The sequence below is a fragment of the Spea bombifrons genome, chromosome 2 (genome assembly GCF_027358695.1).
Source record: "Spea bombifrons isolate aSpeBom1 chromosome 2, aSpeBom1.2.pri, whole genome shotgun sequence".
Classification (NCBI taxonomy): Eukaryota; Metazoa; Chordata; class Amphibia; order Anura; family Pelobatidae; genus Spea; species Spea bombifrons.
In genome coordinates this window covers 37,307,674-37,596,031 of record NC_071088.1, presented here as the reverse complement: position 1 = coordinate 37,596,031, position 288,358 = coordinate 37,307,674, and the positions used below count along the sequence as shown (strand labels likewise).

The 288,358-nt window shown below is 38.3% G+C and overlaps 1 protein-coding gene across 1 annotated transcript; it reads left to right on the top strand.

Annotated features, from left to right (window-relative positions):
- Positions 1 to 106,133: 106,133 nt before the first annotated feature.
- On the top strand, positions 106,134 to 230,349 carry SYT6 (synaptotagmin 6). The gene is made up of 7 exons (XM_053457545.1): positions 106,134 to 106,537; positions 188,572 to 188,923; positions 193,750 to 194,308; positions 217,882 to 218,002; positions 224,696 to 224,867; positions 226,370 to 226,520; positions 230,173 to 230,349. The coding sequence occupies exons 1-7, from the start codon at positions 106,378 to 106,380 to the stop codon at positions 230,242 to 230,244; spliced, it is 1,587 nt and encodes a 528-aa protein (XP_053313520.1). The 5' UTR covers positions 106,134 to 106,377; the 3' UTR covers positions 230,245 to 230,349.
- The last annotated feature ends 58,009 nt before the right edge of the window (positions 230,350 to 288,358 follow it).

The window sequence follows — 288,358 nt, the reverse complement described above, 5'->3', positions numbered from 1 at the left end:
ATTGTAAGCTTCCGAGCAGGGCTCTCTCCACCTAATGTATCGGTTTGTCTTAGTCTGTCAATTCTCGTCTTGTCGTACCCCTTGAACTTCTGTATTGTATTAAGCTCTGCGTAAATTGTTGGTGCTATATAAATAAAAGATAATAATAATAATAATAATAGGCAAACATGAGCATGACAGGAAAGCAGAGACTGTAAGAGAGATCCCCAACGTTTGGACCAAACTGGTATTTATCTCAGATGACCTTTGATAAATACCAGTATTCAAGACATGTGTCTGATCTTAATCTTGACCTCAAAGTCTGATGTCTCCTGAACTACTAGCTCAGAGAAACAGTGATTAATAGCCTTTAATCATAATTTATTGGTTAACGGAGTTTATTACAAATATTCCCAAAATATAAGATTGTTTTTCCAATTATTATTACGTCTCAGCCGGTTTGAAAAAATTATCTAAATAATATTATGTTTTTTCCTAGTAGTAATTTTGGTGGTTTACGTTTTACAGTGTAATGCTATAATGTGTCTGGTTTCTGAGAGCTCCAACCTGTTAAAAAGTGTGTTGTGGTAATAAATGCATGTAGGAATCCATCACTTCATCATTTATGCCTTCAGAAAAAGATTGAGGATATAATATTGTAGACACAGTATACATTTCCCATTAGTTAATGCACACATTTGCCTAAAGTGCTATGTTACTTGAAGTTAAAATGTTTATGTGATGCTTTTTCCAACTCAGTAAACTTTATATAATCTTACAGCATTTAATAGAAATTTGCAGTCCCAGGCTAGCCATCTGGTACAGTGGGCCGCTGGCCAGCATTGCCACATACTGTAGGATCTGGCCACACATACCCAACCATCGTCCTCACTTACGTCATCAGGCAGCCTTATCATCGCCAGTCTGGCTCTGGCAATTTCTACAACATTCAGAATCAAAGTTATGTTTTACAAAGGATGACAAATTACCTATGTTTTTGCTACAGCACACAAGCTCACCTGCCACATGGCACATGATACCTAGCTAACATAAAATGGCTGATATGAGTGTGTGTCACTCCCTTGTCTTATCACAAATTTTCACTTGGTCTGGAAGTCTAGCAATTTAACATCAGTTAAGTAATGCTGTTTTAATCCCCTATCGTGGAGTGCCTTGCCATGGCAAGTAAGCTTGTTTTTCTTGGCCAAAACACAGCACTAAAGCCTAATGTTTATTTAATGTGTGTATCTGCATGTTTAGATTTAAGCACAGGCCATTTGCTTATCTTTATTTGTTAAGTATTGCTAAATTTCATGTCATGACAGCCTAGGTCCAGGGGCCTTGTATCCCAACCCTTTCACCCACCCACCTTAAAAAAAGACAAAAGCCATTGTTGTGAGTAAGGGCATTGGCTACATCTTTATTAACTCCCCATGCCAGAACAACCAAACAACACTAACATTTAACACTTACCTATAACAACCCGCAAGCTGCTAGGCCTTTAGCCCAGCAGGGGGTTAACTAGAATCCTGCAAGGTGGCACCAATTCAACGCTGTCCAAAAGGGAGAATCGTCCACACAGGCACCTGGCTCATACATAGTTACACATCCATGCTCACACACATATACACAATTTCACATCCATGCTCTCATACAGACACTTACACATCCATGCTCTCATACAGACACTTACACATCCATGCTCACACACACTTATACATATACATTCATGCCCACATACATAAATACAGATATATACAAATATACATACCACCTGCCCCTGCTTTCCTCTCACTTCTCCAGCAGCTTTATCTGGCTGCTCATACACTGTGCAAGCAGCCTCGGTTTCACCATGGGGTCACGTGACGTAACCTAACTCTGATACGTTCCTGTTTCCCTGTGCCGGTTCAAAATTGTTTAGTCTTTCTAGACAATCTTGAACTGGTACAAGGAGACAGGAACAAGGGGTTGTACCGCTCTAGCCACGGAAGCATCCTTTGAACACTCACTGGAGTCCTCCCATCTGCAGGTGTCTTCTTTAACCCGCTTGCTCATTCACAGTGTGAGCATTCATTCTTAAAGAGGCACGAGCTACATCTTAAAGAGCGAATATACTCCCTAACTATTGCCACCGTAGCGGCAGAAGCCCCATGACAGGGCAACATGCGAGATGGCGTCATTACTAGAAGCCACAAGTTCCCGTCCTGCATATTCAATCCCCACTCTGGTCTGACCGTCATCTTTGACAAAACAAATTCTGGTCATATTTAAACAAGCATTGTCTGCCATAAACCTTGTAGGATCCTCAATAAATCCAAATGAACTGCCTACGTCCTCATCTGTACCCGAAAACCTGTCCACTACTACTGTTTTCCTCTTCCTTCTTTTCTTTTTTGCAGGAACAAAGCTGTGAAGTGCCTGTCCTTTAGATTCAGGCAGGAAAGAGGTAGGAATTACTCTTTTTCCCAAGTCTAGTCGTCATATTCACTAACAGTCCAGGGGGGCCCTTTGCTGCCATCCACTAAATTAGAAATGAGTGGAGACATAATGCAAGTATACCTATACTTATACCTTCACATGGTTCAAACCATTTTTTGGTTTTGTAAAACAAATGGAACAAGTAAAGGTTGAAGATTCTGAGTTTAAATCCAGGCCTCAATGACTTGAGCATTTAAAGCATAGGAAAGTTGATTCTTAAGCTAACTTCAGAGATACTTACAAAGATGTCTGTAAATCTGGTACAATGTAATAAAGCCGCTGTGTGTGAAAGGATTATGAGTTTATCTGACGTACCAAATGGAAACATACTGGAACGGTCACTGTTTTTCCTTTCAGAGACCTCCACATAATCACATTTAGTCTGCTTGACAACTGTATTAATGGTCTATGAAGCTATAGTCTCATTGTGTTAGATGAACCTGTCAAGGCTTTATGTCTTTGCTTTGTATAATGCATTGTTCTTACTTATCTCTTGAAGTATTCTGTTTCTAGGATTTGTGGGGTCTGGTACAAAATACTAGGAAAGATAACTTCACATATACATTGTACACCTTTAGGCTTACAATATGTTTTCTCCCACCTCCTTATACCGCTCCACTGTATGATTCAGCATTCTACAAATGTGTTTTCTTCCTCTTTCTGCCCCTACCTCCCTTTTCTTATGTCATTTTTCATCATACAGGTCTTTTATATCTCCTGTCACCACTCTCATGTTTTACATATAAAATTTCATATATTTAGTACTCTTATCCTCTGTTTGTCTCTATCATTTCTTTATCTCCAATTACTTTTTTTCTTTTAACTTCCTATATCTTATTTAACCCACTCCTCGATTCTTCCTCATTACACTTATGTTCCATCCAAGTTACAAACCCCATTCCATTCCATTCATGGTTATGTTTTTACTTTGTGTCCTATTACAACTCCTTTTGCCCTCACATAACTGTACTAATGTGACCCCCCACCATACCAATACAGTATGTTACATTGCATTTCCATCATCCCCTTCCAATTACACTTCCCCTTTTTTCTTTTGTCCTGTTACAGACCCACCCTATTGTCTGTGATATTACTAGGTCACTACCTCCCATCTTCATTGACCTTATAGGTTGCCTTTACCACAATTCCTTTGCCCTACCTGTATTATCAATGTTCAGTTTTACAAACATCAGCTTCATTCTAGTTTGCCCATCAGGGTCCCATCCCAATTTACATTATAGTTCCCTTTTCTCCCATGTGACCTATCAGCCGCCATACCCCCAAGACCTTTTCATATGTGGTCTTCATTATTTCTCCAATTATGCATTACATGAACCTACTTACCTCACATTATTGGTCACTTGGTTTGGCACCAATTCTGCTACAGTAGAACACTCCCAACAGTATCATTAGATACCCCTGCTACTTCCAGGTTTTATTTTACTCCCATCCATGCCAATTATAGCATTACAAGTCTCCTTGTTACCCATTACATATGCTTCCACACCATATTCTATTGGTATATCTTTTTGATTACTGGCTTACTCATAACAGCTATGCCATTACAAAATAATTAGTATGTTTGATTGGTGGTAACTTTCTATGGCTGCCTGGAGCTCTCCGCCTACTGGGTTGTGACCAAGCCCAGACTGGCCATCTGACACACAGAGCAAATGATAGATTGGTTGCTGCCTGACACCGCTCCATCAGGACCCAATCTTGCAGACCAGGCCCTGTAGTGTACAGCCACTGCACGCCACACAAATAGAAAAACGTAACAAACTGCCTGTAATATGTCGCTGGCCTTCATATATTTATGTTTTATGATGATAATTTCAGTACTGAATATTATTTTATTGAAAAAAATGCACCTGTAGCCTAAGGGTGAATAAAAAAAGTATTTTCTGTAGTATGTTTTTTCCCTTATTTTAATGAGCACAAACTTCTTAGAAAAGCCTAGCTGTATTTTTCGATGGGGTGTAATGAGGTAACTTGAAATTTATCAGTAACTGGTAAATACTTCCTTTTCTGGTTATAATTACCGTGTTTTACTCACCAAATAGATAAAAGTTCTGTTATAACAGGTATAATTTCAGTGTAAATTACAAGAGATAACAGATAAAATCACCATGATACACGGACACACTGGAAATGTATGTTCTTAAAGAGAAATATTATTTAAACTTTTGAAACCTCAAAATGTATTAATCAGACATATATAGAAAAATATTTGTAAAAACTGTTAATTTACTACAGAATAAATAGGATGAATTTGTTGACTATTGGTTTAGTAGAAATGGTTAAGCAGAAGAAACAAAATGCATTATCACAGTCTTCACGATATCCTTGTTCCATTATGGAGAGACAGTATATCCAGAGTCATTCATCCCTCGTAAACAAGAGAGTTATAACATGCCAAGCAAAATAGACACAAGCTTTCAGCAGCCGTGAAAAATGCCTTTCTTTGCAGATCTACAGCTCTACAAATTTCCGATGTTCTCCAAATACAGGATTATTTTCAAAATCCTGGAATGAACACTCTATTTAATTTTTTTCTATTTATTCCACATAGCCTTGTAGCAAATAGATGTGATGATTTAAAAAGTTTGTTTGTATAAAAGTTTTTATTTATACTCTACTCTTGTCAGATCTTACAACTCCTCCATAGTGAAAAAAGGTATTTTTTTTGTGCCGTGTGGTCTCTCCCTCTCACACATTTTTTGTTGTTGTAATTACAAGATAGGCCAGGCAAGCTTAAACAAGCTGTGATTACCATTTTTGGCAGCATTCCCATGGAATGTGGTTAAGCTTCAAAGTGGGTATACCCAGGAGTACAATAAATGTAACAAATGTAACAAATAAAATAAATAAATGAGAGTACAAATCTCAGGGGTTCTGTGGACGTAAAGCTTCATCTGCCGAGAGGCTGCTCCACATCTTCCTTACATTAAATAGAACTTTATAATTTCAAATGAAATCAAAAATCTCAGGGGAGCAGAATAATATACAAATTACAATTTATGATTTCAGTGCCTGTGATAAAAGCTGTGTATTATTTTACCTCTACAGACAATCAAGGGTTATATTATAAATACATTTTTTTCTCTGCAGCAGGACACTGTCCTTACTCTCTTCTTCGAACTCATCTGTCAGCATTGTCTCTACTTCTGCAGAGAGACATCAGAGAAGACCAGAAAACAGCTGGAGAAGGTATAAGAGCAGGTGGAGAAGCAGAAACAAATCAGGAGAGAGTGCAGGGGGCACAGGCAGAACAGTTTTTGGGCAACAAATTATATTTCTGAATAAAAAATTACCCCTATTTCTAAAGGGCAGGAAACGTAATTTGTCAGAAAACAAGTGACCAAAAACAAAACGAAAAATTAGAAATTATTTCAGGCCCCATGCACAAGTTTTCTATATAATATATGTGACGGCCCCGAGTTAATCGGTGCTGTCTGTTATAGTTATTGTTTGTGGTACCTGCATTTCCTAGCATATGTTGTAATTATGGTGTGTGCTTTTGTTCCCCTTGTGTGCTACCCTGTCCAGGTGCCACATGTCCTAGTCCCTTCCCCGCTAGTATAAGCTGGAAGTGGTTAACCCTTGTGGTTCCGGGAGGAAGCAACAAAGAATTGACAGGTGTACCCAGCCGGGGTACCCGAGGCCCGTCACAATATACATCTCATCAGTTCCATACTGTGTCCCTGAATGTAAGAACTAAAATGTAGTCACCCTAGCGTTCACTTGTAGAGGCTTTGCTAGGCTCCATGACGTCTGTCCCACCAAACTTGTCTGGGTCATATTTGCACCGAAATAGCTTGTCTGAGCCATCTTTGCCAGCCAAAAACATGAGGAGAAGACACAATAGTGGTGGTGTGAAGGGAGGGGTTCACCTGGGTAGGGGGCCCAGACCATTTGTTTTGTAAGGGGTCACAAAACCACTGATGGCATCCCTGGGAAGTGGCAAGCTGGCAGAATATGCAAATACTCTGTGTGCATGTGTGCCGCCAACATCACAGGCAGTCAGACAGTCCTCCAGTCTTCCAGGTAAATTATTGTTCCACCCTTTGTGGCCCAGCCCTTTTGTAGCTCCGCCCTCATGACCCACAACTATGGCCGGTATTTTTTTGAGGAAAACGTGGCAACCCTATTTAGTTTCAATCATATACATTATACGCACATGTATAATTCAATAGGTCAGGACTAGAGCGCAGCAAGAGCAGATTTAAGAAGAAATGTAAAACAAATCTAACAAACTTTGAAAAGTGAAATCAGTTGTAAAAGTCAATACAAAATATAACCTGACCTGGTCAATCACTATAAAAAAAAGATTAAGAGGTCAAATCTTTAAGCGTTGAATGGCTTAAGTATACTTTTGTCATATGAGCTGTGATCACTGGGTGATTCGCCAGTGGGACCCTAAGGCAGAAAGAAAACAGCCCACAGAGCTCCAGACGTGAGTGTTAGATGGAACGTTACTTCATGAATTTAATAATGTGTGCATTATTTCCGTGTTGTTTTCTCTGTAGGCCCCATGAGACACCTACGCTTTTCTTGATGACCCTGAGCCTGGCTAAAATTTAATACTTTAAAATTAGAAAGTAAGATGGACAAAACTGGTCTACACAACAATATTGGACAACACTGGTCTAAAGACCATATACAACTGAGAATATACTGGTATAACAAAGCAATGTGGTTATAATTATAATTTGTTTCCTAAAGACAACTCCTAATGTTTCTCAGAAGTGTAAGTGACAAAGTCAAAGTAAAGATTCCTATCTATTGCGTAAATAGTTTTCCCATGTGTGCAAATTCCTTAATTTATAATCTGAATTATAGGATAAAGCGACATAAAAGAAACACAAGAAGAAACATTATAATGTTCTTTCCAAGGACAGGGTTATGTGTTCTAAAGATCTTGAGATTCTAGTAATGCCAAAACATTTTACTTGAGGGAGTTAAGTGACTTTTGAACAAAACTAAAAATGATTTAAATTTCACAAAATTGCAGTGATTAAAGAAAGCTTGACATTTGGAAAAGATACCTAAAAAAATCTGGCATCCTTAATTTAAAAAAATCTGATCAATGCCCTTAAAACAAGAACTGAAGTCAAACTTGAGTTTTAGATGGTCCAAAATTGATCACAAATTATCTGTCCAAGTCCAGTGGAAATACATATTAATGTTTTGCTGATAGTAGTTAGGAAAACTAGTTACCATGATGGCTGGTCCAGCTCATTCCTTCAATGTAAAGGGGAGAAAGAAGCACCGCCTTCACCCCTTTTGGTATGCAATGGAGGCAGTGATTTGATCCATACACACCCCACCCCACTTTTGAACAAAACTAAAAATGATTTAAATTTCACAAAATTGCAGTGATTAAAGAAAGCTTGACATTTGGAAAAGATACCTAAAAAAATCTGGCATCCTTAATTTAAAAAAATCTGATCAATGCCCTTAAAACAAGAACTGAAGTCAAACTTGAGTTTTAGATGGTCCAAAATTGATCACAAATTATCTGTCCAAGTCCAGTGGAAATACATATTAATGTTTTGCTGATAGTAGTTAGGAAAACTAGTTACCATGATGGCTGGTCCAGCTCATTCCTTCAATGTAAAGGGGAGAAAGAAGCACCGCCTTCACCCCTTTTGGTATGCAATGGAGGCAGTGATTTGATCCATACACACCCCACAGGAAATATTTAACCTACAGGAGATCACACCTGGCAACCAGAGCAAAGTTAAAAATCACATTTAAAAAACAAAACTACAATTCAAAAAAGTATATAAACTACTCAGAAGAAAGGTTTATATAATCATTGTATTAAAATAGCTTGCACGGGGAACGAATTATCAGACCATATTTAAAACTTGCATATTTAACTTAGATAACATGGGATAAGCACTTGACACTATTACCTCTGTGGAAGGAGAAATGAAGACATTGATAAATACTCATTAAGGCCTCTTGATGCTACAGTGTTGAAAGAATTGCTCCAAAAGCAATAACTTGTACCGGTCCCCTATTCTTTGTAAAGGTTGTATGGGGTCAATTGCCACAAATCAAAGCTGGGATAGTTGGTGTCTATGTTCACAAAAATGTTTAGTAACGGCTTGTCTGTTTTTTGGTCCAGACAGGCAGTTGGTATATGTGAGTGATGTTCCTTAGTGCGTTCTCTTATGGTTAGGTCTATCTTTCCGACGTAGGGAAGTCCGCATGGAAAACTGATCATATCACAAATTTGCTCATAAATGTGATACAATGTTTCATTTGAAATCGCTTCCCTGCATGCAGGTGTCAAAAAAAAAATATGCGTGTCACACAATCTAGGCATCTATAGCACCCGGGGTTGCTATATTTATTCTCAACCACAGAAGGGTTTATTTACAGTATGACTATATGCCAATGACTACAATCTCAGCGACAGCAAAATGATAAATGACAATTTTGATTGTATTTAGGTATATTTTAGTTATTTGCAAATTAATAAAATTAGGCATTTATGTTTACTGTGACTTTAGGTTGAAACGACAAGTTAATATTAAGGCACGCTAGATGCACTCATTGACCCACCTGCATTTGTTTATACAAAATGGGGAACCCCACAAAGCTTCTCTAGAGCGGTGAGATGGTGATAAACGCACCCTTGTCGCAAGAAGCCCACTATGATCACATTCCAGATAGGACGTGGCCATGGAACAAACCCTACGAGGCAAGGAACATTGAATCTTTTTTTCACCAGCCTCCCTGCTTCTAGTCATAGCTTGACACAAAGATAGGTTGTTAAAAGAATATGGGAGAAGCAACAGCTGTGTATGAGACTACTGAGAATGACTGGGTCCTGGGCATCTGTTTTTTGCCCTGTAGTAAAGATTGCCCTGGGAATTCCTTATGTTTTATTAGACTCTAATATTGGTACAGCTCTTTAGGATGGAAGGTGTACACTAGACTAGCTAAACTGCCTCCTTACCCTTTGCATCCAGTCAGTGAACTTAGTTTGGCTTGTAAGTGGCTTTGGGGGCAGGTCTCATCTGGTTAAGCCATAATGGTTATGCCTGTGACGTATTCTGGCCTAGGGCAGTAGATCTAGGGAACAGGAGCCCAGGCATCAGTAGAATGTATGGCAGGTGCAGAGGTTCCAGGGCCTTTTTGCAAAATCATTCATATCATAACACTTAAAAATTCATAAAGGGGAAGAGGGACAGATCTATTTTTTTTTTTTTTAACAAAACATTCAGATGCCCCCACCAAATGTAAAAACTAGCAGTAGAAGTTCCCAGAACTTCTTGATGTAGTTTTCTCTTCTTGATACATGGCTTCATTCAGGGGCAGGGTTAGCCTTGCATAATGGCGGCGCTAACTCCATTAGTGTTTAGTGGCCAGGACATGAGCTAGAAGTGGTTGCTTAATCTATGTTTAGTTGTGTTGTTATATTTAAAGTGTACGAACACCTCACCATTTATTTTATAGCTGTACATTTGAACATCGTACCCCAAATGTACTCACTATATATGCCAACCCACGGAGCTGGCTAGAAGAATTGTTTTTAATAAGTGACTTGTCTGACCTCTCTTGCTTGCTGTGAGGGGATGTTTACTCACACAAAGCATGTACAGGCAATAAGCAAAAAACAGTACTATTAAACGATAGGCACAATTTTATAAAACCTCTTGCTGTAGAGGAAGGCAAGAAGAAATAAAATAGCCTTACTAGAGAAACTTGGGGGGAAAAAATCAAAACAGTTTATATCCTATACAACAAATTTTTACTTTCATAGTAGAAAGATCATGGTTGATCGAATGTGCAAGCCACTATTATGATGAGTTTTCAGTATTGAGCAGCAAAAAAATACATGGCCAATAAGACTTTACCCAACAACGCAAAAAGGATAGGTCAGAATGCACCTAATGAACGTTTCAAAAACTTTAAATTAGTGGAACTTTTGTAGTTATTTGTTAATTGACAAATGTAATTTGTAACATTTGTGTGTATATCTATCTATCTATCTATCTATCTATCTATCTATCTATATTTGTCTATATATCTATATATATATATATATATATATATCTATATATATATATATATAGATATATATATATAGGGAATGAGGGAGTAGTGTTCTAAAGAAAAAAATATACATTTAAACATACATGGGAACGCCACTCCTAGATATTAATCTATCACAAATAATAGCAGGCCTCCCATGGATTGCAATGGAAAATAAGGTCAGTTTGCTGTTTAATATTTAGCATTCCTTCCTTTCCTGTTTCTACTAGAGCAGGGCCGGACTAGGCATGACTAAATGGTCCAGGCAGGTGCATGTTACATTTTTTACACTCGCAACCATGTCGATTTCAGATTTAAATCGGGACTTCTAAGCACCGGAAGGTCATGTCACGCCGGTGCTCCATCATAAAAGCCCCAGCGGAAGTGTTGGGTAGCAGCGGAGGTTGTCTGCCTGAGAGGAGGATCCAGGTCTCCTGCAGCGCTGTGTGGGACCTGGATCTTAGTCATGTAGTCAGACATCTATTTTAGGTCTGATTATAAGACGACCTTGAATACAAGACGAGGGGTATTTTTTAGAGCATTTACAGTATATGGTATTACGGTACTACATATATGCACACAATAATTTGACAGAAACAACAGGTGAGGAGGGACCTACTCAAACGAGCTTACAATCTAGAGTTGATTATAAGAGTGTCATTTAACTGTATAATATTGGCCTGGCTTCCCATTGGGTGAAATATGCCTATGATGGACTCGCTGGAACCCCAGCAAGGTATCTCCACCAGAAACTGATTTGTTAGCCCATGAAAAATAGCTGTATATATCGCCCCAATACCCCAATCACCATACAACACCAATGTTGAAGTAAAACAGAAACTGGTTTATTGAATAACACAGATATACAGAAGAAAATCACATAAGAACATGATTCACTTGAAACATAAAACACAATACCCGGCCTAGACAGCCTGGCACCACAATCCGGTCAGCATAGTCAGCCATACCTATATGCTCATAATGTCACTCTTTCCAAGGTGATTACTCAGGGCCCGTACAGCTAGGACAGCACAATTTGATACACGGATAACTGGGGACACCCTGAGTTTAGGAGTAGCTAGTCAGGCTGAGGAGACTGTGTAGTAGTAACACAACCGTTTATGGGAGGAGGACTTGATGGGAACTGCATTTATTGTTGAACCTGAATGTAGTTTATTGTTCTGACTTCCTGTGGGAACAGGGCCCTCCATTCCTCTTGTATATGTCAATTGCTTGTCATTTTGTACTTGTCGTTATCTGTAAAAAATTTTACCTTGTACAGTGCTGCGGAATCTGTCGGTATAAATAAAGTATAATAATAATAATAATAATAATAATAATAATAATAATAATAACGTGCCATTGCATGTCAATGATCCCTATCTGGTATAAACAGCCCTGCCTGACTGCAATAAAATGAAGTCTATTTTCTTAAGGTAAGCCTTTGCAGTCCTTTTCCGATGATAATGCCCTGACCCTGGCACTCAAAGTGTAAGCAGCAATAAAGCAGTTTTTAAAATTTCGAGGAGCAGTGATAAATATGGTTGTTTTACTGATCCTTGTTTATTAATTTATAGCTGTTGTTTGTTTACCTTCCCTTTGTGTGCCTCCTGGCATTAGGCAGGCAGCACTGCTGGGAGCTCCTGCGTACTTATGGAAATGTGAGTACAAAAATTCAGAGAAGGAAAATAATATTTTTCAAGGAGCAGTGATACATGGTTGTTAGATCCTTAAGTAGAGTAGAGCTTAATATAAAAGCTAAGAAACCTGACTCAGGCATGACAATTAGTGCACATCACATTGAAAACATAGAAATGAATTGCAGCGTTTTACTTGATGATGAGATGATCTTTTATTTATGGCACCAACAGCTTACACAACACTTCTTATAGTACGTTAGACGCATGATTGTCCAAAAATGAAGCTGGACTCCAACAAAACAAACTCTTACGCTCTCTCATGCTCTCTGTTAATGCCTCCCTGTTTCTCTATGTCTCTATCTCCTTTCCCGCAGCTACTTCTTGTTCTTCTGTCTTCTTTCTTTTTCCCGCTATCCACTCAGTTAACCAGGCCTCCTTGAGCACATAAGCAAAAGGATGGAGCCTCTTGACACACCCTCTCCCCCAATTGGAGGAATGCTTCTCTTTCTCCCTGAATCTATGGATGTAGCCCTGAAAATGGATGTAGCCACTGTAGCCCTTTTGCGGAATTGGCCTGGGAGGCTTGGTTAACGGATTGGAGGATTGGGAAGAGGACGTCACCGCAAGTGCCACCATTTTGACGAAAGTTCCGGCCAGGTTATGTCTGCCTGTAGATAGGAGATCTTTTTTTTACAGATTAAATATATTGAAGATATATAGGTGTTTTGATTGGAATATGTATCCGTCATGAATTAGACATTAGATTTGTGTAATTCAAATGTATATATATAACTTTAATTACTAATTTGAAATTGGGGCGAGATTTAAGCCCTTCTTTTGTAATCATGTGTTTAGTTATCATTTTGCACTGACACATTTTTTTTATGGCTTGAAAAAGATCCCCTAGTAGGATCAAAATGTTGAAATAAACGTCACTATTACAAAGTGTTGAGTGAAGTCATTTTTCAGTGTTGCTGCAATGGCTCGATACTGTGTGATAGGTTTCCGGATGGAATAACATTTGCCATAATGAATGGTAACATGCCTTTCACAACAGAGCAGCACCCTACTACTGGAAAGAGCTTAGGGCATTATCAATGATTACTTCCTTTGCTCAGCCAGTGTTGCTGAAATGCATCAATATCGTAAAATGCTTGGGCACCGTATGGTTGTTCTCCACATTCGCTATCTTGAAAGGCGGCATGCCAATACACTACTTGTACTTATTGCCCTAATAACTTGCAAAAATAAGCAAAAAAACTTTTTTCATTAACTTTTGTAGATGAGTAAAAAAATATTTTATTATTTTTTTATAATATATTATATGATATGATCAAAATAATGGTATCTAAAGAAAGCCCTCCATGTCCTGAAAAACAATATACAATTTGTGTACTGTACCGCAAATGGGAAAGAAGAAAATGACATCTAAACACAAACACAACAGAAACACAAACAGATCACGAAGGGGTTAATATTAAAACCTACATAAACAATCCTGTGCTACATACCAGAAATAGTAATGAAACCAAAATAACTCAGCTACCCTGAGAGAATAGCCATGAGTTTAGGAAAATAACCTCTCAATCCATCAGATGTGAAGCAAGAATATTTCCCCCCCCGAAATATAACTATATTTTATGTTTTTCACACTCCACAAACATTTTAAAGTAATCTCTTCAAGGTAATCACTATTCTTTCTGACTTATGATGTACTCTGTCCTCATTTTTCTATCAGTTGATACCATTTGTAGCTTGATTTATGACTGCTGGAACACTAGTGGCACGCCAAATGTAATTTTGAAAATGATTTTGAGTCCCATTTCAGGTTTAATGTCAAAATTGTATCTTCTGGCACTGGGACAACACTATACTCCTATAATACAAAACTCTTTAACGTCTGCATCACTTCTTAGTCTGCTCCAAGCCGCAAAGACATTAGAATACACTATATTCCCATGCTACCACAAACCAGTGGACAACAAACTATTACTACCAAATAATTAAGTTCATTCACTGAGCAGTTATGTGGATTCACTGGCCAAATCATCATGCTCCATAAATAGACATACACTCACAGAGCAGAGCTGCATATGCATTGCATCACTTACTATAGAGTTCCAAGCACTGCGTGTGAAATACGCTTTCGCAACAGCTGCAATCCGGAGCTCACGATGCGCAAAGCCAAGCGTTGGCTGGAGTGGTGTAAAGCATACCACCACTGGACTCTGGAGCAGTGGAAACATGCTCTCTGATGTGATGAATCACGCTTCACTATCTGGAAGTCTTAGGGACCCAATTTGTCCTTGGTGGAAGTCAGGAAAATACTACCTACGCAAATACATAGCGCCTACTATAAAGTTTGGTGGAGGAAGTATGATGGTCTTGGGTTGTTTTTGGAGGTTTGGGATAGCCCTCTTAGTTGCAGTTTCCTAACGTAACCAGCATGACTGTGCTTCTGTGCAAAAAGCCAAGTCCATGAAGACACGGTTTGATGTGGTGGAACTCAAGTAGACTGGATAGGGCCCCGACCTCAACCCCATTGAACGCCTTTGCAATGAACTGGAATGCTGAGGCGCCAGGCCTTCTCGTCTATCATCAGTGTCTGACCTCATAATAGCCCACAGACACACTCCAAAATCTTGTGGAGAATGGAGACTGTTATAGCCTTTTAAAGGGAGACCAACTCCGTATTAATTCCCATGGAATGGGATGTCCGACAAGTTCATATACTGTAGGTGTGATGGTCAGGTGCCCACATACTCTTGGTCATATATTGCATGTATGAAAGACAATCTAGAATACTAGATTGCCTCTCACACATATCATACTCACATATATCCCAACACTTTTATATAAAAACAGAAGCAGGATATGTAATAAGTTAAATTGTTGTTTTTAAATCTTAAAATGTGGTATGAAACTTTCCTTCCTCATGAGAAGACCAATATGGGGTGCTGGCATAATGTTACTGATATATTGTTTATTTATTGAAATGTGTAATATTATCCCTACCACACCAACATGTGCCTGTGATCTGCCATTTCCACCTATGACACACACGATGGGATATGGAGCATATCTAAAAAGTTATTCTGTTGCAAAGTCTGAAAAGTTGTCTAAGTAAGAAGCAGTCCTGATTCACACGTAGGAGATGCAGTTGTTGGTGACATGGGTTTTTAAGTCCTATAGATATCACATCAAAAATCCTCAACACAAAAGCACACATTAGAAGTACAGCATACTTGAAGTTACCATATTTATCGGCGCATACCACGCACCGGGGTATAACACGCACCCCCGCCTGGACCGGAAGTGAGACGTGGCTGCAAATCGTGCAGCTCTAGGAATTATCGGCGTATAACATGCAGGTAGGGTTTCCTCTTCGTATTTTAAAAGTGCGTGTTATACGCCAATAAATACGTATGTTCAGTATTTTTTATTCCTGCAAAAAGTAAAAAAGAAACAAGCAGTGTTTTCACACTCTTTCTTTAGTCTTTCTTAATGCGAAAGGCATGGAAAGGTTGAAACATTGCTTGATGTTGTGGTAAAATCACAGTTAGGGAAGACTTCTGCAGCTGTGCTGGGTTGCTTTGTGCACTGGGGTACAGTCATGCTGGAACATCAAACTGGCCCCACAAGGTTGTAAGCAAAGCATTTTCCAAAACATCTTGGTATGCCCCAGTGCACAAAGCAAGGTCCATAAAGACATGGTTGGATGAGTTTGGTGTGGAGGATCTCAACTGGCGCACACAGAGTCCTGAACTCAACCCCAACGAACACCTCTGGGATGAACTGGAATGTAGATTGCGAGCCAGGCCATATCGTCCAACATCAGTGCCTGACCTCACAAATGCTCTTCTACTTGAATGGGCAAAAATTCTCACAGAAACACTCCAAAATCTTGTGTAAAGAATTCCCAGAAGAGTGGAATCTGTTATAGCTGCAAAGGGAGGACAAACTACAAATTACTGTCTACAAAAAAAGTCCCTAATGGTCAGGTGTCCCAATACCTTTGTCCATATAGCGTATGTATTACCAAAAATAAGGCTGCAAATTCCTTTTTGCTATTTCACAAATCTGAGGTATTTAGTCTATAAAGTTTGTTTTTGTATTTCTTATTTGATCTCCAGGTCCCTCATATGCTCATTAAAATTGTTTCTCTGACTGAGTAAGCACAATTATTGAGACTTGAGAACTCTTTTCTCTTATATTGTCAAATGATTTGCTATTCTAGTTCACTATACTTGTCTGTTTTATGAATGGAAACTGATTGATGTTGGTTCTTGAGACTACAATTTTGAAACTATATATTTGATATAAGAAAGTTACTGTAATTTCTTTGTTTTTCTACCCATTCACAATTTAACAGGCCAAGTTGGCTTGATGCCCAGATCTGCATGCAGTCTATTAGCTGTATGTGTACAATTTTGCTGATATCAATTTAACCACATCTCACTGAAGCACAGATAATAATTGTATAATCATTGTTCTTTTTTGTTCCACTGCTGAAAAATGGGTTTTAAAACCTAAAAAATATGTCTCTGTAACCCTCTCAATTTTATAGCCATGTGTACATTTCAGTGTGCTGGAATTAATCATTTTTGGAGGAAGCAGTGTCAAATGGCTTGTAATAAAATGCCCTTAATTCTGTATTCTTCAAAGTTTTTTTCAGGACACAGTGTAATAATATCATATACAATAAGGCTGGAGTTCAGTACAGTGAGAGCACTATGCAACCAACTTTGAAGACACATGTGCTAATCCTTCATGGAGAACCAGACTGCAGGGAGCTCTAGTCCACATTGATTGGAGCTGGAATGCCAATAATCTTTCTTCCTGTACATGTTATCAAATAAATTGATTTTGAATTGAATAGATTCCACCCCATCTCGGCTGCTCTTCAATGAAAGTGATGCTCTGGCCATTTTATTCACTTTAATGAATATAATAGCTGATTGGTACCATTAAGTTAGCAGTAAGTGGGGACCTCTTAAAACCAGGGACTCTAGGTCAATTACCCATTAAATCCGTTGTTAATCTGCCCCTGCTCACTGCCAGGCAATACTGACTTTAATATGCATTCTTCATTGATGAGGCCATGTGAGACAATGGAGTGCCCCTCATCACATTGATATAGGGAAACATTTAGAAAGTTTAAGAGAGAGAGCGTGAACAAGAGTGTAAGAGAGTGAGTGACAGTGTGAGAGAGTGAATGAGGGTGGGCACCAGGCAATGGATTTCGTTCCAATTTAAAAATGCCCCCAAACTTTCTGCCGAGCCGAATGGGCAGGGAACAAAATTTGTTGCCCATAAAGAAATGTTGCCCATAAAGCAAACAATTTGTCAGAATCATTTTTGGCCCATTTACACTATAGACGTAAATCTATGTCCTAAAAATCTCTGCCTAGAAGCCCTATATTATGTACTGGTACATCCTGAGTTTCTTGCAGTGGCAGTAACATAAGGAATTCTTGATCAAGAGATCGGCATCTCGAGAGATGTCATTGCTGAAGTCAACTGGAAGGTCAGTATAAAACAGGATATCCTCTGCAGGGTCTGTCTCCCCCTACTGGCAGATCCCACACATTGCAATCCCCAATGTAAGTTTGTGGAGACTTGCTTGGTGATCACAGTGTGATCAGTGCAGGGGCATAGCAGGGAAGAGGGTGAGAAATAAGGTTCTTATTAAGTGGGGGAAAAAGTTTTTATTTTCATTTATTTTAATGAAAATCACTACAAATAATAAAAAATAAATAAAAAAACACAATAAAGTGAGTTAAAGGTGTCATTGTGACATTACTGGCATAATAACATGTTCAAGAGGTCCCTAAAGGGATAACTATCAATATTCAGTAATTGTTCAACAGGGGCACCTAAAGCGTAGAAGGAATTCTAAGACAATTACAATATATATATATATATATATATATATATATATATAATTTTCTAGCACTCAATTATTGTTTTTTGCATTTTTATATGATTTCAATTGAATTTTCAAATTGAAAAAAGCTCCAGGACTTAAGGTACCAAAAACCCCTGGGACTGAAGGGGTTGAAGTCAGAACTGTTTTGCACTGGCCATGATGAAAAATCTGATGTATGGTCCTCAAAAAAGAAGCAGGAGAGGTGTCCAATACAAAGCAATAACTTTTTATATTAAAATGCATTGAAACACTGTGGTGTGATAGGAAAACATATGTCATGTTCTCAAAATGCATTAAAATTAAGTCTAAACTTTTAATGTACACATGTATTTAATGTCTTTTTCTCTGCCGATGTTTTATTTAACGCAGAGGCTCTGTTGGTTAATGTTAATTACCCTGTATTTCTTTCCAATGTGGAGAAATTCTTCCAAAGTTACATTACTTCATGTGACTTTTATACTGCGTTGAAATAGATTTTGGTTCACAGTGTTGCTATTTAATTTGCTAAAGAAATAAATGTCTTGGAAGAATACATTTAAAAAATGTATATTCTAGCTAGCTAGCAGCATAGTTCACTGTATTCATTGTATTACACTGGAGACAGCCTATTGAGCATATATATATATATATATATATATATATATATATCAAATAATTTTTGATCCCCTGCTAACTTTGTATGTTTGCCCACTGACAAAGACATGATCAGTCTATAATTTTAATGTTAGGTTTATTTGTTAAGTGAGAGACAGAATAACGCCTTTCAAATAAGTTATAAATTGATTTGCATTTTAAAGGTATAACCGGCCATCAGACATTTTCTTTCCATTGTTTTAAAAACAATCCACTTGCCAAACACACCACAGATCCAAATCCAAAGCGACTCTGTTATTTTTGTAAAGTAACTTTAGATAGGTATATATATCCTGAGCAAATAGCACAAATGGCACAGAAATACAAATCTAAGAAAAGAGCAGGATAATGTTGGTTCAGAGATGTGTTAGGATTTGCTATAAATAACTACTCTGGGAATCAATGGCTCTGATTTTTAGGATAAAGGTTAGAAGATTCAAAAGCTTTTGTTAAGAAGCGACTGTTTCTCTTGACAAGAGCTCTTGATACAGGATTTTGTAACTGCAGGAACGCTACCAAAATAGATCCAAGTGTCTCGACGTTGATGGTCAATACTGTATTTTTTCCCTCTGAATGCTTACCTTATACTTAAGTTGTTTAAGAATAATTTAGCCCTTGATAAGTAATGTGCTTCTCTTACCAAAAGTTGCCCTCTTTAGTCCTTAAAATGAAATCTTCTATGAGATTTAAAATGCACTGTATATACATGGAATATGATTATTTCTTAAAGCAGATGCTGATATATTTTATATAGTTAAAAAATTAAGGACAAGCACATGTGCTATAAATTCTATACACCAGGCCTGGTCTTTCTGTTTGGCACCCGGGCAAATTTGTTGGAATATTGATGTGCACTATATGACCAAAAGTATGTGCACACCTGACCATCACACCTATATGCTTGTTGGATATCCCATTTCAAAACCATAATCATTAATATGAAGTTGTCCCCCTCTTAGCAGCTCCACCCTCCTAGGAAGGCTTTCCACAAGATTTTGAAGTGTGGCTCATGGAATTTGTGCCCATTCAGCCAGAAGAGCATTTGTGAGGTCAAGCACTGATGTTGGACAAGGAGGCCTGGCTCTCAATCAGAATTGCAATTTATCCCAAAGGTGTTCATTGGAGTTAAGGTAAGGGCTCTCTGAATGTCACTTGAGTTCTTTCACACCAGACTTGTCAAACCATGTCTTTATGGAGTTGCTTTGTGCACTGGGGCACAGTCATGGTGGCACATCAAAAGGCTTTCCCTAAACCGATGCCACAAAGTTAGAAGCATACAATTGTCTAAAATATCTTTGTATACTGTAACATTGGAACTAAAGGGCATTGGTTAAACCCTGAAAAACAGCAGCGGACCATTATTCCTTCTCCACCAAGCTTTACAGCAGACACTATGCATTCCAGATTTATCCATTCTAGTTAATGTAGCATGTTTCATCACATTTTCCACTGCTCTAGAGTCCAGTGGTGGTGTGCTTTTAATAATTCCAATTGATACTTGGCATTCCAGTTGATGCTTTGGTTTGTGTGTAGCTGCCCATTTCATGAAGCTTCTGATGCACAGTGTATGTGCTCATGTTGCTTCCACAGGCAGTTTGAAACTCTGTAGTGAATGATGCTACAGAGGACAGACAATTCTTACATACTATGCACTTCAGCACTGGGCAGCCCTGCTGTGAGTATGTGTGGTCTACAGCTGAGCTTAACAATAATAGCACTTACAGCGTACCAGGGCAGATTTAGTAGGGCAGAAATTTAATAAACTGACTTGTGCCAATGATACTGTCCTATGACAGTGCCATGTGTAAAGTCAATGAGGTCTACAGTATGACACATTCTATTGCCAATGTACCGGTATATTTATCCACTGATGATCTTAAAATGCCACGGCTGATTTTCAGTCTCACCCCAGTATTGTCATGCACTACTGGGAATTCCTAATGTCTTCTTATAATAGTTATATGATAGTGGTGTAGTTAATCAATAGTACTACATATCCACATTGTACTTTAAAGTACTTATGTGTAATGCTGTATGGAGTGAAATTAACTGAGAAGCTTTGAGAGCAGCTTATGAGCTTCACTTCAAAATAAATTAAATAAATTAGGAACTCCATTAGTAATGTTAATAGGGACAAAGTAAACCGTAGGCCAACCTTTTCCTGTCTATATATATGCATTATATGAATCTGTAAATGCATGTAATACTATGGGGGGCCTTCACAGATTATTTGCACTGGTGTTACCAAAATACATCTGATTTATTTACATCAACGATAAATATATTGAATCAGCTGTTTCACATATCCTCTGGTGTTGTGGCATGTTCAGACCACCTTGAATTCGGCTCAATTGAGATGAAGCTCATTTCTGCATGCAAATACTATGTTTGATGGTCTGTCAAATTCTTAAATTACGCTTGTGAACCATGACAAACTATTTCCTTACCTTCTAAAAAAAAAAACAAATTTGCCAAATCATCCACCAGATTGTAAAAAATATAGGTTTTATAATTTAATAATCCCAAAAGCTATGACAGGATCAGTATTTCTTTCATACATTAAACCACCTATAAGAATGATTTAACTTGTACCAAATGAGGTCATGAGGTGGCAGCATAACACAAATAGATATTAATGTTTCGAATACTGTACATATTAGGGAATGAATTGAATGTAATGTGTGTACTTGTATTATTCTTATATGGGACAGTCCTAAACACAAATGGGACCTTGTTAGATCTCCTGGGAAGATCTGGAAATATAAATGCTTTAATGCATTTTAGCGAGGTTTATTTCATATGATGACAAAGCAACATACAGCAGTAATTGAGGACTGATGATATTAGCAGGACTCGCCATTCACGTACCCACCTAATGTTTTGTTTTAGTACATAGTACAGAGTTTCCCCGTTAATTGAGAGCTATTGGGCTAGTTGTTTTTTTTGGTCATTCTTGGTAAGGGACCACCACCAAGCCTCACTACTGCTTATAAATGCTCATTCTTGTACCTCTCTCTCTAGCCCTTCAATGAACAAACTGCCTTCTGCTATAGCCAAATATTTCAAAATTTGACTCATCAGTCCAGAGCACCTGCTGCCATTTTTGTGTACCATAGCTCCTGTGTTTTCACGAATAGCTTGGCCTTGTTTCCACATTGGAGGAATGTGGAAGATCACTGGGAAGTAGACTTGGGCACCAGGGGGCTCTTCGTGTTCGTCTTCGTGCTCGTCTTCGGCAAAAAAAAAAACTTCGTATTCAGCGAATATTCGCCTGGTCCTGTCTTCTCTTCGGGCGAATATTCGCGGACATTCTTCGTGCTCGGGTTTTCTTCGTTTTCCCAGGTTAAGGGGTTAAAACGGGGTTAAAGCCGCTCTGGCGCCAGGAGTTTAAATGTCCGTATGAGCAACTCTATTGGTCGTCAGCAGGGGGCTCGTCTGCCATTGGTTAATGGCAGACGAGCCCCCTGCTGGCGACCAATAGGGTCGCTCGTACAGACTGTTATACTCCTGGTGCCGTAATTGTTCGGCAGATCCCGCTGGTCTCCCTGTTCTATCATTTATTAACTGATAGAACAGGGAGACCAGCGGGATCTGCTGGGTAAGTTGCAGCATTGGGATTTTAAAAGTCTGCACGAGCGACTCTGTTGGTCGCTCGTGCAGACTTTTAAAACCCCAATGCTACAACTTACCCGGCACATCCCACTGGTCTCCCTCCCTGTTCAATTAATTAAATGTCCGTACGAGCGACCAATAAAGTCGCCCGTACGGACATTTAACTATCTGAACAGGGAGGGAGACCAGTGGCATCGGCAGGGTAAGTTGCAGCATTGGGGTTTTAAAACCCCAATGCTGCAACTTGCCCTGCCGATGCCACTGGTCTTTAACTAATTGAACAGGGAGGGAGACCGATGCCACTGGTCTCCCTCCCTGTTCAATTAGTTAGTCTGTGCGGGGTTAAATGTCCGTACGAGCGACCAATAAAGTCGCTCGTACGCAGGCCCGGACTGGGACAAAAAATAGGCCCGGGCATTTAAGCCTGAGCAGCCCATATTTATTTATTTATTTATTTATTGTTAAAGCCCACCCTTCATGTACCATCTTTGCATTTAATCATTCACACAAATCATTAACACATTCATTAATGCAGTCTCACAAATCATTCAAGCAATTCATCCACACATTAATTCATTAATTGTCATACGCATTCACACAATTCATCCACACATTTATTCATTCATTCTCATACGCATTCACACTACCCCCTCTCATCATCTTATCTGCCCCTTCTCACTATGTTCCCCCTTTTCACTATGTAACCCCCTTCCCCACTTATCAATATGTACCGCCTCTATCTATCCCCTCTCCCCCTTTCTCACTACCTAACCCCCCTCTGCCCCTTCTCACTGCAACCCCCTCCCTCACCCTACTTAGCTTGTTGCCAGAGCAAGCAGCAACTGCGACCGCGCCTGTGGCAGGGCAGGATTGACTTAGGGGCTGATGGAGCTGCAGCTCCAGGCTAGTACCTCAAAATATGGCCGCATTAAGGCAGAGCCCCTTAAGCCCGCCGCAACTGCAACCGGGTCCGCCACTCTAAGGCAGAGCCGGCCTTAGGTGTTCTGGCGCCCTGTGCGGACTACTCCTCTGGTGCCCCCCCATCCCAAAAAAAGAAAGGAATAAAAACTTGTAACAAAACTCCCCTTTCTCACTATCTATCCCCCTGTATCACTATCTACCACCTCTGCCTCTTCTCACTGTTATCATTATATACTGAGGCAGACATTGACGGTGGTACAGCATAACACCTACCACTATATACTGAGGCAGACAATGACGGTGGTAAAGCATAACACCTATCACTATATACTGAGGCACACATTGACAGTGGTACAGCGTAATCCCTATCACTATACATTGAGCCAGACATTGACAATAGTGCAGCATAACACCAATCACTATATACTACGCCAAACATTGATGTGGTGTAGGCCTACCACTTCATTGTCTGGCTTAGTAGTAGGGATGCACCGAAACGAATTCTGGACTGAAACCGAAAATGCAGCATTTACCTGTCCGAAACCGAATATGACCTCCCCACACCATAAAAAAATCTAACACTTTTATTTAAAGTAACACACCAAAATAGGACAAAACAATTAAAAAACAATATTATATGTATATATATATGATTGTTAACAGCAATCACATTCCTATCATGCCCAGGCATACCCAGATTCCAGGATGTACTCGCAGACTTGGCATGATAGGAGTATGATTGCCCTATCTACCCCTTCTCACTCCCTTCTGCCCCATCTACCCCTTCTCACTCCCTTCTCCCCTATCTACCCCTTCTCACTCCCTTCTCCCTATCTACCCTCTTTCCCCCGTCTCACGCCCTTTTCCCTATCTACCCCCTCCTAACTATCTACCCTCTCCCTCTTTGAAGTTCACTTACCTTTCAGGAGTCCTGCGGTGGGGGTGCAAGGCCTCTGCCTCCCAGCTCTGCCACTGTATGGAAGAGTATAGAGTGATGGGAGTTATGATGTACTTTTAGAGCATAATTAGATCATGAAAAAGACATTGGAAATGGTACAGCATAACACCCATCACTCTCACACACTTACCAATCCACACATATATACCAATCCACACCTATACCAATCCACACATATATACCAATCCACACGTATACCAATCCACACACATATACCAATCCACACACATACCAATCCACACGTATACCAATCCACACGTATACCAATCCACACGTATGCCAATCCACACGTATACCAATCCACACGTATGCCAATCCACACGTATGCCAATCAACACGTATGCCAATCCACACGTATATCAATCCACACGTATACCAATCCACACATATATACCAATCCCCACATATATACCAATCCACACATACACCAATCCACACATATATACCAATCCACACATATATACCAATCCACACATACACCAATCCACACATATATACCAATCCACACATATATACCAATCCACACATATATACTAATCCACACATATACACCAATCCACACACATACACCAATCCACACATATATACCAATCCACACATATATACTAATCCACTCTCACTGAATATTTTCCTACCTTTCCTCTTTTCTCCTTACAGCTCCTTTTCCTCCTCTTCGCTCCTCTTCTTCAGTTCTTCTGTCTTCTCTGTCTTCTTCCGGTTCAGAGGGCAACAGCTGCTGTGCGCCGGGGTTTGTTGTCAGATCCCGGCGCACAGCAGCTGTTGCCGTGCAGATCACAAGGGAGCGGTATCGGAGGTCTTTAACAGACCTCCGGCTCCCTTGAGTGATTTTAAAATCACTCAAGGGAACCGGAGGTCTGTTAAAGTCCTCCGATACCGCTCCCTTGCGAACCTGCTCCTCCAGCGGCGGACATTACTGTCCGTCTCTGGAGGGGTGCCGGGTGCCGCAAGTTGGCACCCCCTGATGAGCGGCACCCGGTGCGGACCGCCCCCCGCCCCCTAGAGTGTGACGCCCCCTAGAGTGTGACGCCCTGTGCGGTCGCACACCACAAAGGCCGGTCCTGCTCTAAGGGGCCAGGAAGCCCCCACCATGGCCGGCCTTAGGGGTCTGCGGCCGCACAGGGTTTAAATTAAAACATCGGGGTTTTTTTTCAACTTTATTTAACATCCTCCATGTTAAATAAAGTTAAAAAAAACTTTATTTAACATGGAGGATGTTAAATAAAGTAAAAAAAACTCAGATGTTTTAATTTATACCCTGTGCGGCCGCAGACCCGTAAGGCCGGCCTTGGTGGGGACTTCCAGGCCCCTTTGAGTGGCGGACCCGGTAGGTAGGGTAGGGGCCTGGAGCTGCAGCTCCATCAGCCCCTAAGTCAATGCGGCCCTGCCGTGGCCAGGCCCACCGGGCAAATGCCCGGTGTGCCCGATGGCCAGTCCGGGCCTGCTCGTACGGACATTTAAATCTGTACAGGGAGGGAGACCAGTGGCATCGGCAGGGTAAGTTGCAGCATTGGGGTTTTAAAACCCCAATGCTGCAACTTGCCCTGTCGATGCCACTGGTCTTTAACTAATTGAACAGGGAGGGAGACCGATGTCACTGGTCTCCCTCCCTGTTCAATTAGTTAGTCTGTGCCGGGTTAAATGTAACTACTAACCAGTAACATTTAACTAATTGAACAGGGAGGGAGACCAGTGGCATCGGCACTGCCGATGCCACTGGTCTCCCTCCCTGTTCAATTAGTTAGGAGTTAACTTTTTTTTAAAGGGTTAAGGGGCCGTGCAAGTGAGCCTATTGGTCGCTTGCACGGCCCTTTAACCTATGGATTTCCGCTCCCGTTAACCCCTTTGATGCTGTGTTAGATAACGCAGCATCGAAGGGGTTAACGGGAGCGGAAATCCATAGGTTCGCTGTCAGGGGCTACAAAGACCGTGCGAGTGAGCCTATTCGTCACCTGCAGGGTCTTTCTCTGGCATCAAGCAATTGGTTGATGCCAGAGGAGGTCCCTGTAGGCGACCAATAGGCTCATTCGCACTGCCCTGTAACCCGTGACGGCGAACCTGCGGATTTCCACTTCCGGGAACTGCCACGATGCCGCGAAGCCGCGAAGACAAGACAAGGTAAGATGAAGGGGGGGAATGGTAGACGAAGACGAAGACAATCACGAAGATCTTCGTGGTGTGTGTCTTCGTCTTCGCCTACGTTTTACCGCCGCCGTCTTCTCTTCGGCGTGTCTTCGGAACGAACACGAAAACGCACTCTTCGTGTTCGTTTCCATGTTCGCCCGAAGACGAATGCACAAGTCTACTGGGAAGATCACTTCTGACCGCACTTCTCCGGACAGTAAATGGGTGAACCAGGGTCTCACTGTTTTCTGCCAATGCTGAGCTGATGGTGCTGAAATCTCCTGATTATCTTTTATCAGCTGCACTCACTTTCTTGGCAGACCAATTGCCCATTTCTTTGTGCTTCCTCAAAAGAGTTCTGGAAACCCCCGTCTCCCTTGAAGTTTGTGCCTGGGAGAGAAGTTGCTGATGCAGTATTGTGTCTTGTTGCTGTTTCAGTCCTTCCATGGTGTATGACTTTTGACATTAAACTTCGGCAACCTCACCCATTTTTATTCCTCCTACACAGCTGTTTCAGTTAATCATTGTGTATCAACCTACATATTAAATTGATGATCATTAACACCTGTTTGGTATAATTGTTTAATCATATTAATATCCACTCTATATAATATTAAAAATATTACAATAGGCCTACACTTTTTGCAAGTGTACCTAGAAGAATAAATGCTGCTTTGCTTCAGTCACACCAAATATTGAATTGATTTACATTTTCCTTCTGTTATTGAATTTGCATTTTGTTAAATGATAAAAATAAACTATTAACATGTCTATTTTTGAAAGCCTCCACAGTACTACATATACTGTATACAGTATATCTACATCAAAATGGTCAAATAAAACTCTTCTGGACACTGATACATTTTAAGGCTCTAAGGATTAATGGTAAAATCAAACGCCCCCCATATATTTTATCACTCCCGGCTAAGGTGTAAAAATAATTAGATCTTGAAAATGTCCAATTTATTACAAAAATAATGGTGCACCTTTAACCTTAATCAATTCTATGTGGATGAAAATATAATTTGAAAAGGCACTATGTAATTCAGCCATAAAAAAAGCATCATAGCACAATTAACATTGTTTAATTTATTATTTTCATGCCAACGCTAGGGAGTCATTAACTTGGAAATGTTATGATATGCATTCAACACAAAGAATGTGTGTTTTATGTATAATTAAGTTGCACATGATCTTTGAGAGTTGTCACTTTTATTGAATCAACATTAAAATTATTTATAGCTTATGCAAAATATCCCATCGCAGAATGAAGGAAGCTCTCATTATATACCACACAAGCAGGGAATAATTGCTGCAGAACTGACCTATCGTCGTTAATAACAAGTATCATAGGAGTGCTCACATGATGAAAAACCTAACCTTGCTAACAAGGAAAACTGCACTAAGATCTACAGTAGCAGGGCCGGCCCTACCATGGAGCAGAGTGGGGCAATTGCCCCAGGCGGCACTTTTGAAGAGGAGGCACTTTGCATTCAGTGCTCAGTTATTGTGCCGCTCAGACCCATTGCTTTGTATTCCTTGCTAACCTTTATCGTGTACCAGACCCCGGCTATCCTTGACGTGTCTTCTCGGTGTACCAGACCCCAGCTATCCTTGACGTGCCCTCTCCGTGTACCAGACCCCGGCTGTGTTTCCTACGTGTTCCTGTCCTCGGCGGTGTGCTACTGCTGTTGCCTGCTTTTTGGGTTTCCACCTGTGTTTTCTGGCGCCGTATCTGCCGCCTCACATAGCATGATCACACCTCTCTGGTTCATTGATTGGATGGATTGATGGATTTAACAGAGCCACGCAGACAAATCTAAAATCCCCCTTATAGCGCAATAAGTACAAGTACGATTTTGTTTCCAAATCTGGTCATTTTGCTCCATGTGCAATTTGGGACATTTCTGAAGCTGGCCAGTGAAATTTACCCCATAAAACAATATTTTTTTTAAAAACTGCACACGCCAAGGTATTTCAAATGCTGGTATTTTAACCCTTTCCATGCACAAATTCTACCACCAAGCCTTTGCCAAAGTTTGTGCTAGGTTTTTTTTTTTTTTTGCATTTTTTTTAACACATATTGTACTTTAGGTATGGATTTACAGCCCTTGGTATATGTAACTGTCAAACTGAGTACAGTGATATCCCCCATGCATTGGCTTGTTTGCGAGGTAAAGCCCCACATTTGGGAAACACGCATTTTTCTTTTTGTGACATCTTTAAAGACAGCTAATTCAATTTACCCCATCAATCCATATGTTTTAAAAACTATTTTAACCCTTTACATGCACTAATTCTACCATCAGCCTTGTTTGTCTGGTTGTTTGGGGTCTAAAAGGCCACATTTGGGAGGTGCACTTATTTTTCTTCTTCATTTCGACATCTGGTCAGTCTGCGTCTATGCCTTATTTGAGACATCTTTAAACCTAGTGCTAGTGTTTTAACACTTTCCATGTCAGGATTTTTGGGAAAATACTGCACTAATTTAAGCACTTGAACATAAAAGTAAACTTTATTTTTATTTTATATTACTACGTTTTAATTAATTTTTTTACCAATTTTAATTTTTTTACCATTTTTTTTAACTAATCACTTTGTGATTAGAAAGCTGGGCTCCATTTGCATGGTTGATTGCAGTACTTGTATTCAAGGCTATCGAGGCACTTCAGCAACACCATTTAAGCTTAGGAGGCGATCGCACTCCAACTGTATTCCACACTATTCTTTCTTTCCATCATCACATTAACCTCAGATGCCACTAAGCAGGATACATAACCACCTGCAGTTAATGAAAATAAAAAGGCAAAACAATGAAAAATGATGGACTTTTGTTCCGTGGGTATGCATATCACACTGCTTTTTAACTTAAAAATGGATTGCAGTCAATATACACTGCAGCCTTAAAGATTAATGTGTTCATTTATGGTGATGAATGATAGCAATGCAAAGTAGTAGAGCCAATAAATGATAAACTCTTTTCTCATATGCAGCAAGCATGATATAAATACAAGGTAACTTTCCCTTATATGACCATTTGTTTCTTCTTTAGGTTCTTCAATGTGGCAGCCCAGAGGTGTGGCATTTCAAGTGGTAGCAGCAATTACTCAGCGGTAAGAGCAATTACTCATGCATGAACAGCTTGTGTTCCATTCCGCGATTATCGAACCTAATATGATCATCTTAATTGTTAACCATAATGTGCATGCCAGTGTAAATTTGCAACCAGCAACTGTTTTCTAAGTTAGGACTGGGCTGCTGATCCCAGGGCAGTTGGAGCAAAAGCTGTATTGAAATGAGAGTACAGATTGTCTAGAGCACATTCAGAAACACAAATCATCACTGTCTAAGCTTGCCATGGCATCCATGTATGTTTTTATAGACCTTTGTAGAGAATGTTACTTTTTTAACACTTTGCCCAAGAAAGGATTAATCAAATTTAATCACTTGTTGTCATTGCGACACAACACACAATGCGACTAACTTTTGTATTTTAGTATAGTTTATACCCAATTCGCATCTGAATCAGCTACGGATGAAAGGAATGGAAATGTCAAGCATGGGGGATACTGTAACTTGCAGAATATGGCAGTGACAATTTGACGTGTTACTACAGAGCTAACTTTTCCAGCGAGCTGGAGATAAATACCATTTGCTACCCAGCTGGGAGGAGCAGTAAATCACATCTAAAGACGATCAGTGAAGAGCACGGGATACAGTCATTGGCACATATCACTATTCATATATCAGCACAGACTACATTCTAAAAGGGCAATATAAAAGATTCATGTTGGCATCTTAAGTATCTGTCTCATTTGAGTTTTTAATGAATGTACTTTTTGTTTTTGTCTCCTATAAGACCCAAGGACAGTGTTATCTCCCCACATTTGGGTCTTAAGTATCTGTCTCATTTGAGTTTTTAAGGAATGTACTTTTTGTTTTTGTCTCCTATAAGACCCAAGGACAGTGTTATCTCCCCACCTTTGGGTTTATTACTGAAATGTTTTTGATTTCCTCTCCTGTTAAAAACAATATTTTCTCCTTAGGTTAGGATAGATACAAACCTGGTTTTATCTCATTTAAGTTGATACTTTACAGCATGGTATTGAAGCCATAGAGTTTCTGGTTGGGTCATTTAGAATGAGTCATTTAATTTTTTACCACAGGCAATATAATGAGTCAGGGTGTCTTTCTAATAGATTGAATTATCACACGTACAAATGGCTATTATTGAGCTGTCTGAAAATATTATATGATGCAAAAACTAGAACTGTTTAAAGAAAACAGCACAAACATTTTGAAGACTTATTTGTAATTGTTTTAGTTATAAAAAAGTTGTGAGAGTTACACTATAAATCATGGAGGAAACCAAATGAGGTTCAGCAGTGCCTCTGGTAGAGCCACAGAGGAAGCGCCCTCTGGAGTTTTGCGCCCTGTGAAGTGAACTCAACTTTGTTCCAGATACTAAAGACCCAACATGCCTCATCAACAGTTGCTTAGCAGACCTCATAGAGTGGACAAATGCTAGTTGGCTAAAAATGAATCCGGACAAATTCGTATTGCCTGGGCTTCCCTCTCCAAGAGTAACCCTAGACAACAAGAATATCTCATGATCACCCAACTGGCCTGAAACCTGGAGGCTCTGAACTCATTAATTCAACAGAGGCTAATCTGCAATCTTTCTTCCGAGAAACATAGCCAGGATGTAACACCTAATCTCACCAGGTGATATGGCACCCTTAGTCCTCTCGCTTAGATTACTGTAATACACTTTACTTGGGCCTTTCAGAAAACTAACATAATTGCCAACAGGAAGTACAAAATCTAGCTTGCTCATATTACATAACCTGTTCTCCACTCCCTGCATTGTTTTCTAATTAAATGGGGAACATATTTTAAAATTGGCCTCAGTACCGGAAAGAGCTCCTCACACCCTTTATACCATCTCACTTCATCAGCCAATGGATCCCTCCTATCCGTTCCCAGAATGAAGACAAACTCAGGTTCCTAGGCATTCAGCCACACTGTCAACACAATCATGCTCAATTGAAAACCCACCAGTCTCAACAGGCATTCAGTCACCTCATGTGATCCGGAACTTTTAATCGTTATCTCTGTTTACATACTAGTAAAGTGCTTTGAGTCTCACAGGGGGAAAAGTGCTAAAAAAAATTGCAAATTATTATTATTAGGAGATATTCAGCTATGATATTCACCAAACTGCATATGATGCTGATGTGTACCTTTAAATATATTTGTTTTAGTAGGTTATTCATTTAGTATATTAATTTAGCAGGGAATATCTTGAACAATGTCAGTTTATTTGATCTCTCTCATTTTGCTGTCAGCCTTTATCATCAACACGTTCATTCAGGTATAAAGTTCTAATGTGTCATTAGAGTTTGTACATTCATTCATCAGTTAGATTTAGTGACAGATGGTATCTCAATAAATGCATTGTAGCCTATGCAGGGGCGTACCTAGAGTATTTGGCACCCGGGGCGGATCCTGTAAGTGGCACCCCCCCCCCAAATGTAAAGACATCTACAAAATTATGTTGGCAAGAATATTTATTGCACCAATTTGTAAACTGTATGTCAACTGTAAACAACAAGAAATCTGAAAAAATAAATTAATAACTTATAAGTAAAATAAATAGGTTTAAATAACATTTACTGAACATATAATAGTGCTTTCTTTAATAACCCCCCCTCCCAAAAAACAACAAACACAACAAGTTTCTAAGAAGACCTAACAAATGAGTGACAAACATTACAAATTAAGTACTGGCTAAGCAGCTAAAGACACTATAAACTAAAAAAAATTCTGATATTATAATCAGGAGTCACCATAACATTGTTCTCTTTTTATTTAAGCATTTGCATATATAGTGGTGTTGCCATGTCGACTCATGATTATATATACCATATGAACCAGACACTGACTGTGGTATAGCATGACACCTATCACTATATACTGAGCCAGGCAGTGACGGTGGTACAGCATAATGCCTATCACTCTATACTGAGACAGACATTGACGGTGGTGCAGCTTAAGTAATTTCATTATATATTGAGGCAAACATTACTATCACTATACACTGAGCCAGATACTACAGTGGAACAGCATAACACCTATCACTATAACTGAGCCAGATATTGATGGTGGTACAGCATAACCGCTATCTTTATATACTGAGCTAGACACTTATAGTAGTACAACATAACTATCATTATACACTGAGGCAGACATTGACAGTTGTGCAGCACAACTGCTATCATTATATACTGAGACACGCGCTGACAGTAGTACAACATAACTGTTTCCATTATATACTGAGGCACGCGCTGACGGTGGTACAACATAACTGTTATTATATACTGAGGCCCACATTGCCGGTGATACAGGATAACACCTATCACTTTATACTGAGCACACATTGACGGTGGGGCAGCGTAATCCATATCACTATACATTGAGCCTGACATTTACAATAATGCAGCATAACCCATATCACTATATACAAACCCATTGATGTGGTGTAGGCCTACCACTTCAGTGTCTGGCTTAGTATATAGTGGTAGGGGTTATGCTGCATTATTGTAAATGTCTAGATCGATGTATAGTGATAGGGATTATGCTGTACTGCCCTCAACTGCAGATCAGGGGAAGACTGTGAGAGTCAGTACAGCCTTCCCTTCTTCTGACTGCACCGTGACATTGGGAGGTCCTCTCCCCGTAATCATCCCCAAAGTCCATTTGTCCCCTACGTCACTAAACCACAACTCTCTTTTAATTACTCCCTGTAGTTCAGGTGTAGATCAAATAAACAACACATGGAAACAGCACGTGTAACTGAATAAGACATAAATATCCTGTATTTACAGGTATACATAAATAATGTATGGAAACATAGCATTGCAGGTATAAATCAACAGAACACACAAACCCAGCATTGCAGGTATAGATCAACTGGAAATCACTCAGCACTGAAGGTATAGATCAAATAAACAACACATGGAAACAGCACCCCAGGTATTGATCAACTGAATAAGACATACAAATCCTGTATTTGCTGGTAAACATAAATAATGTATAGAAACATAACATAGCAGATACAGACCAACACATTAACACACAAACCCAGCTTTGCAGGTATTGATCAATTGGAATTCACATAAAAACTCAGCATTAAAGTTATAGATAAAACACCCTAAATTACAGGCATAGATCACAGATTGCACACCCCAAAGCCAGCGTCCACATTGCCCACATAGAACCTGACCAGCACCCTGCGGTGGGGGTGCAAGGCCTCTGTCTCCCAGCTCTGCCACTGTACGGAACAGTATAGAGTGATGGGAGTTATGATGTACTTTAGAGCATAATTATAATGAAAAAGACATTGGAAATGGTACAGCATAACACCCATCACTCTCACACACTTACCAATCCACACTTACCAATCCACAGATTCCACACATACCAATCCACAGATTCCACACATACCAATCCACACATACCAATCCACAGATTCCACACATACCAATCCACACATACCAATCCACACATACCAATCCACAGATTCCACACATACCAATCCACACATACCAATCCACAGGTTCCACACATACCAATCCACACATACCAATCCACAGGTTCCACACATACCAATCCACACATACCAATCCACAGGTTCCACACATACCAATCCACACATTCCACACATATCAATCCACACATTCCACACATACCAATCCACTCTCACTGTCACTCAGTCTTAATGAATGATTTCCTACCTTCTTTTCTACCTCTTTTCTTCTTACAGCAGTCTTCCTCTTCGCTCCTCTTCTTCTGTCTTCTTCCGGGTCAGAGGGCACTGTGGGCGCGGCTTCAGTGCCGCCGGGGTTTGTTGTCAGATCCCGGCGGCACTGAAGCCGCGCCCACAGTGCCCTCTGCACAGCAGCAGTTGCCGTGCGGATCGCAAGGGAGCAGAATCGGAGGTCTTTAACAGACCTCCGGCTCCCTTGAGTGATTTTAAGCCGGTTCAGGGGAACCGGCTTAAAATCACTCAAGGGAGCCGGAGGTCTGTTAAAGACCTCCGATACCGCTCCCTTGCGAGCCTGCTCCTCCAGCGGCGGACATTACTGTCCGTCTCTGGAGGGGTGCCGGGTGCCGGCAAGTTGGCACCCCCCTGATGAGCGGCACCCGGTGCGGACCGCCCCCCCCGCCCCCCGCTAGGTACGCTACTGAGCCTATGTGTTCCTGCACAAAGATGAATCCAGCAACAATTAACCTTTGTATCAGTGGGTTTTTTATTTCAGAGTTTTATTTCTGGAGCTAAATTACATCAAATTATGGGGATATATAAAGAGATTACTTGGGTCCCAAGTCAAGAAAACTGCTTAATCCTCTCCCTCGCACAAGCATATTTTCACACACTTTAATCCCAAACACATGCCCAATGCTTACAAACATGTGCACACCCATACTCACATACATACAAACACAGTTACACTGTAGTGTTTACCGCATGGAAAGTTGAGAAAGACTAGAAAACTGAACTTGTTTTCACTTGAAAAGAGGTGTCTGAAAGGGGATCTGATCACATTGTACAAATACATACAAGTTCATTAAAAATAGCTCTCTAGTGATCTGTTCACCAAGAGGTCTCTAAAAAATACACAAGGTCATCAGATGAGACTTGAAGAAAAGGAGATTTTGGCATCAGCATTGGAAATGGTTCTTCACAGTAAGAGCAATACAAATATGGAACTCTCTGCCTAAGGATGTTGTATTATCTAACTCTGTGGATATTTTTAAGAAAGGTCTGGATGCTTTCCTGGTTAAACATAACATATAGGGCTACAACGGTTATATTACCAAATTAATCCAGGGAGTAATCTGATTGCCACTATGGAATCAAGAAGGAATTTCTTTCCCTGTTGTGGCATAATTGGTAATTGCCCCATGTAGAGTTTTTTGCCTTCTTTTGGATCAACTTTAGTACTAGGTATGTGTGAAAGGTTGAACTCGATGGACTGAATTTTTTTCATCCTACTATACTATACTATATTCGACTCAAAGTCTGCAATATATCTTTAGTTTCCAGTACTATACTACACCTGAGGTGATATTTGGATCATTTCTGTCTACACTGTTGACTGTCTAACTTGGTATATCACAAAGACTTTTTTCAATTATATGTAAGTGGTGGTTTAAGTCTCACTATCTATGTAAGGCTAGTAAAAAGAAGGCTTTCGAAACTCTCAATAAAAGTGTCAGATTTTGAGTCCTGGTCCCTTACAAAGCCACTCAATAAACCAATACAACCCTATTTGTGACTTAGGCTCCTAAATAGAAGTGGATTAAAAATGTACTGTGCAGGCACCACATTCAAGACCTTTGTCCATGCACCCTTTTTAAACATCCTAATGCTACAGTTAGTATGCGCAGCTTTGTATGTCTCGCTGTAACATATGACGGGCCCGCACAGTGGCAAAGGCTTTATCTGATATTGATAATTCAACCTAGCAGGTTGCCTTGTGGAAGCTCCTGCGTGTTACTATTTGACATTAGAACCTTAACAGAGGCCATAAAAGGTATACCTAGGTCGCACCACTCTCGGATGTTTCCAAGGAGACTCACATTTACAACACTTATTTTGGAAACGCTATATTTTGTCTCCAAGACAGCTATTAATCATATGATGAATAGACAGCTGTGGTAAATTAGTACAGCACATCTTAGCAAATCCATTTGCTTCCATTTTCTTCACTCCACTCTATAGTCAGCTTCAGGATGAGATGGTACAGACCAGCAGGAAAAGGCAATTTCAAAACAGAATGAACAGCTGTCGAATGGTTCATCTACTTTCTGTACAGCAGGATGCTGATTACGAGTAATGTAGTGGAACTGACCTCCTTATAAATACTTATGCGTTTGGAAGATGATGGTTATTACACGCTGCTTCACTGCAAATCACATATTAGCCTTTCATTTTTCAGATGGGCTTGCAACACATGGAATGCAGTACATCAATAATGCTAAACATTTATTTAAAATTCATGTTGGCTATAGGCAGGTTAATCATTCTTTATGCTGTTGTTTGCCCAAAGGTCCCTTCTCACAATGTATATAGACAGGGATGCACTAAGGCAGGTGCCGTGGGTGCATAGCAACCAGGTATCCAGCAAGGTTGCATAATAAGTGATAGAGTAAGTATATATGTATATATAAATATATATATATATATATATATATATATATATGTGGAAGTGAATGGTCATCTGAGTGAATGAGTGTATGTATGTGTGGGTATATGCTATTAGCATGTGTGTGTACATATTACCGTATGGTGTTAGAGTGTGTGTTTGCTTGAATGTGTGTGTTAGTATTTGGTGTTAGTGTGTGTGTGTGTGTTAGAATCGCTCATACTAACAGCATACCCTATCAGCATATGGTGTAAGAATGTTTGTGTGCATGTAAGTGTATGGTGTTACCGTGTCAGTGGATGGTGCTGGAGCATCAGAGTGAGTGGGGTGGGAGGTAGAAGAGGAATATAATATATACCTATGGGCTTGACTTATGCTGCACCACCAGACAGCTTGCTCACCTCTAATATTTATGAACAATGTAGTGGCTACATTCAATGGCTAATACAACATATAATCACTCATTGTGTCTGTTCAGCTACTGATTCTGGTTATTTTTTTTAATTGTCTGATACATTTATTTGATTTAGGACACATATTTCAATTATTGTATACTTTTTTAAGTGTTATATGTTGTGAGGTACATATTGTCCTCACAACGTAGTAGATTGTAAGCTTGCAAGAGTACGGCCATCCACCGGATCAATGAGTTACTGTCTAATGTTTGTTCATGTTATATTCATTTATATTGTAATATTGATGTCATTGTTAATTATGTATTCCACCTGCATTGTAACAACATTGCTAATAAACATTTTAGATGTCATCCTGTCATATAAATTACTATATTAATCTTAACTTATGAAGCTGAACCAAAAATGTGACACGAACCCTACATTACAAAAACATTATATATAGTGAATACCAATGCAGCGATTTACAAGAAAATATTTATTCAGCTACTGAGTATTCAAAAATGTAATGGTCCATAGTTTTAGTGCTCAAATAAACTGTAAATAAATATTAATATAAATTATAAGTACATTATAAGTACAACTTATCATTAAGCAAAATAACTTTGTCATGGCATATGATTTATTAGCATTAAGGCTTACTGCCTAAAATATTCTGTAAATATGCCAGCACATCAAAAGAAACAGCAGATTTTTATGCAGTGATGACAGTATGTCTTATATCATTTGTGTTCACAATGACAGAGTATGGATTATTTTTAGATAAAGGTATCACAAATAAGTTTGTGATACCTTTAGGTGGACATTCATTGTTGGTTCACTAAAATGTATGACAAACTGATAAATACGTTTTGTGTTGGGTATAGTAGATAACACAGAAACAGGAAGAAAAGTAGAACATTCAATGCAAATCAGTTTTCTATTTCATGGGGTACACGTAGACTACATCATTTAATTTACACAATGTAAATATCTCATACTCCAAATCACTTCCCTATTTATATATTTTGGTCTTCTGTCCCACATGTCTTGGGGAGAAAATAAATTGAGGAAACCAGGGTGAATGGCAAAAATTATCAGCACAAGATGTACCACAAAGAACACAAAGACACATAAACATCAATAAACAGGGAGACTCAAAGTATTAAAAGGTGGTTTGTAACTACATGAAAGAAGGCCACAATGCCAGTTTTACTTCATGATAAAAAGTTGTAATGTCACCAACAAGTGCAGTTTCTTTTAACACACACAAAAAAGAGTTTAGAACAACTCAACCAAGAACAGACAGCATCTTAATTGTTTCCCTACTGTGCGTGCCTGCTTGGGAACATCTCAAATTTTAGCTCAGTTTTAGCTCACCGTAGGGCATGATATTAAGCATCTGTCCATTAGTTGTTGAGTTGTTTTAAAAGCTTGTTGTATGTAATTTCACCCTTTGATGATCACTTGGGGTGCACCCCTAATGTTAAGGTGAAGCCAGATGTGGAGCTCCTTGCTCCATTGCGCCAAGAAGGTTACTAACTGTACTCCAATGATGAGCACAATGAAGGCTGTTATATGCATCTACTGTATCTGTGTCAATGGAGGTTTCTTCTGTACTGACGCACGTGAGCTAGCACTTGAGATGCTCCTGAACAAGTTATTAAGGTGCTGTCCGTTCTCAGTTCCCAAGCATTTTTGTGATTTTTGGTAGCGTTCTTTTCCCTGCCACTTCAAGATGTTCTTGCTAGATCATCATGGACATATGTTGTTATGGCTGGTCTTCAAAATAACACATCTACAATATAAAATTTTAGTATAAAGTTCCCACATCCAAGAGGTGTATTCTTCTCTAACTGTCATATTGAAGATGGTTTGCATTTCATGGAGATAAAAAAATCAATTTTAGATGCTCTGAAGCTGTCAGAAGAAAATTAAGAAATGATCAGTAACCTTGTATTACAGAACCTAATATCACAATGAACAACATTAGCTGAATGTAAAAATAATTATTCAAGATTGAAGGAAACAAATGAGCTGGAACAATATTACATATTACATAAGGAGGCATTGCAATGCTAGATTATATATAAATTTGCTCAGTATGAAGAAATCTCATATAGTACTTTTTATACAAATGTCATGCTTACTCAACCACATTTCTTGTATGATGAATCTATGACTGCCACTGTTTCATTCATGTTTCTGGAAATGTGCCCCTTTGACGTTATGGTTCTTAGGTTTTTACATCTACATCAAAAAAACACAATTAAACATGTCATGCACATGTACAGGTTAGCCTACTCAAAAGAAGAAGGGTTTACGCAGCCCTCTGAATGTTTACCTAGTACTTAAACCCAGTAGCGTACCTAGCGGGGGGCGGGGGGGGCGGTCCGCACCGGGTGCCGCTCATCAGGGGGGTGCCAACTTGCCGGCACCCGGCACCCCTCCAGAGACGGACAGTAATGTCCGCCGCTGGAGGAGCAGGCTCGCAAGGGAGCGGTATCGGAGGTCTTTAACAGACCTCCGGCTCCCTTGAGTGATTTTAAGCCGGTTCCCCTGAACCGGCTTAAAATCACTCAAGGGAGCCGGAGGTCTGTTAAAGACCTCCGATTCTGCTCCCTTGCGATCCGCACGGCAACTGCTGCTGTGCAGAGGGCACTGTGGGCGCGGCTTCAGTGCCGCCGGGATCTGACAACAAACCCCGGCGGCACTGAAGCCGCGCCCACAGTGCCCTCTGACCCGGAAGAAGACAGAAGAAGAGGAGCGAAGAGGAAGACTGCTGTAAGAAGAAAAGAGGTAGAAAAGAAGGTAGGAAATCATTCATTAAGACTGAGTGACAGTGAGAGTGGATTGGTATGTGTGGAATGTGTGGATTGATATGTGTGGAATGTGTGGATTGGTATGTGTGGAACCTGTGGATTGGTATGTGTGGATTGGTATGTGTGGAACCTGTGGATTGGTATGTGTGGATTGGTATGTGTGGAACCTGTGGATTGGTATGTGTGGATTGGTATGTGTGGAATCTGTGGATTGGTATGTGTGGATTGGTATGTGTGGATACATCTATAAAAGCTAATGGAAAAAAAAACCCTCAATAGATTCCACTATTTGTCCTGAATTTCAAAATACCAAATGCTCTTATGGTTTGTTTTTTGCTTTTTCTGTACATTACATGGCAATGCCCTGTAGCGTTTTGCTATTTCAAAACCATTTTTCCAAATCTGGTAGTTCTGCCTCCATGTGCTATTTGGAACATCATTGAAGCCGGCCAATGCAATTTGCCCCATCAATGGTATTTCAAATGCTGGCATTTTAACTTTTTCCATGTACACATTTTCCACCAGCCTTCATCAAAATTTGCAGTAGTAGTTTTTGTGTGTTTTTTTCCCCACACACCTTCTACATCAGATAATATGTATCCAGCAGCATCTCTTGAGTATAGTGATACATGCATGAGTTTGTTGGGTTGTTTGGGGGCTAAAAGGTCACATTTGGGACATGTGCATTTTTCAGATTGGAAATTTGATCATCCTGCCCCCTGTGTTAATGTTGGCCTTTTTGGGGTTTTTTTGGAACTGGAAATGTTACCATATTTCCTATTTTTTATTTAAATATTTTTTTAATTAATTTTACTAATAAGATTGTGATTAGAAGCTGGGCTTCATTGACTTGCATGTCAACCTGCAAGGGCAGCCAGAGCTCTCAGGAGGGTCAGGAGAGACCCTCTTGGAAACTTTGGAAACTTGTTTCTTCTTTTAAAGGACACCGCCATCTTGTGAGTGGCAACATCTCTCTCAGTGGCGTACGTGACCGCTCTCAGGAGCAGTCACAGTGCGTCCTGGGGTGGGTGTTCGGTGTCGCTGATTTCAGTGATACCATTGAAGCTTAGAAGTCCGATCTCAGTGTTGCTGAATGCCTCAACATCGGGCATGCCAGGCACGTCAATTGTCATTAACTTTACATGTTTGTTCAACCACTATTGTTCTTTTTAATTTTTACTGTGCCAACATAAATTATATCTAGACTAATATCAGTCTACATGGAAAACTTGAATTTTCTTTTAAAGAAACACTTCAGTCACCTGCATACAAGTGGGGACATCAACCAAACTGGCAGCAAACACGCCAACTGGGATTTTTAAGTATGGTCGTAGCAGTGTACAATAGGAAGAAGTCAGCACCAGACTGTGTAACTAATAATTTGTCCATTCATCAAGAGACCCTGAGATTGTGGCAAAAACCCAGAGACTCTGTGTCAATCCCTGATTGTTCCCACAAAGTATATATTTCTGAAAAGCAGACAACCTGGGATATTTCATTAAGAGCATTTAGTCTCTTGTCATGCAGCCATTTGGCCACCAATCTTTGCCAAAGTTAGCCAATTCTAGGTTATTGTATGTTTTTTGCAAGCTACGGGGGCATAATAAGCTTACCTCACTGCGGGACAGTATACAGCATAGGACAGTTAAATTGTTAAACACCATAATATACTGAAGCAACGCAGTTTACATAAATAGACAAATTTCGTCTTTTTGCTCTTCTAGTGCACCCGCTTTAGGCAGCAATCCATTTTTTCTCACTTTCTATTATTTCTGAGGCAGCTGATCAGTCTCTAACTAATCAGCAGGACACACTTCCAATGAATGGAGCCTCGCTTATAGGGAAAACGCATGTCTTCCATCCATATAGGAACCCTCCCATTTAAACATGATCACACAAGACATCCGGCACGGTGAGGTTTAGTGATGGTTCCTGAGGACTGTGCCAATGAATTTTCAGGAACACGCGCCACACTACAGATGTCTTTACGCTCCGTGCAGGTTTTTTGCCACACATTTTACAGTAATGACAGCATGGAACGTCAGATCCATTGGTTGTAAACCCTTTTTTTTCCCTGAGAAAAGATAATCACGTAGTAATTTTAGAATGAACTTAGCTCTGGGTCACATCACAGCCTCCTTCTTCCTCAAGGAAGAAGAAAATATTCATTTAAACAGTCGGAGCATGCCGAGTAGCTAAAAGATGCTGTTCCACAAAAGAATACTCGCGCTCTCAGAATGTTAAGCAAATAAACCAGAGTAGATCTGACATTTCCTCTGATGGCATACAGTAATTATATGAATAAGACAAAATTGTGCTTGATTAAGGACTTATTTCTATGAACTGCTTTGGTGTTCAATTGTGATTCTAATGTTACAAAAATGTTAAATTCAGCACAGTAAGTGGACCTGTCACTTGATATTTTTCGTCGTTCATTTTGGTTCTGAGTGGAAGCTGACACACTGTATTATTTAATCAACACAATAGCCTGCTTCTGGAAGTTTATGAGTTAAAAAACCTCCCGGTCCAGGAACAGTATGCTGGACTTTATTTCTGAAATCAATAAAAACTAATAAAAATTCAGCACACAAGTAAATGTGTACAATACCCTTTAATGTTATAGATCGTGTGTAAATAATCCTGAGAAGGTAATTTGGTGATGAGTATGCCCTTTGCATTATATAGGGTATTGACTGATAAGCTAAATAGTAGTTTTGCATTTATATTGAGTAGCGATATCTCATGCATATTTAAGACAGTAAAAGGACCACAAGTTGGATTCTGATTATATGAACCAGGAGCATATTAAAGTGTACCTGTGTATTTTGCCAAGCATATGATAGTTTTACACAGTAGCGTACCTAGCGGGGGGCGGGGGGGGCGGTCCGCACCGGGTGCCGCTCATCAGGGGGGTGCCAACTTGCCGGCACCCGGCACCCCTCCAGAGACGGACAGTAATGTCCGCCGCTGGAGGAGCAGGCTCGCAAGGGAGCGGTATCGGAGGTCTTTAACAGACCTCCGGCTCCCTTGAGTGATTTTAAGCCGGTTCCCCTGAACCGGCTTAAAATCACTCAAGGGAGCCGGAGGTCTGTTAAAGACCTCCGATTCTGCTCCCTTGCGATCCGCACGGCAACTGCTGCTGTGCAGAGGGCACTGTGGGCGCGGCTTCAGTGCCGCCGGGATCTGACAACAAACCCCGGCGGCACTGAAGCCGCGCCCACAGTGCCCTCTGACCCGGAAGAAGACAGAAGAAGAGGAGCGAAGAGGAAGACTGCTGTAAGAAGAAAAGAGGTAGAAAAGAAGGTAGGAAATCATTCATTAAGACTGAGTGACAGTGAGAGTGGATTGGTATGTGTGGAATGTGTGGATTGATATGTGTGGAATGTGTGGATTGGTATGTGTGGAACCTGTGGATTGGTATGTGTGGATTGGTATGTGTGGAACCTGTGGATTGGTATGTGTGGATTGGTATGTGTGGAACCTGTGGATTGGTATGTGTGGATTGGTATGTGTGGAATCTGTGGATTGGTATGTGTGGATTGGTATGTGTGGATTGGTATGTGTGGAATCTGTGGATTGGTATGTGTGGATTGGTATGTGTGGAATCTGTGGATTGGTATGTGTGGAATCTGTGGATTGGTAAGTGTGGATTGGTAAGTGTGTGAGAGTGATGGGTGTTATGCTGTACCATTTCCAATGTCTTTTTCATTATAATTATGCTCTAAAGTACATCATAACTCCCATCACTCTATACTGTTCCGTACAGTGGCAGAGCTGGGAGACAGAGGCCTTGCACCCCCACCGCAGGGTGCTGGTCAGGTTCTATGTGGGCAATGTGGACGCTGGCTTTGGGGTGTGCAATCTGTGATCTATGCCTGTAATTTAGGGTGTTTTATCTATAACTTTAATGCTGAGTTTTTATGTGAATTCCAATTGATCAATACCTGCAAAGCTGGGTTTGTGTGTTAATGTGTTGGTCTGTATCTGCTATGTTATGTTTCTATACATTATTTATGTTTACCAGCAAATACAGGATTTGTATGTCTTATTCAGTTGATCAATACCTGGGGTGCTGTTTCCATGTGTTGTTTATTTGATCTATACCTTCAGTGCTGAGTGATTTCCAGTTGATCTATACCTGCAATGCTGGGTTTGTGTGTTCTGTTGATTTATACCTGCAATGCTATGTTTCCATACATTATTTATGTATACCTGTAAATACAGGATATTTATGTCTTATTCAGTTACACGTGCTGTTTCCATGTGTTGTTTATTTGATCTACACCTGAACTACAGGGAGTAATTAAAAGAGAGTTGTGGTTTAGTGACGTAGGGGACAAATGGACTTTGGGGATGATTACGGGGAGAGGACCTCCCAATGTCACGGTGCAGTCAGAAGAAGGGAAGGCTGTACTGACTCTCACAGTCTTCCCCTGATCTGCAGTTGAGGGCAGTACAGCATAATCCCTATCACTATACATCGATCTAGACATTTACAATAATGCAGCATAACCCCTACCACTATATACTAAGCCAGACACTGAAGTGGTAGGCCTACACCACATCAATGGGTTTGTATATAGTGATATGGGTTATGCTGCATTATTGTAAATGTCAGGCTCAATGTATAGTGATATGGATTACGCTGCCCCACCGTCAATGTGTGCTCAGTATAAAGTGATAGGTGTTATCCTGTATCACCGGCAATGTGGGCCTCAGTATATAATAACAGTTATGTTGTACCACCGTCAGCGCGTGCCTCAGTATATAATGGAAACAGTTATGTTGTACTACTGTCAGCGCGTGTCTCAGTATATAATGATAGCAGTTGTGCTGCACAACTGTCAATGTCTGCCTCAGTGTATAATGATAGTTATGTTGTACTACTATAAGTGTCTAGCTCAGTATATAAAGATAGCGGTTATGCTGTACCACCATCAATATCTGGCTCAGTTATAGTGATAGGTGTTATGCTGTTCCACTGTAGTATCTGGCTCAGTGTATAGTGATAGTAATGTTTGCCTCAATATATAATGAAATTACTTAAGCTGCACCACCGTCAATGTCTGTCTCAGTATAGAGTGATAGGCATTATGCTGTACCACCGTCACTGCCTGGCTCAGTATATAGTGATAGGTGTCATGCTATACCACAGTCAGTGTCTGGTTCATATGGTATATATAATCATGAGTCGACATGGCAACACCACTATATATGCAAATGCTTAAATAAAAAGAGAACAATGTTATGGTGACTCCTGATTATAATATCAGAATTTTTTTTAGTTTATAGTGTCTTTAGCTGCTTAGCCAGTACTTAATTTGTAATGTTTGTCACTCATTTGTTAGGTCTTCTTAGAAACTTGTTGTGTTTGTTGTTTTTTGGGAGGGGGGGTTATTAAAGAAAGCACTATTATATGTTCAGTAAATGTTATTTAAACCTATTTATTTTACTTATAAGTTATTAATTTATTTTTTCAGATTTCTTGTTGTTTACAGTTGACATACAGTTTACAAATTGGTGCAATAAATATTCTTGCCAACATAATTTTGTAGATGTCTTTACATTTGGGGGGGGGGTGCCACTTACAGGATCCGCCCCGGTGCCAAATACTCTAGGTACGCCCCTGCTTAAACCTTCTTACTAGTAACTGGGAACCTGCCCAGTATACCTGCAAACTTCCCTGTATATGCCTTGTCCTTCCATTGAGAGGCTTCTCAAGGGCAGGCCTAACCATTCATAAAGGCGGGGCTAGTTATGCATGGGACAGGGCTTGGTTAGCTTGGAACCTTCAGTGGGCAAGGAGTGGATTGCTCCCTTGATTGGAGAAAGAGAAAACTGTCCCTGAGACAAAGGGAACCAGTACTTCACCTGTAGACTATGAGTCAAACACAGAGTTCTCAAGTATGTTGGCCAGACCACAATGCAATGCCCACAAAAAGCATTCATGTAAGATAAATTTGAAGAAGGCCAGATATGCTGTTTTATGGTAAAATAAATCTATGTAGGAACCTAGCCCTGCGGGTCATTGAGGGGACACCGCACTATCCATAATGTCCAAATAATTATTAGGTGTTACATAACATAAATATCTTTGTATGCTAGCTTTATTTTGTCCAGATGAATAGGGGACACTCCAGAAACATCTTAGGGATGAAAATGCATGTCAAACAGGTAGACATGGGATATTTAGTATATGAAGGCATATTAAGCAGTTGGCAACTATAATGACATAAGACTAACTTTTGTAATATTAGGGAAAGTTTGTTGTGAAGGTCTATAGTTTAACTTATTAAGACTGACAACACAAGAATTTATGTTACAAAGACTACCAATCACTTGCTAAAACATTATGATATCTATTGCGTGGAAATTAAACATTTTTAGTCAAACAGCAGTTGCTTATCTCTCTTTGTCAGTCAAGAAACAAATGAGCTTGACCGTTTTTCACATCTTGTTCTTCACACTCTGCAATGAAGTCTCAATCATTGTTAATGTCTTTATTATGGTTTCATCTTTTGGTAAACACAGCAGCTTGCCCTGTTCTGATCAACCTTGATGCTGTGACAGCTCTGATTTATGATTTTTTTCCATGAGATCTGTGCCTTGTTGCTGACTTATCCATCATTTATCTGTACTATATATTCATGAGTGTGATTCAGGCATGACATCCAAATGCAAGATATATGTTATAACTCATCTGATGGTTTCTGGTGAAATTTGATTGTTTATATCAAGAGACTCTGTGAAATTGTGTTTATGAGTGTGAAGCCATGTAACAAATAATGGATTTATGCTACATAACATGAGTATTGTATCTTGTAAAAGCGTACATGTATCTTTTTGTGTCTTACCTTAAAAATATTTCTCCAATTTTGTTTGTCATATATAACAAATGGAAGGTACAATGACGTGTTTTTTTTAAAAAATAATTTGTTGCCCGGAAACGTTTGGGCCAAAAATGAACTGAAAAGTTTGTTCGAATCAGTTTTGGCCCATTTGTCATATTCCGGCGCTCAGCATGATGGGCCGCCACCGCAACCGAGCTAGAGGCCTCGTGGAGGAGATGCCAAGCTGAAAACTTTATGAGTGACCGCTCGGCGCCTCTCTCTCTCTTCTGTGTAAATGAAAAAGAAAAAAAAAACGGCGCTTCAATTCCGGGACAATCTGGGGCACGTGGTCACCCTAGCGGCGGACCATGGCGCAGAGGGGTATGACTGCCAGTGGGCCCCCGCAAGGTTAGTGGGCCCTGGGCAAATGCCCACTTTGCCCGCTGAATAAAGCAGCCCTGCCATTGAAGTTAAGGAGGTGATTGTTGATATTCTGCAGTGTTTAAGACTCTTATATCTGAAAATAGGAGCTTCCATGCAGAACATTCTGGAAAGAAGCAAATAAAAAGCAATAAAGGACAACAAAGCCAAGTTAAGGATCTTACTGAGAAAAAAAGAATATACAATTCCTTTCACCCCCTGTCACTATTAAACAATGTCTGTTTTGGAGCCTGATGCTGGATTTGAATTATAAAATTGCACATACAGTTCTGGATCTAATTGTTTGTACAAGACTAAATTCTGTTGATCAGCATTGTCTGCTCAGATAGGTTTTATTTCTTCTGAGAGCTCAGTTAATTGCTTCTGTTTCGGTTTGAAAATAAGTGCCATCAAATTCAATGAACACTGAGATATAACATGATCCAATCTCGCCATGAATCAGAATCATCTTGTACAGACACAGGATATTCATTTAAAAATATTCTTCTTGAAAACCAGTGCATGGAATCCTTAAAGGTCCCTAAAATGAATCTCAAGCAATGCAGGATATCTATTTGTGTTAACTTGACCCAAATTCACTCCAAATTTTATTGGTCAATCGGTCTGTTGGTCAATGGAAAACTGGCATGGAAGTCTTTTAAGTGTGTAGTAGTGGAGCTTTGACCTAAGTGGGTCAACAGGCACATACAGCCAACCCCCATATAAACCACCACATCACAGGTACTTCTGCAATCATGTTATTAAAGAATTTGAGCATCTCGGTACGGGTGTTTTAGTCTTGAATTTGAAATACCCAGATGGCTTATCTTAGGGTATTGATGAAATGCATTTTATTGGGTCAACATAGAAAGTAATGCCACCAGACGTCTTTTCTCCAGGTGGAAAATAGCTGGGCCATCTTTGTCCTATAAACACCCTGCCTGCGCCATCTGTGTCCCATAAACACCCTGCCTGTGCCATCTTTGCCCCCAAAGCTGAAACACCCTGCTTGTACCATCGTTGTCCCATAAACACCCTGCCCATGCCATCTTGGTCCCCAAAGACATCGTTGTCTTCAAATCACTTATACATCTATTATACATACAAATCACCTATACAGTCACTCCTTCAATCTGTCATTTACACAATTCCTTCACACAATTATTCATTCTCTCACTCATTCACACAAATCATTTACACATATTCATTAATGCATTCTCACCATTCATCCACACATTAATTCATTAATTCTATAATTCATTCACACAATTCATCCACACATTAATTTATTCTCTCTCATTCACACAATTTATCCACACATTCATTTATACTCTCACTCATTCAAGCAATTACTGATTTGATTTAGATTTTTCTTCTGTTTACTCACTTTGCATTTTGTAAAAAGATGAAAAACTAGAAACGTGCATTTTTTTAAGTATTCTTACTTTTCAAAATTTTTTACACCATCCTAAAATTCTCACACTCATTTTCGTTCACCCTTTTGCTTTTTGAATATCTCCCTACCTTCTCTGCCAACCAGTTCTGCTTCTGTATCTTGCAGCTCCGCTTCCGTGTTGCACATCTTTTTCTTCTCTTTCTTCTCTCTTCTTTTTTTTTTTTCTGCATCTCTGCAGACATAACCTCTATGTAAAATTTGTCCCAAATAGTGGTCATCCTCTCCCATGATCCTTCTTTTGAGGGCAAGAGTGTCACTGGAAGCTCCCCCATTTTGGCAGAAGTTCACCGGGAGGTCATGTCTGCCGAGACACTGTTGAACAACAAGATGCAAGGCACGGAAGCAGAAGCAAAAGTGGCTACAGAGAAGGTAGGGAGAAATTTCATAAATACGGCTTGAGCATGCAAACATATAAGCCTCCTACATGTAGACACAGTGGCCTATCCATGAATTTATTTTGCACCCATGTAGTAATTAAAACAAGAAGGGAAAGTGATGACTATAGCAAACAATAATGAAATCCATTCAGTTGAAAGGGCAATGTGTTTGAAGGTTTAGAATTCCTCACATTCTTGAAATACTATGTATTTTATGAGTAAAGATGTTCATGTTGTTATCTATAGTATCTACCAGCACAATTGGAATAATGAAAAAAAGGTACAGCTGCCCTGTTTTAAATTGAAACAAAATCTTTTGGATTGCAATGACAAAATGTTTCAGACCACCCATTGCTTATCATTTTCTGGGCAATATATTGGAAATATCTCTCGGCATTGTAATTATTTTTGTGTCATTTTTAACATTTTACATAATGGTAATAACGTCCATGTCTAATGCAGGTTGAAATTTTGAATAGCCGTCAACGTATCGTAACATAAAAGAATTATGTCTTGCGGCAGATCCAATAAATATTGTTCTGTTTCACTGCTCCTTTGAAAATAAAACTGGTCTAATAATCATTCATATTCCAATGCCTGCAGCAGCTCTAGTTAAGGCCAAACAGGGTTATGGGTTTGAAATGTGCCCAGTAATAATATGAAACTGAGGACATGAGAAATCTTTTTGTGGCATGAAGCTATTTCTTCTCATACAGAAACCATAGTAGGAAGCAGATTTATTCAACTGTCTAATGCAGAACAAATAGAAGCGAATAGAAAGCAATTTTCATCTGCAAGTGATAAATTGCTGTGTCTTACATGGCAAATCTTAAAAGATTTAGTCGAACTTTCATTGACCCATTTGGTCCTTGGGAGATGTACATTGGCAGGGGGTTATAGTTTCTTTTGATGGGCACAATGGTATTTTAATTAAGTTAAACATAAGCGTTAAAATATGTTGTATGTTATATATGAAATGCTACTTTCAGATATGAGAAAACTAACACATTAAATGGCCTGGTGCTAAATGTAAGAGTTTTATAGCAGAGTTGGCTTCCTCTGGAAATATCAGCAAATCAATTATGCATTTCATTTGTATGTATGTTATTTATTTATTTATTGAGTAATAGTGCTCTTCTGTGTAGAGTTTAACAAAGGGGAAGTACAATAAGTGCTGTCAAATAATAAGTCATGTAGTCCACAGTCCATATGAGTAGGGAGCAGAGGCGTATATAGGGTATGGCAGCCATGGCACGTGCCATGGGTGCCATCTCAAGGGGGGTGCCGGTGAGCGGCTTTTAAATGCCGCTCACCGGCATTTTTTTTTTAAAATGTCGCTCATCGGCGCTCCTCATTCTCCTCCACGAGCCCTCTACCCCACGTCCCGGTGCCGGCATTTCATGCAGAGCGCCGCAATATGCCGGCATATTGCGGCGCTCTGCATGAAATGCCGGCACCAGCGAGCGGCTTTTAAACACTGATGCGGAGGAGAGGGGCACCTAGCAACCGGAATATGACATCATATTACGGCGCTCAGCAGTGAAGCAGCGGGCACCAGCGAGCGGTGCAGGAAGACAGAAGTCGCTGGACTTCAAGGTGAGGGGGGGGAGGGGTTAGAAAGTGATAAGGGAGGGGGTTAAAAAGTGATGAGGGAGCGGGGGTTAAAAAGTGATAAGGGAGGGAGAGGGGGGTAGAAAGTGATAGGGGAGGGAGGGGGGATATATAGTGGGGAGGGAGAGGGGTTAGAAAGTGATAAGGGAGGGGGTTAAAAAGTGATGAGGGAGCGAGGGTGTTAAAAAGTGATGAGGGAGGGAGGAGGTTAAAAAGTGATGAGGGAGGGAGGGGGTTAAAAAGTGATAAGGGAGGGAGAGGGGGGTAGAAAGTGATAGGGGAGTGAGAGGGGGTAGATATAAGTAAAGAGTGTGCATTAATGTGTGGATGCATTGAGTGAATGAGAGAGCATGAGTTAATGTGTGGATGAGTTGTCTGAATGAGGGAGAGCATGAGTTAATGTGTGGATGAATTGTCTGAATGAGGGAGAGCATGAGTTAATGTGTTGATGCATTGAGTGAATGAGGGAGTGCATGAGTTAATGTGTGGATGAGTTGTCTGAATTAAAGTGTGAATTAGCGAGTGACTGTAAAAGTGTTTGTGTATCATAGATGTATAATTGTGGAAGGGCAAAGATGGCACTAGCAGGAGGTTTGAGCCTTGGGGACCAAGATGGCACAGGCAGGGTGTATATGGGACAAAGATGGCACTGGCCGGACTGTTTGGGGACAAAGTTGACTTGTGCTGGGCTATTTGGGGACAAAGATTGCAAATCTTATGTGTGTAATCTGGGTTCTATCAGGTTCTATGTGGGCAGTGTGGACGCCAGGGCTGGCTTTGGGGTGTGCAACCTGTGATCTATGCCTGTAATTTAGGGGGTTTTAAATATACCTTTAATGCCGTGTTTTTATGTGAATTCCAATTGATCTTTACCTGCAAAGCTGGGTTTTTGTGTTATTGTGTAGATCCATATCTGCTATGCTATGTTTCCATACATTATTTATGTGTACCTGCAAATACAGGGTTAATATGTCTTATTCAGTTGATCTATACCTGCGATGCTACGTTTCATATATTATTATTGTATACCTGCAAATGCAGGACTTGTATGTCTGATTCTGTTTATTTGATATATACCTTCAGTGCTGAGATCACAAGTGAATTTCAATTGATCTGGGTTTGTGTGTTGATCTATACCCGCTATCGGCAGCAGGGACTAATATTTATATAAATAATTTATATATATATATATATATATATGATATATATCCTGATGAAAGTCTGTAATAAACAAGACTGAAACGTTGACTTGAAAACCGAAGTTGTTTGTGTGGTTATTTGGAAAGTCCCTGGAGTGCCGGTAACTATTTTTGGACTTTATATTATTTACTGCTACAGCTATTTGGCACTGGGCATAAACTTGGCATTTGGAGTGCAATTGTTAATTTTGGACTTCATATATATATATATATATATATATACATATATATATATATGTATATGGGCAGCAGGGGCTAGTAAATGGGTTTTAGATATTTGGACAGGGGCGCAATTTCAGTGCTTGCCATAGGCGCCATTTTCAGTAGATACGCCTCTAGTAGGGAGTAATAGGTATCAATACAAAAAATTTAAAAACGGGAAGCTGCTTCACTGTGGAACTTATAGTCTTAGTAATAGTAAAGAGTAAGATTCAAACAGTAGGTGGAAGTAAGTGTAATTCACAGGAGTTCTGATGAAATCATAATATGTAAGTTAATGTTGTGCTACAATGAAAATATAATATTTTAGCTTGATCTTGCAGTTTATTTCCAGCTGTAGGAAGTTTCAGGGATATGGAGTGGCGGGAGAGAAGGTGTTTAGACAGGAAGGATTAGACATCCATTTTTAACTACATAATATGCACTTATCTCTTTGAAGTAAAGGCCTTTATTGAAATATGATTTCAAAATCACAGCTGAACTGGCAGTTATTTTTCATTCTTTAATATTATACCTTGCTGCCGATATATATAAATATTAGACCCTGCTGCCAATATATATTAAAATTACACCATGCTGATAATATATAAATATTAGACCCTGCTTCCGATATATATTAATGTTAGACCCTGCTGCCGATATATACTAATATTATATCCTGCTACCGATATATATATATATATATATATATATATATTAGACCCTACTGCTAATATATATATAAATATTAGACCCTGCTGCCAATATATATATAAATATTAGACCCTGCTGCCAATATATATATAAATATTAGACCCTGCTGCCAATATATATTAAAATTACACCATGCTGATAATAAATATAAATATTAGACCCTGCTTCCAATATATATTGATATTATACCCTGCTGCCGATATATATATAAATATTAGCCCCTGCAGCCAATATATGTAAATATTAGGCCATGCAGCTAAGATATATATATATATATATATATATATATATATATATATATTAGCCCCTGCTGCCAATATATATAAATATTAGCCCCTGCAGCCAATATATATTAATATGGGTCCCTGCTGCCGATATATATTATACAAATCCTGTATTTGCAGGTAAACATAATGGGCAGACTAGATGGATTAAAAGGTTGTTATCTAAAGTCGGCTTCTGTGTTTTTATAATTGCTATGAAATATTAGTAGTTGTAATTGTGTAAATTTTCTATTTACCATGCTTAATTGGTACTTAATGTTGCAAATTAAATGATAACTAATGTGTACATGAATGTACAGTATATTAGTAGAGTCATTAATAAGATTCTAGCCTGAAATCTCACCGACATCATGGAGCTTGCATAGTGATAAGGTCATTCTAGTTTCCAATGTTTACAGAGCCTAAGGGAAAAGGACAATGTTACAATTTCTACTAATTGGTCAGTTGTCAATATTCAGAAAGCACAATTTTCTGTATGACACTGAAATGAAAGGCTAGCATACTACATGACATATATAAACTTATATACATAAATATAAATAGATATTCCAATTACCCATATCATTATGACACTGACAGGTGAAGTGAGTAACACTGATAATCTTGTTATCACGGCACCTGTCAATGGGTTGGATATATTAGGCAGCAAGTGAGCATTTGGTCCTCAAAGATGTGTTAGAAGCAGGAAAAATGGCCAAGCGTAAGGATCTGAGCAACTTTGACAAGGGCCAAATTGTAATGGCTAGACTGAGTCAGAGCATCTCCAAAACTGCAGATCTAGTGGGGTGTCCCTGGTCTGCAGTGGTCAGTACCTATCAAAAGTTGTCCAAGGAAGGAAATGTGGTGAACCGACGACAGGGTCATGGGCAGCCAAGGCAAAGGCTGGCCTATGTGGTCAAATCCAACAGGCAAGCTACTGTAGCTCAAATTGCTAAAGTTAATGCTGATAGAAAGGTGTCAGAGCACACAGTGCATCACTGTTTGTTGTGTATGGGGCTACTGTTCACTGTTGAAAGAGCCTACAATGGGCACATGAGTATAAGAACTGTACCACTGAGCAATGGAAGAATGTGGCCTGGTCCGATGGATCATGTTTTCTTTTACATCACGTGGATTGCCCAGTCCGTGTGCATCACTTACCTGGAGAACACATGGCACCAAGATGCATTATGGGAAGGCAGTGTGCTGCTATGGGCAATGGTACCACAGCACACCTTCAGAGGTCTAGTGGAGTCCATGCCTCGACAATATTAGGCAGGCTGATCCGTGTGTGTGTGTATATATATATGGACAAAATTATTGGGACACTTGGCCATTTACACCAACAGAGACTTTTATGACATTGCAAAATACATACATAGACGTTAATATGTAGGTGGTCCCCCCTTTGCAGCTATAACAGCTTCCGCTCTTCTAGGAAGGCTTTCCACAAGATTTTGGAGTATTTATGGGGGAACTTTTGTGCATTCATCCAGTAGAGCATTTGTTATCTCCGTTCCAATTCATCCCGAAGATATTCAGTGGGGTTGAGATCAGGGCTCTGTGTGGGCTGGACAAGTTTTTCCACATCAAACTTATCCAGCCATGTCTTAATTGACCTTGCTTTCTGCACTGCGGCACAGTCATGCTGGAATAAAAAAGCCATCTGCAAACTGTTCGCACAAAGTTGGAAGCCTAGCACTGTCCAAAATGTCTTGTATGCTGAAGCATTGATTTCCCTTCTTTTAAGGGGCCTAGCCAAACTCCTCAATAACAACCCCATACCATTAACCCTCCCCCACTAAGCTTTACAGCTGGCAAAACTGTCAAACAGAGAAGCATGATTCGTCAGTCCACAGAACACGTCTCCACTGATTAAGAGTCCAGTGGCGGCGTACTTTGATCGGCTATTGGCATTGTACTTGGTGAAGTGAGCTTGCATGCAGCTGCTCAGCCATAGAAACCCACTCCATGAAGCTCTGACCACACAGTATTTGTGCTGATATTAATGCCAGTGGAAGTTTGGAGCTCTTCAGCTATGGAATCAGCAGACCGTTGGCGACTTTTACGCACCATGCACCTCAGAACTTGGTGACCCCGCTCTATGACTTTGTGTTCTTTCGTTTTTGCTGCTGTTCCCAAAAGTTTCCCCTCTACAAAAATAACACTTATAGATGACATATTGCAAAGGTGTCATCCTTCCACAGTACCACACTTGAATTCATTGGGCCTTGCAGAACAATCCATTTTTTTAACAAATGTTTGTGAGTATAGGTACAAATAGGTATCCAAACAGGTAGCGCAGGCCCTGCCATTAATGTAACTTGTAGTTTAGTATCCCTGTGGGGCTTAAACATCTAGAGAATTTATGCGCTGTGAGAAAGTTTGTTAACATTGCTCCAAGGATAAGGACTTCTCGAGATCCCTCTCTCATTTTCACATAAATTGGAATTTTTCTTAATATGAAGGCCAAAACAAAGGGGACCGCCATTAGTACCTGATCTAAGCTGGCATTTTTAAGTGGGAGCAGATCAAATTTGAATGTTTCATAGTCATTTTCAAGGCTTCATAGTACTTAACAAACTGATCTGCTATTGACAAAAAACACAGTAAACAATTCAACAGCCTAACTAAACATCAACAAGGATGAAGAGTGAACCCCGGATACTAGCTAACCTGATATCTTATGGTATCTGTCCTAGGCATATAGGTCCTCTAAACTAGGGACTAGGGTTTCAATTTTAACCCTTCCCATTGCAATATTTTTGTTTTACTCATATTGTTTTTTTAAAACCACATCATATATTCAATGACTATATGCAGATTAAAAGGATACGTTTCTGGTCTATAATTTTTATCCAATATATATTTACATCTTGAAAATTACCTTCACAATGTTAACACAAATTTACTAAGCCAATATTTTATTGCTGCAGCTCATTCGTCACCTAGTATCCAAACTGTAAATCTTCAAATATACAGCAAACCATAATTTATGACTAAATTATAGTACAACTGCTATAATTATCATGATCATTTTGTGATTGAACAAATAATAAGGATATGTTACCGGAAGTTTAAAATGCCATTCTAATGCAGAAACCACAATGCAATTTTCAGTAGTACTCCTGACATTGTTCAAAGTGAGATTAATGAAAGTGTTACAAGCAAAGTCATTATTAGTGATAAAAAAACAATAATTCATGTATATGCATTGGATTGTTTAAAATATTGTTGCACTGCAGAAATAACAATGCTATTTTTTACTGTTCTGGCAGGATAATCAATATCTCTGTAGGTGAAGGTGTTTATAAATAGATTAGTGAACATTATAATATTAATCAAATGAAAAATAATCACTGGCTCATCATTTAGAGGAAACCATAAAAAATGATGCTATTTTCAAATAGCAATAAGCTACATATACTTATTGCCCTATAACTTGAAAAAAAAATCCAAAACACATAAATACATAGGGTATTTCTATAACTCAGAACAAATATTAGAATATATTTATCAGGTTTTGTTAATCAGCTTTTGTAGATGAGTGGGAAAAAAATTAAAAGAAAGTGTTTTGATTTTTAATTTTTCACATTATTCTTCATAGTAAATTGGATGATATGATAAAAAAAAGGTATCTAAAGAAAGCTCATCTTGTTCTGAAAAAAAACCAAAACATAATTTGTGTGGGTACACTAAATGGGAAAGAAAAAAAATTACAGCTAAACACAAACACTGCAGAAAATAACCATTGTCATGAAGGGTACAAAAATTAAAAATGAGTCTGGTCATGAACGGGTTAAAATTTAGTCGAGCATTGGCCAGAGGTAGTCAGGAACAGGTGACATTTTCACTTCTGTTATAGAAGCATAAGTACCAACTACATTCAGGTAAACTTTCCAAGAAAAAGATGAGTGGCTATGCTATGGTTGAGTTCACAGTCATATTCATCCTAGCAGACAAGTTGTCCTGTGCAGCTGAACGCGACTGTTAACACCTATGTAAGCAGAGCTATTTATTTCAAAGTACCTGACTACTGGGCAGATACCAAAACCTTTTTGTATTTGAATAACAAATGCTTGTGGGACTTCAACGACTTTGCATTAGCACAAACACTCCATTTCCACGTAAATAATTACCATGCAGTGACTTTCGCGATCTAGTACTGGTAAATCATACCAGCAGAAAAGGGAACACGGAGTGAAACTCCAGACATGCGTCTCACAAGTGTTTTTTTACGTGTTGTTGGCGGGCTGTTTCTGCTGATATACAATAATATACACATATAAATACATGGGTAAAACATTTAGCATAATATAGCACACATTTAGCTATTGTGTTCCTACCCATCTTAATACTCAGTGAGATTGAGATTCTAAATAAAAAATATGGAAGCCTTGCTAAAGAATACAAACAGCCCTAGGGTTTCATACAGTTTCAATAGAAGAGTATAATATTCCAGCTTAACATTTAGGGAGATTAATACAGAAAAACTCCAGGTTATAGTAGTATGCAGCAGTGCGTTGACAATCTCTGGCGCTACTCACTTCCATGTTAATTAATCAGAGAAAGGTTATACATTCATAAATTATGAACTGGTTCTTTACACAAAATTCTAATGCAGACATTCCATTATGTTCTCTTCAATACCCGTACCTGCCAAAACACATTTTATTTTAAATTATATATATTTTTTAATGAAAACATTTGCAAAATGACATTATAATTATTTTTTTCAAAGGTTAATAAACAGCTCAAATTTGTCCACTAATATCTTGATTTTGAGAAACCCAGTTGACTAGGTCCTGAGGTCCAAATTATTTGCACTTCAAGACCAATACACTGATATGGTCACAAAATACATACAAGGAGTGTTCAAAAAATTGTAAGACTTATTATTTATGTACATATGTAATTATAATGTGTTTTTACCTTCAAAGTAATCTGCCCTGATGATATCCATTTGCAGTAGCAGGTCCAAATTCTTTATGTGAGATCATCCTACCCTGCGGTAATAGCACAGCAGCTCTCGCAGTCACGTAGCTCACAAAGCATGAGTAACTATGAAGATAGGATCTAAACATGGTAAGTGTGTGTTAGCATGAGCAGGGGCCATTGGGCCACTCAGCTTTCCTTGTCCCCTGACCTGTAAATTGCCAGCCCTGTCCATTTAGTGGAATGTTATTGTCACACTCCTTGGGAGACAATGCTGGAAAGTTGGAATGTTCCATATGCCTATGGAAATGCTTATATTATTGTCAAAAAATAAATAAAAAATAATATATATATATATATATATATATATATATATATATATATATATATATATGTGTAAGTTGATGGCCCTGATACTGGACACTTGCCTTTTCATATTGGAAGAATATGTAATGTTATTAAATCTTTACATTTGGATCCTTGTCATTAAATGCGTTATTCTTTTTCTGTTTCAGTATTTATCGACCTGATGTCCAGAATTAGCTCCTGGATATCAAGGGAGGCCAGCATCTATAGCATTTGAATGAAAGTGACAGACAATAAAATATTAATTACCTTAAACTGTTTACAAAGCAAAATCTGATGTCATTTAGTTACGGTGCTTATCAAATGAGCATGTTAGTACTTCTTAGTAACGTGTATATTGTATAAAAATTCTGAAAAATGCACAAAAGTGCACATGGACATTGCCATATTAAATGCAAAAGATAGGTACATATTTATCTAAATTAAGTTTAATAAAAACTACCTATAATTTCTGCATTTTGTTTATCATTTTACAGATTCTAATAAAGTGTATAATCAATTTCCTCCCCTGAAGTTATCTCTTGTCTCCTTTGTATTCTTTACAAAGAATACGGTGCAAAATATTAAAGTTTTACTTGTGTTCTTGATAAATCTGTGATTATATCTAAATATGTTCCAATTGATAGAACTATGGTGGCATCTGGTACATAGGTTATTTTATTGTTATAATATGATTATGTCCTGTTATCCTGCATTATTGAATTTTGTCAGGCTTTATTGAAATAGACATATATATTGATGCTGGCAAATGATATAAAGTTGCCAGATTTTAAAGAGGTTCAATAAAACCATGTAAAGAAGAAAAGCGGTTGAGACACAAAGTACATATCATCTTAAGTGTTACATGGTAAGTGTCGGCCTCCAGCAGCTGCTGCACAGTATATCCTTAAAGTAGGGATATGCAGAATAATTTACTGAGCTTTTTTCAGTATGGCTACAGATGGCAAGGCTTGAATTCAAACATAAATCCTCTCTATTTAGAAGTGGCTTGCTGCAGGAGCAGGGGGGCCTGAGGCCTGAAACATTTTTTGAGCTCTTCCCAGATGGATGTGGAAAGTCTCTGGTGATACACTGTGGAGCAGGTAGATCTATGCACTACAGACACAAATGTTGTATTACTTAGAAAGGTGAGCATAGCAGAAAAGCAGGGTGTTCCAGGTTATGACATCATAACCTGATGGTTCCTGTGTCCCTGATGATTTGACAGTGCCCATTACAACCCTAATTGTTATGGTATTGGTAATATACAAGTACCTTATTACCCATTGAGACAAGGTCTTAGACATTCCCCCGACTCTCTGCCAAGTCATTTTGTCCCCATTGGTTGTTAAGTTGGCCCTCCTGTTCACTGCTATTGCCTAATGGCTATTCCATGCCCACTCCCTATTGTTTATTGTATGTTCCACTCTCCTGTCTGATTGGTCTGTCATGTTAATCACATCCTTCATGTGAATCCTTTTCATTAAGGTTAAGTTTACTTGATAGCAGTTCGGACCTCCTGACTACTATTAAGCAGTGGAGTTCAAGGCAGCTTTGAAAGAAGGACAGTAGTTCAAACACAGAAGGTCCCAATAGGGTCTGGTGTCCCCTTGGTACCGTCACACCCCTCATCTGGAGACTTTTGCTGTGTCAATCTTTTAGAGGCTGGCAAAAGATGAGCCAATCTATCATTTTAACAAAAGAGCCTGTAAAAGTTAATGGTGTTGCCAATAAGTGATTAGCACTATATATCTGTAGACAATGATCTGGTTTAGCAGAGAAGTGAGCTGCTTTATTTCAATCTAGATTGATAGAGATGTTTTACCTAGAAAATCAAACCCATAATGACCTCATGCAATACAATGAAAAGATAAATGCTAGTTAGTAAAAAAATGTGTTGGGCACAAATGTCAATTAGAATTAAACAAAATAAAATAGGGAATCAGATTAAATTTGGGAAATTATGACGTTCAGGAAAGCATGATTTTTCTTAAAACATAAATATAAATAAACAGACAGCTTTTCACATAGATTTATGGACTTCCCAGTCATTTTAAAAGCTTTACAGTCATATCATATTCTGACACTGCTACCTAGCACGTTGACTCAGGGACTATATATACATTACATGTTTTTTTTTAACTTCTTATTATATTTTCAGATAAAGAAAAAAGGAAAAGACAAATATAAAGTAAAATACGTATACAAGACATATACAAAAAAATACTGGTCATTATTTAGATGACCGTAGGTAATAAAACATTCAAAATCACTCATCAAGACAATTACCGTGCATCTGGAAGAATCTCAAGCATCAACACAGGGGAAGGTCAAAAGTTGGCCCGAAGCCAAGAATCTCATGTTTGTGATGTCAGTTTCTTTAATCTTGGTCCATTATGATTGTCCAGGGTTCCCAAATGTCCTCATATTGTTTTTCTTTATTTCAATTTTTATATATGGGTTGATAGTTCGCCTGTGTTCTAATCTCATTCCATTTTGGGAGATTTGTGGTTCGCATTTATTTACAAAGCACCAGAAAATTCCATGGAGCTATTATCATAGGGTACAGTGAAAATGAACAATATTAAAACTGACAAGAAACAATTTCGCCTTAATATTAACACATTAAGCCATATTGATACAGAAGGGTCCTTCTATATGTACATACTGTATATGTTGTAGCCCTTTTACAATCCACTGGTACAACATTTATATGAAAATACTGTAACCCTTTCAGCTCCAGAGCAATGACAACACACAATGCTATGATAATTGATGATAACAAAAATTATTAGCCAAGAAAAAAGAAAATAAAGAAATAACCGATAACCTCCATAAATACCTCTGTTGCATTTGCGTTGATACTTTTATAATAACATTAATGGCAAGGTGGAGCTGCAAGATTCTTGTTTTCAGGGATGTTTATGATTAAAGCTTCACAAAGTGAACAAAGACTTTAAAATATACACTAGGGTTCAAAAGTTTGGGGTCACATAGAACTAAAAACTTTTGACCGTTTTTTGAGTGTATATCTAAAGTAAATTTGGATGCAGAGGAAAATGGGCCTTCCGAGTCAGAAAAGAGGTAATAAATGCCTTAAACATCATTGCGACAGATGTCAGCACATTGTATCATTTATGTCTGCTGTTTTTATTGTATGTACAGAACGTTCACCTATGAAGTTTGGTGTCATTAATAAGCTCTGCCAACTAATACCTCACTAATGGAACATCAGAAACAATGCTGAGAGGAGGTATTCATTTAATGGAATCGCAGAAGGTGTTCTATTAATTGAAAGGGGTCAGCAGTGTCTTTCATCCTTATACGAAAAACAATTGCTAAATTATCTAAATGCCTTTTTTGTACCATTTAATGGTGCCATGATAATCTATAGACAGTTTACTAAAGAAGTTTGGATAAAATAGATTTCTAATTAGCCTCATTGCCAACATCAGTCAGGTATTTTAATGGAATACAAGACTTTGTCTAACTAAGATATACAGTATAGTTACCGTGTAACAGTACTTAGTTTAGTGAGCCCTAAAATGTAGGCAACATGAAACATTTCATCTTATTGACTATGCATTATAATGGGTGTTGGGTTGATGATGTTATATCATCAGTGCGATGAAATCTTTAGATCTATTGATGCATTATATAGGGTACTGGACCCTATATACATATGTAGGGTTTATTTACATTAAAAACTCACAGAATCAATTAATCAGCTTCTATACCTGAGACCTGCTGGCCAGATCCGAGGAGCTCCCAGGATGAACTGCAGGCAACTATAGATTTTTTTTCCAGGCAAGAAAAGCACCATGTTATGTTTCATGTCATTGCTATAACTTTGGTTAATATTTCTCAAAATGAGGTTAATTAATTGAAATATATATCTCACTCAAACAACACCAGGTAAGGTTATAAAAAATGGCTCCTCTTCTAAATTCCACAATTCCGGCCTTAGCCTAGTCATGCTCAGTCTAGTCCAGTCTGGCCCCCCATGAGCTTCATTAAAGTTAGATCTACCACACAATGTATTATTGATGCAGAAGTAAAACCTACAAGCATTTTTTTCTGTTTCTTTACTACAGTCTACCCACTGTATATATTATTCAGAAAATACGCATCTGTAAAAATGATGCTTTGCAGAACCATACTACAAATGCTTCATTTCTCCTAGCAGAAGACAAGGGACATAACTTTACAGTTCATATTCCTAGCAAGACTGGATCTGGGCAAACGTGTCACTTTTTATTTTCAATTTCACATCTGATTGATTTACAATGCGAACGTGTTAAGGGAATTGGTAGTTTCAAAGGCAGCAGTGAAATGTTGCTGTAATAATACCATTTCCATAAAAGAAGAAAATAACTATCGGATTCACAGCTGCTAAAATGGGTTTAGAATTGATGAGAACCTGAGAATTATTGGAGAAAACTATACTAAAGTTTTATTATAAATTCAAACTCAACAAACAATTATTATTGATTATGGGAAGTCAGCCGATAATCTGGTAACCCTGTATCTTCTACTTTGGCCCACTATTATCGCACTTGACAGAACCAAATTACATTGTTGGCACATTGATAATTTAAATCACCACATAATACAGAATTGCATTTTTTCCTTGATTTTTTAAAAAACCTCATTAATCCTTTTTACGCTTAATCGATTCCTGTTTGCTGCTTTGTGGCAAGCTACTACTCTATTGTGAGAGAGGGAAACAAAAATATTATCCCTAGATTGGATCTAACTGGACCATTGAGAGAAGCTGATTTTTTATTTTTAATTGCTCATCATAACAACATGAAAGACTACTATTTCCAACATCTTGGCTTTTTTTTGTGTGTGTGTTGGAGTGTCAGGGGTTAGTGGCAAATGGGGAGCTTGAAAAAATAGTACACCCAGACGCCCTAGGCTTGCCCGTGTTCTCATAAGGTGTGCTTATTGGGAGATCTTAAGGTACAGGGAAGGGCTGTGCAATGGGTGGCACAGTGGGTTGTTATACTGAGGACTGATACAGACTTTTTGAAGCCTACTTAGCAAGCTATAGTATAAGGTCTCTTGCACTAAAACATAGAACTGGCTACATGCAGTTTATCACGCATCCCTTACATCTATTCCTAATTCTGTGGCTGTTCTTATATGCCACAATATCGAGGCATTCAGCAACACCAAAATCTGCAGCAGGGGCCCTGTGTGGCCCATCCCCGATGCGTCAATGTCGGCCACATACAACATGGCGTCGGACACCTCTTTTAAAAACACTTAGGAGTCGATTAACGATCTTGTTCTGAGTGTAAACAGTGTTGCGAAAAGCCTTCATAGCGAGGCTACCCCAGAACACATTTACACCGATCGGGAGAGCAGGCACAAGTGCCATTGAAAAATATTTTGCTCTCACGAGATGGCGGCACTCATTAGAAAATAAACAAAAATATAAAAAAAAGAAAAACTTTATTTTTATGAGCAATTGCTAAAATTAGTCTGTATCTTCCTAAAAATCATGGCATGGAAAGAGTTAAAATAGTAGCATTTGAAATACCCATGAGGTGTCTAGTATAAAAAAGATATGGTTTGATGGGGTAAATTAAATTGGCCAGGTTCAAAGATGTCTCAAAGAGGACATGGGCGTTGATTGACCAGATGTCAAAATAAAAATGAAAAAAAATGCTCACCTCCTAAATGTGACCTTTTAGCCCCGTAACAAACTCGCAAACCCATCAATGGGTGGTATCACTGTATTCAGGAGATATAACTGAACACATATTGTTGTTTGACAGTTTGACATACCAGGACCTATGAATTTACACCTGAAGTACAATACGTGCTAAAAATGCACAAAAAATGACTACCACACACTTTGACAAAGGCTGAATGGATAGTATCACTGTACTCATAGATCTTGCTAAACACATATGGGGGTCTTGTTTTGAAGTGAAATATACTAGGAGCTGTACAAAACCCAGAAAAATAAATTACTACCACAAAGGGGTCTGAAATACCCATGAGGTGTCTAGTTTTCAAACATATATGGTTTGATGGAAATGCATTGAATTGGCCAGCTTCAATGATGTCCCAAATAGGAAATGGGGACGGGATTACCAGATTTGGAAAAAAATGGTTTTGAAATAGCAAAACATCCTGTAGATGAGTAACATATTTTAAAATAAAACTGAGAAAAGGTGTTTTTTTAATTTTTTTTACCATATTTTATCTTTTATTTTTAAATAGGAAATTAGATTTTATGATCAAAATAATGGTATCTAATTAAAGCTCTTTTTAGTGTGGGTGCACTAAACATAACAGAGGAAAATTACAAGTAAATCAAAACAGCCTCGGTCACGAAGGGTACAAAAAGAAAAAAAAAACAGCACAGTCCTTAAGGGGCTAGAGGAGACTGAAATATAAAAGGCATGTTTACCTAAGTAGCCAAAGCAGTCATTATTTGGCCCAGACTAATTTAAGTGTACTTATTTCTTAAATGCTTGATGACACCGCTTTCCTTAACACCTAGTGAATGAAACCAATGAGCTGCATAATGATTCTGGTGCTTTGAGCTGTGAACAGTATGTGTAGATATTAATGAATCATGTAAACTTTATTGTCAGGAATAAATCCTTTATGTCACATAAAAGAATAATAAAAGGTTATTACTAGGGTGACCATATTCAGCTGTTTTTCATTTCAAAATTTTCTGACCACAGCAAGCAAAGTAACTACTTTCAGTTTAAACGTTCAATAATGATTGTGACCTAGGGCTCCCTACATCACATTTTAACATGTGGCCCAATTGCTTTATTATAGGGACACAAATACTGACAATTTGTAATTCATTAAAGATAGGTTTTGTAAACACAATACAGAATCACAAAATGGGAAATGCATATGCTCTTGGGAATCTGCCTCACTCAGGCTCACCCGGGGACTCCTGTAACAAAGAAGCTCAGAGAGATCATATAATGTTTATCAGTACGAGTATGAGGCAGCCCATGTAGCAGGAATCCTTGTATGTCTACTTCCTAACATGGCAAGAAAGGGTGTATGAAAGTTTAGACAAGAGGCCATAGTCTAAAACTGGAGATTGAGAGGTCTAGATGTAATAACGGGAGGTTTTACCGTACCAGAAGGGCAATAGATAAATGGAGCAGCCTCAAAAGTGGTATGCATTGCAAAGACATAAACCTTCCTATGTTAATTAACGTGACAGATTGCCAGCTAAGTAATTGTGAAATCAGCTGATTGGCATGATGGCAAAAAGGTGGATCTCTGCCACAATGCAGGGTTCCAGCAACATGATGTCACATGTAATAAAAAATATAAACAATGAGACATGACAATTACAGTGTATTCTTCCCTAGTGGTTGAGGGTTGAATCATGTAACCTTTTACTGGTACTCTAGCTTGCTGAATAGCAAGCCAAAGGAAGGGCAGGAAAGCAGTCTATGGGATGGGCTTTTTTTTTATACATTCCACAGCCTTCTCAGGGATGTCTAAATCCAGATAGCCCCTGGAGTAGGCATTGGCTGAGAAGCTTAAGAAACTCAAGAAACCCTACCTTGATCCAAATTCCCCTGCTAACTACTGTCCCATATCACTACTTCCAATAAACTCTTAGAAAAACTAATCTATGACCGTCTAACCCACTTTCTGTCCTCAAACTCCCTGCTCGACCCCCTGCAATCTGGTTTCCACCCACAGCACTCAACTGAAACTGCTCTCACCAAAGTTACAAATGACCTTCTATCTGCTAGAAACAATGGCCACTACTCTAGCTTAACCTTACTTGACCTCTCTGCTGCTTTCAACACAGTCGACCCCCCCCCCACAGACTCTCAGCTCTCTTGGTCACCGAGACACTGCTCTCTCCTGGATTAACTAATATCTTTCCAACAGATCCTTCTCTGTGTCTTTTGCTGGCAACTCCTCCTCTTCAATGCCTCTCTCTGTTGGAGTACCCAGGGTTCCGTCCTGGGTCCTTTACTATTCTCCATCTATACTTCCTCACCTCACTTGGAAAACTTATCGACAGCTTTGGCTTCAAATACCACCTCTATGCAGACGACACAAAAATCTGTCTCTCTACCCCCAATCTCTCGGCATCTATCCTCTCTCAGATCAGCAGCTCCAGGCCCCCTAGAGGCACAGGCTGCGACCCCTGTAGTTACACCAGTGGTCGCTGACCATTTTCTAACAGTCATGCAGCTTCCTATGGTTTTGTTACAGTTCCCAAACTTTAGAAAAAAACATCTGAAAATACATAAGCAAAATGCATTGTTTGCCTCAGTAAGGTGGTGTGATAGTAAATTGTTTACCACCTGGAGTCTATACACACAATCATCTTTAAAGTGAGTTTCATTGATTGCCTCAGGATTGAGATGGCAGCTGTTCTAGGTGGGAAGTCTACGCTGGTAACCAGGGAGTTACATAAAAAATGAAAGATGTAGTTTCCTATGCAGTTTTTTTGTCAATATTGCTATTATTATGAGTATCCCAGGGAGATTTTCCTCATTGCAGAACAGCATGTCATTGTGTGTCACTATAAATTAGCCTTTTTTCTTTTTATAAAGTTAGATTCCCCTTTTTAATTTCAAAAGGATGCAGTCGTTCCCATGGCAAGCAGATGATGATTCATTTATGAAGAAGTAAGGAAGCACAGTATATAGAATAATTGCTCAATTTAGCTTATGCAATTATTAGCAGAATATGATATGGATAAGCTTTGTCAAACTAAATGGGTTTTCTGTCATGCTTTAGGAAAACAGGGCTTCAGAATATGTAAGGATTTTCCATCTTAATTGCTTGTCTTCTAATATAGAATATATTCTATTTTGTCAAATATACTTTGTCATGGTTACATTAGATATTATGAGAGAGATGCACTAAGAGTGGGAAAACAATTATTCCAGTTTTATCCTCACAGTTATTTGCTGTACACGGGATGTATACAGTCAAACACATCTCCTGTCACTGATATACTACTGCCAGTCAGCTCCTGTCAGCTAGCAGTCAATTCTTGGCTTGGCAAGCATCGCAGAAACCAAAAAACTCCCCATTGAGGACTTTATTGTCACCGATTGGCTGCTTGAAGCAGCCAATCGCAGGCGCAAAACGACAGACCACGGAAGAGGTGTTTTGCTGCATCTCTAAGAATTGTTTTACATTTACAAAGTAGTTTAATATGCATTCATTATTTAGGAGGCTGTCTGGGACACTTGAGTGTCCCTTTAAGTAGCTACTTATTGTCCTCTATTGATTATGGGATTATGGGAAAAAACAAAGCAAGTGTTGGGAGTTTCTTATTAAATGTATTCGTAAAACCTACATTTAATCTTATTTTTACTAGATGGTACTAAGTGGCTAACTCTAGAAGAGGTCAGATGGTGACTGAAGAAAATTGATACAGCGGTTCTAAAGGAGAGCATCAAAACTTCATCAAAACAAGAAAAATATTATCTAAGAATGCATTCATATGAAATATTTAATACAGGGCTTGACAAATTTGTTTTGAATCTAGGAGCCAGCTAACAAGTTAGGAGCCAGGAATTTTTTTTAAACTAACAAAGTTTTATTTTCAAAGACAAAAATGAATGATGTCCCAAGGGAAGGTCCACTTTCCTCAAACCCCAATTTTTTTCTTTTAAATACTTACATTTTCGCTTTCCTTTCTTCCCCGCTCTCCTCTGTCGTGACAATCCTCTCCCCGTCACGAGGAACTCTTCTATGAGCCCCGCCCCCTTGAGCGTCAAGTCTTGAAAGGGGCGGGATGAAAAGCCTCACTGAGGCGCTGCCACTCAGCAGCACGGGGTCTGCAGACCAACGTTCACGTAGTGTGGCCCCGAGGTGAGGTGGTAAGACCGCCGTGTGTGCAAGCTGGCCGCTTTCATTTTATTAGGCGGCCGGCTTGCACACACCGTGCTGCACCGTGACCAGGGCCACCTGGCACCTGGGATATGTCGAGCCCTGGTATAAGGCATATCTGGGGGGACAGAGTGGCATATATGGGTGGTATAAGGCATATCTGGGAGGCAGTGTGGCAAGCTTGGGCCCAGATGTGCATAAAAAATATTTTTTCTCAATTTTTTAATCTGCTTTTTGTTTTTCACCCAATTTATTCATTAAATCATTTTAAACAAAAAAAAATCATTTTTTTTATCATAACTCACTCTCATTACTCCTATCACACCTCACTCTAATCATACCTCATTTCATTCACACACCACTCCTACGACCCCCAGCCAGCGCACATCACAACTCACTCTTATCATACCCTGCCACCACACATCCCAACTCATTCCTATCACACCCTGCCACCACACATCACAACTCACTCCTATCACACCCAGCCACCACACATCACAACTCACTCCTATCACACCCTGCCACCACACATATCACAACTCACTCCTCTCACACCCAGCCACCACACATCCCAACTCATTGCTATCACACCCAGCCACTACACATCACAACTCACTCCTATCTCACCCAGCCACCACACATTCCAACTCACTGCTATCACACCCTGCCACCACACATCCCAACTCACTCCTATCACACCCAGCCACTACACATCCCAGCTTACTCCCATCATACCCAGCCACCACACATCCCAACTCACTCCTATCACACCCAGCCACCACACATCCCAACTCACTGCTATCATACCCAGCCACCAAACATCACAACTCACTCCTATCACACCCAGCCACCACACATCACAACTCACCCCTATCATACCCTGCCACCCCACATCCCAACTCGCTCCTATCATACCCAGCCATCATACATCCCAACCCACTCCTATCACACCCTGCCACCACACATCCCAACTCACTCCTATCAAACCCTGCCACCTCACATCCCAACTCACTCCTATCACACCCAGCCACCACACATCCCAACCCACTCCTATCACACCCAGCCACCACAGATCCCAACCCACTCCTATCACACCCTGCCACCACACATCCCAACTTACTCCTATCACACCCAGCCACCATACATCCCAACACACTTCTATCACACCCAGCCACCATACATCCCAACTCACTCCTATCACACCCTGCCACCACACATCACAACTCACTCCTATCACACCCTACCACCACACATTCCAACTCACTCCTATCACACAAAGCCACCACACATCACAAATCACTCCTATCACACCCTGCCACCACACATCACAACTCATTCCATTCACACACAGCCACCACATATGCCAACTCACTGCTATCACACACAGCCACTACACATCACAACTCACTCCTATCACACCCAGCCACCACACATTACAACTCACTCCTATCACACCCAGCCACCACACATCACAACTCACTCCTATCACACCCAGCCACTACACATCACAACTCACTTCTATCACACCTAGGCATCACGTATCAGGCCCATCATACCTAGCTATTACACATGACCCCTCACTCCCATTGCTCCCAGACAGCTTCTTTCTTCCTCCTCCTTCTTCTTACCTTGAGCACAGCTAGAAACTCCTGAAGATGCAAAACGGGGCGGGCCAGACAAGTGGAAGCAGGCCAGGAACAGAAAGGAAGGGGCGTGTCAGGACAGAGACACTCGGGGAGTGGCTGGGAGAATGAGAGAGGTGGTAGATGGCAAGATAGTCCCTCACCCTGTTTCTCTATTGGTGCTGGCTCCTGCAGGGGAAGCTCCACCCTTTTGAGCAAGTCTGTTGCTTGTTCCCTATCACAAAAGCACGGTGTGCGTACCGTGCTGCATTGTGAGCAGGGCTGCACGTTGGACCTGGCGCCTGGGATTTGTCGAGCCCCGATTTCATAAATACATAGAAACATTGGTTTGTATGCAGTGGGTTTTTCCAAGCCACATGATTAGTTTTTTTGTGTTACCATTTTTATTTAAAGTTTTAAAATACGTTAAGTAGATATTGAACTTATATTAATATATTAGAGACCAGAAAGATTTCCCAATTATAGTAACTCCAATACCTTTCTGCCAGCTGAGGTTTCACTTCTAACATAGTTGAAAACTTTCTTTTAATGGGATTTATCTAAAAGCAATACTCTAAAATCCCATTGGCAACATTGTGATTATTACAATCTTTCAATGGAGGTAATGTATTTTAATTAAAAAATAAAGTAGTAGGTGGTGAAAATGCAATATTAACACACTGGGACCAGATCCTTGATTAGCAAAGTTTGTAAAATGGACAGAAACGTTAAGGGACCATGACATCTCTGAGAGATTTCCTATGCAAACAATATATTGTCTTTCCAGTACAAGGCTGGAATAACTTTTAATATTGTAGACTAGAGAATTAATTAGGTTGACTTTGATTACAGCAAACTAATTATTTTTATGTTTTTGGCATGCTCTGTGTATATATATTTTAGAAAAAAGTATATTATGTAATCTGTAGAAAAAATAACTATTATTCTACAATAATTCTTAATTAAATAAAAATACTTTATTTAATCAAATTTGCAAGGATATATCTTACTGCACTTTAGTAAACATTAGAAGCCTTGGGTCTTAACATACTGCATGATCGTTTGGCAAGCAAAGCTAAATGCAGTAAAGAAATTATAATTCTTTACGATAAAGAAAACAGCAAGTGATAACCAGGGTAGGTTACCCGAGTTCTCCCTCTTCTGGGGGAGCGGCTTTTGAGTGCAGAAGGCTAATCACAGACAAAGGTTGGGCTAGTTCTAGATAGCCCTCAATGGGTTGAGAGTTGAAGAGGACTTGGATTGAAAGTGGGAACGAGAACACTACTCCTTTACTTAGTGAAAAAGGAACGGGCAGCATTGATGTTTAGTGTAGATTTTAGTATAGCTTGTTAAGCCAGCATGGACTTCAGCCACTTGAGCCCGACCTGACAAAAGATGGGACAAGGGGAATGTGTACAGCCTCCATCTTTGCGAGTTTGTCTTATTAAGGATTTCCGGAATTCTGGAGTCCACACTGACTGGTACCCAGGACGATGAGCCAAGCCTTGGGTCTGACTCAAGCCTGTCTTTGCTCATTACACGCCAAGGCCAACTTGCTTCCATTAGCTCCTCTATTTCATTATTTGTACCATATTGTATTTAATAGTCAAAATGTTTTCTTTCCAGAATATGCAGATTAATGCAACCCTCGCAAAGGAAGTCTGTTTAATTGTTAGAACACTATTAAGAAGGAATTGTGTTAAGTAACAATATCTGTATGGAAGGGATTACTTAAACACAAAGGGTTATGTGTATAATTATATTAGGCTGCAGACTTTCAAGGCCCTGTATTTCGATCTGTATGAGCTGGAGTTTAAATAATACATAGATTTAACCCTCAAAATCAATCAATACTCAAATATTTGACAGACAGTAATTCCACAAGTTAAATAGTTTCTGTATGCTGCTTTGACTACCCTGTAAATATGTATGATGTAAAATACAGAGTAATGCAATTGAAATCCATTTAAACAAATATTGCATTTTCAGTAAGTTGTACTCACCTATCCCACTTTGCATACTAATTGGGATTTTGTCTTTATACATTACAACAAAAAGTCAATGTGTTTGTTCACTTTTTTAGCGAAGAGGTTGAAAAATTAGGGGTAGCTCCAAATCAAAATGGCTAGGTATCAGTTTTAGGACAACCTAGTTAATATTACAGTTTTCATTTGTGTGTCAAGGAAAAGGACAACATGTTAAGATATCCTTATTTTGCATTTGTTCCCATTATTAAAATAATGTGCCTTTCTGACCTCTCCTCCTTCCAGCTCCCCTTCCTATAGGGGCAGACTGGCAATAGGGGCAAGTGTAAGGAACCACCAGTCTGTTCTTAGTTAAAGATTTTGTGACACTGCCTGAATTTATTTTTATTGACAACAAGGTTCCGACATTACATTCCCTTCCCAATACATTAGTAAATGGGATGGACATGTGATTAAACTGAATACCCAACCAAACCTCTGTAAATACATCTCTGATTTTGAACATATATACATTTGCTATGTCATATAATATAAATTTACTATGTCAGTCCCAAGTTTATCACTCTGGCACCACACATAAATAGATCATTTTCTATGGTGTAGTTAATTTGCAAGGCTAGACTATGGCAATGTCATAAATATGGGAGAGTGTAAACAAATCCACATTTTCCCCTTGATCTATACATTTGCTTGTTGCAGTTCTGTACAATTCATAGATCGTCAGAAATGCTACTTTGTGTTTCCTTTTTTTCATTACTTTTATGACAATTAAGATTTTTTCTTAACATTTTTCAAACACTTTCCATTTGTAAATGCCATATTCATTATAAATCTGTGACTAAGACTTTCTTGTGTTGATTTTCCATAAATAGAGTAACTCCCTACTTGTTTGTGGTATTTCAACATAACCATATGAATAGCACTGTTTGTATTCTCACTTATTCAAGGCTATACTTCTTGCTTGCTGTATATATCACCCTTACAATGCATCTTTCCGTTAGTGTTTTATTTGTTATGGATAATTTTATAATTAGAGATTGTATAATTATGTATGATATAGAATAACATGTTTAATTATAACTTACTCTCTGTAAGGCAATGTATATATTTAATCTGTAAAGAACACACTAATATTTTTCCTCACAATTACTGATGTAACAAAGGGGTTATTAATAAAATAATTTGCATTGACATGTTCAGTAAATATTGCAGAAAATATTGAGAAATACATAAAATTATACTTCTTTTTTCTTTTAACTGTTAAAGTGACAATTATGGAATTAAAAAAATATATATCAAAGCCATCCCACTTTGTCCAGTGCTTAAGAAGAAAATAAAATACTACAAATGCCTATTCATCTCCCCTTTACACGTAGGTAGACATTGAATGATTAATTGATGAGACCACGGAAATGTTATCTGGATTGCCAATATTCAGAACCCTCATGGAAACCTCCATATCCAATTACCAATAATGTGCAATATACTAATACTGCTTTGAGTTACTGGGAGTCCAATTAATACACACCTAATGCAAAACATATCAGTGAATCATATGTAAAATGTGTAGAATGTGATTCTGCTGATTACAAGTTTGAAAAGTATTCATGTTACCGTAGCAACCAAAAGTGATAAGATCACTTTTCAACTCTGCATTATAATCACTTTTCATACATAACCACTATATTGCCATTCCTCAGTTATGTTGGATTTGGGGGTTTATTTATTAAACAGAGAGTTGTCAGAGTCTGCAGGGGTGTTATTGTATAACTCCTAGACTTCACTATACATCATGAAGGCCCAACCACTGTCAGCTTCTGCTGCAGGAAGAGCTTGACTGGCCTGGCCCTGTATAATGTATAGTTAAATTATTGCGATATCTCTAAATTATCCGTACACATTGACTTATGCATTATACAGAGTCAGCTCAGCCCTTCTCGGTGAAGGAACAAGCCAGTGTTGGCCCTTTATAATGGATGGCGAGGTGAGAAAGTTGAAACCACAACTCTCCCACAAACGCTCCTCATAAACCCCAAAAAGGCGTTTTGGTGTAAAACCAGGGGCGTACCTAGAGTATTTGGCACCCGGGGCGGATCCTGTAAGTGGCACCCCCCCCCCAAATGTAAAGACATCTACAAAATTATGTTGGCAAGAATATTTATTGCACCAATTTGTAAACTGTATGTCAACTGTAAACAACAAGAAATCTGAAAAAATAAATTAATAACTTATAAGTAAAATAAATAGGTTTAAATAACATTTACTGAACATATAATAGTGCTTTCTTTAATAACCCCCCCTCCCAAAAAACAACAAACACAACAAGTTTCTAAGAAGACCTAACAAATGAGTGACAAACATTACAAATTAAGTACTGGCTAAGCAGCTAAAGACACTATAAACTAAAAAAAATTCTGATATTATAATCAGGAGTCACCATAACATTGTTCTCTTTTTATTTAAGCATTTGCATATATAGTGGTGTTGCCATGTCGACTCATGATTATATATACCATATGAACCAGACACTGACTGTGGTATAGCATGACACCTATCACTATATACTGAGCCAGGCAGTGACGGTGGTACAGCATAATGCCTATCACTCTATACTGAGACAGACATTGACGGTGGTGCAGCTTAAGTAATTTCATTATATATTGAGGCAAACATTACTATCACTATACACTGAGCCAGATACTACAGTGGAACAGCATAACACCTATCACTATAACTGAGCCAGATATTGATGGTGGTACAGCATAACCGCTATCTTTATATACTGAGCTAGACACTTATAGTAGTACAACATAACTATCATTATACACTGAGGCAGACATTGACAGTTGTGCAGCACAACTGCTATCATTATATACTGAGACACGCGCTGACAGTAGTACAACATAACTGTTTCCATTATATACTGAGGCACGCGCTGACGGTGGTACAACATAACTGTTATTATATACTGAGGCCCACATTGCCGGTGATACAGGATAACACCTATCACTTTATACTGAGCACACATTGACGGTGGGGCAGCGTAATCCATATCACTATACATTGAGCCTGACATTTACAATAATGCAGCATAACCCATATCACTATATACAAACCCATTGATGTGGTGTAGGCCTACCACTTCAGTGTCTGGCTTAGTATATAGTGGTAGGGGTTATGCTGCATTATTGTAAATGTCTAGATCGATGTATAGTGATAGGGATTATGCTGTACTGCCCTCAACTGCAGATCAGGGGAAGACTGTGAGAGTCAGTACAGCCTTCCCTTCTTCTGACTGCACCGTGACATTGGGAGGTCCTCTCCCCGTAATCATCCCCAAAGTCCATTTGTCCCCTACGTCACTAAACCACAACTCTCTTTTAATTACTCCCTGTAGTTCAGGTGTAGATCAAATAAACAACACATGGAAACAGCACGTGTAACTGAATAAGACATAAATATCCTGTATTTACAGGTATACATAAATAATGTATGGAAACATAGCATTGCAGGTATAAATCAACAGAACACACAAACCCAGCATTGCAGGTATAGATCAACTGGAAATCACTCAGCACTGAAGGTATAGATCAAATAAACAACACATGGAAACAGCACCCCAGGTATTGATCAACTGAATAAGACATACAAATCCTGTATTTGCTGGTAAACATAAATAATGTATAGAAACATAACATAGCAGATACAGACCAACACATTAACACACAAACCCAGCTTTGCAGGTATTGATCAATTGGAATTCACATAAAAACTCAGCATTAAAGTTATAGATAAAACACCCTAAATTACAGGCATAGATCACAGATTGCACACCCCAAAGCCAGCGTCCACATTGCCCACATAGAACCTGACCAGCACCCTGCGGTGGGGGTGCAAGGCCTCTGTCTCCCAGCTCTGCCACTGTACGGAACAGTATAGAGTGATGGGAGTTATGATGTACTTTAGAGCATAATTATAATGAAAAAGACATTGGAAATGGTACAGCATAACACCCATCACTCTCACACACTTACCAATCCACACTTACCAATCCACAGATTCCACACATACCAATCCACAGATTCCACACATACCAATCCACACATACCAATCCACAGATTCCACACATACCAATCCACACATACCAATCCACACATACCAATCCACAGATTCCACACATACCAATCCACACATACCAATCCACAGGTTCCACACATACCAATCCACACATACCAATCCACAGGTTCCACACATACCAATCCACACATACCAATCCACAGGTTCCACACATACCAATCCACACATTCCACACATATCAATCCACACATTCCACACATACCAATCCACTCTCACTGTCACTCAGTCTTAATGAATGATTTCCTACCTTCTTTTCTACCTCTTTTCTTCTTACAGCAGTCTTCCTCTTCGCTCCTCTTCTTCTGTCTTCTTCCGGGTCAGAGGGCACTGTGGGCGCGGCTTCAGTGCCGCCGGGGTTTGTTGTCAGATCCCGGCGGCACTGAAGCCGCGCCCACAGTGCCCTCTGCACAGCAGCAGTTGCCGTGCGGATCGCAAGGGAGCAGAATCGGAGGTCTTTAACAGACCTCCGGCTCCCTTGAGTGATTTTAAGCCGGTTCAGGGGAACCGGCTTAAAATCACTCAAGGGAGCCGGAGGTCTGTTAAAGACCTCCGATACCGCTCCCTTGCGAGCCTGCTCCTCCAGCGGCGGACATTACTGTCCGTCTCTGGAGGGGTGCCGGGTGCCGGCAAGTTGGCACCCCCCTGATGAGCGGCACCCGGTGCGGACCGCCCCCCCCGCCCCCCGCTAGGTACGCTACTGTGTAAAACTATCATATGCTTGGCAAAATACACAGGTACACTTTAATATGCTCCTGGTTCATATAATCAGAATCCAACTTGTGGTCCTTTTACTGTCTTAAATATGCATGAGATATCGCTACTCAATATAAATGCAAAACTACTATTTAGCTTATCAGTCAATACCCTATATAATGCAAAGGGCATACTCATCACCAAATTACCTTCTCAGGATTATTTACACACGATCTATAACATTAAAGGGTATTGTACACATTTACTTGTGTGCTGAATTTTTATTAGTTTTTATTGATTTCAGAAATAAAGTCCAGCATACTGTTCCTGGACCGGGAGGTTTTTTAACTCATAAACTTCCAGAAGCAGGCTATTGTGTTGATTAAATAATACAGTGTGTCAGCTTCCACTCAGAACCAAAATGAACGACGAAAAATATCAAGTGACAGGTCCACTTACTGTGCTGAATTTAACATTTTTGTAACATTAGAATCACAATTGAACACCAAAGCAGTTCATAGAAATAAGTCCTTAATCAAGCACAATTTTGTCTTATTCATATAATTACTGTATGCCATCAGAGGAAATGTCAGATCTACTCTGGTTTATTTGCTTAACATTCTGAGAGCGCGAGTATTCTTTTGTGGAACAGCATCTTTTAGCTACTCGGCATGCTCCGACTGTTTAAATGAATATTTTCTTCTTCCTTGAGGAAGAAGGAGGCTGTGATGTGACCCAGAGCTAAGTTCATTCTAAAATTACTACGTGATTATCTTTTCTCAGGGAAAAAAAAGGGTTTACAACCAATGGATCTGACGTTCCATGCTGTCATTACTGTAAAATGTGTGGCAAAAAACCTGCACGGAGCGTAAAGACATCTGTAGTGTGGCGCGTGTTCCTGAAAATTCATTGGCACAGTCCTCAGGAACCATCACTAAACCTCACCGTGCCGGATGTCTTGTGTGATCATGTTTAAATGGGAGGGTTCCTATATGGATGGAAGACATGCGTTTTCCCTATAAGCGAGGCTCCATTCATTGGAAGTGTGTCCTGCTGATTAGTTAGAGACTGATCAGCTGCCTCAGAAATAATAGAAAGTGAGAAAAAATGGATTGCTGCCTAAAGCGGGTGCACTAGAAGAGCAAAAAGACGAAATTTGTCTATTTATGTAAACTGCGTTGCTTCAGTATATTATGGTGTTTAACAATTTAACTGTCCTATGCTGTATACTGTCCCGCAGTGAGGTAAGCTTATTATGCCCCCGTAGCTTGCAAAAAACATACAATAACCTAGAATTGGCTAACTTTGGCAAAGATTGGTGGCCAAATGGCTGCATGACAAGAGACTAAATGCTCTTAATGAAATATCCCAGGTTGTCTGCTTTTCAGAAATATATACTTTGTGGGAACAATCAGGGATTGACACAGAGTCTCTGGGTTTTTGCCACAATCTCAGGGTCTCTTGATGAATGGACAAATTATTAGTTACACAGTCTGGTGCTGACTTCTTCCTATTGTACACTGCTACGACCATACTTAAAAATCCCAGTTGGCGTGTTTGCTGCCAGTTTGGTTGATGTCCCCACTTGTATGCAGGTGACTGAAGTGTTTCTTTAAATGAAAATTCAAGTTTTCCATGTAGACTGATATTAGTCTAGATATAATTTATGTTGGCACAGTAAAAATTAAAAAGAACAATAGTGGTTGAACAAACATGTAAAGTTAATGACAATTGACGTGCCTGGCATGCCCGATGTTGAGGCATTCAGCAACACTGAGATCGGACTTCTAAGCTTCAATGGTATCACTGAAATCAGCGACACCGAACACCCACCCCAGGACGCACTGTGACTGCTCCTGAGAGCGGTCACGTACGCCACTGAGAGAGATGTTGCCACTCACAAGATGGCGGTGTCCTTTAAAAGAAGAAACAAGTTTCCAAAGTTTCCAAGAGGGTCTCTCCTGACCCTCCTGAGAGCTCTGGCTGCCCTTGCAGGTTGACATGCAAGTCAATGAAGCCCAGCTTCTAATCACAATCTTATTAGTAAAATTAATTAAAAAAATATTTAAATAAAAAATAGGAAATATGGTAACATTTCCAGTTCCAAAAAAACCCCAAAAAGGCCAACATTAACACAGGGGGCAGGATGATCAAATTTCCAATCTGAAAAATGCACATGTCCCAAATGTGACCTTTTAGCCCCCAAACAACCCAACAAACTCATGCATGTATCACTATACTCAAGAGATGCTGCTGGATACATATTATCTGATGTAGAAGGTGTGTGGGGAAAAAAACACACAAAAACTACTACTGCAAATTTTGATGAAGGCTGGTGGAAAATGTGTACATGGAAAAAGTTAAAATGCCAGCATTTGAAATACCATTGATGGGGCAAATTGCATTGGCCGGCTTCAATGATGTTCCAAATAGCACATGGAGGCAGAACTACCAGATTTGGAAAAATGGTTTTGAAATAGCAAAACGCTACAGGGCATTGCCATGTAATGTACAGAAAAAGCAAAAAACAAACCATAAGAGCATTTGGTATTTTGAAATTCAGGACAAATAGTGGAATCTATTGAGGGTTTTTTTTTCCATTAGCTTTTATAGATGAGTAGAAGGGGTTAAGGCCAACGGCTGGATAGAATAAGCCAAGTGGTATGTTAAATGTGCTGGATATGCTCAGTAATCTAAATTGAAATTATTAACAGGAGAATAGAGAGGAATTTTGAAGGGACCACTTACACACCAACAATTCTTGGGGTGTCCTGAGGCCCTACTGCACTACAAGAGCTACAGGGATCTGGGTTATGCCCCTGGGTTTATAGTAGCTTATCTCATTTGGAGAAGAGGAAACAACATAGCAGATGAGTGTGCAGTAAACCCAGGAAGTTTACTGCCATGAGGCTTAACATTCATATATCATTTACCAAAAGGAAAAATAAAAAACTAGACACATAGTAGAAGCTGAACATAACCAAGCGCAAGAAACAAAAATATTTTTTCAGCTCTATCTAAGCAATGTTATTTGTAATCCATTGCCAGACAAATATGAACTGACAACTCTGTTGTTAGGTTCATTTAAGGGAAACCATGTTACTGCGTTTACAAAAAGCTCTGTAAATTGGTATATACGCCCCTCAGACAGTAGCTGCTGCCAATGGAAATCTTTTTAAAGTGTTTCTTTTCTGAGCTGTAATCTGATATTTATGAGGATCGCAAAAACATGGTGTTTAGAAAAGGAAGACAGGTAAACTTGTACAGAAACTCTGCAATGAACAACAGAAAAATCTTTCTGATTGAATAAAAAGATTGGAAAAACATAGGTAAGTGTCCAGAGCAATAAAGCTATTTTAAGCTATGAAGTTTGCTTGTTTAACATCAGAAATGCCTTAATGACTCTTAAAGAATGGACAAACATTCTTGTGGAGTTGAAAGAAACTTAAGATGAAATGCTTAAACAGAAAGACCTGTTCAAGAACTGTTTCTATATTCTTCCTGATGGGTGAACTGGTCTGGTGGATGTATAGAGTCATATACATGACATAATAATCAATCATACTTAGTCTTGACTTTTGTCCCATTTTGCAACTATGAAAAAAAGCAGCTGTTTACTAAAGACATTTCAGAGAAATATCCTAATTCATAAGCAGCATACAAAAACTGGAAAAAAAATAGAAACAAGTAAGCAGTAAAATCACACAAAAATAGAATCCACTTAGTTTTAGGGAGCATTCATAATAAAATGATGTAGTCACATTTAATAATGTATTAGTTATCATTTTATCATGAATTATTTTTAACACATAGTAAACTATATGACCAAATGTATGTGGACACTGCTCCTAATTGTTGAATTTAGGGTTTTCAGCTACACCCATTGCTAACATGTGTATAAAACGAAGCACCCAGGCATGTTATTATTATTTATTGTTTTATGTAGCATCATCAAATTCCGTAGCGCTGTACAGGTAGTGTGTAACATAACAATTTGACTGAGGGATTTAGGGTGTATTTACACAATGGGTAAAAGTGCCATCGTTAGGGATGGACCAGCCACACTAGTAAAAGTATTGCAGGAGAGGGACTAGGAAAGGTGAGCTAAAGGAATATGGGAGGGCGTTAATGTGCAATGTTGTAAGCGTCCTTAACCCCTTCAGTCCCAGTGGTTATTGGTACCTCAAGTCCTGGAGCAATTTTGCCATTTTTGCGGTATGTCGTTTCCGCGATCTCACAAATGCTGTTTTGGCTGAATGGGCACAAATTCCCACAGACACACTCCAAAATATTTTTGAAAGCCTCCTTAGAAGAGTGGAGGCTGTTATAGCCACAAGGAGGATGAGGGGGCAATTCAGAATTAATGCCCATGGTTTTGGGATGCAATGTCCAACAAGCTCATATAGGTGTGATGGTCAGGTGTATCAACATATGCTTGATCATATAGTTTACTAGGATTTCATTGAATTATCCAAACTGTCTCATGTACAATAACCAGGTTACAGAATACAGAATAATCTATCTATCTATCTATCTATCTATCTATCTATCTATCTATCTATACTCCTTATTTATTTTAAGACAATTGACCAAAGTTAAAAAAAACAATGGTCATATGGAACAAAAGGTGCCCATCCCTCTGTCCATTTTCCCTCTCCTGATGTTGCCCTTTTGTGGATACACCACATAATATGCAGATCTGCCTTTAAGACCCATTACTCATATACAGCTGCAGTCCCTGTAACCAAAATTTAAATCTAATCTGAGTACATTTTTAATGTAACTTTTAATTAATGCAAGGATTGTACACTGTTCTTGGTGAGATGAAAGCATTTCAATATAAAAGAATGGTAAATGGAGATATTTCCTGTACAATACATGTATTAACAATAACTGTGAAGTCAGGACTTGAACATGAGTTTTAGGGTTTTTGTTCCAATCTGAGTGAAGGGGCAAAATATCAGATTTACATCCAGAGTAGGTTGGTTAACACATTGGATGAGTTGCTACATATAATCTGGGTTATGGTTCACTAAAGGGTTAATAAAGGGCCAAAGTTCCCAGGTGTGTATATAACTTCAAATACATCATTCACATTTAAAAGCAGTGATGTTTTATTGAAGGGTATTTCATAAAAGAAAATGATTGGTGGGGATTTTTATAATGACATTAAGTATGTTAAATACCTTTAATCAAATTTAACTCTTTAAACTCTCATAGGAGATAGGAAATGTGTAACAGGGAAGGTGGGCTCACAAGGCCAGTTATGAATCTCCTACATAGCGGCACTCTGTGTATCGTTTTCAGTAATTGCTAAACAGTTCTGTAGACTTGCACATTTAAAACAAGTCTGCTGATTGATCTGTGTCCAATCGACAGCTTCACTTGAGCGTAGAAAAGAGGATAAAAAACCTAGACAGGGTGTTGTCATAGTAACCAACACTGCTTCATACAAAGCTAAATAGTCAGCATGCTGGCAAATGATCTAATCTGAGATCATATGTCTGGCATGCTGGAAAAAAAACCTGATCCCTGATAACGCACAGAGGAATTGTATGCCCTGCAGTCAATTTATCTGTTCTTTATAATTGTATGCTTAACCACCTCTGCCGGGAGATCATATACACAATCTTATAGATATATATCATAATACATATATATACTGTAAAGTTAACTTTTCCCAACCGTTTTGCTCAAAATTACAATCCCTCCCGGTCCCTGTAAATTTATATAGCCAAAGGTTTGCAGAATGTTATTCCAGTGGGAAAAAACATAAATATTTCAGTAACACATTTGAAAAGAGTGTTAAAAAGCAAACATACATATACAAGACATCTTAATGTATACAGTTCATTGCCCTTCAGCAACTATCATTTCTTATCATGTAACATCTAGTCCAGTCAACATGTTGCCCTTTTGGCTACATCATTATTTAACACCTCTCTTGCTCTTTGTAGCATGATTTTATTCAGCTCAGGGCTGTGCAAAGGATTCTGGGACATTGAGGCCATTATGTCATTTTATTCTGCATCAAGTACGGTAATCTATATTAAGACTTGAGTTTAGGCAGAATGATGGCCATGAATGTGTCAAAGCAAGTTAATATGATGGCGCATTATTTTCCGTCTTTGCTTCTTTCCCTGCTACACTAGACCATATCAGGCTTTCCCCCCATTGTAAATGTACTGAATGATAGACCTTGACAGCCCATGCCTGGGAATTCAACCAGACCAATTACATAAGGTATTTCCTGATATGTGAGTCAATGTCTGGTCATGGTCAGATGTCTGACATACTCTGTACTCACCATTACATCACCCAAGCTTACGGCAAATATATGTGGATCACCAATAGGATACTTAAATCAATAAAAATTACTTAGTGAAAGTAAATGAAAATGTAAAATGAAAATGACAATATTTTAGCATTATGTGGTCTACCCTGATCTGTACAGTATACTTTAATGTCTAATTTTCTAGAGCAACATAAATGAATAACCACATTAAATGGTTTTCCTGAGATTAAGTGGAAAATTTCCTTTCCCTTACAGTGTGACCTACTGCTTGAGCTGTGACCTTTGGATTAATATTGGATTCTCCAACAAATCATTTTCTCCCACAGAAATTGTGGACGATACAAAAGACAGATAAGACACAAAAAATATAAATGCCACTTTGCCCCTTACAAATCATCCCCGTAGAAGCTCTGTAAGTGAAATGTGTTGGCTAAGAGTAGCTGCCCAACACCAGTAAGTCACCTTTTCATGGCTGGTTGTGTAGGTGCCAACATCTCTGAGATGATTCTCCAGAATGATTCTATCATGAAGAAAACATTGCCAAGGTGATTTTTTACCCAAACTAATATTGCTTTAATAAATGTACACAGAAGTGTATAATAAATAGTACTGAAAATGCATTATTTTATTTTGGTTATTGACCCTCTCAAAGACATGGTTATGCAGAAAACATGCACATTTGACTTCATGTTTATTGGTGGAATTAATAATGTCACAAAAATGTGTCCCGATAAACGTAATGCAGTGTATAGATTTAGTTCTGCACCTAGAACTGTGCTTTTTTTTCTAAAATGTATAGAAACATACAGAAACCTATTCAATACCTCCGTGTATGAGCAGGGCCATACAATGCTCTGTGAAAAAAAATACATTTACATTTAACTTAATCATTCAAAAATGAATTCAGACTCTTTTAATGGGATTTATCCGTATATACTTAGGTTTGTACACAATACCGTTCATCATAAATAAATAAATAAATAAATATATATATATATATATATATATATATATATATATATATATATAGCAATAAAAAGGCAAATCATTAATATGTTTATCATCAGCTTGGGCAGCTGTAATGAGAATAACAAGCATCAACAAAGATGCATAATGATTTATGGAGAAATAAATTGAATTTTCATGATGTCAGTGAGACATTAATTGGAAGAAATTCCATCTTAATGAGGGGTGAACAACATCAACTTTTAAATTCCTTCTGCCTCCTTGAAAAATTAAAATACAACAACAAAACATGGGGATTATGTAGGTCAAACTAGGAAAAACCTCAATTTGTATGTGGTTTGGATTTTTATGACCGTAGTGTTACCAGAACAACACATATCTGATATAACAAATTAAATTGTCATGGTGTCTGCCTGAGGAACTATGATTTGTTGTAAACACTAAACCTTAGCGATGTGTTATTTGCGTGATATATAGTGATCAAACACCAAAACGTTACTTCAGATCAACATGAATCACTGTTGATGCACAGTTCAGTAGGGATTTCAGATGTTTGGAAAAACAGGTGGTTAATATGTATTGCACAAATTGTTGTTCTTCTCTTCCCTAAGGGGAGTGAAATGTTCTTTAAAAATGTACTTTGTCAAGGAGGCAGATCAGTCACATTCTAGAAACCCTATGAATCACCGACAAACGCATATACTGCACATGTCCCATTGGAGGTGAACTTAGATTTTTTTGCACCGCATCCTTTGCTGACATAAATGTGGAAAAGGACATGCGAAAGTAGATGCCCACACAAGAACTTTATGAAATAGCTGCGCAAGCAGGGTGTTATTTTAATTAGAAATGTAAACAAGCACTTTTCCAATCTTTAAAAACTTCCCTCGCTGTATTATCCTCTACAACTTCTGCTGGGAGGCAGTTCCACTTATCTATCACCCTCTCAGTAAAGAAAAGTCTTTAAAGCAGGACAAAAAAGGGAAGTTTAGAATAAACTCCTACTATCAAATTCAGTCTTTCTATGAAGTTTAGAATAAACTCCTACTATCAAATTCAGTGTTTCCATGAAGTTTAGAATAAACTCCTACTATCAAATTCCGTGTTTCTATGCATTAAAGAAGGTTATTATTTGTGATTGATTCTGTGATCTTACTGAGAATCTGGATGACTTTATTGCTTTATGCCTTAAGTTAGACGCTTGCAGTCAAGAAAGACATCAAAACTGAGAAAGGGAAAGAAGAAAACGCCCGTTACATTCTCTAGCCAGACCCCTTGGCAATTCAGTTGCTCAGGAACCCCTCTCCTTTCCGCCTGACCACATGGAGATCGGTCCTCTACTCTCCACAGCCCAGAAACAATGACATTCCATGGGTATCTATGTGTACTGTGGATAAAAGGGTCATCTGGTGGATAATTGACCTAGCAAGCTGGGAAACTCCCAGGCTTAGTGGAAAACCGAGGCAGTCTACTGACCGTTGCCACATCTACGCCTCACCCCTCAGCTTGCCTCATGGTACCCCTCACACTGCAATGGAGCAGTCACAGAGTGACTACGCAAGCATTTGCAGACTCTGGGGCAGCGGGTAACTTCATAGACCTAGCCTGGGCTATTCGTCTAGCAGTTCCGTGGCTGCTCTAGACGGTATCCCCCTCGAGCAGGGTCTCATCATATACCAAGCACATGCCTTACAACTATCTGTTGGCCTTCTGAATCTAGAACACCTCTGTTTTGACACCCTGGTTGGCCTTTATTTGGGTATAATCTTAGTCCTACCATGGTTCCAAAGACACAATCCTATGATCGACTGGAAGGGGGGACAGATTACTGCCAGGGGTCCAGAGTGTCTCAAGTGATGTTGCTCTCATCCCCTGAGAATCCAATAGTTCTTGACACTCCTTCCGAAGATCCTCAAACAATTGTACCCTCACATTAATGGGATTACCTGGATGTTTTTCCCAACAAGAGGCAGAGATACTACTGCATCATATCCACGACTCTCCCATAGACTTTATCCCAGAAACTTCTCCGACGGGTCCTACCCTCTCTCTGAGCCTGAAACCCTGGCTCAATATATCGAGGAAGTCTAAAAAAAGGCTTTATTTGGCTTTCTTCCAACCCTCAACAAGCCCGTGGGCATTTTGTTCTTTACCCACTTTAATTTTGTGATTACTTATAAGCTCCAAAAGCTCCAAGGCGATGCCCTGTCCAGATAGTTTGAAAGAGAAAAGAGCCACAGACAAATACCCCGGTCTTCAATCCTGGAGAACTGGTGTGGATCACCACCTATATCAGGACTCCAGGTCCTTAGGTCCCAAGTACATTGGCCATTGTAAGATTTGTTCTCAGATCAATGATGTCCCCTATGATCTTGATCTACCTCCTGCCCTACACAACCACAATGTCTTCTACGTGTCCCTCCTGAAAACAGTGGGGCATACCGATGCACTAAAAATGTTGTGCTCCAGATGCGGTTCCGATGAATACAAATTGGAGACTATCCTTGATTCCGGGTTTCACCAGCGAGAAAGTGGTAAAGAGAAAATGGAGGAATGAGCTGGGACCAAAGTCACAAAGCAAACAATTGGTAACACACTACGCTGTGAAGGACTGAAATACTGCAGCGCCTGCAAGGTCCCCCTGCTCTAGAAAACACATTTACAGGCCCGTCTGAAGTTTGCCAATGAACCACTGAATAATTCAGAGGAGAACTGGGTAAAAGTGTTGTGGTCAGTTGAGACCAAAATTGAGCTATTTGGCATCAACTCAACTCGCTGTGTTTGGCAGAGGAGGAATGCTGCCTATGACCCCAAGAACACCATCCCCACCGTCAAACATGGAGGTGGAAACATTATGCTTTGGGGGTGTTTTTCTGCTAAGGGGACAGGACAACTTCACCTCATCAAGGGGAAATCCTTCCCTCAGCCCTCAGAAAATGGGTCATGGATGGGTATTCCAGCATGACAATGACCCAAAACACACCGCCAAGGCAACAAAGGAGTGGTTCAAGAAGAAGCACATTAAGGTCATGGAGTGGCCTAACCAGTCTCTAGACCTTAATCCCATAGAAAATCTGTGGCGGGAGGTGAAGGTTCAAGTTGCCAAACATCAGCCTCAAAACCTTACAACAGGAGAGGGATAAAATCCCTCCTGAGATGTGTGCAGACCTGGTGGGCAACTACAAGAAAAGTCTGACCTCTGCGATTGCCAACAAGGGTTTTGACACCAAGTACTAAGTCATGTTTTGCAAAGGGGTCAAATACTTATTTCACTGAGTAAAATGCAAATCAATTTATAACTTATTTGAAATGCGTTATTCTGGATTTTTTTGTTGTTATTCTGTCTCCCACTTTTCAAATAAACCTACCATTAAAATTATAGACTGATCATGTCATGTCATGTCACATATATAGTTTTATTTTATAATGTTATATGTTTTAATATTAGAAGCAATGATACTGTTCTGGTTTGCAGATGAATAAATTCATCTGCAAAACAAGCATTCCATAATTCATCCACAATACACATAATTCTCATCTTAAACCAATAATTAAAAGGAAGTTTCAGTGCATTACAGGCAATGAAAAAAGATTTACTGTATATCTCCAAGGTCTAAAATGAGAAGTGGATTAGAAATTTACACATTACCATTTTTTCAATCATAAGTGTCTGCAGTACATTCACAAATTAATTTTGGATCTACTTAATATAAAACATAATTGTGCTTGTCCTTGGTTCATTTAACTGTTAGCAATAGACTCCAGTTCTATATTTAAAAAGTTGGGTTTTTGGTCAAATGTCTCTCTATATTGTTTATATTTACGTTGAAATGAGAGAATAGAGGTCTTGCGTACACTTGTAATTGTGGATATATATATATTTTTATATATATATATATATATAGATATATATATATATACCGGTATATATAATCACAAGTGCAAATGTTATAGGTGGGTATAAAAAATTGATGCTGTTTTGGAGGCAAATGGGTGATCACACAAAATATTGATTGGATTAAGATTCTGTGGTATATTCTCTCATGGATCAGAAAAGAAAAGGTTGATGCACGTTTGAATCTGGATTTACAGAAGGGAGGAGGAGTACAGTACAATACAATATTAGTCCATATCAATATTGGATCTGCTACAGTTTCTGTTTTCTTTGTCTTTTAATTAAATCTGCCAAGTCAAGGAATATATTAACCTCCCCTGCCAGAAAAATCAGTGATGAAACTAACATAATAGATATCGTATTTTTAATGTCCAGAAATAATGATTTCTAGGAGACTTTTTTTTTGCCTTAACCAGCATCATACAATGTAACCTTGACGCCTAGTCTCTAAGCTATATCCATATCAAACGAATGTAATTTGATAGACAATGTATGTACATACATAAAGGCATCAAGGGAATAGGAAATCATTGCGGTTAAACATGATGTTCCCAAACGATGATGCCTAATACTTAAGTATGTTAATTTTATTCTCCATTCCCTAATAACGGTTAGAGTCTGACATATCTGAGAAAGATCTAAACGTACCTTTGAAAATGACATTTATCATAATGATTGCAGAGTTATTTGTATCAAGGATGTTCATAGGTCTTCTAGTATGACGGCAATTAAAATCTACTTGGTTCACCAGGTCTGGGTTTTTACTTTTTGATACATAACCCCTAATCTCTGATCTTTAGCCTTCTTTATACACTACCCTCATTTCAGTCATGTTGGAAATCATAGCAAAACATAAAATGTCACTTTAAATGTGTATTAAAACTAGACGAAAATGAATGACAATCCTGGGGTGGGGGAAACACAGCTCTCCTACTAGTTTCATAAATTGATGAGCTGCTTACCACTCAGACCATTCCACTGTAAAAGTTCCAACCCATACCATTTTAATAGTTCCCAACTATTATCTTTAACCCCTTAATGACAAAGCCTGTACATGTACAGGCTCAAAATGCATTGTTTTTAAGGGGTTAAAAAGCCCAGGGGCATATTGGCAAGCCATATGAACTAAACCAAATGCCCCTCATGTTACTTACAGAGATTCTTTTTCTTGTTGTGTACAGTCACAGTGTGGGATTTGAGTATGGGCAGTTCAAGTTTCTCAATGTGTGTAATGTTAAGAAAAAGGCTGTATTTCACATAAAAGGAATGGAACCACAATGTGAAATTACCAAACAGAAATATGGAAACCTAAAATTCGCCAGTAGATAAGGTCCATTCAAGTCATCTAGTCTGCCTATTTGCTGCTGTAAAACCCTCAATTTATATTCGGTCCTTGGTCTTTTCTTATACCCAGTACTACTGTATCCTTATCCCATGGATGCAAAAATTCTCTCAGTGTATCAAGATCTACTAGGTGGCTAGGTTTGCCATAGAGTCCTTCTTTGATCATTACTATGTGATCAGCTGCAGTGGGGATCAAAGAGGAAAGAAGAAGAAAAAAGTATTTCTTCCTTTTCAAAAACAGAACAAATAAATAAAAGTAAAACTGAAATAATCAAATGAACACCAGTAATGTCACCTGACACAAATAGTATTATCTAATTATAAAAGATACCCCGTAGGCCTATAAAGACCCTAAAGGTATCTTCAATCAAAACAAGTAAAATAAATAGTAGTTAATAGTAAGCAATGGAAAAATGCTTAAAATGTAACAAAATTGCGGTGCGAACAGTGTGTTCTTATTTTCTCTATTTTTTAACATATTACTCATGCTAAATTATGAATTATACACACAAACATTGTTTCAAATGAAAGACACTAAACATAAAAAAAGAAGAATCCCGATTGAACAAACACATAGTAAAATGACAAAACAAAGCTTTGGTGACTAGCGTGAGAAAACCCCTGGTCAACAAGGGGTTAAAATCTTTTTACAGTTTAAAAAATCCGCACAACCGTAAGTTTACTTATATTTATTTAATATTCCTGCATCGGTATGACATCTTTAAAACAGCAAGAGACTGCTTTTGTCGGTCACAAAGTAGCACGCAGTTTGTTCTCCCGTTGCTGATTTGAGGCTTTATCATTGAAGGATCAGCAAGAATGAAGTTTTTCTCAGTAGTTATTTCAAATCAGCAGTGTTTTCCATCCCAGAAAACTCACTTGACCTTATGGAAATTTTGTTTCTATGCAAGAAAAAAATATATATATTTTTAAGTTCGAAAGCAATATTGTATTGTTTTATCAACACAAAACTAAAGCATTCTTGGAGCATGGCTAAATTTGGAGCAATGGACAGAAATAATTTCTATAGTGAATGCTTCCATTTTAGCGCTACAAATTGCAGTAGAATTGTGATGTAGTGATATTGAACACTGCAGCCATGCAATATTATAATATTTAGTTGAAGTTGAATGTATGAGCTTTGCATTACAATATTTTGTGGTTAGATTTAGAAACAGCCCCTAGCGTTTCACTAGTGTATAAAGATGGGTTGGTTGTTTTGTGGTTGATTAGGTATTGGCACATGTACAGGATATATGGGGTTTATCACATATATGATAATATAAATAATGAAGATATCTGGGAACATCTCCATTCTTCTCCTACTTCTTTGTATGGAAGCCAGAATGTTATAGGAAGGGTGGGACTGGCAGTAGGTGGACAGAAAAAAAGGCAGCAGAGCAGAGAGGTCACCGTATGGTGCTGTTAAATGTATATGTATGCTCTTTAGGTTTTTTGGGTTGATGTAGGAGGTACCAATCAGGGTGGAAGAGCTCTTTATAGCACTGTATAGAACAACAGGATACTCTATACATTGCCTGGTCATTTAAATGTAATTCATTTCATTGTCTTTCACACTTTGTCTGGAGCCTTGAAGCACTCTATAGACTGCCTGGACAATCTATACATTGTCTAGTCATTTTCACACAGTGAATAAAACACACTGACAAAACATAAAAATATGATATTTGTTTTTTTACACATTTATCCTCCTCGAAATATCATCTGATTTCATTCCTAAGACATGGTCTGCTTACCTTTTGAACTACTCCAGGACAATACATAAATAAGCAATACTGTTTAGTCTTCCTTGGACTTCCTACATTTTAATAAATGATTCAGTTGTGGCCCTTCTGGAAAAAGTATTGGCGAGGTATAATATTTTATTAATCAGTGAACTTAGCACTTCTAAAAACATCCAAGAAAAGAAATCAATATGGTCTGAGTGGTTCGGAAATTAAGAAATGAACATCAATTGTAAACATTTTATTGTATGAGAAAAACTATTAATATTTATTAAAATCTTTCTGTTGATTAATGTTCATACATACACTTGCTAGAAACATTAACAATACGGGCATTTTGATATTTAGCCATGAAGAGGCACCACACATCACATGAGAAAAAATGTTAGGGGCCACATAAAAAATGAAAGCAGCTTAGGCTAAAATATGTAAAGATAAAAAGGGCAGGTTTTATATATTAACATAGTTAACCATTTATAGTTGGCATGGACACTGCATATGTCTGGAAAACAGATCAGGACTTATATTCCTGCCTCAGTGCCTTGCTGTTCTGCATTTGTACCATTTTTTTACTTTACTGAGAAGGTGATAGATAAGTGGAACAGTCTTCCAGCAGTGGTAGAGGCTAATACAGTAAGGGGTTTAAAAATGCATGAGATAGGTATGTAGCTATCTTGAATCTAAAGACTAGGGACTTAGAAATTACATTCGAACATGGCGGCGGCAAAACGTCGACAAAGACACACAACACAAAGAATCTTCATGTTAGTCTTCGTCTACTAATCTCCCTGGTCCCTTCCCCATCTAGCCTACCTTATCTACGCAGCATCGCAGGGGTTAATGGGAGCGGAAATCCAAGTGAGCCTATTGGTCGCCTGCAGGGGCCTCCTCTGGCATCAACCAGCATGGCCTTTTTAACTCCTGACGGCGAACCTACAGATTTCCGGTTCCGTTAACCCCTGGTTGATGCCAGAGGAGGCCCCGGCAGGCTACCAATAGGCTCACTTGCACAGCCTTTTTAACTCCTGACGGTGCAACTTGGCCTGGGGAGACCATGGTCTCCCTGCTCCAACAGTTAAAGTTCCGTACAAGCGACTTTATTGGTCGTTCTTACAGACTTTTAACTCTTGGAACAGGGAGACCAGTGGTCTCTCCCGGCCAATTTATGGCACCAGGATTTTAAAAGTCTGTACGAGTGACTCTATTGGTTGCCAGCAGGGGGCTCATCTGGCATCAACCAATGAAGTACAGGTGCCAAAGCTGCTGGCGCCAAAGCTGCTGGGTAGTTCCCCGTATTAACCCCTTCTTCAAAAAACGAAGGGGGGAAAAAACACGAAGAATGTACACGAATATTCGCTCGAACCGAACACAGGAACGGGCGAATATTCGCAGAATACGAAGATTCCCCCCCCCAAGAAGACGAACACGAAGAGGTGGCCGGCACCCAAGTCTAATAATAATAAAAGAAATCAATGGTATGGACATAAGAGGTTCAGTTAATTATTTAAGATTTTTGGGTTTTTTTGTGCAAAATACACTAGGATGGTTACAAACATATTCCCCAAACATTGTACGCTTACGTTTATCTTTTAAAAAGTCTATTTTGTGTTCTAAAGCATTGACCTAAATCTACTACATTTTTAATTTTCTAATAAGTCATGTGCTTCTAGCACTCGAACTTGACTGTACAACCTCATGTTCTAACAAGACCGCCTCTCCTTATGGTGAACATTAACATCTCTTAACAAGCTGACTTGGGGTTATCAATCTGGCTTTTTAGGAGACTTCTGCATGGCTAGATCATGAGATCTTCATGTAAAGTAGGAACAGGACATCTATGCAGGCTCTCTAGTGCTTTGTGCGTAAATGCATTGTTCTCTACCTAGGCAATAGAATCCTTTTATTGGAAGGATTTTATAATTGGATTTGGCTCAAAGCAATTGGTTTCTTCTGATACGACCTACAGTGATGAGTCTTGACACTCATGCACTCATTTCCGGTATCATGCTGAGCTATAGGGTGAAGAGGGGCTGGTGTGTTACTATTTAACCCCCTATTGACATTTTAAATCTACAGTTAGCATTCCAGGCAGATATGTATTTCACAAATAGATGAAATATATTTTTTTTTATTATTTTCTTCGCCCATCATCTGTATGCATTTGCTTGCATAGAAGCAACTTGCGGTTATTACCTCTGCCAGATCAGCAAACCTAGGCAACTCTATATGTTAGAGAAGTCCTGCTAAAATGTGTGTAAAGCCAACAGATTTAGAAACTTTTCCCAAAAGAAATATTCACCTATGTTAAAATCAATATTAAACTAGAACTAATTAGAGACTTTTTGATGTTATGTTCAATTGCAGATTTACTAGCTTTCCAACAATGTAGTAAATCATTCTCTATAAAAGAGTTAAGGTAGGGTAACCACCTCCCTGTTTAAGAGACCAATTATTTTGACTGAAACCCCAGCGATCAATTAAATTTTTTTTCCCGGACACAATCTCTGATTTTAATGAAATAGCATTTTTGGCTATTTACGATGTTTTTACTAAATGTTAAGTATTGATTTGCGGGACTTTGGCCTTCTTACATTCTGTGTTCTATTACCTTCACAGCTGCATACCTATTTATTTTAGAAAGTTGAAAGGAACAGTATAATTGGAAACTAACTAGAGGTCAATTACTTGAAATACCACAAAATGTTATTATACATACCTCATACAGATGCTTTTTTTTTGTAACCACCATTATATATCAAGGTCAAAAATTTGTGTAAAGCACCTAAATGTCCTTAAAATTTTAAAAAGTAAATAATGAAATAAAAAAGGTATTTTATATGAGGAATAAGTGGTTAATGGGCGAGGCATGACTATAAGTAGATTTAACATGCCCATGTTTAAACACTGGTAGAAGGTAACCATGCGTAGACAATAAACCAGTCGGGGTACCACTACATTCCAATTGCCCTTCCCCATTCATCCTAAACAATGCAGCTGTAGACACATGCCGATTCTGCCATATGGAAAACCCAGCTCTGGAATTATGGAAAATATTGATAACATTAAAAAATAATTTAAAAATGTCCCTGAATTTAATTGAAATGTATCTGCATAACTATTGTGGAAATGTCAGATATATCATTTTTTTCGATATTAAAGCAAAAAAAACAACTCATTCATATATTATTATTATTATTAACCCCTTAATGACAAAGCCCGTACATGTACGGGCTCAAAATGCATTATTTTCAATGGGTTTAGGGACCACCCATTGTCCTTAAGGGGTTAAAATTAATATATTTCTATTCTCTTTCCCAGACCTTATTTTATAATCACTGTTTTTTTTTCAAACATTATCTCTTTGTCTTATGGGGGAAGCAAAATAAATGTTCTAAAAATTAAAAAAAATGTCATGCAAATTAATAATTTGGAGAGAATATTATAGGTCAGCGGCAGTTTTCTTAAACTTAAACTAGGCTGAACAAATTTTGAAAAACATCTCATCCGCTTTTAGTAACCATGTGAAGAAGGAGTATATTTTCACAATGAAACATTCAAATATTTCTCAAAATATATGTTTGATTTTTTAAGCATCTTGAGGCAGTAAAAGTGACATAAATCTCTTTTGTTTCAAATCTAGCAACGGTCTTGCTAGACTTCCTGAGATAGTCCTTAGTTGTGTCCTTGTATCAAAAATCCTACTATTTTAGTACTTCTTCCAGATTATACTCAGGAAAGTCGAACTTATTGGCCAAAGAAAAGATGAAGTCTTTAGTAGGGGTTGATACCTATTATTGGGCCAACACAAAAAATAGATGGAGAATCACATTAGCTTTCGGAAATTTCTCTTCCAGATGGAATGGCAAATTTGTAGTTGGGTATTTTATATGAATCAAACAATCCATGCTTCATTAAAATCTATGTAAACAAATAAAAAATAGCAATACAACACAAGAATCCAATGGTATATTTAAATATGGCATCATATGGTATATGTATCATCCACCAAGCATCACACTGTAACATGATGATCCCTTCTTGGGTTTACCCATGGCTCTTAAAGGCCAATCGCATAATAATGATTTGCCAAAGTGTTTGTGTTTACCAACTAATTCTGATACATAGACTAAAACCATGTGTCCTCTCAGGGGGGAGCCACTTAGTATATAACAGGCAAGCCGGCTAGACTGTTTAACAACTTGAAACCACCAATACCACCACCCGTAGCAGTTGTCTGCTTCTGTTTAAGATGATCACAAGCCAACTCTTCCTGGTTCACAGCATGAGGATCCTCTGAGAGCTAAATCAGCTCATTTCACCAATACCATCCAAAGATTAGTAACGGTTATCTGCTGTTATATTATCTTGTATTTGTTGAAATCTTCAGCTGAGAAGTGTTTCGATATTGACAGCGTCGGCATTACATTATCATCAAATTAAACCCCATTGGTCTAACTGATTATGTTATTCAGACTTAACTGCTAAGTAACCACATATTCAGCACATCTGAGATGGCATTGTACCTCTAGGGCAGTAGATGGCACATGTACTTGCAGTAGGGTAATGTGCAGGTTTGCAAAACAAAGCAAGAATTCAGTGCCTACCCAGTGAATACCACTCAAAAATACCTGGGCATAAATATTGGGGATTTCATCTCACTATATGGCCATATATTGCCCACCACAAAGTACGGACAGAGTTCAGCTCCTCGGTAAGCAGCATAGCTAAGAAAAATTAGATAGGACCCATTAAACTTGGGGTACTTTGACACAGTGGAGATCTAATGCCTTAGATATGTGTTTTAATGCTATTTGCTGGGTATGAGCTGCATTCTTGCTTTGTTTTGTGTACTTATTGGCCGTTATTATTCTAGCAGCAACCCAGGAATCTGAATGTTTATGCTTTTTATGTTGTGCGGCCCCCTATTTTTGTAATTTTATTTTGTGGTCATTTTTGAAGGCTTTGCCAGAGTTACGTGTAAGAAACCGTCAATACAAATTGAAACCCTAACTGTGTGTTGTTTCCCCTAGGCTCAAGGCCAGTAATAAATTCATATGATGGTTTGAGTGTCCCTTTAGTACCTGTTTGTAGAAAAGGTGAATGTTGGATTTAAAATACTAATCAATATTATACTCAATCCTGTATATTATATCTGTGTAGATTACTATTTTTGGGTTTAACAGTATACATGAGTCTGCTTTATTTATCGCATATATCTTTATATATTACCTCTCCTTCTCTGTGGGCATTGTGCATGCTAAACCAAATCTAATTACACATTGAAACAGCTGGATAATCAATGTTACAATACACAAAAGTACACGTTTTCAAGCAGTGGATATGGCCTGATTAAGCCTCTGTTGTTTTCATGCAGCGCCTGAATAATTAGCTCCAGGTGAAATATGTCAGACATTAGTATATCAGAATATCTTATGCTTCTTGGCTCTCATTTTTATTTGTCATATTTCCTTGATGAATGAAGACAGGCAAGGTTTAGAGGGCACAGGAATACATCTATCCAGGGCTGGGTACACACAGAATGCAGTACAGCATTATTCGCATTATCTTGATTCTGACAATAGCTTGTGTAATTAAACCAGCGCATTTCGCTCATGTCAGTCAAACCACGCTTATGAAAGACGATCATATATGTGTGGGTTCTCTGCATGTAATCCTTGTTTATTAAAATTTGACTCGTTCAAGAATGGAAATCGTGAAAATGAGTCACAACAAGGCTTTTTTGCAATATATTCATTGTGTATTTAACTGGACATGGACCTGGATCTTTAATAGAAGAGAGAAGTAGCAATACACAACTTGTGTACAATGCTTTAAATACATAAAAAATAATCTTTGATGAAGTATTTGCTGAAGGACAGGATTATTCACTAAACAGCTTAATAGTAGCTTGTGTAATAATAACGAATGCACAAATACATTGGGGGAGCTTGCAGTGGTTATCCAAGTGTTATGGAAAGGTCCACAAGTACTTATACCAGTAGCCAGATAAACCAGTCTGAAGCAGAAGTTGTATTTTATCCCTCAGCGGTAGATAAAACCCACACCAATTATAGCTGCATAATAAGGACTGTACTAGCGTATTATTTGAATCTCTAAAGAGCTTTGTGATCTAAAGATGAAAAGTGCCTTTTTACTGCCTAACTATTATTATGTACCCTATTGAGTGATCCTCCCAATTTATGCATTGGAAGAGAAATCTAAAGTGCTATATATATATATATATATATATATATATATATATATATATATATATATATATATTATACACTGATCAGCCATAACATTATGGTTGCCAGGTGGGCCTCCATAGATGCATCCTGGTGCCATGTGTTCTCCAGGTAAGTGACGCACCTGGCCATCCACATGATGTAAAAGGAAACGTAATTTATCAACCCAGGCCACTTACTTTCATTGCTACGTGTCTAGTTTTTATGCTTATGTGCCCATTGTAGTCGCTTTGGGCAGTAGGCAGGGGTCAGCATGGGCACCCTGACTGGGTCTGCAGCTACGCAGCCCCATGCATTAATGAGCCTTGGCCGTGACCCGTGTCACAGGTTCATCGCTTGTCCTTCCTTGGACCACTTTTGGTAGGTACCAACCACTGCAGACCAGGAACACACCACAATTTGGCCCTTGTCAAAGTCGCTCAGATCCTTCCTTATGCTTACCCATTTTTTCTGCTTCTAACACATCAACTTTGAGGACGAAATGTTCACTTGCTGCCTAATATATCCCACCTACTGACAGATGCCATGATGACAAGATTATGAGTAGACTTGGGTGCCAGCCAACTCGTCCTGTTCGTCTTTGTGGGGGGAAAAAATCTTTATATTCCGCAAATATTCATCCTTTCCCGTGTTCGGTTCGGGCGAATATTCGTGTACATTCTTCATGTTCGTTTTTTTCTTCTTCATTTTTTCCCGTTTTTTGTACGGACTACACAGTAGCTCCTGTGCCAGGATTTTAAATGTCCGTACGAGCAACTCTATTGGCCACCTGCAGGGGCCTCCTCTGCCAGGTGACCAATAGAGTCATTTGCACGGCCCCTTAACCCCTGACAGTGAACCTACAGATTTCCGCTTCTGTCAACCCCTGCGATGCTGTGTAGATAAGGTAGGCTAGATGGGGAAGGGACCAGGGAGAGTAGTAGATAAAGACGAAGACAAACATGAAGATTCTTTGTATACGTTTTGCCACCACCATCTTTCTTCGGTTTTCGGATTCAAAGACGAAAACGCATTCGTGTTCGTTTTCATGTTCGCCTAATGCACGAAAACTAATGCACAAGTCTAATTATCAGTGTTATTCGCTTCACCTGTCCATGGTCATAATGTTATGGCTGATCTGTATATATATATATATATATATATATATATATATATATATATATATATATTATTTGTGATCAGTTTTAAAGCAGTGTCTCTAATTATATAACTTGCCTTAGGATTTTAGCAGTTTTATCCACTCTGAAGAATATTTTTGGTTCTTGTCACATTGATACTTGACTACATTGATACGGCCTTTGACCTGGCCGTAAAGTTGTTGGCACGCAAGCAATGCTTGTTACCGTTAAAGCTGTATTTTAATAATAATAATCATTTAAACTTTATTTTTACAAATATTTGAATTGAATATGAAAATAGCATGTCCCAAGGTCATATATAATTAAATACTCCCCACTTATATTACTAACATCATAGGCCATTCATCATTTGGAGCTCTCCCTCTTCTAAAGAAATGGCTTTGCAGGGGATGGGACTAGCTGGCTGTGGAGGCAGGGTTAGTTATAACAGGGTAAGGCTAGCCACATATAGTGGACAGGGAGTAGGAGGGAAGTCGGTATGGCCAAAAGTCCCTCTCCTGCCAGAAACAATTAACCTGGGTCAAACCTGCAAAATTCCTAGGCCATCTGTGGTATATCCAAGAGTAAATTCTGTCCAAATTAATATCCTATATGATTCAGTCTGTTTCGCTTTGTATCCAACGTTGCTCTTGGTGATGTTAAGGAATCATTATAGAAATGTAAACACCCCCCAAATATTTAAAACGCTTGTACTTGGCCTGTAATGGCTACAAGGCACATCAAAAGGCCTATTTTGATGATTCAGAAAGCATGTAACCCTGCAGGCTGGTGTGCTTAAATTGACCAGGCCTTTCTCTGATACTGAGGCATTTAGGAGAGTTAAACCATGACTCACAGCATATAAAAAGTAGGCAAACAAATATTTTGCTACAATTGGGTAGAGAAGCAATATTTTTTTTAATATCTTTTAGACCTGAGGGGGACATTTCCTATGTATTGTGCCAGCATGAGATTTATTCATTATTAAACATGTTAAGTTTAGTTTTAGTTCACTTTCCTTGTACAGGCAATAAGAGTTAGGCAAATATAAATTTAGTGCTTTCTCGAGCAGGAAATGATAGAGTTTCCACTAGTAAACTCATCTATTCAACTACACCTCAGCCAAACCAACACGAATTAGGGGTTGCAAGAAGAAATGTAAAAGAGACAAAAGGACGTAAAAAAAATGTGAGATGAAAAATCATGGCAAGTGGACAAGTTGAAAGCAAGAAAGAGAGAACTTTGTACATCATGTTTTGAGGAACAAGAAAAGGAGCAAAGAAACTGGGACTCCTTTGGGAAAATAGGAATTGATTGCAGCTGCTGTATTTTCCAAGAGATATAGTTAGCCTATACCCATGAGCTGAGCCTGGCCAGCATTAGCCATGACTCCTTATATAACTTCCCCAGGACTCATTATAGAGAAAAGTACACAGCTGTACAGATCGATATAACTTACCAATTACAGCTATAAAACAAACACAGGGCAGTAAAATCATTGAGAGAATACAGCCATAGATCCAGGGGTTGGGAAACGATACGAGAAAAAAAAATCACTTAGCCAGGTAACAACTTTTTCTTTCTGAAGGGGCCTTCAATTTTAAACCATTTTTATCTCCTCTTTATGAGCTTAAGGACAACATTTTTAAAGGGACACTAAAACTGACAAATGGATAGGGGTTATAATAATTCACATATCGAGTAACTCTTCTTGGTACCTGTACTTTTGTTATAAAGATAATTACCAACCCATAAAGTTATAGGCGCCACATGAATTGCCTGTATTCATGTTGGGGCGTGGATGTCCCGAGGGCATATAGGTGACCCTGGTCAGTGTCATTAGGTAGCGGCTAGTAGTCGCTCCCTCCATTTTTGTTTTTGACATAACTAACTTAATGTCAGCAGAAGTGTAAATGGTGGAAACAGATTATGGTTACAAAGTTGGCAAGTCGGGTCTCAGCCCTCCCCTAACCTCTTATATAGTAAGGTCAATCAATTTGGTTGTGCCCACCGAGCTTATGGTCTGGTGGTGGTTAGCCCTGGTGTGTGTGTGTGGCAGCCTATGGAGCTATTGGTGCTGTTGGACGAAGGGGAGGTGAGTACTTCTGGTGGTAACCAAAAGGTGGCCACCAAGGAGGATTGTTTGGTTCCCGTACTGTGTTGGACAAGGTTAAGTTGTTTATGTAATTTGTATGTATGTTTATTCTTATGAAGGTTTGTTTTGGTGGCTGACACATCACGTTTTGTATTTAAGTGATAAAACTGTGACCTTTTTACATCCAATCAGCGTGTCTGTGGTCATTGAGGTAAGTAAGATTGGTGAGTATCGGGTACTTAGAGACCATCCCCGCTACCTTCATACTTGATTTTAACTTATTTAAGGTGTGCCGAAATTTGAGAATACAGTAGCAGATGCTCTATCATGACTGTGTATCTTGAAACAACAGAAGTGTAATTATGTAACAGTGCTTGCAATAATACCATGCTTTCAGATGCTTTAAATGTTTGTTTGCAAAAGTATCACCAACTACACAATACAAGTTAAAGAATAAGCTCAAATGTTTACCATTGTCATAGTAAAAGTATAATAATGTCATAGTAAAAGTACATTAGTAAATCCGGTATAGCTTGATTGCAATTTTGTCTTGGGCATTCCCAGCACGCCTATCCAGTGTTTAGCTGTCTAGCTACTTTTAGCTGTAATGTAAGGACGTTTTACTTTATCAAGGGGGTGGTAGTGGAACAGCTTCTCATCAGAGATGGTAGTGGTTAATACAATGAGAGTTTAAGCATGCAAGGGATAGGCATTAAGCTATCATGAACCTAAGATGAGACCAAGCACCGAGTCTCTACATTAGAAGGGCAGACTAGATGATCCCAATGGTCCTTATCTGCTGTCAAACTCACTGTCACTGTGACTGAGCATACTGAGAATTGTAGTGCATCACCCCCTTAAGTCAAATGTGCCTAACTGAAAAAAAAGCAGTAATATACACCTTTGTCATTTATATATCATGGCATTTGTATTTCCAATATCATAAAGTGTTTTTTTTAAAAAGATTTTCCTAATTTTAAAATTAAGAAGAAAACAACTTCACTCTTGTCGAGAAATTATTTTATATATTTTACGTAACAGTTTATGTATACTAACACCTTTAACCCTTCCATAACAAATAAAACCTCAAACAGCAGCAAAGCATTTATAATTTGGCTAGGGTTATTCAAATAGAAAAGAGGTTATGCACACAATTCAGTGCCACACTTAATTACCTTCTCTCTCCCTATGAGATCTGCATGCTATTGAATCCCTTTCAAAAGGCCATTCCAGGGATAATCCTCCAGAACGCTAAAAATGCCATAAATATTTTTATGTTTAACAGCAAATCGATGCTTTGTTAACACAGTTTGCTCTTGTTGTCTTGGCAACAAATGCCCCGGGAAAAGACAAGGATTTTTAACTCATTAGTTGTAGGTAGGGGATTCTCGTAAATACTTCATTCAAGCCTTCTATGCCAGAGGGTTACATTTGATTCTGCAGTGTCCGCAGCTTGCAGAAATTTCACAGCAAATTAGAAACACCTACCAAGACCATTTTCTCTTTCGGTCTCAGAACCTCAGATCTTATTTGACCCTTGACTTTGCTTTGCCTTATGTAGGCCTCAGGCATTTGTAGATTAGATTTTATGCCTTCTCGATCAAGAGCAAGTCCAGTGAATGCAGGGTCATAGCATCTTGTAGCTTTAGAGCAAGAAAATTGTTTATTGCCTCTCGTGTCAGTGTATGTTAAATGTATTTGAAATGTTCTTGGAACACTGTTGGTTAGTGGAGCTACTAAAAAATGTATAGCCAATACGGTAATTATCTTATGCAGATAATAGCAGAGCTGGTATGAAGGTCCCACGTATGTTCTAGAAGCCTCAAGCCGAGGTAGATGTATGTGAATGAGCCAGAAAGTACCTCAATGTATTTTAAACTTAGTAAATTAACATATTATTTCCAAGCTGCATTCTAGTAAGATTGCTCTTAGGCTCTATTGAAATGTTTGTAAAAAATGCTTCTTCGGCATCATTGCATTATTTTTGTAGGGCAGACCCACATCTTGTTTCATATAAATATGTCTAGATTCACATCTTGTCAGCCTTGGATCTTTAGGTTCCTCACTGTCCTGTGCATTTAATTCACTATTATGCACAAATTTGTTATGCAATTAACAGTGGTTAGGGATGGCATGTTAAATTTGCATCATAGATGACATACCGTATTTGCTCGATTATAAGACAACCCCGATTATAAGATGACCCCCCAAATCTGAATATTAATTTAGGAAAAAAAGAAAAAGCTTGAATATAAGACGACCCTATAGGAAAAAAGTTTTACTAGTAAATGTTAATTCATCTAAACTATTTTTTTTTTAATAAAAGCTATGATTGAGAAAAATATTTTGGTTTTATTTCCTTCTATTTTCCAACCTGCCCCCCAGTTATGCACATCTGCCCCAGAAATGCCTTATACCCCCTATATGCCACTGTGCCCCATGATATGCCTTTTAACCCTCTAAATGACACTGTGCCCCATGATATGCCTTTTAACCCTATATGCCACTGTGCCCCATAATATGCCTTTTGACCCCCTATGTGCCACTCTGCCTCCAGAAATGCCTTAGACCCCTATATGCCACTCTGGCATTTAGAGGGTTAAAAGGCATATTATGGGGAAGAGTGGCATATAGGGAGGTTTAAGGCATTCAGGAGGCAGAGTGGCGTAAAGAGGGTTAAAAAGGCATTTCTGGAGGCAGAGTGGCATTAAGTGGGTTAAAAGGCATTTCACAGAGCACTCTGCCTCCAGAAATGCCTTATGCCCCCCATTTAACACTCAAACTTACCGGTGCTTCAAATTTGCATTTGCTCTGAAAAAGCTCTCGTCTTATAATCGAGCAAATACGGTACATACCGAATGTCAGGTTTGGAAGTACTAAACTTAAAGCACACTATAGACTTTGTTCAGGTATATTTTGGGATAAACCCTGCCCCTGTGCATAGTTTGTACTGCCTTCCCAATTCATCCTTCCCCATCTCTAAAAAGGATCAGGAAGGGGGAAATATCCAGGCACAGATGTGCTTTGCCCTGCCCAGGGCAGCTCCCCAGGTGCTTTCTAACACTTGCCTCCACAGCTGTGTTTTAACATGCTGAGCGGGGTGATGTCACTATGTAGTGTATTTGGGCCAGTTACAGATAAATCAATGATCTCCCCAACTGGCACAATAAGTGGTGCGCTGGCAGGGGAGTAACTAGAATCCACAGGGCCCTGATGCACTTACTCACATTCACTAACACACATGTACACATTCATTCTAACACACACTCCATCTAACCCCACTTACACATCCATGCTCACACACAAAATTATACATTCATGCTCACACACAAATACACATACATGCTCACACACACAATTATACATCCATGCTCAGGGACAAAATTACACATTCATGCTCAAACACAATTTCACATACATGCTCAAACACAATTTCACATCCATGCTCGCATACATACATACATGTATACAAACAAACATACACATATAGCCCACGATTACCTCTATCTGCTCCTGGGACTTTCTGTTTTGTTTCACAGACATCATGTCACGTGACCCTGATACGTACCGACATTTTTTCTTTTCCCTGTTTGCACATATTTGAGGTTGTTGGCTCCTCATCAGTCTGGTTGCAGCTTGCTGTCCAGGGGTTAATAGGGAGGAGATTTAATTGCACCTCCCCTAACACATTAATAAGGTTTTGGTAGCAGTATAAACTGCTTTGTGTGCCCACTATGTAGGAGGTGAGAGTAGGTTCTCACCCTATTGAGAGTGTGCCTTGACGTGGCGGGTGAGCTTAATTATGCTTTGGCCAATTCATATAACCAAAACCTCTCATTTATATTATGTTTATATATTTGTTGCCAACTTTATTAGGGTAAGAAGCGCAGACAGTTTTTGTTTTTTGTATACATTCCTCTCTCCCCCTGATGGTTCAAAATAGTTTAGAAAGGGCCCTTTCGACCTGCAACGGTCTAGGTTTGAAGGTCCCTTTGTAAGCAATTTTGAACCGGTACACAGAGACAGAAACCAGGGTTCGTCTGTAGTTACACCACTGTGCCTTGGGGAGCATGACCACCCAATAGGGTGATCTGTCCTTGGTTATACGGCAGGGGGGGGTTATGCGGCCACTCCCCTGAAACTGCTGCTCTAGGCCTAATCAGTCTAGGCGACAATACGCCATTTTATTTGGGGTACCAGCCCTGGAAAGTATGCGGGTATAGGATAAACCCTTTGGGCACCAGAATGAGGAATTACAACCCTTTTCTCTTGATTTAGGTGCAGGTGTTTTGTAAGATGTTCACACTGGTCCCATACAATTCCAAACACTAGAACTATATATAGTTAATAGTTAATTTATATAACTATATCATATGTCCTTTAACACTCACTGATTCGTCTTTCCACATAGCATTGATTGAGTATTATTAAAAAATATAAAAGCATTAGCATAAACCTCAAACACCTCATCAGTGCACTGACAAAAGTCTCATGGGTGTTGTAAGCACGCACCATTAAGGACTTTATACAAATGAGAACTACGTTTCTTCAATACACTAATCTAAAATATTCCTTTCAATATTAAAAAAATCAAACTTAAGAACTGAAAAAAGTCACAATTTCCTACAAACTTTGCGTTTGTTTATGATGAACATTCGAAAAATGAAAACAAAAATGGTTCACTGTAGATGACTTGAAATATTGTAATGTATTATGCAATATTAAGAAAAGTCTTAGTGTGGAGTTTATAAATTTGTATTCAAATTGAATGCTGAAGATTTTTTTGTGTAAGGAGATATGTTGTTGAAGGAATCTTCTACTGCTCCTGATTTTAACCTCAACTTGTGTTTGTGAACTCTATGTTTCCTCTACTAAATTAGCAGTTTAAATTTTGACTCATGCATACTAAACTAAAGTTATCAGGTAGTAGTCGGGAAGGATCCGCTTCTACCACTATCTTTTCCGTACAATAACATTCTTTATATATAGAGGTAACCATGGAGAGAAACCTGCTTTTCTAATGAAGCCTATATATTTACCTGGTGATATTTGGATGTCAGGCAAAGATGCATTCATGACGACTTCTAACTGAGCTAATCTTCACCAGGGTAACTCCAGGCTGATAGTCTGTGTCTTTTTTAAGGACAACTTGGCAAGAGTTACATTTGGTCCTCAGTATCTTCACCTGCAACTCAGCAAGAGATTCTTGCATGATCATCAGCCTGCATCACACTTTAGACTGCATGGAACCTCAATTATCATGTATAGGACTAGGAACTATGCTACAGAACTCAGAACCAGGCGATCGAGTATCTTTTATAAAATCAATCTTGTCCATTAGCCCTAATAAACGACATCAGTCATTAGTAGACAGCACCACACTTTTACAACATTGCACAAGTCTCTAAAATAGTAGCCTGCAACGTGTGCTGCGATTATAAGAAACCAAGAGAATTAGGCTCTGATTAGAAAACAAATTTGTTTTTGAAACCCAGTTTATTGAATGCTAATATATAATGTACTATTATTACAATTTTTTGCTTTTAGGGCACCTTCTGAACTGTTGTTTTGGTTAACATTATGTATTGTGATTATACTCTCCTCTAGTTCAAAAATGGTTAACATCTCAGCATGGATTCTTATTTGAAAGGGTAAACACTGCAGAGATCAACTGTGCATTAGTACTGGGCCATTCTTGAAAGAAAGCTGGCTACGCCTTCGGTAATTACCTGATATTAATGTTCACTCTTCATCGAAGAGATTAATATTATCTGACTGCCTTATGGAAACCAACAGTTCATAAGATGGCTTGCTGAAGGATTTACAATCATATCAGTATAGAGCTGTAAATGATTCATTGGATAAGGGTTTCAACACACAGGAGGTATTAGAGGGTTAATGTCTTTTCGCTCTGCTGCTTAAAAATATAGCACTACACAATCAAACAATTTAATGTAGTAGGAGGGATCTCTGGATGGTATCCGCCTCAACAGTAAATGAGATATCTGATCTCTAGCAATAAGGCAATCAGACTGACTGTGAACTCCAGTGAGGGCTTTAATATCTGTATTCTCCACGGAAACTGCAGTCACATAGCGGAGGACTTAACCATTTTTTCAACCCTCTCAGATGTTTGTGTTTCTAAAGAATTTGAACTGTTGATTTTTATTATTATTTTTTTTGTTATCTCCTGCTACGATTGTCAAGACAATTGAGAGGGGAAGCCAGCGGAGAGAAGGATGCTGTGTTTGAGATGAATACGGCAAAAGAAGAACATGAAAACTTGTGTCACAAGGCAGTTCGCATTGTCAAAGATCTTTGCAATAAGCAGGTGGAAGGTTTGGAGCTGGGAACTTGCAAAGAGTTTTTATTGCTATTACCCTCGGACCAGAAGCTTCATGTAACGGAACCAGGTAACCAATTTATGCTGCGCGTCCTGCGTGACAGTGCGGTCCCATGTGGGATCCGATTAAATTGCGGATAGCAATAAGGTTAATCTGTGCTGCTGCTGATCACAATAGGTTATGCGGCTGTCTTGCGCTGAAAGGGTAGCTTTTAAATAAATGCTCAATATATTCCTTAAGCACTACGAAGTGAAAAATATTCTAATTGCAGTGTCTGTTGCAGTTGTCGCCATCGGAAATTCTGTCAATCTAAGTAAAATGTGAAATGAAATTTTAGTTTATCTTATGGAAGCAATTGTTTAAAGGTACATATTCCTAAAAATCTCTTCTGCCTTTTTTTATGAATAATAGTAAAGCACACACACACAATCAGTGTTAAGAAAGCAACTAGTCAGCTAGGGGAGCAGGGGGAGGGGATAGCTCATTCAGAAATACTTTAGCCTATTCTTTGAAAGAGTAATTAAAGGGGTTTATTCACAAAACAGAAAGTGTGAGAGAGGTTGTGCGTTTCATCTCGCCACATTAACCATTATGTTTTTGTTATTAAGTCACCATGCGGGAGGACTTTACTGGCCCTTTGTTAATGCATGACTCGTGGGTCTATTCACTTAATTGGGAGCTTGCTGAAAGGTCCAACATCACGGTGCTTGATGAAGGGTCATCTCCTGTAAGAAGGGCTGAGCTGTCCCTGGAAAATGCATAGTTAAAGAGAGCAGATTTTTTTTAATATTGTGTAATTGATTTAACTATATATATATAATGGAGTCAGCTGAGCCCTTCTTGCAGATGATGCTCACTGGGGTTGGACCATCATCATGGATAGTGATATTCAGTAAATACCTGTAAATGCCAGGTATAATGACTACACTTACCTAAGGGGTAACCAACAACAGAATTTGATGGGCATTTCACTAAATGAAATGCACCAGAATTCTTAACAGGCGCCCTATACTTCCGGTGAGAGTTTGCAAGTTAGTTCCAACTTCATTAGGTGTTGTGTTGGCTGACAACTGACATATTTTTCTTATAAGAAGGGCCAGTTTACTTAATGTATTCTAAGAAATCTCACTGATTTAATGATATATTATACAAGGCCAACAAAGCTTTTCTTGCAGAAGAAGCTCACTGCGATTGACCCTTCATGGTGCATAATGAAGTTGGTGTGAAACTGCAACTTGCCCACTTTAGTGAAGAGAACCATCTGCATAGTTCTGAAGATGCTCAAGAGAAAAGTGACATAAGCATAAACTCTGGTTTAGTTTTCTGGTATTCAAAGTTTTAATATGTGGAATGTTACTGTTTGCTTTCGTCTGTCCTCCTTTTCATACGCAGGCACACTGAAGGCAAAAATGAAGCAATTGTGGTACCAGCTGCTAATTGATACAGTATTGATAGGAACCAATGCTTCTCCTGATTGCCTCCAAATCTCGTTCTTTTTTCTGTGATAAACACGATCTTTTGGAATCATGAACATGCAACGTTTACAAATGATTTGCATATTTTGTGATAAAAGTGCTACCAAATAATGCAATTCAAAATGAATAGTGTAGGCGTAATTCTTTATGTGTGCACGCAACTACGTGCAAATAAAATATTAGCTCCCTTGTGTTATGTGATTTTGAAATTAAAATGTACTTAGCTTGCTAAGTGGGCTTGAAATGTGAGTTTGGTGTTTTTATACCCTAGGGGCTCGATTCAATGACTCATCTAAACCTTGGTTGCTGTTATGGGGTGGTTGAAACTGCTTGGTTTGATATTTAGCTCCTTTACTAAACTCCATATAGTGGATGTGGATTCTAGACTGCGACCAATATTTTCATCAATATAAAATAATTTCAGTATTAACATTAATTATACATTTTGGACCATAAAAATACATAAGTCAAGGGTAAAACATGGTTGTATATGAATCTGAGAAGGCAGTTTGCCCTCTATGTGAATAAAATGTTTGCCTCCACGGCTGGACTGATATGTAAGCGCAACCAATCCCTGGATATGCGTGGCCACGCGTAGTGTGCCGCCAGGTATATCCAGCTTCTGGCGGCATGCTGCAGCACCATATCGGTTGTTGGAGCAGCAGACCAGGTGAGTATAGGGGTGTTGATGGTCAGTGGCCCATCAGGCATGTGCCCAGTGTGCCAGATGCCTAGGCCGGTCCTGGTTGTCTCCTAGATAGGTTTGTGATATTGCTTGTGTTAACATGACCCTGTCTCCGCAAAATACATAACTTTCATCAACAGAGCTTTTAGTTCTGCCTATGCGTTGTGTTTACATTTATAATACACCATGTATCAGATTTGATTATATTTGTAATAAAAGTTTTCAATCTACCTGTTACCGTCTCTTGTTTCTGGTTGTTAGTACCAGATATTAAAGGTGTTAAATGTGCAGCCAATCAAGAACTGGTGGCCAGTTGCATGATTGAACACTGCATCTTCCCATCTGAAGGAATAAGAAATATAGATTAATATATCTTATATCTTGTCAACTGCCATACAACGGTTACGTTTATTGGCAGTTTTTTTGTGTAGTTTAATTAATCTTCCTCAATAGAGCCACTTTAAATAACTAAATTACTGTGTTGTACAATTAGCCATTAGTGGAAACAACTTCCCCTTTTTCATACATACAAAGCTTAGTTTGCAAGGAGATGGACAAAACCCTTTTTTTGCAAGGCTGCTGTCCTTATTCCTTACCAACGTAAGTCGGATGTGGACCCGGTTCTCATGTGTATAGCTGTCCTCCCAAATGATTTTATATAGTCAAGATATGATATAGGCTATGATATATATATATATATATATATATATATATATATATATATATATATATAACCAAGTTGTAAATGGAAAATTATACAATTTAAGTTACTTTAAGCCAACATGCAGATTGTGTACTCATCATTAAGTTACTAAAGTTATTGTTTGTGTTAAACTTTTTACATTAGGGGAAATTTCATTCCAACACCACCACAGATCTAAAAGTTCCCATGTCCCTTGAGGGAAATATCCCCATATTCAAAACAGAAAGAGAAAACACATTCAAATGTTTCTGCATTTTTAATCAAGTCATTAATTATGCATGCAACACTGTAAAAGCACCCTTAATCATTGTTTTGGGTTAGTGTCCTTCCTTACACTATTTAGTAACTGGCATTTTATTTTCAACACAGCCTTGTGTTTCATCGTAGATACAGTGCTTATCGATTATCTTAATGTGACCTACAATCAGTAATAATACCTATGCATTTATGAACATTTTGTCACACGTGTTTTTTACTCTTTCACCTTCTCAGTCCAAAATTTACTTAACAATAGCTCTGGTAATCACAGCTACTTTTGATTTAGGTAAAATAGCAGTAAAATGTGACATACGGTATCTAGCTCAGAAATAATAAACTTTCAGAAACTCCCATCACATAAACACAAACTCATAAATACAGCTTTGTAAATTTTATCAACGTATTTGTATTTGAATTCAAGTGAAATCACCCTTCTAGTGCATCATAAAATCAGTCAAGTTTTTGAGAAGTTTTTCATTAACCCCTTAATGACAAAGGCCGTACATGTTCAGGCTCAAAATGCATTGTGTTCAATGGGTTTAGGGACCGCCCATTGTCCTTAAGGGGTTAATGAGAGTTTATTGCGATTGCAGATGGGTTATATTTTGCACTGCAGAGGAATGTGACTGGTTTCAAGGCTGTTGTGGCCACCACTTTCTCTGTCATGGTAGGTCGCAATGTGTCCACAGCTAACTACCCTTGGGCTTACAGCCCCACTAAAACTGTCCTGTTACCAAACTGGTTCGAACAGATCTTTATTCAATATACCTTTAAAAGCATTTCATTCAATAGTCAGCACAGGTGTCTGTAATGTGTCTGACATTTTCATCTTCTTGCACTGTCTACTGCTTTCTGCATAAAAATAAGGAGCTTTTCTGTCACCGGCACCATATTCTCAAATAGACCAACTATAACTATACCTAGGCCCAGTGCGGGAGCATCCGGGCTGCATTACCAAGGACAGATCAACGTACTAGGGCTCCCCAATACGCCACTGGTCAAAAGGCCAGTTGGGGAGATCAGGGGCTTGCTTTGTAAGTAGCTTATTTACACTACAGAGGTCAGTAGCTGCCTGTAATGGTGTTTGTAATATCCTTCACTCGCACCTCCTTCTGAGACAGAGAAGAAGGATATGACAATATGTGCTGGCAAACAACACAGAGGGCACAAGGAAGAGACCCTGCTAGAAGTGGGTGCTGAGGATGCTGCCATGGGTCAGAGTTAGGTTAGTGCCTCACCTAAATACACTGCTGCCTGTCATATTGGTGGAACTGAACCATCAGGCTGACAATGGCCCATACATACTGTTCTTTGAAATTGAACTGTTTAGCTACATTCTTGATAAAGGTAAGCAAACAAAAAGGTTTGGACCTAATAGGCACCCTGAAACTCTTAGCCGCACTAGTAAACCTCACAAATAGACCTCAGCAGTTGTCATGAAGCTTCGGTGTAATTTAAACCTTTAAAATGCCAAGGCAACATATAGAACATGTAGCAAAACTATGATGTTCATACTCAGTCTACATCTATGGTATAGCTTGTCTGACATAATACTGTATATTTTACTCTATATGATGTGCTTAAAACATGTAGTGTTTTATAAACAAAAATAGACCGTGATAGTCTGGCTGTTGACACTAGAGGGAAACCCTAGATCATACACGGGCTGCATTAGCTTTTCTGTAGCTATGTTTGCTTTAGCTTTGTTACAAATAATTGCGGATAAGTATGGAATGATCTTATTGTACTTTGTGGCAGTAGCTCTGTGGTAGGTCATGAAATCAGGAGTCTGGTTTCCACAAAGCTTTTTTTTTGATGGCTGCTATACTTATTTTTGGGAGTGTTGGTTGTATTGATGTGCACTTCACAATAATCACCACAGGAGTTCTTTTCGGAGACCTGATCATTAGGGGTTTGAGAAATACTGTGCAATGCTCTTTCAGCCATGAGTGATATAAGAGTTTGCAAAACTCTAGAATCTCCAGCATCCGTGAAGCACTTATTTTCATAATACATTCAAGCAGATCTTGAGTTTTGGTAGCCAATTCAGGGGCTTAATCTCTATCTCATACTCTAAACTTCTCTGTAATATTATCTTAATAATATGATCAGTCTGATAATCTTAATTGATAAATATGACAAGTATGCTTAAAGGGGCACTGCAGTCACCCTACATATGATAGCTGCATGCACAATACGGTTGAATATATATATATATATATATATATATATATATATAGTGTGTATATATTTATATACTTTATCCCTCACTTTACAGAAGGTAATATGTATACCTGGGAACTTTCTGGCTCTGGCTACCCGGAGCCACCCTTGCATCCCGCAAGGTAGGAGGTCCAGCTGACATGGTGAGCGGTCCAGTGGTTCGTCTCATAGGACACACACCATTGTTGGATGGGGAGTGTACTGGCAATGGGGCTTGATCCCATGATCCAGAATTTCCCTGCAGTGACCTGGAGAAGCAGTGCAAACCCAGAAAGTTCCCAGGTATGGTAATATGTGAGGTATAACAACTCACTGCACCCCCCCCATATATCTACTCTCCTATCCAAATACACCAGTAACTGTCCTCTTCGTTCCTCTAATCACCTGTGCCTCTCTTCTACCATAACTACCTCTTCTCACTCCTGCATTCAGGACTTCACCTGTGCTTTACCCCTCCTCTGGAATTCCCTGTCTCATTCCATCAGACTTTCTCCCTTTCTCCTATGACTCTGAAAAGCTCTCTGAAAACAGATCATCCTGACTGGACCAACTCATTTATATATTGTCAAGGAAGATACTCCTGTACATTAACCCATATAGATCTCATAACAATTGAGGAGCCGCTAATGCCAAAAAGAAAACAGCTTCTGGCAAATCATACCCAGTCCTCCCTATGGTTTAGTTTTGATGCATTTCCGTGGATGATTCTCTTAATCGATGATTTTGTAGAACATTCCCGTTTTTAGACACAAGTATTTATTTATATATTCATTCACTATCTTTATGGATTTATCCCCCATATTTGTTTGTTTATTATAGAATATTTAGTTACATGGGCTGAAAAAAGACATGCGTCCATCGAGTTCAGTCTTTCCCATATCTGTTAATTGCTGTTGATCCAAAAGAAGGCAACCCTGCCCCCCCCCCCCCCCGTTTGTGGCTTTTTCCAATTTTGCAACAAACTAGGGAAAAAATCCTTCTTGACCCCAGAATGGCAGCCAGATCTCTGCTTGGATCAAGGAGCTGTTTCCCCATAATTTAAAAATTATATCCCTGAATATTATGAATCTAAATAGTCCTCTCCTATTGTTTCACTCCCCCCTCCACCAGCGACTAGATTGTAAGCTCGGAATAGCAGGACCCTCTCTTTTTGTACCAGTTTGTAATTGATATTAAAAGCGCTACGGATTATGCTGGCGCTATATAAATGTAATGTAAATGGAATTTGTGACCACTCCATATTACCGTACTTACTCATAATGATACATTTATTTTTTACTTGTATATACAAAGAAGAATACGGTGATTATTATTCTTTTTCATTGATATAGCACCAACAGATCTGCACAGCTTGTAGACTGTAAGCAGGCGTAAACAAGGTCATCTTCTTTTTCTGTACCAGCATGTCTTAACATTTTACATAAAAATGAAATATAAAAAATAGAGTTAATAGCTAGATTACACAAATAGATACTACATAAACAATGCCATAAGCCACGCATTAAGCTGTATAATAATGGGATTTCAATACCACTAGAAACCCACATAACCTCTGACTCACTTGTATTGTGAGTCCTGTAACATCCTTTTAAGCAGCGTTTCTAGCATTGCATGATTTGTTGGTAACACATAAATAAATGCCAGTGACAGCTTACAAACAGTAAAATGATACATGGGAGAGTGATGTACCTGGTGCCATACACATAGTCTAAAATAATAGCAAGCTGTATTTATATATTATTTAACCCCTATCCCAATAAGCAGGGGGAGAATGGAGGGGGTACAAAGGGACATATACTCCCCATGGTTTTTAATTACATTGCACAGGGCAATGCCCCCATATTTCTTTCTTTTTTTAATGGACCGGGAGAGTTTTCATACCAAGTATTTTTGTTACAAGTATGCTTGTTAAACCGTGTCCCCCTTTCCATACTTGACATACAAAAAATTATACATCAATGTGTTCAAGACAAGTAGGGTTTTCTTTTAAAATCATAGAAATGCATAAAACATAATTATCAGTGATAATATGTAAAAACAAAAAAAAACATATACTAAAAACCTGTACCTATCAGCACTGACGACTACTGGAAGGGAATGCCCGATCATACAATCGGGCATTCATATTATCACAGTGTATTGGCACACTGTTACACCCAATCTGAAGGAAGGAAACCAGACAGCCTGCTAGATAGCCTGTTTGACGGCCTGAAATGTCTCTCATGCTGCGAGAAAGTCAGGATGTACAGGTACATCCTAAGGAGCGTCCTGCCATCATTTTTATGGATGTACCTGTATGTCTATAGGGGCTGAAGCGATTAATACACATAAAAAGGATGTTTCTGGCTACGTACAACCAGCTGTCGGCTGCACTTAAGTCAACAAATGGCCGTCGGACTGCCTTGTGATCGCCAGTCCAGCCCTGGTTTCAACTCTCTCATCTCACTATTCATTATGCATAATGCATAGTTCAATAGGTAGACTTACAAGAAATCTCACTCATTAACTTCTTTATTATACAGGGGTAGCTAAGCTCTTTCTGCAGCAGAAGTTCACTGGGGTTTGGACCATGATAATGTATAGTGGAGTCAAGTGGTTAAAACCACAGCTCTCCTACAAACTCTCCTGATGTTTTCCCTTCAGTAGAGTCTTCTATTGGACCAATACAGCTACAATATATCAGGGAGGGACTGGTGGTGACAAGGCGGCTCTGGCATTGCCATACGCTGCTTTTTATGCTCATGTAATATGTGGCCAGGCATATTCAGTCAATGGCCTCATACTGGAGTTAAAGAGGCAGATCGAGTGAGTGTGTGGTGTTTTCAGCCAGAGGACCACCGAGCATTTGCCCAGTGTCACATGGTCATACCGGATCTGCTATAATGCAGTGATGGAATCCTTAATTCCACCTGGGTCCACTAGTTGTGAATTTTCTTGGTACTCTGGGAGGCTGCGACCAAGAACATAAATGCAAAAAGAAAATTGAAAGTGAAACAGACATTGTTAGATTAATTCATCCCTTAAAAAATAAGCATGACTGCCCCTTTAATGTCACAATATTTTGGCGTATTTTTGAACTTGGCAATTATGCTATATGCTAAAACCATTCACTAAACACATTTACATTACGTATAATGAGGAGAGCAATAGTCTATGATAAGACATAATTGCATATACAATTAAATTCATGTTTCTGACTTCCAGAATAATCTAGCTAATTAGGTGATATAGATATATTGCACGGGCACTGGGTTGTCAGTTTTACAATAAAATTAACTGTGTAAAGCAGAAGACACAATGTGTGCCTTTGTCCTATTTGCTACACAGGATAGTGATGTTTTATTGGTAACTATGTAGGTTGCTGTTGAAGTGGACTTCTGGTAGGAATTCACATAGGACCATCGATTTTGGACCATCTGTTTATTCTTCAAAGGATTGGTTTTCCTTTTGCTTTAAAGTGTGATGCATCTTTATCGGATTGCTTCACCAGCATCCACTCTTGGGTTTTGGAATTGTGGCATTACTTGACTTAACATCAGCATTGGGAATACATGCAGGGCAGGGCGGACTATATAGAGAACGCCTATGAGCCCAACACAAAGATAAATGGCAATGTTTTGGCTCGGCGGGTAGCTTTTGCCAAAAGACACTGTGATATTTTGGAAGAGAAGTCCATTGTTTGCATCACGCTCTGACTTATAATATTACAATGTTAATTAAGACGTAAAACCACTAGGCACAGGTATTCCTACCTCCCCTCATTCCAATGCCCTCCCGTTTATTCTGTTTCCCTCAGATCCACAACCATCGTCCATTATTGAATGTCCCATAAACCTTTATCTAATGTAACCCCCATTTAACCTATATCTTTTCTCCTACCCTATTTAGTGTGTTTAACTATTCGTATAGCCTGCCACATGAATTTTTGTCTTCCTACCTTCCCCAGTTTTGTGGTCTGGCTTACAATACACTCTACGGGGAGACTTTAGTGTGTTCCTTGGATGAGTCAGAAGATGATGAAGATGCAGAAGCTGCATTGCACTTTCTTTCTTCTTGTTCTACTTCTTCAAGAAATTAGATGGTAAAGACAGAACAGGCGGTATAACATAGCACACGGGAGAGGCAAAGGCTGAAGTTTTTATGATCTTGCAGCCTGGAAGACTAATAACTTATGGCGGTGACAATATTCTTTACTGCCCTCTGCAGCTGCCAATGTCCTTTGGTCCATACTTCTCAACCTTTTACATGGTCAGAGAGGGACTATTTTAGGGTTGCGGTAAGGGGCATGAACTTGTTATGCATCGTTGTTGAATATTTATATATGTAATTGATATATATAAAGTATTTATGTAGTTTATTTACACGATTAACTACTAAATACATTTCCTGCTGTTTCTACACAAAATAGGGTCGTTTTACTAGAAAGCTCCATTGCCATCCCCCATGGATGGCGTCCCTGGAGGTACGTGGTTGGCAGTGCTGTGCTTGGGAACACCAGCATGTTTTACCAACAATGGCAAGCTGTGTGCCACCCTTCTTCTTCCCCCCCTCTTATGTTGGTTGTGAGTTAAGCCTAACAATCAAGGCACGGCGCGTCAGTGCTGACATCCTGATCATTTGTTAGTTATTGTTATTTAACACCTTAAGGACAATGGGTGGTCCCTAAACCCATTGAAAACAATGCATTTTGAGCCCGTTCATGTACGGGCTTTGTCATTAAGGGGTTAATACAAACTGTTTCAGGTGATTGGCATTGTGTAATAAACACTTTGACCCTTTTAAAACCCAATGTTGCATCTGTCTTTATTTAAAGGAATGGCGATCATGCTATTATACACTGTATTTATTTGGCCTTTATCAAACACGCACCAATATTGTTAATATTATAGCTGTATCTAATACTGGGATACTTTCATAGCCACCAAAAATGCTGAGTTCACACAAACAAGGGGCATCTGGGGTAAAAAGGAACAGAGGGATCTGGGTTTTTTAGAGGGACACTTGGTTGGAATGGTGCTATAGCAATTGCAGTTATTGTTTCCATGTTTATAAAATAAATGATTTACTATTTGTTTTAATCATTTGTATTATTCTGAGATACACTAATAGAAAAGGGACATCTACTGAATAATATCGGTTTTGAATATTTAAAAAAAAAAACATATATTGTTACTATTTTTTCTAAAACATTCTGAAGTTTCATGCTAAAGTGACAGTAACAAAGTATGCCGTGTCAAGCAGTATGCCAGACATTATTAAGCACTGTATAGGGTGATGAAATATAGGATTTTCGTATTAAAGCTTTTATCTGAAGAAAATCATTTCATCATTGGATGTAATTTATGGATCATAAATATTCTTTTTCTTTTGATGAATGTGGTCGTCTTTTGAATCGTTATTGAATGATAATATATGACATGTATAATGTCATCAGTGAATTAGCAGTCTCTTCATTTTGAATAATTTATTCAAGGATAATCAATCATTATTTTTTTGTTGTTTATTTATTTAATTAAAATGTAATTAGTCAAATGTGTTTAATAAATGCTGCACTGCAGTATTACAAAAATTAATTGCAATAGGGCAGGCCGTTAATAAATTAAATGTACACTCACTTTCAGCATTGTACAAACAATACATATTCTGAATTTTAGACTTAAATTGGCAGTCATGGATCAATAATACAAATTCTGATTTGCAAACCAATATTATTGTTTACTCCTTCCTTTCAAGTCCCATTTTGTGATGAAAACCCATTATCAATCTTGTCTTAGATTCAAATTGCATATGCATGTATTAGCCTCTACCACTTTTGCTCTAAGGCTGTTCCACTTATCTACTACACGAACATTGCTTTATTAGTCACAACCTGACTGCCTCCTGGCAAGATCATTAATTAAACCTTGTCAGCCACAGTATGCATATGCATACCTACCCATGCCCGAGGGATATTAACCCTTACTATTGGGGATTATAGTATTTTCAACGTGGACCACCTGTTTGACAGGCTAGAGAGTCATCATCATCGAACGGGGTTGGCGTTTAGACATTATAGGTATTGTTTAACACATAAACTCTAAGTAGGACATGGTTGGTAAATATTTCAGTTTATTATCTGAAAAATTAAACAATAGAAAAATTAAAAACAACAACAAATATTAATGTGGAAGGATTTTCATTTTTCCATTATATATGGGAATATAATTTTTTATCAAATCTATATATATATATATATATATATATATTTTATATATATATATATATATATATATATATATATATATATATATAATTTACAAGCTGCCTCATGTGTAGAAGATGGAAGTTTTATTTAGTGCGGAGTAGAAGCTGGCATGGTTCTGCCACCAGCGCCCCAAAGCATTAAGGTTTGCGGTGAAGGAGCCCAATGCTTTAACAGAAACATCTGCCTGTGAATACAAGCAGTAAACTCTAAGGCCACGTGCTCTGCTTTATTTAAGCTTACTGTAGCAGATTTAACTCCCTCAGTAGGTTTTTGTTTACTGGCTATAGCAAAGCTTTCCCTTCTTTCATTGTGCTGGAGATGGAAGTATGACTTGGTATCCTTATGGAGGGTGAGTGATCAAAAGCAGCGAGAACCGGAAAACTTTTCTTGTGTCGTTTTTCAGAGGACACATAAAATAGCCCACGTCTGCATCAAAGATACTTTGTTTGGTTTTTAATGCATTTATAATAATGATAACACGGAAGGCTATTGTATTTTAGAATGATAGCAGAATTATAATTTTTTTATGTAGGGAGTATTTTGTGCACTGTGGATTTTGGATGGGAAAGCCAGTTAATATTTATAATTCACCCACTAGACAGTACTCAGGGTCTCTATGTTCTTTTATATAATTTACTAACAAAGCACAAACTGCTCGGTGGAGAACATAATTTATAAATCATGAGTGTGTTTGCTTTCATTTGTGTAATCTCCAAATATGCTCAGCTCTCTTCAAATCCTTGTTAATGCATGTTTTTTTGACTGCAATTAGATGTCGTTAGTACTTCGCGTTGTTATTTCTGCAGTTTTATTGACTTTGCTGGAAAAAAAACAACAAAGTAAGGGTGCTTAGGGTTTGTAATTGAGAATCATGTATTATTTTGAAAAACATTACGTTGGTTCCATTTCACTTCATGTTCTTATGTTGCACAGAACAAATTTTAGGATTGGGGCCGCGATGCACTCGATAACACAGATGTGGCTGTTGATAATGTTTTTTACACAGTTACAGAATGTTAAACCTAAAACCTTTTTTAAATATTGTATTATATTTAGTGACTTAAATGCGTACATGTATTTACATATACATATACATATGTACACGTTTCCATTCCTCAAGAGAAATTGTGTTTAAATGAATTTGATGTTTAACGTAGGGGAAAAGATTTCTGTTACACTGTTCCCATTTCACGATGTGCTCAGAAGAGCTAGTGTAAAGGGAAATAGCTTCCTCCAAAAGCATTGTGAAAAGGCTACAAATATATTAATGAAAAAAAGATCCCGCTCTTTCACAGAGAAAAACACATATTTAGAATTGGATTTATTTAATTTATTTTTTACGTTAATGCATTGCCGTGTTCATATATTCTATATGGTTCCCTTTCTCAAGTGCTTAGAGCATATTTCCCAGTGGGCACCTGTAATTGTGGTGATTGTGTGCTGTGGATTATTTCTCGTCTTTAATTAATTTATTTTGCATAGTTAAAATATGTGAAAGTGTAAAAAGCGTATACAAACATGCTCCATCCCCATGCCTCTCGTGGTTCTGCTATAAAATAGAGCTCTAAGCTACTACCAGGTGCCTTATGAGTCTCCGGGTTTCACCTGCATTACCGGGTCTCTTGGTCCGTTTCTTCTTTCTCCATGGAGAGCCCCGCCTACTTCCTGCCCACTCCCCACCTGCTAAAAGGCATGCAAGGCAAGCCCCATCCCTATGTGCAGCAAGCCCTGCCCCTGTGACTAGCACCGCCCCTTGATGAAACCACTCCCCAAAAAGTATGCTAGGTTTGAGTATGGGAATTCTATCAGGTATTACAACTTGCATGTTAATACTCAACTAAAATACTATAAACAAGCATCCTTCAGCTGGGATGATGGCAAAGAGGTGGCATTTATCCTAATATAAACTCTTCTTCACACGAGAGCTGGAAATCTACAGTAAACCACTAGAACCTTTTGGAAGAGGAAGGTTGTTCAGAATACCTGGCTGCTTTCCAGATTTCATTGTCTTTAGTAGTATTTCCTCTCCAAGAGCTTAACAGCGAATAAGCCTTTGTAAATCCAGCAGAAATTACATTGACATCCTGCACCAAAATATTTGGACTTGTAAAACACAATGTTTCATCCGTTAAAAGCAGTAACAGATTTAAAGAAAGAGACTGTTTTATTTTGCTGTCTTCCAAAATGGCTGAGACCTTAACTATACAGAATTTCAATAATATACTTCCATGCGACTTATCGGCTTCTATTGCTTATTACTATTTGCGTTGTCTTAAGCAAAGGCATATGACCTTTTCTGTATTATTGGCTGCTCAATTTTTATAATATTAATTTTTACTAACTTCTTCTAGGACTGGTAAAAAAATAATTAGAGAACAATTTATTACATGTACCATAGATACATCTAGAGTTAGTATTGTAAAAAAAATATCGGGTGGCATCAGAGTTGAAATTTGCTAAGCATAGAATCCATTGAACCATTTTTAAAACTGGTACAGAATATGGATAATTATGCTTTGACCATTCAGTCACACTTGTTCAAATGAGGTTCAAAATACTAAATTATCTGTTTTTAGACATTTTACAGATGTTCAAACTGACTGGCCAGATGATTATAATACCTATTGCAAAATTAATTAGAAAAGTAAATGCATACATATCTCTAGTATCCATCTCATGAAGTAAACACATTTTTTTACATAGTAATTTTCATCCTAATATTGTGTATCTTAAAGTGATATCCTCAGACTCAGAAATATTATGATAAATAAAGTAAAAAAAAATCTTAATTAAAGTGAATGCTGTCATATTGGTCTGTAAGTAAATCTACAGATATGTTCCTTTTGAACTACACATAGGTGTAAATTTGCCCAGACTGTCTATCTGGCAAAGCGGTCAAATGGTTGGTGGACCACTGGCTGAGATCTCCCGTTCCTAGCCGCAGATTGGGTGCTGCAGTGTGTGGCCCACGTGCTATGTGAACATAAAAATGCGCATATGCAGCACTTAAAGTTCCAGGGCCTCATCTTTCATGTATCTGAACAGTTGTACCCAACGATCAGGCGTGAAAGGTATTCAACACGATACTTAAATGGTTGATAAATAGATAGAATATCAGAATTGCTGATTTTTACTTGGCTATTTTGATCTTTTTTATGGTGTTTTTATGTCTTATGATGCCCTGCTAGAAACTGTGACCTCGTTGTTTGGAACACTGCTGTCTTGCCAAATTTTGATCTTTTTGCTATCCCAGTTTTGGTGGCCAAGACAACCATTTTGGTTATTTGGTTCTTCTGCATTTTACACAGGTGAAGATGTAACTGTTTATTCACCGCATGGATGCACTGAGGCAATAATAATTGGATATGCAATTGAGTAGTTTTTCCTTGTGATCAATATTCAGCGTAGACATTTGGTGTGACTTTCTCTAATACCATTTTTTCGCTACATTTGTTATAACTAAGCATAGACTGGTATAGATCTACCAGTTCCTATTTTAATGACTATCATTGTTTATTTCACTTACATTGCTCATAATGAGCCGGCAGCAACACATCCCTAAACAAGCTGCATATTACAGCTCTTTATATCCTCATGATACATGGCAAATCATAAAACCCTGCTCTACAGCAAAGTGCCTCATCACCTAGTAATACCATTAATCTAAAACAGTGTGCAGCTAACATTACACTCTGTAATGAAGCTTTAATACTGCACCAAAGCATAAAAATATGAAAGACTGAATCTTTCAGCAGCAACAATAACAAACTCATTAAATATGGCTAATTGAGACCCTGGAAATCAGGAGGGGAGGCAGGGCTTTGCCCCCTTCTACTGGTATTGAGGTAAAAAATGTACTGGTGAAATTCAGGGTTTATCAAGTTAGGAGATGTCTGGCAGAGATTCCAACCAAGAGGTCCAGTGATAATGCAAGTAAAAATGCTTTTGGGACACAACCCTGTCCAAGCAAGCTCTACACACTTTTCCCCCAGACACTCCGGGGCTCCGGGTCACTAAAGAGAAACTCTGGGTCACAGGAGCAGCATTGCAGGACACCTCACTCCCCCATTAAAAATACCATGTTCAGCTGTCCCACTGATATCAGAGATATCAGAGGGACCTCCTAAACTTATCCCACAAGGGGTGCTGCGGGTAGCCAGAGCCAGAAAGTTTCCAGGTGTGACACTCTCCAATCTAGAAAAGGAGTCCGTAGAAAAGACACAAAATGAGCTCCCAAAGGAAACCGTTGTCATATAAATGCTGCCTTAATTCTTCTAAATCTTTTAAATTCTGTATATGGAATTGCAAATAAATTCAAGTGATGTCCCAGACTAAGACAAGCCTAATGGACAATTGCACTCTCTCTTCATGAAGTTCAACAATCTAGCTTCCTCAGCTTTCTGGACCTTCACACTCACCAATGCAGTTCCCCTCCCTCACCTAAATCTCTCCTCCATGACAACTCCATCCTCCATCCACATCTTCTTCTCAATATAACACTTGAGTACCAGGTTGGAAAGCAGTGTAATTCATATGTGGTTAAAAAATTTAACAAAACAGGAACTTTTTGCATAAGAAAGTGAGTTAAAATAATTTCTTAATTTGTTACATGAATGGAATTACAGAGACCTTGCTCTGAAGCACATCATTTATACAGATAGATACCCAAAGCCAGTCTAATAGTACTAAATGTCCTTGTGAATCTGTCTTACACTTCTTAGTGAGTCTGATCCAAAGAGGTCATCGGAGCGTAGCTTCCTTATCGGCCATACAGTGGCAGACCTAAATTAGCAAAAGTCTGAATAATTTTATAATACTTTGAAATTCAGCTATATCTTTTTAATGATTTCACCATAGAATGCCATTACCTCAGCATTGAAGTGAATTAATCTTTCGCAGAATAACCGCATGTACCCTTCCTTTCAAATATTCATTATCTGAAGATAGGTCCCCCAGGGTCTTGGATAAGCATAGGAAATATACATTTATTTCTCTTTAAATATACCCCAGTTGGTTAATGTATGCTTTTCATGTTAAGGCTCAGTTCCTAAAGGGATATGCTTATGATATTATAATGCATATGGTAGTAGAGGAAAAAAACTGAATATGTATGTTATATAATTTAAGTTGCTAATGTGAGTCAATTGTGTTACCAAAGCTGGAATATAAGGACTGACTCACCAATATACATTGATAGACCTTAATGTTTTATATGTCTTACTTATAAAATAATGTTTAAACCGTAAAATTTCTGAGGGAATACAGAAACACAACAGATAAGACCAAAATACTAGTAATTTTCACAATTTTTTTTGAAATTGGAGTGTAATTAACACCTTCATGGGCCATATCCAGTGCAGTGTGCAAAGAGCTAGCAATCTGCACAATGCACTTCATAGCACAAAACATACTTGTAATTAAACAAAAAACGTGTGTTGGGAGTATAGAGTGTAAAATGTTGTAATATTGGAGTAACCAGTATGGATATATTTTTTTCGGTCCCAAAGGGTACAAAAAGTAAAAAACAGCCTGGTCCTTTAGGGGTTAAATGAATCCCAGATATCTAAAAACATTTTGTAGTTGGTTTTAATGTTAATTGATTAAAAATAGCTCTTATTTTTCGTGACTGTTGTTATAACCACTTCCACTATGCCAGGAACACAGAAAATGTTCTGTAGTGAACTTTACCTTTGTTTGTGTGTATTACTAATCTTGAAATGTCATGTGCAAATGGGCCAACAACAATTCGGACACATTTTTCAGGTTGTTTTTGGACCATTCTTTTTTGGGCAATGAAATCAGGGGCCAGTTTTTATTCTGAAACAAAATTTGTTGCCTGGTGCCCACATTCACTCTCTCTCATTCTCATTAACTCTCTCATGCTCTCTAAATGTTTCCCTACCTTCTCTGCCGACCACTTCCGCTTCTGCTTCCATTTCCGCTTTCACTTATACTTCATGTTTTCTCTTTCTTCTATTTTCGTCTGCATCTTGCCTGACATAACCAAAATGGCAGCACATCCATTGACATCCTGTTCTCTGATCCTCAAATCAGGAGATAGGATGTCGCCATCAGCGCTTTCTGTGACATCCTCTCCCTAGATTGGAGGATTGGTCAGAGGACGTCACTGAAAGTGCTGCCATTTTGGCGGAAGTTCAGTCCAGGTTATGTCCGGGGAGATGCGGAAGAAGATAGATGAAAGAGAGAAGAACAAGAAGATGCAGAAGTGGTTGGCAGAGAATGTAGGGAAACATTTAGAGAGCATGAGAGAGAGTGAACCAGAATGAGAGTGTGAGAGAGTGTGAGTGAAAGGGCCTGTGAGTTTCAGACAAAATTTTCAGCTTTTTGATTTATTTTTGTACATTTCATGAGGGGAGGGTTGCCTGGTTTTTGTCAAAATTTAGTACATTTTCAATTTGTACAAATCTGAATGCTCAAGTCTAGTTAACACACACACTGGCTCTAGCCCTCGATAAAGAAGCCTGCACTTATCTTGCTGTGTATTGCAGGTTTTGATGCACTAAGGTACACGTCTGTCTGTTGCCTGTGGTGTTATATGCACAAAATGGGAATCTGTGCAATTGGCGACATATGGTAGAAGGCAACATTTTTTACCATGATTACCACAGTTAAAGTCACAACATTTTTCCTGCCTTGCTACCAGCAGGTACCAGCAGGTACTGTGTCTTTAATTAGTCATTATCACAACGGGGTTAATGAAAGCTTAGCTTAATGGCATAGAAACACAGAATTTGATGGCAGATAAGAATCGTTCGCCACATCTAGTCTGTCCTTAGTCACAACTTGGATTGCTGATCGCTATATGCCTATCCCATGCATGTGTTGATTTCCTTACAATGCTTAGCTTCCTGGCATTTAAAGGAATAACATGAATAACTAAGAAACCTATGTCACCGTGCATTGATACGGTTACCACTTAATTAAATAAATGATAAACCCAATATGATTAATTAAGTATTATGTGTAGCGTAACCATTTGCAACATATTTCTCATACTCCTGTTGCTGAAAGGGTTAAACCGTAGTAATACATGGTTCTATTAGATCATTTACAGCTGACTATTAGGCCACAGATATTGCTGACAGTTGCTGCAAGATGACACTCGTGTCAAAGGACTGAATACCTTAAGTCCGCTTGCAACCATTTTTTTTTTAAATTTAAATTACTTTTACGCTTACGTCCCTCGAAATGGGAATTGACTGGAAGATGTATCAAAATTCAGGCCACAATCCATTATCGCTGCAGTCACTTTGTGATTAGATTGTGGGGAGCATTGACTCATTTGTGGGAATCTCCCACTGCAGCTGCACTACCCTCATACATAGTCAAGATACCTCCGAACTCCATAGAAACAAGCAAATACATTGCCGTCTTCTGATAATTGTGCACACAGCGAACGGAGGACCGAGAAGCCAAAAGGCAGAGGTTTCACACGCTGAACCGTAAGTCTTCTCTTGAAAAAAAAAATCTACTTCTATAAATGCAGAAATACAGAGCTGTGACATCAGCTCTTGCCATAAGCTGCTTATTGCTCAGTATATTTTCCGTGTGAGGTTTTGCAAGATCTCAGCTCTGCATTACTAAAGCTCATAGCATGCGTATGGTGAGATTTTACCTCTTAGTCTGTTCGTGCTAAAAAAAAAAAAACAACACAAAAAAACTTTTCAATGTCTGAAGAGAAGTTGCCTGTCTCCTATATTTTGTAATTTAATTTAAAAAATCTTGTCTAGGTTCTGCACCTGATTATTATTAGTAACTGTTCTGCTGTGCAAAATAACATATTTTAGGAAGTCGAAAATTAAATAGCTGGAAGGCATGTTACTGTTTAAAATGTGTTCAGTTTGCCAATTTACTATATTTTTTTATTTCATAAATTAAAATAAATAGCAAAATTCTGCAAATTAAAAAAAGCAATTAAAAAAACTACGCAGCCTGTAGCCATCACTATAGACATTGTTCCAGCTATAAAGTTGGCTTGTGAGCAAGGCTATTTGACCTTCTCTGGATGGCCCACAATCCGCCACTTATGTACTTAAAATAGTGTGAAGAATGAAGTTAAATTGCAAGGCATGTGCAGAGTCCATGTAGAGTGTTGGTAAATAATTCTAGACAGAGAAATAAGGATTCAAGGTATGTCACATTTTGATTTCCACCTGTTTATTGATCTTGGAGAGTGGTTAAAATGAGCTTTCCATCCTCAAAAAGATCATAATAGATAATAGATAGATAGATAGATAGATAGATAGATATAAAAATATTATTTTTCCAAAGGCAGGGGAAGTATTTTTTTTTTTACTTTTTCAATGTTCTTGTCTGACTGGGAAGTTATTTTAATAGACACCAGGAAATTATGAGTGCTAGGTAAAAAACTTGCTCTTACGTAACAGGGAAAATATGTTTAATAATATAGGCACTATAAGATAAAGTACAAAGATGTGATAATTAGTAACTAGCTTTACATTTTTTTGTAATATTAGTAACTAGACTGAATATAATTACTATACTACTGTTTATATTTCTACCTTATGTTATTCAGTCTGAGTACACAGAATAAGAAAACTTTGCAGCCATAAAAATTTATGAGGTAAATTTATAGATCTACCTATTGTTCCTTCACCATATCTATGTTGCACACATTGATGTAAAATGTACTCAAATATACTATCTCATTCATAATACGACTTCAATCGCTTTAAAACTCTTTAGATAAAAATATCACAGCTCTATATGAAATTTGTTAACAAAGCGTTGACGTATTTTTTTCCATACTATCCGAAAGTGTGTGTATAGCGGCCTTCATAATGTGTTTCATGTGATAATTTTGTCACATTTCCAATTGAGAAAGCTAGAAACAAGATTTTGTCTAGTATCAGATTAAAAATTATGTTTTTAAAAATATTGTCTGATTTAACAGGCAGCTTCGTATTAATCACGTGTATTGCTCTGTCGTCTTGGTCCAATCCAGTACACAAACACCCTGAACTCCTTGTCATGGTGACTGTGGTAAGCAACAAAATGGATCACCAAGGCTGACACCGTGACTAATAAGCATCTCCATAAAGAATCAGTACAGTCTGGTGTTTGAGCAGGGAAAATCACCCCAAAGATCACATGACTGACAACAATGGCAGCCCCCAGGTCTGCAGACAAAGAGAATTTATTGAACTAAAAGTAGATAGAACCAATTCCCAATGTTACCCTGCATTACTGAATACAGCAGTGTATTTTATTCTAAAGTAAAACTATTATTTCCATGGGACTCCCCTTTTAAGTCTAAGTGACAGGAAATATTATCTTTGCCTTTTGTGATCATATATACCGTATTTGCTCGATTATAAGACGAGGTTTTTTTCAGAGCAAATGCTCTGAAAAATACCCCTCGTCTTCTAATCGGGGTCGTCTTCTAATCAGACCTCAAATAGAGGTCTGATTAGGAGACTAAGATCCAGATCCCCCGCACCGCTGCAGGGGACCTGGATCCTCCTGTCTCACCCCCCCCCATCATACACACACTTACCGGTGCTTCCTGCTGTATTGCCGGGGCAGCGGGTTGACGTCTACGCGATGCGCGTAGACAACGTCCGCTGCAGCCGGAAGGAGGTGTGGCTAGCAGTGGGGGTTGTCTGCGTCCGTCGCGTAGACCTTCCCCGACTGTCAGAGATCAGAGTTCCCCGCACCGGTGCGGGGAACTCTGACCTCTGACAGCCGGGGAAAGTATACGCGACGGACGCATACAAACCCCCGCTGCCAACTCCACCTCCTTCCAGCTGCAGCGGAAGGCGACGTCAACCCGCTGCCCCGGCTGGAAGCACCGGTAAGAGAGGGCTGAGAGGGGAGAGAGGGGGGAGAGAGAGGGGGAAGGGGGGGGGGAGAGAGAGTGTGTGTGTGTGTGTTAGTTAAATGGGGGTATAGGGTGTGTGTGTGTGTGTTAAATGGGGGCATATGGCATTTCTGGAGTGGCGTTAAGGGGGCATTTAATAGAGCACTCTGCCTCCTGAAATGCCTTATACCTCCCTATATGCCACTCTGCCCCATAATATGCCTTTTAACCCCCTAAATGCCAGAGTGGCATATAGGGGTATAAGGCATTTCTGGAGGCAGAGTGCTCTATACAATGCCTTTTAACTCCCTTAATGCCACTCTGCCTCCTGAAATGCCTTATACCTCCCTATATGCCACTCTGCCCCATAATATGCATTTTAACCCCCTAAATTCCAGAATGGGATAAAGGGGTATAAGGCATTTCTGGAGGCAGAGTGGCACATAGGGGGACAAAAGGCATACCATGGGGCACAGTGGCATATAGAGGGTTAAAAGGCATATCATGGGCCACAGTGCCATATTGGAGTAGCAAGCCTGGGGGCAGATGTGCGTAACTGGGGGACAGGTTGGAAAATATAAGAAATAAAAACAAAAAAAAATATTTTTCTCAATCATAGCTTTTATTAAAAAAAATAGTTTACATGAATTAACATTTACTGGTAAAACTTTTTTCCTTTGGGGTCGTCTTATGTTCAGGCTTTTTCTTTTTTTCCTAAGTTAATATTCAGATTTTGGGGGGTCGTCTTATAATCGAGCAAATACGGTATATATATATATATATATATATATATATATATATATATACGGTATATATCTTATGTATTTGGAAATGCATGGTAAAACCAGTTTATCAAGTTTCACACTGATACTCAAACGATTATATACTATGGTAGATATGGATATGACAACTAAAGGACTATGCTGATACCTGGGAGATCTGAGCAAAACTTTGAGGTTCAGAGGATTTCTTTAGCCAGACAGTTTGGCATCATATCTCCATTTGGTTGCCACAGTTAGTAAGTCACTATGCTAATATATTTTGCGATGGGTTATTAAAGGATTATTAAAAGGTTACTATTTGAAGAGTTTCTGAGCTTATTTTAAGATTCCATGACATATACCTATAGCTTGCTGAGCATTTAAGCGCTGTCGTAGACCACCCGGAGAGCTACCGCTTGTCTATACTTAGCTTTACTTGTCTGCATCAATTTGAATAAAAACATTTATAGTATTGTGCTTTTGAATCTGCTGTTAATTTTATCCATTCATGTCCAAGGATATTTTGTATGTCAAAGACCAGAGCCTCTTTGGCATGTTTACCATTTTTGTTAAACCATATTTCTACCTTTCAATTTTTTTATAGGATTTCCGTAGGATAGGGGCCACCACTAAAAAGAAAATAATTCTCCTACAACATCCCCTGAGTACAGTAATACTCTTAATATTTTTTCTGCTGTGGAGGGTCATAATCCTTGAATGATACACTACATCATTTTTTAATAGGTCAGTGGAACTAAAAGGGATTTTATTTTTATTTTTTATTTTATATAAATTTCAGTTATTGAATGTTCCTTTTTTAAATGTACCTTTTTATATTTTTTAAACTTTATATAACTTATTTTTACTGTAAACAACATCACAGGAGATTCCCTTTGGAGTCTTTATAAACTTCAGGGGGTCACTCTTGTACCTAGAAAATACCCCTGGTTATGTAATTGTGATATCCCAGGAGCCCTATAGATCTTTATTTTATGTTCTTTCTTTATGTTATTTTTTATTTGGTTTGAAAAGGGAAAATATCTGTTCCACCTCTTCGTGTTCAGCTCTTAATGCAGGATTATGTTGTAGTGGAGTTCAGCAAAAACCATCTGGGTCTACTATGCTGAAGACCCTCTTTGTGATGTGAACGTTGACACAGCCAGAATAGGATGCCCAAACTGTTACAGTACAATGCTGAAACCAGGCTATAATTCCCCTACTAAAGCAAAAAAACACAGGATGTACTAATACGTCCTATGGTCATTCTAAACACTTTTTTCAGGACGTAATAGTGCGTTCTTAAGTGCATCAAGTTAATACACTGCAGTTTGAAATTGCTCCAAAAAAGGATTGTATTTTTTTAATATCAAAGTATATTTTATTTCATTCTGATTCCAGTATTTTCTGTGTACGCATTCCATTCTATGGTTAATAGTGGCATGCTGCTTTCTGTTTTCTAGCTGAGGATCCTTTTAGACAAAAACCGTGGTTACAGCTAGACAGTATGCAGTAATGAAGGCATCTGTGTCTGAGCAGATAGGAGTACCTTTTCTCTTACAGAGGAGCTCAGCTCTCAATTACATTCATAGATTTCATTATTACACCACACAGGGATTAAAGCGAGAAAGATATTCTGTCCTTCTGTGAATAGAATTTGACATGAGACAGTGCAGAATGACAGCACCGGCTATAAATATTAATTTTCCACCTGGCCAAAAGTGTATGATTTCTATTACAGGCTGACATTTAATTTTTTATGTTAATGATTAGGATTTTTACCTTATCCCTCCTTATTCACTTATATTATCCATTTAAATATCTATGTGCTTTTTCTTTTGATCCTGGTTAAGCAGCCTGTTCTCAGAGAGACATTTTTTTAAATGACTTGTAATATTTCCACTTTATGTTAAATACTGTGATCATTTTTAAGGTTACAAAAATATGTTTTATTCAGGAGGATGGATGAGAGCTATAGGGCAAAGGCTGTTAAGCATATGTAATCTATGTCACAAAAATTAAAGATGAACTGGATATAAGTTTTATTTTTTAAGTTCTTTCTGGATTTTTAAGATATATTTAATACTGGATCTCAATAGGTCTCCTAAGGTTTTATTAGCAAAAAACCATAGAAGGTAAAACGAATCAACTTCCTAATATTTGCTCTTGTGACCCCTTTTTATACACGAGGAAGACACAAAGATTTTAGTGGGGAAGTAGGGAGAACTGATTCTCCATCGACAAGCATGGGTTGACTGAGGCATCAAGTCCCTTTTTTCCACTGACAACACCAGTAGACTGTGAGATATTTGCAGTATGTATTGTTATGATCTAGATTAATCTGTTTTGTGTATGATGTTGGGATGCAGGATAAATGTTCTAGACTAGATGCTCCATTGTAAAGATTACCATTATCTCTACATTCTGCTTGGCCACCTAACTAGAAGATAGAACGTAGACAACAAGTAAAAGGAATTGCAGAGGGTGCAGAGCAACTAGAACTACTGAAATCATTTCATTCAATTTGATAGGCACTGCCTGAGTTACTTTGAGGTTCTTTGATGTTACTTTGAGTTGTGACTACCAAAAAATCATAATGCTTTTCAATTTAACTTGATGGGGTCTTTGGTAGCAAGGTGTCTGTCAAGTTTCTCAGACTTGGTCCTTTAAATATTTTAGTGGGTATCCTAAGGCAAAAATGAGTGAATAAGACATTATTTATGTTATAATAATTAATATAAGGTCCTCAGGTAACGTCTTCAGTTTTAATTTTCTTCAGGATGGTGGCATGCAGCACCTGAAATGGATACAAAAATTTTAATTATCACAAGATGTCATTATGTCAGTGTAGTGTGTCAATGCAGCATTCGTTTGCTGTGTGTCAGTTTGGGATATAGCGTTGGTAGTGTGAATGTGAGAGGTGTTATACAGATTATAATGAGATGTATCAAAGCGCTTCTCATTGTGACGCATTATTATCCTGGATTTATAGCAAATTAAGTCACCATCTGCAGAATGATTGGTCAAAGGTGTCAGTATTTTCAGCATCTACAAATTAAATTGGTGTGTGGGGAGTCTTAAAGGAGTGTTTACGCAATAAATAGAAGTTAAACGTAAGCATCTCTACCAAATGTTATAGCAACATATATTAAACAGAATAAAATCCATGTCTATGGCATTTATATTTTTCTTTCAAAAGAGGAATAATTATGTGATATAATTTATATCTTTAAAAGAGAACCGTACACAGAGGGAAACTTAAATATGTTAATAAAGGTTTGGGGATTTGGGACAAATCCTGTCAATTCACGTGGATGAGGCGGCCCTAGCACTTTACGGCCAGAGGTCACCTGATAACATAAGTGTGGACGATGGCTGGATAAGCACGGCTGCACTTATGCTTGTGTAGCATGCACAGCCACACAATGCAGCACCTGATCTGCATGCCGTGGAACTTGTGGCCTCTGCCGACCCTGGAGTGAGTGTGTCAGGGCCCCGCAACATGGAGGATTTGAGTGTTCACTGAGCCAAACTCGGGAGTTCCCAGGTATGCTTTATGAATGGAAAACAAAAGCCCACAAATTGAAAAAAGTAAAAAAAAAAGTAAAAACTGTAATGTTACTATAATTATGCACAACAAAAAGTGTTTATGGACAACCAGAATCTAAGCATTACCACTTAGGACCCAAGTATTCAATTCAGTACATGAATCTAGACTAAAACATTATATTAATGTTACTATAATTATGCACAATAACATTCTTTATAGACAACAAGAATCTAAGCATTACCTATTAGGACCCAAGTATTTAATTCAGATAAGTAAATATTGATGTGGCACTCACTCACATGTAGCAACCTTTGCATTTTATTCAATTTCTTTCCATATCGATGGACAAACACCATTGATGTACAAAGTAAATGTCTATTTCAGAACTGTTTGCCATGTACGTTAATGGTATTTATTCACTGGTGCAGAATAATGAAAGAAAAGGGACAAATGTATTTCAAGCGCTCAATGTTTATTTTATGGGGTTCCCTAAAAAAGGAGAGAGATTACTATTTTTTTATCATACTACAGAAAATTATCAGTTTCAAATTTAATATTTGGGAATACGTTTCTGTTATTTGAACAAATATAGATTAATATAGTATAATTTAGGACGTTTTTTTAATGATGAAAGTTAACATTTGAGCAAGAGTGAGGTATCTAACAGAGTAAAGACAAAAAAATCCAGACATAACTTTCATCAACCCCACTGCACACAAGGTGGAAAGAGAAGAGGTGACAACCTGAGTTAATTTCAGGCCTGGGGGTTTATTGTGTATTTTCAATATACAATATATTGCTACAAGTAGGGGTGTTTTTCTATTTAAAAAACACATACATTGACATGCACTTGTTAACGCATGTGTTAGTGAATATGCTAGTTGTTTTACAAGTAAAAAAAAATACACAAAGACAAGCACACCCTAAAAAGCATACACGTTCAGATTCCGGGGTGCTGCTGAAATGACCAACATGTACACACAACAAATCAAATATTACTTAAAGGCACCTATCTGAGGCATTAATATTTGGGATTGCGCCACATATGTTGCTTAGCCCACCACTATGTCAAAGTACTCTAAGTCTGGAGAGTGTCATCTATTTGCCTACTAAGGAGATGAATCAGTGGGACTGCACGGCATATTAACCCACTGAAGCTCTCATGCAAATTAAAGCCTTCTCTGGACACCATTAATGAGGCACCTGTGTGGTAGGTGTGGTGCGTTTGTACGTGTGTGTATGTCTAAGTGGCTGTGCGTAGAGTATATGTATGGTGTTATGAAATGGATGGTGGTTGGTGTGTATGTACACTATATGGACAAACATATTGGGACACCAATGTGTAAATGTATGGAGGTTTAGAGTGAGTGTTTGCATGTATGTTTAAGTGTATGGTGTTAGATAGCTATTTGTGAATTTATGTATGTGAAAGGTGTTAGAGTGGGTGCGTGTATGTATGTATGTAGTGCTGCCCCTGACCATCCTCATACACACCTCATAATTCATTCCCAACCAACATCATCATCATTCCTCCCCACCATCATTTACATCCCCTGCCATTATCACCCCACATTGCACCACTTTTGGCACATTTACACACACTCTTGCACACATACATACTTATGCTATACACTCATACTTAAACACACATTTATACCAACACACTTACATACACTGTCATGCTTTCACACTCCCTGTAACACACGCACACTAACACACTCATGCTAATACACATGTAAGCATATACACTTATGCTAAGACATACTTATGAGAAATAAGCTAAAGAATTCAGCGAATAATGACACATCATTACGTAAGCATGTTTGCAAAGACTTCTTTGACAGCTTGAAAATTTTCTCTCATTCTGGAAATAAATGCTGTTTTATTTTTTATTACAATATATTTGTACTGTGTTGAAATCCATGCATCCAGGGTCATTACTCGTCCTTTCTCAAGTAGAAAGACAACAACCCCAAATGCAGAAAGCAACCTTTGATTGAATTATAGGTTTAGAGACCTCTTGTGTTGTTTGATGGTAATGCCAACTGCAGATCATTGTAATTACTGTTGCACTTTAATTACACACACTTGCGAAAATCAAAAATAAGAATGTGCAGCTGGAAGACTTCGATCTGTTGTGTAAGAATAAGATACCCCCTTAAAAAAACTTGGGGATTATAGTTAAAGAAGATTTTTTGTTCTGCAAAATCCTTCATTTTACATTTCGGTAGACTAAAAGGACACTTGTTAGTGCAGACATTTTGATCTGTACACTAGCCACTAGTAAATCAGTAGCCACTAGTAAATGTATCTTATAGAATTAATTAATTATCTCAGTCAGGTAAAGCTATTTGACAGAGGACAACCATAGATTCAGTTATGAGCAAGGCCCACAAGCTGTGACATCTTCCTAAAATATTTAATTAGCTAAGACAAAAAAACATTACAGCTAAATAACACTTAAACAAGGATGAACTAACTACCTAGTAATTAATATATCATTAATATTTAATATTGTATTAATCACTAAAGCAAATTCATATTTACTATTTAGACAGGCAAATAGATGATGTCAATCATAATAGAAATTCCTGGAGTCGCTTAGGGAAATGGCGTCAATACCCATTTTATAGTAAAGGTCCAGCCCTGTATTACTGACACAATATGAATGTATACTGAAATTAGTAGATTATGACACACTTTTATATGGACATGATAGGTAATGTCTGAGTGTAAACGTTTGTTGTGACCTGTTATCATGCAAATTTGTTTCTAAACTGAGTAGAGACACTATATTTAAAAATTACTTAAAAAAGGTTATTTGGAGTGTAGTAAAGTAACCATTTATGAGAAGAGCAGAGCAGTAAGCAATGCATTGTCTTCTAGAGTTAGTTAAATGAGTTAGGCTACAAACGACAGTACCCCCTTAATCACTACTGCATTGTACGATTGCGATTCAGAGTCACATTTGTGCTATTTAAGATTTCTAAGATGTCTTGGTGAAAGAAAGATGAATGCCTTAACTCCTGTTGAATCTTCATGATCAGAGAGGAATATATAAAAAATGCTGCTTGCCACACAATCCTTGGCATTAAATCTCATAATAAAGTCAAGCTTTTCCTAGGTATTATCAGCTTGAATCTGCTACCGGGTATAGACGTCATGTGTTTTGTATTTCAGATAAGAGCAGGCAACTAACAGACATTACTATCAGCATGGAGGTCTAATGCACAATTTTACCTTAAGCAATTTCTTTACAGCTGATCTGTGCATACAAAGAGCAGTGTACTTACAGCAAAAATTTATAATGATACCTACTACACACTGGAGATGACCAAATTATGATGGATGTTGGAGCCAGCCAGGCATATTGATATCTGATTGTCTTTTTAGGAGCCAGTGTGTATATGCTTCAATAGAAATCCAGACCAACAGATGCATATACGCATAAACATACATATTCCAATGTATATTCACTATTCATCTCCATATGAATATCAATACAACACGGAGGTTATATTGCGGCTTTCAGTATCTCTTGCAGTTGTTCACACTTTGACCTTCTTTATATATCTCTTTGGCTTCTGTTGACAGCAACGAACACTGAAAATGCCTGCTGCTTGTGTCTGAGTTTACCACAGATAATTGGATTTTCTGATCTTTGGCAAATAATCTTTATGCTAACATTAGCTCGCTGTAGTTTTCCTGTTGGAAAGGAAATTAAATCTTTTTTGCTCTTTATCTTTTAACTTTCTATCTGACAGACTAGTCGTCTCACATGTTTTCTTCCTTTATCCTTGTAACATTAATGTCTCTTGGATTAGATGACCCTTTTGGTAAAGGTAAAATAATGTGTAAAACACTTTTAAAAAATAAGAAAGAACCACGTTGATCTTTGTAGATTTTTTAGAGAAAATAAATAACATGTTTGAGTTCAACAAGTGATTTCAAATGGTCATATTTTAACACTTTCCATGCACTAATTATACCAAAAGCCTTTTTCAAAGTTTGTGGTATTATTTTTTTGTGTAATTAAGTTACTACCCGGCTTTGACAAAAGCTGGTGGTAGAATAAGTGCATGGAAAGAGTTAAAAACCACCATTTGAAATACCCTGGGGTGTCTGTTTTTCAAAAAATATATGGTTTTATGTGGTAAATTGAAATGGCTAACTTCAAAGATGTCCCAAATAGGACATGGGTGTAGGATGACAGATGTCTAAATTCCAAATTAAAAAATAAGCACTTCCCAAATCTGGCCTTTTTGCCCCCAAACAATCCAACAAACCAATGCGTAGGTGGTATCACCGTACTATATGGTTGGACAGATATTAGGGTGTTGTTTGGCAGTGACATATACCAGGAGCTGTATATTCATACCTGAAGTACAATGTGTGTGAAAAAAACACAAACAAATTATGGTGACATTTTTATACTAGACTGACCTTGCCTTTTGCTCCCACTAGCCTTAAATGCTTTGCCATGCCATGTTGGTGAACAGCTATCTCTGAGTGTTAGTGGTGTGTAGGACATGCTACATTACAAATGTCAGCAATTGTTTTGTTTTTTAGATTCATATTCTATTCCTTCCTGTGTACTAACTACTGTCTGTATACCTTCTTGAAAATAAATAAAAATGTAAAAAAAAAAGAAAAAAAATCACCTATGTTTTTGGATAAAATAATGCATCTTAATGGCTTTTAATAATATCAATGTATAATAATATAAATTAAGCATAAAATCTACTTAAAGAAATAGAACAAAATACCGTATTTGCTCGATTATAAGACGACCCTGATTATAAGACGACCCCCAAATCTTAATATTAATTTAGGAAAAAAAGAAAAAGCCTGAATATAAGACGACCCTATAGGAAAAAAGTTTTACCAGTAAATGTTAATTCATTTAAACAATTTTTTTAATAAAAGCTATGCTTGAGAAAAATATTTTGGTTTTATTTCCTTCTATTTTCCAACCTGCCCCCCAGTTATGCATATCTGCCCCAGAAGTGCCTTATACCCCCTATATGCCACTGTGCCCCATGATATGCCTTTTAACCCTCTAAATGCCACTGTGCCCCATGATATGCCTTTTAACCCTATATGCCACTGTGCCCCATGATATGCCTTTTAACCCTATATGCCACTCTGGCACTTAGAGGGTTAAAAGGCATATTATGGGGAAGAGTGGCATATAGGGAGGTTTAAGGCATTTCTGGAGGCAGAGTGGCATTAAGGGGGTTAAAAGGCATTTCACAGAGCACTCTGCCTCCAGAAATGCCTTACATCCCCCATTTAACACTCCCTCCTCCAAACTTACCGGTGCTTCTGAGTTGGGGGGGGCCATAACACAGGAGGGTCCAGGTCCCCTGCATCTGAGCCCCAGGTGCTTAGTCCGGGCAGCATGTAGAGCTCCACGCGAATCGCGTAGAGCTCTACACGCTGCCCGGACTAAGCACCGGGGACTCAGAAGCACCGGTAAATTGGAGGGGGGGCATAACACAGAAGGATGCAGGTCCCCTGCATCCTCCTGTGTTATGCCCCCCCTCCAACTTACCGGTGCATCTGAGTCCCCGGTACTTAGTCCGGGCAGCGTGTAGAGTTCTACGCGATTGTATCGTGTAGTGCTCTACGCGATTGTATCGTGTAGAGCTCTACACGATTATATCGCGTAGAGCTCTACACACAGCCCGGACTAAGCACCGGGGACTCAGATGCACCGGTAAATTGGGTCGGGGGTTAACACAGGAGGATCCAGGTCCCCTGCATCTGGGTCCCCAGTGCTTAGTCCGGGCAGCGTGTAGAGCTCTACGCGATTGTATCGCGCAGAGCTCTACACGCAGCCCGGACTAAGCACCGGGGACTCAGAAGCACCGGTAAGTTGGAGGGGGGGGTTAACACAGGAGGATCCAGGTCCCCTGCATCGCTGCGGGGGATCTGGATCTTAGTCTCATAATCAGACCTATTTGAGGTCTGATTATAAGACGACCCTGATTATAAGACGAGGGTTATTTTTCAGAGCATTTGCTCTGGAAAAAACCTTGTCTTATAATCGAGCAAATACGGTATTTACATTTTCTGCTATTGACTGCTATTTATTGACTTTAGGGATGTTAATTTGTTATATACTATAGACAAATTGCTAGGTCTCTTATTCCAGGTCTCTTATCTTCTCTATATAAGCTCAAACACAACCCCAGAAAGCAAAATAAAAGATAGGGATAAATTGATTTTAATATTGAATGGACCCTCCATTAAATTGGAGACAAGGTGGCTTTTGGTAGCATGCATTTTATCATCGTGGACTATTGTAAATTCTTCTTAATGTGCTGTTTCTTTGACAATGCAGTACAGCTTTTTATCTTATCATTCCCATGAGTATTGCTTTTCTAGATATTGTTCATGAATAAGAACAAAAGCATGTAACCATGTTCTTCACAATATATATGCTGAAGTTTGAATTTTTTTTAAACTACAATTTAACATTTTTGTGCTTCCCTTCTGTATATGGTACAGTTATTCCTTAAAATGACCATACAGTATTCACCTGAATTTGAGTTTACTAAATGCGGGCATGTCATGCAAAAAGCCTATGTTTTTGGGTTAACAAGGCATCTTGAAAAAGAGAAAAATATATATTTTTCATTAGGCCACATCCTGTCATAAAGATTATCTGAAATCCTGGCCAGACCCCACCATAAAATGAGTGGGGCAAGAAGAGCATCCAAGTAGGGTATCTTCAAAGGATGCCAGATGTCCTGTCATGGGTGCTGTAAAACTATACAGGGGACCCGGCACTGGGGTCACTGAGGGGACGCAGCACCTACCATTCTCAGAGTTATGATTTGAGAAATTTGGTTACGTTTCCATAACAGAATCATAACATAAAGATGTTCTGTGTGCCTCTGGAATGCTATGTTACATGGCAGGGTTAAACAGGGCCTGAGATGTAAGAGTAGGTCACCTAGCTATCAGGTAGATGGGGAGTGTTTGGTACCTATACTCCTGTAATGACATGGGGGACATGATCACCCCAGAGGTATTAACGTACAAGGTGCCATAACATCAGGATATGATGTATAGAAATATCAGAAGGAGTTTGCTGCCAGGTTTTTACGACGCAGCTCATTAGGAGTGTCGTAAATGTACCTGGGCTACACACTCCCCTCCCCACGTGACACCAAATGGGAGGTCTCCCAGAGACCAAGGAAGACTATTCCTATAAGAATGGGAATTTGAATTTCCTTTATTGACCATCTCTGACAAGCGGTTTGTAACAGCTAGAGATCCCCACAGATTAGTTTACTTTTGTTTTATGTAGATTATCTGTGTTTTTATCCTTGCTTGTTTTTATACTGTTTCATATTATGATTTTTGTATGTCTTCTTACCATTATTTTTGGATTAAATATAAATGAATACGTTTTGCCTCTGTGCTCTAATTTTGAACTTGTAGCTTTCGGGCATAGCCGGCACTATCATGTTACCGATTTTCTAATTTGGGAAGTTTGACTTTTTTACCTAAAATGTTGTTTTTTAATATAGAGTTTCCTTACAGAACTTGGTGGCGGCAGCGAACAAAGTTTGGGGGCTGTGGGGTGAACAGGTTTGGGGAGCTTTTGTGGGCTTTTTTTTTTTACCATTAACTCTTTTATGTCCACGAAATACCCCCCCCATGTCACAGTGAAAGCCAGCAATGCACTGGGTAGTGGTTTTGCTCCTGTTGCTGTTGTGTTTAAGGGGCTTCAGTGACCGGGCTATATAATCGGAAAGGGCTAGTCCCTGGGAGAGCTCTGGACTGCCAACGTTGGGAAATTCCTCGTAATTACTATACACTATATAAAAATATGTACAGTATATGTTCTTGCCCAACCTGTATTTTTGTCTGTGCGCATATTTATGAATGTAATTAATAAAGCTTTTAGATTTTCTTTAACCTTTCATCTGTCAATCTATAGACAGCACTGCATAATTTTTCTGCAGTATAGAATGTGCTTATTTAATTCATAGCTCTGCTTGTACTGTTTTGCAGGGCTTATTTCCAGGTGTCACGTTAAGTCCCAAGGAGAAAAACTCAATTTTACATTCTGCTCTAGTTACCGCAAAGGAAGAAAACGTTGCTTGAATGTGTAAAAAGCTAAACTCATTGATTTTGTTTTCCTGCAGAAGTGAAACAAGCAAAAACCAGGATTATGTATTAAAATACATAAAAGTACCCATTAACTGAGCAATGCAAACCCAGGCTACTGGCTGCAGGCCAACCGCTGACTTAAAAATGTATTGCATGGCCATGACCCTGTTAAAATATGCATATTTTTATAAAGTAACATGTACATTATAACAGTTTGACTGCATCGTGAGGGGGCCATGTGAGGTCTGTGCTGCAACATCAGAGATCAAATGACTTTCCTATCTGACCCATGATCCCCACTGCTTGCAAATCAGGACTGTCCTGCTAAAAATGGGACACTTGGGAGGTATGTTCTTAGATTTCACCTATTTCTCAGGTAGCCCCATTGCTCACCTAACTCCAACTCTCTGGATTTTCATAAGCTTACTGAGGATCATAAGAGTTGTAGCAAATTTAAATAGCTATGCATCCATGCATATACAAGATAATCTAAACTACTGTATCTGAAAAATCTAATATCAGGATAGGGCTGGCACCCCTGTGGCCACCTGCTCGTCTTGCTATCACCACCCAAACAAGACCACATCTGACCGCTATACAGTTTACCCCGTACACTAATACATAACCTACATGTATTATAATCACATGTTTTATAAATGTAGTATTCATAAGAGTTGTATTGTATTGTACTTGTATTTAGGTTGATTTGTAGTCAAAACGTAATATAGATAAACCCCCAAATGCCTTCCACCTAGAAATAAAGCATGTCCTGGTATGTTGAAAGGGATATACTAAGACATTTTGGACAATGCTATGCTTCCAACTTTGTGGAAACAGTTTGGGGAAGGCTCTTCTCTATTCCAGCATGGCTGTGGCAGAGTGCACAATGCAAGGTCCATAAAAAACTTGGCCATCACAGAGACCTGATCTCAACCTCATTGAACCTTTGATGACATGTTCGGATACCCTGCCTATTACACATGTGTAGTGTTGGCTTCCTCTTAACCGGTCCATATAGCCTGATCACCGAGTATGGCAATCTGACACCAGTTTGATGACAGAGGTTCTGTCAGCCCACAGGCCTCGCACCCTACGCCAGAAGATGCAGCTGGTTAGAGTGTACAATCAATGTTTTCCCTAAGTGAAACAACACTTTTAGTGTTTATTAAATCAACCAAATAGACACCACCCTGCTAGTGACTCTTTATGACCATCAGGATATCTGATCAGTTTATTGCAGAGTTCCTTCCTAGCTTCATCTATACAAGACATAGTATTCTGTGTGAAGTTTAATGACACAACTGTTAGCTGTGTATGTTAGCTTTATTTACTTAGTGAGTAGTTACCATTACTTCTTCTTTTTTTCTTATTTTGTAAAGTTATTCTCTAAAGTGAAGAAAAAAAAGCTGAGAATGTCCAGGAAATAAATATTTTATCAGACTTTGTGATTAATATACAGTACCAGTATTTAAATATTTATTAGGTAAGGAGGAAGAATATGCAGAATGTAAAGCAAGGGCTCTTTACAAACTAACCCCAGTTTCCCCTGGGTGTAAAAGTGTGCAGTGCGGTCTTAACTGTGACAGGGAAGGCCCTAGAAGAGATATTGCTTGTTTAGTATACACTAGAGTGAGCAACCATTGATAAATGGTTGTACATTGGCAATAAATTCCTGCAGATCCTTTCAAAGTGGTAATTCACTACTTGAGTACATGAAAGAAGCCTGGATTGCTTTTTGTCACATTTAAATTACCCCTTGTGTGTCAGAGGTTGTGCAGTGCACTTACTGAAGCAGGGAATGGTAAAGTGTTTCCACTGAATTCCACAGAACCTGGCATGGCATGGATGTTAATCCTCAGTTTTTTCCCAATGTATTCCACAACTTGACAATTCTTATTTGTGGCTCTTTTTCGGGCATCTTGACCTTTCGTGAATCATTGTTGCTGTAGCAAATTTGAATGATAGTATGTGGATAGTGAGATGGCAAGAAAGAGCAGAATACACCATTAGCCCAAACATACTGGTCCATTACTCTTTCAAAGGAGCAGGCAATATGGGGTTATGATATACGAGGGGTAACAATTATTCAGTCCAAATATATTAATACCGTCATTTGCGTCAACGTGTAAAAACGCGGTTGATACAATCATATACCTTACTTTATTTGGTACCGTGGACAGGGGATCTCTGCACAGTTGTGTTTACAGCCAGGTAAAGCTCTTCTTATTGACAACTTAAGACTTACATGCTATGTTAAAGTATTTGTTAATCAGCATTTAAATGAAAAAACCATAGAATAATACAAGAAATTTTCCAAGCTTTTAGTCCCACGAAAACTTTTTTCCATGTACTATAGCTACATATGTTAAGGATGAGTTCAAACGATGATATATGCTGGGATCCACACAACATCACCTGGGCAGGTTCAGTATGAACTGGGACCCAAAGTGGAATCACTGGGAGAGGTTGAGTGATACTTTATCTGCAGGGAATATAATGAGCAGACTTTGCAGAATTGGCCAGTGAGTTACTGAGTTGGCCTTACAGCAAAAACCCTCCGCAGTCAATAAGGTATAGTTGCTTCACACATTTGTTTCCTCTGCAATAAATATTCTAATAGTGGCATCACACCAAAATAAAAGGAATGTAAAGAAAATCTCTTTCTTCCTACTCCCTCTGTTTTGTTCACAAGTACAGCAAGTATTGCTGTGTGGCAAATGAATCAAAATATAAAGTGCTTAAGAAGCTCTTAATGAGATGAATTGAAACATATGTTTCCACTTAATAGAATAATAAGCAGTGCATGTCCTAAAGGTTTTGTATCAAAGTAACTAAAATTATGATATTAAAACTAAAAAACACTGAGATGACAAACTAGGAAAAACAGATGATCCACATAATAAAAATCGTAAAAGGTTTCTCAGAGGGCATATATACGTAAAATCAAAGAGGGTACAAGCCGATCATGTCCTCCAACTAATCAATAAATACTTAAACAGTATATAGTTGGTAGCATCCTTGAGTAAATGAAAACTTACATTCACAATTGTTCAATTATTTATGTACTATTAAGTAGGATCTGATTCAACATCTTGTGTCCTCTTGCTGTTTATAAGGGTAGCTATCCCCAGCCACCCGCTGATACCTACCATGCCATAGTGTACCTCCTTCACCAATATGTCACATCCCAATGTTCATACAGAAACAACGCTACAAAGGTCTGCCGGGACCTCCATGGTACAACATGACTAGTTTCAAGCGAGGTCTGCTAGCTATTGAGATGGAGAATCCTAAAAATGTAATTTTAGGGATTTTGGGAGTATGTTTAGGAAAAGGACCTCCAAGTTAGTATTGTCGGAGATACTACCTGTGCCATGCGCTATACTAGAAAGACAGCGGGAGAATAAGGAGCTTAATGCATGGCTGAAGTCTTGGTATAAGAAGGATGGCTTTGGGTTTTTAGAACACAGGGCTGAATTTGCTTTGGGGTATGATCTCTATAGTCATGATGGATTGCACCAGAATGCAAGAGGGTTTAATGTGCCTGGGGAGAGGATGGCTAGATGGTTGGAGGAGATGGGGGGAATAATAAATACTAGGCTACACAGTGTAGAAAGGGAAGGTGTTTTAGTTAGTAATCAGGTGGGTAGATCTGGGGGCTTGGCAAAGTTCTAAAAGTTATATCATGAAATATTACTTTACTGAAAGGGTAGTAGATGCATAAAATAGCCTTCTAACAGATGTGGTGGAGATTGAAGGTGTTTAAGCATGGGCTAGGCATAGGGCTAAGATAGATATAAATAACACCAGGGACTAAGAAACATATTCAGAGGTTGGGCAGACTAAATATCCCGAATGGTTCTTATCTGCTATCACTTTCAATATTTGTATGTTATTTTTTCTCAATGATCTTCAGTAACAATTAACTTAACTACACCTTTATTTGTATTCAAGAGTTTTCTGTACGGCTCTGGATGAACTTACTCTTTTCTCATTAAGGACTTTAGAATGATTGTATTGAGTAAGTCATATAGCACAGCTTATTAATAATGCATCATAGGGTTATCAGCCATAGCAGGTCTGGGGAGTTAAGATAATAGCATCGATGTGTAGTGTAGAAAATGGAAAGTCAGATGTATCTTTTATGGTTAGATGGATAACCCCTATTTGTACATTGATCCAGAAATGACATATGCATTCATACAATCCATTATCTTGTTAGGTTATAGAGGTCCCAGGCAGACTAACTCAAGTGTATTGCATAACATGGTCGAAAACAGACATTGCAAAGAAGATTTGTGTACTTAGTGATACGTTTTAATATTTGTTTAATAACATGTCTGCAGATGGCCAACTAGGGACAAAATCATTGGTAAAAATACATACCATTTTATCAACATACAGAAAAGTACTCTTAATACATCTTAGTACAGACATGACACAGAAAGTCTCTTTATAATGAGAGCTTGCTTGGGTAATGATGTATCCAGCTTACAATCTAATTATTTATATAATATTTACAATGTAAGGACCTACAATAGGAAGGAGCAGCCCATTAGCTTTTTTCATAGACACATATTATTTTGGCAAAGTTGTCATTACCATCTAGAGGTTGCAGGCTCCCCCTTTACATATGCATGGTATATAGGTTGAAATGATAATAGATATCTTCCTCTAGTCATTGTGGGCCACTATGTCCTCAGATATGTACCCCCAGTGAGATAGATGTAAGGGGACCCAGAAGATTATCATGCATGGTGTACCTTGCTCCATTTGGTCCACTAGCAGCTATGACTGTTCTTGCAGTTTTAGGTCATTGATGTAGCAGCAATGGACTTGGTAGTTAGTATGAATATGTTTAAATGTGTTTTTTAAACAAACGTAAATGTACAAAATATAGATATACCTTGAATATCCTGTCTTTAAATATATGTGCCAAGGCGAGTAAAATTATGTAAAGTATGTAAATGGAAAAAGTTAAAGGTAGAGTAAGTTGGTCCTTTATTATCTGAAACCGGAAACTTGCTTAGTGAGGACAGAGAAAGCCGACATCTTAAATACTTTTTCTTCTTCTGTTTATACCAAGGAAGAACCAATGACGGAGCCCCTGCTGGCTAATTTTAAGGAACCATTACAGTAAACATGGGATTGGCTGAGGCAAGAAAAAGTGCTCAAGCAACTAAATACTGTTAAGGTAGACAAGGGCCCTGGACTGGATGGTATACACCCACTGATTCTGGCCCAACCATTAATACTGATCTTTAGGGTTTCTTTCAGTTCAGGGATAGTTCCATTAGATTGGCGCAGGGCAGATGTTGTGCCCATATTTAAAAAGGGATCAAAATCTCAACCGGGCAATTAAAGGCCAGTAAGCTTATCATCAGTAGTGGGGAAATTATTTGAAGGGTCGCTAAAGGTATACATTCAAGAACATATCTTGATCCAGAATCCAATTAGTAGAAGTCAACGTGGATTTGTGAAAGACTGGTCTTCTCAAACCAACCTACTTGCATTCTATGAAGAAGTTAGTAAAAATATAGATCTGGGTGTGGCTGTAGATGTGATTTATCTGGACTTTGCTAAGGCATGTGATATGGTTCCACATAAAAGGTTACTCTACAAAGTAACAGAAATGGGCTTAGGGGCAAATGTCTGTATTTGGATCGGAAATTGTCTAAAAGACAGAATGCATAGAGTTGTGAATGGATGTTTCTCAGACTGTACGTGGGTATTAAGTGGAGTGCCTCAGGGGTCCTTCCTCGGTCCTCTTCTTTTTAATTTATTTATAAATAGTCTCCCAAGCTGCATTGAGAGCCTTGTCACAGTTTTTGCTGCTGACACAACATTAGGCAGGGTAATTCAGACTAATCTTGATGTTTCTTCTTTTCAGGAAGATTTAGACAGAGTTAGGGACTGGACATGCAGATGAGGTTTAACATAGATAAGTGCTAAGTTATGCATTATGGTAAAAATAATAAAAATTCAACCTATACTATGAATGGAATATCCTTGGGGAAAACTACCAATGAGAAGGATTTAGGAATAATGGTAGACAACAGACTTGACAACAGTGCACAATGCCAGCAAGCTGCTGCGAGGGCCAATAAGGTATTGGGATGCATAAAATGAGGTATTGATTCACGGGAGGAGGATGTCATCTTGCCTTTTTACAGGTCAATGGTAAGACATTACCTTGAATTTGCGGTACAATTCTGGGCACCGGTCCTTAAAAAGGACTTTATGGAATTAGAAAAAGTGCAAAGGATGGCTACAAATTTTATAAGGGGATTGGAAGATACTAGTTATGAAGAGAGACTTAAAAAGTTAAAATTATATGCAATGGAAAATCTAAGAGGGGATATGATAACATTATATAAATATATGCAGGGCCAATATAAAGGGCTCTTCAGTGACCTGTTCATTAACAGAAATGTACAAAGAACAAGAGGTCACCCTCTGAGGCTAGAAGAGTGCAGGTTTCATAGACGACAAAGGAAGGGATTCTTTACAGTAAGGACAATAAAGGTATGGAATTCACTGCCAAGGGGGGTGGTGTTATCAAATACATTAGATGCCTTCAAAAGGGGTCTGGCTATTTTTTTTTAGAGAGGCATGACATACAGGGCTATAAATAGAATTAATATTATAGAGCTTCTTGATCCAAGGAGAAATCCGAGTCAAGAAGGAATTTTTCCCCCTGATAGCAGAATTCAAAGTAGCTTAATTAGTGTTTTTTTGCCTTCTTTTGGATCAAGAGTAGGAAGGTTAGGTAGAAGGGTTGAACTTGGTGGACTTAGGTCTTTTTTCAACCTTATGTACTATGTATTATATATACTCCATTCAAACTTATAAACACCATTACATGGGCCTGTTTATTCACTGAATTGTAAAGTATAGCATTTTGAAAAAATAAACTTACGGCGACTCGCAGTCATCCTATGTACAGTTTTAAACTATTTTTCTATTTGCGTTTCCAATTTTTATAATATTGTTGCTATCATGTAAACTTTGATTTCTTTCTTGTTATCGTAAAGAAACTGCATTGCTTGTACAATATTTCTGTGCTGATATCCATTTTTAGACACAAGCAAAGGGTATTTTATTTGCCTGCGTTGGCTTTCTGCTTATATAACGTACTATTTTTGGTCTTTTTTAATGTACCATACAGGAGTCCATAATTGTGATTCTTCCATTGAAGTAATCCATTATACTGGAATCTGCCAGCAGCAGTTAATGCGGACACTGCAACCTCTCAATTCAGATTTTCTTTAGCGCACACTTCTTACTAACCTTCAATAGGTTATTTTTAGCCCTTTAGTCGCTTTTACGTATCCCTCTGTTGGAAACTGCTTTAAGGTAATATAACATCCAGCAGCTATCCGAATGCTAAATTCTACTCTATAATTCATGAGTGTGACATCATACTCATGAATAATGAATTAGAATTATTCATGGGCGACATCATGGACAGCAGGATTGTAAATTCTGTTTCTTCTGAAATCCGTGTTCTTGAGACAGTTGAGGACATAACAAAGAATGACTTAATTATTCTTACCTAAAAATCTCCTTACTATTTAAAAACGTCTTTTGAAAGCTCCATGAGAAAGTTTGCTTTTCCATCAAGAGAATAGCTGTAGCGTTTTAATACAGTTATCTTCCTTCTGCTTAATCTCTTTTCCAGTTTCAATATCATTTAGTTAAAAAAAAATCTACAAAAGAAACATTGAGAATGTTTATATGGCAAACAATACATATTGCGGATTTATCATTTTACAGTTGGAAGGGAAATAGATGCTTTTTGCACAAAAAAAACTAAGAAAATTATAAGAAAAAGATAATGGTAAAATTGGGCTTTCCCGTGAATACTGCATAATGAGCTGTTTTTACCTTAACCCCTTCGTGACAAAGGCTGACTTTATTTTTTTTGTACCCTTCGTGACAATGGCCGTTTTAACATTTCTGCGCTGCTTGTGTTTAGCTGTAATTTTTTTTTTCTTACCCTTTTACTGAACCCACACAAGTTATATATTGTTTTTTTTTAGGACAAGAAGGGCTGTCTTTAGAAAAGCAACTGCATTGCTCGGCTTCAAAGATACCCGAAATGGCACATGGGGGGAAGAATTACCAGATTTGGAAAAAATGGTTTTGAAATAGAAAAACATTGACATTGTTTTGATTGTATCATATTATTTACTATTAAAAAAGTACAAAATATGGTGAAAAATTTAAAAACTTTTACTTGAAAAATCTTACTCATCTATAAAAGGTAATGAAAAAACCTGCTAAATAGATTCTACTATTTGTCCTTAGTTTAGAAATACCCAATGTTTTTATGTTTTTTTGCTTTTTTCTGCACGTTATGGAGCATTAAGTACAAGTAATGTTTTCCTATTTCAAAACCATTTTTTCCAAATCTGGTAATTCTTCCCCCCATGTGCCATTTCGGGTATCTTTGAAGCCGAGCAATGCAGTTTACCCCATCAAATCATATATTTTTGAAAACTAGACACCCCAGAGTATTTCAAATGCTAGTATTTTAACTCTTTCCATGCATGGTAGTCATTTCTTGCTGGTATATGTCCCTGTCATGACATACACCAATATGTGTTCAGCTCCTGAGTACAGTGATACCCCACATGCATTGGGTTTCTGGGAACTAAATGGACACATTTGGGACGTGTGCATTTTTCTAATTGGAAAATAGACGTGTGGTCATCCTTCCCCCTGTGTTAATTGGGACATTGTTGAACCCGGGCCAATTCAGTTTACCCCATCAAATCATATATTTTTTAAAAGTAGACACCCCATGGGCATGCGAGAATTGTTTTAAGCTAAAGCGCTAATTTTAGGACTTGCTTGCAATTTTAGGACTTGCTTTTGGGACTTGGTGACATCAGTGGGATGTCTATTTTGTAACTATTTTTTTTTCTTACTATTATTTTTTTATTTATTTTACTAATCACACTGTGATTAGAAAGCTGGGCTCCATTTACTTGCAATGTTGAATGCAGTACCTGTATTCAACCTGCAAGTGGAGTCAGACTCTCAGGAGGGTCTGGAGAGACACTCTTGAGAACTCTTTTCAACTCTATTGTTTTTTTTTAAAGGACGCTGCCATCTTTCTAGTGGCAAAATCACTTGCAGTGGCGGTTGTGGCCACTCCCCGGAGTGGTCATGGCGCGTCCTGGGGTGGGAGCTCAGTGTCGCTGAATGCCTCGTGATCGAGGCATTTCAGCGACACCTTTGAACTTTAGTTTACAGCAACATCGTTTGGGTGCAGAAAGCGGGGTCATCACGGTCCGGGCACGTCAATTGTCGTTAACCCTTTGTTTTTGGGTGACGTCCTGGGGCCGTCAATTGTCAATAAGGGGTTAAAATTGAAACACTGTTTTTCTGTATTTTGCAATTTTAAAGCATGAAAGCCATATCATTATACATATATTTTCGAGGAGTGTAATTGAAGTAACCATCGTGAATATTGTATAATTTTGATTTTATCACAGTCACTCCTGCATGAGTGTACCAGTATTAGGGTACGTTAAAGTTATAAAAATCATCAACATCATTAAATCTGACCACAAATGAATGCAAATGGCTGTGGCTTTTTAGAACTAAGCTAAAATTTCAATTTAGTGATTTTTAATTTTTTTTTATTATGTTAACCATCTGAAAGCAACACATATGTATTGATATATCATACTAGACACACAATGAGCTGTTTTTACCTTAAAACTGGAATTTTCTTTTTTTCTGCACTTTGAAATATTAATGCATGAAAGCCGTATCATTATACCTAGAATTTAGTTGGTGTAATTGATTTGTGGTGAATATAATTCCATGTGATCTTTTTGCTAAATTGTTCCGACTTGCTATAAGACCGATAATCTTTAATCCTCTATTTATCCTACATGCTTAGCAGTTGCTCCTGTAGTGCAGATCTCCAACATGAAATCTGCAAGGATAAAATCGAAATGACCTATCCAGGTCTGCGGCATGCAAGTTTACCGGTCTCAATTCCGTTCTCTAAATCTGAATGAGAGAAATTCAGCTAAGTAAATTGTTACGATATTTTATTATTACTATAAAGTAGCTCCTAGATTAAGAAATCATTCTGTGTTTTTTTGTAATTTTGATCATGTACAATTTGTTACTTGTGACACAAATTTGATATGTTTTCATGGTTAAGTTACAGAGAATTTTAATCTATAATACACACAAATATTTGCTAAATTTGCTAAACGGCTAGTTTTGGCCTTAGGTATATATATATATATATATATATATATATATATGTGTGGTGTGAAATGGATTAACGTTTGGTTTAGAGAGGATATTAAAAGAAGAATGCCAGTATAATAGTGTTTAAGTGTATAAAATGATGAAAGGATGAAGGTGATCTGGGATAACTTACGTGGTGGTAAGAAATAATAAGGAGCAAAAGTTCTATTACGGGAGATGTTCTTAAAAAATATTTACATGAGGCAAGTTCATAAAAAAAATATTTTTTTGTTCTAACAGGCAGAACATAACTCCAAACCAGAAGGGAGCACACTTCTGAATACTTCTGAATTTGTGTACACAGTACCTTAAACTGTAACATGAGGGTTATTTTTAGAGATATGGGTTTTTAGAGGGTTTTTATGCCCCAGGTACATTATCTTGCACTTATCCACATTAGACCTTAGGTTGCTGAGGTTTAACTAAGCCTTTCCCAATAGTGTACCGCAAGTATTTTACTTTTTACCTCTAAGCCTATGGAATATTTGGCAGCAGTGAGACCTACTTCACAAAGGGAACTGAGCACTGCGTGCTTCCTAGTCTGTGCTATGGATCACAATATCAAGATAGGCTGGGCATACCATTTATGTGATCGCAAGATCTGGGCCATCATTCTTTGCAATGTAACCCAAATGGTAGAACTCTGTTCCAAACCTCATTTCAGTAGTAGCATACTGATGTTCATCTCCTGGAATACATAATATCTCAATTAAATTAGAATTATTTAGTTTACCAAAGTAGCCATACTCCCAGAGTCAAGCAAGGCTTAGTCTTTCTACCCTCTACTGTTACTCAACGTAAACATGATTTCTGAAGCAACTGTCTACATGGGAGACCTTCCTGCCTTAGAATACACTGTATATACATGACCGTTTTCTCCTATATCACATTGGATAGTTTCAGTAGAGAATGGGCAGTCCTTCATAAAATGACCATATTCCTGGCATTTGAAACATTTATCCTGTGATTTTAATGGTCGTTGTGACCATTTGACATGCTGCGGACCTGTCAGGACGACTTCCCTCTATTTGGATAGGCATTAAGGTTTTTTCCAATGGCGGATGACTTCATCACAACTTTAAAAGCAGGAACAGTCTTACCAGTTTGGTTGCTCTTTTGTTTTTTTCATTCTGCCTTTGCTCTGGGACATTTTATTTCCAACAGATACAAAAAGCCACCCGATATCTTTCATCAAGAGCGGTTAACTCATCAGCAGTGTAGGGGTTTCCTTGTATGATCCATTTGGAAGGGATAAAGGTAAGCTCCTTATAAAGTAGTCCTTAACCAAATGTTGCACTATGTGTGCTGCTGAATAAACCTCTGGTTGCAACCATTTTTGTGCTAGATGATTCCGACAATCCATCTGTGATTGTGGTCCTTTCTCCTGATGGAATGTCCAAGAATTAAACCTCTAAGCACAAACTGCTGCTGTGAAACCTAAACGGGTCAACATTTCCACCTTCAGTTTGGCATAATCATTAGCTTTGTGTGGCTCCAGATCAAAATATGCTTTCTGGAGCTCCCACTCGATTATGGTGCCAATAGGTCAGCCCATTTTTCAGGGGGGCAGTATTCTCTCTCTCTCTCTCTGTGCAGTGCTCTCAAATGTCATGAGACATCATCAGATTCTGTCAATTTCTAGAGAAAATGACTTGCTCTGATTCCACTATTGCCTTGGGAACCCTCAAATTGAGCATGTCTTGGGATTTGACCTTTCAGTTAGAACTTACATCTCCTGTTGGAGTATCTGAGTTATGTGCTGGTCTCCTGTTTTACTTCAGTGGCCTGCTGTTGTGCAGAGGTTGCCTGCAGCAAAGCCTTTACTATGTCTTCTTATTTCCAAAACCCACAGACACTTAAGTGCTATACCAACATTCTCCACCGATTGTGATACATTCTCACAGCTAAAGGATTCTTAGCACGGTTTTCTAGGGTTCTAAATGACAAAATCTTGAAGTCTCTTTGAGAATATTTAGTGTATTGTGCGTTTTACAGCAATTCAAAATAAAAATAACATAAAAATAAATCCTAGCTGTTACTAGAGCACTAACTTTAACAGAGTTAAATCCCTGACTATCACTGGGTGGCAAAATGCTCTTACCAGGAAAATACAAAATAGAATGGCATGTTAATCAAATACACAACTTTTCAGTTCCAATAGATTACTTTCAGTGCAGCTCTTTTCACTCTGAACCTTTTTTTGCTCTGACTCTTTAAACCCATTGAACAATTAAGGTTAGTGGTCCTTTAATATCTCTCACCTGCAGTGCGCCCTGCTGGGAAATGTAGTTTCTTTCTGGATCCTGAAGTGGGTATAGACTGCGTAGGATTTTGCAGCTTTTAATGAGATAAATAATATACTCAAAAATGTAATTAACTATTATTTGTTGGTAGGGCATTAACGTGTCATTTTGAAAAACTAAGTTTTCCCCAAATCAAGTCGAGCTGCTGTCAGGCACATGTAAGTGGAATTGTGAGGTGGACCCAGGGCCGGCCCAAGACATTGTGCTGCCTGGGGCGAAGTGTGAAATGCTGCCCCCCCCCGCTTCGGGGAAAAAAATTCTGCAAAAACTGTCCTACATCCATTATTACAAAGTTCTATGTATCCCTACAGTAAGTAAAGTGCCAGGAAACAGATAACCAAATACACACCAGGACAGGCTCTGCCACACCGAGGCCCAAACACACACACATAGTCCCCACTATAAAGAAATCAGCAATTGTGTTTCACAAACTCCAAAGAACCAATTTAAGTTTCCTTTTTCATAAAATATTCAGATTGAAATAGAGTAAATAACACAATACCTTCACTTTTCCTCACACTGATGTCTGGAGTTTTGTCCTTTGACGTGACTAGAAATTCAGGAAGGCGTTTTTTTCTCTGGATAAATAAAAATTACAAAGTTCTATTTATCCCTACAGTAAGTAAAGTGCCAGGAAACAGATAACCAAATACACACCAGGACAGGCTCTGACACCTGTCAAGAGCATAAAAAATGCTTTCCACATTGCTGCTTATTGTGTGTATCTGACTGTGCCCCCTGCCAGGCCCCTTTGTGCATTGATTTATTTGATGCCCCCCTTTTGTACTGGTTAATTATAATGCCCCCTATACCCATGTGTATCACCCCCTCCTTTGTGTATAGATCGTCCTAACCACCCTGTTGTGTCCTCACTCCCCAGCCACCCTCTAGGGGCATGAATATGTCCTTTAAAATTATGTCCTTCCCACCCTTTAAAATTAGGCCTTTCTTTAGATAACCAGATAAGACAGATAACCACAAGCCCTATTAGCTGTAGTTACCTCAAAAACAGAAGGCACAGCCAGTGTATGTTAACATTAAACCTGCTCCAAGGCCAAGAAGGTTTATTACAAAAAATCCTATACATATTTGGAGGAAAAAACAGTGATTTCAGAGGTTCATGATAACCTCCATAAACAGCCATTTTAACAGGCTTAACACTTGAGCTGACAGCTCACCTCTCATGTGCTGAGGTATTGAGGTCATACATTTGTGCTGTTTTGAGCAGTTGCTGTTTGCTTTGTACCACCAATTTTGGTTCCCATTTCATATGAAATAGAATATCGCCAATATGGAAGAAGGGGAGTGAACACCACCTGCACACATTTCAGACATGGTGCCACCATGTCTGAAATGTGTGCAGGTGGTGTTCACTCCCCTTCTTCCATATTGGCGATATTCTATTTCATATGAAATGGGAACCAAAATTGGTGGTACAAAGCAAACAGCAACTGCTCCAAAGAACCAATTTCAGTTTCCTTTTTCATAAAATATTCAGATTGAAATAGAGTAGGCCCGCAAATACGTTTCAATGATATTCAATTGTTAATGTCCCCTGACTCCCCTCTCCACAGCAACCCTCTACGGGCATGAATGTCTGTCCGCGACTCCATCGGTCCGCTTATCACCTCAATTTTTTATTTTTTTTTAAATACTTACTTTTTCTTCTTCCACCGACGTGCTCTTCAGCCTCTTCTCGCTCGATCTTCTCCTTGTCACGCGGTGACGGGAACCTGCTCTGCGTGAGCCCGCCCCTTTGAGCGTCACGGCGCATCAAGGGGGTGGAACGAAGAGCCGAACCGATCGGCACGCTGCACGCAGGCAAGTAATTAAACGGCGGCGGTTTTACATTTATGTTAAAACCGGCGCCGGTAGCCGCACCAGCTGACAAAACAGCGGCACTTGGGACGGCAAAGTGCCGCCCCTTGAAAAGTGCCGCCTGGGGCAATTGCCCCAGTCTGCCCCATTATAGGGCCGGCCCTGGGTGGACCTATGGGTTTATCTTGTGCAAATAAAAATTTGACTTGATTGCTGGACATCATACATTTTATTATTAGTGTCATCCTTTTTATTGCACAATTCTGATAACTTATTCACCAAATAGTGGGAGAGTCTGTGGGAAAGTCTGAGATTGGTCAGGAAGGAGGTGTGGCTAGCAGCGGGGGTTGTCTGCGTCCATTGCGCAGACCTTCCCCGGCTGTCAGAGATCAGAGTTCCCCCTGATCTCTGACAGTCTGGGAAGGTCTGCGCGATGGACACAGACAACCCCCGCTGCTAGCCACGCCTCCTTCCGGCTGCAGCGTAAGTGCGTGGGATCTATATGCTGCCCCGGCTACATGACAGGGAAGTCAGAAGCACCGGTAAGTTTGGGGGGGGGCGGGGGAGTGTTAAATGGGGGGCATAAGGCATTTCTGGAGGCAGAGTGCTCTGTGAAATGCCTTTTAACCCCCTTAATGCCACTCTGCCTCCAGAAATGCCTTTTTAACCCTCTATACGCCACTCTGCCTCCTGAGTGCCTTAAACCTCCCTATATGCCACTCTTCCCCATAATATGCCTTTTAACCCTCTAAATGCCAGAGTGGCATATAGGGGTATAAGGCAATTCTGGAGGCAGAGTGGCACATAGGGGGTCAAAAGGCATGGGGCACAGTGGCATGTAGGGTTAAAAGGCATATCATGGGGCACAGTGGCATTTAGAGGGTTAAAAGGCATATCATGGGGCACAGTGGCATAAAGGGGCTATAAGGCATTTCTGGGGAAGATGTGCATAACTGGGGGGCAGGTTGGAAAATAGAAGGAAATAAAACCAAAATATTTTTCTCAATCATAGCTTTTATTAAAAAAAAATAATTTAGATGAATTAACATTTACTGGTAAAACTTTTTTCCTATAGGGTCGTCTTATATTCAAGCTTTTTCTTTTTTTCCTAAATTGATATTCAGATTTGGGGGGTCGTCTTATAATCGAGCAAATACGGTTTCACACATGTTGACTAAGAATCTCATACAATTTTTTATAACAAATGTGTGCCCTAAATGTTGCCACTACCATCTATATAATTAATTGTCTTTACTTTTCTGAAAAAAATAATAATTTGGCTTTGTCTCCTTTTTTATGCATGAAAGTTATGGTCATTATATTGTAAAGCAATGCAAATAAACCAGATAAACTCAACAGTACAGTCCCAGTGACAATTATAGCAACGTACAGATTAGAGTTCAAGAACATCATAGTATATATGGCTGGAGTCTCTTCCTTAACAAGACAGCAAGATTATAGCCTTGGAACTTTACCTAACAGCTGTATCATTTTAAGGGTAATTGTTTTCTTTGTTATAAATCTTTCCCAGTAACTATTCCCCTGACAGGCTGGTTTTCAGCTCTGGTCTCTAATTAAAGTTGTTGCGCTTCTTTTATTCTCTGACGACTAGAAACGGTTTGATAGGATTGGCTGTAGGAGCTTGTAGCTTACCACAATGACAGAACAATTCCATCCTTTTATTTGTAAGACACGTATGTCTTAGGTTTTATTAAACTAGGATTGCACTGTTTTTGTTGGTGCACAGGGGAATTCCAGATGTTGTCTACACTGCCTTTTAGAGTTCTGTTGGGTTTATCATTGATCTATATCATTGCAGTCTTCTCAACTGTTACCCCCTTGAACTAGTAATAGCAATTAGAAAATTGAAACAATATTATAAACATTTTAATGTTCTCCTACCTTTGTACTTTTGGATGAGCTGCAATCTAAAGTATGGGGTCTAGAATAAACTTATGGTCCCACTATCCATCAATTTTTATTTTTCAACTACCTTTTTGGGTCCCCTTTTAATTTCTCTCTTCCTTCTTTTTCACTTCACTTTTATATCCATTCTCTCATCTTTTGTTTTTTTTTTCTGTCTCAACTCATCTCTCATTATCTCTTTTATATATATTTTTTTCTTCCATACTGTCTTTGTATATTTTCCGTTCCCCCATTGTCTCTAGGTATTGCAGTCTAGAGAGTGTGCTTTAGACTGCAGTGACGTTAAAGTAAAAAATTAAAAGGGGCACAAATACATTTCACATGTAAAGTATTGTCCTGCAATATACAGTACGTGTTGTATAACCATACATCCAGATAGGACCTCACACAAGGGATGATTAAATTCTAACCTGGTGTCAGCCAGTCTGAATCTTTACATCTTTTGATGAACACAGGAAAAGAGACTATGGTGGCAGATTAGAGCCATTAGGACCATCTAGTCTGCCCATTTTTCTGTTGTAATCAGTCATTGGTCTTGTCTAAGATTCAGCCATTTGTCTTTATCATGCATGCTTAACATTAAAAGAGTATTCTGTTGTAATTTTGGTATTCCTCCCAAATATTAATCACACCCAATATTTATTTATATGATCTTCAGCTGTTTCTTATATCAAAAGCCTGGAGTGTAAGAAATAAAGGTAAAACTCAGGCTAGTCAAATGCTACTTCTCTCTTTCGAATGACAGTAATTGGTTTTATAATTTCAATTGTGCTGCAAATGCAAGGGTTTCATCTAAGGCCTTTAAAGTACAGGATTGCCTTAAATTACTACTCAAGGTTGAGTTTTTACTACTCAAAGCACTAAGGGCACAATGCATCATTTTCAAACTTCTTGTCAGTTATGACAAGACTTCTCTCGACACTATATGGGTATAAAAATGTCATGCTGTTTTCTGCCAATGTTGATCTTATGGTACTGCTCCACATGACAACATTATAACTGATAAAAATAATCTTCCGCCAAAATGGAGGTGCTTATGGTGACATCCTCTCCCCAATCCTCCAATTGGGGGAGAGGCTGTCACCGAAAGTGCTGTCATTTTGCCACTTGAACTGAAGGCAATATGGGGCAATATGGGGTTGCGTCCCAATATGGGGCAATATGGGGTTGCGTCCAGTGATTGATGAGAGATTGTAACTGGGCAAGCCACCATATTGCCCGCAGTTCAAGTTAGAGCAAAATTATGGAACTTTCAGTGACATCCTCTCTCCCCATTGGAAGATCTGGGATATCATTGCAAGCAACACCATTTTGAAGAAAGTTTTCCACATGGTTATGTCCACGGAGATGTGGGCAAATACAAATCGCCAAATTTATCAAAATTCCGTAAATTTGCACAAATCTGAATGCACAAGTCTAATACATATATAAATAGATGCCTTCCACAATGCATGAGAGGTCATTGGGAAGCCTTTTGTTTATGCCCTTTAAGAAATGAAAAAAAGCCATCAATTCCTACTAAGAATATACAGTACAATATATTCTAGTTACCTACTATACTTGTGTAATAGTTGTAATTGTACAATTGTATTGTCAATTTAATTTAATAGGGAAAGTGTAAAACTGCATCAGAAAAGTTGGCAGTAGTATGATGTGCTGAATATGGATAGATAGGAAGCACAATGGAATACTGTACAATACATTTCAGTAAGAATGTAATATGTGGTATTTTGGTTAATAATGGTAATTATCTAAAGAATGTGAAAATAAATTAAAATTATGAAAATATTATGGTGATTATAGAACATGATATTGTTGGAAACGTTGCATTATATTCCATATCCTATAACACATTATATGACCAAATATTAAGGTAGTTATATAACTATATTATGCTTGTTCAGTGGCTAAGCAGCTGTGCATGCTTTCAGAATACTATTATTACTGTGCATCCTAGTATCATATAGACTATGTGGGAGCTGGTATTTAGTGTTATTAGTGCCAAAGTAAAGGATCATTTGTTGCAGTGTTTTGAATGCTTAATGAGCTATATCAAAAATACGTTAAATTGTTGTGTAAAATCAAGAACCATTAATTTGAATCACAAATGAACAGCTTCTGCTGAGAAAAAGGGTTACTAAGTTTATGGGGTTAATGAAAATAAACAATCTAATGGACATAAAGGTTCCGAATGCATATTTTTGTATAGAGAGGGAGAGAGAACATTACTTCTAGGTTAGAGGGGCCAATCCTTTCTGTGAGATATCATCATTTTAGCCCTGATATTTTTTTTGCCTTAAGTGCCTATTCTTTGCCTCCTCTGTATATTTAAAAAGGACAATAAACATGTTATGATGGCACTTTCACTGGGACTGCATGCCATGCGGTTGCAGAGTAAGCTGCATCCCCAGCCTCCAGTAGCTCGGACACCACTCATTGGTGGGTATTCTGGGTGTAAAGGAGAAGAAGCAGAATTGTCAGACTTTTTCTGAGGGAGGTGGTGCCCTGTTGCTAGTGGGAGGAGCCTCAAGCCTTCAGCCCTTTATAAACCCCGCACTCGCTTCATTCTAGCCTTGAATGTTGCCAAGCTGTGGTTTCTGTCTTTGCACAGTCACCATACCCCTTGTTTTGCTTTCTACAGTTTTCTAACCTTACATGACCTCCTGTATTTTGACCTCTTGCTTGCTCCCTGGATTATCCTGCTTCTCTTCTTTCCTATGGCTTAGAAGCACATTGTGAACTTGTGCTGCCTGGCTTGATCCTCTGGACTGATTATTGCTTTGCTTTTTGGTGTTATGGACTACTTCTGGATGACTGCACCACCCGCCTTACCCACCCAACCTAGTCCTCACATAAGAGCTCTGCATTTTCAATCGACAAATAAAAAGAGCAAAGCTTTATTACCAGTAGACAAATTTACAAAGCAATACACCTTTAATTTATTTATGTACGTAGTACAGGGGCATAGATCCTGCTTAGACCTTGGTTTGTATCACCAATTGCTTTTGGTTATAAAAAGCAATGTACATGCCAGTTCAAAATCAATAACCTATGTTCCAGCTTATAACATATACACTATGGGAAAAAGTATTGGGACACCTGACCATAACACCAACAGGGACTTTTATGACATCTGCTTACCTTTAGTAGAAATACAATGGATTTATTAGGGCCATTTTGCCCAGTTTCGAAAAATTTATTCTTGTACAGCTCAAATCATCAGATACCTTCATAAATTTGTTACACCCCCCTTATTGCCCCTATACACATTGTGCTAAAATAAAATCTGCTCGATTTTCCCATTCTTCTGCTCTTCTGGACCACATTCACAGCCTTTTTATTTATCTTGGGTACACATTGATTGTTTATTGTTACTGTCAGAGAGCATTTCTAGAGGATGAACTGCCAGATGTTTTAGAATGTGTTGCCACATCCTTCAGAAATCAGTGCCATGGATAATACAGGTAGGCACAGATTGTAGACAACATCTGTGCTTGTCTCTGTAAATCATCTGTGCTAAATGAGGCTTTTGATAAATGATTCCACGTTGACCTGTTATCTCTCTGTAACGTTCTATGTTGATCCAACAAGGTCTGGGACTGATAAGAGAAAGTACTACTTTATTGAGAAAATAGTCACTAACTGTGTATTACAAAATCCTATTCTAGTTCTGCTGCTTTAGAATAGTTAGTACACATATAAACAATTTTAAACTTGACAAAGGGAAAAAACTGCAGACAGTAACGTAAAATAATCCATGTTAATAGAAAAAAAGTCGAAATGTCAGCCATACAAAACGTACATAATATTTGCAATATTGTGAAATAGAAAAATGCTTTAATAATAAACATTAGCAAGTGTAACCTCACAGAATTCGATGAAAAAAGGTCCTGTGTAAAAATACCCCTCAAATATCCCTTCATTAATTTTTGTATTTATTTTTAAAAAATAATCATTTCAAACTACAAACACTAACTCGTGTTTCTGAATTTTCAATTCATTTGCTCTGTCAAGTGGAAGAGTGGCAAATGAAATATGCATTTTCTACCTCAGCTTCCAATTTGAAGGAAATCCTTAAAGACATTGCATTCCAGAAACACTGGGTCTTGTGAAATAGTTTCACGAGATGCACATGAATATGCATCAATTCCCTAAAGAATGAAATTATTTTCTTACATGAAGAAAACGAAGCATGCAAATGCAGCTTGCAGATTAAAAACCACCTGCTTTGTATATGAGGTTATATAATTAGACACAGTGAAAAAGGTTACCCCCCCCCAAAAAAAATCTAGGTGAATTATTTATGTTGAAAATGAAAATTCTTAACCCCTTAAGGACAATGGGCGGTCCCTAAACCCATTGAAAACAATGCATTTTGTCATTAAGGGGTTAAAGAAGTAGAAAATGCATTGTTGGCCAGTCCTATCACAATTTCACCAATAATTTCTTACATACTGAGGCGATTTTTTTATTTTATTATTTTCACTGCAACTTGCAGTGCTCTAGTGTGCAGCCACCGCTGGCCTTAAAGGTCCAGGGCTGCCTAGTTATCCCTGTACGCCCTGCCAAGAGTGCCACTTGAGCACTTATAAGGATAAGATGTCAATTTTGAAAGCGAAAATGCATTATATACATTAACATGGTGATAGAACACTTTAGAACAGGTATCATTGTGACTGCATGAGTGCATACAATGTCCTTTATTTGGTGGGGTGGCCAAGAGGAAAATATTGTAATCCTGCTCTATAAACACCTACCAAAATTCTTGGTATTGAGGGAGAGACTGTCCCATCAATGCAGAAGTAATCAGGTGCTATTCCTCAAGAATAAGTAACATATGACCATACCTGGGAACTGCTGGGTGAGTGCTGCTCCTCCGGTTTTCCGGGTCAAGACTGAATTCTCCTGGTTGCGGGAGCCTAGTCTTGACACGCCCCGCTCCCCGCCCTTTTTTTCCATTAAATGGGGGTGTTCCCCGCTGCTGTCAGCAGGAACACCCCAACGTCAGCGGGAACTCCCCCGACGTCAGTGGGAACGCCGACGACGTCAGCGGGACCGCCCACCGTCGGTGATGGGACCGCCCACCAACATCAGCGGGACCGCCCACCAACGTCAGGGGGACCGCCCACTGACATCAGTGTGCAGTCCTGGCCGTGTCCCGCAAGGGAAAGCTCCGGGTAGCCGGAGCCGAGAAGTTCCCAGGTATGCATATGGCAGTTTGATTGTTTATGGAGCACCTTTAAAAACTAAGAACATCTCATTCTATACAAGCTTATTTATAGCTTCATCATACTTTATATTGATATCATACACACTCAATCATCCAACTAACAGATTTGTTTTAGTATTTTCTCTTCATCATTCTTGTGTATGTCTCACATGCATTTAGGCTCATGGCCTAAGATGAAGGATTTTCCTACCACAGATAAACTCTATTTTTAATCGATGCTCTTAAGGTGCAGCTTGTGGTTTTGGCCATTTTCAATGCTATGGTTTTCCTGGTCTGCAAAAAAATTCTATAACCTTTTCTTTTCTACTAATGACAAAAAATGATTTTTTTTTAAAATAACAATCAAAATTAAAAACTTCAAGTAGACTGTAGGTCTTGCTGTTTTAACACGTAGTGAGAAAATGTCTACAGTTAATCACAGTTGAGTCATAAATGTTGCGCTGTTCACTGTTTGGCATAATTACTGAAAGCAGGGCATTTGTGTTCAAACATTTTGCTAAATTAGCTGTTTAATGCATATTAATGAACCTTAACACAATCTGACACAGCTTTGCTTTATTCCAACAAGGCATATAAGAAAATCAGATCCCAATCTTATGCTACTCAGTCTGCAAAAATCCCTGATCTAGTTATGCACATCTGCTGTTCTTTAATAGGTTACTGATCCTCTAGGTTGGACTGTTCTAACTTGGTAATTCATGCTTGATGGTCTGATGCCCTAACAATCTTGTCTTTTAGTAATTACTAGAACTGGCATGAAGAAGTTTGTGATAGGTTTTAGTGGGTTTATTATATTCATAGAACAAGAAGTAGTCACATAAGATGTTGTTTCCATTATCATCACATCGGAAGAAGGGACTCTGATGACTTGAAAGCTTACGTGACTATACACCTAAAGCCGCTCAAACTAAAGCCTTCAATTTTCAATATCTTGCAGATATCACTTGGTATGTTCCATAACATTATATGAAAGTTGGGTGTACTTATTCGCCATCTTCATGCTCAACTGGAGCCTATAGGGGCTCCAAGAAGATACTAAATTCCAAGTCTAATACCGTATTATTCTTGGCATCAAAATGCAGAACTGCAGATCGCTGCATTTTCTGAACACAGTAGGCCATTTATCAGGACTCTATTGATATGTATGGGGCGTGAACATAAAAGATGCACTGTGCCGTTGTAATTATACAAATGTGTTGATGGCTGTACTGTAATTAGAATTAATGTTATAGTTATTTTGCTTTTGTGAAGACAAAGCAGCATATGGTAAATCTGAATTGCGAGGGATGGCTAAATAAAGAACTGAGGGTGGGATGGGCTGACTCATCAATATGAGTAATATTGGAAATGTAGAGATTGTCAAAAGATCGGAGACAATAGTTGAAAATATACACCACATATTATTCCGAGAACATTTTACCTTCATTGTAAATGTTTCTGGTAGCATCCAAAATGATTAAATTGATTGCTGCCAAGATGACTCATTTGGCTTCATAATGAAGTAAAGTATGTAAGAACAAATGTGTGAATACATTTTAATATTGAGTACATTTTATTTCCAAAATTATTTTTTCAGGTAATTACATAATGGAAAATCTGACCCAGATCACTAACAACACCAGACAAAAGGAATCTGTTAAAAAAGGATTTGAAGTACTTTTTTAATACACAAAGGAAGACATAAGGATAATTGTATCATATATTAGAATTTATGAATTTATTCTGTGAAAAGGACTTGTACGATCCCACAATAACACTTAAATCTATGGTGTAATTGTATTTGGCAGAACATAATACTTTTATTTTTTGCTAATCTAACCATATATTTATTTAACCCTTTTTGTTCTCGATTTCTGATGAAATTCATTTTATTAGCTGCTCCTACAAAAACAGAAATACAAAAGAAACCCACAATATTTTATACAAAAATGTACATGAAGCAACAAAAGGTTCGCCTAAATTGTTCAGATTTGTTCCTATCAAACATTTTTGATCTATGTTGGTTATCCAAGCAGGCTATATAATGATCCACAAAAGGCACTATTTTCTGCAGATTTTACATAATGTATTTCCAATAATTAATTTATAGGTATCTACCTTCAAGCATGCTATCCCATTGTGGATAGCTAAAACATGTTCTATTTAACCCCTTTCCACCAATGGGAAAACTAAGTACTTTTCACTTTACCAATTTTACTTGAATTCTTTGAGATTTATTTCATTTTAAACATATACAATATATTTACTTCCTTGAATATCATCCTCCAACATCATCTATGCAGAATATAGAAAAAAATACATATTTAAGCAGGGTTGACATTTTGGCACGTTTATACGGCTTATTTGCCCTTTGTGATCAATTAAAATATGAAGATACATATGATGGCATGAATAAGAATAACTTTAAAAGAAATCCTAAAACAAGAAATTATTGGGTTCCTGAACTATTGAATGTCTCAGTAAGCCTCATTCTACAATAAAACTATCAAGATCGATAGCAAACCTAACAGTACACAAGCCAACCAATTGTGTATTGAACAGTAGTTACCATCCTACATGATATTACGACATAAATTTATCCCAAAAAGGTTTTTATCCAGTTATATAAAACACTCTTTAGTCCCCCATTATTTCACCATCAGTTTAACGTGTCTCCAATATAAGTTCAAAGGGTAGGTCATTTTATTTTAGAAAAAAAACATGCAAAAACAATGTTTTATTCATCCATGGCACATCCCTTGATGTTATTCATCCAGTCCTCATCTCATCTGGATGCATTAGCTATACTGTGCCTCCCTTCTAATGTTTGATTTTATTGACTTTGATCTTAATCCTTTTAAATAAAAGGGAGGTGATCAAAGTACTCCTTTGCAACATATGACTCGCACTTCTGGCAAGTGTGCATGTTCCCTTACCTAAACGCAGTTTAAACACATGCGTATTTAGATTCAGTAAAAATGACTGCTACTTTAAAATATACAGGGACGAAAAAGTATAAAAATAGCCTAAATGGGTACTGCTGATTATGATTATTATTATTACATAGCTATCAAAGATAAAAAGGGTCTTTTGTTATGAAATTTCTATTCTAAATTTCAATTTGGACTTTCAAGTACACTTATTTAAGTATACTTGTATAAATTAACCACTTAATGTACCATATATAATAGTTTAGCACTCATCTGAACTGTGTTCATACACTGTCATATTTATGTAGGCTGATTTTACCAATTGATTGCATTCTGTGTTAACAATGGAGCTGGGAGAAATATGCTTGACCGATTCTGCAGTAACTCGCATGGATGTGATAAGTGAAACCGTCAGTTTCTGCCCACCGGTCACAATGCGTACAACACTTGAAACAACACCGCCTGCGAGTGTTTTCCAGGGCTGGTTAATCGCTGCCTCCCACTCAATTTTGGAAATGGTAGCTCCACTTTAGTCTTTCCATAGACTCTGATGTTAATAAATATACTATTTAAAAGTAATATATTCTTTTAATAGTAGTTTCATTTCAAGAAAAAAGTGATTGCAAGTGCAAATGTGATTATTAAGTGCAGCCTTTCCTTCTGGCAGACAGGCTGTAGTTGTACATGGAGACTTGTCTTCTCTGTAAGGATTTCACTTGGCTCGCACACCTTTTTTAGAGAGTTACTCAGGTGTGTAATAACTCAGGTAATTTCAGGTCCAGAAAACACCACAAACACAGTACACACACTTATCCAGAACAGCTCTTTACCTGTTTACCTCTCTGCTTTGCGGGGCAAATTCAGGAGCCATGTGCAGATCTGTGGAGCAGAAAGCTGCGATGCAGCCCTGTCATGTAATTGGGGGCTCCAGTGTGCCGCTGCTCAATGGGAGATCTCTGACCTCCTCAACTGGCCCATTCACACAGTGGAGGTCCGTGCCTAGATGGCCCAGCCTCTATACTACCTGCGCCGCATGTACATCTCAGCAGAGCGCCAGAATTTGACATCATATCCCATGCATGGAAATAAGGACATTTGAAGTAATGAGGTGGAATTCTGGTACTTGATCTTTTCATACATATTTAGATCTGAATAATATAGTGAGCTGGGTGGGGGATTAAGGGGCAAGTGTGCCAAAGTGGATGAAGCTGTATATCACCTACCTTCCATACGTTAAGAACGGTGCAGTGAGGGGAGTAAGACTATTTAAGCTGTGTAACACCCACAGACATAACAGGTACTGAATAAAATAATACATGTATCATGGTCTGTTTACAAAGCTTACCTCACTGTTGGCATATTTACCATTAATACAACATTAAAATAATCTCTTCACCGTGTGTGAAGCCACCACAGAGAGTTCACCTCTCTATTATGTCTGTTTCATGTATCTTATAAGAGTTAATGGACCCCTAGAAACCCTATTTATTTTTGCAAGAATAGCTATGTGATCGGCATGTCTATCATCTGTACCTAGCTATAAAAAAAGGCTATATGCTATTATCCAAAAGGCAATTCTGTCTTTTGCAATCTGTATATTTAACATCTTGATGTATTTAAAAGATGTATTTTCTGCTCTGTAATTTGTAATTGCTCCTTTAACCCCTTCAGTGAAATCGGAATGAAAAAAATATATATATTACAATATATTACAATGAATGTCAATATATTTCGATAGCATAGGATCTGGTACAAGAATTGTCGCTTGTGTCCTTTGGTCCTCAATGTCTGGCTATGGTGCAGAAAATGCCAATGAAAAGTCCTTGTTATATGTGTCTGAGTGTAAAACCACGTACAGTGAGCTCATGTCTGAGAGACGGGAACAATGTGTTCTCGTAATTGTTTTTTGACTTGTGTGCTTTCAAACCAAGCAAACAATTAATGGGGCTTCAAACAGATATAAATAACCACTACGTTTTCTGATTTAAATTGTGAAATTGGCTTTCAGCCACGTGTCAGTTCAATTATAGCTTTTCGATCCTTCATCTCGACTTTTGAACTTAATTATTTTTTACATAGGCCACAATAGTGTCAAATATAGACTTTAAGCAACAGAGACAAGAAATACATGTTTTCCAGATGTAAGAATAACACTTCAGCCACATCTACTAGAGAAATAAAACTTCCAGTGTATATGTAAAAAGTAGCACAAGATCAACTGACACAACAAGGCCCGCCATATCCAGTCAGAATCTGACTTAGCATCATTACCATTATAAAAAGTTATACATTGCAATGGTTACATTTTCTGGATAGTCAGAAGAAAATTAATATGATTATACCACTTAATAACAAAGCATGTCAGTCACTTGGAACCCCTGATGGTGTCTGTCCCACTTTGTTTCTTTAGAAGATGAATTTAGAAGTTGCTTTTTAACTTGTACGTTTTATGAAGTGTTGTTGAAAGTGCTTGTGGCTACATGTCACTGATAAGCAAGTAACATTTAAAAGGTAAGTCTTGTCACCAACATTGTTTAGTGCTTTCAAATCAGTTTAGTGTTAAAGCTAAATGCATAACATTGGTCTCGTCCAAGTTTTTGCTTCTGTGTCCTTTACTTGTGAAACAGTCTGAAGTCTTTCCAGTTATGTGTCCCTCGTGTCCTCAGGACTATTCTGAAGACTGCCTGACAAAGAAGGACGGAGGGAAAATAAAGTGATATTCTAATTTAGTTTGGGTATATTGGAGGCAACAAGAGAAAAAGGGGAACCAGGAGATGTGGATGACCTGTCATAAGCCCACAAGCAGATGTTTGCCTAGGGCCTGATTAACATTAAAGATGATGAAAAAGCTGGAGTCGCTAGTAGTGCACACTGCAAGATATTGGTTTACCTAGATGGTTGACATTTTGGAAGACTGTCTTCAAAATTAATGACCTGTAATAGAAAGTACGGCAGCATTTATAAGATGATTTGGTGAGTCTACATAATATGGCTCAAAGTGAGCGGAGGTCTGACAGCATTTAGTCCACGGGGCAATTCCAGCCAGGTAGTCCTTTCACAAAGCACCCCAAAACACATTTGGAAGACAACTTGCCCAATATTTACTATCCAGTCGCACTGAGAACATGTCAACGGAAAGTGAATATTGATACTCCTGGGGGTGGATAAATATGATGTGTATGTGAGCACAATGTAATTATGGGTACATTTTCTGATAATAGATTTTGGCAGTGACAAGCAATTTCTTCTGCAGGCTTAGATCTTCCCTCCCATGTTGATAATATGGGTTGATATAATCCCTTCTCCCTGCTCTTTTTTCTCCCCCTCGAATAGTTCTCTTACTGCTTTTGCTTTTGATGGTTAGATGTGTGTTTGCTAGAGTTCAAGAAAACAGTCTGTACTGATGAGTACCTATTTTACTGTCTACTGTCTGCAATTTGATGCTGGTCATAAATCCATTGTAGGTTGTATCCTTTTTTTATATATATATATTTGTCTATTGGACTCAGTATGCTCTTACATTTCATTGTATTCATGTCATTAAAATGAAACTGAGGAAAAGATTCAGTCAATGAGTAAATTGTTTCTAATCCCTTTCATAATCAAAACACTGGTAGTTGCATGTGATTATGACCAATGAAGACCAGTCCTCGACTAAATGGCATCCCAGGCAAGAATACTCTTTGGCAATCCACCACTTATTTTTTTCCCATTTTGACAGCATTCTGTTTTTACATAATATCTGAGGAAGGAGAGACATTAGAGAAGGAATGATTGACACATACATTTCAGTCCTAGTAAAGCAGCCCAGAGGATGCCATTGCTTTAAACCTTTATCCCTAGGAAGAATATCCCACTGACAAATGCCCCCTCCCTGGGCAATACAGGCAGGTGCCTGGTGCTAAGACCTGCCCTAGGTGGCCATAGTTTGCAAACTTTGCTACATATCCAAATGTTGTCCTCCTCGAGGTCCAAGTCCTTTAGTCATGTATTACAAAAAAAAGGTAGCTATATGATCAGGCTTTCTTAAAAGTCAAGAATTAAGCCAACAGAAAACAGCGGTATTTATAACGATTGTTTATGAACAGGATTTACTGTCCCTTGCAGTGAAAAGCAAAGAGTTAGATTTTGAGATCCAATTTGGTAAGGTGATACGTGAACAGAAATTATATCCAGAGCGTATTGAACAAATATTCTTGAACCAAAAACTAAACCTCAGAAAAAGCCTAGACTCCAGTGCATTTAAAATGGATCAATTATTTTTCCCAAACACTACATTTTACAGTTGTATACTCCAAATAAAGCCATTTACATATTACAATACGCAACACCTTAAGTATATAACATGGGGACAATAATGATTATCCATCCCAATTATGTAATCCCTCACCTATTGTTCAATTGTTTATTACTATTAAGCGAGTCAAACATAATTTACAAGGTTGGGTCTTCCACTTACTACTGGCATTTTCAAGTTCCACAAGGTTAATAATTAACCTTGTACTTACAGCAAAATATGTGACCTAACAGTCCCCTTTAACAATGCTGCCTCTTCAGTAGGACAATGGCAACCCATCAGGTCGTTCTCTAACAATGCAATGGGTTACAAAAATGCCTCTTTTCAATGTCACGATTTCAGAAAAAGTACGTAGACTAGGTTAGTCCTTATACAATCTCATTAATGTGAAGATGCGTGCCTTAAGACATCTCATCTGTGTGCATATTTTCTCTTTGTTGTCATGGGCATCCTTAATTTGAAAGTAATCCTCTAGAGAATCTTACTGCCAATAGCTCAGGTAGATGAAATTATTATTCATAAGCTGATTTAGCTGGATATCCAATTTAAACACGCAGGGCATGAAATATATTTTTTTCCATTTCTCGAGTCTTACATTTGTTCTGTTTTGTTCATAACGTTCACACACTCTTTGTCACGTTTTTTTTTACTGAAGATTATACTTCAGCAGCATGAAAGTAGTCATGTAATGGTGAACTTTGGTCTTAACTGTATGTATTTTGTTGTAAATTGCATATTTAGGTTTGTGGTAAATATAAACTCATTTTTATTCATTTAACCATATTACATGAAAATGATATTGTCAACAAACAAGTAACTTTGAGTGGAAAGGAAACTGAAGGTATCAAAGGTCACATCCCAGCAGAAAGCAAGCAAATGAAATCAGTCCACGGATTGTATGTATCAAATCAATTCAAATTACTGAAGAAGATCATACACATGGCACTTTCTAAGCAGTTTACATGTTTTATGTTAATTAATGGAATTCAAGTGTGTATTTAATTTAAGACGGCATAAATGTTAAGCCTTATTAATATGTCCCCATCGCACATGACATTATAGAGGAATATGATTTAAGTCATCCTTTGTAAAGACATCCAGCGTGAAGGTAACTGCCCAAGGCAAAGACACAATTAAAACACTCACTATCGCATTTTAAACATGCAGCTTTGAAAACAGTGTATTTAACATAATTTTAAAATGAGTTTCTTAGTGTGTAAAGGAATGTGTGACATAAGGAGACTCAGTGGCTATGTCTTCAGTCTAAAAATATAAGCCAGGAGATTAAGTTGTTGCCCCATTTTCAGTAACAAATATCTCCATAGGTTTCATGGGTGTCAAAATCCAAAAGTGCTGCTGTCATAATGCTAGGAAGCTGGAAGGAATAATGCTGGAAGGACTGGCATGGGGGGATGGGGAGCATCCCTTTCGTCTGCTATGATTTGAAGATTTTAGCCACTACTTGAAGATTTTGTGTGTGTTTTACTTGGAATTCCAGTCTAGAGTAGTCAGGACTTCAAGCTGAATTTACATGGTGATTAAATCATATAATGTTCTCCTTTTCTGGTTATTTTTATGCATGCCTTCTTGGTAAGAATGAGTTGGACAGGACCAGATAGTGTACATTGTGTGTGTGTGTGCTGACAAATGTAGTTTGGTGTTTTTTTAGATGGACTTGTCTCCAAAGTTGAATGCTGCCCGGCATCCGCTGCAAGATGGTTGGATAGCATTAAAAAGAATCCCATATTGTCGCAATTTTTATTTTCAGGCAGTCCACTAACCAATACAACTGGTAAAGCTTATATTATATTAAACTTATATTAAGTTAAACCTTATTAATGTATTAATGACGTGGTACATTGAAGTACATTTCTCATTCATAATACGCATGGAGAAATACATATTTGTTATTTCTTGGTCTACTTTGGGACATGGCTGTTTGCGTAAAATAAAGCTATGCACGATAAAATGGATATTATCTTTGGATTATAGTTTTTGTGCAAATCCTACTTTAGATCCCATTTAATGTTTCATATGGATTGTCTAGCATCAGCACTTTTTTTTTCTGCTGTTTTGCTATATTTCTAAACTTAATAATATCAAGTCATATGGGAGAGCTAAGCTCAAAAGAAATGGACTCTGTGACACAAAATGGGCTATATTTACCAAAACCATATAAACATGGGAAATTGAAATATTGCTTTTAACGTCAATTCCAACATTTGATAAACTATAGTTTTATTTATTATTTGAGCATTATACCCTGGAAAAGGGTAACTGTACACTTTTCTATAAGATATTTTGTGAATATAAGAAATAGCAGTGAAATACTGCACATAGTTTCCTTAGTAAACAGCCAGATAATTACAAAGGTTCTGGAGAAGCTTCTCCCTGTGTTGTGAAGTCATCACTCCATGTGAGCATACTCATTAGACATATGAGCCTTTAAGCCAAAAAAAAGCAATAATTCTGCTGACATGTAACAATCTAGCTGACTTTAACAAATTATAATGCTACTGGTTGGTTTCTTTTGGGCTAAAACGTCACAATAAAGATAACCAAATGTACTTATTCAACTGTGATGTACAACAAAACTGAGACAGGCAGAGCACTCTTTCAGTATCATGTCCTGGGGTAGTGTTGGCATCCTGATCCGACTTGACAGCTTGATAATTAAAGCAGAAGAATTCATGTTCATGATTGGTGACCACAATTTCACTTCCAAGACTCATGGGAGATGCCACTGTCCATTAATGGTCTAGTGCCATGCTTACTAAACAGTGTTTTGTGTTTAGTTGGTAACACCAAAGTATGCCTTATTGCTATTTTATAGCTGGATAATACAAAATAGTGATGAGTCTGTGCAATAGCCATGTTTCATTATAACTTTAGCTTACTGAGAGGGTGGTATTTAAGTAGCACTGCCTGCCAGCAGAAGTGGTCTAGGTTATTACAGTGATGGAATTTTAACATGCATGGGATAGGCATATGGCTATACCCAAACTAGGATGAGGCCAAGGACCAAATAAGGTTCTATATCTGGAAAAATTAGTAGTTCTTATCTGCTCTCAAATTCTATGTTTTGAGTAATTAGTAAACATTACAAAAGTTTAATTTAGATTTTTTTTTTTAGAATTATCTAATTGAATCTAATCTTTATCTGTCTATCTAAGATGACATTTTAAAAGTTATTTTATTTTAGTCCATTTGGTTCAAAAACGTAATTTGATTTACTTTTGAAGAAATGCTAGGGTGGAAGTCACCCCAACCTTCTTTATATGGAAGCTGGGAGACGGTGCTGCTAGGGATTTGGTTAGCTTTTGATGGATCCCATATCCAGTAACGCTTTATTAAGATGGGTGGAACTTTGGTGAACAATGGCTCGCCAAAAGTGATTATATACTAAGGGAATTTAGACATGCTTGGGATTGGCATAAAGCTATCCTAAATCTAAGACAAGCCCAAAGACTGATTAAGGTCAGAGTCTTCACAGCAGGAAAAAATGGCAGACTAGATGTGCTGAATGGTTCTTATCTGCCTTGGCACTCTAAATGCTCCCGGTGGCTAAGTGTGGAATTGCAAATTAAACATGTAGAAAATCTTTACGGTGCAGCAATTCCCTGTCCTCTGACTTACTACTTTCCTGCAACATCAGTACAAGTATTTTTTTTTTCATTCTTCTATTTTCAGGGTTCAGAACTACCATGAATAGGTTACCAAAAATTGGTATTTACAATTTTTATTTACATTAAAAACAGATTTCATTCAAAATTCTTTCATAAGTGGTTTTTAGGGACTGTTAGCAAAAATATTTAGGGAAGCCTGTCTTAAGTACTAGAGATGACAATGGAATACACATAATACTTAAGATCACAAGATGCTCTACAGTGATATACAATAAATGAATCAGAGGAATCAGTGTCATCTCCCTCACTTGGTCCACTTAGATGGTAGCAGCCGCTTAATATGCATATATAGTATGGCCACTCCTGGCTTTCACAGAACTTGAAGATTGCTTAGAATAGAAGTGGTTTTCATAATGTAAGTGTGATGTGATATTTGGGTATCTTTTTCAATCAGGAGTATCCGAAAAGGAAATGCTTTTAAATTAGGATGTTTGTTTTGCAAGTCTGCATGCTAAGCACTAACTTACCAGCAGGTTATTACAAAGACAAAAGGTACACACAGCCCGCTGCCAAAACATCTGGAAGATTTCCAAATGGAGAAACGCGGAGAAGAAATTAAACTTTCCGGTACCTGCTAATTAGCTACAGATTTTGAAGTTTTATATTGGAAGAACTGCAGCCAAGTCTTTTATTGCCAGCTATTACCTTTATAATGTTGCTTTCTATCCTGATATTTGATTAGCTTAGTTGTTTTCCAGCAGAAACTTTGAGTGTTGTTAAGATTAAAAGCAGCGAGGAAGACATTGACTATTTGAACAAAACATCTAAAAATGTAAGGATGAGGCCTGTTTGTGTTTTTTTTTTTTTTTACATTACATAAAAAAGTTGAATTTGACAGATAAGAACCATTCTTCCCATCTAGCCCATCTTTCCTGATGTAAGACTGGTGGAAAGGTGGTATCCTATCGTGGTGTCATGCGCGAATTCACTGAGCTCTTCGGAACGACCCATTTTTCCCCCAAATGTTTGTAAATGCAGACTACATGGCTTGGTGATTGATTTTATTCACCTGTGGCAATGGGTCCGATCAAAACACCAGAATTCAATAATTAACCCCTTAAGGACAATGGGCTGTCCCTAAACCCATTGAAAACAATGCATTTTGAGCCCATACATGTACGGGCTTTGTCATTAAGGGGTTAAGAGTGTCCCAATACTTTTGTCCATATAGTGTATCTATTTATATGTGGATAAATATGTGCAATTTTGTTTTTATCATATCATATGAAGAAAATTCAATATCTAAAAGAAACATAATTTACATGTTAACTAACCCTTAATATAACAACTTTTTATTTTTCTTGTTTTGGCCTCCAGCTAGGAATTTGAATATGTGTTGTCAGTTTAGTGTTTGAATGTTAGTAACCAGCACCATGCCAGACAAAGCAATGCCTCCGGCTTAATGCTTATATGTAGTGGACCCCCTTCAGCTGTCTAAGCAAACATCCCGTTTAGTGCATGCATTATGCATAACCTAGGAGAGCTGCATTATTTTGCTAACAAAGATCCTGACACTGCCCATTTATCTAACATTACAAGGCACTCTAGAGTCTTAATTAGTTACACACTTGTAAAATGCAGGCCCCAGGGGCCATCATTACATCTTAACTTTGATAACAGTTCTGAAATTGTAATCACACTCCTTTTCGCAGAGAGGACACGCTCAAGGTAAGCAGTGGTGCCTTAAAATGAGCTACAAAGTTGCCGTTCTTGCCCCAGAATCATGTTTAATCAAGGATTTAAAGGGTTGCATATGTTTCTATGTAGTGATGGAACGACCGGTATCTTACATCCAATTCATTTTGTACCTGTTCAGTGGTATCGCCATGTTTAGACCTTCTTACTAATTGCAATGATATATGCTCTGTTTGAGCTAAGATTTGTAGACATATATTTTGATATAAGAAATACCATACAGTATAAATAATGTTTATTTCAATATTGATAGCACTCTCTTACAAGGGAGAAATATGATTCCCTAGCACAGACTGATGATAGATGCATTAAAGTTGAAAATGTGAGTAATATATATTTTTTGTATATCGTAAAAAAAAAAATATTTGTGGGATGACCAGGCCATATTTCCAGAATGAAGTCGGGAAACTCTATACACAAGAAAACAAGGATGTGAAGACAGGTTATGATGATTTTTTTATGCTGGGCTTTTACTGGTGGTGTGTCCTAATAATTGGCATATTTATAGAACCAATTATAAAGTATTCAAGACTACTTAGGTCTCTTCTTCATCAATAGTATACAAGGTTTTTTGGAACATAACCTCACTTGATTTTTTGCATTTTATTATCTGCCATGTATGATCAGTCTCTCTAGATTGTATAGTTCCAAGGTCACTTGTTCCATATTCTTAATCAAGATACTGTTCCAAGCACAAACTACGTATCTTTAACCTTTTGAACATAACATGACTGGATCTGGTGGTCATCAACTGATTCAGATACATCCAGTTAGCACGCAAATCCCTGGCGGTGCTTCTACTTAGTTTTTTGAGACATGTAATGGGAGGTCAATCTCTGGTCATATGATTTTCATACAGTTATGTGGATATGACCATAGTATCTGTTTCGTGCAAATACCTTAGAGAAAGCATTCAATTCCACAATCCTTATCAGTTATCATATAGCTTATAGTTTAAATCACAAAATATAATTTAAAATAAAAATGGCTTTCATTTTCAGGAAATCCAGAATAGAATTCTCCGCTAGTATCTTCTAGTTTTCTTTACCTTCCACACCTAAGCTTGTTTATGTTTTGCTAGACCATTGTATATAAGAAATATAACACATAATATTCAATCAAATCTATCCCTTCAAGTGAATAAAAATATATGGTGTTTTATCTGTCGGAGAGAAATGAGGGACAAATGAATTGTTACAGAAAGGTAGGGCACACTCTATTCCTGTCCCAGACTATTATGGAGATCACCTAGTAAGAAACATAACTTCTAGAAGATATTTAGAAGATGGAAAAAAGCAGATTTATCAACTAGACAGATCCCAAGTTGCAAGCAAATCATTCTTGAATGTAAACTGATTGTGTGCTATGGGATATATAATGTCTGTAATTGGGATGCGTTTGTATCTAGAGTTGTTCCAGTTTTGATGACCCTGCTACATGGTTACGTTTTGCATTAGCCTGCCAATGGTCATAAACATTGCATTAAGCACAAAAAGGTTTAATTAATCTGTAGCCTAGTCAAGAAATAAAGGAAAAGGGATCACACTTTCCCAAATCTAAATAATGAAACATTGTGTATGAAGGAAAATGAACAGTTCAGCAGTTTCCAACATAGACAGAGTTTAATCAATCTCTAGAGGATTGAAAATCTCTAAAATATTGATTTCCTTTAATTAACTAGATTCTGTTTATTTACACTGATGGAGACGTGACCTACCAAGTCTCTTATGGGCACCAGACATCTCACGCTATCTTAAACTAAGTTCAAAATGGATGAGGTTGAGTTTTCCCAAGGACAAATACATAAATCTAGTATTACAAAATACACAAAATGTGTCTCAAAACTCTACAAGTAATTTTGGCTTGTTTTTAAGTTGCTCTTAAGAAAACAGTTTGTACTTTTCATTTACTGTGTACAAGTGCTACTGAACTAGTATGATAAACTTGCATGTAGTGCTTCCATTCCACCTTCTGATCATCACTTAGGTGGCCAGGGCCGGCCCGACAATGGAGCCGAGTGGGGCAACCGCCCCAGGTGGCATTTTGCCTTGGGCCGGCCCTGTAGGTGGCCAAAGGTTGGGTTAATGTGGTCTGCTATCAATATAGTTTATAGTACTTTAAGTAAAATGCAGTACTTGAAATATAACTTTGGCTTCTTTCGGAAAGGCCAGATAATGAAAATAAAACATACGTCACTATCGGCTTCTAGCACACAAGAAATTAAAAGAGTAATATTGGCTTTTGTATTTATCAATGAAGCACCAAAGTTGTTTAGATTTTTTTAATGTGGTCTTAATTATGAAGATAGCTAAACAGTTACATAGGAAGGAGCAATTAGCCTGTCTTAACTTTTTATGTAGCTAGCATTCTATCTATCTGTCAATGTGTCTATCTTTTTCTCTATTTACTATATTGTGTATTCGTATACCTGGGGATTCTGAAAGGAAGGCTTCTATTGTTGTGGCTTCTATTGGTTAGATTACTTTTTATATTTTGTGGCCAAACAAATCTAAGTACTTTTTTTTTCTCGCTTTTGTTAAACTTAGTACTTAGTTTTATTTCTAATTCACAAATGGCACACAAAACCTTATATATATATATATATATATATATATATATATATATATGGCACTAGGTGTGAAAACAGTACAGCTTTTCAGTAAATAACTCCTCTATCCTGGGACTCTTATTGCAACATCTGTGATTTACATCTGTGTTTCAACTCAAATCCCAAGAGTTCTATCCCTGCTTGTCTTTCTTGTTTCTTTATACTCAGTGTTCCCCATGGACTTATTCTGAATCATTCTAGAATTCTAGACAGAGCTCTGGTTGGAGACATTTTGATCTATCCTTAGATATATGATGTTATATACGATGGGTCAAGATAACAGTTTGTCAGTCAATGTAATTGCCGAAATTGTTGAAAAGAACAGCCTCTAATCAATTTTATGTCCTGACGTTCTCCCTTGTTTAATGAATGGCTGCCTGAACAAATCAACAGCAAACAGCAGCTTATCAGTAGGTGAGATTCCTTTATTCTTTAATTTTTTACAGCTGTAGCCAAAGAGACAAAATAGGAGCTTACAGTATTGTAGTGAAGTTATTTGCATTTTCATGTCTCCCATTCTTTACATTTTTTGGATTTATGCTACAGTATTAGTTATTTGTGTGCGTGCCAAATCAGTCATCTTATTAAACACGTACTATAATAATGAGATTCAAATAAAAATAGGCAAAATAAATATTTTCATTTTTTTTATTTGATGTTGACTCTAACAGAATTTTAAGTAATTTATAAATTATGATGTTAGCGAACAATAAAATCAGGTCCTCCAATGAATGGGTTGTGACAGGGCCGGACTGGCAAACACAAGGCCGTCCCTGCACTTTAAGGCCAGTGGCCGCTTGATAACATATCAGACGGCTGGATATGTGTTCTCGTAGCATTTGGGGGATCAGGGGTGAGTGTGTGGCGCTGTAGGCCAGAAGCCCACTGGGCATTTGCCCGGTGATATGGATATGTCATGGCTTCTTGACATACCAAGAACATGAGCTGTTTTGATATAACGTCCAGTAAGACAAAATAGGCAAACTAGCTGTACTGAATGGCTATCCATTGTTGAATTCTATGTAGAATGTGGAAAAAGATGAACACACACAAAAAACATTATACCCTCTCTCCCACACGCATTGTGAGACCTAACTAAATAGCTGGTTAACTTAAATATGTGCCATGGGTATTCTATCACACATCTGACAGGATATTGTAACTGATGAAATGTGATTTGTCTAGTAAACATTTCACATCTACAGAAAGAGAGAGCTCCCCACAAGTTAGAAAGATTAGTAAAGCTAACAACTATTGTGTTTCTGACGCAAAGCTGCAATTTTGCAGTAACAATAATCAGCAGATAAAGTGAGCATTGGGGATTAAGGGACTCAGCATTTATTGGCATAGTGTAGTGTAGATCAATAATTCTTGCCACCGGCATAAAAAAACCTGCATCTTTTCTTTCAATTGTGTTTTACATTAGTTTTTCTCCCCTTTTACAACAACCATACACTAAACAATAAATGTGTATATATATATATATATATATATATATATATATAAAACATTTTCAAAAGAAAAATGTTAGTTATATATATATATATATAGTATATATATGCCCCAATTCTAAACAAAACACAAAAACATAATGTATCCCTATTACAGTACATTATAGCCAAATATATTCTTTGACATTCTCATGACTGGATTAAAATGTTTGAGAGACAGGAGGGTTAAAAAAAAATAATGACCAACCCAGAATAACTTCTTATACAAGTTTGATTTTTATAAATAATTAAATCATATTTGCATTATGATTATGATGGTTTGAGACCATGTATGTATCTGCGGAGCAGTGACTTCCTTCTTAATTAGAAAAAAAAAGCTTTGCAAAGAAGTCTGAACTGGAGATCTCTCTAAAATTAGCCTGCGAATCTTTAACCACTTTGTGACTAGTAACGTAGAAGTTACGTCACATACATTTTTTATAGGGGACCGGGACCTATGGTATGTCATAGGTTAAAACAATTGACTGCCCAGTCTCCCTTTAGTCAGCCAGCATTGAGTTCACAGAAACACTGTAACGACACTCAGTACTAGTGTTGTTACACTGACACCGTTTAAATCCCTGAACAGTTAATCAAGCATTTTCCCTTCTGTGGTGTTGCGCTTCAACAGGAGTTCCACTTGTATACATTTGAGTTAAGCTGACATATACTAATTTTTATGTACAAGCATGTGGGGAGGAAAAAAATGAGTCACTCTTGTTTTCTAATTGCTATAAAAAAACAAAAGCATTCATCAGTTTGCATTCACCATTTGTGTACATTACATGAGAAGAGGGCTGGAGTGTTCCTTATAAATACGTCAAAACAATTAGTTTTGTAATTTAAAACATAACAAAATATTAAAAAGTAAACTTGGGTAATTGAAACATACATCTGGAGCTTGGCAAATCCAAAAAGTCAAACACCCATAGCTCCCAATATTATATATATATATATATATATATATATGTATATAAAAGGCAGGAGCAGTTCTTACATCCCTAAGCATCATTCATTCGTAGTTTAGACAGCAAAGGGTTAAACCGATGGATCATCATTTGCTAAATGATATTGCAGAGCAGATGTGCAGGATCGTAACTTCCCTGCTAATCATTTCAGCTGCATGGAATATAGGTCTTTGCAAATGGATATGTTGTGTTTTATTCGCTTTAAACTCATTTCATTATCTTCATTTTCGTGCCATCTGCCTGTGAAGCGAAAATCTGGGTAACATGATGCCTGGTCTGCCCTATTTAAACTTTATCTCTGTATTCATTTAGATCGCTGTCACTAAAAATAGAGTCTGTTTATTCCAAAAATGTACATCAGTTTTATATGAGATGTTCAGATATGAATTGAATAATATGTGACATGAACCACGCAAACACCAGCAACATACAATAAGCCATCAAACTGTGTTGCGTCGATTTCCTGTTAGGAACACTGGATAAGCCTATAATCCCATGATTTAAGGCCTAGAGAGATATAATGGAGGAGGGGCATAAAAAGGGCCCCACCTAATGCCTCACTGGGTTTGCTTCTTTGTACATACTTAATATATATAATAGCAAAAGGGGGACCTACACAATATCAGGCAGGTGGTCATAATGTTGTGGGTGGTTTCCAGAACACACTCAGTAACATCCCTCTCAAGTGTCACTCACCGGACACTCTTTTAAAAGTGGTCTTTGAGGTCCAGAGATCAATTTTAACTCCTCTGAACCGTTGTACTTTTAAGACATATATCTGTTGTTGTTTAAAATGTGTAAACAGGTGTGTCAGGTAACTAGAGCTATAGTGCATTTCAACGGTATACCTACTGAGCATTCTGACTTTACAAGCAGCCTTAAGTGCCGAAAGGTGTTTGTGTTGCAGTTTTTGGTAGAAAGCCAAGTCTTGTGTAATATAAGTTTCCTAGGGGATCTGGCTGATGTAAACCAGTTGTTTTGGCGTACCAAAACACAACGTACCTGTACAAAGTACTATTCAGACACTTCACATATTCCCATTGTAGATGACAGTTAACAGTTTGACCAATGGAGCACTGGACTGCACAGGGTTATCAAAGAGTTAAGTCTGTACCTTGTAAGTGTATTACATCACATATATTTAGCCTAAATATAAGCCTCATTTCCTCAGACAAATGTATTAAAATGAATTAAAAAGTGGGAAATACAATTGAAGCTTTTATTTCTAAATTCATAATTTTAAGAGGTTTTTTTACTAAATCATGAATATATTAAAAATATTTACAGGGCCGGTGCGAAAAATGGCCTAGGGCCCCCAACTTCACCATGCAACATATCCTGCAGTGCCGCCTTTGCCCCCAAACAGTTTGCAAGTACCTAATTTGTCCCTAAACAGCTTATGGCTGATATCTTTCCCCCCAGCAAAGATGGCACAGACACAACTTGTCTGTGCCATCATTGCCCCTTGCCCCCTCCAACATATACTATGGCACAAATACGTAAACAAATTTACACAAATTAAAAAATGCTAGCACACACGCTCATTCATACTAACACACATGCACGCACTCATTCTAACACACACTCCTTCTCACACCACTCATGCTACCACACACAGGGGTCACGTGATGTAATGGTAAGTGAGCTGATCAGTGTGGTCCAGGTTGGAAGGGCCCTTTCTGAACAAGGAGACATGGGTCCTGTCTGCTGTGACCCCTGTAGTTACCCCACTATTAAAACCCCAATCCTATACTACTAGTAGACCATAGATCAGGTTTATAAAGAGAAATGGAGGTTAAGTGAGCTGCATTAATGAGTGTAAACAGGCCCAGACTGGCCATGTGGCACACTGGAAAATCCCCAGTGGGCTACTGGTGGCAGATCAGGTGCTGCAACGTGTAGCCAGTGACTGGCTATGCCTGACTGCACCCTTTGTGAGCAAAATGATAGACTGTGGCCAATCCTATTAAGGTGCCAGGCACATGTACATTATCAGGCAGCCGCTGGCCTTAAAGTGCATCTTTGAGTTGGAATATTCTATTGGTTTCCATGGTGACAGCTCCACATGTGCCCCAGAACAACCTATTATTTGTAAATCTGGTGCATTGAAATTATCCCCAACTTCATAGAAGTTCAGCAGATGCACAGCACATGTCTCTTTTACCGTTTCACTTAGAGAAAAAAAAGTTGAGCAAATAAATGTCACCAGATCTGTCTTCTTATTCATTCTGCTGAAAGTTTGTTCACATGATTAAAGAATGTTATCTGGAAAAAAAAGTTTAGGTATTCAAAAGTACTAGAAAATATGTTTCTAATGGTGCATATCGTCACAAAAAAATCTGCAGAAGTGGAACAGCATCCTTAAATTCCCAGCAATTGCAACGTTGTACATATAAGCAAATGTTAAAAGCCAACAGCCGAAATACCTGCATAGGATCTATAAATCCATGGCATGTAATGATCAGCCAGCACTCAGGCTGCCCTTTCCCTAATTGCAATTATACTGCCTTATTAGCATGGGGTCCCATCCTTTCTGCGGCTGGTATTTGAATAATGAAGACAATGAGACATTAATCTATATTATCGGATTGCAACTTATTTCTGTATACAATGTATATCTTGATTCATTATCTCTTTCAAAGGGAACATTACATTGCTGCGCAGAGAACTGATGTATTCAAAGCGTGTTCGTTTCCAATGTGACCCCTTGGTAATAACCACAGAGCGGAAAAATAATTAAGGGGAAACTGGTACATATAATTAAATATAGTGTCCATATGGTACATTTGCATATGGATTATGCCAGCCAAGGTTTCAAAAAACTCTATTATCGCAGGTTATATAATAAACCATTTATCCTTCGTCTATAATAATTTTGTTGCTGAAGTATCATACAAACAGAGGTTGTAGTAATCACAGTAATCATACCAAGGAACCTTGAGGGCTTGACCTTGAGTCTCAATAAATCTCAAGGTCTCAGGGGAACCGACACGTTATCAGAATCACGCATCTTTTCTATGTCGGCCCAATAAATGGTCTACCCTTTGTCTAAAGACGCCACGGTTTGATTCTATTATATTCTTCTCTGTTTGAATGAAATCCGGTAAGCCAAATTGTCACTGTTCTCGCTGTTGCAATGCAGCTGAAACCCTCCTTGTTGTGTTTTAACTTTCTGACAATATTTTGTTTCATCATTAAAACGATTCGGTCGCTACCATTAGAAAGTCTCTTCCACAGAATATTTCTGTTTCTTATATACCCCTCTACAATATTATTTTAGAATAACCTTGACTCAAGGGCGGAACAAAAAGCTGGGTTATCACGGTTTCTAAAATGTTACTTGTGGCACCTAACGTTTGTGTTCTCTTGTATTGCTGTGTATGGGAGCATCCCATGGACAAATGGTAGCTGGCAATCCTTTGAGTTATACCTCCAAGTGACTTCCATTGATCTATAGTGAGGACTTACACTGGTAAAAGACTATGGTATGTGGGACTATGGCAAAATTGGTGCTTTTTAATCCACTGCAGGAAACATGAAACGTTTTCTGTGTTTTTTATGGGATCATAAATCCATATATGTCATATATCCTAAAAAGCAGCAGATACATACAAGACACTGCAAGTGAGAAAAAGTCCATCCACGTAGCACTGGTTAAAAAGTATGAATCCTTTTAGTAGCAGAATAGCATCTTGTTTTTGAGAATTTATGGGAACCGCCACTTAGGAACAGTAACCTGTTTAGAGAATGACTAGCACAGACGTAACAAAATTGAGCTCACCGCGCATAGGAAAATAGGAAGAGGTCACAGTGGATAAAATGTATTCCAAATTAAATGCTAAGTGAGCCAGGTTAGGATGGGATTAATAAAGTGATCTGTAGCCGCCTCTCGAAGGCACTGAGCTAGCCTTTTCTTTTGATTGCATTTCTGCTTAACCTAGCTAGATTTCTGGTTTAATAATACAGATGTTTTCCGCTATTTCCAGGGATTATGTGATTGGTGGGCAAGATATAGCATGTGACCGAAAAATACAGGCAGATTTTGCTTCCTTTGCTCTCCCTGTGCAGTCCTGCACCGATAACATCAGAATTTCATAAGATTCCAGAAATTGCATTTTTATAATAGGTTATTACTTTTTCTCATTCTTCGTGTTCGACTAATACTAAAAGCGTTAGTGAGATGTTTGTCTTTGTGAAGGCAAAGAAATATACCCTCGTTGTTCAGGCATACCAAATTGCTAGAATGTTACACTCCAATTATAAATTAATTAATCTAGATTTTATTCCTTCTTCCTTCTTATTCCATGCATTTTGGGAGATGCCAGAATTCTTTAATTCTTTTATTGTAAGCATTCTTTAAAAAAGCACCCAAAAAACATTCTGCCACTCTGTCTCCCCCCCCGAGATATGCTACCACTGTCCTCCTCCCCCCGAGATATGCTGCCACTATCCTCCTCCTCCTCCCCCCCCGAGATATGCTGCCACCCTGCCCCCCCCGACTTACCAGAGCAGACTCCCGGGTGTCTTGCGGGGCCGACGGGGGACATCTACGCAATACGCGTATACGACTTCTGGTGCCGGCACTCAGCGGATGTACCGGCACCGGAAGTTGTATGCGCCTATTGCGTAGATGTGCCCCGCCGGCTCCGCAAGACACCCGGGAGTCTGCTCTGGTAAGTCTTGGGGGCAGAGGTAAAACGCATCGTGCGGACGGTCACCGGCTGCGGCGATGCGGGTAAACAACCTCCGCTGCCGGGACATCTGCACGATGTGCTTTAACAATCTCCCTTGCCGGGACTCCCCCCTTGGGAATTCCCGGCAAGGGAGATTGTTAAAGCACATCGTGCATACGTGCCGGCAGCGGAGGCTGTTTACCCGCATCGCCGCAGCTGGTGACCGTCCGCACGATGCGCTTAGACAACCTCCCGTGGGAAGTGCTGGTAGGGGAGGCTGTCTGAGTGTATCGGGGAGTAGGATGCAGGTCCCCTGCACCGCTGCATGTCTCGGGCGTCGGGCGCTAGACCCCGAATATAGGCCGCAGCACTTATATATCTGCAGCGCTTTCCTCATAAAAAACAACGGTGACAAAATATAAATAGTGATGACATTTGCACAGTGTAATCTAATAAAAAAAAAAGTTTTTTTGACAACCGGATAATTTCTTGATATTTTATGGTTTTCCAAAATTGAGGTGTTAATAACATAAAAAGACAAAAACGGAATCTATATAGTTTAACACTGTAAATAAACATTTCAGTCAGTAGATAATCACATACATAAAATTTAATAAAAAAAATACAATTCTTCCATATCCATTTGAAATGTTCAGAGTGCAATTGCAACATACAATCTACAGGAAAGTGTCCATGAAATATCCACAATAAATTACAATGGAGAGAACGTCAGTTCACTATAAAAGAGGTCCATGAAACGAAAATGTATCCGAAATAAACCGATTTCAATAGAGTTGCACCCTCCACATGCTGTGTCCAGGGCTTTTACCAGGCACCTGGTTTCCTTTTATTTGAGCTTGCTGATCATTATACATTCCTGGATTACAGATTTACGATACAGATTCCCATCTCTGTGAGCGCAATACTAAAAGAGGGTATGGGGCACTGCTTTATTTGCAGTGTTATACTATATATATATTCTGTTTTGTCTTTTTATGTTATGAACACCGCAATTTTGGAAGACCATTACATACCAAGGCATTATCAGATTATTACAAATATTGATGGGATTTTTAATTGTTAAAGGACAAATAAGCATGTGTCAAAAATATAGAACAGTATTGTTTGTGGTTTGTTGTGGGCAGAAAAATTGCCCGTGCATGTTTTAAATCCCACACTGTATTAGCCTCTATCATCCTCTCATTACATCTACATCTAAGAACCTCCAGTTTTAGATTATGACATCTTGTTCTCCTCTGAAATAAACTTCTTTACTATGTTTAAGTATTTAAATGTTTCTTTCACATCTGCCCTCCCTCTTCTTTCTGCCAAGCTATACATATTGATGATTGATAATATCAGTTAGTGGATAACCATCCTAATTCATACCCAAGTCAAGTGTCCAAATCGGAATCCCTGTATTGAGGATGTGGCTAGAAGCAGGTCATATCACAGGAAGGAAGTGCTGGGACCCTGGAGGGGGCATGGTCAGGGGTAGAATCATTTGCTCAACAATCTGACAATCAGAGAATCTCCCCAACCAACCCATGATCCCCACTGTCATGTAGCTACGTGGGACAGTGCCTGCAGATCAGGATTGTCCCCTGGAAATCGGGAGACTTGCCACTTTCATCCAAGACCAAGTTATTCAGAAAATGTGGCCAAAAAGGGGAAAGATACCAAATTTTGATTCCGCACCAAAGCAATTTGGCCAATCTAGTCGGCCCATTTTTTTTTAACCTTATCTCATCCCTGACCTTAAAGATTTTCACAGCAGCGGTATTATCCTGTCTTGTAGGATTTTGATGGGTCCTCCTTTTCAAAACAGATTCTCCATTGCATACAATTGTCACAACAATTGGCAACACAAGCACCCAGAGGTAGCTTTCACAATAATGTGGGGATGGTTGTACTAACATAATATTTAAAAGACAAGCTTTCAAGAGTTATCCTCTCTTCATCAGTTCTGAAGGAATAATTAAGTATTGCTTCTGACCTGATAAGGGGAGGATAACTCTCGAAAGCCTTTCTTTTAAATATTATGTTAGTCCAATAAAAAAGGTATCACCGCATACTCTGCAATACTCTAATTTTTTGACATTGTGTCTACTGGACTAGTACGGCTTAACCCATTTACATTATATATATATATATTTTTTTATTATTATTATTATTATTTATTTTTTTCCCCTCCATTTGGTCTCCTACATTCATATTGGTATGAAAAAAAATGCAGAAATGAATTGGTCAGTTTAACAATTGTTTTGTATGCATTGCCAGCTGTACTATAAAAATATGATTATTTGATAGGACAGGTTTGTGTAGTGTGTATAGAAACTGCCTTCCCGTCAATGACCTAATTCATAAAAACGAACAGAAACAGATGTGTTACACCAGCCAAACCACCGGGATTAGCAGGAATATACTAGAAACAAAGTCACGTCTGTTTAAATATGAGTTACACATTGGTATTTTTTAGCACTGTCATCTGACGAGAAGAATTACATTTTTTAAAGCAATAATATTTTTAGAACAAGAAGACAGAAACTAATGACTTGTTTGGTTCCCCCACCATGTTAAAGGCGGGTCATCGATATGAATGAAAATCTAATTGCCCAATCATTTATATTATTAAATATGTTTATGAATGAAGGTATGTAGGAGTTTTGCTTCACCACAGGTATACATGAGCTTTTGCTAGACTCTTTATAAGAAATCAGATGGCAATTTTTGACTTTATCAAAAAGGAAGCTTCTTTCAGGACGGTGCGTCTTTAAAAAGAGTTACATGGACAGTCAGAGAAAATGATAGGAAAATGGAAACAAAGTAAAGAAGACAATGAATCCACGAACAAAGCAAATGTTTAATCCAGCCATTTCCTACATCCCGAGATTGTATAGTTTTATATGCAATTTCACAGTCTTTATAGGTTAATAGGCTCAATGAACTGTTTCACTCATCAAACCCCATATAGTGGCAATCACATTTCCAAAAATCGTATTAACATAATAATAGAACGGATCAAAAAGACAAGAAACCAAAGCCATATCCCTTTTGCGTTTCAGAGAATGGGTATATTAAGATTATTGTTCGCTATGAGTGGAGGAGTCTCATATGAGCAGTGTATAAAGCTATAAAGAAATTAGATTGTTAAGTGGGAACTTAACGACGTATTCTTTTTATTTCACATGCTAATGATGCCGTTTTTAGACCGAAAGGTTCTGTGAATTTCTGTGTTTCCTTAAAAGACCTGAAACCATTAACCCTGGATGTGTTTTAAATTACACCTAGTTAGGAGAATATAGCCGAAGAATACCTCCAGAGTATATGGATTTCAACACTCACACAGTGAATTGCGCAGAATTTATAGTCATACAATTATCTGGTTAAAGATCCAATGAATTAAGTTTCAAGAACGTTTAGCTCTCAAGTAGAAACATGAAAAGAGATAATCAGGGAACTGTTGTTGGCCAACTAGAAAGTCTCATGTATAAACAACTACAGATTTATCCGTAGGGGTGGTGTGAAAACCTAAACTATATATGATATATGGAAACATGGTAAGAAGAGTTGATATGATGTCTTGGTACTAAAATATGTCTGTGCTCTTCACCGGTGTATTTGGTAACAGTATTATTATTTTTTTACTCAAGTGGAATATATGGAGCATTTATTTGCAGCGTAATGTGAAATATAGAAAAAGTCATTCCAGGCAGAGGGAATAGGATTACCAGTAAAATAGGATTATGTTGCATATGTCCAAATCTTAGCCATTTAATAGATCAATACAAGTTTATGTAAGCAGGCCCTTTCTCTTTTTCCTTAAAATGGCCATCCATGATGCTGTATATCATCCTTTGTGACATTAGTCAAGCAGGCTACCAGAGTGGTTCCTGTACCACGCTGTCAGTCAATGTTAACCAATATAAATAATAGTATTTGCCCACAATCCACCACTTTCATGATGATGTGTAAACTCATATTTGGTTGCCAAAAATATTCACAAAAATATCCCCAAAACGCATAGAAAACACAGACTGAAATGATGTTGTTGTTCTAGCTTTTGAAGATAAGAGGCTTATGTCCCAAAGGATGTGGTCCTCATATCATAGTCATGATGAGTGATCTGCTTTGCTTTTTTTCCACTTTATATATGGTTTGGGCATGTAGAAAGACATACAATAAAAGAGCTTAGTTTGATTTTGTCATCTTTTATTTTATTCAATCTTTTCTCACAGCCATTCTTTTCTCTCCCCTACCCTTCTGTCTCTCTCTCTGCTTTTCTTGGTGTTGTCGCTCATTGTTACCCCTACCTCTTTTTTCTGTCAATGTCATTTCCTGCTTTTTTACCCCTGTAGACCTGTCCGTCAGCCTCCTTGCAGTGATAGTTATTGTGTGTGGCCTGGCCCTGGTGGCAGTATTTCTCTTTCTCTTTTGGAAGCTGTGGTGGGTGCCCTGGAGGAACAAGACAGTGACTTCTAACCCAACCGCACCGCAGAACGTATCTACTCTTACCAGCGTCAACAACGACAAAGAAGTCATGGCAGACAAACTGAAGGATGCGAGCAACTTGGGCTTCTTGGAGGCAGCTGTTAAGATCAGTCACACTTCTCCTGATATCCCGGCTGAGGTCCAGATGTCAATGAAAGAACATGTTATGCGTCGTACAAGGATGCAGAGGCAAACAACTGAGCCTGCCTCTTCGACCAGGTTAGCCTTTTGCATTTATGTATTTGTAATAATGCATGCCACATCTGTGTCATAGAAATCTGTCTGGGCTACAGTGTCCAACAGAAGTGCACATTTAACTGTGATGTACCAAGTCCAGGCAGATGGACAGAGTCAGCTTGGCTCAACTGTGAGTCTGGCTTGTAAACCTCACTGTAGAGTGTCTTAAGCACATGCAAGTGCTATTGCAGGTGACATTTTTACATTAACATAAAATAATTTAAAAAAAGGCCAGTGTACCTTTAGCTTAGTAGAGAATGGTCAACATTAGTACCTAGTAGCACGCCTTAGACTAAAGCTTCACTCAGGTGATTGTCACAAAAAAATGTGCCATTTCTGATGGGAAAAAAAAATAATATATATATATATATATATATATATATATATCATATTACAGTATATTAGTAAAGTATATTATCCATAAAAACAACCCGTAGCTCTTCCTGCCATGTTCCCTTATAGCCTGTCATGTCTCTGAACAACAATTTGTTTGCTAAATGAAATAACCTGTAGATCTGCAACGTATTAAAAATATACACAGTATTACATTTAGATACGCTGCGTGATATGTTGGATTCTCGAGAGCCATTTTGTTGTAAGTTGTCTGTTCAGGGGGTCAGCAATGGACCCTTAAGAGGATTCACATCTCTGTAGTATGTATTTTCAGTAAATTTGACCTGTCAACATGAGGATAGTCACATTAATTTAGTTGTGTTGCAGGGAGAAGGTCATAATATTACACGTGGGGAAAGCTGTCAGATAAGATTAGGGGCCGTCAGGTTGTTGCTCAGGTGATGTCATGCAGTGTGGTAATAACATATGCAAGTGAAAGTGACAGTCAATGTTTGATGGTTTCTAAACACGATTTTCTTAGAGTCTTCGACATAGTAACTCGGTGTCTCCAGCAATCTGCTTTTACAGCCCAACAATGTAGTCATTTATTAGATTTGACTTAAAGACACATATTTTGCAGTTTAACCTTTACATCATGTTCTTTGCAAGCTCTCTTGATAATACAGTGAAAGAATGGAAAGTATTTTGGAACCAGTGCAATTATGTACAGTGTATATATACCTTCCATTCCAAGGGCATCCACTACCTTACACTAAAAGTGCTTTTAGAGGCATAAGTTGCTTTTTAGCAATGCTGGCTGTACTAAAGTTGCAATATAAATACTGTCATAACAAAATGACTTAGATTGGGATGTAGTAAGTACCGTAATTGAAATCAATGTACAGTTTAGTTGACATCCTGCGTTCTAGCCCACAATTAATAGCTCTGTGCATTGGCTAATCTCACCGCAACTGCACAGTTCAGCCTTTTCGTGAATTAAGAGCATTAAAACAAATACATTTTTTAAGGAATTTTAATAAAACAAATCTTACTTTCATTACCTGTTTAATGCGAGTAGAATAGCTTTACCATCATAAATCTGACACTCCCTTCCTGTAAGGTAATACATTTAGTATCAGTCTTGTTCATAACTAAACCAACTCTTTCGCAAACGAAAATCTAGTTTTCAAAATGTATTTAAATGTATCAAAGCATTAAAAACTAATTTTTAAACCAAAATTCCTCTTCACTAGAAATCAAACAACCACAGCCTTACTGGGCCTCAACAGTTAGGTGTGATGCTAAAAGTGTTCATAAAATGTCCAACATATCTGAAAGTAGCTGTAGCTTCCCTTACACTAAAAAAAAAAAATTCGCAAAAAAAATATTGTGCTATTATCGACGAAAAAGAAAAATTATCCATAAAAACTACCCATACCTCTTTCAGACATGTTTCTTCCTAGACTACATTTTTGGTTGTCATGTCTAAGGACATATAAAAAGGACATTAAAATAAATACTTATATCAAAATAATTAGTATTTATATAAGTGTTAGAATTTTGGATTCATGTAATGTAAATAAATTAACCAGTAGCTCCACATCATATTAAAAAAATATTCGTTTTTTTTTATTGTGCTTACAGAATATTTTTGCAATAACTTTTACATATTCTATGTAGTATGTTGGTTTACTATAAAGAATTTGTAGATGACAGCTCCTTCTTCATCAGATGGGCTCTTTAGCTGTATTTTTTCCTTTCAGGAATAAAAATATTTGGTGTCTTCCAATTAGTAGTTGCATGTACACATGGGAGCTCTAAAGGTTTTAGGAAGCGTAGTTAGCTTACTCGGATCAACCAGTCTACAAAAACTGCCTATATGTTCTTACAGATTTGATGACACCACGGTTTCCTAACCTTTTTTTCCTCTCATGGGAAATCCTTGGTCAAACCCTACAAGAATAAGTGCTTGTTGAGACACTACAGCCATTATATGCATTCATCAGAATCCCGCAATGTTTTTGACTTTTTTTTACAGAGGTAGAGGTACAGTAGAACTGTGTTAAGAATAAATGGAGCACATTTAAATGTTGTTGTCGCCAGAGCTTTCTGATTTAAGACTCACGGATGACCATGATCCATATCCATTGTGGCACCTTCATTCTCTTTATGCCTGCATCTGGGGCCAACTTGCGAAAACTGTCACATTGCTGCCCAGACAAAGCATCAGCTATTTCATTATTTACCCCTGGAATGTGTACTCCCCAAACCCAAACGTTCAGATGCAAGCACTGCCGGCGCTAAACAAATGAATGACTGGCATGTGAGATTGATGTCCTGAACCACGCTAAAATTAACACAACAAAATGTGCTCCATTTACTCCTAACACAGTTCTACTGTACCACTACCACTATTAGGAACAGCTCTAGGAGCGTTACATTTTTGGTCCATCATAAGTCACTCCAACCCTCAGGCCACAAACCTTCAAACCACGAACATCTGAAATACTGTAAGCCCATAGACCACTGCTCCTGATGCATCCACCCAAAGGGACAGTTAATCATGTCCAGTAGCCATAATGAAGCTGCCTTATCTGGATACGTATTAAACCACAGAAGTATCCCTTCCCAACAGAAATGTTCCCTTGACTTGCAGTGCAGGGTTAGACTGGTTGGCCTTTTTTAAAAAAAAGTTTGAGTACGGGTGCGCTTCCTCTTATCCCGTGCATTCATGGCGGCGTTTACATGCTGTATGCCACAAACACTGGCCATGCAGCCCCAACGACTGAGCCTCCTTACGTATGGCTAATAAGAGTTTGTGTACATCCAAAATGTTTACTATACAAGCCGACTCTGGGAAATTCACTTCTGCTAAATTCTCTCTGCTGATACATGTGTAAAAGCAGTACATGCTTTTGTCATATGACAAACTTTTTCAGATGTATTTATGAATGAGGCAAAATATTTCTGGGAAAAGTCTGGGTATACCAAAGTACCAGGAATGGGGTTTGCATTTAGTTACAGAAAGTGTTAATTGGAATCACACCTTTAAAATGTATCCCGCTAAAATGCATCTATACTGAACTGCTGGACCTTTTAATTTCTAGAACTATATTTCACAATGTAATAACAGAATATTAGAAATATCTATTCATTCATCACTATTATTATTTTTGGTCTTTACTTGTGCTATGTATTATAGTGCCATCTGGTGGGTTGCTATGTAGCCACAATTTTCCACAATGCAATTAAAGATAAATTACACTGTACTTACTATAGTTATAATTTTCTAATGTCTGTGTTTCAATGAGAAAAGCTAGGGAAGAAGTTACCTATACAAGTGATTTAAAACTGGGCCTATTACCATAGCAACCCATAGACTATCCCTGCTGACTGGGCCATTCTATTTGTTTCTATGGTGACACCACCCCATTTTGAAACAATGCCACCATAGGATTTCCTTAAAAAATAGATTTTAAACTGTACATGTGTGTTTCGTGGCATATGACATCTACTAATGAACATGAAATGAAAATAACATCCTGTCATACGGTACATATTTAGTAAAGACTTTTATGGAATGGAACTGAGGTACATCCAGGGGTCATGTCCCCTGGTTCCATGATGATGTTTAAGTCTGTAAAATTGAAAACAACAATCTAAAGCTACTAAATTTCAATTTACTGCGCAAGTAGAAAGATCTAAGTAAATTAATTTCAAACAAGGGTGATTGAAGATTAGAATTCATTCAGGAAATCCTCTCCTCATTTTGCTTCAACTTGCACTAACCAGAGAACAGGTTTAAGTAAGGACAATACTGAAGAGCTTGCATTAAATAAAAGCATATGGCCATTTCTTCCTTTTTTTACCCCGAGTTTTTCCAGGACATCAAGGAGAGCATCATTCCTTATTTCCGATACGACGTTAGATGAGATCTGTGGCAGCAAAGATCTAATTTGCTTTCCTTAAAGCAGATTTGTTGCTTTCCAAAATCCAAATTTTTTTTGGTTCTGTACACTGAATAAACATATGTAGTGATGTTTACTGATTAAAATATTGTAGTCTATATATTGAAAAAACACCACTAAGTTGATCAGAATTTTGGTGGAAGGGAGTTGATGCTGACAAATTCTTGCTCCAGATGAGTTTGCAAGTTGAGAGAAATACCTAAACATTTTAGCTGCTTAATTTCCGTCTAAGTCACAATAAATGTGTTGCCCAACAGAAGAAGCGATTGCTGGAAAATCTTTTAAAGAAAAATTCTCTGAACTGCACAGATTAATATAGAAGTCAAGAAAGGCTTTATTTTGATTTGCTCCCTGGGAACAACCCTTCTTGTAGTCATATTGTAAAGAGCATAGGCATTAATATAAATAAAGGTTACTCTTCTTCTTGTTAAGGAATCTATGAAAAAAAATTTAAATACCTAGCCTTAGTACTAATTACATCTACTAATTCATTTATGTTTCTTGTAGACACATTTCCTTCAAAAGACATTTGCCCCGTCAGATGCACGTGTCAAGTGTCGATTTCGGAACAGAGACACTCCAAGTCACCGAGCAACCAACTAGCATCGGAAGGATAAAACCTGAGTTATATAAGCAAAAATCTGTAGACTCTGAAGATACCAAGAAGGATGATGCAAAAACCTGTGGAAAGATCAACTTCACACTGAAGTACGACTATGAGAATGAGAATCTCATAGTCCGGATTCTCAAAGCATTTGACCTTCCTATTAAAGATTTTTGTGGAAGCTCTGATCCATATGTCAAGATTTACCTTCTACCTGACAGGAAAAGAAAATTCCAAACTCGGGTTCACAGAAAGACACTCAATCCAACATTTGATGAGTCATTTCAGTTTCCTGTTCCATACGATGAACTGCCCAGTCGGAAACTGCATCTCAGTGTTTTTGACTTTGATAGGTTTTCCAGGCATGATATGATCGGAGAAGTCATTTTGGAAAACCTGTTTGAGGTGTCAGACCTGTCAAGGGAAACATCTATCTGGAAGGATATCCAATATGCGACTACGGTAAGGAGGAAAAGCATCATGAAGTAGTCTGTAAACTTAGTAGTTAGTTACTTTATTCAATAATGCTTTCTAAACCACTTCCCCTCTTAAACGGGGTCATCTTAAAGGACATAGAAGGTACACCCTACCAATATACAGAATGCATCTCATTCATTGCTATATTAACTTTAAATACATTTAGTCTCCTTAAAGGAGTAAGGACAGGGATTAGAGTGAAGCAGTAATGAAACAAGCAAATGTGGGTGTTCCCAAAAAGATATTCATGAATATTTCAGTGTAACAATGTCAAAACCATCAATGAGTTGTTTTGGAACTATTTGAAGGGAGCATTTTTGCCTTTTCGTTGCATAAATGGAAATGGTAGTGGTCCTATTAGTGGTCCTCTGTTATGGTGTTCCCGCCAGAAAATTAGTCCATGCATAATGAAGGCAGGGATATGGTCAAAGCAACAGGTAAGTTCTGCCTTAGGACTAATTTGAAACTATATGTGGACCTCTTGGAAGGTATGTGAAAGTTATCTTGTGCTATCCTTTGAGACTAGTGTAAGTCTTAATGGCTGCTGAAAAGTGCAAACTAATGTCCACAGAAGGCTGGGCTAAATATTACATTGTCTACATAGATCATGAAGGAATTGATGTTCAGGCAAACAATGTTTCTTACATTGATATGATAAATAGCAGGTGCTCAAGTCTTCAATATTCCATATAGAAAACCATAAGTGATCAATACATTGTCCACTGGGGGTTAAAGTACCATAACATCTCTTTGGAGAGGCATGGATCCCATCCTATGCCCCTCCTCCCTCCTCCAACCCTGGCTTGTGGAATTGTGGGAGTAGTGTTTGAAAAAATGTAAAATATATTGAAAAAATATATATATATGAAACCTCACCTAACCCTTTACCTTACATTGAGTGCAGCTAGTGGAGGTGGCCCATTGGTTAATAGGAAGGGCCTTGGCACCCAATTTTTAAAAATATGTATTTTTATTTATGAGTGTTTTATTCATTGAATATGTTGATGGAAGGGAGAGGTGTATGTGATGCATGTGAAGTGGTCCACGTGGAAATTTAAAGGGACCTTGCACCTATTATATGCATTAAAGTGCATATGATGGCTGGAGTGTCCCTTTAATAAAAGCAATGTTTTTTATTAAACTGATGCATAGTATTTCACGCTTTCATTTTTGCCATACCAGAGACAAGATATATGAACATTAAATAATGTCTACTATTTGCATCCAATTCAAATTAAGCCTAATAATATATCATTTTCTGTTTACATTGCAGACACATACAACAAATCAGACACACAGTGATTAAATGGGCTATTTTTCATGTCTTTCTTGTTTATTGTTCCATGGCAGGAACTTATACCATGTTTATTTATATATATATGAAATTTGTTTGCAGTAATACGTTATGATGTTTGCCAGGTATATTTGGCATTAAAATAGAAAGTTATGTATTTTATTTTGTATAAAAACAGTATTTTTTTGTTTAACTATAAAGGATATATTTTCATACAGCATAGAAAACCAAGACTTAACCAAGACTTAAAGCGTTGTACAAAAAGGTATATTTCAAAATCTTTTAAAGCTAATGCTTTTATGAAATTAAACCATTACATGTTTTGGCTTCATGGACATCCTGGATGTCTGCAGAGAGTAGTATTTTTTCCTTGTCATGCACAGTTTGTTAGTAAATGTAATACGTCTTTGTCATCTTGGTCAGATGCACATTTTATGACTTTTTGTATCATTGTTGCTAGTTTTAGAACTGCTAAGGTGGCCTGGAAATAGGAGGAAGGTCTAAAATATCTTTCATGGTTAGGGACCACTTTAGAAACATGTTGGCCCTCTTTTGGTACTTTGCTGCAATATCAATCCACAAAATCCACACACTAGATATTGGAATATTGTTTTGGGAATTTGCATGATTGAAGTCATGGGGTTCCAGTTCATCTCAAGGGTGTTTGAAAGGGTTGAGGTCTTATTCGCTCTTAAAAGGGTAGTTAAGTTGTTGACAAGCCAATTCTATATATCATACTGCCACAAATTTAAAAGCATCCCTTACGAAAAAATTACTGCAGTTTTTCTGAAGTAATACTGCAGTTTTTTGGACATGAAAAAACTGCAGCACTGCACATTTACTGCAGTTTTACTGCATTTGTACTTCACTGTACTGCAGTTTTACTGCAGTTATTTTTGTACGGAAGTACAAATGCAATAAAGTTACAGTACTTTGAAGTACAACTGTAGGTTTGCAATATAAAAAAAAAAGTGCCGTAAATGTGCAGTAATACTGCAGTAAAAGTGCAGTATTGCAGTTTTTCATGTCCAAAAAACTGCAGTATTACTTCAGAAAAACTGCAGTAATTTTTTGTAAGGGCAGGGTTGAGCCACAGACTCCTAGGTGCAGTATTTTATTTAAACCCTCCCTAGTTACCTGCCTCATACCTAGCGCACAGACTGACACGTAGTCTCCAATACCACACACTAACAACCACAAGGTCACTCTAACACAGTACATTAATACACACACTCAAACACCATACACTCAAACACACACACTGACACTAACACTATAGTTATGTGCTCACACAAGCTTAATAACACCATAAAAACATGCACTAATACACACACCAAATACACACAAACACTTTCTCTCCACATCTCCATCTACAGTGCAGCTCGCTCCCACTATTTTCCTCCTGTCTCTTGTAGAGCCCCTGTCTCCGGTGCAGTTTGCACTCTCTGGGTGAGGTGTTGCGCCACTACCATAGAGTCACGCAATGTGTGTTATTTGACCCTGCTGGGGCAGCAGTTACAGCCCCAGACCGCTATATATATATATCCATACCTGGGAACTTTGTGCTCGACCTACAATTTCCGATTAAAGTACCTTGGGGATGTTATGATTATGTGTATGATCAGTACTTAATGTGTGCATACATTTATGTACTGAAATATGTTGTCCTTCTATAAAATTATGGCATATTTTTTTGCTTGTGTTTTAGCAGTTTATTTTCCTTTTTGTCTGTATGCAAAACTGGTGGTTTTTGTGGGTTTGTAATGCTAAAAAGAAACTTGATGCACACTGATTATCCAAAGAACAGAGGCCACGTTTAGAAGATACAGTGCTCAGCTGCAGATCAATCATTTATTAATATTTATGAGTGTATGAACTTAATAAGACCCCTATTTGCTTTCCATTTACACAAACAAGTCAATACATTTTAAAGTGTGTGTACAGCATGACAGTACTCCACAGAGCTGTGATTGAAGCCAAAAACAAATTAGTGTTCGCTTTATGATAGATTCTTCAAAATTAGGACACTGACAATATTATCTCAAAGGAACATTACTAAAAAAAAAAAAAAACATTAAAAAAAAGTTACATTACACAACTTTTTAATTACAAAAAGATATGGATGTCTGCACTTGTTGATGATGGAAACATGCAGAAAGGGTCTAGCTGAGAGTAATGGTCTTAAAAAAAACACTCATTCCTAATTTGTTAAAGAAAGAATTAGGAATATAGTATATACACTATGTCCAGGAGTATTTAAATTATTGAGTTGGGTGTCTTAGAGTAGGACAACCACATGTTTTGTCATTAAGGGCCACTTTTCACATGTTAGGGCATAGGGTCATAACTCGGATGGAGCAAGAACGGCAGCTACCCCAGGAGCTGCAAGGTGAGGGATGTGCTTGATCCTCTTGATGGCAATGCCTCTGTACCAGCTCATTTGGAACAAAATTTAGCTCATTTCGTGTCGTGATCTCCAATGTCTAAATGAATAATTCAAGATGGGATTACACAGGGAGGGTACAGATATCTGGGATATGTTCACCAAATAGGTTGAGGAATAGCTTTTGAAGCTTTTTGGCCTGGGCCAATCCCAATTCAGACCTTTATTGGAAGGTTAGACTTGCTGAAGTCCCTTAGTATCTCAGTACCATGCTGTGGCTCACAGAATAGTATGAATTATTTGAGTGTAGACAGATAAAATAGAGCACCTTGGTAAAGGGGATAGACATGTACCTAGATAAATTAGTTTAAAAAAAAGGCTTGGTGCACGGTAGCAAAACTACAGCATATCATACAAGTGTAAATAATTAAGAAGATAACCAGGATATAGTAAATATAAAATGTCTAAGGTCTCTTTTAATACTTTTCCTGATATATTTCCCTCTATATTTCGGAGCAATAAGGAGAATGTTTGCCCTGAATATGTTAAAAATTCATTACATTAATGGTAAAGTGTCATCGCTCTACAAACAACTAGATAAACGACTATTGTTTTAAATGAGGTTCAGATTTGAGGCGTAAAATTGAGAATTCAGCAACTGAGCCGTGCATATCAGTAAGGTTTCCATATAGTTTGATAAATGAAAGTACTGGTATATGTTTCTTCTATAAGTTTTCTCAGCATGTAAGAGCCAAATCCCCATAATGAGTAGGGAAGGGGCAGGGCCGGCCCAAGACTTAATGCCGCCTGGGGCGAAGTTTAAACGCCATTATCTACCCTAACCCCCCCCGGGGACTTACCTTTAAACAGTCCTGCGGCAAGTCTCTCTGCTCTGCCACGGTGCCGGCTTGTAATGCTGAGCGCCGGAAATTGACGTCACTTCCGGCGCTCAGCATTACAAGCCGGCACCGTGGCAGAGCACGGAGACTCGCCGCAGAGGAGAGAGAGAGGGGCGCCGAGCGGGTAAGCGAAAACCACTCGGCGCCCCTCTCTCTCCTCCGATTAAAAAAAAAAGCGCTTGGGGAGACAAAGTGCCGCCCCTTAAAAAGTGCCGCCTGGGGAATCATCCCTGATGAGCTGTGTCTCATAGAGATGTTCATACTGTAAGCATTGGTAAGGTAGTCATAATATTTTGGCTAAAATATTTATAAATATGGCCCTCCCACAAGCTTGTTTTACTTTCCTGCGCCTGCCAAGCTGGTGACCCAGACTCAAATCGCTTACTCTCCTTCCTCGGTTGTTTTCTTCCTGTTATGATTTGAAAGCAATGCTTTGTCACAGCTGGAGTGTATCCTGGCCATCATATTTAAACAGAAATTAAGAAGCTTGCATATCTTGCCAATACTTATCTCTGCAGACATAGAATTGGAAATGAGTGTGTTGTAATTAAATGAGGCCAGATTCAGGGCCATTCTTCATGCCACTATATAAGTTAGTCAGGACAGAATGTGGTATAGTTTGGCGTCACGCTTTGCTTGCATTACTTTGTGTCATTTAATAAGTTGGAAGCTATGTGTAAATATGTCATTTTGCTCAAATTATTCACTACTAATATCATATTTAACGGTTACAGTCAACATATTGTTAGAACGTGGCCATTTAGAGGTAAATACCAGGTTATTTTTAAAATGTAACTTACATTTAAGGTGGAGCCACAAATGAGACAGCTCCCCTCCTTCTCTGGCATCTTCTTCTTTTATTTTTTTTCTCTGTCTGCTTTTTCCCCCGGTATCGGCTACATTGACCAGGCCTTCTGGAGTGCTTCTGCATAAGGGAGGAGCCTCTGTGCACCATATGGACAGCCTTTCCTTTGTTCTTTCAATTGGGAGAGAGAGTGTGCATCCTTTAGGGGAAGCGCTCCACGCGGCGGTATCAGCAAAGCTGATACCAGGGACAAAAGGACGAAGAAAGCAGAACAAGAAAAAGTGGAGATGTAGGAATGGAGACAGGGACACGTAAGAAGTCAGTGAAGAAGGTAGGAAGACTTAGCTGGCAAAGACTTTACCACTAAACTCCCCGTTAAATGTGCCCCGATTATTCAGGCTATAATAATGACTCATAAATACACAAAACACCTATCTAAGGCATAAATTTGGGGGATTCCATCACGCTTTATGCCATATTATGCTTAGCCTGCCACTGCATCAAAGTACCCCAAGTTTGGCGAGTCCTACCTAATCTTATATGGCTATATTGCTTACTAAGTAACTGAATCAGTATGACTGCATTGCATTTTAACCCACTGAAACTCTTGCAATTGAAAAGCTTCTCTGGACATCATTAATGAGTTTATACAGAGTCTATGCAGCCAAATGTGTTAACCAAGTGGTTTATTAAGATTAATTGAGTCACCCGTGTTCAAGCAGGGATAACATAGTATGTTGGTAGGAATAGCACCAGTTGTAAGTCACAGCGGTGTAGAATATAAAAGAGTTCCTGACTGTGTGGCACTGACAGTCTGCTCCTTTACCCTAAGAGATTGGGACAAAACCCTGAGACCCAGGGACAAACCCTAAGAGTTCCCAGGTATGCTACTACTGGTGATGATGATATAAAAATAAATGGAAAAAAAGTGCTTTGTGCTGTACCCCAGTGCAGTACGCTAGTGTTTCCTATGGAGTACTATGACCCTCTCCACTCTCCCTTATGCAGGTCTAAAGGTCTGATTTTTTTTTCTTAAAAAACATGTAAGTTCTAAAAGATTTCCCCTATTATGTACCGGAATCTAAACATTTTTATTGACTTATAGCAATGGTTTTCTACCAAACACCATTGACTAAAAAATAGATGCCATAAGTACACTGGCATCTGAGAAACACTTATCTAGAACATATTGGAAATCTATTCATAGTTGCCCATAGTTAATACACAAAACATATCTTAAAGTTCACAGGGCAGGAACATCTGCAATCTACCTGTAATGAGAAGCCAACGTCCTTAATGTTGTACACAATCTCCATGAAAATCTTCTATTTCACTAACACAAAACATTACTTGGTCCCTGTAGGTGGATATCCAAATAAGCATTTGCTGATCTACTATTTTAACCTCAGGAAAACAAGAGAAACACCTAAAAAGCATCTAGCTTATGGGGCATTATGCTATCAGTGCCTGCTTTTCCATTAAAATCTGTTTATTAAATAAAGATCTGTAACTAAACTGAAATTCTAACAAGGTAAAAGATTAACAGTTGAGCAAAGGTGGTCAGGAATTTGTAATTTACAATATAATACCAGCAACCACAAAAATGCACATTATAACAGAAACAGTGCAGCCTACATGATTAATGGTATAGTAGCAACTTAAAATGAAAAGATAAAGAAAAGAGAATCTAGGCTAGTATAGCAAAGTAAAGTAATTAAAATGTAACAAATCTTACTTATATTCCAGTGACTAGTATAAAGTGATCAGTAAATGGGAATTTAATTTCAATAAAATAGGATTAATAGATATACGTGGCAGTTTCGTGTTTTTGCTGTCTCTGCATAATACCAGGTTTGCTGGAATTCGACATTATACATTTTTCTCCTCTACTGTGTCCACACCATATATTCTGACAGTAAGCCAACGGGAGAAAGAGATTTGGGAGTAATTATTTTTGACTTAAAGGTAAGCAGGCAAAACATCAAAAAAAGAGGTCAAACAAGAGATCATAATCTAGAGCCAGAGAGTCAGAGGCTTTGAGGTAATGTCAGGTAATGTAAGTTTTACTTCACTGAAAATGTAGTAGATAAGTAGAACAACCTCCCAGCAGAAGTCATGTCACTTTCTGTGTGGACAGAACTTCTCAAGAACCCTTGCTGAGCCATCGATGAAGTTGAATGGCGATGTGTACACCACATGGGGACAGGCAACATATTCAGCCAAAAACATCTCCTGAAAGATTAGCATGTATGGAGGGGATGTGGGAAAAGAGGCATATATATATATATCTGGGGGTATATGTCACCACTAAGCTCTTATATGCATTAATTTGCTTATAATGGTTGGCGTTTCCCTGTAATCATTATTAATATATAAAATAAAACTAGCACCGTATAATATTATAGGTAACAATAGTATAATAGTTAGCAAGCAAAAGCCTCAATCAAAAGCCAAAGTGACAGATTGGAAGCATAAAAATAATGGAATCCTGCCATCTGCTCGTTAGTAAGCATTAAAACTACCCTTCTTGATAATACACCTCTTCAACTGAAGAATGAGATAAATTATTGCAATAAATTTAGTGTATTACGTATGAAGTGAATAGTCTACACATAACTGTAGAAAGAAGGAAAGCATCTGACAAGCATTTCGTTCCGTAAACCTCCGCTTTAAATCTTAGGTCATGCCTTGTGACATCATCACCAACCAAAGTTTGGAGTGACGTCTCTTTTTGTTATGTAACAAATACAACATCTTCATTTAATTCAGAAATTTAAAAGAATGTACCTTGTTACAATTTAGACAGCTACAAGATATCTATTTATCGCATACTATTATTTACACAAGGTGTAAACTTAACAGAAAATCTATAGTGATCAGGGTGTGTTAATTATTAGATCAGTTAGCAAACTGATAGCAAAAATGAAAAAAAAAATATTGTGCTGAAGACATGTTGGTGTGAAGGTTAATTTTTAATGAAATTAAGGGTAAAAAGAAGGGCATTTTTTCATCCATTGAGTGAAAGTGTCATCTCTGTATCCTCGAACCTGTTGATCCCCGTCTGTCCATGCAGGCGTGTTCAGTCTTGGGTTAAAGCACCATGTAATCTATATGGAAGATACGCGTTGAAATGCTGATTGCATAACATATGGGGTAACAAAAAGCAGTGAGAACAGAGTTCATTACGATTACCCCATAGTACATACAGTAACGCCTAAAATTAATTTACCAGTGGCTGACATTACGACCCTATAAAAGCAGTGTAGTTGAGTCCAGTTGGACATTCTGATTGTCCTACCAATTCTTCCATTGGCTTCAGTTTAGCTTTGCTGCTGTTGAATTGATCTTCCGGTCTGCCAGTTGCTATTAAGCACTGTGTGTATGTGATCTCTATAGAACTATAGAACAAGTGATAAAATTACTATATAAAATCAAAAATTTCCCTCGCCAAATAAAAATTCCCTGAAAGGGGGGTCTAAATAAAAGGAAAACTTATGTAATGCTCAATGTAAGTTGCTCCCTAGACTTATAGGACTAAATATACCTTGAGGACACTGCATACAAGGAAAGGGAGGTCTAAATAAGAATATTTCTAGTATATGAGAATTTTAGAACATTAGTGACATTGGGCAGGGTACTTAGGAGTTTAGGACTTGATTTGGGACCTTGGGACTGCTTCGTCTCCTGACGGTCTCCTTGAAGGTCCTGCTTCAGTCCAACTCTGTGACTATTCCTTTCAGGTCTTCAAAGAATGCTGAGTCAACTGGTGCTCTTCTTTTGTTTGTAGTCCTGGAGCCACAACAAAGAAAGATCAGCTATTGCCACTTCAGACGACTATTTATTAATATTATTTATTTATTGTTTTGCACATTTTATTATTTTTATTTAGCAGAAAGGCAGAAAATAAACTCCTAAAGTTTCAGATAGCATCCCAAAACACCTATGCTATTTCTTCTTTGCATCTTCTCTTGATGTTCTAGACCTTACTAAGTTACTTTCTTCAAGTTACTTTCTTCTAATACTGTAAAAGGATCTTCAGAAAGGTCAGAAAAAAGGCATTATAGTTCTCCGGCACAAGACGTCTGCAGCTTGGGATTTGTGAATAATAGAATATTGCAAGTGTCTTTGTTTACTAAAGCAGAGAATATGCACCAAGAGAAACTACTCTGGAAGACAAGGTGTCTGGAAAAGATTCGTACGATTTTATTTGTGGTGATGTTCCAAGAGTTTTAGAGTGACATTATAGTTAATGTCAAAGAGCTGTGAATGAGTCTCAGTCACATCCATTAGGTAGAAATGTACTTTCTGTTCTCCCTTTTACAAATCTTTACTTTACAAAACATTAATGTCAAGCACTTCCATAGTCTACTTTGAGAAGCATGTGAGCTCATACAGATCTGTCATAGTATATGTCATCTTTAAATAAACTGAAGAAGCAGGGCTTTTTTCACTTTCTGTTTTTTAAAACTGCCAATAGAAGTGAACCTTAACATTTTTTAGACAGTATCATAGCTATGAGCTATTACTCTCATCTCAAGGATTTGAGTAAAGAGGAAATTCTCTGTCTCTCAGGGAACTGACTATTGAGGTTTACAATGTCGTATGTGTATAAAATATGTTCATAACATCTATTTCTATACATAACACAACCCCCGTAAAATGCTTCAGACCTCAGTTAAAACATTCTGATCAAAGGGTAATCAATAAATGTGTCAAAGGCACAAGAAAAGGCAAAACTACAATTGGGTCAACACATGAAACATTTTGAAGCAATACAAAATAAGTAAATTTTGTCAAACAATACGTGCACAAAGCCGATTAAAAGCGGCACATGTATGTAGCTTGGAATAGCCACGTTAGTCCAGTATTGTAAATTGTAAAAAAAAAAATATAAAAAAATAGACATGCAACAAATTATATTCCCTGCCCATTGAGTTCGGATGAAAATCAGGGGGTATTTTTACAAAATCTGTTGCCCGGTGCCCACATTGACTCTTATTAACTCTCACATTCTTGTTCACTCTTTCTCACAGAAAGGGCCCACAAATAGTTTTAGATGAAAATTCACAGCTTTTTGACAAAACGTTAACCATGCTATTGCTTCTGCAATAAAGACTGCTAATTCTATAAAACACAAGTTAAGAGGGCACCTTATTTTGGCTACTTATCTAGTGTTGCATCGGCATATGTTCCTTTCTTGCTAACTGATGTCCCAAATACATACAATGAAACTTCCCAAGGCTGGCTACACAGAGCTTTTCCATCTTCTGCTTCTTATAGCAGGCATACACGTGTGCTGTTCTAAAAGACATAGATAGAGATATACATACATACATACATGGAAACTCTCAGGGTTTGCCCCTGATTCTCTCATGGTATCAGGGTAAAGTGGCACATTCTCAGGGTCACACAATCTAGAACTGACTCCTTTTTATTCTACACTGCTATGCTCATATCTAAGACTCCGAGTTGTCAAGGTTTCCACAAGAATCACTATTAGAGACATTTGGTTAACACATTTGGTGGGTCACTACTGTAAGTTCACAGCTCTGCCCATCAATACCAAGGTCTGATGGATGCTGAGAAGGACACATAGATCTCCAATTAAGAACTAGGGAAATAAACTGTCCTTTAAATGAACTGATTCCATGAGGTTCCTAACCAAGCTATGACCCGGTTGAAAATTAGTATAGCTACCACCTGGTACTTGGTGGTTAGTTGCAAAATAACTGACCCAAGAATTCAGTATTAGAGTTTGTAGCTAGCATATAATTGGTTTTCTATACCCTCTACTCTTTCATTAACATTACATTAATTAAAACCTTTTAACATAGTGCTGGTATTTGTTTGCATACCTCTAACTCCCTGCTGTCCTAATGCTAATTTGTGTCCTTGAGCACATATAATACAGTGTTCAGAGATTACACCCATACGTCTGTTAAATGCACTCATTAAATGCAAATCGCCTCATACATAAGCAATCAGAACATCCTGAAAGCCCTTCACTGGGATATGCCTCAACGACTCCCTGATTAAGCCTTGAAGCTGCTCATGAGAAACCGCAGGTCCCTTTGAGATGGTTTCATCGAACTTGGCTTCCCTGCAGGTTCATATTGATTGATCTGGATGTAGTTTATGAGTCTGTAAATCATGTTTGCTGTGAACTTGGCCCAGCCTTATTGATTCACAATACCAGTGTCTTTTTAAATTTCTCCAGTGGGGTTCCTGCTTCTACCAACCACTCCTAAGTGTAGAAACTAAAGCTCTATATACAACAACCACATAAATACTAATTGGAATAACTATGTATTCCCATTTAGCTTGCACATCCATAAACCATGTTTGCAAATGATTCCGTTGATCTCATCTTGCCTGTTCCAAGATGTCCGATGTTTCCGCTACCCATGTATCAGTTTGCCTTCTAAAGGAACAAACCACATGTGCTTGTAATATAAAGATCTACTGCCAACTAAGCAATCCTCACAAATGTGTTAGCTTCCTAAGATCTCTTGTAGCTGCTTTGGGATACCCTAGACGGCACAACTTGTGCGGATACTATTCACATCTGTAGGAATGCTAACAAAATGATTTGATTCCAACAAAACAGTTCAGAAATCAAAATGGAGAAAAGTGTAACCCACTTGGCACTGTAAAACAACCTAACAGGTCCTATGCATGCTAGTCGGTATAAGCTAAGGTAAACTACTGCTTCCTAGAATCACAGAAAACATTTAGCAGGTCCAAAACCAGCAGAGGAATCCTGTCCAGAACACTTGGCAGTATATTATCCCAAATGTGTAATATGAACCTGTCCAGTTAAATAAATTCTGCAGGCAGCCAAGTTTGTTGTCCTGCCTCCATGCTACTAACTCTATGATTGACTGTGCAAAGACTAGAATAGTATTAAAAGTGTAATTACTATTAATGATTGCCAATAAATTACATGATATAAATGTTAATTACTGAAAACACTTTTGATGTATGAGTATAGGAATAAACAGTAGTTATATAGTGCACTATACTACATATACTATAAACAAGAACTTTTTAGGCAAATTTGAGGAATATTCCAGTAAGCAGGATAGCATAGAGTTATCATGGAAAAAGGAGTAGTTTGTGCATATAAATTTCTGGAATACACAAGTCAGTACTGACCACCTAATCTACTTCTACCAAACATAGACAACGCATGACTCGTCAACAGCATTCTGTCATCATGCCAAACCGGATGCTGCTGTTAAAGCTAGAACACTTAAATTGTCATTCACAAGAATGGACTATACCTTAACATATAGTAACCAAAAGACAGTTAGATTTGTCTAATGTACCACATATAGAAGTGGATGGTTGAACTGTTTTGCTGCCTACTGGAATGAAACAATTAATTATTCCATACTAGTGCTAAATCCAGGGAATAGTTGGTGTTTGAATCTATCACCTTTGGTAATTTGGTCACATTTAGTTTACGTTCAGAAACTGACGGTACTTTAACACATGTAATCTTTGTGCTTTATTGATGCATTTTTTTCACTCATCTGCATACATGGGAATTCTATGGGTTTGACCCGGCACCTTTGGGTGAAGCCCTGCTTCCCAGGGTCTCCAGGATCTTTGGTTTCCTTTTTTCTCTGTGTGTAGGAGAGCAGTATGTGCTTGTGCGACTTCCTGCCCATATTCTGCCCGCACCCTGCTCCCTGCCTCCATTACCTCCAGCAAAGTGTGCTCTTGGGCTAGCCCCACCACACACTGCTAAACCCTTCCCCGCAAGAAACCACTCCATCAGAAGAAGATGAGGTCTTGTTAGCCTCCTCTGTGAGGTTCCCGCGTATGCTCACCTGACAAGAGTGAAATATATTAATCGGGAGGCATAATATTCTAAATTCATTCAAGGTGCATGCCCCCAGCAGAGTGAGCATTTGGTCAGGTGACTATTTTAACACTAGCAACCACATTTTAGGGTAGCAGAGCTCTCAAAAAAAAAAAACCACCTACCTTTGTAGTAATTTCTTTATTAGACTGGAATTAAAGACCTAAGCAACAACAAACTTGCGTAGGTTGTCACTGTAAATATGTAAAAAAAAATATATGCTGCCTAAATATATAGTTGATTCTAATAGCTTGTGATTGTCTGAAACACTGAAATATAAATGCTAATGGAGCAGGCTCTCGGTTTATATATTCCAGCTGGTGTATGATGCATTACCTAAGGGAGACGTATATTAATAATGGGGGTGCAATTTTACACAGGCATTAACCATGAGAACTATATCGCTCTCCATGTTTCTCAGCTCATAGTGGCATTGTGTTTGATTTTTTTGCCGTCTTGTCTTGAATACATAAGTGTTTTCTCCAATCCCAAAGGTATGTGTATAATACTTAACTAGGCAACAAGCACTACAGGGCAGGGACCTCCTTACCTAATGTATGCATACCTATTGCACCCCTATGCTAATGTATAGTTGCAATCAAAATTATTCAGCCCCCACGGTAAATTGTTTATTGTCAAAATTTACAGACTTTCCGCTGTTTGCAATGAACAAATCCAAACAAAGCAATTGAAATGGCTCAACGCAACAAATGCTTCAAGTGGTTTACCTAAAATCGACTGTTAATGCAATGACTTCTCTAGTCTTAAAATTATTCAACCCCTTCATGGCAAACATCTATAGTACTTAGTGGAGCACCCTTTTGCTTTTATGACCTGCTGCTAACGAGATGCATTGCAAGACTCCAGCTTCTGGTAGCGTTCCTGAGGAATCTTAGCCCATTCCTCACATGCTGCAGGTTTCCAGTGCCAGAAGATACAAAGCAACCCCAGAGCATCACCGAGCCACTACCATCCTTAACTGTAGGCAGACTGTTCTTTTCAGTGTATGCTTCGTTCTTCTTCCACCAGACATACCACTGATCCACCAGGCCTAAAAGTTAATTTCATCACTCCACAGAACTGAATCCCAAAACTTCTATGGCATCTTTATATGAGTTTGAGCATATTTGAGCTGACTTTTCTTGTGCTTTTGGGTCAGCAGTTGTGTACCTCTTGGAGTTCTTACAAGGAAACCTTCTGTGTTGAGTTTGCACTTTACTGTGCTCATTGAAACCTCAGCACCTGTTGCCATCAAGTCTTGCTGCAGGTCTTTTGCAGTCACTCAAGGATTATTCCCAACCTGCCTTTTCAGAAATCTTTTGCAGCCATTGATAGCTTCATTTTTCTGCCCCGTCCATGTAGTGTAACCAATGTTCCTTTAACTTTGAACTTGGAAACTATGCTTTCAACAGTGTCTCTAGGGACATTCAGTGCCTTTGCTATCTTTTTATATCCCGTTCCTTGTTTGTAAAAAGCTGACGATCTCTTCTCTTAACTTTTTGGACCATTCTTTTGGCCATATTTCCAGCATGCAGTATAATGTGACACTCAACAAACCCCTAGGGAGTTTAGGTATTTCATATGTTCCAGCTCAAGGACACCTGGTGCAACTAATGAAGCCCTTGATTAGTTGCATCAGGTGTGCTTGAGACAACATCTGTTTTGCATATGTATGCTGTTGTGGGGGATTCTGTTTAGGGGATTGAATAATTTTGAGACTGGAAAAGTCATTATAAATGTCATTATCAGTTGAATTTGGGGAAACCACTTGAAGCATTTTGTTTGATTTGTTCATTGCAAACAGCTGATAGTCTGTAAAGTTTGACAATAAACCTCATTTGTAGTAGGGAGAGCTTATATACGAGTATGTGTGCACATGCACAATTAATCTGTTTGGTTATAACACACGTGAGACACCTCCACTTACGTCCTTGAATCAGTTATAAAATGTGGGCACCCTACTGCTTTTGTGACCCCTTGTTTCAAAGGTAGACCGAAATGACCATGTCACTGTTAATTTGTATAGTGTTGATGCTATGGTTAATGTTATACACTCTGCTCTTTGTAATAGAGCTACAGAATCTGCTGGCGTTCTATAAATAAAATGTAATATCTTTTTAATCTCAAAATCAATATTATCTCTTTCACTGTCTTGTTAGTATAGGTCCCAATACACCCTGGTGGAGCCAAATTAAGATCATCGGATGTATTTTCCTTTACCTTGGTATGTTTGTTAATATATAAGACCAATGGTGTTTGGATCTTCTCTGCTGTTCTGAACTTTGTGAAATCAAAAAGTTTTCCCCTTGGCTTCAATATCTGCTTTACAGAAATTCTGCAAAAGTCTCTATTTTTCTAAGCTCGGCCCTTAAAGATCGTCATGTCGTCAAAGTAAATGAATTGTAATTTGACTGGATTTTTGTGTCAGGTCACCTTAGTAAATAATACCTTAGTTTTAAACAACTTACCCAAGAGTAATTATGGAACCAAATCTTTAAAAACCATTTACATATCTGTCATGAAAAAAATATTGCCTTGATTAATTGCAACAATTAAATATGTGGACAATATATTCACACCATCTGAAACCTTTAGATAGAACAGTTGCTTAGGAATTAATATTGCCTTTATTCCCTCTCACCACACTTGCGGAAAACAAATGTGTTAGCAGATTGTCCTAGCGGCATCTAGGCAGCCATATCAATAAAGCTGTGTGAATTGAAAATGATAGTTATAGTTCAACTCCATTGACACAATTATATTAAGAAATGACAGATATTATGGGAGTATAAATCACTGTATTAAGAGTAAGGAGGCTGAGAAATATTTTATGCATAATTATAGGGCAAACGCAGCCCGCTTTTGCAACCTGCAGAAATAGATATTAGAGCGTGAAAGCTTTCAAAGTCATAAAATCTAATGAAGTGTTAGACAATTACAATTTATCTGAGCAAAAAAGGCAAAACAAATAATTTGCGTGTTATCACATGTAGATGATGTATTCATATTGTAGCTGTCTATAGGCCAGGATTTCTTCATGGGGCAGTAGTAGGGTAGGATTAACCAAACCTAATGCATGGACCTAATTTTACTGCATTCAAATTGGCACAGGCATTCCATAGTTACTGGAGTTAGAAACTGAGACTTGTGTTCCTCCTTTCTTGGCTCTGAAACAAGAAGGCATTAGTTTAAACAAGTCCTGCACATGCTCCAAATCAACTGGAGATGACTTCCCACTGAAATCCGTGGGAATAAGAGCAGCCAACTGCATGTATGCTAGGAAATCATCAGTGTCCAAACAGCATATATGTGACTTAGTAGCAGATGATTTGTGGTACTCATTTGAAAATCAACTAAGTTATACCATGCCCCAAGTTGAGCTTTCTTACTTGGTAGCTACAGTACAGTACAGTGACAGTCACCTGGAAATATATAAATACATGATCAGAATTGGCCCACATCAACACTACACAAATCTTAGGAGCTAAGTAGCTTTTGTATTTAGAATTTTACTGCAGGTATCTAACTTTTTTGGCCATGTAATCCAGATCTCTGTGTATGTACCCACTTTTGCCTCCATAGATTCTGTCAGGTTTACCTGGGATTTGTATGACACCCTGGTCATAAAAGACTGCATTGTCTCAGTACTGTCTGCCTCACTTAGCCCACCTGTGGTCCTTAGCATATTATTCCTCAATGGAATTCACCCGCCATTTATCATCAGACAGCTTGTTTTCTTGTTTTATAAGCTTGCCCCTACCTCATAACCCCTGGCTCCTGTCTGGGCTTATCTAGTGGTCTTTAATCATACTTAGCTGCTAACATCGCCCTGTTACTGTGCTCCACTGTTTTGGCATCCTTAGTTCCCTTGGTCCTAATGTTCCTGTGCTCTTGGTTTCTGGTATCCTGAGTTCTAGTTGTTTATGACTTTCCATTTTGACTGACTGGTTACTGACTTCCGCCCGTCTGAACACTGGTTCCTCACCCTCTACCAATATTCTGACCTTGGGTTGTTTGGACAGGATAGACTGGCTGGTCTATCGGAATAGGATTTGCAGGGACAAATGGAACCTAGAGAGGTTATAAATACTTTTAGCAGACAAGCCCTTGTGAGAAGGTGTGAAATGGAAGAGCCTGTACTTGTTAAGGTCTTCAGCACATAGCATAATGGGCACTTTGCTCTGGGGAATGGTAGCAAACATAATCAAAATTTATTTTTATACCTTGTATGGAATTTTATATCTGATTTAGAGTGGGAGAACCACTGATGAGGTCTGTGCCCATGCAGTGGGCTATTTATTTTAAAACCCTATCTCATTCCCCCGGTAATATGATGGGGGCTGAGTTCAGATGCATGACTTCAGGACTATACTGTCTCCAGATTGATATAATTACTCTCTATCCTTTTTAAAATTATTTATTAATTTAATTTTTTCTACATTGTTTATGTGAGTGTCATATACGGAAGTCTTGTTTTTGACCTCTTTAAAGTTACTGCTTTAATATTGTTTTACAAGTACTATGATGTTGAAGGGGTTAGCATTTTTCCTTGAATACTCTTCTGAGAAAATGTTCTGCTGTTAATTTGAGTCACTAATATTAGTAGAACTACATCACTTACACGTTTCAGTGAGCGCTATATTATAGAAATAACTTTAATTTGTTTCAACATGAGATGTGCAATGCCAGGCTGTCACAACTCATTTGCCTCCTGTTGTGCTTGTAAGTGTATTTATTTATCTGTTTATATTTGTTCACTAAGAAGAAAGCAAATGAAGACGATAGCCTTGTCAATCCGCTGAGACGTCAAACATAACAAACAACAATTACGGCATAATTGCAACTGAACAATTAGATCGACACAGCATTTGAAAACGATTTATCTGATGTTCACTCTGTTAAGAATTAAAACTATTTTTTTGTCATTATAATTTATTCCAGAAAAATTAAGTAATTTTTTTTTCTGATTTTTCCCACTTTGGGGGAAAATCAGGTCAGATAATAGTTAAAGTAAATTAAAAAATGTATAATGCAATCAAAGCAGTGAGCAGTGGAATTGTGAAAATGTGCGGGATAGTAGAGGCCATGGAAACTGTGACAGTTGGCTGGATAAAACAGGCCATAAAAACTTTCAAAACAGTTTTTGAAAGTTTTGGCTGTATAAAATGTGGCTATAAAACTTTCAAAACAAGATTTAATGAAAGGTATACATCACCTTAGGATTGTTCACGCTGCGGGAAATGAGTCACTACTGAAACTCAGTTGTGCTTATAATAAAGTCCAAGATGTGCATCAGGTACGAAATGTGTCAGGTGGTTTTAGAGTGGGATCTGACGGAAGTTTAACATTATCTCAAATCAAGAGATGTTTTCAACCACCTGCTAGCTGCTCATGATTTATTGCAGGGAGTATAGAGGATATTATGTTGCTGCACTGCTTCAGAATGATCCCCTTGGCTTTTTATCTTCAGTAAAAAAAAAATACTTGGTCATGATACTTTACAGTGTGTCTGTTATTGATGATGAGTTGTTGGTATACACGTACCAACACATGAACAGCAAGAAGGGGTCATCAGAAACACTACTCGCAAGTGTTGCTTGTTTTTTTTTTTTATTTACATCAACTTCACTCTCCTGCAGTTGAGTATGTGCAAGTAGTTTGGGAAATAATCAAAAACAAGCAATAGGCACTGCTTTTTAGGTATCATGCATTAACCGCTGACCAAAGGGGGAACCCCTCTTCAGCAACAGCAATCCCTTGTAATTACAATTAATCTGTGGGGCGGAAACACGCTTCTCACCCATCTCCAAACCCCTGTTGCAGGCGCCAATGGCTTACCTACTAACATGCCCATTCCTCTGGCCTGGGCCAGCTGTCATATCTCCCCTTCCCTAGCAGTACAGGGGCACCCTTTTAAAAAGTTATATACAAATATGTCCTGTATTAAAGATCATGTAAGATACAAAAAAGGGAAAGAGAGATACAAGGTAAAACTCGGTGACCATCCATTGCCTTTTTGTTGCAATACAAATCGGTATTTAGTATGACTGTAGTTTCGCAGTTAACTAGTGGAATGCACATTGCCATATTTTTATCAATGACATCTGGAGCTCAGTTCTCTGTAATTACAAATACATTTTCTCATTTATTTAAAAAAAAAGTGATTTTAACCAGATTTAACTCTGTGTGCACATTGATGCGAGATAGCTCATTTGAGCCCAAGGATGTATTGCAAGGAACATTGTGTATTTGCTTTTGTTTGATTGATTCAACCCCTCTTACCACCCTTCAAGTGTACAACCTGCAGATCAATGAATCTATAATTTCATTTCATTCTGGAGTGTAGTGCATCTTACTTGAAAAATCTCTGAGACCTATTGCCATTATACTAGCATTTTCAGAGAATGCCACTGGATCAATAAAGAACATAACGTAATATGTTTATATGACTTTAAGTGACTGTCCTTAAAATCTGGATAAATATGATTTATTGGGAGTTAAAACTGCCAACAGTGAAAAGTGAATATTTTGTTTGTAACATGGCCTGTGAGTGCGATACTCTTTTGGATCACAAGGTTCAAACCACTCGTAGACCAGATTAGACTTTTCTAGAAAACATATAAAAATGCCTGCTCAGTTCCGGAACAATATTTTTGGAGCTAGAAGACCATGCTTAAGTGGCATTTATGGCCCTCATGCTACATGGTTTGTCACATTGTGTATATACAGGCCATGTAGTGGATTAAGCCACTGTTTTAACTCTATTGCAACATGATGGATACTTTTAGAGGCTGTAGACTTAGGAGCTATATACTTTCTAAGAGTTAAAATAATATTCTCTCCTTCAAGCTAATACTAATTCATCTCTCTGCTTTAATTATAAAGAATTATACTCAAGCAGTCAATCAGCCTTTTTTTAGCCTGATGTATACTTCTGAACAGAAACAGGCAGTTTTGTTTGCAGGCAAAGTATCCTGCTGGCTCAGCAATCCCTGATTCAGCATATCCTTATTTGTACAGTAAACAATGATAGCTATCCCAGTGAATACATGACAGCAGTATAGCTGACTCTGTGAGACTGGACACAGCTATTAGCACTTAGGCTTGGCTACGTTTTAGCAGGAAAACAGTGTGAAACAATCTGAAGAAGTTAAGAGAGTGCTGACAGTGTGTTCTTGTGATGAGTTATGAGCATTTTAAATCTCCATTAGAATAAATATACAATAAACAAAAATGATGCTAATATTCCAGTTGCTTTGGGCTCCAAATTCTAAATGTCCATCTACTCCCAACATTCTTCAATCCTCTCGTATTTCGTTGCAATACTGGGATAAATTCTTAATGTATGTCCACAATATCCTATCTCTTTAGCCATCCCTATTTCAACCATAGCAATCCAGATTACAAATCTCAGTACTCAGCAGTTGGATCAGAAGGGAAAGTGCATATCAACTATTTGTTGGCAGAGACTTGCACCCATTTTCAGAACTAAGAGACACACACAATCTGAATCCATGTGACTACCATATAAACCTGATGCTCACCTGCTTCCTGAGTCAAATCCTTAAAACAGTCAGTCTTAGAGAGCATCAAAATATTAACCCATGCACAAATTGTCCAAAATGTGTCTCTACATGTTGCAACATACTTTGGATATACGTGTATGCTGGAATAGGAAAATGATCTTCTGAAAACATTCACTCACGAATCCTAGATGACGGCGTTGAGTCAGTTCTCTGGAACCTCTCACTGCACAAACCCTCTGGAGATCGCCTGAAAAGGCATCTTTAGATGTTACCTAGTTTCACCCAAAATATACCCAAGATCCAACAGTGCTTGTTGAAGGGAGTGTGGAGCTCTAGGATCAATTTTCCATATTTGGTGTAGTTGTCCAAAAATACTCTTTTGGCAAGCAATTTAGCAAATCTCTTGGGATTAGCGTTCCGTCTCTTCAAGAAATGTGTAGCTGCAAATTTTTTTTACAGATCTACATTGTAATGTGTAAGTTGTATGATGTTTGTAGCCTCTCAAATACAAATTATTTAATAACCAACTAGAATATAAAACTTACATTAACACAAGCAAATTTCAAACCAAAACATGTATCTTAGTGAGATGTAATCTGAGAAGAAAGATTAAATACTGCACAGCATAGGATGAAGACTACTAGAATATATCCAGAAGAAGTTAAACTATGGGTTTAAGACATACTATGGTCTGTTTTTGAAACAAAAGCTTTCACAATTTTCCAGGAATCTTAAACGCTTTAGACCTTGGCATGCTATATGTACAAAGAATGGTGCATGTGCTGAAGGCATAAAAGTTACTATTTAGTTTTATTTAGGTATAAGCAAGAGCAGATTAAATGGCACTCTAAATAGGAAAAATAAGACTTTTATGGGATGCTGGGTAAATCACAGCTCTATATCCAGAGCAAGAAGACCATAAACTACTAACCCAAGTAGATCCCTATCATCTTCTGCCTGTTGATAACACCTGATGAAAGTGAATTGCTTATGTGAATGAACTAACTGTTGCTTAAAATATTTTCATTCATTTGCAATTCTGAACATTTGACAAGGTTCTTCAAGACAAATGGCACAACATTACAAGCTGCTACTTTTGGAATGTAATCGATTCCTATTGTAGACATCCGCATTTTAGAAATGGTTGACCAGGAGTATTACTTTCATATCATCTATTTTATAATTTTTCTGTTCTAGAGACATGATTCAATTTTAGAAGTCTGAACTCGAGTGTCATCTTGGTATAGCTGCTCACACCACGTTTGCGGTTCACACCACATTTTCTGTTAAACTCATAAACAGAGCCAAAGGAGGATTATGCTGATAAAAATGTGCTTCCCAAACTGTAATCCCTTTTTCCCTGAGGCCTTAAAAACTCATAAGTGGAACAAGAAGAATTTAAATAGTTTAACCGACATAACACATTGTTTTTACACTAACATAATTTAGATGCCTTTACAGTACGAAACAATTCCTTACTTGCCCTATTAGCAACTGTGATGCAATTCTTTAGCTGTGCCTGACATGTGGACATAAAGAAATATCCACTCGATATTGTTTTTTTATATATTTTTTACCTAGTAGACAATATGGGATGTAGTAATTTTAGAATCCTAGTTGGGGATCAAATACTCTGGTGTATTTCCAGCTAACTCACCTTGTGACCGATTGTTACAAATGTTATCCCATGGAATAAAGAGCTGTTGTTCTTATATTGTGAATTTGGAACCTGAAATTTGCACAAAGCTAGGAGGAAGACTGGTTTCACACCAATTTTAGATCAGTTTGCTAATAGCTTTCTTACAGTTTGGTTTACTTTACTAAGCAATGTTATATTTTGTATAATATTCTTAGCACTATTTTAGGTATTTAGTTTTTTTTTAAAAAAGATACATTTTTCAAATATCTGAATCTACAGTTTAATCTTTGTTGGAATGCAGTTTGATTTCAGTGGTTGCAAATTAACAAGGATTAGAATAAATTGAAGCCAGTTCTGAAGTACATAATTGATACTCCAGGCTTCCTGGCAACAGGGAGATTCATGTTTCACAAAAAATGATCGTATTTACCAGATGGAAATTTTAAAAAGCCTCATAAGCTCACTGCAGGCTCTTCATTCCCTGGACATCTGCTTTTTTTCAAAATCTATGGCCAAAAATTTGCTTCTATGCTTAACATGTTGATCGTCTTAGAGAAGCTGAGAGAACACAGATTAATGAAGCTCTAAAAACAAGACTTTGGCTTCATACAGATGGGAAAAAGGTGTAAAATATGACTTTTAAGGGGAATCCATCATGAATAAAGAACATGTGAAGCAGCTACTATTTACTGTCCAAAGAGTTCTAAAGATGGGACCCAATATGGATTCTTCTTGGTTTATCCTTTATTGGCTAACAGTCATCATATTATCGGTCCCAAATCCTACATATTCACTCAACTTACAGTCAATGTGTGCACACTCCGGCTTACTTTACATGCATGAGTTATGCCTTAATCCTTTTGTCATTTCATAAAACTGGAGAATTGTTGGACTGCCATCGGTTGAGTGTTCACTCGTATCTGTATTGATATTTGTGACTGGAGAAATTTGCTGACAGCAGCAGTAGCACAGTCTGGAACTCAATATGTTAGTGATCTTAATTAAACTCATAAGACTCATGGTGATCTGGCAGTTTCTGAAAAGTAGGATGTAAGTTAAGCAGCATCATTATACATTTTTCCTTTTTTCATATATGGGTATATGTCTCAAAATGAGTCTAACTTTCATTCTTTATTTTTTTTTAGGAAAGTGTGGACCTCGGTGAAATTATGTTTTCACTCTGTTATCTACCTACTGCAGGACGTCTCACCTTAACAGTAATTAAATGTAGGAACCTTAAAGCTATGGACATCACTGGCTACTCAGGTATGTTTGATGTACCCGCTGAACACATTAAGTCATCTTTCATTGATGTAGTCTTCATGCAGAGTGAGATAACTTCTACTGTAGAAATTCTTGGGGATGAACCAAACAATTTATGGTTTGGGGGAATTCTTTAACTAAGGAAAGGGCTGGAGTGCATGTACCAGGAAAGGTAAACCTCTTATTTAGTACTGAACTTGGTAGTGTGTAAAAATATGCCTGAATGCAAATGTTTTAGGACTGTTCTTCACAAAGTACAGATAACATGGGATATTTTGAAACAGAACCCATATGTAATAATAACCTTTTATATACATACGGTTGACACCAGAAATCTTAGTTTATTTTTTTTATTTTATTCTGGCTGTAATATGTTCTTTTTAAACCTTTATATGTTAAAAAAAAAACAGAAGATAAAAATATCAAAAAGTCATATTTATAAATTTAGGGAGGATCCTAAATAGAACTTTTTTTTATTTTCTTTTAACTTTAAATGGGACATTTGCTGGTCTTTGGAAATTTGCCTTCTAGAGCCTCAGCAAAGTTATCATTTTTATGCTATTGAAAGCTGCTTTCGCCTACCAGCCAAATAAACATTTGTTTAAAAAAAAAATATCTAATTAGTATCCATCAACACATTCCTAAATGATAACAGCAAACATTTGGTTGTTTTCACGGAACATGTCATGCAAATTGGATTTTCTTTCATTTTCTGAATGTAGATGTATTTGCCAGTTAAGTGATGTATTTAATTTTATTTGTACCTGCTGTTATCCGAGAGAGAAAATAAAAAGAAAAACTCACAGCCTGTTCGTGTTTGCATTAAACATTTAATGGAAAACACATATCACCCTGTGCTGTCAAGCCTTCTGTCGTGATATAAAAATCCAATGTGTGGTGGATAGCACTAGAAGCTCTCTTACTATAGATTATGAAATGCTAACATTGTTGAGTTTCTCATGTAGACTCTCTCTTCAGATGGGCCAAGTTAGCTTTTTATAGTGCTTTTATAGTACACCAGTTTATCAATGTATTTATTAATGATTACAGAAAATGCTGGCCCTTCATAATGAATAGTGTTGCTTGTGCATTAGAAACACACTGTTGCTGACCTGCTTACTCATGGTTTAGTAAAATAGCTCTTAAGGCAGTTTTTATCCATCTCCATGCCCTTACTACATGATCGCTTATATACATAAGATAGGAGTAGTGAGTGTGTACTGAGCTAGGCAGAATTAGTTTCCGGAAGACACTTTTAGCCCATCTTGTTCTTGTATGTCAGATTCCCTCAATGTATGCGTTGCATGACCTGGTGTCAGTGGGTGTAAACTGAGCTCATCGTTGCTTCTGTGGGAGTAAAAACATGGTATTTAAAATGGAAGCTAATTTCAGTACTTTGATGATCTCTGTTAGGGAACAGACACTGCATCATATACAAACCAACATACATTCAATGCATACATGCAATGTGCTTGGTGATTGCTCAGTACTGCTTGTGGTTGAAGTCATCACCAAAGAAGTAACATAGAGAGTACACCAGGTTACTAGCAGGGTGCAACTGTTCTTCTCTATTGACTATTCTAATTGAGATTGCCAAACGGAGTGCAGTATTTCTTTACACAAAGCTCAGGTGTGTTTTTTGGGGGTTTTTGAGGACACAACCTATGAGATTGGGTACAACTGTTGTCTACACTGAATGCTATACCCTTTCCAAAACCTTTCATTTCCTTGCATCATCAAATAAGTACATGCATTGTCTCGGGTAACAACTAATTACATTTCTGGAGTGGCACTGCAGTTAGATCATAAAGAATGGGTTTAGGCACTGGTTTTAATTCCATTACCAGTAATGTATCTATCTATCTATCTATCTATCTATCTATCTATCTATCTATCTATCTATCTATCTATCTATCTATATACTATAGGTCCTGGTTTAAACCCCTTACATCAGAAAAAATGGTCAGACTGAATAGGCCAATTATATAGAGTCATTCTGCTAAAACCTCCCGTGTGATGACTCCATCAGTCAACTCAAGACTGCTAAAAACTAAATAGACTAAGGTAATATCCACTAATTACTCACATCCTGCTAACAACACCCAAGACTGTCACAGACTATGGATATAGAATAGGTTAACGCAGACATTTACTCGTTATCTTATGTTCAAACATAATTAGGATTCAATTTTTTTACAGCCAATTTACAAGCCAAGAACACAATGTGTTCTACTGCTTCTTACAAGTGGCTAAACAGTCTTTTATGCCCTAAGGCAGAACAATGTATAGATTTATTTAAAAAACAGTACTTGATTTTGTAGCAATACTCTCCACAATTATAAACACAGATGAATACAATGCATTTAATATTTCTTTCAAAAAACAGACCATATTATGTTTATTAAGCACCAACATATTACAGAGTGCTGTACGGTTTAAATGGAGCAGTTAACACACATAACAAATATACAATAAAATATATAGAGATACATCAGGAGTTAAGAACCTTGCCTGTAAGCTTGCCATCTAGCTTTATGGTGCTTTTACACAAAGTTCCTTGCGGGAATGGTGGGCTTTTGAGGGCTCTGCTCGTGAGCTTACAATCTAAAGGAATAGTATGGGTAATCGAGTAGTATCTTTCTTGTAGCAGAAGTTAGGGCATTTTTCCTATTTTCCTTAATTGGTTGGTAGAGTCATCATAGGGAATGGTTCAGAGTTTAGGGGAAAGACTGCACCTTTGACATGTTGTCTTAAAAAAAAGTCTCCAGGAGATACTGAAACGTCAATGATAAATAAAGCACAACAATAATCGCTCTAAAAAAATCCGGCAATTGGTTCATTTGTGGATGTTTATTTTATTTCCAGTAACATCAAGTTAGAGTTAACTATAGTTAACTATATAGCAAAGAACCATAGTAACTAAACAACATGTTTATATGAATAACATGAGAAAAGTATAGTTAAAATGATACCATTTATTGGCTAACTGAGAGTTTGATTGCGAGCTTTGGAGACCAAGTTGTTAGGTCCCTTCCTCAGGCAATAAACGGTATCATTTTAACTATACTTTTCTCCTGTTTTCTCAACGGCTAAAACGGTACAAAACCTTTTTATCATATGAATAACATGTAAACATCAATTTTTTGGATACACTGAACTACAAAATGTTATATTTGGGAAAACGTGGCAGACCCACTTTAAATGTCCGACTGCCAAGCGCATTAGCAGGCAATTACATGGGGTGAGTTATCTCTAAGCCATAGAAACATCAGATGAAATACAACCAAATAACCTTCAATGCCTTAGGAGCTGTTTCTCAGAAGGATTACATTTAGGGATTACTGTATACAAACTGTGTGTTCTAGAAATCCCAGGGATTATAGGGCATGTGGAACAACTACACCTACAGGTATGTTTTTTGAAAAACAGAGAGTCATTTGCTAACAAAATCATGTATTCATGCTGAATCTTTGATTTCAATAAATCAGAACTTCCTTTAAATAGATTAGAACATTTTCACTCAATTTGTATACAGTATATTGGGGGATACCTTGATGAATTATGAAAATGATGGCAGACCCAGCCACATGGAACATTTATATAAATGAGACTTCACTGTAATGTGTTATCAGTTGAGTTTGAGTGCGGTCATTTCTCAAAAGGCAAAACTGTAACTGTAACTAATAAATACCAAGCAATGCAATATTTGGCTGCTTGCTTAGCATATCATCGCACACTAAGCTTGCAGTAGAAACAAAGTGGTTCAATAGAGCAGGTAGAAATAGAGCTGAACAAACGGATGAGGGCTTTGGTGTCACCATCAACCTGACACATAGTAACTGGAACTGAAGCCCGAAAATCAATCTGCTGTGGAGTCTTTACTAAGGACCTTACGTAAAAAGGAGTTTTTGTTTCATGTTAATTTCACATTCACATGACATTTTCTCCATATTTAGAGTAGTTCATTCCAAGAGAGTGTGTGTCACAGAAACTTACTTCTTATGAAATGCACCATTACATTTGATTGATAGAACCAACAGAAGCCCAGCAGGCACCATGTTACTTATGCTAAAGTCTCACTCCCCATAATTATTGTATGTAGCCTTAGGCAACACGAAACCAGTGAGAACATAGGCACATCACGCATGTTTTGTCTCCAGTGTCTAATGCCCACCTCAGGATTTGTTCCCATTAGGCAACAAGGAAATGTATTAAGTGTTAATAGTGTTAAATGAGAAAAAATTATCATATGGTAACCATCAGCAACTAAATACTTCATGTTGCCTTTCTTTTTTTCCCATTATTGTTATTAGATCATTGCAATAGATTATTTTGACATGTTTCGCAAACCTCCTATTGAGTGTCACAAGCTCAGAGACATGAGAACAGTTTACACTGTAACAACCAAGATACACTATAATGTATGAGCATAGACAGAGATTAAAAAAAAACATTATAAAGTTGGTGTTATCCAAAATCTCCCTCAAATGTGTGGGAATGCCTAGGCCCCTCCAATGGAACCTAGGCAAAGCCATTCTGTAATTTCAAATTTCACTAGAGAGAGAGCTGTCTCTGTTGCATTGTCAGTAATGTATGACTAAATGTTTCCAAAGGTAAAAGTGTGGAAATATAAAATGTCAAATTCGTAGATAGAAAGGCCCTAATCGCCTTCCAAAAACCATGGATCATCAGGCAGACCAGCAGGCAGTGTACAAAATATGCCGTGATAAGATTGCATTTTCTGTAGACATTTGCATCCCTCCCCAAACCAATGCAACCACTATTTGGCCTATTGAATAATAGGCATGCACCATAGTGCATAGTGAGACTTATTCTGCTTGATCCATACTCTAGAGGTGGAATCAAGGCAGGCAAATATGTGGGATTCAAAATCAGACACCTGACCAAAAACCTGAATCATTTGAAAACACCTCTTGGTATTAACTGGCTAAATCCCTTTAAGCAAGAAAGTGATTTTTAATGTATTGAAATAAAAAGGTCTTAGTGGAATATGTTGCACGTCTTCTGTGTGACACAGGATGATTATTATTAATAGATTATTTATATTTAGGATGTTTCATCATGGCTTCTGGAAATTACTTCTAATAATCCTTTCAATCTGATTATGCTGTCATTATCTTTAAGTATATACCTTTACAAAACGTTGAGGACAGAGCCATAATATACACGGTGATTTAAAAACAACCTTTCAAGAAATGAATGTCATTGAAACTAAGTAGATATCACTAATAGGATAATGACATCTAATTGGGCACAGAGTGGTTGGTAAACACACTTTTTTGCCTTCTGGCAGGCTGCATACCTATTAATTATACCTACCGCTTGTCATACATTAACAGTCATTAATATACAAGGGAATTGACACATGGTTCCCCCTCAGTGAATTAAGCCGCTAACCTTATTTTTTAATTTAGTTATTTATAACACTACAAAGTTAAAGATCTCTCTACTTTTTGAAAATTACATTCCTTTTACTCTGTTCCCGGGAACAATAAAAATAAATAAAAAACATACTTTCAGCAGGATCGAATCAGCCTCAGACAGCAGGACAGCATGTCTTATCATAGTCTTAGTAACACTAATACAAGACCTACAATTTGCCTTTAAAAGATAGCATTTTCGAGAACTAATAACAATATACACCGATCAGACATAGCATTATGACCACTAACAGGTGAATAACACTGATAATCTTGTTATCATAGCACCTGTCAGTGGGTGGGATGTATTAGGCACCAAGTGAACATTTCATTCTCACAATTGATGTGTTAGAAGCAGGAAAAATGGGAAAGTGTAAGGATCTGACGACTGGGTCAGAGCATCTCCAAAACTGCAGCTCTCATGGGGTGCTCTTAGTCTACAGTGGTCAATACCTATCAAAAGTGGTCCAAGGAAGGAAAAGAGGTGAACCGGCTACAGGGTCATGGGCTGCGAAGGCTCATTCATGCACTTAAGGGGCAAAGGCTGGCCCGTATGGTCAAATCCAACAGACAAGCTACTGAAGCTCAAATTGCTGAAAAAGTTAATGCTGGTTCTGATAGAAAGGTGTCAGAACACACAGTGCATCGCAGTTTATTGCATATAGAGCTGTGTAGCCGCAGACCAGTCAGGGCGCTCATGCTGTCCACTGCCAAAACCACCTACAATGAGGACGTGAGCATAAGAACTGGACCGTGCAGCAATGGAAGAAGGTGGTTGGTCTGATGAATCATATTTTCTGCTACATCATCTGGATGGCTGGGTACATGTGTGTCGCTTACCTGGAAAACACATTGCACCAGGATCCATCCATGGAGGCCCCACCTGGCAACTTAGCGGACTGCTAATGTCTTGGTGCCAGATACCACAGCTTTACCTTCAGAGGTCTAGTGGAGTCCATGCCTCAATGAGTCAGGGGTGGTTTGGCAGCAAAGGGGGGACCTACACAATATTTGGCAGAAGGTCATGGCTGATTGGCAATGTTATGGCTGATTGGTGTATTTACACATTTAATTACACCAATAGAAATTTGGTGAATAAAACAATTGACTTTTTTAAGTTATTTAAAAAAAACTTGGCTCTAAAATATCATGTTTCTATGCTATGTTATCTAGTTATGTAACAGAATAACTTACTTTCAATCCTGCAACGAAGACTTCAGATACCACATTTGTTAATATGTAAATTTCTCTGCAGATCCATACGTCAAGGTATCGCTTCTTTGTGATGGACGCAGGTTGAAAAAGAAAAAAACTACCATTAAGAAGAATACATTGAACCCGACATACAATGAAGCCATCATTTTTGATATACCCCCAGAGAGCATGGACCAAGTCAGCCTTTTAATTTCAATAATGGATTATGATAGGTAGGTGCATACTAGAGGCAATTGGTTTGATATACTGACAACTTGAATATCATTAAGAATCTGTGGTAGTCAATTCTAGTCTATTTCACTAGAGGATCCAACAAAAGTAATAAGAAAATAGAGGTTTTGTCCACAAAATAACCTTTGTATATAGAGTCAATGTGTAGAGCCAGGAGAAATTACCCTCTTCCACCACTCTTCGTGGAGAAGTTCTCAAGGAGAAATTCCTATGCCATGCAGAAAAGAGGGTAAGCTTGTAAATGAGGTTCAAGAGAAGATCACACTTTCAGGAGACTTAATTAGATCCCTTATTCCTTTATATTGTATTCAGAGCTCAGTGGGTATTCATAGTCCTATACTGCTTTGTGTGATCCAGTGTAGGTGCTCTGCTCTAGGTAACAATGGAAATTCCCACCCTAAGGTTTCTCTCATTCCTCAATATGATCTTATGAATGTCATACATGTTAGATTTTTTCTTGAAATACTAAAAATTGCTTTTTAAAGATTCACTTGAAAGGCATCACACATATTTCAGTTTTGCAAAAGAAAAGTATTGGACATGAAAAGGGTGGGTTTTCTTTGTTTTTCTTCTGCTTCGGAGAGATAAATGGTATATAATTGTCAATATGCATCAATATCCACAATTTATTGATTATAAATATTTCATAAATAAAAATGCACATAGATAATATCAATACATACTATACTAATACAACTGAAATAGTCTTAAATAATAAAGTAAGAGACCATACCTATAGACCTCCCACTTAACAAAGGTATATGTTGAATAAATATATTTTTCATTTATTTATTTGTTGACAAATAATATCAAGAAACAAAATTTACATTACAGACAGTTACATTATTTACAACATGCAGAGCTGGATATGGAAATTCTATTAAGCCTAAAGTTTTATTTTTATGTGTTCTTACATTTATTGTAGTTTTAATCTTCTCTGGGTTTTCTTTGATCAAAATGGTTATATGGATATTTTTTATATTCCCTTTGTGTTGCGTTCGTACTATTATTTTGGGTATGTAATCTTTTGTATTAATATTTGGTAACGTTTTCTTTGTGTAGAGTGTATAGCATTATTTCACATTGTACTCTAATGCTAATTTAATTTATTTTTCTATTCAAAGATTCTCTTTGTGCATAGCTTTAGATAAAATACCTCTTTATAGGACAAATTATTTGCTTCATCTCTTCATCATCTTTTATTTAGTTTGCCCAGTAAGCTAGCCTTCAGGGATCATTTCACTAAACTGTAATGGCATGCATGGTGGCTAAACATATTATGCCTTTGTGCATATTGGTGCCATGTACCTTTGCATGTCCCTATTTATCACCTGTCAATGATCAAAATATTGGATCTGATTATTAAACTAACTAATATTCAAAAAGATAACCGTATACTGGATTATAAAGCAAACTCAGATCATAAATGTATTAGCATCATTTATTTAACGTCAACCTTGTATTATCTTCACCTTTCACTTAGAGTTGGACACAATGAAATTATTGGTGTGTGCCGAGCTGGTAACAATACAGAAGGACTTGGAAGAGACCATTGGAATGAGATGTTGGCATATCCACGGAAACCTATAACCCATTGGCACCCACTGGTGGAAATGAAGAAGTCATTTAAGGAGGTTTGTTTCCAAAGTTGTTACATAACAAAATAACATATACACTGGATTTGCCTTAAACAGTCCTGAAAGTTTCTGTACCGGTCTCAATTGCTCTTACACGATTATACTTAAATATTAAGTGTGATCTGGAGTCATATTTTTCCAACTTTACAGCCAGACTTAAAATGATGTAATGAAGGAAGAAACCTTGGTAAATCTTGCCATCTTGGCATTGATGTTCAAGCGGCTTCTGCAGGATTTGCTGTGTAGTGTTTAAAGAGTACAATCATTTAATCAATGGATTAAAACCCTTTATAAATATATGCACAATTCAAATTTTGGAATGCAATTTCTTATCATTACTTAAGTGAAAATAAACATGATTGGTATTTTGATATAAGGAGTAAAGTTAGGTTATTGAATTCACAGCAATTAACTCCAGAGCCCTCTTGATGTTGTACCGGGCCCAGTAACCAATGTGCTCAGCAGGATCACTTAATGTGCATTGCGTGACCCCACAGTAGAAAGGAGGCAACGGCGCTGCAGCTTGCACAGAGACTGCAAGCTGCAGTGGAATCAAGTAAGAGGGAAGTGGAGTTGTGTGTGTGCATAGTGTTAGTCTGTGTTTGTTTCTATGTGTATAGTGTTTTAGTGTGTTTATAGTTTTAGTTTGTGTGTGATTCTGTGTGCATAGTGTTAGTCTGTGTGTGTATGTGTCTCTATAGTTAGTATGTGATTATTTGTGCAAGCTGCAGTGGAATCAGATAGGAGGGAAATTGAATTGTGTGTTAGTCTGTGTTTTTTTTCTGTGTCTATAGTGTTTGTGTATGTATAGTATTAGTCTGCATGTGATTCTGTGTGCATAGCCTGTGTGTTTTTTTTGTTAATCTATGTTTCTGATTGTATGTGTTTAAGGCTCATAATTTGTGGTGTTTGTGTGTATGAGTGTATGATGTGTGTTACTATGTGAGTGTGTATGTCAGTATGTAGCAGTGGAGGTGCTAGTTTGAATGTGCATTAAAGTGTTAGTGTTTGTGTGTTAATAAAATATGTTACTGTCTGTAAACAAATGATGTTGGCACATGTGTGTCTCTTACTGTATGGTGTTACAGTGTAGAAGTGTTAGTGTATAGTCTTTCAGTGTTTCACTGTATGTTTGTTTGTATTTGGTATTACAATTTGTGTGTGAGTGCCAATGTACGTTGTTAGATTGTGTAAAGTGTATGTTGTATAGTGTTAGCAAGAGTATGTTAGTATTTGGTGTTAGTATGTGTGCATGAATGTGGATCAACATATAGTGTTGATGTGGCAGAGCCTGTCCCGGCGTCTGTGTTTTTGGCTGTCTGTGTGGCAGGGCCTGTTCGGGTGTGTGTGTGTGTCTGGGTGTCGGTGTGGCAGAGCCTGTCCTGGTGTGTGCGTTTGGGTGTCGGTGTGGCAGATCCTGTGCTGGTGTGTGTGTTTGGGTGTCGGTGTGGCAGAGCCTGTACTGGTGTCAGGGCGGGCTGTTTGGGGACAAAATTGGCTCACGCTGGGCTGTTTGGGGACAAAGTTGGCTCACTCTGGACTGTAATTTGTTAATGTTATCTTGATGCTTATCTTTTTTGTTACAAAGATTAGCTGTTTTTTAATGTATTAAACATATTTTTTTTTACTCCCAGTCCCATCACATTACATCAATATGCGTTAGAAAATCAGGAAAAGATGGGCATGGATGGTGTGCTGATTCGGTGGCACAACGGGCCACTTGACTAGACTTGCCCCCCAGGCCTTAGGCTGCCAGCCCTCCCCTGTGTAATACCATTCTATATGAAATAGTTCTCCCAATAATTACTTACCATGGTTCAGTTTTTAAAAGAACATTGTACTACAAAAGCTTTATAAATGCATTTTCACCTACAAGTGATATGTTGGCAAATCTGGTTTAGGAAGTTCAAAAGAGGTGCAATCAACAAGGTGTGCAAAGTGGTTTACAGAGAAACACTTTTTGAGTAGACCGGTAGGACTCAAATTTACATATAGGATCGGTTTTGTAAAAAAAAACCCACACAAATGACATGAGTTCTTTTTTTTTAAGATTCATTGAAATAAAACATTTTCTGTGAAATTCTCATTTCCTACAAAAGCAATATCTATAATCAAATAGTCAAAAGTTATATCTTATTGCAGAATTCTTATTGGTAGCCAGAGGCAGATTGAACAGTTTTAATGACACAACATCTGCTTGTGGATTACAACAAGCATGGCTATATAAACTTTACCCATAATGCTGTTTTTTGTATTCAAGATTTGGATAGAGTTTATTAACTTTCTTAAATACAGAAAGCCTCATGAAAAGTGAAGGAGAGAATGGGGGGCTTATTTGATGCACATGTCTGTGTGTCCAAGCACTGCTGTGGCAGAGGATACCTGGGTCATCAAAACTTTTTTATGTCTCATTTGTTTTGAGAGCTTCGGTCTGGTTAGCTTTCTACAGTGACACACTGTGATTGTGCAGTGAAATAATAATATAATCCTGCTCTATCATTGACCAGGCACCACAGGCATGGGTTGCAGAACACACAGAGAAACAGAATCTAGGCCCAATCACCACCACATACCCCGTAGGCAGTCTAATATTTGCTAAAGTGTTGGTTGGTAAATACAGTGGTATCAACTGATTACTGCTACCATACATTCTAAATGTTGCAAAGACACCCTTGAGAAGCCATCCTCTGAAATTCTTAAATCTGGATATATATAAGCCTTGAGATGCTTAAAGTGAACAATGTTTGGGTATGAGATCTTTTTATTTTGCTCAATTTCATTTCATGTTAACAAAAACAAAACCTATTGAGCAAGAATTCATCGAGATAACTAGGAAATCAGATTTTTTATTTTCCATGTCTCGGGCTGCTGCAGTTAATGCCTCATTAGTAATGATTTTTGATATTATGAAGTGGCAGTCCATAAACCTTTTTATCTGAAAATACATATTGGCATTAACATATGCTTCTTATACTATATACCCCAGTGCAGAGTCAAGAATGGGTCCATTTAAGTAGCTCTCAGATGACTACATAGATGGATGAGTCACCAGAATGAGGAATCTGCACACACACCAAAGGAACTCAGGTGCTTAGCTGTGCCAGGAAGGGCCAGCTCCCCAGTAGATCAAAATAAATAAAAGCTCCAGACACTCAAGGGTTCCAGCTCAGGCAGATTTATTGAAGGACAACACCAACAATGTTTCGACCTCAACTTGATAAAGACCTCATTGTGAGGTTGAAACGTTGTTGGTGTTGTCCTTCAATAAATCTGCCTGAGCTGGAACTCTTGAGTGCCTGGGGCCTTTACTTATTTTGATCTACATAGATGGATGGTCTACTTTTTGAAGACTGGGTAGACCATTTACGCTTTGACTATATAACTATTAAGCAAATGTATTGGCAACTTGTTTCAGTGACTTTCAGTTCCATCACCTTCTTACGTTAAACTCACATTTGCTAATACAGACATTGTTTTGGCTCATCTTTCCTTTTATTTGTTAATAAACCAAGTGAAGTGCTCATAATATCAACTTATCAAACTGACTCTTCCATGGCTTACTGTTCTGTGCGATTTTTAAAACATTGACCAAATAATGTTGTGAATTAAGCCTGAAGCTAATTATTGACATCTCTTCCTTTTGTTTCAGTGGCAAGGCCGAGCTGCAAGTTTTGATAGCCAGGGATCATGCCCTTCCCCAAAACCACCACCAACTCCTTGAAGGCCACAATTGTGCTTGCCTAAATTGCTTATTGGCAGATACAGGAATTGTTTAAAACTCCTGCAGATGAACTCCTGCGTCCAAAAACAGCAAGTCATAAAATAAGTCAAACAGATTTCTGATCAGGACTGAAACAGGAGCAGATTAAATATATATCAGTGGTTTTGTCTTTGTTGGTTGTTTCCTGAAGTTCCATTATTTAGCATTGTCCTGGTACCAATCTCAGAACTGGAGATGCAAGAACTGACCACGTATTTTTTTTTTTTTTATCAAACGAATTTATGTGTGAAATATTTTATTGTTATATGGACAATGAATGTATATTGAAGTGTTCTTTTCTGTAGGAAACAAGTCACACAGATTACAGGCAATGGGCATCTGGAAAACCTCCGCAAGCATAAGGATCTATAGGAAGCCTCGCAATATTAATGGATTGATATGCTATACCTGAGTTTAAAGTCATTGTAGGTTCTTTATATGTGGTAAGATTGCTATCACCATCATCGATTTGTTTTTGTCGCCGGTAAAAATGTTGTCGCGTAAAACTGAAAGCTTTGATTATCGCTTACAACGGCTGTACCCGTCTTTATATATGATTATCGGAAATATGTCTCTAAGGGAGCTGCGGGTTTTGCACATGCCCATTCACAGACGATGTTGGTGATGCATGCAAACACAGCTCTTACAATGCTAGGGTGATCTGCTACGTATACCAGATCCCTGTACAGTACTCAGGAAGCTAATGCATACAACACATTTTTTCATAGTGTTGTGTAAACACTGCATGTTACGATCACTGCCATTTGAATGTGGAATTGTGCTGTATCAACCTAGCTGTTGTATCTGATCATTTCATGGTGTGTACAGTACATAGGTGGGATAAAAAGAAGTCGCTCCATTGAAATAAAACAAGTCTCCGTAATGACCCGGTTATACGCACGAGGCTATATTTTATATCAAAGCTAACCACTGCCTGTTGTTCGAGCTGGTTCACCGCTCAATCGGACAGCGTTTGTATGCATTCTCCTAACAGGGCTGAAAAACTACATTTTACATTGCTATCCTGATTTTATATAAAGTTTTCTCTATTATAATACCAATAAAAGAAATAGGTACCGTTAACTTTAAATAAGACAAAATTGTGAAAACAAATTCAGCTGCCACTAGAACCTTTCTGATTATAATCTAACAACTAAACATAGGGAGAATCCTGTCCTGGTTGTCTAAATAAAATTGTTCTTATTATGTGTATTTATGGAACGCCAGCAGATTCTGTAGCTTTGTTATTGACGAGATACAGTTTGACACATGATTAACACGTTATAACATACTGGTAGTGAAGGATAAGAAGGCCCTGCTCTTGTGAGCTTACATTCTATTACATTGTAATGTTCAGAAACATACAATAAACCAGTGAATGATTTCATGTTGATATTATAGATTTGCCTGAAGAAGACACATGTTTATTTAATTGAGATATGTTTGGTTTTGTTTATGATTCATATATATTGCATTTAAAGTTGTGGACAACATTTTGACATGATCTTGTGAAACACACTACTTTAAAATTATATATATATATATATATATATATATATATATATATATATATATATATATATATATATATTGAGAACCACTATGATATATTGACTTGAACATAAGATAATTTATATTTTTGTAATGACAGTAAACACAAGGTAGAACCGGGAGCCTGATTTTGCAAACACACTCAAATTAGCTCTGGCATACTATTTTGGACCACTTTCCTGTAAGTAACTGAGCTGACTTAATTATTGAACTACATCCATCCTTCTGGAACTCGATTTAAGGTATGCTAAAATAAAACTTAAATAAGTAAGAATTGAAAAAATGTGACCTCCTCTGAGAGTAAAATAACTTTCATGGCTAACAATGTATTACAAGCTCAACCAGAGACAGCCTTGTCCTCTTGGCCATATTTGTATTCTACGACGTGTTACACCAGCACCAATATTACTATCTCAGGAAAGACGTAGACTCTGGAAAACAAAGGGCCATTTCATATCTCGGGGCAATTATTTGATTCAGGTCACAACGAATGCGAAAACATGAAATTATGCTTTCACATACAGTAGAACACAGTGGTACATTACTATTATGGAGGCAAACCAAAGATTATATATATATATATATATATATATATAAATTAAAGTCAAAATCAATGCTCAAGTGGCAAGACCTCAAACCTGAGTACCATGTGAGACAAGTAACTAATATAGTTGGAAATTACTCTAAATATACACACAAATAGTTAAATAGTTTATGTGGCTTTTACGGCAAAAAAAAAAGTCTCTTTACATACATAGTTTATATATTTCAATTGACCTGATTTTGGTATCACTTTGCAAAGTATCTTTAGAATTTAGGCTGTTAATACATAGTTTAGTGTTATGGATTATTGAGTACATTTTTTTTATGTTGAAAGTTTTACTTATCTGGATTCTTCATGTGCATTATCATAAAATTTTTCTCTGACTCCTTATGAAAGTACAGTAGTGAAGCACTACTTTATGGTAAAAGAGTTTTACAACAAATGGGCTTGTTAAGAGTGACATCTGGTGCCTATCTAAATGCTTACGATAAGATTTTAGATTTTTTTCTTTCAACTCTCCACTTAAGGGAAACTATGTTGCCCTATACAGTTGTATTTGAAAGTAAATATGATTACTGCGCATTAGGTCATAGTCTCCATTTTGAATGATGTTTATGTCATGGGCAGGGTCAAAGACCATCAATGAAAGTAATTGTAAACCTGTTAAAAATGATCTTAAATTATTTATTAAGTTCTTGTAATGTGAAGACATTAAATGGAGTAAACTTACTGTGATCTATAACTTTTCAAAGCTGGAGATCCACCTGTTCTTGCTTGATCCACCCATGAGGTTGTGTATGAAGACATGTATGTAACAGAACCAATTGGCTTTTCAGAAAAAACACTAGAGGACCACCAGTTTTACAACAATGTTGGATACAGATATTTCCAGTGTGTTTCGTCCACATTGAAGACCTTCCCAGCCAAGACCATGAAACGAACTTTAAAACCCACCCTTAAATGGAGGAGAACATAAGAGTTGAATTATCTTGCAAAGAAGTTGAGTTGCTTCCAAAACTAGAGGATATTGAAAAAAATACTTGTTGCTAGAATGTTGCCTTTATCCCCTCCCCCAAACAAAACTAACATCTTCCAAAAGCCATGGTCCACCTGTTATCATGAATGAAATTGTTTATCGTAAAAAAAAAACAACTGAGAAAACTGTTTCAATATATAATGGGTTTATCTGTATCCATCTCAAAATTGTTTTCCAGAAAATATATCTAAGGTTGTTCTAGAAGAATTGACACCTTTTCATTATTTTAGAGATTCTTTAGAAGGGTCATATGACCTTTTAATTTCTATATCTAGTACAAGAATCCATTATGTGACATTGTAAGGCGTTTCATTTATCTTACTCCACACTGTGTTTACCAGAATGAAATAGGTTTGCATGGTTCAATTCCCTTGGTCCCTTTTGTTATATGAGAGATTACCACTGTTAATGGCTATGTTAACATGTAATTTGTCAGTGGAAAAATGTATCTAACACATGCACATTTCTATTTTTAAGTTATAGTTCATCGTCTTTTTTTTTAAAGAAGACATTTTCTACATCAGAACAAATGTTTAACAGAAAAGCAATTTACAGAATATCTCTGAAGCTCTACCTTTATTTTCTTTAGAAAAGCGTATCTGCATATGGATCTGCACTGGGAGTTACCGTTGCAATTAATGAAAAACCTATACAATTAATGAATAATCTGTCAATTGGTGATATTTCATAAAACAGGTGTAACCATCCCGTAGATGCTGTCATCTTTTCGATGATCATAGTTTGGGAGATCATGGATGTTTAACAATAGATAGAGAAACAACAGTAAGCCTAATAACAAAACAAGTTTTAGTTAATGAAGATGATTACATTACATTTATTAATAAAGCGCAGGTGGATTCCACAGCGCTGTTACATTCATTAGAGTAATTTATAAACACATACAATAACACATACAATAACAAACTGGTGCAAAGGAGAAGAGGGCCCTGCTCTTGCGAGCTTACAATCTAGTCGGTGGTTGAGGGGAGTGAGACAATAGGGGAGGACTGCTTGGATGGGGATGAGTTGATCTGGTTGCGATGATGTGTTGAAGCTGTTGATTGTTCGGATGGCTTTGATTAGGATGATGGTTGGGAGCATTGTAAAGGAATGTTGTACGCTTCCCTGAACAGGTGGGTTTTCAGAGAGGTTTTGAAAGTCGCGTCCGAGGAAGAAAGTCTGAAGGAACAGGGAAGGAAATTCCACAGCAGGGGAGCGGCGCAGGTGAAATCCTGAATGCTGGAGTGGGAAGAAGTAACAACAGTAGAAGAAAGCCGCAGGTTGTGAGAGGAGCGAAGAGGGTAGGGGTGTATTTGGATAGGAGGATAGAGATGTAAGGTGGTGCTGAGTTGTTGAGGGCTCTATAGGTCAGAGTCTGAAGTTTAAATTTGATTCTGAAGGGTATGGGGAGCCAATGAAATGATTGGCATAGTGGAGCAGTGGATGAGGAGCGGCGACAGAAAAAAATAATCTAGCTGCACTGTTGAGGATGGATTGAATCGGTGAAAGGCGGGAGAGGGGGAGACCGGTTAGTAGGGAGTTGCAATAATCCAGGCGGGATATCACAAGGGAGTGGATTAGTAACTTGGTGGTGTCTTGCGTGAGGAAAGAGCGGATTCGGGAGATGTTTTTCAGGTGGAGGCGGCAGGATTTGGTGAGGGACTGGATGTGAGGGATGAAGGAGAGAGAGAGCAGAGTCGAGGGTGACACCAAGGCAGCGAACCTGGTCTGTTGGTTGGCTAGTGGAGTTGTCAACAGTAATAGAGATGTCAGGAAAAGCAATAGAGATGATTACCTGGGCAGGTTATATTTTACTGCTTCTAGTAATTGTTTCTGGTACAAAGAGCTGTGAATTATATCTCGCTGATTAGGATGGGATTAAAATATGTTCTCATTGGTTACTGTAGATCATGCAGACTTCCATGGACCAAACATTTTTACCTTGGACTTTCATTGTATAAGGAATGCAAATTACTCTTCAAATTAATTGTCTGTTATAGATGAATCACTTTTTTTGACAGATCCAAAAAAGGAGCAAAAGTGTTTATTTAGAGCTGTTCAAATGAAAACCCTGTTGAAAATCCAGGTTTTTGGAAGTCAAAAGCAGGCCAGATCTTGGTCATTCCTGGATGGGTACGGGTGTGTTTCAAATTGCGGAAGAAACAAGATCTAAATCAGTAAATTATGGTTAGAAATAACAGAAACATCATAGAGCTTACAACTATATGGAGGGAGATTTATAGTTAGCCTAGCAAGTGGCAGGTAATATATAGTCATCCTGACTTTGAGAAAACTAGAGATCAGTAGAGCTGTCATTGTTTGCCTAATGGTGAATATGTGTATCACACACTACACACTACACACTAAGAGTGAAGAGTGCAAAGCAGGTTTCAATAAAAGTTTACCCTTAGTATCATCTCCTGACTCTGTTTCTGCTTACAGACTTCAGACCAATATAAAAAAATACCACTGAAACCTGGGAAGTTTTCAAGTTTGGCCTGTATACCAATCTCTGGGCTATATGAGTGGTGTTTGACTCTGTCTACTCACTGTCCAGGTTCTTTTCATTCTCTGCTGCTTTTAAGTGTATTTGGTCTAGCCCAACCCATGTGTGCAGTTACCCTTGCCAACCTGATACATCCCCACAAAATGCCACCTCGCACAAGGAGAAACGACGAAGAACCCTGGGGACAAGCCGTGGAAAGGCCCCAGGTATGTCAATGATACGGTCATAAATCTCATATAAATCAGTCAGATTTATAAGTCATAAATCACTGAAGCCACAAATTATATGAGAAACGGAAGCAGCTTCTATTTCTATTCTCCTTCTTTTTACATAATTGACACACAAATTAAATGCAGCTAACTTAATCTAATTCAATTTGCATATGAGTAAAACTAAAATCTTGTGTATTTTTTCTGTAGTTGAGAATATTTTTTGTGATTGATTTGCTTCTGGCTTTATCAAGTTAGTCATCTTGAAAGCTTTGCAGTTCATCATCGCTACACCATGGCAGTAGGACTCAAATCTCTCACAATACCGGTTTGCTAAGGCACATCCCATGAACATAAAATTTAAATGAGCATCCCTGGTATTTTTAATCACTGTTTCTATTCTTATTTCTGTATTAATGTACTTATTAGTGTATTACCAATGAAGGTAAGACAAGCACAATATTCGTGGTTCATTGTAGTTATGTCAAATGTGTTAGACTGGTATTTTGCAAAGTATAAAGTTCTAAAACATCGAAATAAAGTTTTATAATGAAAACCCTGTTTGTGTGTATGACGGAGTGTATTATTTAAGAAAGGGAACACGCCAGAACAAATAAGTAATTATATTTGTACTGAGCCCTTCATGTATTGTTCTTCATTTAGTCTTTTCTTGTGCAACTGTTACAGTAAAACCCTTGACCCCCACCATTTCAGGTGTCTAAATCAGGGTACCTATGTTGGTAGGTATGGCATGAGGCTGGCAGAGGTGGGGCCCGCCCCATAGGTGGGCACAGGGGAGGAGTGCTCACTCGCCCACCTATCTAGAGACAAAAAGTGGGACATCCTTTCCTTTTTCCCCCTCTCTTGTCCAGTCAAGGAAGATTAGAAGCTTTCTCCAACCAGCCTATGCTCACCACTGCCTGCAAAAGTGGGATAGTGGGGCAGCTACCTGGGGCAGCACAACAGTGGCCAGAAATCTGGACAGTCCCCCGAGAATCCTGACCGTAGGTATGTCTTAGACACCAGTGCCTTTCACAAACATTGTCATGTGTTCTAGTGTACAGGTACAGACATCTTTGGATGTGACTGTTTGGGAATTCACACTAATGCCAATATCATTATTCATTAATAGTAATAGTAATTAATCAGTAATATCAGACTGTTTAAGGTATATTTGAACCTAATATTTATATAGATTCAAGTCAGGATGCATGTCTGTAAACTCATCTTAAAAATAGCTGCATGTTATTTCTCACTGTAATCTTTGGATTATTTAAGAGTTACGGACCTTAATAAAACAGAGGGGGGCGGCACATAAAATACCACAGTCAAAACTGGGGGGCATTAATAATTTCCACCATTGAATCATACCACTGAAAAAAACTATATTTATACACACATATATATACATACATATAGATACAGTATATATATATATATAATGCCAAAAGTAATGTGCTATGGAATGATACTTTTGTTATTGGACTAACATAATCCTTGGTCATTCAACATGGGAAGCCTGAAGCCACAATTTAGTCAAACTAATCCTTGAAATAAATATTATGGAGTAAATAACACAGCACTTTAACTTTTCCACTAAATGATTTCAGGGCCTTAAAAGTGTTGTCCCCAGAAGTGACTACAAATTCAGGAGGGCTTTTACCTCTGGATAAGTAAAAATGAAATAGTTCCTACTGTAAGTTAAGTGCAGGAAACAGATGACCAAACACACACTCCAGGACAGGCTCTGCCACAATGACATCCAAACACACACACCAGGACAGGCTCTGCCACACCGACACCCAAACACACACACACACACACACACACACACACGCCAGGACAGGTTCTGCCACACCAACACACACACCAGGACAGGCTCTGCCACACTGACACCCAGACTCACACACCAGGACAGGCTCTGCCACACTGCCACCCAAACACATACACCAGGACAGGCTCTGCCACACCGACACCCAAACCCACACACACATACACACACACCAGGACTGGTTCTGCCACACCAACACACACACACCAGGACTGGTTCTGCCACAACGACACACATACCAGGACAGGCTCTGCCACACCGAAACCCAAACACACACACCAGGACAGGCTCTGCCACACCAAAACCCAAACACACACACCAGGACAGACTCTGCCACACCAACATCCAAAACACACACACCAGGACAGGTTCTGCTATAATGACACCCAAACACACACACCAGGACAAGCTCTGCCACACCAACACCCAAACACACACACCAGGAGAGGCACTGCTACACCAACCCCCAAACACACAGACAGGACAGGCTCTGCCACACCAACACCCAAAAACACACACCAGGACAGCCTCTGCCACACCAACCCCCAAACACACACACAGACATCCTTTGTGTATTTATGCCCCTCAGCCAGCACCCCTTTAGTATGTCAACAAGACTGACACCCCCAGGGAGCCAGCCCACCTCGTTTGATATAGGTTCTCATTCATTAGAATCCCACCCTACAACTATTTTTTAATACCATATTCACTCCTTCTTTCCTGGCTGTCTGCCTTGTTGAGTCTGCCTGCTCTGTGCTCTCCTCCAGGGGACTGACTCTGACTGAACAGTGTACAAGTGGAGCTCCGGTGACTGGAGCGGGACGAAGAGCCTCAAATTTGGCAGCGATTGCCCCCCCTGTAGCAACACCACTGGAATGAGGAGTCTGCAAAAACTATCTTAGCGCAAAAGATAGAAAAGAAAAAGCCAAAAACAAGAACACATTGCAGATCACTAAATAACACCATGCTATTAATGAGAACACCAGCAAAATGCATTGTATCTGAACTAAGGTTTACTACTTAAAAAAAAATACCATATACCATCTACGTGGTGTGAAGTTACACTGGGGATATGCAGCACCAATAAAAATCCAATAAAATTTCAAAAGGGTAGTGCAACGATTACAAAGCAACATTGAAAGAGGAATCCCTGCAGCCAGTAACATAAAATAAATTCATGCTAGAGTCAGAAATAAAATGTGGATTACTTTTATTGCCCCTTGGAAATTATGTCTTACCGCCTCTTTGGCACTACAAGGGTTATAGAGGAAAGTGTTATAGCTCTCTGTGGTATTGAGAAAACTATATTCATAGATGCACAAGAAAGAGGAAATCTGCTGGCGCAGAGCTAAATCTTCAATCTACTACATATTTAATTCAGCAGATGCTTGAGAAATGGGGAACAACAACTGACTGAAGAAAAATAACCCCTGCATGTGTAAAAGTGGAGTGCAGCAGAGACCATAAATGTGAATGTACCTCTTATTTCTCTAGTGCACTATTAACCTTCAAATACCCATCAACGATTATTCCTCCGTGTGCTTTCTTCCCACTGAAATGCGGCATCGTTTGTTATGGCTATGTAAAGTGTGCCTGCCATGACATAGTTCCACTTTAAAGAGAAAGTCTGGGTATAAATTATGCTAATTAAAGCGTTAACAAAAAAAAAGGTGGCCGAAAGGCTGCTTTTTTATGAATTCAAACACTTTTTTTCCATGCTAAAACTCAAGCAGGAAAAAAAATCTTTACATGTAACAAAAACTCCTGGAAAATACATAGCGGTGTAGAATTTGGAAACATCACACATTTCAAAGCATTACAGAAAATGATGGGGCTATATAAATCACAGTAATAATTTGTTGGCGGATAAGAACTATTTGGTCAATCTAAGTATGCACATTTTCCTGCCCCTTCATGGCAGCTGTCCCCATTGTGGAGCACGGAGGTATGATGTAATACCCTGGTGTGTCATGTCTTAAAGCCACAAAGCACTTTTTAATGTATCCTATGGAGGCTGCGGTTGCTGTCACAGACCTCCATAGAGTAAATGTGTTGGTTAGAGAGATCAGAGATCCCCATTTAACACAACAACAGTGGGCCTTATCGACCCATTTGAAGTGTGGTCTCTGGTGAGCTACTTGTTCCTCTCAGTGACTATTAGCTTTAGATGTAGTTGGAATTCTCCCGCAGTTCTAACCCCGTGCTATACTTAATGTTGTGTCTAAAACAGCAGACAGTGGAGTATTCCTAGACCAACTAGGCCCCATTGCAACAGGTCTAGGGGGGAGGTAGTAGAACCTATTAAACAATCAGACTCCCTGGCACACTAGTCAACTTACACACAGCATCTGCACCATGCATCCGCAGGGGGAGGAGCATTGGTATGACATCATACTCTGGTGCTTAGCATGGAGGATGGTGACATTTAGGTAAGCTATGGGTGAACGGGCACCACCCTGGGCCTGGCATATATAAATGAGGGAAACCATGAGTAAGGAATAATACAATTAAATATTGTGTGTTCTTACATACATGTGCATATTGACAAGTGTATTTAATATTCCTAATAGTTTAACAAGCCTCCTTCCATTCATTTAGACTTTAAAACTGCAAATAGACCAATGCAGTTACAGAATTTGTATTTGCACAAGTAATTTTAATATGCAATCTAGTCTTCAGTGGTGGACTCATATTAGAATAAATGGATATTCTACATTCAGCCACAGCCCTTCTTACAAAAGCTCATGATAGCTTGCTAACTACATCAAACTGTTCTGCAGGCTCATTTGGGCATATTTTAAGGGGCTGAACGCCTCCTATTTCCCTGGCCTGCAGACACCTATGTGGGAAACCCTCTAAATATGTAACATATAGCTATTATACAATATTTACAGTAAGCAGAACCAATAAAGTAGGAGGAACTGCTCCCCTGAGCTAATGTAATTTGGGCACTTACCAAAAGCCTAATTTACCTTCAATTTAAAATTTAGGCACTAAGGTACCCCAATGAGTCCCAATAGTCCAAACAATCTTATATTAAAACACTGCTAACATTGTTTGTTCCACTATTAGTTTCTTAGTGTAATGGACTTTACTCTTGGCTCTGATGGAGATGTGTCATTCCCAAATGCAACATACCAGTCGACTGCCAATAATTGGTTTATAATTCTACTCTTGGTGCGTGTAGATGATTCATTTTGATAGAATCATAAGGGTTACAGACAGCATTTATACAGACAGCATTTATACTGCATCCCTTTTGTTCTCCTTTCAGAAAGTCCAAAGGACTATTCACAAACACCTAATTAGTTTTACAATAGAGGCAGACGAAAAGTTGGATGGATCCATGGGACAGGAGTAGGTGCCAAGCAGGTATCAAGAAAGTCAGGCACAGCATGGGAGCCATTACATCAAGCACTTAATGAAGGGAATAACAGGTTTAAGAAGTATGCTTGTACCAATCCACTTTCGAAAAAGGTAGACAGATTCACGCACGTCTATCTGGGACCCAGGTGCCACTACACACTGTTAACCTGACAGCTCCTTTTTTGTAAATCTATGCTTTTCTGTTTCAGTGGACGCTTGAATATATTATTTTGTGTTGTATGACAAATCTATTTTGAGTTGCTATATTAAACAACCCCAAGTCTGAATGTTGCCAGCATTTTCACGGAAACTAGTCGAATGGGTCAGCAGCAGTGATGTTACTATTTCATATTGGACCATGACATGCCTTCCCCTTCTATCCCCTTAGTACATTCAGTATATTTCCCATTTATAAACTGCCACTGCCAACCGGAGCTCTATTGCGTGCTTGCAGCGTAGGCAGCACCTGTGAGAGCCGCATGAGAAGCTGGCTGACCAGTTGCAGAAGGTTCACTTGCCCATTCACCTGTGTAACTTCCTGTTCAGGAACTGCTGATCAGGACTCATTTAGCATAGTCACGTCTCCCCACGATCACGATCACTGCATCTCGGAGGCGCACAACGAACAGGCCTTGGTCACGTATGGTCCCAGGAGAGATATATAGCAGAGTGTCATTTCTTCAATGTTGTCACATGATAATATGTAATAAATTATTTACAAAAATGTGAGGGGTATACTCACTTTTGTGAGATACTGTAGTATATATACATTATGTATGTATATATATATATATATATATATATATATATATATATATATATATATATATATATATATATATATATACAACCTTCTCCAGAGGGAATAGGCCTGGTGTGACCTTTGAGATAATCAGTACTCAGGAGGTGCTTTTCAGAAACGCAAATTCCCACTAGAATTCCCACTAGACCGTGTAAAAGAGCATGAGAGAGCCAATTAGCGTGAGTGATAACAAATTTATTTTCCAAATGTAAAAAGCCCTCCAATTTTAGTCCAAATCAAAAGAGCAGAAATTTGTTGTCCAAAAGCAAATGAACCGAAAATAAAACAAAAATTTTGTCCAAATATTTTTTGGTACATTTGCACATGTCTACTATGTACCATGTTGCTTATTAGTAACTCAAGCAGTACTAAAGGCAAATCCTTCATTTGAATTCATAAACCAAAATACAGGCAACAAACATATCCCTCTATTCTTAGCAAATATCTTACGGACTTAAGAGTTCTCAGAAGTGTTTAAGAAATTGCCAAGAATAGTATTATATTCAGTTTAAATCTCTTTTTTAACTCTCCACTTCAGGCTTACCAGAACAAGCATAATCCTCCTCTGAATACTTTTTTGGGGATTCAAAGCATCAAGTAGTGTAATTGTCAATTTACTTAAGGGATTAGGATATGTGCATATATAAGCAGGTATATAAGCAGGTAAACACATCTTTGTGTGTGTAATGTTTTATATCGTAATGTTTTATGTTTCGTTAAGGGATAAGAAAAGTACTAAATATTCATTAGAAAATTTGAAGGTGCAGACTTAACAAATAAACAAAAAAACATTATGTATGGGGGCCTCCATTACACTTGTGCAACGTGCCATATTTTATACCTGTGTAAAAGCATAGGATACCAAATAAAGGACGATCAGTCACTCTAAAAATGTATTGAGTACACAGAGCCGTTTAAGCCTCTTAGGTTAAGTTTATATAGGTATACTGTATATCTGGGAAAATACAAAATTAGCAGCTGTTACCACACATACAACAAGTGGTGACTCTAGAAACAATATATAGGTGGGACACATAAGATACCACAGTCAAAACTAGGGGGGCATTAATAATTTCCACCATTAAATCATACTACTGAAAAAACACACACACACATATATATATATATATATAGAGAGAGAGAGAGAGAGAGAGCGCGAGAGATCTATCTATCTATCTATATCTATCTATCTATCTATCTATCTATATCTATCTATCTATCTATCTATCTATCTATCTATCTATCTATCTATCTATCTATCTATATATATATATATATATATATATTGCCAAAAGTAATGTGCTATGGAATGATACTTTTGTTACTAACATAATACTTTATCATTTAACATGGGAAGCCTGAAGCCACAATTTAGTGCGACGAATCCTTGAAATACATATTATAGAGTAAATAACACAATACCTTAACTTTTCCACTAAATGATTTCAGGGCCCTGAAGTCACTTTTTTGTCCCCTGAAGTCACTACAAATTCAGGGGGTGCTTTATATCTGGATAAGTAAAAATGAAATAGTTCCTACTGTAAGTTAAGTGCCAGGAACAAACACCAGGACAGTCTCTGCCACACCAACACCCAAACACACACACACCAGGACAGGCTCTGCCACACCAACACCCAAACACACACACCCCAGGACAGGCTCTGCCACACTGACACCCAAACACACACAGGACAGGCTCTGCCATACTGACACTCGAACACACACACACTAGGACAGGCTATGCCACACTGACACCCACACAAACACACCAGGACAGGCTCTGCCACATCTACACCCAAACACCAGGAGAGGCTCTGCCACACCAACACCCAAACACACACGCCAGGACAGGCTCTGCTACACCGAAACCCAAACACACACATGACAGGCTCCGCCCCACTGACACCCAAACACACACACTAGGGCAGGCTCTGCCACACGGACACATAGACACACACCAGGACAGGCTCTGCCACACCAACGCCCATACACACACACCAGGACAGGCTCTACCACACTCAAACACATACACCAGGACAGGCTCTGCTACACTAATAACCAAAAACACACAAACAGCAGGACACTATCTACGACACAGACATCTACATCAGGATGGATTTTCTACACTGCATTGTTGTTTATACCCCTTAGTGTTTTTGCCCCTAGTGTATTGATGTCTCAGCCAGCACCCTTTTAGTATTCATCAATGTGGTGTCTCCAGCCACCACTATTTGTATTATGCCCCCAGCAGGATCTTTAATATTAGATCCTGCTGCCGATATATATATATTAGACCCTGCTGGCGATATATATTAATATTAGACCCTGCTGGTGATATATATTAATATTAGACCCTGCTGGCGATATATATTAATATTAGCCCCTGCTGCAGATACACATTAACACACAAACCCAGGATTGCATGTATAGATCAATGGAAGTTCACTTGTGAACTCAGCACTGAAGGTATAGATCAAATAATCAAAATCAGACATACAAATCCTGTATTTGCAGGTATACGATAGTAATGTATGGAAACATAGCCGGTATAGATTAACTGGAAAGCACATGTAAACTCAGCACTGAGGGTATAGATCAAATACATCGAACAACATTGCAGGAATTGATCAACTGAATAAGACATAAAAACCCTGTATTTGCAGGTATATATAAATAATGTATGGAAACATAGCATAGCAGATATGGATCTACAGAAGAACACAAAACCCAGCTTTGCATGTATAGATCAATTGGAATTCACATAAAGACATGGCAATAAAGGTAAAACACTCTTAAATAACAGGTATAAATCACAGGTTGCAACCCCCAAATCCAGCCCTGGCGTCCACACTGATCAAATAGAACCCGACCAGCACCCAGATAACACACATAGGATTTGACATCTTTGTCCCCAAACAGCCCAGCACAAGTCAACTTTGTCCCCAAACAGCCCAGCCTGTGCCATCCTTGTCCCATAAATACCCTGCCTGTGCCATCCTGGTCACGAAGGCTCAAACACCCTGCTAGTGCCATCTCTGCCTTTCCACATTTATACATACAAAATGATACACACAAACACTTTTACAGTCACTCACTAATTCACACTTTCATTCAGACAATTCATCCACACATTAATTCATACTCTCACTCATTCACACAATTCATCCACACATTAATTAATACTCTCACTCACACAATTAATCCACACATTAATTCATACTCACTCATTCACACTCTTTACTTATTTCAATATTCTTTCTCACTATCTTCCCCCTCTCCCTCCCTTATAACTTTCTAGCCCCTCTCCCTACCCTTTCCCTATTCACTATTTACCTTCTCCCCCTCTTTGTAGTTCACTCACCTTTAAGTCCGGTAGTGGGAGCACAAGGCTTCTGTCTTCCTGCTCTGCCGCGGCGTGTGCTGCTTTACTGCTGAGCGCCGGTATATGACATCATATTCCGGTGCTCAGCATGAAATCCCGGCACCGCAAGAGAGGTAGAGGCCTCGCGGAGGAGAATGAGGGATAAACAAATATATATATCTAAAAAAACAGCTGTTTCAATGAGGCTGCCCCATTCCCGGACTGTCCCAGGCAATCCGGACATACAGTGTCCGTTGGGTGGTTCCACATTCGGCCTTGCCCCCCCTGTAGCGACACCACTTTAATTGCATTGGTTTTTTTTGTTTTAATATTTTAGCTCTATTGTGTTATTACTTTATTTTAATTAGTTAATGAGGCCATAGAACTTGGATTGAATAATGACTTCAAATGCCCATGTATTTCTTTTGCAAAGACAAATCCCCTCTCTATTTTATGAGGTTGTTTCACCCATCAATAACACATATTAACATCATTTCTCCATGTACTATTCTCTTCAGTGATTCAGAATATAAGGTTAAATAGTTATGACTGATTGTTTAAACATAACATAATACGGCATCATGGTTGGGAAGACTGGCACCTTTTAGTTTACGAGGCACATTAAATAATTTGACCCACTAATATAATCTCTTACTCTCTCTCTTTTTATTAATGCTTATCTAAATTTTTGTGGCTGTATTACATTTCATAATTAATCATCACGTTACATGTCCTGGCTCAACCCTTTAATAATCCATCAATGCTTATGCAGGCTATCTTTAACATCAGGTAGGCAATGACCTTCTGAAAATCAAGCTATACAATTAAGGATCGTATCTCATCAAATATAATCAGGTTTTAATTAAACACTTATTTGAGGCTGCAACCAGGGTTTGACAGGAGCAAGATCGTAAATAAACTCATCTAAGCTGACCATTCTTACTTTAATGAAGAATTCTATTAAAAAATCTTAATGTGGGTGCTGCTCATATTCCTACAAAATTCTACTTTATTAGATTCTTACATTAAAGGAAATATCGAGTCATGTTGCAGCTGAACTTTTTAATAGATTGTGATTAAATGTTGAATTTAAACTTTGGAATGATGATCAGAAAAAAGATACATTATATCAAAGGTATGTTAAGAATTCGTGCCATTTTGCAGCTTCTTCCATTAGATTGAATTTCTTTTTATGCAAATTTCACATTTTTATCTACTGCAATTAATGAAACTTCTGTTGGTTACAGGTGTTACATATAACACTCATTATTAGCAGTTAAACCTATATCTGTCCTATATTAATTAAAGAACTAGATTTGAACAGTGTTTAGCGGTTGAAAATAAGTGCTCCAAATGAGACAAGCCTTGACTTAACAATCTTAAAGTCCTTGAAACAAAACTATGCAAGAAACAAAATGAATGTTTAAAACCTGATCTATGGGCCGTGTGGGTGGGTTTTTTTAGTATTAAAAATGTAGAAGACAACAAACACATGGAATAAGAAAACAAGCAGAACCACAATAACGTAAAATGGTATTAGACTCAAAATTAAAAGACCTGGCACGTACTTAAAATAAACACTTATGTGGGAACAATGGGAAGAAGATACCCAGAACTGGTGCAAAACTGGGAAGAACACAAAAAGAGTAGGCATAAAATACAGAGAAAAAAAATCAATATCACCACAAACAACATTGAAGAATCATAAGTTGAAACATATAATTCTCCCGTAAACACTTAAGCTAGTGGGTACACCTAACTAAGTGTAAATGAAGTGTATTTTAACCTCACTAGACTTTTGCTAGAGGAAAACTGTTGCCCCAAGAAGGTATATGTTGTATATTTTAATATTATATAGAAAAAAGCCACTACTTCAATAAATTGAATGTAACTAGAAATACACATACAAACCTGAATAACCAATTTAATTTGTAGAGCTGGAAATTTCAGCTGAACTGTAAGAAAACAAATAAAAAAAAACAGACATACAATATTGAAAAATTCAATGTAACACAAACTCATCATATTGCATTCCTCCACCATAACTTAATTTGTTTGCTATATATTATTAGGTTTTACATCTATTTAGGCATATTGCACAAAATTGGTTTACATTGTTTTCAATAAAAATAAATACATATCGATCATGACCCTTGGGTATTGTATAACTTTTTGTTATATTTTGTAGTTCTGCATATTCTCACTCTGATACAGAACTATACTAGCAATAAAATATAAACACTCAGACAGTGTGTGTGCGTGTGTATCCCCATAATATTCCTCAGAATACTGTAAAGGAGAATCTACAGGAAACCGTACTGGGGAACCAAATGGTTGTTGTACAGGGGAACCATATTGCTCATGTCATCAGTGACATCACAGGTGTTCTCTTCAGTGATTCAGAATATAAGGTTAAATAGTAATACATTTAACATTTAATACGGCAACATGGTTGGGAAGACTGGCACCTTTAAGTTTACTAGGCACATTAAATAATGTGACCCACAAATATAATCTCTTACGCTCTCTCTTTTTATTAAAAGAGGAAAAAAGAAAGAGGGAGTGGAAGAGGGAGGGAGAAATATAATTAAGAGAGAATAGAGATAAAAGAAAAAAGAAAGAAACAAAAATGAGACAAGGAAAAAAGCACATGCAAGAGAAAGAAAGAGTGAGATTGATAAACAGAGAGGAGAGAGAATGAAGCATGGAGACAGAGAAGAAAGTGAGAGAAAGAGACGAAAACGAGAAGAAGATACATTGTAAAGAGAGAGAGAGAGAGAAAAGAAAAAAAGAGGAGATAGAGAGTCATTTGAGTAACAGACAAATATGCCAGTGTATATTACTTTGTGATATATTTCCCATTTCAATTATTTGGTTCAGTACATAAATCCTATTAGATAGATACGTTGATGTTGTCTGGCTGCAGTTCATAACAATGTAGTACAAATTAAAAACATTAATTAAATGATGCCTTCCTGCAGGGTACAAAAGTTTTTTGTCTTTAATACTGACATGGTTTGGTATTTTACTGGATGGCTTGTTTTAGGTGAAAAGTCCAAAGGCTGAAAAATAATTTGATATATAAGCAGTTCATGAAAATGAAAGTGTTGTAGGATTAAACATGTCTAAATCTTACTTACCCCTTCTGATGGCTTTGTTACATATTGTACAATGGATGTTCAAAAAGTTTCCGCACTTTTATATTTTCGGTGGAAGCGGGGAAGGCGGAAGGAGTAGTAATTGGTTGTGTCTTAGCATGTCATGTGACCCTGGGGTGAAGATAACTGCGAAGGTGCCCATGTAGAAAAGTGATGTCATTTTTTTTTTTATGTAATTTGTTTTGAAATAAATAGAGTTAAAAAAGTTTTGGAACATCCCTCATATCTACAATGTGGTTGAAAGCTCCAAGATATATATTAGGCCGTAGGAATTTATGTTTGAACTCTCCTATTGAATCTCTAATATTACATATTTAGCATTCAATTGACCAATAAACAAGTTTTTGGTGAATATTTATTGGGTCCATAGCTTCAGGAGAAAAAATCGACATCCAGACAAAGTAATGTTTAAGACTTAATTTATTTACTTTATTTTGACCTCTCTCAGTGAGGGATCAGTCATAGAGGAACGCCTCATGCGTTTCATGCCCAAAGATGGCGCTTAGTCATAGGAATGATAACATGTGTTGTAAACTGAGCTGTAATGTTTTATAATTGAAAGATATTTTACTTATCTACAAAAGTGAATATAAAAACCTAAGTAGATTCTAATACTTGTCCTGAGTTTAGAAATACCCAATGTTTTTATGTTTTTTGCAAGTAGGGCAATAAGGGCAATAAGTACAAGTGACATTGATATTTAAAAAAAAAAAAATCAAAACTGGTCATTCTGCCCAATGTCTTATTTGGGACATCTTGGAAGCCGATCAGTTCCTTTTACCCCATCAAATCATATATCTTTGAAAACGAGACAACCCAGGGGATCACTGTCAAACAACAGCCCACTATGTGTTCAGACACATCTCCTAGGTACAGTGATACCACTGTAAAAGATTCTAATACATTTTCTAACCTCAATTAAGAAATGGACTATATATAATTATTAGTATAGGCAATAGTCAAAGATATGTAATCATTGTTCATAAATAAATGATTATTAAGATATATTAATATGTTTCAATAATAGGCTTCAAGGTTTCCTTGACCTTAAATATAGAATGAAGGATTTGCTGAACAGGCATTCTATAGATAGGATAGTAACTTGCTAATGCATGGTATAGTTGTAACTCTAAAAGGGCATTACAGTATACGTACAGTGACCACCTAAAATAGGGTTTCGACGTGTAAAGATCTTAGTGAGCATGTTTACCCAATTAGGTGAAGACCAATACACTGACATCACTATCCAATCCACATTTAAGCTAGGCTTTTGTAAGACATGGAGAGACATGGGAAGAGAGGTCGAGAGAAGATGTATTTGCCATCCACGGACTCTTCACGTCCCAACACTCCCTCCCTCCATCCTCAGGAATGCATAGGACAGATGTCATGAACTAAATTCCTCTTGAAGGTTTTGTAAGACTTGTTTCGTATTATTTTTATCTTCTTTTTATATTCTTCTTTTATTTTTGTTCGTATTAAATGTTTCACCTTTGTTTGCATCCAAGTGACTCTGCCTATTTTTGACGCACATACATATTTATGTGTTGTTCCTGATCGAAGTTTGTGTTTGGCCCTATATATTTTCTTACAACCACCCATGCATCGGTTTACCGGGTTGTTTGGGGGGGTAAAAGGCCACATTCGTCACATGCACAATTCGGTTTTTCCTATTTGGGATAACTGTGAAGCCTTTTACCCTCCCCAAACAACCCGGTAAACCGGTCCATCTTTAAACCCTGCCAATTCATTTTACCCCATCAAACCATAGACTAGACACCCCAGGGTATTTCAAATGCTGAAACAGTCACAGTACGCCCTGGGATGGGTTTTCGGTGTTGCTGAATCTAGGTGTTTAAGCTTCCTAACTTCTTTTAAAGCAGGCAACCTGTTCCATATTTAATATGGCGCACATTGACGCTCCTGCTGACGTCTGTTTTTTGCTTCTGTGCCATGTATGATCAGCCAGGGGTTTACGCCCTAAGAGGTGGAATTGTGAGAATCTACTGGATGTGCTTTCACTCCCTGTTCTTTTCTATACAGCCAAGAGATTACATCCCAGCCTGTGGGAGTTATGGTGCCTGTTTACGGCTGCCAATTACAGCTGATGTATGCTCAGCAGTCTATTGTTCACCAGTTCTCTTGAAAACATTATTCTATTGTTTGCTGGTACTTTCGTATGCCTTTTATTCCTGGGCTCTTGTTTATATGATATGTATGTATAAAAGAGTAATAAATATGGGTACTACACTTGTGCATTCGGATTTGCACAAATTGCAAATTTACATTATTTGGGTAAATTTGGCAATTCCTACGAAAACCACAAAAACAAAGCAACACCCCCCATGAATTGGACGGAGGTGAAGCAAAAAAGGTCAGAATTTTCATCTGGAATACGTGGGCCTAAATTCACTTACACTCTAATTCACTTTTTCTCACTCTTTCTAAATGTTTCCCTGCCTTCCCTGCCGACCACTTCCACATCTTCTTCATCTTATATATTTTATCTTCAACCTTCAACCTTCTCTTCTTTCTTCTATTACCTCTTCTATCTCTAAAGGGCTATCATCAATCTTCTATCTTCGTCCACATATCCACAGAGATAACGTGACGGGAACTTCTGCCAAAATGATGGTGCTAACGGTTACGATATCTACTCAATCCTCCAATTGTGGGAGAGAATGCCACCGAAAGTGCCATCATTTTGCCCTTACTTGAACTCAAAACAATATGGTGGTGATTTCAGTGCTCTCTCCCGATTTGAGAATCCCTTTCTGCACAAGGTTAACAAGACTGTTGAGGTAGTGGGGTAGTATTTGTTGTGGGTTCATTTTCTCACTCCTCTCATTATTAAGGTCAAAACCTAATAACTGTAACAGTTACAAAGTAAATTTTGTCTCTCAAGTGAACTACCTGTAGTACAGAGCACCATTTATGACATCTAGTGAACTGTATCCAGGTCTGCACAGGCTATGCACAGGCTGATTTCATTCAATGCTGCTGGCTGTTTTACTTACAGATATGAAGCCCTTTATTGTGATTTAGCCAATGCTTTATTGGAAAGGAGTTAAATAATTAAATCTTCTTTATACTGGAAATCCCTTTATACTGTACTCTGGAAATCCCTTTCCAAAATAACATTCAATCTTTAAAAAATATATACAAAAGCAGGTCTCCACAAGAAGGGTAAAACTTTAAAGATTTAATGTATCTATTGAAAATGTCATGAAAATTATCAAAAACAAACATAGCAATAGCACACTGATAATCCCAACAGGTTTCAGTGTTTCCTACATCATTACCATGGTAAATGATCTGGTCCAAGGTAGACCCTAGGAACAAGTGGGTGTCCAAGTTTGTAGTGGAGGTAAACGGCATCTTGGTCACTGGGTTTTTTTGAGAGGAATGTTGAAACCTGTTCCTCAGCAACAGGGTCCACCTGAATGAGGATGGTTTGTACTTTTTTAACTTGGTGATCCAGGAGGCAATGGATCAGGCCATGGTGCTTGTGGATGGGGGCCCACCACTGATTTAAGGGGTTATACAGTGTGTCCTTGCCGGTCAGGGATTGTAAATTAGGATTTAGTGTTGCAGTTGGCAAGTCGGGTCTCAATCTTCTCCTTACCTCTTATGCGGTAAGGTTTCTTACTGTGGCTGTGCCCACACAGTTTAAGACCAGCTGGTGGTTAGCACTAGTTGCACAGTGTATTGAACTGTCAGAGTTAATGGATGAGGGGGTAGGTGAGTACCATTAAAGGTAAAAGCCTAAATAGAAAGGGGACTGGCAAGGACAGTTTAGGTTCTCGTACTCTATTAAGTTATGTTAAGTTGGAGGTACGGGCAAAAGAAAGAAGAGAGAAGATAAATGAAAGAAGGTGAATGATAGAAGAGAGAAGAATTAGAACAAGAAGAATCGGAAGTAGAAGCAAAAATGGAAGTGGTTGGCAGAGAAGGTACGGAAAAATTTAGAGAGCATAACAGAGAGTAAACAAGAGTGTGAGCGTGAGAGGGTGAATGAGAGTGAATGTGGCCATCGACAACAAATGTCCCTGATTTTTGTCTAAACGGACTGGGCAGCAAACTTAATTAATTGCCTGAAAACTAATGGGCCAAAACGAACCAAAACAATTGTTCACATCGTTTTTGGGCAATTTGCACATGTCTGATAACTAGCATTGTGCTAGTGCATCCCTGTTGATCAGGGTTATGTGACACGTGGATAAGTGGTTTTGACCTGACTGGGGATTTCTAGTGATAGATTTAATCATACATCAAATAAGTGCTAGAATATTAATATTTATTTTCACATTTGCATTACTTTAATTAATTAATTTCACAATAAATGTTTCATCACTTCATATCAGTTGTTGGTTGAGGCTTATTTGGGGCATTAAGCATTTGCTTAAACATCATATTTTATAGCATCATCTGTAGTTATGAGATATAAAATTCTGTTGAATTTTAATGTGAAAGTTTAACATATCATAAAAGTTCAGGGATAGCATCCTGTATTTCTTGAAAAGGCAGCAAAAACATATTTTCCATCTGTTGCTTAACCAGAAAAACACTTACTTAGATCCATAGCACTTACAAAAAGTGTGTTTTTCTGGTAATTACTGCATCTGATAAGCCTTTACAGCATTTTTTGTTTTGCCTTTGAGGAATGAAATTTATATTAATACCGGATGCAAATTAATTGAATCCCATTTGGATACAGAAAACAATGGTTTGTAAGCAATGTCTTGCATATCTGAACATCATTTTAGCAGCTTATCTGCAATGCAACAAGGTGCATAGTGAATCATTTTCATATAAGCTATCAAACTCCCAGAAACCTTTTAGTACTATATACCGTATTTGCTCGATTATAAGACGACCCCCCCCAAATCTGAATTTTAATTTAGGAAAAAAAGAAAAAGCCTGAATATAAGATGACCCTATAGGAAAAAAGTTTTACCAGTAAATGTTAATTCATGTAAACTATGTAAACTATTTTGTTTTTATTTCCTTTTATTTTCCAACCCACCTCCCCAGTTATGCACATCTGCCCCCAGGCTTGCCAGTCTGCCCCAAAAATGCCTTATATCCCCTATATGCCACTGTGCCCCATGATATGCCTTTTAACCCCCTAAATGCCACTGTACCACATGATATGCCTTTTAACCCCCTATGCACCACTCTGGCATTTAGGGGGTTAAAAGGCATAATATGGGGCAGAGTGGCATATAGGGAGGTATAAGGCATTTCAGGAGGCAGAGTGGCGTATAGAGGGTTAAAAGGCATTTCTGGAGGCAGAGTGGAATTAAGGGTGTTAAAAGGCATTTCATAGAGTACTCTGCCTACAGAAATGCCTTATGCCTCCCATTTAACCCCCCCCCAAAAAAAAACTTACCGGTGCTTCTGACTCCGGGTGTGTTGTTCCAGCAGCAGGTAGACATCTACGCGATTCACATAGGCAACTTCTGCTGCAGCCGGAAGGAGGTGTGGTTAGCAGCGGGGGTTGTCTGCGTCCATCGCGCAGACCTTCCCCGACTGTCAGAGAGAATTCCCTGATGGACGCAGACAACCCCCACTGCTAACTGCACCTCCTTCCGGCTGCAGAGGAAGTTGTCTACGCGAATCGCGTAGACGTCTACTACACGCTGCCCCGGCTGGATGGAGTGATAATTTATATTTTTCATTTTGTCTGATGTTAAATAATAGGATCTATAACATATCACTATGCGCCGGCTAATGATGAAGTCATACCCCCAAGCTCTGCATCAATAGCCGACGTGTAGTGATGAGGAAGCAGTAAAGCGGGGTCTGAAGTGACAGACCTCATGCTCCCACCAAAGAATGGAGGATGGAGGAAGAGGTAAGAGATGGGGAGAAAGGGGTGAAAGGGTAGTGTAAGTGTATATATGTGTGTGTTTGTAAGCTTGTGTGTGTGTATTGGCAAGTGTGTGTAAGAGCAGTAAAGGGATTTGTAAGCTGGTGTGTAAGGGCAGTGTATGTGTATATGTGTGTGTAAATGCAGTGTATGTGTATATGTGTGTAAAGGCAGGTGTGTGTAAGGGCAGTGTATGTGTATATGTGTGGGTAAAGGCAGGTGCGTGTAAGGGCAGTGTATGTGTGTAAGGGCTGTGTATGTGTATATGTATGTGTGTAAGGGCAGTGTATATGGGCAGTTGTGTGTAAGGGCAGTGCATGTGTATATCTGTGTGTAAAGGCAGTGTATGTGTATATGTGTGGGTAAAGGCAGGTGCGTGTAAGGACAGTGCATGTGTATATGTGTGTGTAAAGGCAGTGTATTTATATATGTGTGTTTATTGGCAGGTGTGTGTAAGGGCATTATATGTATATGTGTGTGTAAGGGAAGTGCATGTGTATATGTGTGTATGGGCAGTGCATGTGTATATGTTTGTTTATTGTCAGGTGTGTGTGAGGGCAGAGTATGTGTATATGTGTGTGTAAGGACAGTGTTTGTGTATATATGTGTGTGTGTAAAGGCAGTGTATGTGTATATGTGTGTTTATGGGCAGGTGTGTGTGAAGGCAATGTGTATGGGCACTCGTGTGTAAAGGCAGTGCATGTGTATATGTGTATTTATGTGCAGCTGTGTGTAAAGGCAGTGCATGTGTATACGTGTATTTATGGGCAGGTGTGTGTAAAGGTAGTGTGTAGGGGTCCTGGGAGGGAGGCTAACATTAGCCTTTTTTTTATTACAAAAAAAATCTCTACTGCTGTGTGCTACTCTACCAATGATACTCAGCCATGGTGGACACCTGGCTGGCTGAGAGTTATGGTAATTGTAGTTCACAGCTAGCACCTGCAGCTTTACTGTTGCTCAGCCAGCATCATGGAAGCAGTATGTCTGGCTGAGCCTCATCTGAACTGTAGTTAACAGCAAATTATGTGACAGGTATTGATTTATGAGAAGCCCTCAGCCAACCCCCTCCCTTTTGTATTGGGCTCTGCCACACCGACACCCAAACACCCCAGGACAGGCTCTGCCACACCGACACCCAAACACACACACCAGGACAGGCTAAGCCACAAAGAAGCATAAATAAAAAAATTCTACACTGCTTTCTCATTAACCCCCCTTTTATATTTTTGCCCCTTGTGTATTAATGCCTCAGTCAGGTCCCCCTTTTAGTATTGATTAATGTTTTAGGCTGCCAGAGGAAGCGGTCTTACGGCTGCTTTCATCCTTGCGGCCACAACACGGCCACTTTGCATGTTGAGCCAGTCCAGCCCTGAGTGGAAGCAGGTAAGTATAGGTACTAAGTGGAGAGTGCAAGGATTGGGCTTAAACATAGGAAAGGCACCAAAACACCAAAACAGGTGTAAAGTGTTCTGGTAGGTCAGGATAGCCATGTCGGTACTCTGTACATGTAGCGGGCAATCGTACAAGCGAAGGGTCAGCACACAGGTAGGGTAGTCAGACAAGCCCAACTCATACAATAAAAGCCTTTATTTCTCACAATATCAGAGGATGCAAATAAATAAAATGTAATCACAGTTAATAAATACAATTTAAAAAATGTAAAAATGTCCCTACATGCATTACTATAGAAATCTAAGAGCAATGTCTGCTTCAAATGTAAAATATTCCTTTAGAAGAGACATAGATAGTCTCAAAAGCTTGGAATCCATTATATGTCAGCCAATAAAGGTATAATCTTTACAAAATTTTATTTCTGACTTTTTATGGCTAACACTCTATGCCTAGGTACAGGAAACTCTCATGATAGACGCATAGTGAAATGTACCCAGGATGACCAGGACCCACACCCCCCAGTTCCACAATAAAGACACAAACACATTTATTAAATGTAAAATATATTTGTCCATAGCTTTAATGACGATTTACAACTACCAAAGTCATTTTCAAACAGACCATCACAATTGAACAATAATAACTTTTCCCCAACAATTAAACAATGACCCCCAATATTATAAATTACCAACAACTTATGCAATGATTCGTTGTAGGGGCATACCAAGACATCCCTATACCCAGGGGCGGGCTGGGCCGGGGGGCAGGGGGGCAAATGCCCCCCAGGCCGGCCGAAATCTAATCTAAACGGCCGCTGGGTGCTGATGCCGCCGGCCGGCACTACTTTAATACTTTAATACTTTACATATAAATTTAATATGGCAAGCGCCGGCCGGCGGCATCAGCACCCAGCGGCCGTATGCCCTGGCCGCCAAGTGACGGGAGCAGCGTGAAGGGTGAAAGCTCCGCCCCCTCGCACTCACCTTTCACCCCTCACGCTGCTTCCATCACTATGCGGCCATCAGATTGTTGGAAATCTAATCTAAACGGCCGCTGGGTGCTGCTGCTGCCGGCCGGCGCTACTTTAATACTTTATTTATTTATTTTTAATATGGCAAGGCGATCCGGCATATTAAATAAATAAAAAAAAAGGATTAAAGTAGCACCGGCCGGTGGCATCAGCACCCAGCGGCCATTTAGATAAGTTTTCCAGCAGTCTGATGGCCGCATAGTGATGGGAGCAGCGTGAGGGGTGAAAGGTGAGTGCGAGGGGGCGGAGCCACTTCACTTGACATGCCCCCCAGGCCTTAGGCTGCCAGCCCTCCCCTGCTATACCTCCCATGTCCTGAGCCAAAGGCCAGTTCAAAACCTACCACTCCAACTTAAACCAAGACAACTTAGTTATCCCTAACCGAAAACCCATTCTACCAATGCAATTTTACCAATCTAGCCCCGCCACGGGGAAAAAACAAACCAAAATTAACGGGAGGGAGTGTGGGACAAAAACAGGTCTGAAAACAGGTTAGTTAATCCACATACAAAATGGCTCCCCTTTAAATATATGACCCAATTAAACCGACCCATAACATCTTATACCAATGAAAATTAACCCCTTAAGCCCACCTCCTAGCTCTGTCAAGGCCCACTCCACTAAGCTATGCTGCTCCATGGGCCAAATGACACATTAAGCTAATGTGCAGTGTAGACCAACCTATCGTATAGCTAATCTATTTTCATAGTAATTCAGTTTCCTTAATATTAACTTTATGGCTATGAATGAAGTGAGATGTGATATGATAAACCTGTTTGCAACAGAACAGCATAGCTCACTGTCATTTTGTACAGCTTTAAACATTTTATAGTAAGTATTTACATGTACTTAAAAGATCATTGATTTTCTGAAACTAATGAAAAACTTTAGTTTCATATGTTTATGGTAACCCAATGTTCAGTTTTAGATACTCTCTTCAAAAGTGTCCCCAGATACTGCCCTCCCCCTAGTTCCACCACTACAGACATTTACCCCATGGAACTGATTTCGTCCAGTAATAGATATTGGAGGTTGGGACCCCATTGTATGGTTAATCCCATTACTGACCCTTTTGTCTCTGGGAGGCTCTAATATCGGTCCTCATAGAAACCTTGACTTGTCCCCTCGTCTTATAATCGGGATCATCTTATAATCAGACCTCAAATAGGTCTGACTATGAGACTAAGATCCAGACGCTGCAGGGGACCTGGATCCTCCTGCCCCCCCCCAAAAAAAAAAACTTACCGGTGCTTCTGAGTTGCGATTCGCGTAGACAACTTCTGCTGCAGCTGGAAGGAGGTGCGGTTAGCAGCGGGGTTGTCTGCGTCCATCACGCAGACCTTCCCCGGCTGTCAGAGATCAGAGTTCCCCTCACCGGAGAATTCTCTCTGACAGCCGGGGAAGGTCTGAGCGATGGACGCAGACAACCCCAGCTGCTAACCGCACCTCCTTAATGTGGGTAAGGGCATTTGCCACAGCTTTATTAACTCATACCAGCTTAACAATATATTTAGCCATAACCTTATAACAACCCACCAGCTGCTAGCCATTAAGCCTAGCAGGCGGTTCAACACACACAAACCAAGAGTTCTAGCCCAGCGGGTGCCGCCCGCTGGACTTGCCTCCCCAAACGCTAAAAAGAGGTGGGTATTCTTCCGCAGCTGTGACTACAAAAGAAAGAATAAGCAGCAACACCAGAAATACCATGGCATAAAATAGGGAAGGATGGATGGATCTGCCTGTCCTTGGGATCCAGGCAGGAAAAAGGTAGGAGTAACCTTGCTTTCAACTTTTAAACCCTTCCCCGCAACATTGGTGCACCCTCCTATCCAATAGTGAGACTGCTGTTAACCCTAAACTGCGGCCTAGGCCAGCAGTCATATTCCACTTTCCTAAAGTTGCAGGGGGCCCCTTAACTGAGAATACCCAAAGTTGGCCATTTTCATGGCACCTGTGAGTACAGAGAGGGCATCATGCCTCAGTACTGTGCAATCTAGTGTGAAGCCAGATCACAGAGATTCTAGGACATACCACCAAATGTTCCCTATCTTGGGGTTGTGTTCCAGATTGCTGTGTTTGGTCTTGCATTGTGGTGTTCTTGCTGGTTTTCAGGAGTAGGGGTAGGCAGCAACATTCTTTGTGAAGTAGACTGAATGTGCTATAAGCAACAATGATGCCCACAAGCCCTGTCTGGTGGCCAGGTACGCACACTTTGCTTACCTCTGTTCAGAAGTGATCCACATACACAAAAATAGTAGCACACACATGGACTAACCCGCAGTCACTCTAGCACACAGACACTTACTGTAACACAAAGACAAACAAACGTACACACACGTACACATAAACAAATATATGTATGTGGAGAAATTGAATTATTCTTATTGTTGGAAAAAGCAAACCACTTTGGTAATCCAACAATATGGCACAAATACTGAAGAAGAACCATAAGCAGAATAAAGTAGAAGAGAGTAAATAAAGCTAAGCTTAAGGGGGCAAAATGCATTATTATGTGGGAAACCCACAGAGGAAAAAACTGCTAAGCTAACAAAAAAAAATGGTGATAAAAGCTGTCTTACATATATAAGGAAAATGAGATATATAAAAGCAAAAAGAGACAAAGTACACAATGAATGATTAGATAAAAGACAAATGAAAGGATTTCTATAAATAAGGATAAATCTGACTGCCTAACTAAATATTTATCTTCAGTTATTATAGATGAAGGTGAAGGAAGGGTAAATCTTTTATAAGTAGTTGGGAGATTATTGGAAACCATGCTAAAGGAAAATATCGTTACATATCTGGCTGTAAATGGTTTGTAAGATTAAAAACAGCATGGGTTTACTGTAGGAAGATCTTGTCTAACTTAATTTATTTTTTAACTTAAAAATAGACCAAGGATGAGCAGCAGGTATACCCTATCTGGAGTTTTACTAAGGTATTTGACGATGTCCCTGATACAAGACTTATAAACAAATTCTAGTGTTTGGTTTTGGATATCAAAATACTTGAACGGATAAAGCAATGCGTGATTGAGCGAGACGGTTGTAGTCAATGGTGTATATTCAGAGGTAGGTCTAGTTACTAGTGTGGTGGCTCAGGAATCAGTATTGTGACAAAATACCTTAATTGTAAGTGATTTAAGTAAATTAAAAGAATGGTTGAAAGTGTGTCAATCATTTATATATTTTGTATTCATAACACAATCGCTAAATAGTAAAAAAAAATATAATTTTCGCAATCGCTAAATAATAAGGTGGGAATTTGTGCTTTATTATTTAAACATACTGTATTGTTTGCATTTTGGTGTGCCACTTGGTCTATATTATTTGGTCATAGAATATATTATTGGGGGCACTGTTCTGTAAGTGTCAACAGAAAAGCTTACTTGGGAACTTCCAGGTTCTGGCTACCCAGAGCCCCCCCTTGTGGGATGTGGATAGGCAGGCCCGCTGATGCTAGTGGGTGTCCAGCTGATGTCGGTGGGTGATCCAGCTGATGTCCCAGGGTGGGTGGGTGGTCTTGTGGGCGGGGCTACCCCCACATGCCATTGTTGGAGGGGAAGTGGGTGGGGAGTGTGGTGTGGCACAACACCACTCCCATGATACAAGCAGTGCTTCACCAAAAAGTCTCAGGGAAAAACCCGGAGAGTTCCCAGGTATGAAGAGGTGTTCCTGACACTAATTATTTATCAGCACTTAAAGATAACCAGGCAATGCAATAGAGTATGAGAAAGGGCAAGCAGGGTGCTGGGTTGTATAGCCAATGGCATAAGCAGCAGAAAGAGAGAAGTGGTAATACCAATAAATGTTAGGTTTCATAACATAAATTCCAGTTGGGGTTCACAACAAATTTGTCTAATACTCATAGTTAATTATTAAAGGGTTATTCTTTATAGTGAAATTTTAACATTTAAGATATTAAAATCTAAATCTGTCACATTCCCACACACTGATGCAATTAGCCGCTTCAAAATATTTCCCCCTTATATTTTTTTTTATATATATAAAATAGCTAATCTTATATAATGGTTATAAGTTAGACATCAGAACATTAAATTATATCCTGTTGTTCAAACCATGCAATCTTCTCTGTGTTCTTGTAACAGTGGGGAATTGTTATTATCTGCTGTTAACTTAGTTTAAACAAACCACATGGTTCTTCAAATCCAGACTTTGGTATTATGGTATTTTTTAAGTTATGGTAAATTGTTCAGATAGTGTTAAGGTATACCATGATGTGGAAACAAACTACAGGTTCCATATACCTGAACTTGTGGAATTAACATCCCAATGATCCTAGCAATCCATGTGTTCAAAGTGTTCTTTAGCTCTCTATAATTTAAAAAAAGATTAAAACTAGTAAAAGCACTTTCATGGAGTAGGTGGTCCATGGAGGTCCACCACATTTGTAAAGTTGAGCGCAATTGAAATATTCTGACAACATCTGGCAGGCTACGTTGAGGACCTCTGCTAAAGATTTTTTAATTGCAAACGTCAAATATATCCCTCCGATGACTTCCAGAAACAGGTCTCTTTTTTTTGCTTCAGCCAAATGTTATCAATCTCAGTAGGTGAGACTTATTTCATCTGCTTATATATACCGTATATACTATTTACAAATCATCTTACAATATGCTGCCTTGTGCATTATTGGATTACTTTTTGTGTTCAACAGCATTAATTGTTTTTTTGAAGAGGCCAAAAATGAAGATCAATACTTTTGTTTTTTATCGCTGGATGGACCCTGAAAAAGTAAGTGATTTTGTTCCCCACAGGTTTTATATTTTGGGTGCCAAGGGTGTGCAAAGTGTTTTTCAATGCCCACCCTCTTGTTATCACCCCTACTACCCAGAGGGACTTATAGACAAGAGAATAGGTAGTGATTTTCCTTCTTCGTCTGATAGAAGAAGAGGCCTGGAACGATTTGGTCCAAGTTTCTCCAAAGGATATTTATAACACTGACACCTCCAATGTATAAAATGGGTGTGTGTGGGGTATAACTGGGTACTCTACCTCACCAGGTTACTTTTATTATCCCCTGCCTGTATAGTCAAAACTGTTTTGTCTGGTATCTAATATGTGTATGCTGAAAATATTACCTATATTGAAGTTGTTATAGAGGAAAATAAATAAAAACATGTTCATATTCCCATTTTAGGTTATTTATGTGGAATCATTTATATCCACCTTTCAGACATTTAGATTTTGTACATACTTTCAAGAATATACAAAGTCTTCAGTTGTGACCATGTTATGTCCCAGGTTATCATTAATTTGCAATTAAGACTCAGAGCTATAACAACCCTGACATTTAATAACAATCTCCCTATAACCCTTCCTAGAAATCATAAATCTTGTGTCCTTTTGAGTAGATTAAAATATTACAATTACAATGTAATTGCACCATGTTCAATAAACATGCAGCATGTACACATGAGATCTCATGTTATTATTGTGTTAGCACTAGCCTGCTTAGAGTTATAAAAATCAGAATTGCAGTATTTACAATACAAAAACATGGCGGGTGAACGTATTTCAAAATAGTCCTCATTTTAGTTTTTAATGGGTGTTATCATCTAGCCCACACAGGGACATGATTTAACTGTGAAACACACACTCTTGCAAAACCACACTAGTAGGGGTGACATGAGTAGACACAGATTGAACCGGATGGGACACAGGAGCAGGCTGAGAGACACAGTACAGAAGGAACCAAAAGTGTAGTTAGGTGTAGGAGCAGGCAGCCAAAACATCAGGTCATGTAGCAGGCTTGACAGGGAATTGGTTACTTAACAAGGAGTATAGGACAGAGACCACCCAGCACATCTAGTCTGCCAACTTTTCATGATGTAAAAAGCAGACCTTAATCAGTTTTTTGTTTCATCTTAGACTCAGGATAGCTTCATGCTATGTTTAAATTCCCTCACTGCATTAGCCTCTACTACTGATGGGAGGCTTTTTTTTTACCTTCCTCAGTAATGCAAAATGTTATTTACATTGTATTTAAGCCTCTGACCCCCTAGTTTTAGATTATGACTTCTTGAGCTAACATTTCTTATCCTTTGAAACACACTTCCGTCCTTAACTTTGTTAAATCCCTTTACGTATTTAAATGTTTCTATCACATCTCAGCTCTTGCTTGCCAAGAGCTTGTGAAGTGGCGGGTAGTATGGAGACAATATATTGGTGCCTAATTTCCCAGGATGAACTGTTGTACCAGGCACAATCCTGATGGGCAGGCCTAAGGCATATTTGAAACATGTCTTACATGTATATTCACTGAGGAATTAGTTTACTTGAGTACCACCCATATCGGAATATTTTTAGGTAACAAGTGAAGAATTGTCATGCAGGTGAGACTGGGACTGAACAGGGTGACTCAATGTTAAAAACCGTGAATTCACTTTAATTCACTTAATACAAATTAGGATTGTGAATACCGCCTCCTGCGTGATAGATCTAAAGAAAAAAAACGTTGATCTTACCGGATCTAACGAATGTCTACCAAAATCAATAAAGAAAATTGAAAATTTCAGTTGAGGGGGGGCCAACCCGTATGTATTCCCATCCCCCGCACACAAAATAGGATTGTGAATACCGCCTCCTGCGTCATAGATCTAATGAAAAAAAAACTGTTGATCTTACCGGATCTAACGAAAATCTATCAAAATCAATTTAAAAAAATCAGAATTTAAGTTGAGGGGGTCAACCCGTATGTATTCCCATCCACCATACACAAAATAGGATTGTGAATACCGCCACCTGCGTGATAGATCTAACGGAAAAAAAGTTGATCTTACCGGATCTAACGAATATCTACCAAAATAAATAAAAACAATTCCAATTTCCAGTTGAGGGGAGCCAACCCGTATGTATTCCCATCCTCCGCACACAAAATAGGATTGTGAATACCGCCGCCTGCGTGGTAGATCTAATGAAAAAAAACAGTTGATCTTACCGGATCTAACGAATATCTACCAGCCCCCTCATTAAATTTGCATTATCTCATTAATTAGACTAGATCTAACAAAAATGTTGTCTGATCAAACCTGATCTAATGCGGGGCTATGATAATCAATAACAGTTTGTTGAAATTTTTGTTGAGGGGGGCTGGCTTAGCTTATTAACATTAGATATTAACATTGTTAATATTGCATATTTTAGAGTAGATCTAACGGAAAAAAAACAGTTGATCTAACAAAGATCTAACAAATGGATTGATATTTTGTTAAAATTCTTAATATGAGGGGCTAACAAAGACTGGTGGCCAAATGGCTGTATAACAAGAGCCTAAAAGCTCTCAGTGAAATTGTCCAGTAGGAAATTGTGCCTACTTTCCAAAAATATGCACTTTGTGCGTTATTTATTGTTATATATATATATTGTTATTTATTGTTATATATGCTGTGTATGTTTATATGTATTGTTTGTAATTACCGTTACAACATGTATTCTAATTGTGAAAAAAATGGATGCTGTCTAATATTTGCCCTAAAATTGCCACATTTTTGATAAATTATTCATACTAAATATTGGATGTCACAACCCTGGATTGCAAAGATGTTTGTTTGTAAATATTGTTATGTGGTTCCTGTTTTCCCCTTTGTATCACCGGTATCACATACCCGTTTTGCCTTACTGGTTCCTGGCCATAATCCTCTGGAACTGTTTCATGGCTAGGACCCGAGCACTTGTCCGCTGATTTTAATCCATCATAACCTGGACACCATTGATGGTGGGGTACAGACAAGGGGTGGTTAGGAGAGGGAGCCTCCTATGGAACCCCAGTTTCTATGACTTCCAGGAGAGCCGGCGCGGTCATGGAGCGCATTCCCGGCTATATGGCAATCCGTCCCAGCACACTTTAAACTGCTACCACTCGGGGTCCCAACAACGGATCGTGTTGCTTTTTGGACAGAATATTCAAGGGACCCCGAGCTATCCCTCGGTACCCCGGGATCACCGCCGCTCCCTCGGGATCACCCTGAAAACAGCGGTTTGGGGTTATACGGACATTGCGGAGCTTGGTGGCCTGAGTATGGTGCCAGGCTGTCTGGGCAGGGTATTGTTGTGTTAATGTGATTATGTCCTTTTATTGTTAGAGTGGTATATAAAAAGCTGTGTGTTAAACTGTTGTTGTTGTTCACCTTGACATTAGTCTCGTTTAATGATTAAGGGACCTGCTATATCACTCATAGAGCCGTTCCCGATCCCTTCCTTGTAGTATCGTCTAGCGATGGAAGCTGTTCTTGGAGGAAGCAATAAACAGCTGGCAGGTGTACCCAGTCGGGGTACAGGGCGTCCTTTCACACCTTTGTCACACACCTTGACACACCTTTGTCACATTAGACTATACATCAGAAAGTTTGTATGGGTGCAGTAAAAAATAAAAAAAGGAGAATCATAGCTAAGCAAACATATCATAAAAACATGAAAAAAGCTTGAGGTCTTTAGTTACAAAGTGTCCTCAGTAAAGAAGTGGTTAAGTTCTGATACTGTTGAACATTTTGGGGCTGGTTACTGTATATAAAACAGGAAATAGACAGTGAGAGTGATATTTAAATTGCTTTTTCTGTTTTTATTACCAATAAAGGTTTTACATGCACTGAGTGTTTTTAGCAACGTAAGAAGAGCTGCACGTTTTAACTTTTTATCTGTTTTAAATTGCGTATTTAAAAGAGATAAAAGATAGATAAAAGATAAAACATCTAATATATGAAAGAACTTGGTGTCGGGTTTTAAGCTGACAGATGTGTTTTAAGAGTGCAGCAAGGGCAAACCCTAGATGGTGGGAACCACCTGGGTAGGAAAACAGTATAGTTCTAGGATAGGCTTCTACTCCCAGCGGATTAAGCCACTAAATTGTGAGGTCATAAGTAATGTTAAAACTGACCAAGTACTGACTTTTAAAGTTAAAAGAAAAGAAGGAAAAAGACCCAGAAAATGTACCTGGAAACGAAATATTACCTTGACAGTATTGAAAACAGCTTTGAAGAACAATACAAATTGTTGTAACGTTAAGAAAAGTCCCCCAAATGTCCATAGTGGCATGGTGGGAAAGTATTAAATCATTTTTCATCAAAGCTGGTCAAAAGAAAGCAAGGGCAAAGAGAGAATTTTATAATAGTTTAAATACCAGGTTTCAAACACTTTAACATTTCTATAGCTGTAGAACAGGATATAGGTGATTTGAAAAAAGAAATTGCCTAAGCTTTAAGAGCTAATTGACAAGAATTCATTTTTAACTCAAGTGTAAAACATATGGAACGTAATGAGAAATTCACACATTTTTTAAAGAAAAACACCAATAAAAGAGCAATTATAAGTGAAATGGAAGTTGAAACAGATATCCAAAGATTTTTTTTAACAGAATGTATAGAAGGAACATTTTAACGGAAAAACATAGATGATACTTTTTTGAATGACTCATTAACAGAACTCAATTGTTTGGATAGAAATGATCAAACTTATTTAAGTAGCGTTGTAACTGCAAGTTATATTTTTGATACAGCAGCATTAAAAGTTTTAACCCCTTCAGTCCCAGGGGTTTTTGGTACCTCAAGTCCCGGAGCAATTTTGCCATTTTTGCGGTATGTTGGTTCAGCGATTATTCCCCTTTCCTGCAAATAGTGTACCCATGTAATCTATAGATTTTTTTGCACAGGGTATGTGTTACGGCAGAGACACCCGGCCAAAATTGTTTAGCTACATCTCCTGATTAATACTCCACATCCTTAGTTTTTTCCATTAGGCCATATCCATCTCTTACATGTAGTACCCTATAGGGTAGTATTTTTTTATACTTATGGCTTAATGGGTTTGGGGTTTGTTAACGGGGGCAGGGGGTTATACCTTTTAGATGTTGTGTTAGGGCAATGGGATGTAAGGGTTTTTTCTTTTTTTTTTTTAATTATTAGCTTTTTTATAATTTTTTTTTTTTTTTTTTTTTATATTTTTTGTATTTTTTTTTTATCAGTGCAGAGTTATCCGTGCAGTATGGTAAGAGGTCCTGTCAGGGACCTCTTGAACATGTTATTAATGCCAGTGATGTCACAATTACATCACTTAGCTCACTTTATTGTTTTTTTTTAATTATTATTTATTGTATTATTTTAGTTAATTTTTTTTACAATAATAATAACACTTTTTTCTTTTTTCTGTTGATTTGTGTTTCATCATGTGAGAAGAATGAGATCCATGGTTTCTCACTCTCCTCCCTGCGATCCTCCTGCACTGATCACTCTGTGATGTCCATGCAAGTCTCCATAGGCTTGCATAGAGATCACAGTGTCTGTGATCAGTGCCTCATCGGAGCAATCGGATATCCCAGCAGGGTCTAGACAGAGCCCAGAACGGGCATTTAAAACCGTTACAGTTTTCCAGTGCTCGCGCTGGCAGCTATTACAGGCAATTGCAAAGCAGAAAGCGATGCTGGCTTCTGCTGACAGGGGGGAGTCCAGGCTGATGTGTCCCTGCCGCTGCAAGGAGTTCAGGATGTACCGGTATGTCCATAAGGGTTTCTTGAGATGTGTTTTATGGACATACCGGTACGACTATAGGGAACTGAAGGGGTTAAACCTGGCAAAGTACTTGACTGCTTAGCCCTAGAGACCGCTACCAGATCCAACCCCTTATACCCAAACCCAGTAATAACAACAAGAGCCCTTAATGTGGGTAAGGGCGTTGGCCACAGCTTTATTAACACATGCCAGCATAACAATATGTAACAAACCTAACCTTATAACAACCCGACAGCTGCTAGCTATTAAGCCTAGCAGGCGGTTCAACACACACAAACCAAGAGTTCTAGCCCAGTGGGTGCGATCAGCTGCCCTCTGGACTCGCCTCCCCAAGCCCATATGGCCGCAGCCTTGACTTCTCCCATTCCAATCGCTGGCCAGAGATGGGTATTCTTCCGCAGCTGTGACTACAAAGGAAAGAACAAGCAGCAACACCAGAAATATGACATAAATGGGGAGGGAGGGTGGCATAGGTGAGCCTGTCCTTAAGATCCAGGCAGGAAAAGGTAGGAGTACCCTTGTCATCACCTTTTAAACCCTCGCCCGCAACATTGTTGCACCCTCCTAGCCAATGGTGACCCTGCAATTAACCCTATACTGCGGCTTAGGCCAGCAGTCATATTCTCCCTTTCCTAAAGTTCCAGGGGGCCCCTTGGCCAGGATGGTCTAACCATTGAATTTTATATGACTTTTAATGATACTTTAAAAAATGACTAGATTTATCTGCTTACAGATATGTAAAAGTGAATATTAAACATTGGAGACCCATTACACATTTACATGGTGACTACAAGATGTTGGGTAAAATATATGCAAATCATTTAGAATATAGTACAGAAAAGCTGGGTCACCCTAACCAAGTATGTACAGTCCCTGGTGGTTTCAGTGTACACTGCATACATTAAACTTGGTCAGACTATAAGAAACTAACTGGCTATTTTATCAAATAGTTTTATCAAATTATCAAATGCAGGGTCTGTCTTGGTAGCACAATCATACTGCTAGGGTGATTGAGTATGTTTAGGGGCTTAATAATTTGGGATTTTAATATTTTATAGAATCTGGAAGAGAGCCTGCCTGTGCCTGGTGTGTGCTATAAATTCCCTGCCCAGTTTTGCAGCATTTAATACAACCTTTTGGTCTTCATTAAGAATGGGGACTTGGTCTTGTTCCAGAAATGTTCCAAGCTGTTTGTAATATTTCTAACATAAAGCTTTTTGTAATATTCTAGGAATGTCTCCTTTTGTTTTATATATATTTTCCCCGAGTTAGTTTTTAGTGCTGGTTTGAATTAAGAGTTTAATATAGTTAGGCGCGCTAGCAGACAACCCGGTTTGTTTCCCTTCACAGTGTATCTGGCACTATATTTTAGACATAGGGCTGAGGCTTCATCCAAAAATGTATTGAAATTATCCCTAATAAAAAATATGTTTATTCTGAGAGGTCGTGCTTTTTCTGTGGGATGTAAGATTCTCAAGCTATCTAATAGATACAACGAATATTTCATTCTTAAAATTGCCTTTTTACGTAGAGATTGATTTTTTTTACTATGATCTAAGCACAGATTTGCCCACACATTATATTCCCCACCTATTATTAAGTCTGTCCCCTCATATTTCATTAATTTGCCACAGATCTCTTAAATATTTGTAGCATACGAAGAGTTTTTTCCTCTGAAGACGAACATGAAAACGAACACAAAGCCCGCGCTAGAGTCTACTTATGATAGCACTACAAAATCTGCTAGAGCTATATAAATTGATGTAATGGTATTCAGCCAGTAATGGCTGGCCGGATATCATGGAAGCTGCAGTTAGTGTGTGGTATAGGCTACCACAACCCCAATTTATAACTACAAAGTTCAGCCAGCTAAATGGCAGCTGAATATTATTGTGGATGCAGTCAACAAATGTTAGTGTTTGTACTGTACACTTATTGTAGTCTACCCCCCCAAGTCAAATCAACAGTTACCAGCTACTATTCCCACTATTGCTGGCTCAACATCATGGGAGGTGCATCATTGGAGGTGCAGTCAAGAACAGTTAGTGCTGTTTTGCGTAGTGTAGCATTCTGAGGTATTGCAAACAATAGCACAGCTGTGGTAGCATTTGGCACTGAAAATTGTTAATACACTTGTCATGTAACTAAGTTAAACTGCCCAACTAAATGGATGGCTGAGAATTATGAGATGCACAATTACAGCAGCTGCAGTGCCAATCGATAATGATATAAAAACTAACCTTTGACACTCCAATTGTACTCACTTTCCGATGATGCTTAACATATCAGACTGGCTGAGGGTCATGGGAGCTGGCGTATTAACTAACTCTAGCTGCAATAAATGTTTAAGAAAAAACTACCTTCTGTCTGCAGCCTGCAAACTGTGTCTCTGACCAGGCGGGGACTACCAGACTGAAGAGGAGGAGATTAGCTAGAGGGAAAGGAAGACGACAGACTAAACCACTCTGACAGCAGAGAGCTGTTTCTCCCTCTTCTGCTGCTGCTCCAGTGGGCCTCTTTGAATTGCCTGGGTGGGGACAAGTGGCCCCTATTGCCGCCTCTGGGTGCCCATGGTCATTCATATTACTAGACTTTTGAAGTGCAACATTTATTTTGCTTTTATTCCCAGAGCAACATGATGAAGTATAAAATGCTGTCAAATGTTTCAGGAGATAAACTACGAAATCTCTAACTTCAATGCCATCGCCTCAAAGACCTCCTAGAAATGGCAGATGTTTTAAAGTTGGTTCTGAACAACTAAGGGTTGTAAGCAAGAAGCATTTCCAGTCTTTCATAGTGCCACTTCACAAATCTCTTGCTGTGCTTTCTTAATGCAGCCTAAGTGCTCTGACATCTCATAACGCTGCTGCACATATTTCTGAAACGCTATCCCCAGATTCATAGGTATATAAGGTTTCACCTACTGATAAAAAAAGTAAGAAGTGTAATTTCCTGTCAGAAGATGAATTTGTTGTTGGTGGACTTTGCACTTAGGCGTGTGATTCTGGATGAAGGTTGTGAATGTTGCTGTCCTCGAGCTATAGCTCACAGAGACTGAAGACACATTAAAACATTTTTAGGAAGCAAGACAGGATAAAGAGTTGGGTATAATAGTGTTCTTAGGAACAAATGATTTGTCATGTAATAAGGTCAGTGTGGTAATGAGTGCTTTTAGGAAACTAGATAAGATCACATATTGTGTATTTTTTTAGAGGTTTTACTTAGATTGAATTTATTGTTAGGGAAATGATACCATAAATAGGGATTTTTGTTCCCCAACACCAGTCAGTACCGGGGCACTGATGATACAGAATAATGGAAGGTAAGGATGAGGGCCTAGAGACAGCTTGGTGACATATATAGACCTTCTGGACAAGCATAGTTATCATTATGGGGGACTTTAATTTCACTGTTAATGTACCCTGAAAAACCAAGCACCTAGGTCAGCCAGGAGTAGAGTTTCTAAATTCTTTACAGAGCTTTTGTATTAGTCAGTCAGCAGAGGAGCTTCCAAGTAAGAAGGCTGTGCTAGATTTAGTGTTACAAAGGGAGACTTGATTTCAGATTTTACTGTAGGAAAGTGTTTGGGCTCTAGCGATCATTAATCAGAGTGGTTAAATTTATGGAGAAAGGTTAAGTTGCACCACACTAAAACTAAGGCTTTAGATTTTAGAAAGGTTGTTTTTTCTAAAATGGAAGGATATTTATGCGAGTCTTTGATGGCCTGGTAATAAAAAAAGAGACAATAAAACATTGTTAAGTAAAAGGAAAAAATGTAAATGCGGAATAATTAGACTAAAAAAAGTACCGTATTGGCTTGAATACAGGCCGCACCCTTAACGTTTGGTGCTATTTTAAAGAAAAAAATATTTTTTATGAAAAAATACATATTAGTAGAATGGTAAATCAGTATTTTATCTAATATAATCTATAATCTTAGATATGCCACTCTGACCCCCCAGATATGCTTTATGCCCCCCTAGAAATGACCACCTGCCCCACAGATAAGCTTTATGCCCCCTAGAAGTGCTACTCTGCTTCCTAGAAGTGCCACCCCCCCAACTTACCAATGCACCCCATACTCCCTTGGGTTCAGCGGTGTGCGATGCGCGCAGACAACCTCTGCTGCCGGCACTTCCACCGGGGATTCTATGGTGGAGCCCTGGCGGAAGTGCTGGCAGCGGAAGTTGTCTACACACATCGCGCAGACGTCCACAGGCAGGCCCGGACTGGGACAAAAAATAGGCCCGGGCATTTAAGCCTGAGCAGCCCATATTTATTTATTTATTTATTTATTGTTAAAGCCCACCCTTCATGTACCATCTTTGCATTTAATCATTTACACAAATCATTAACACATTACTTAATGCAGTCTCACAAATCATTCAAGCAATTCATCCACACATTAATTCATTAATTGTCATACGCATTCACACAATTCATCCACACATTTATTCATTCATTCTCATACGCATTCACACTACCCCCTCTCATCATCTTATCTGCCCCTTCTCACTATGTTCCCCCTTTTCACTATGTAACCCCCTTCCCCACTTATCAATATGTACCGCCTCTATCTATCCCCTCTCCCCCTTTCTCACTACCTAACCCCCCTCTGCCCCTTCTCACTGCAGCCCCCTCCCTCACCCTACTTACCTTGTTGCCAGAGCAAGCAGCAACTGCGACCGCGCCTGTGGCAGGGCAGGATTGACTTAGGGGCTGATGGAGCTGCAGCTCCAGGCTAGTACCTTAAAATATGGCCGCATTAAGGCAGAGCCCCTTAAGCCCGCCGCAACTGAAACCGGGTCCGCCACTCTAAGGCAGAGCCGGCCTTAGGTGTTCTGGCACCCTGTGCGGACTACTCCTCTGGTGCCCCCCCATCCCAAAAAAAGAAAGGAATAAAAACTCCCCTTTCTCACTATCTATCCCCCTGTATCACTATCTACCACCTCTGCCTCTTCTCACTGTTATCATTATATACTGAGGCAGACATTGACGGTGGTACAGCATAATACTTATCACTATATACTGAGGCAGAAATTGACGGTGGTACAGCATAACACCTACCACTATATACTGAGGCAGACAATGACGGTGGTACAGCATAATACCTATCACTATATACTGAGGCACACATTGACAGTGGTACAGCGTAATCCCTATCACTATACATTGAGCCAGACGTTGACAATAGTGCAGCATAACACCAATCACTATATACTACGCCAAACATTGATGTGGTGTAGGCCTACCACTTCATTGTCTGGCTTAGTAGTAGGGATGCACCGAAACGAATTCTGGACTGAAACCGAAAATGCAGCATTTACCTGTCCGAAACCGAATATGACCTCCCCACACCATAAAAAAATCTAACACTTTTATTTAAAGTAAGTAACACACCAAAATAGGACAAAACTATTAAAAAACAATATTATATGTATATATATGATTGTTAACAGCAATCACATTCCTATCATGCCCAGGCATACCCAGATTCCAGGATGTACTCGCAGACTTGGCATGATAGGAGTATGATTGCCCTATCTACCCCTTCTCACTCCCTTCTGCCCCATCTACCCCTTCTCACTCCCTTCTCCCCTATCTACCCCTTCTCACTCCCTTCTCCCTATCTACCCTCTTTCCCCCGTCTCACGCCCTTTTCCCTATCTACCCCCTCCTAACTATCTACCCTCTCCCTCTTTGAAGTTCACTTACCTTTCAGGAGTCCTGCGGTGGGGGTGCAAGGCCTCTGCCTCCCAGCTCTGCCACTGTATGGAACAGTATAGAGCGATGGGAGTTATGATGTACTTTTAGAGCATAATTAGATCATGAAAAAGACATTGGAAATGGTACAGCATAACACCCATCACTCTCACACACTTACCAATCCACACCTATACCAATCCACACATATATACCAATCCACACATATATACCAATCCACACGTATACCAATCCACACGTATACCAATCCACACGTATGCCAATCCACACGTATGCCAATCCACACGTATGCCAATCCACACGTATACCAATTCACACATATACCAATCCACACATATATACCAATCCCGAACCCGGCTTAAAATCACTCAAGGGAACCGGAGGTCTGTTAAAGACCTCCGATACCGCTCCCTTGCGAACCTGCTCCTCCAGCGGCAGACATTACTGTCCGTCTCTGGAGGGGTGCCGGGTGCCCCAAGTTGGCACCCCCTGATGAGCGGCACCCGGTGCGGACCGCCCCCCGCCCCCGCCCCCTAGAGTGTGACGCCCCCTAGAGTGTGACGCCCTGTGCGGTCGCACACCCCAAAGGCCGGTCCTGCTCTAAGGGGCCGGGAAGCCCCCACCATGGCCGGCCTTAGGGGCCTGCGGCCGCACAGGGTTTAAATTAAAACATCGGGGTTTTTTTTCAACTTTATTTAACATCCTCCATGTTAAATAAAGTTAAAAAAAACTTTATTTAACATGGAGGATGTTAAATAAAGTAAAAAGAAACCCCCAATTTATACCCTGTGCGGCCGCAGACCCGTAAGGCCGGCCTTGGTGGGGACTTCCCGGCCCCTTAGAGTGGCGGACCCGGTAGGTAGGGTAGGGGCCTGGAGCTGCAGCTCCATCAGCCCCTAAGTCAATGCGGCCCTGCCGTGGCCCGGCCCACCGGGCAAATGCCCGGTGTGCCCGATGGCCAGTCCGGGCCTGTCCACAGGAAAAAATGGGCAGGCTACATAAGTGTAAACTTTGTCATCTGCTGTCAGATTCTATACAAATCCAGACCTTGGGTTCAATTTATTTGTTCTGTTTTTACATTTTCATCTTTTCTAAAATTCTTAATGTAATACCCTCTGTAATACCAATGGTAAATATATCACAAGTTATTGAATGGGGAAATCGATACTATTCCTATTGTTTTTCCAAAAGAAGAGGTAGTCGTTAGTAGAAGGTGATACCTTCTGCTAAACTTTTGTTGTCTGTGGGAATTGACCTGTTATTGAATTTGAAATTAGATTGGAATTTAGATTTAAATAGGGAAACAGGTTTACATTTATCTGTATCTGGAAAGCTGAATTAAAGAGGACTTGGTCCATTCCAGATTATCCACGTTTATGATTAAAAACAGATTTTTTCTATTTACTACAAAATGCATTTGTTATTTTGCTGTTGAGCAATGAAATGCAAAGAAAAATAAATAAAGAAGAGTTTTTAAACCATCTCTAGTGCTAGGAGCTCCTGCACAGCACTGCAGATCTCCCATTATTTGAAATGGCAAAATATTGCCATTTGTCTTTAAGGAGGCTTCATCAAAACATATTTGTATGTCCTTGCATGCTAACCCTTGAGTTACATTCCTGGAATCTGGGCACATTATCCATCCCACAAATACAGGTAAAAAAGTAATATTTAAATAATAATAATAATAATAATACATTTAAAAAAAGAAATGTTAACCAAAGAGGGCCACCAAATGCCTCCAATTTTCCTATATACCTGTCTGTGATATATTGATATCTGTTTAAATAAGAAAGTATAGCATTGAAAGTGAGAAGAATATATTTTATTTACATAATTCATTTTGAGCATTTAGGAGAAGAAGAATGCATTTAATTTCCACAGTTTTATTTATAAACAGATTTTCTGCTGCTTTTATACACATTATTATGAGGTTTAAAACTGAAGAACACGGGCGTTTTCTCAGATCCAGGTGCAAATACTGGCCATGGAGTTCTCTGTCCTGTAAATCCTGACCCGATGGAGAGTAAAACACCACACATAAACCCCCTCCCAAAATTCAGGAATCCCAAATCCACAGTCTTTAGAGTCTCTGGTACTTGGGGAAACATGGCACTCGACCAGGAGTTAGAAGTAGTCCCAATGGACCGCCTGTACCCACCTCCCCAAAAACAGAACCCCTTCCAAGGCCAGGGCCCATAGTATGTTGGAAGGAGTCTGGCCCCTCCAGCAGCCCGTGACACTGCATTTCATAGATGTTTTTCTTACAATATTTTCTTGCAGTATAAAGATGTGCTTTATTTTCTATTAAATTGTTACAGAGAGTGAAAAAAAACATAAAGCATAATTTATACTCAATGATATTTTTATGCTGGCAAAAAAAGTTTTCCCAGGGGCTTGCAATGCACCATTGTACATAAGTGTTTCTTTTCTCACTCCGGGGAATACATTCTATGTATAATTTTACGGTGCAACTCATGTTTTTCTATGTGGATACCTTAAGGGCTCAAAGCAATTAAAAAGAAATACAGCATGTAATATCAGATGCGTGAAGGATATTGGTGAATACAGTAATAGCTAAACTTTTGGATTAAGGCCCACTAGCAAACAAAATAAGATTGCAGTGTTATTGTGTAGGTTTCAGATCAAAGCTTCTGATTTAAGCAGGGTTATATATGCAATATTTAACCTCTTAAGGACTAAACCTGTTTTTTTTCTATTTTCACATTTAATCCCTTCGTGACACAGGGTTTCCAAAGATTTTTTGACATTTTTATAACTTCTTCAACCATATCATTTCTTCCTTTTCCATGTTTGGTGTACCCACACAAATGTTTTTTTTTTTCAAAGACACTTTGGCTCTCTCTTAATATCATTTGTTTGTATAGTCAGCAGTAAAGCATTTAAAAAAATGAACATTTAATTAGAATTTCTTCTACAAATTAGATTCCGCTTTTTACTAGTGGATAAAGATCCCCACGTGTGCAAAAACCCTACGACGTACTGTTATGTCCTTAGTCACTTAGGGTTTGTTTCCAAGGACATGATAGTCAGCCGGGGGTTCTATGACGGAGCACCGGAAGGTCACGTCACGCTGGTGCTCCGTGATAGACGCCCCGGCGGAAGTGTCAGGTAGCAGCGGAGGTTGCGCGCAGATGTTCACTGCAGCACTGCAGAGGGATCCTCCTCTCTGGCTGCCGGTGAATGTCTGCACGATGTGGGTAGACAACCTCCACTGCTGCTGGCCGGTACTTCCGCTGGGGCTTCTATGGTGGAGCACCGGAAGGTCATGTCACGCCGGCGCTCGGTCACCAGCTGCCAAAGAGGAGGATCCCCGCAGAGGGGTATTTTTCAGAGCAACCTTGTCTTATAATCGAGCAAATACGGTATTTTTTTCAGGACAAGTAGACCTTTCTTTTAAAGCCATGCATAAGTAAATAAACCATCATTTAGGAAGAAAACAAATCTAAAAAAGTGGAAAAAAATAAAAGAAAATACAATTTTTTGCACGGTTTCACCTATATATACTACACATAGCCAATGCTAAAAAAACAAACAAAAACTGCACAAGAAAAGTATATATTTTTTTCAAGGGTTATGTAAACACTTGAATTATTTATTTAACCATTTTACAATTTGTGGAAAACATTGCAGTAAATTTTAGTTTTTTAAAAATACATTGCAGCATTTCAGTAGATTTCTTTCCCAGGGTATGTTGATTTGTGTTCAGCAACGCCATTTGAGTACAGCAATATCCCACATGTGTTTGTAATATTGTGGAATTTTTTGTAACATGCGCATTTCCATTTTTTCAAACTTTTAAACAGTGTTAGGTATGGTTTGGATGTTAGGATTAGGTTACAGTCATTGTATAGTGTTAGCGATAGGTATGATCAGATTAGGTCACTGGCTATTGATCAATGAGACTGATCAATGATCATTAATCAGTAATTACCTAGCAATTTAGTATATAAAAAAACGAAAATGTCACTAATCAGGTGATCAGATAATTATTGTTAATAATTATGTATTAAAAATACAATAAAATCCCTATTCTTGTATTATTTACAATGTGTGTCTGTGTTTTATTTTTATTTCTTTTTATGACGCAAATGACCCCTCTCTCTGTCTTTCTGACAGCTGTCACTCAAGTGAGAGGGAGTAGTCTTCCAGTGGCTGTCATAATGGTCAGATCTCTCCTATTGGTCAGGATCATGATCGGCCCACTCTAGTTTAAACTGCTGCATAGTCTTACTGAAAGAAACTGACAGCAATTGCTGCTTGAGATGTTTATTTATTTATTGCAATGCTGGTGCTTCATACGATTTGGTCCCCACCAACACATTAAACCCTACAATGAAACAATCGCAGCAGTTAAATATAAGAACCCACACAAAGAAATACATAAAATTCAATAAAATTTACACTCACATTGGAGTAGATGGCAGGGCTTTTAATGAGCTTACCAGCACATGTACAGGAAAATAAATATGAATCACAAACATGAGACTCCGGCAGTAGACATAAATGAAAGCTGCAACTGTAAATATTCTGCATCATTTCATTTCAAAATATCACAAAATGAGGCACACACAAAATATCTTACATGCTTCACATCCACAGAAATGATACATAAAATTAATTGTGCATATACAACAAGATACAACTCTCACTGTATAGAGATTAGCCACAAAAGATGTATGTTACATAAATACATAGACAAGTTAGGGTTGTGTTCCTGAATTTATAATATAGTAGGTAATTATTTTATGTATATCACATTTTTAAGAATGCTTTCAAAAATAGACATGCTAATATTTAATTTTTATCATTTAACAAAAGGCAAAGTTAGAGAACAGATGAAAAATATAAATTGAATCAATATTTGGCATGACCACCCTTTGCCTTCAAAACAGCATCAATTCTTCTAGGTAGACTTGCACCAAATCAGGGATTTATATAGTTAGGTGTATGTTAATAATACCAAAAAGCTGCTTATGATCATCAATTTAATTTGTAGGTTGAAACCGATGCCCTGTCCAGTGTCATGAGCTCAGCATTGATAGAAGACAGTGGGACCCTGGTATACCCATCTAGTGGTCATAAGTGGTCTTCATGGAAGACAAATAGCCACACCGCCAACGTGGAAATAACGCCAATAAACTCAACTATTCATAAAAAAACATTGGAACTGAGGTGTAGAAGAATGGCAGTAGGTGCTCTGGACTGGTCAAAATGTATAATATTTGAAAGCAGGTTATTTGCCAAAGGGCCGGGGAGCGGCATAAGAATGAGTGTTTGCAGGCAACAGTAAAGCCTGGTGAAAGTTCCTTGCAATTTTGGGACTGCATTTCAGCAAATGTTATTTGGTCAGAATTAATGGTCTCCTCAATGCTGAGAAGTACAAGTAGATACTTGTATCATGCAATACCATCAGGGAAGCATCTGATTGTCTCAGAATTATGTTGCAGCATGATTAATTTTACACGAAAAAAAAAAAACAACTGAGGCTTCAAACTCCATAGAAGAACTGTGGTTAATCCTCCAAAATGTTTGGAACAACCTACCTTCCGAGTGCCTTAAAAAACTGTTAGCAAGTGTACCAAGAAGTATTAATGCTGTTTTGAAGGCAAAGGATGGTCATACCAAATATTGATTTGATTTTGATTTTTCTTGTCCACTCACTTTGCATTTTGTGAAATCCTAAAATAGACATGTATATTTTGAAAGCATCCTTCATAAGCGTTTCTCACACTGTATACACCGATAATACTAAATAATATTAAGAATGAAAAATGATTTTAATCAGTTTCTTAAAAAGTATGAGGAAGTCTATTCAGGCAATTGCATGTGAATTTTCAAAAAGATAATTAAATAGTAATATAATCAAAAACACAAAAGAGAGTCCGGCAACATGTGAGTTGAAGCAAAGGGGTGAAGAAAGTGTTCCCCCACCACCATTAAAGAAGTAAAAAAAACAAAAACAAAGAATAAACAATAAAATATGGGATGACTGCCCCACTCTTAACCTACTTTGTCTGCTTGTCTGCTGCGGAACTGGTGGTAGTACAATAAAATGTGTAAAGCCTTGGGGGGGGGGGGTGTAACTGTGTTGTGAATAGACCCAGCTATGAATACTGAGCTTCATAATTAAAATAATTCTTAAAATCTCTGAATGGGCTTGTGGCCAAAAAAATGTGCATAATGTAATGTTTCTGACGATGGCAGGCAATAGTTCTAAGGTTTGAAAAAAAGATGTTTGTTCTTAATCAAAATGTACTCTTATTACTATATATTTTAGCCAGCAGAAACGATGAATTGCTTCAGAATTGACATTGTAGAACTGTGCTTTTACGCAAGTAGAAATTAAATCATTCCCAGCTCTCATATTTGTATTACTTTTATTTTGTTTAATAAATAAGCTTTTGTAAATGCCTGTAAAGAGAACATAATCCAATTTCAAGTGAAGGCTCACACTATTGTATTTCTACTTATTTTCAAGATTGTGGAAATACGTTTTAGAGCATTCTTTGAATCAGTCTCAGTAAAAATACCCAGCAGTTTACCTGCACTGTGTGGTATTGCCTGCAGAGAGGTGATGGTTACAGATAGTTCAGGCCAATGTTGTCATGACAACGGGTGACATTTTGCTCTTTCTAAGTTCATTTCGAAGATATAATGCAAGCAAACTAAGCTCTTTAACCCTGTTAATGCAGGATGAAACAAATGTACTTCAACCTTGTTATGAAAGGGAACCTATTTGATAGACTTAGCCAGACAGATATTATTTATTATAATATTATTATTATTATTAAAAAAACTATTATTATAAAAGTTACCATTATAATAATTTTGTTGTCAATGTCATGTCTAACTCTATCACAGACCCTTTGACATGATATTCATCTCTGCTCACTGTTCCCAATTCCAGGTTAAGACCCTCTGTAGCCCATAGGCAAATGGCTGTTGCTCCCTCCCAATAAATGAATAAATTCACACACTCACTCTAGCTTATTTGCACTCTCAGGAGCTTTGGTGGCTTCAATGGGAGATGCTACCCTACTACTAGGCGACCAAAATATGTGATAAAATTTCTGTTAATAACTAATCAATATATGCATGTTATGCCTATATGATAACTTAATTACATTTAGCATTTACAGGCAATGCTTTTATAGTTTAGCTTGATGGGCTTCTTGGATGTGACTCCAGGAAAACTTTCAGTTAAATTTATCAAGGCAAACATATTTTTAATCCCAAAGAGACATTAGGCCCTTCTTCAGAGATCTGGCCTAAATTTTTATCCTCCAGGTCTCCGACCTGTCTGAAAGAAAATATTTTTTAAATAAAAGGGAGAATGTTTGACTATATATATATAACTAAGTTTATTCATGGTAGGAATGGGTGAAAGGGCAAAGTAATACCAGCCACACAGGAAGTGAGTACCATCATGGAGTCTAAAAGAGAAGGTCATAGTCAAAATCAGGACAGAAGGGCAAACGATTATAAATTAGTATACAAGTAAACCCATATCAGAGAACCGAAGTAGAAAGGTACAGAAGACTTAGAACACTGTACTGATTCCCCTCGACAGTCACAGTTCTCTGAGCTAGAGCATCTGTGAAAACTGGCATATTCAGAACAAGCAAACAAATTAGGTGCTTATGCAAACAGGAACAAAGACAAAAAAAAGTGTAGACTGCCAACTATAATAATATACGGTGTATAATATTGCACTCGCAAACAGACTTGTGCACACAAGCTCATCTTAAAAATCCTTCACTTCCATGGTATCTAAAAACAAGAAGTGTACACCAATGGCACAGTATATTCACAATATTCACACTGTGTGGAAAAAAACCAGGACACGTACAGGAATAATTGCACATGGATCATACGTGCAAAAACACTGTGGAGACAATTCCCTTTAAAGTTCTTTAGTCGCCCCATGAAGAATACGTCCATAAAGTACAATAGCGGACAGAAAGATAAATAAATGCATAGATAGAGCGAGATACAGATAGATAGATAGATAGATAGATAGATAGATATAGTGATAGATATGAAGACATAAATAAATATAAAGAGATGCAAAAAAATAATGTGCTCTAATGTCCTCAATGCGTTTGATCATACTTGCGCTTCATCAGGAGAAGAAATCGCTACAAGCACTTTAAAGGGGATTTGGTGGACCTTCCTTGGCCCAGGGCCGGATTGACCTAGGGGCTGATGGAGCCCCTACCTTAAAATAGGCCCAGTCAGGACCGGGCTGACTGGGCCTATGCGGCGTCTACAGCCGTCCTTAATGCAGGGCAAAAGGGGCGCCTGTACGTCACATGACCCTGCTGCGCGTCTGCTTCCCCTGTGCAGTAGAACAGGTTATTCGCGGAAGTCTGCGAGCGGCACGTACATCTTCAGTTCAGGTAAGGGGTTGAGGGAGGCTGTATGAAGGAATATGTGAGAGTGGGTGAGTGAATTAATAAGTATCTGTGAAGGAGTGAATGACTGTGAATGAGTATATGTAAATGAGTATCTGAATTAATGGGTATCAATGTATGAATGAATATCTGAATAAGTGAATGATTATCTGTGAATTAGTGAATAAATATTTGTGAACGAGTGAATGAATATGTGTGTGTGATAGCATGGATGTGTAAGGGGGGGCAAAGATGCCACAGGCAGGCTGTTTTGGTGGCAAAGATGCCACAGGCAGGCTGTTTTGGGGGCAAAGATGCCACAGGCAGGCTGTTTTGGGGGCAGCGACCATCACATAAATCAATACCAAAGTGAAACCGTCCGTGGAAACCCTCCGGATGCGGGTGTCAGTGTGGCAGAGCCTGTCCTGTTGTTTGTGTTTGGGTGTCGGTGTGGCAGAGCCTGTCCTGGTGTGTGTGTGTGTGTGTATAAGTGTGTGTGTGTGTGACAGAGCCTGTCCTGGTGTTGTCACGGTGTAAGGTAGAAGAGGTGGATCCGACAGTGCAGATAGGCACCAGATTTCACCCCAACGATAGTTCTCACCCAAGGGATGAGCCCCCGAGATCAAACAGTTACTGGGACGCGGTAGGCTCCGATAAGAGTAGGTTCAAGGGACGATCCAAGGTCAAGGGCAATAGCAGGCAGCGTGGTCAAACAAATCCGAGGTCAGGGCAGGCAGAACAGGTTCAAAAAACGGTAAACAGTCCGGGTTTGTAGGCAGGCAGAGAAGAATCGTGGTCGGTAAACAGGCAGAGGTCGATACACAAGGCAAATATTCAAAGTACAAGAAACAGCACACCCAAAAGTTAAATAATGCTTAGAACGGGCAATGCTAACAAGTAAAAACAGGATTTTAAAGGTGGAGGAGGCAGAGACAGGTACTCACATCACGGGCCTTGCCGATGCAGACCGTCGTGACATTGCCACGTTGATGCAGGCGCATCAATCTGAAGTTCTCAATAGGGTTTAGGTCAGGTGAGGAAGGGGGTCTTCAGATATTTCTTGATCAGTCTGTGATCACGCCCCAATATCTTAGCAATTTCAAGAGTGCTACTTCCCTCTGAAAGACTTTTTTACAATTTTTGACCTTTCAGCATCAGCTTAATTTTTTCTCTGCCCATTTTGCCAGAGACAATGAAGCTGTCTTATAATTATGCACACCTTGACATAGGGTATTCATCTCCTTAGGCCACACCCTCCCTCATTACACAAATACACATTACCTGATATGCTTAAATCCAATAAGCATTCAAGATTATACAGCTTGGAGTTGGAAAATGTTGATGTGGTGATTCGTAGGTTCACCGTCAGGAGTTAAAAGGCCGTGCGAGTGACTCTATTGGTCGCCTGCAGGGGCCTCCTCTAGCATCAACCATCTAATTGTCGCTCATACAGACCTTTAACTCCTGTAGCGGGGAGGCCAGTGGTCTCCACAGGTCGATTTTCGTCACCAGGATTTTTAAAGTCTGTATGAGCGATTCTATTGGTCGCCAGCAGGGGGCTCGTCTGCCATCAACCAATGAAGTGCACTTCATTGGTTGATGGCAGAGGAGGCCCCTGCCGGTGACCAATGGAGTTGCTCGTACAGACCTTTAAAATCCTGGCACCAAAGCTGCTGCATAGGGTTACCCCCGTATTAACCCTTTCTACAAAAATTGGCAAAAAAGAAGAAAAAAACGAACACGAAGAATGTACACCAATATTTGCCCGAATCGAACCCAGGAACGGGCAAATATTCTTGGAATTTCTGGGATTTTTCCCCCCACAAAGACGAACACGTAGAGTTGGCTGGCGCCCAAGTCTACTGGAAACCTACTGAAAATCAGGCTGACATAGCTTCATAGGCTTACAATTTTATTGTGTTGATCTTTGATTTCATTTCCATCCTAAAAAGTGCTATATCACTGACCTCTGCATACAACCTCAAAGTAAATAAGGTCATAATTTGAGTTTTGAGTTGCATTTTTAAAAAAAGTGGAATCAGGTTCAGGCCACATGTTTTATTAATGAAAATATTGCAATCTAAAAAAATAGACTGCTATAGGCTGTCTAACATTTATATAAACATTTATTTTTTTTACTTTACTTAAATACAGTAATCTAAATTATGAGTTTCTAACATTTTGTGTCAAATTGCACAAACATGAAATTAAATTAAACCAAAGTAGTCTAAAGCAATTTGTAAATTTAAACATAACAGTGCAACATTTTGATGACAGACTACATTTATGAAGCTGTGTCCCGAAGTTCATAACATTTTTCTTTATTATCTATTTATGATTTTACTTTTACATTACCATTGAATAGAATACGAAAGGCTTTTTATTATTACAATTTAAGATGTCAAAAATACCAGTAGCAACTGTCATGTTGGAATTCTATTTACAATTGTTTTTTACTTTTCACTTTAGCAGAAGTCGCAATACTGTGTGACATTGCAAAAAAAAAAACAATAATAAAGATGATTTTAGTATAACTACACAGTGTAATTACAAATGTTGAGGGAAATGTAATATTTGGTATAAAATATTTTTACTTTAATCTGAGGTAGAGACTTACCCTTTCATCTTATTTTTGGTTCAGCGATGAAGCAGCTTGAAACAACTACATGGGTTCCTCTTTTCACTTTTCTAAAAGTAGATCAGTTATTCTAAGATCAGGTGATGTGGTCACAATAGCTGTTTTTTATCTGGGACAGAGACCTATCAAGATTATAAGCTTGCGAGCATGGCTTTATCCACTTGATGTATGGGTTTGTCTTAGTCTGTCAGTTGAATATATGTTTTTTAAGAAGCGCTGTGTAAATTGTTGGCACTATATAAATAAATGTTAAGACACACTGACATACCTAGGAACTCCCCAGGTTTTCACACAAAAGAGCTCTTTTCCCAAGTCTCTGGGCCTATTTGATCTTTCTCTGGGCAGAGGAGAGGCATAATGAAATGCCCGCTCAGGATCCACATTCCACCTTCTCTCTTTCCACATTCTCCTGCTTCCTTCCCAGTTCCCTACAACCAAAGAATATTTGAGATAAGCCCTCTAAATAGCTACCCCTCCCTGGGGTGTCTCCCCAGGGCAAGTTGCACAGAGGGACTGGCTTGCTTTTTATCTTTTATCCGTTTGCTCAAAGAGGGAGAACTCTGGGTACTCTATCCTGTGATGCTCTGGAAAAAAACTTGCCTTATAATCGAGCAAATACGGTAAAACAATAAATAATAATAATAATAATATGGTAAAGGGTCTAATTTATATAAGGTGAATGTAGTTTAAAGTTTAAAAAAATGTCCTTGTTATCATAGCCACCAATGTAATGGGCGATTATCCCATACTTTTGCTGACTCTCTGTCAGTGTTTATAGTAAGCCCCTTAATTTCACTGTCCCCCGGTACTTTTCAGCATACTGCTTTAAAAGTATTCCACTTCCTTCTCAGGATACAGTTATAAATGTATTCCAAATAAATGTCTCCTTCAAAGAGTGCCCTGGTCACTTTATATTGTCCTCAAAGGGTTAAAGTTGTTTGTTTCCCTTTTCTGTTTTGTCATAGGATAGCTAATTTCTTTTATTTTAAAAGCAATTTAGAGTAAGCTGGGCTTATGGTATATTATTGGTGGGGATTTTTTTCCCTCAGGGAAATTTACAGGAACACAAGCCTAGGCTGTCAACATTTAAACTATTTCCAAGAAAAATTGAACAGCAGGGATTTCTGTTAAGTGGAACATAGTTACACTGCACTGTAAATTAGATAAGGCATACAACACCTCCCCCTAGTGGCCGTCTGGGTGCAATGCATATATTTCATTTTTAATACTGCTGGACCAATGTGAATCATAGTTGGCATACTGAAAACAAAAAATGAAAAGAAGTATAGACATATTTATGCACTAAAAAACATGTTATTTTACATACCAGTAATGATTATAATGGAAGCAGAGACAATCATTATAAAAATCTCCTGATGTAATCACTTGGCAACAGCCAGAGGGTCTGAAACATTACATTGATAAAGATTTATTTTTTTAAACTGTTGTTAGTGATTTTAATATTCTATGCATGTTTTTTTAAATGCTTAAAGGGTATTTAATTTGGCATGTCATTAAATTTTAATTGGGCTTTTATTTCTCCCCTGTGGTAGAAACCTCTGGGTTATAACAACATTCAAATAAGTAAATGAAGGAAATGGAGTAAAGGGAATGCATGATATTGATATTGATATTTGGGATATAAATGTTTTGGCCCAAGCTTTACTAAGGTAAAATATTATCTTTTAAACGCAATAACTATGTATAATATCATATATGAGACATTGTTATGGCAAGGGATCTATTAAAAATATGTTAGTAAAAATAGCCAGAACTGATATCCCAACACAAAGTATCTATAGTATGATGTAAAACTATCCAATGATGCAGTCACATAGAAACACACTCACTATGGATATGAAGAAATCTGTGTATTCTTGTCATTATGTTAGGTGCATAGAAACTCGAATTTATGGTTAGGGATGCAACAAGTAGTATCAGAGCTGACCATATGGGGAATCTTTCCCTATTTCCCAGGAAACCAATAGATACTAACATGACAGGTGATCCATTTATTTCTTTATTTCACAAAAAATTATCAGCACTGTGGTCTTGATTTCTGTAAATTTTTTTCCAGTTAACAACAATGTGTCCATCGATGCCAGCAGGAACGTCCACTACTTCAGTGGGACCACCCACCGCCGCCAGCGGCACCTCCTGCCCGCATCCCACAAGGGAGGGTTCCAGGCAGCCGGAGCCATAATGTTCCCTTGTATATAAAAATCCTGTATTTAGTTGTCAGCCGTCTCAACACCTAAAGCCTGGAGCTTTTTACTTTACTGATAATGACTTAACCATCCTTGACCCTGATAATGTATATTACCACTGACAGTTGTTTTGATTTTACCTGGGAACCTTAGAGAGCAGTCTTCTGAGGAAGTGGCTTTGCTATGGTGGTGGGGCAAGCCAAGCATAAGGTTGGGGCTAGACACTCAAGAGGAATGGATAGCCATACAACAGGTGGGGCTAGCCACAGACAAGAGCAGGGCTATTCCCAAATAGCGTTTGATAGGTTAGGACTGGGAGGAGAATTGGTCAGGGTGACCATGGTGAGCTAGCAATGTTCCCTAGCCCCAGAGAATGAGCAGAGTGACCTGCGATCTGGAAAGTTTTCTGAAGACTCTGGGACCAACCTGTAGAGTTCCTTGGTATGGCCATACCCAGCACAGACAGCCCATGTACTTCAGGAAGGCAAATTAGTCAGATGTCTAAAGGTCCTCTTTGCCTTGGAGCATCTTGTAGTATTCTGGTTGCTCTTAGTGGAATCTTCCCTGGTATGATTTAGTGAGGGTCAGTTAAAGTGACCACATTTTATTACTGTTATTAAGGAGCAGGGGTGAGACCTCAATGAGCACAGCTTCACTAGACATATGCATACCTGGGGACTGTCTGGGTTTAACCTGAATTATCTGTCTCTTCCCTTGATCTCTAGGTCCCTCTTCTCTTTCCTCAGGGCAGGAAAGCTCTTTTTAACACACAGTTCCCATCCCACTGCCACATCTCCATGAACCACTAGCCCTTCCCTCATGTGTGGCTAGCCCCATCCTCTCATGAAGCCAATCACTCAGAAGGAGCGCTCCAGGTAGCTTACCCTTAGAAGTTCCCATGTGTGAGCATATGTCATTCAAGCTCTGCCAAACTGCCTACATACATACATGCACTCGCTCTCACATATATCATTTCACCCTGCCCATTGGTTTCAGCCAAACATTTGAGGGAACAAATTAAATTTTGTTTAAAAATGCACAAGTCTACTACTGGGCCAAAACCACTTTACCCTACTTTGCTGTTCTCTGGCTGCATGTTTTACAACACAAATCATGGGTATACTGTCAGGCTACATGCATAAGCACTTCCTTTACAAGATGTAAGCATGGGGCCATCTTAGGTCACATGAGTCAGCCCTGCAGCTGACAAGTACAGGAAGAGCACTGCAAGGGGTCTTGGTGACTAATTTCTGATCTGTGTTGTAAAACATACAGGAGAGGAGAAGGAACGGAACTGATGAACAATAGGCAGACAGGTGGGGAGTATTTTTCATTCAGTGCCATTACACCCCTTAATAAACATATGCTACATGCTTTGAATAAGTAACATTAAAACTGTTTTAGAGTACTTTTTAAAGGATCTCAGTTTTTTATTTTAGGGAAAGTCAAATACTTGGTTGTTCTATAAAAGTACTTGTGTAGAAACGGCTACAGGTACTTGTTACACTGTAGCTTTCATGGCTCGCTGCAACAGCTACCAGGATATTCCAGGAGGAAGATACATGCCCATGAACATGATGTCATCAGACAAGATTGAACCTTTGAAAGTCTAAGACTAGAGCCAGTGATTCTAATGTTTCAACTGTAATATAGCGGATCTGGGATTTTATCTAGTGCAAACTTTTCTTTAATAGGACTTCATCAGCGGTCATATGTTCAATGATACAACATTGGAAAAAGATCTTTTACATATCACAGACTCCAGGTTTCAGAATGTTTATCTAGATTTTGAATTGTCGGTCTGCATCTGGGTAAACAGCATAGTTGGACCATCCTTTTGTTTAAGGGGAAACACTTAGGGGAGGAGAAGCAAAGGAATCAGATAAACATCCAGCACGCAGATAAT

Excerpts from the sequence above, each read along its gene's own strand:
- SYT6 (XM_053457545.1), top strand. The coding sequence starts at position 106,378 with ATGAATACGGCAAAAGAAGAACATGAAAACTTGTGTCACAAGGCAGTT. Across the intron at positions 218,003-224,695 it reads GGACATCACTGGCTACTCAG|ATCCATACGTCAAGGTATCG; the intron begins GTATGTTTGATG and ends ATTTCTCTGCAG. Across the intron at positions 224,868-226,369 it reads TCAATAATGGATTATGATAG|AGTTGGACACAATGAAATTA; the intron begins GTAGGTGCATAC and ends CCTTTCACTTAG.